Source organism: Gorilla gorilla, chromosome 3 (assembly GCF_029281585.2).
Source record: "Gorilla gorilla gorilla isolate KB3781 chromosome 3, NHGRI_mGorGor1-v2.1_pri, whole genome shotgun sequence".
In the NCBI taxonomy this organism is placed as follows: Eukaryota; Metazoa; Chordata; class Mammalia; order Primates; family Hominidae; genus Gorilla; species Gorilla gorilla.
Window position 1 is genome coordinate 182,017,413 of NC_073227.2, and position 262,033 is coordinate 182,279,445.

At 34.7% G+C, this 262,033-nt stretch overlaps 1 long non-coding RNA gene across 1 annotated transcript; it reads right to left on the minus strand.

The window, feature by feature from the left end:
• Positions 1–98,728: 98,728 nt before the first annotated feature.
• Positions 98,729–243,560, minus strand: LOC129533058 (uncharacterized). The gene is made up of 3 exons (XR_008679079.2): positions 243,425–243,560; positions 102,525–102,622; positions 98,729–98,808 (listed from the first exon to the last, which is right to left on the minus strand). It is a non-coding gene; the product is annotated as an uncharacterized lncRNA (long non-coding RNA).
• Between the last annotated feature and the right edge of the window lie 18,473 nt (positions 243,561–262,033).

Here is a 262,033-nt window from a genome sequence, read left to right on the forward strand (position 1 = left end):
TGGAGTTTCACTGGGGATCTGACCATTTCCACCCAGGAACCTGTCTGCCTTCCATCATCAACCTGCCAACTATGGCACCCAGGCTGTTTGTGCTGAGGGGCGCCTATGGGTCCCTACCGAGCTGCCCTCATTGCCCCCTGGCCTTCCTCCCATGCCCGTTGGTGCCCAAAGTCTGTAGGGGACCGAGGTGTCAGAAGACTGGCATGTAAGTGCAACCCCAAGGGTGTGCACACCCAGCTGGGTCACAACAGCAGCTGGGCTCGGCCACAGCTTTGCTCCGCACAGGATTGGGTGCTGGGATCAGGAAAAGGCCAGGGAGCAGGAACAGCCACTTCTGAGCCTGCAGGGGCAGGGTGAGGCTTCCCAAGCCCCCAAGAGCTCAGGATTACCTAGGTCCAGAGCCGTCGCTGGGCGGCTGCAACTGTCGCCTGAGAGCGCAGAGCTCTTGCCCTGCTAACTATGTAGGGCTGGGCCTCCCACCTGTTCCCAGCTCCTGCGGGCTCCATGGAGCTCTTAGCCTTAGCCATGCCTCCCCAGCTGCAGCTGGCATCACTGCAGCAGCAGCTCCAGACAGGCCATTGCCGCCAGCAAAAGTAAAACATAGAATAACATCGTTAGAAAATAAAACTGAAAAGGATTTTTTAAATTTAGAAAAATATACTGACTATTTAAAAATACAGAATCCTACAGTAGAGGAAATGGAAGGAGAAAATGATCAAGGAGCTAACACAAGAATATTTCCCAGAAATAAAGAACATAGGTATGAAAATAGAAGTATCTTCAAAAATGGATAAAAAGAAGGCTCATGCCAATACATTATTATTGCATTTTTTGAACACAGAAAAATGAGAGACGTGTGAAGAGAAAAAGTGTGTACAGAAGGATCAGGAATGGCATAGGACCTACATATCTAGAAGTTCTTCATGCTTCACAGAGGAAACACTTTTTGATCTAGATAGCTGTATCCAACAAATCATTTGAGGGTCAAAGTAAACCAAAAACATCTTCAGAAGGGCCCTTTTAAAATATTTACTTTTCTAGTTACAGAAAATAACTATATCAAGAAAAATAATAAGGTACAAAAAGATGAAGAGGGGCATGGGAGAAAAAAAGGAGAGGTTGACCTTCGAAGAGGGGGAATGAGAATTTCCAGGGTCAAGAGAAAGGCTATAACTTTTTAAAGCTGGAAAGTAGGTTTTGAGTGAAAGTAGGTTCCAGATGAGGGTCAGAGGACTGAGCAGGTCAGGGAGGTATAGTCATTTAAAAAGTAAAACACACATTTTTCAATACTTGTTAATATTAAAAGTATAATTACAATTTTGTCCTAGAATTTAAATTTGAATCTATGTTAATTATGGAAAATATAAGAGAATGTTATGAACTCCTGGATCAAACATGATTGAACTAGAAAGGAAATACATTGCATACTTTTGGTTTGGGGAAAAATGTACTATTTGTAAAGACTGAATACTGATTTAATCTAAAGTTATATGATAGCAATGGGGACATGATGGAAAGAGAAGAACGTTGACATACGTTTATGTTGAGTTATGACAGATGTACACCTGCTGTAAGAGAGCTATGTCTTTAAAATCTTTGATAGAAAATAAATTGATAGTATGTAGAACTTTTAAAAAAGTGTTATTAATGTAAAGATGTCATTAAAATGTGTAGAAAAAAGCAGAATAAGCTACTGAATGAGTTTAAAATCTTTACTTCTCTAAGAAGGAAACAGGAGAGGTGAGATGTGGAAGGCAAATATTAGCTTTTGGTTTGAGCCCTGTAAAACTAATTGACTTTTATATGTATGTAGTGGTGTCATAAAATTTAAATTAAATGAACATAAAGTATATTATTCTATACTTAAGAGTCTCATGTTGTCTCATACTACAAATGCAAACACTTACTTAGAAAAAAAACACAAAAATTACATGCCAAAGTAAAAAAATATTTGGTGACATTCATGTGAATAATATATTTTATTTGGGTTAAGCTTCTTTATAAGACTGATTTTATTCATTTATTTTATGTCAGAACTTCATTGCTATGATATATTCCTCTTAATAGGTTTATTTTGGTATATATTTATTGCATCTCCTTTCTTCCTGGTGTAAAATAAATTATGATTGATAAATATGGAATCACTTGCTTTGATCCAAATATATATAAATAACAATTTTAAGCATCTTCGGTATAATGAGGAGGAAAAAGGGAGTTTGATTGCTACATTTGACTGAATATTTCATAAAATATTTTTCTTGATTATTGTTTACATATTAAATATAACAATATGATTAGTCCTGTGATCTCTGCACTTCCTGCTAAAATATGATGAAAATATTTCTCCAGTCTCCTCAGGAGGCAGGGGAGAAAAAAAAATCTACCAAGCTTGGAATTATGCCACTGATATTTTATTAAAATGATATCTATGTTTTTAACTCAATTACCATTTAATGAGCATCTACTGTAAGAGTTTTAGGCACTCCTCTGGGCAAAGAAGACAGAGATTTTTAAGTCATAATCTCTGTCTAACAGAGCCTAAGGCATTTCAACTGTGTCAGGAATTCAAATGTAATGAAGACATCTGTTGTTGGCAGAAAGCAAGTGAGACTTTGTAAAGGAGGGGTCTGAGGTTTAGAAATATATCATGAGACTGGTTCATGTTTGATTTTTCATTAGCAGATGAGGATTTCCTAGAGAGAAAATATGACATCCTGAAAGAAGATATATTACATATATCTTTTATTATTCTTGTAAAGTGAGATACTTAGCAGAAAAGCTGGTTTTATTCTTACTCAATCTGTATTTTCATCAAATACTTTGTATTTCACTAGTTTAAATCATGCATTCGCATTTATGAGTGTGTATATATAAATGTGTTCATGTGTGAATGCTGCCAGATCTGTTAATTTTTTATTTTCTTTGAAGTCAAGGGGAACTCTAATCTTTTCCTCTGCTTCTTTTTCACGTATATGTCATTTGTCTTACATTCTTCATCAACTTTTTTTTTTACCTTATCTTTCTCTTCTAATAGCTGTCATAGTTTTATCTTTGTTCTGTTAACATACAATGGGGCCAAGCAGCTTACTACTAATAATTTTAGTACTACATAGAAAATAGGATTTAATTGGAGTAACCAAAGGCTTCAAATGCTTTACACCCTCTTAAAAAAACTTTATATTTTTTTTTCCAGAGGCACTTTTCAGTTCAAGTTTTTAGTGCAAAGGAGAGTTTGATTAAAAATGAAGCATTTTAAGACACAATTTCTTGGTGGTGTAATTTGGTAATCATTGCTTTTCATTTCTTCATTTCGACAGTCTTGTTTTCATCAAAGACCGATTTATAGGAAATAAGACCCACATGTTAATCTGCTTTCTACCCTTCATGTGTTCATTTTGTGCCCTTCTAACTTTAGAATAGGAAGACTGAGTAAACAGTCTTCATTTCTTCTATGGCTACCCACAGACCTAGGACCTTATCACATAAAGCAGAGAATCAGAGTGGGCTGTTGAGTAACATTTTATTTTACATAACTTTTTATTTATTTCCAAAGTCTGAAAAAGTTTACTTCAAACTGTGGCAATCATCTTTATTTTGGTTTAAATTATGTTGAATATGAGAGATAATCTCCACACTTTCGGAGTTGAAGTTGTAATTTTCTTTACTTTATTGCTGCAATTGCAGAACCTAGCATGTTCCTTGCATACACTAGCATTCAATAAATATGTGTTAAATGGATGAATTAATGAATCTATATTCTTTAAATTACCAAGAAAAATTAATAAAATAACAGTTGCCACATAAAATGCTAAACTATATCAAATACTGTGGGGTTTTTTTGTTGTGACACATACATTATTTAAAGCATCTTAGCAATAATATTTCCACTGAAAATACCAGAAACAAAATTTAAAGATAAAGATGTAGAATAATTTTGTTTCTTTTTCTTCCACTTAGTTTTGCTTGACTGTACTGTTATGTTTAGTAAGGAAAAAAGGCCAATGAATAGCCTGAGTGTTTCCAGCCAGAAAAGAGATAGCATTAGGCAACAAGAGGAAAGACACATGCTTGAGTCATGTGTCCAACACAGTATATGCCATCATGTTCACATAAAATGGTACTACTATTACACATGCCTGTATCAAGGGACTATCCCTGAGACCAATATACTATTAATCTTTTTTGTATTTTATTACTGTTTACATACAGATAATAAATATTTAACATTTGGAATTTTGTGTGGTTCATTGAAAAAGGGATTAATCAAGCTTGATGATTGAATGATATGTTGACTTTATGCATGTGAACGCATTTTTAGAACTCTCAAGCTGGAAACTATTATGTTTCTTTGTCAATCATCCCTTGTAGGGTCCCTTTATAGATTGGGAGGTAGAAAGTTGAGTCAGGCTCATTAGAGGCCCCAGAGTACTGTATTTTGCTGCTTATCTTGTATAATAGCTGAAAGCTGTGGCAGGAGAGGAATTTCTATAGGCTTCAATGCTGTCACTAACAGTGGGGAACAATGATAGCCTTGGAGAGAGACATTGTTAAAAAAGTTGTCAAAGAAAAACCTAACCAAACTTCATAGCATTAACAAGGAACCGTCTTTTTGTTTACTCTGAGTTAAAGAAAAAAAGGATATCCTACATTCAACGAGTATGTTATTTACTTTTATCTAAACAGATTTACATTAACCAGCCTATATTAACTGGAGACAAATATTTCTAATAGGTGATTTTTTAAAAGCTAGATCACAATATTTTAATTCAGAGATAATATAATAGCCACCCAATACAGAGAAAAAAATGTTTATTATTATCATAATACTTTAATTGCTTTCTGTCATAAAGTTAGTATCACTAAGTTTTTAAGAAGCAATCGGTAGGAAAAAGTGGTTTTTTTTGATAGATTGAATTTCATAAAACAAAAATCTGAAAAGAACTTCTGAAAAAAAAAAACTCTATAATACAAAACTTAGCCAAGAAAACAAGAAAATATGTACTTCCAAACTAGGCAGGAGATGTAAATATCTTCTTTCAAAAGATATATGTAACAGAATGTTTAATATGGATTTTTCAATTAACATTTGATCTTTTTGTTTGTTAGTCACTAAAATTAAACATTTAAGTATTATTAAAAGCAGGAACCTTCTTTACTATCACTTCCAGAAATCATATGGAAATTTTGGCATATTTTGAATGACTATATGTAGATGAGACTTTTTTGCCTCAATTTTAAGGCAAACAGATCAAAGCCTATGAGGGTGTAATTACTACTGGTTGAGAACGTTTTTCTAAGTGTTAGCATACGCATATTTTGCTACAGTTATACTAGCATCTGCTCTAACTCTTTAAAAACACCCTAGGGCATGTGAAGCAACAGATCATATCAAAGGAGGATAACTGTTTTCAGATAACTGCTGTGACATAAAATTTCTTCCTAAGAATCATCAATGCTGGTTTTCAAAACTTGGCATACTCCACTACCTCAATTTAAAACATGAGAGATGTGTCTTGTTAAAAGGTTTAGACATTAATGGTTAAAGATAGAAAGTCTTTCACAAAGAAGACTTACTCATAAACTATAAAATTAGAAGATTGTTGATTACACTCATTTCTCTTAACTTTAGTGAGGCATATATTGCATAATATTAAAATTCAAACATTTTAAGTGCACACTTTTATATACTCACTGATGTAACCACTACTCTAATGAGTTACAGAACCTGTGTATCAATCCCCTAAGCCAGCTTCCTGGTTCCCTTTTGCAGTCAGTCTCACCTACTGTGGCACCAGGAAACCATGGACGTGGTTTTTAACAACAGAGTAGTATTACCAATTCTAAAGCTCCGTGTATATGAAATATTACAATGTGTACTCTTTTACTTTTTCCAATATTTTTTGAGATCTATTTATGTCAGTCTATCTTTTGATTACTTCATTTCCTTTAATTTGTTGATCTTATTTTCCATTAGTAATATGAGTACATTCAAACTTAATATTTTAAGTCTTTGTTTTCTTGTTTTTGTTTGTTTGTTTGTTTGTTTGTTTTTGAGAAGAAGTCTTGCTCTGTTGCTCAGGTTGGAGTACAGTGGCACGATCTCTACTCACTGCAACCTCCCCCTCAGCCTCCTGAGTAGCTGGTGGATTACAGGTGCCCGCCACCACGCTCAGGTAATTTTCTGTATTTTTGTTAGAGATGAGGTTTCACCATGTTGGCCAGGCTGGTCTCGAACTCTTGAATTCAAATTATCCACCCCCAACTCGGCCTCTCGAAGTACTGGGATTATGTTTGTGAGCCACTGCACCTGGTCCGTTTTAAGTCTTTGTTTTCAATATCCAAGATCAGGGTCATTGGGTTTAGGTCTGTATTATCAATTTTTTAATTTCTTGAGAAAGTGTATTTTTTGTTTGTGTTTTCCTGCATTTCATAGTTTTTGTTTTGGACAATAATGTTGTTGATGATACATTGAAAACCCTTTGAATTGTTATATTATTTAAAGAGCATTATTTTTCAACATCTATTAAAAGCTGCCTGAGCACAGGCATATCTATCTGTAAAAAATCTAAGGGGGTCTTCCAAGTCCCTTGAACACAATAGGACTTAACCTTCTGTTTTCTCCATCCTGAGGATTTTGCAGGAGACTTAATCTCAAAATAGGTTTAGAGTAATCCAAGACCTAAGGCGTGGTTGTTATTTGTAAGTTATAGCCTTTCTTTTGGGGAAGTTGAATGCTAGGGGTGGTAATAAGATCTGTACATTATGACAGTTCTGGAGATCCTACATTTCCCCAGCAATTATTGATGTCTAGTGTTTCTGTTCTGTTTTCAATCTCATGGCAACTTCTCTCTGGTAAGTCTCATGTGATGTTGGTCTGAGCATGTATTGCCCAGCTCTTGACCAAGAAATCCCAGAGAATCCCCCAATTCAAGCTTCTAGGGTTCCCCTCTGGGAAATACCTTTTTCCCTAGTGCTTTACTCTGCTCAGATCAGCTGCTTAATCTGCTCTGAACTCTAATCTTGGCCTCAGCTCAGCAAGATCATAACACTCCACTTAAATTAGAGCTTGCCCTGCAGTCAGGAGAGATGGAATGTTTTGGGGGCTTGCATCATTTGTTTCCTGCCTTTCTGAAATTGCAGTCTTGCATTACTGAATGCTGAAAAGCATTTGTCATGTATATTTTGTCTCACATATGTTGCTCAGATTTGCATTATTTTAAATAATTAAGAATAATCTGATGTTATTCTTTCAATATCAGAAGTTCATTCAAATATTTTAATCATATTATTTCCCACAACTTGCACAAAATTAGGATATGATTCATTTAGAAAGATGATCGCATTTGCTCATGTCTTTTCGTTCAAGTAGAGTTTTGAATTTTGTTGTGTTTGGGGTTTTTAATCATCATCTTAAATAATTTCATTCTTCAAGTATACAGAATGTGTTGGGATCAGAGAAAGATTGTTATTGTTTATTTAAAAAACAAATAATGACACCCCACACATCAATTTTTACCACATTGGCAATTACATGAAAGTCCCAAATGTCTCCCACAAAAAATTCTATGATATAAAGAATAGAGAAAAATAAATTGTATATGATTACATACATTAGAGATGCAGCTGTCATCTTTTTCCCCACTTTAAGGTGATTGAAACCCTTTCTATTTGGATACAAGATGGAAAGAATTCTGAGTTCACTTACTCAAATGTTGAAATGTAGATAGATGTCTCCAAGGACCAGATACAACCTGGTGGCTCAGGGTTATCCAACATATTGATGTCTCCATGGTCTTGGTTTTCATTTTTCACTGTAACACACACATGCACACACATCGTCTGAGTTAATTCCTCTGAAGTTCTCCATAGATAGATAGATAGGTATAAATAAACTTCCTAAGACTTGTTCTTAACCCGGAATCCCAAGTTCTTAACAAAATTAATGCAGAAAGTCCCTGTTCTCCAGAAACACACAGATATTTTCACACCCTCATAATATGCCACAAAAATAAAAATTAAGAGGAAATACGGAACCATTGCAGTAGAGAAGATTTTCTAAGAATTTTACACTATGAGACATTGTTCATTTAAAACAAACAAACAAACAAAAACAGTTATAAGACTTTTGATATTTTACTTGGAAGCAAAGTATTATTAATAGATCTGTAACATATACACTAATGTATAGCCCAATCTGCACTATGAAGACACTTCTTGGGTAATGAGACTATTTTAAAATTGATTGCAAACATGCAAATTCACACAAATGTACAGTTAAAATGGGGTAATTTTTATTATATGTAAATTACAGCTCCGTAAAGAAATATGAACTTCATGATAAAAACATTTGTTGCACTTTAAGATTTTTTTGCCAACTAATCCCTCTGTTGTGTTATCATTAAACAGTATCTATAATGGCAATCTTTTGAAATCACAGAGTGTAATATAAATGCTCTTTAGAATATCTATTTGTTAATTATTAAGTAATTTCAAAGTAGTAACAATAGCTATAAGAGTAGCACCCCCCAAAATTTGAATGGGGACTTCAAATTAATATTAAATTATTGATGGAACTATTAAGTAACCAAAAGAATAAAAACAGTGCCTAAGAATTTGTAGTTAATACTTGCTTACTGACAATTCTAAAATTATTTTAGGATAAGGAGTAATTAATCTCCACTAAAGATTAATCTCATCCTTTAAAGATTAGCCAGATCATATTTTAGTTATAAATATAAATTGTAAACATTCTATTTATAATGGCATAAATGAAATAGCAGAGGGCTAAGTGCAGCGGCTCACACCTGTAATCACAGCACTTTGGGAGGCTGAGGCAGGCAAATCACGAGGTCTGGAGTTCGAGACTAGTCTGATCAATATGGTGAAACCCTGTCTCTACTGAAAATACAAAAATCAGCCAAGTGTGTTGGTGCGCACCTGTAGTCCCAGCTACTCAGGAGGCTGAGGCAGAAGAATCTGTTGAACCCTAGAGATGGAGGTTGCAGTGAACCCAGATCATGCCACTGCACTCCAGCCTGGGTGACAGAGCGAGACTCCATCTCAAAAAAAAAAATAAAAAGTAACAGAGGTATGTATTATGGTTTTTTGGGTTTTTTTTTTTTTTGGCAAAAAAAAAAAAAAATACGAGGAGTGTGATCCACCTTTCCTTAAGGAACTAAATGATAATTAATGTTTGTATTTAAAGACAAATAATTTTTGACCATTTCCTTTGACTTTATCAAAGGTCTGAAACCACAATCTCTAGATATTTGTCATTTATACTGATATATAAACTCTGCATTATATATCAGCTATGGTAAAACTTTGATCCTTTCCAGTTCCTGGATCTTCTTTTGATTAATCAAACTTGATTGACTAATACATTGTCATTATGTGAAGATTGAGTTATACCATTCACATAAAGATCCATTATTAGAGACTTATTTTTGTGTGTTGTACAATATAAAGAGGCAATTTTATGTCTTTTTAAACTTGGATTTAAAAAAATCTAACATCAGCTATTAAAAAATACAGATTTTCCCAATAAATATTTTTCTACCTCTAGCATACGTGTGTCCATATATATGTGAGGGTCTTTCTTATGATCTCCTGTCCACTTGTCTATCACCAATATTACTGTTTTCATTACTATAATTTGAATTAATCTTATGCCTGATATAACTAGACCATAAGGAAGCACATCTGGATCTGATGAAGAGGACTTTGTGTCATCACTATGGAATATATTTTCAAATGGATGAAGTGATTAGACAGTTTTTTGTGGTTATAATTTTTGATGAGAGAGTTTGTGTGATAGCTGCACATGGATAATGTACATGGACACATGAATAAAGTGGGAGAATGTTCTAGAAACTTTATTTTCCCACAATATTTCCCTCCTCCCACCCTATCTCTCTCATTCCATCTCTTGCACTTCATCTGTAGTATTGAAACTCCTGATCTTCATCAGGATACACAACCACCTAGAAACAATTATACATTTCCCAATTATCCATAATGTTAGTTGTGAGCATGTTTATATTTCCTAGCTTACAGATCCTAAGGACAGTATTGTGTATAACTTTCAGAGCATGGTTTTTGTTGTTGTTGTTGTTGTTGTTGCTTTATTTTTGTTTTTATTTATTTATTTTTTTGAGACGGAGTCTCACTCTGTTGCAAGGCTGGAGTGCAGTGGCACAATCTTGGCTCACTGCAACCTCCACTTCCCGGGTTCAAGCAATTCTCCTGCCTCAGCCTCCTGAGTAGCTGGGACTACAGGCACCTGTCACCACGCCCAGCTAATTTTTTGTATTTTTAGTAGAAACGGGGTTTCACCATGTTGGCCAGGATGGTTTTGATCTCTTGACCTCATGATCTGCCTGCCTCGTCCTCCTAAAGTGCTGGGATTACAGGCGTGAGCCACTGTGCCTGGTCGTTTTATTTTTTTTTTTTTTAAGTGATGTGATTTCTTTCCTAACCTGGTCTCCTTTCTTTTTAGCTAAAATGCAGACTCTAGGCCTGCAGCTCCCGACATCATTTTAGTCAGAGACAGTACTTTGGGAATGAATATCGTGAAAGACAAAGCAAATAATAAATGTAACTTTGTCTCTAACAAGAAACATCATTTTAGTTCTAGACCAACTATGTGAAGTTTTCTTGCAATTGAAAGGAAAAGCAGCATCCTTCTTTTTTTAAGCAACTGTGACTTGAGGTGTTATGTTACTACTTCGTGAGCTTAATCCCAACTAATGAAGATGACCAGTAAGAACTCAGATTATTAAAAAAAAAAGTGTACTCTTTGTATTCAGAGAGAATATATTGACTGTGGAGCATGATAAGAAGTAACGGTGGCAACGGTGTTTCATCCAATATAATCAAAAGTTTTTATTTCAGAAATTTTTTAAAAATAACTTTAAAAGAGAGGTACAAAATATTTTACACAAAAGAATTATAGTTCAACACACACAAATATAAGCAACATAAATAAAAGTGTGTGCATTTTTGAACAAATACTTCTAGTAGGAAGAAAAAAGGAATTTCAAGTGTGTGTCAAAGGCTATAATGATTTCATTTTAAAATATCTTGTATTATAGGTTATATTTTGTAAGAATTACTTTATATTATACTACTTAGGAAAAACAATACAATGATAAAATCAATTACCTTTCTATTTAAATATAATATTACAGCTGCATGATAATGGGTTAATAATGTATTTAGAAAGCTTAGAACTTCTTTAGTTTCCAAGGCAACTAATTTTTCCTTTTTGTATCAAAGTTTAAGAGCTTTTTGAAAATTAAAGATATTGTAACACTACTTTCATTTAAGGATCAAAAACAAGAAAGTTGATTTTAAATTGTAGCATTTTGCAAAAAGTGTCATGAAAATTTTTATTTTTTCAACTCGTGTTTTATATAGACCCTTTAAACTATGTATACACAGAACTAAAAAACAAAACACTCTCACATAATCAGGCGAGCAAGACAAAAATATCAAAAACAAAATTACAAACAATATTTTCTAATTGTCATCATTTTTTCAAATCATGATTTATAAGTATCCATGAAAGCAAAAATACTTTGGTAACTCAATTTCTAATGTAGTTTCATGTTCACTGAGGAGGTTGTACATTTCCCTTAACGTCTTGTATAATGTTGGCTATTTAGGCAAATTGAGCCTATCATCAGCCTTCAAGTTTTCTGCTTTCCTTTTTAGATGTATCATAAATCTGTTCTAGATTTCCCAGTTTAACACCAAGTAATTAAATAAGTCCCCTTTTTGCATGAATTATGTGCTGTTCTTTTTATGAAATAAACATGCTGCAGAATTAAGGTTCTCTTAAAAAGTTAGGAGTGAATAATCAGTGCTCCAAGCATTGACACCTGAAGTAATCTATAGAAAGGGACGCTAGCCATAGCACCCTCAAGGGGTAAGGAACATTCATCCACATGCCATCAGAGAGTGAAAATTAGTGAAATAATCTAGACAGATTTAGAGATCACAGAGTTATACTGAAAATATTTTAAGTAAGTCAAGATTCTAAGTAAGGTCTTACGCAGAATTTTTTTATTCGTCTTTAAGTAAAATGGGCCTAGAGTTTTCAAGGGTCTGGGAAATGTAAAAGATCTTAAAAAAATACTTAAAACATTTTATTTCTGTAATAACAATAGAACCCTGGAAATTAGAAAGTAATTCATATTTACTGAAATAAATATAAAATGTAACACTACATCAAATTAATTTAGTATATTTTATATTATAAAATTATATAACTAATTTAGTATATTTTATAAATGCCAGATTGCATTAATAAAATCTGGCATTTATAAAATATACTAAACTAGAAATAGTTTGGTTTTATTTTTTCACTTTGTAAAACTCCTCCAGATTTGATTTGTTTAGTTATAAATTATAGCCAACTGTGAATTTAATAAGTTCATTGTTACAGAATTATTTCCAAAGCAAGATGATTAACAGAATTCCTTTACATTCTTTATAGAAATAGGTATATCCATTACAGATGCATTTCTATTCTTATGTTTGACATATTTCAGTCTATAAATTAAGCAGGACTAAATTCTGCAAAAGTCTTAAATAGTCCCAGTATTTCAAATACCAACACATTTATCCAAGCTCTAAAATATTGTGTTAAATTTATAAACAAGTGGACTCAATAGACAACAAAGCTCATGTGTTTTTATTATCCTTTTAATATATTACTATTCTGGGCAAAAAAATACAAAAGACAAATTAGATATATTTACTTACTTCACAATAGTGTAGCAAAGAAGAAATACATGAATAGTTGTCATATAATATACATGGAGAGAAACAGAAAATTTTAGCACAGCTAACCTGCTGTTAATTGTGGTACTTACTTGATTTTGCCTGACTATACACTTAACAGTATGCAAACTAAGGGCTAGATGATACTTGCACATGCAGTAGAGTGCATTATAGGTCTACTGATGACCTCTCTGTCTAAGAGAGAAAGAGAGAGCTTGTGTTTACTCTGGAATATAAAAGCATCATCTCCAGGATGGGGAATGAGACTTTACTATCCTAGAATATTTCTGAGGAAAGAGGCTTTATCTATACTATAAAAAGACTACCTTCTCTGACACAAAGGGAGACAATACATAAATCTTCTAAGAATATGCATTTGCTATGCATAGCAAAATTCTGAGATTCAAAAATATATTCAACATGTGTACTCACCTCAGCATAGACTTGTAAAAGGAATATATTTATGCAAATATACAAACATCATTGCAAGAATTATCAGTACTTTTGCTTAGAAAGTCCAGACTGCAGAAATATGATATGGCAATGAAAATTATGTATCCCAATGGACATATAATCTTGTTTGTGGTATTTAAGGTTTTATCCAGTGCAGTTATTTTTATATAAAAATGCTTGTAGAGACTTATCAAAATAACAGTCTAAAAAGATAAGAAAAAAGAATAATATAAAATAATAACATGAATTTTTAAGAACACTAAATTCATATTTTTGAACAACTGGAAACATTTTATTGTAGTCTAAATTGAAATATTTATGGATAGTTTAGTCCAGATTTGCAATCCATGTTGGAAACAATTCCAACTTACAGTTCTCAATCCTTCTGATATGGTTTGCTCTGTGTCCCCACCCAAATCTCATCTTGTAGCTCTCATAATTCACACGTGTTATGGGAGATACCTTGTGGGAGATAATCGAATCATGGGGATGGGTCTTTCTTGTGCTCTTCTCATGACAGTGAATGGGTCCCACAAGATCTGATGCTTTTAAAAAGAGGAGTTCCCCTGAACAGGCTCTCTCTCTGTCTGCCACCATCCATGTAAGATGTGATTTGCTCCTCCTTGCCTTCTGCCATGACTGTGAGGCCTCTCTAGCAATGTGGAACTGTAAGTCCATTAAACCTCTTTTTCTTCCCAGTCTCAGGCATGTCTTTATCAGCAGCATGAAAACTAACTAATACACCCTTGTATCTGACAAAGATACCAGAATAATTCCTTTGTAAACTGCTCAATCATTTCCTTCTCTTCCCATGACTACCTTCTTCACAGTAGCCTAAGGAAGTAATTGTTAGTTTTTTTTTAAAGGAATTCCATATATACCACAAGCCTTACAAAAAGGTACTCTCTCTATATATATATGTATATCACAAAGTATCTAATAACGCTATATTGAAGCTTTATAATAGTCTTTGTGTCAATGAGGTTTGGCAAACAACATCATATAATTTATTATGTTTTATTGCATTCAACAACTACATAAACTAGTGATGATTTACAGCATCTGCATGTGTATACTGAATGCTATCAACAACTGTATTCATGACTTTTTTATAGAATCTACTTCAAAAAACCTCAGTGTATTTTCCCAATATACATTTAAATTTCAAATCCACACTGTTAAACTAAAATAATTAAGCATCATACATCACAAAAACTAATTCTTTATATTTAATTGAGATTCTTCTTTGACATGCCATAGATTCTAAAATATTTGACATGAGCTCAATTTTTAAGCTGCAAATTGGCAACAATTTTTTCTTAATTCAGAAGTACTTTGAGAAAATATGTACTCCAACTGTCAAATGAGCAGTCTCTTGCAACACATAGTTAATTGAAACTAAACAAAATTACATGAACTTTTAATATTTTAAATTAATTATAACTATTGTTAAAAAGATACTATATTTAGTAGATAATTAACAGCTTAATTGATTTTTTACTTCTGAAAATATTCTTGGTCTTTACAATTATAGAATTGTCTAACAAAACTTCCATGAAACAAATAAATAATGTATTTTATTAATTATCCATCCAAAAATAGTTTTTAGTTTGTGCAAAGACCAAGTCATTTGAAAGCTGGCCAAAGTCACACACTTTGATCTTGTTAAATATGATTTAACTTTGTTGTTAAATATTTAATTTTGATTGCAAGTGACTAATTTATTTAATTTTCTTTTTAATTTGAAGGGCATTTCTATCCAAATTAAGAATGTATCTTCTAAATATTTCTCTCTATTATTACTTTTATTATGTATAAATTTATTTTAGGCAAGCAAATATTTTTTGCTTTTTCATTTTATTCACCCCAGAAAATTTCACATGGCACTTATAGTGAAATTAACAATATACAGCTATTGAAGTTTTTAGAAAATTCCTTCTCATGATATATTCACAGTTTTTCTATTTTTAATCTATCATTAATTACAAGAGTTTTCTCATTTTAAAATCAATATATATCTGAGGATGACATCAGCAATATGGCAGAATAGGAAGACCCAGCCCTTGTTCTACCACAGAAATACTGAGTTAATAATAATATGAGAAATGAATATTTCTATGAGAAGTCCAGATATCAGTTAACAGGTTGAAGTGCCCCAAATGAGCACAAAATCACAAACAACTACATTAAAAAGAAAACAAAAGAGCAATTTTACTTTACCTACATCAGCCAGGCCCCAAAGCCAACCAGCTCAATTCTGCAAGAGATCACCCTGACCTGTAATTTATTTATTGGGGGAAAACAAAGAGTAAATCATCCTTTCAACTTCCCTGGTAATTTGGTGTGCTATCCAATGGGCTTCTGTTCATCTCACATGAAGTGCTGATGAACCTGTCAAAATGTGGATACCTGTGGCAGCTAAGAAGAAATAAAAAGGAAGTGTCAGATTTCTATGGCCTAGCATAATTTTGCAAGATTGGGAGAAAAGATGGAACCTCAGGCTTCTCCCAAAGAAAGGAAATAATAGAAGTTGAATGCGTGTCCCAAGTCCCAGCTTTTCAGGGTGCTGCTTATAGGGCCAGCTTATGTCTCATCTCATCTGTAATGCTGACAGAACTGGCACAATTATGGGGAGGGAGCTAAGAACAAAAGAAAAGTGTATGATGATTGCTGTTTGATAGGCATTCAGAATTTCTAGCCAAAATAAAATACTTCCCTGGTTAAGCCAGTCGATGAAGACTGGGAAGGTGGTCTTTTCTTCAAATACACAATCACCAAAGCAAAGGTACATGCAACACAAAAAATCAGGGAAACATGATACAATCAAGGAACCAAAATAAATCTCTGGTAACTGACTCCAAACAAATGGAGATCTATTACTTGCCTGACAAATAATTCCAAATTCAAAATTCTTTAAAAAGCTCAGTGAGTTCCAGTAAAATAGAGGTAGACAAATCAGTGAAATCAGGAAAATAATACATACTAATACATACATACATACAGACACACACACACACACACACACACACAAATGAGAATACCAACAGAAAGCAATCATACATAAAAAAAAAAAACTGAAATACTGGAGCTGAAGAATACCTCACTTGAATTTTTCAGTGGCAGACTTCACCAAGTAGAACAAAGAATCAGCGAGTTGGAAGACAAATCATTTAAATTACCCAAGCAGAAAAGCAACCATTTTGAAAAATAACATAAGAAATAAGACAGAAGCTACAAGTCTTATAGGGCACCATCCAAAGAACCAAAATAGCATTATGGGAGGTCCAGAAGAAGAAGAGATAAAGAAGTAGAAAGATTATTTCAAAAAACAATAGCCCCCAACTTCTCACATCTTGGGAGGAAAATGAACATCCAGATTCATGAAACCAAGAAACTCCCCAAAAACAAAAACTCAAAAGGAAGTCTACACTGAGACATATTATAATTAAATTATCAAAAGGCAAAGACAAGAAGAGAATTCTGAAAGCAGCAAGAGAACAATGACTTGTTACATATAAGGGAGGTTATCTAAAATTATCAGGTTTTTTCAGCAGAAACCTTATAGATCAGAAGGGAGTAAAATGATATATTTAAAGTGTTAAGAGGAAAAACAAAAACCTGCCCACCAAGGATACTATAATTAGCATAACTGACTTTAAAAATATAGATGAGATAAAGACTTTTCAAGACAAAGAAAAGCTAAGAGTTCATCACCCTGGATTTACTTTACAATAAAAGCTAAAGGGAGTGTTGCAAGTTGAAACAAAACAGTGCCAAACAGCAACAAAAAAAATATGAAAGTATAAAATTCACTGGTAGAAATAAATGTGTATACAAAGAATACTGTAATATGTAATAGTAGTGATTAAATTACTTTTAATTCTGGTATTAAAGCTAAAAGACAAAAGTATTAATAAATATGAGTATAAAAATAAGTTCAGGGAAAAGACATAGAAAGGTATGAATTCTGTCATCAATAACAAATGTATGGGATTGGGAAAAAGGAAACATGCAGCTTTTGTATGAGATTAATGTATCAAGTAAAATAGACTATATAAAATGATATTTTATGTTAGCCCCATGGCAACCACACAGAAAATATTTACAGAATACACACACACACACACACACACACACACACGCAAAGATAAAGAAATCAAAGCACATCCATACAAAAGAAAATCAATTAAATACAAAGGGAGACAGAGAGGAAAGGGATACAAGAATTACAATAGAGAAAAAAATAACAAAATGGCAGTAGAATATCTTTCTCTATCAATAATTACCTTAAATGTAAATGGATTAAACTCTCATTTAAAAGAATTGGAGTGGCTGAATATAAATAAAGTAAAAAAATACTAAGACCCAACTATATGCTATCTATGAGAGAATCGCTTTAGATTTAAGGACGTACAAAGGCTGAAAAAGAAGAAATGAAAAGAAATGGTCCATGAAGATGGTAAACAAAAAACAGCCAGAGATGGCTATATTTACATGAGAGAAAATAGACTTTAATTAAAAAAGGAAAAGAAAGAAAGAAAAGCTGTCACTAGACAGTTATTTTATAATTATATGAGTCAATCAACCAGGAATATATAAAAATTGTAAATACATACGTAACCAACACTAGAGAAATTAAATATGTAAAGCAAACACTGACAGAACCAAAAGAAAATAGATAGCAGTAGCATAATAATAATAAATTTTAATAATACACTTTTAATAATAGCTAGAACATCCAGGCAGAAAGTCAACAAACAAAAGTGGACATGAACAACATTACAGGAACAAATTGACCTATGGGCATATATAGAACATTCTACTCAACAGCAGCAAAATATATATTCTGCACAAGCACATACTGATCATTCTCCAGTATAAATTACATTACATCACAAAACAAGTGTTAAGAAATTTAAGATGATTGATATCATACCAACGATCTTTAACCCCAATTGAATAAAATTAAGACATCAATAATAGAAGAAATATTGTAAATTCACAAATATGTTAAAGCAACATACTCTTGAGTGATCAATGGGTAAAAGAAGAAATCAAAAGGGAAATTAGAGAATAACTTAAAAAACTAAAACAAAAACAAAATCTACCAAAATTATGAAATATAGCAAAAGTAGTTCTAAGGGAGAAGTTTATCATGATAAATACCTACATTAAAGAAGGACATCAAATAAGAAACCTAAACTTACCTTGAGGAACGAGAAAATAAGACAAACTATGCCACAAATTCAGAAAAGAAAAGAAATGATAAAGGTTAAGGCAAAATAAATGGAGAATAGAAAAATAATTTTTATAAAATAATTGACTTGGATATTTGAAAAAATAAAATTGGCGAAGTTAGACTGTGAAAAAATGAAAGAAGTCATATAAATAAAATCAGATATCAGAAAGAGACATCAGTTGATGCACAAAATAAAAAGAATAATTATAGGGTAATGCGAACAACTATACACAAGAAAAAATGCTGCACTTGTATAAAAAATTTACCATGAGACCCGGCGCAGTGGCTTACGCTTGTAATCCCGGCACTTTGGGAGGCCGAGATGGGCGGATCACGAGGTCAGGAGATCGAGATCATCCTGGCTGACACGGTGAAGCCAGGGAGGCTGAGGCAGGAGAATGGTGTGAATCAGAGAGGCAGAGCTTGCAGTAAGCAGATATTGCGCCCTTGCACTCTAGCCTGGGCTACTGAGCAAGACTCCATCTCAAAATAAAAATAAAAATAAAAATAAAAACATAAACTTACCATGAATGGAGCTTGCAGGACTGAAATTTTCTCTGAGTAAGTCAGGGAGTTAGTGGTGAGAGAATGTGAAGGTCTAGGACCTTAGCACTACTGTAGACTTTATAAACACTGTAGATTTTATAAACACTAGATACTTAAGCTACACTAAGTTTATATATATACATACACATGTGTATATATATACATATACATGTACACATGTATATGTGTATACATACATACGTATATGTGTATATATACACATGTATATAAACACATATATGTATGTATACACATATATATATATATATATATATTTTTGAGACGGAGTCTCGCTCTGTCACCCAGGCTGGAGTGTAGTGGCGTGATCTTGACTCACTGCAAGCTCCACCTGCCGGCTTCAAGGGATTCTCTTGCCTCAGCCTCCCGAGTAGCTGGGACTACAGGAGCCCGCCGCCACACCCGGCTAATTTTGTGTACTTTTAGTAGAGACGGGGTTTCACCGTGTTAGCCAGGATGGTCTCGATCTCCTGACCTCGTGATCAGCCCACCTCGGCCTCCCAAAGTGTTGGAATTATGGGCATGAGCCACCGCGCCCGGCCTATAATGTGTATTTTTAATTCTTTAGTAACAAATTGAATTTAGCTTGCTGTAATTTTTTCTTTTTCTTTTTTTTCTTTTTTTTTTTTTTTTTTTTGAGACGGAGTTCCGCTCTTCTTGCCCAGGCTGGGGTGCAATGGGGCCATCTCAGCTAACTGCAATCTCTGCCTCCCAGGTACAAGCGATTCTCCTGTCTCAGCCTCCCAAGTAGCTTGGATTACAGGCATGCGCCAACAACACCGGCTACTTTTTTTGTATTTAGTAGAGAGGAGGTTTCACCACGTTAGGCTGGTCGCGAACTCCTGACCTCAGGCAATCCACCGCCTCGGCCTCTCAACGTGCTGGGATTACAGGTGTGTGCCACCATGCCATGCCAGCTTGCTGTAATTTTTAATAAACTTTCTAATTGTTTTAAAATTTTGTCTTTTATAACACTTAATTTAAAACACAATCGCTTTATACATCAACACAGTTTTTTTCTTCATATTCTTATTTTATAAGCTTTTTATATTTTTAAACTATTTATTTTACTTTTAAAACTTTTTTCTTAAAAACTAAAACACAAATACACATATTAGTAGATGCCAATACAGGGTGAGAATCATCAAGATGTTACTAAGCAAAATTAAGTTTCAGCTTTAATATTATGGGACCACTGTTGCATATGCAGACCATTATTGACCAAAATGTTGTTATGTGGTGCATGACTGCATTTATGTGTATACTACCAGAAAAATGTAAGTGCCATTCTCAGAGTGTAATAAAACCATACTATCATATACAATGAAATGGTTTAAATAAAATATAGTGTGAACAAGACAGTAAGTTTCTGTTTATTATTTTATGTTTCAGTCTTTAAAGTAGAAATTAATGCATGTCAAAAAAATTAACAATTTAGATCCTTGTTAATATTTGCCACACTTCAAGGCATCATACCTGCATGTAGGCAGTGGAAAGTGTATCGAATAAGACAATGTTAGTGGGTTCTCTAGCATTTCTTAGTCCTGAAGTAGGTTTAATGACATCTCTTTACATTTTAAGTCCTAAGTGCAGATATAATGCTGCAATTTTCAATTGAAGATACCTTATCAAATTCCATTTCAAAATAACTGCTGTCTAAATAACTAAAGGCCACAGGCATCCTAGAGTAAGTAACCCTGGTACCTTTTTAATTATTTATATGGCAGGTTTGGAATTGATTTTTTTCTTAGTCAGAAATAATGGCACACAGGGCATGTAAATTTTGATGGAGTAAATGCAATTATGATGAAAGGCGAGAAAGGTCCAGAACAAGGCATTTTTTGAGAGAAACAGGCAGAATCAGAGTGTTACAGCTAATGCATCATGCAACTTGAGAGCCATGAGTTTCTGTGGAGGTTAAATGAACAAGAATCAGAGGGAAATTTTAAAAGACAGAACAATCCTGGGTAAAACTGAAAAACAGAGTGTAGAAATGTATGTGATCACGCCGGGCGTGGTGGCTCATGCCTGTAATCCCAGCAGTTTGGGAGGCCGAGGTGGGCGGATCATGAGGTCAGGAAATCGAGACCATCCTGGCTAACATGGTGAAACCCCATCTAGACTAAAAATACAAAAAATTAGCCAGGCGCGGTGGTGGGTACCTGTAGTCCCAGCTACTTGGGAGGCTGAGGAAGGAGAATGGTATGAACCCGGGAGGCGGAGCTTGCAGTGAGTTGAGATCGTGCCACTGCACTCCAGCCTGGGCCTGGGCAACAGAGCAAGACCCCGTCTCAAAAAAAAAAAAAAAAAGAAAGAAATAAAGAAATGTACGTGATCCACAGTCAAAACTCAGGTGTTCACAGAAGAGAAGCACCTTATTTGTGGTTATATAATAAACTTAATTCATGCTCAGTTCTCTAGCAAGATAACTTAATCTAGCAATTTCAATGTATTTCCTTACTCCAATTCTGAAATTTAAAAAATTATTTCAAGGTTAAAATTGATTTGTTTGGCATTAATCTTTAGTTCATTCAGTATTGCTCTCTCCCCCTTATCCTTCTAACCCTACGTCTTAGGGTTAACTAATTTCTTAGAATTTCATATTTAGATTATCCTTGTCTTCCCTCGTCTGCACTGCTATCTTTAGGACACTGGCCTCTATATTTCTTTTACCTAGACTAGAGAACCTGCTAATCCCACTTTGGCCTTCAGTTGATAGACATCTTCCTCATCTGAACCATGGGATCCATTGGGAAGTGCAGCCAAGTTCTGACCGATATTTTGGTATGGACGGCTCAAATGTAGACCCTGGAAATATTTGAATTATCTCTAATCTCCAGCTCTCTCTGAAGCTACAGGAAGCTACCAATGGAGGGGCCAATCTCACATTTTCTTTTGATAACATGAACTTTTTCTGCTTTTATTTGGAGTTACTCCATTTTGGCATGGTGTGCTTTGTGAGACTTAACTTTTTCTTGATTTTCAAAATGTATGAATGAAATACATATCTACATTGTGCTCAGATCTCTAATCCTATCGCCTACAACCACCTTCAAGAGGACTAGGATACCAAAAATATTTTCTGTTTTATAAACTCTCTGATGTACTCATGTTTTTGGAGGTTCTCCTTGAGCTGTGTAATTCTTACATCATTCACCAATCCAAACGTTTGCTGGCCCCAAGGACTTCTGGTGCAAAAATGAGCATGCAAAAATTTAGGGTCGAGAGGCTGACTGAAACTTCTAGAACAGCAATTATCATATCAAGAATCTTCCCTGTTACAGTGAGTAGATATAGAAATTTCTTGGTTATTAACATCTAGAGAGATAGAATAGTAGTGATGAAAACATTGCTCTCCATCTTTTACTTCAAAACTGGCTCAGTTTCATTCTTTCCGCCATGTCTCCCTTCCCACAAAACAAATTTCATACATACCTTAGCTTTCCTCGAGAGTAGGATCTATAGAGGATTGTTGACCCACAAATGCTGACATTCAAATTAACTTAAGATTTTACCCCACTATTGAGAATTTCAGTGTGGGAAATCTGGGAAACTAGACATGGTTTGTGAACTACAGGGTTGATAAAATAAATTTCATATCTCATTCCACAGTTATTTGAGTTCAGCAATGTGAGGCACAAGAAGTTTATGGGTTCAGTAATTTTACAGATGAGGGTGTCATTTCTCCTTTGATGTCAAAAAGTGCATAATAGAGAGAATAAAATATAATAAGTTCAAATTTATCTTCAAAGGAAAATTACCTAAATTTAACAATTAGATGTGACAGAGTAGGAGTCAACAAGGAAAATATTCTTAGATTTTTTTGAAAAATAAAAGCACTTTTGGTTATCTGAATAAATAACTAGCAAACAGTTAAAAATCAGTAGTCAAACTATATGAAAAATAACAGGTACCTGGAAATACCTGTATGAGAATGCAGCAATTCAGTGACATCTTCAGGCTTTACTTCTAATTCTAGTTCTCTTGCTATTTTCACCACATCTAGTTACTTCCTTCACCGAAGACTTGAACCCCTTAAAGTCATCCAGGAGGATGAGAAACAACTTTCTCCAAACTCCTATTAATGTTATGATGTTCACCTCCTCCCATAAATCATGAATGATCTTAGTGGCATCAAAAATGGTGAATTCCTTCCAGAAGGTTTTTAATTTACTTTGTGCACATCCTATAGAAGAATCACTATCAGTGGCAACTATGGACTTACAAATGTATTCCTTAAATAATAAGACTTGGACGTCAAAACTGCTCCTTGATACATGGGCTACAGAATTTATATTCTGTTAGCAGGCATAAGAGCCCTTAAAGAGCTCCTGAAGGAAGCACTAAACATAGAAAGGAACAATTGGTACCAGCTGCTGCAAAATCATGCCAAAATGTAAAGACCATCGAGACTAGGAAGAAACTGCATCAACTAAAGAGCAAAATAACCAGCTAACATCATAATGACAGGATCAAATTCACACATAACAATATTAACTTTAAATGTAAATGGACTAAATGCTCCAATTAAAAGACACAGACTGGCAAATTGGATAAAGAGTCAAGACCCATCAGTGTGCTGTATTCAGGAAACCCATCTCACATGCAGAGACACACATAGGCTCAAAATAAAAGGATGGAGGAAGATCTACCAAGCAAATGGAAAACAAAACAAGGCAGGGGTTGCAATCCCAGTCTCTGATAAAACAGATGTTAAACCAACAAAGATAAAAAGAGACAAAGAAGGCCATTACATAATGGTAAAGGGATCAATTCAACAACAAGAGCTAACTATCCTAAATATATATGCACCCAATACAGGAGCACCCAGATTCATAAAGCAAGTCCTGAGTGACCTACAAAGAGACTTAGACTCCCACACAATAGTAATGGGAGACTTTAACACCCCACTTTCAACATGAGACAGATCAACGAGACAGAAAGTTAACAAGGATACCCAGGAATTGAACTCAGCTCTGCACCAAGCGAACCTAATAGATATCTACAGAACTCTCCACCCCAAATCAACAGAATATACATTTTTTTCAGCACCACACCACACCTACTCCAAAATTGACCACATAGTTGGAAGTAAAGCTCTCCTCAGCAAATGTAAAAGAACAGAAATTATAACAAACTATCTCTCAGACCACAGTGCAATCAAACTAGAACTCAGGATTAAGAAACTCACTCAAAACCGCTCAGCTACATGGAAACTGAACAACCTGCTCCTGAATGACTACTAGGTACACAACAAAATGAAGGCAGAAATAAAGATGTTCTTTGAAACCAACGAGAACAAAGACACAACATACCAGAATCTCTGGGACACATTCAAAGCAGTGTGTAGAGGGAAATTTATAGCACTAAATGCCCACAAGAGAAAGCAGGAAAGATCCAAAATTGACACCCTAACGTCACAATTAAAAGAACTAGAAAAGCAAGAGAAAACACATTCAAATGCTAGCAGAAGGCAAGAAATAACTAAAACCAGAGCAGAATTGAAGGAAATAGAGACACAAAAAACTGTTCAAAAAATTAATGAATCCAGGAGCTGGTTTTTTGAAAGGATCAACAAAATTGATAGACCGCTAGCAAGACTAATACAGAAGAAAAGAGAGAAGAATCAAATAGACGCAATAAAAAATGATAAAGGGGATATCACCACCGATCCCACAGAAATACAAACTACCATCAGAGAATACTACAAACACCTCTACGCAAATAAACTAGAAGATCTAGAAGAAATGGATAAATTCCTCGACACATACACTCTCCCAAGACTAACCCAGGAAGAAGTTGAATCTCTGAATAGACCAATAACAGGAGCTGAAATTGCGGCAATAATCAATAGCTTGCCAACCAAAAAGAGTCCAGGACCAGATGGATTCACAGCTGAATTCTACCACAGGTACAAGGAGGAACTGGTACCATTTCTTCTGAAACTATTCCAATCAGTAGAAAAAGAGGGAATCCTCCCTAACTCATTTTATGAGGCCAGCATCATCCTGATACCAAAGCCTGGCAGAGACACAACCAAAAAAGAGAATTTTAGACCAATATCCTTGATGAACATTGATGCAAATATCCTCAATAAAATACTGGCAAACCGAATCCAGAAGCACATCGAAAAGCTTATCCACCACGATCAAGTGGGCTTCATCCCGGGGATGCAAGGCTGGTTCAATATATGCAAATCAATAAATGTAATACAGCATATAAACAGAACCAAAGACAAAAACCATATGATTATCTCAATAGATGCAGAAAAGACCTTTGACAAAATTCAACAACCCTTCATGCTAAAAACTCTCAATAAATTAGGTACTGATGGGATGTATCTCAAAATAATAAGAGCTATCTATGACAAACCCACAGCCAATATCATACTGAATGGGCAAAAACTGGAAGCATTCCCTTTGAAAACTGGCACAAGAAAGGGATGCCCTCTCTCACCACTCCTATTCAACATAGTGTTGGAAGTTCTGGCCAGGGCAATTAGGCAGGAGAAGGAAATAAAGGGTATTCAATTAGGAAAAGAGGAAGTCAAATTGTCCCTGTTTGCAGATGACATGATTGTATATCTAGAAAACCCCATTGTCTCAGCCCAAAATCTCCTTAAGCTGATAAGGAACTTCAGCAAAGTCTCAGGATACAAAAATCAATGTACAAAAATCACAAGCACTCTTATACACCAATAACAGACAAACAGAGAGCCAAATCATGAGTGAACTCCCATTCACAATTGCTTCAAACAGAATAAAATACCTAGGAATCCAACTTATAAGTGATGTGAAGGACCTCTTCAAAGAGAACTACAAACCACTGCTCAAGGAAATAAAAGAGGATACAAACAATGGAAGAACATTCCATGCTCATGGGTAGGAAGAATCAATATCGTGAAAATGGCCATACTGCCCAAGGTAATTTATAGATTCAATGCCATCCCCATCAAGCTACCAATGACTTTCTTCACAGAATTGGAAAAAAACTACTTTAAAGTTCATATGGAACCAAAAAAGAGCCCGCATCGCCAAGTCAATCCTAAGCCAAAAGATCAAAGCTGGAGGCATCACATTACCTGACTTCAAACTATACTACAAGGCTACAGTAACAAAAACAGCATGGTACTGGTACCAAAACAGAGATATAGATCAATGGAACAGAACAGAGCCCTCAGAAATAACACCGCATATCTACAACTATCTGATCTTTGACAAACCTGAGAAAAACAAGCAATGGGGAAAGGAGTCCTTCTTTAATAAATGGTGCTGGGAAAACTGGCTAGCCATATGTAGAAAGCTGAAACTGGATCCCTTCCTTACACCTTATACAAAAATCAATTCAAGATGGATTAAAGACTTACATGTTAGACCTAAAACCATAAAAACCCTAGAAGAAAACCTAGGCTTTACCATTCAGGACATAGGCATGGGCAAGGACTTCATGTCTAAAACACCAAAAGCAATGGCAACAAAACCCAAAATTTACAAATGGGATCTAATTAAACTAAACAGCTTCTGCACAGCAAAAGAAACTACCATCAGAGTGAACAGGCAACCTACAAAATGGGAGAAAATTTTCGCAACCTACTCATCTGACAAGGGGCTAATAGCCAGAATCTACAATGAACTCCAACAAATTTACCAGAAAAAAACAACCCCATCAAAAAGTGGGTGAAGGACATGAACAGACACTTCTCAAAAGAAGACATTTATGCAGCCAAAAAACACATGAAAAAATGCTTTCCATCACTGGCCATCAGAGAAATGCAAATCAAAACCACAATGAGATACCATCTCACACCAGTTAGAATGGCAATCATTAAAAAGTCAGGAAACAACAGGTGCTGGAGAGGATGTGGAGAAATAGGAACACTTTTACACTGTTGGTGGGACTGTAAACTAGTTCAACCATTGTGGAAGTCAGTGTGGCGATTCCTCAGGGATCTAGAACTAGAAATACCATTTGACCCAGCCATCCCATTACTGGGTGTATACCCAAAGGACTATAAATCATGCTGCTATAAAGACACATGCACACATATGTTTATTGTGGCACTATTCACAATAGCAAAGACTTGGAACCAACCCAAATGTCCAACAATGATAGACTGGATTAAGAAAATGTGGCACATATACACCATGGAATACTAAGCAGCCATAAAAAATGATGAGTGCATGTCCTTTGTAGGGACATGGATGAAATTGGAAATCATCATTCTCAGTAAACTATCGCAAGAACAAAAAACCAAACACCGCATATTCTCACTCATAGGTGGGAATTGAACAGTGAGAACACATGGACACAGGAAGGGGAACATCACATTCTGGGGCCTGTTGTGGGGTGGGGGGAGGGGAGAGGTATAGCACTGGGAGATATACCTAATGCTAGATGACGAGTTAGTGGGTGCAGCGCACCAGCATGGCACATGTATACATATGTAACTAATCTGCACATTGTGCACATGTTCCCTAAAACTTAAAGTATAATAAAATAAAAAGAATAACATTAATCTCTGTGTACATGTCCATCAGAGCTCTTTGGTGAGAAAGGTGCATTGTCAATGAGCACTTATATTTTGACGGGGATCTTTTTCTCATGAGCAGTAGTTCTCAACAGTGGGCTTAAAATATTCAGTAAATCATGCTGCAAAAAGATGTACTGTTATCCAGGCTTTGTTGTTTCATTTATGGAGCAAGGGTAAAGTAAATTTAGCATAATTCTTAAAGGTCCTAGGGTTTTCAGAATGACAAATCAGCATTGGCTCCAACTTAAAGTTGCCAGCCACATTAGCCCCCAGTAAGAGAGTCAACCTCTTCTTTGAAGCTTTGAAGCTAGTCATTGACTTCTGTCTAGCTATGAAAAGTCCTAGAAGGCATGTTTTTCCAATGGAAGGCTGTTTGGTCTACATTAAAAATCTGCTGATTAGTGTAGCCATCCTTACCAATTACCTTAGCTATATCTTCAGGAAAACTTTTGCAACTTCTCCATCAGCACTTGCTGCTTCACCTTGCACTTTTATGTTATGAAACAAATTATTTTCTGAAACATCATGAACCAACTTCTGCTACCTTCAAACTTTGCTTCTGCAGCTTTCCCACTTATTTCAGCCTTCAGAGAATTGAACAGAGCTAGGGTCTTGCTCTGAATTAAGTTTTAGCTTAAAGGAATGCTATGACCAGTTTAATCTTCTATTTAGACAACAAAAAGTTTGTTCATCAATAATGCGATTTTACTTTCTTATCATGCACATTTTCATTAGAGTTGCACATTCAATTATTTTTAAGAACTTTTCCTTTTCATTTACAACATGGCTAACTGGTTAATGCAAGAAGCCTAACTTTGAGCCTATTTTGGCTTTTGGCATACCTTCCTTAATAAGCTAAATTATTTTTAGCTTCTGATTTAAAGTGAGAGACATGAGACTCTTCCTTTCACTTGAACACTTAGAAGTCACTCTAGGGTTATTAATTGGCTTAATTTTAGTGTTATTGTGTCTCAGAAAATAGAAAGGCCCAAGAAGGAGAGAGCTAAGGGAAGTTCTAGTCAATGATACAGTCGGAATACACAGCATTGAACAATCAAGTTTGCAGTCTTATATAGGCACAGTTTGTGGCGCCCCAAAACAATTACAATAGCAACAACAAAGATCACTAAGCACAGCTCACCATAACAGATATACTAATAATGAGAAAGTTTGAAATATATCGGAATTGCCAAAATGTGACACAGAGACACAAAGTAAACACACGCTGTTAGAAAAAAATGGCACCAATAGAATTGCTTGATATAGGGTTGTCACAAACCTTTGGTTTGTTAAAAACAAAAATGCAGTATCTGTTAAACACAGTAAAGCAGAGCACAATGAAACTAGGTATGTTTGAAAAGTATTATAATATAGACAATTTGAAAGATGAAAGATGTTGTTTCCCTATTTTAAGTGGTAATATTAGCATCCTCCATCAAGTAGGATTGAATTTCTGAGTAAGACCACCCTAGAAAAAGTTAGAAAATATTAAGTTGAGATAGGCAGCTTCTATAAAGTCTCTAATGCCCTGTCAGTCAGTTTTTGATCATTCTGTAGGGTTGGCAAATATTCTTTAACTAAACAGACTGAAGGTGACGATAGAAAAGGTTAGTGAATTTGTCATTATTATGATAATAATTATTATTCTACTCATAGTGGCAGTAGTCATAGGAATAGATTTGTGGCTCCTTTTGTGCTACTCTGTTGGAGAAGAAAAATATGAGTACAGAGTACATACAAATAACATTGTGTAATTTTATAATGGGAAGATATATATGGAAATTCAAGGTTTCAAAAGTAATAAGAACTTCAAAACAAAGGAATATAGAGATATCTTGATGATGGAGTGTTTGAAAGATTCTTTCTATGATTGATTTATATTATAGAAAGCAACGTTTTTACAGTCTTGATGAATTAAAAATGCATATCAAAATGCTAGGTCATTTTTCCTGAGAAACATTATAATTCTATGCATATATATTTGGATATAAAGAAGTATAAGGACAAGAAAACCTAAGGTTATAAAATAAAAATCCATAAGAATAGGTATTTAGCCTATCATATCTACCCTGTATCCATAGTTCCTATGGCAGCATTTATCAAACAGCAAGTCTAAAATATTTTACGAATAAATGAGTGAATAGAAGCTTTCATTTGCACACTCCATTGTAGGTAGTCTATAATTAATTATATCTAATGTAGTTATGTAACTGAAGAGCTTAAAATGCCAGACTTGATTATAAAATAAAAATAATCATTAAGACAATATTACATATTTAATTGAAGTTACTAGAATATGGACAACTTATTTAAACACAGAATCAAACACAACTTTTTGAAATAAGGTCATTCATGTAGCTTAATTCTACTAAAAGAGATTTATTTTCTATATTTGATGTCATTCAATAGCGCAGAGAATCAATGTTAGTAGTAGTTAATATTACTTGAACGACATTTTTCATACTCACAGGAAAATTACTCTGAGTTTCAACTTTTCTGACAGTGGATAAATATAATAAATAACCACACACTCATTCCTACTAAAATAGACTACTATTTTATTGATTATATTCTTTTCTCACATTGTTGTCTGGATATACAGTAAAATAAAGTATTTTTACCATGCTATGAAAAATGCAAAACGTGTATAGGTTGGCTTGACCAGATTGAGCTTCAAAAGGGAATCAAGCAGAGGGCAACTTCTTTAACAATATTGCTTTGCATGCTCTCTTCAGGGCAGAACATCTCTTTATTCCATCTCTCTGGTTTTCAGTGGGGAATGGGAAAGCTCAAATGATATTTTGAGAGTTGTTAGCATTACCCAAGGAGGGTGAGAAGGGAGAAGCAAGATGCTAAGGAAGAAGACATTGATTAAATGAGTTTCCAGAGTTTCCATGGCTTACATTATAAAATAAAACCTACTTTGTCGAGTGTTCAAACTTTCCTCAATCTTGTATCACCATCATTTTTATGTATGTATTTCCATAGGTAACACTTAGAGCTCAGTTTTGCTTTTACCCTGTTATTGCTTTTACTAATATTACAATGCACTAGAAAGAATATTTTCCTATTCCTTTCAGCTTCAAATGAAATACTATTCAACATTAAGGCTGTGACCTCTCTGACCATTTTCTCCATAAAGAAAACTTTTTATATGCCCCGTGTTGTCTTTTTTATATACTATTGGAGATATTTACTCTAATTTGATAGATTGTACACTTACTTTCCTGTTTTCATCTTCCATATACGATTACTATTTAATGATAAGGTGGGAAAATCTTAACAGGACTACCAGCTGAAGAGACAAGACACAGGAGATTGTATAAATAATTCTGGAGCATGTAAAGTAATGAAAGAACAAGGCAGATAGAACAATAGTAAAATAAAGAGAGAGATTCAACTCTCTTTGCTGAAATCAAAGTTATAAAATTAAGTCTTTATTTAATATTGAATATTGTACTTTTATATAATATGATTATTTTTACTATTAAATGGTGGAAGTTATGCGTGTAATAAAACAGACATGTCACTTGCATTATTGGTAATTGTTAGTATTATAATGAAATCTGTTAATTGTTGGTACTTAAGAACATACGTTATTCATAAATTATTGATGTGGCCTTCTTAACAGATACATATATGAAAATGCAGAGTTTATGTAAATCCATAAAAGTTATTTCCCTGGATGACTGTTAATATTTTCATTATTGTGGACTGTGATTTGTACATATTTTGCAAAGTACACCACTGCTTTACAAATAATTTATACGCAAATTTAATATGACTATAGTTTGTGACTTAATATTTGGTAGAAATCACCTTTTATTTTTATCATTATTATTGTCATTATTTATTGCAGTTAATGGAAACTTGATGTATTATTAATACTCCAAGACAAGATTAATTTTGATATCTTAAATGTTAACTTCAATATTTATTCTCTTTTATACTCTGTTCTTTTTTAACTTATCCAAAATCATGAGGAGTGATTCCTAAAAAAAAAACACTTTTTATTCAAATAATTTTGTTTCTCAGTATTACATACAAAATATATCCTCTTCATTTATATATATCTGTAAATATGTGGAGGCTCTTGAATAGTATTTGCCATAGCACATAGGAAGAAAGATTGTGAGACAGAAATATAAATTATGATTTGTGTACAAGCAAGGGAAATTATGATTCTGGCTATCTTACCAAATTAGATATTATTATAAATCTATTAAAAGCTCTGAAATTGAATGATAAGGCTGAAAAATTAGATTTGAAAATTACATAAAATTGAGGCAGCTCAGGAGGGTAGGAAGAAACAACTACATAACAGGAGCTGTGTGTTTAACCTATTGTACTAGCAAAAATGATTCCTGTCATCCTCAAGATCATCGTCGAGTATCTCAAGATCATCGTCGAGTATCTGGTTGAATGTGCCTTTGCCTTGGCTGTACCAGGAGCGTGAGAAGAAGCACCATAGAATGTCTCCAAGAAACCTTTTGTTTTCCACGGAGAGAAGGTAGGTAGCTGGATTCATATTTCTCCAAATCTATATACTATGTTGGATTCCTCAAAATGAATTTAGGCTGCTGATAAAAAGGTGGAATGGGACTTTTGGTTCCAAATGGCAATGTGGAACCAAGCTGGCTTCACTCACCCCCACAGAAAACCAAAACCAAGAATACAGTTCCAAGATTATCACCAGCAGTATCCCTGAACTCAAATATGAAGTGGATGTAGTTCTTGGGGCCATAGAAAGGGGGGAAAAAAAGCAGAAGGTAGAAGAATTGGACTACCATGTCCAAAACACTCCTCCTCCAAAATTGCTCAGCATCAAGCTCAGGAAAACTTCCTTCCCAATTCATGGTTTCTACAATGAAAAGAGTGAGACTGAGACAGACAACCAGCCTCTCCATCATCGTCAATTCCCTGGCAGGAGACAGATCAATTGGAAACAATAATAGCTATAGCAACCTGTTCAGAGTAGGCATTATAAAAATATGTAAATTGAGACAACATAAAACAAAATGTATGGGACATGATGTTGAAATGCACAGGCTTTTTTTCTTTTTTTTTCATTTTTTTTCTTTGTTTCTATTCTTTGTTTTAAGTTGTGATCTCTTTAAAATAAGTCATTATATCTATAAGATGTTTTTTCCTCAGCCTCATGGAAATCACATTGCGAAAGCCTGTAGCATGTATTTTTTTTAAAACAGTAACAAATTAAACATTCTACCAGGGAAAATCACTTAACTACAAAGGAAGAGAGTAAGAATGAAAGAAAGGAAGAGAGTGAGAATGAAAGAAAGGAAGAGGAGTTATAAAACAACCCAAAAACAAACAACATGGTACTCCTTACTTATCAATAAGAAAATTGAATGTTAATAGACGCAGTTTTCCAATTAACAGACACAGAGTGGCTGAATGTATAAAGCAGCAAGACCCAACTACATGCTGGCTACAGGAAAACCACTTTACCTGTAAAGACACACATCCGAGAAAGTGAAAAAAAAAAAAAAAGGAAAAAATATTCCCAGCAAATGGAAAACAAAAAAGAGCAAGACTAGCTATACTTACATCAGATAAAATAAAAATGTGTCAAAGACTGAAAAAAATACAAAGAAAGTCACTATATCATGACAAAAGGGACAATTCAGCAAGGATATAAAAAAAGTATGCATATTTATGCACTGAATATCAGAGCAACCAAGTATATAAAGCAAACACTTTTATATATATATATAACATTATATATATATATTATTTGAAAATGTGTAGTGCATCCTCCTTCACTCTATTCCTCCAGCTCTGACCAAGTAAGACATGCCTGCTGTCTATTATATATATATATAATATATATATACAATTATATATTATGTCTATTATATATATATTATATTGTGTCTATGTTATATATATATATATGGATAGACTGCATACTATAATAATAGGGAATTTCAAGAGCCCACTCTCAGTAATGAACATACCATCCAGGCAGAAAATCAAGAAGGAAACATTAGTGTTAAACTACACACTAGCCCACATAGGCCTAAATGACATTTACAGAATATTTTACCCAACTGCTACAGAATACTAATTCTCTTCATCAGCGAAGAAAACATTCTCCAGAATAGAACATATATTAGGCCACAAAACAAGTCTCAATTTCAAATCTTTTTCCGGTCACCATGAAATAAAACTAGAAATCAATAATACGAACCCCAGAAAGTGCATAACCACATGGAAATTAAATAACATGCTCCTGAAAAACCAATAAGTCAGTGAAGAAATTAAGAAGGACATTTAGAGCTTTTATTGAATAATGAAAGTAAAAATTCAACATATCAAAATCTATGGGATACAGCAAAAGCAGTAGTAAGAGAGATGTTATAATAATAAACACATATCTGAAAAAAGTAAAAAGACTTTAAATTAAAAAGCTAATGATGTACCTCAGGAAGTAGAAAAATAACACCAACAAAACCAAACCCCAAATTAGTAGAACAAAAGTCATAATAAACATCAAAGAGATATAAATAAAATTGAAACTAAAAAAAGATAGAAAAAATCAATGAGATGAAAAATTGATTTTTTGAAAAGATAATCAAAATTGACAAAACTTTAGCAATACTACCTTTTATTAGTCCATTCTTGCACTGTTATAAAGGACTACCTGAGACTGGGCAATTAATAAAGAAAATAAGTTTAATTGGCTCACAGTTCTGCAGACTCTACAGTCTTCTTCTGGGGAGGCCTCAGGAAACTTAAAATCATGGCAGAAGGCAAAGGGTCAGCAGGCATGTCTTACGTGGTCAGAGCTGGAGAAATAGAGTGAAGGAGGATGCGCTACACACTTTCAGACAATCAGATATTTAAGAATTCACTCACTGTCTTGAGAACAGCAAGGGGGAAATCCACCCCCATGATCCAATTACCTCCCATTAGACCCCTGCTCCAACATTGGGGATTACAATTCAACATGAGATTTGGGTGAGGACACGAATGCAAACCATATCACTAGCTAAGATTAAAAAACAGATAAGAGCCATAAAAGTAAAATCAGAAACAAAACAGCAGGCATAACAACTAATGTCACAGAAATATAAAGACTCATTAGACCCTATTATAAACAATGATATTCCAACAAATTGGAAAACACAGAAGAAATGGATAAAATTTTGGACATATACAACTCACTAAGATTGAACCTTTAAAAATAGGAAACCTCAACACACTAACAGTTACTAATGAGATCAAAACCATATTTAAATGTCTTCCATCAAAGAAATGCCAAGCACCTGATGCCTTCATTCCTGAAATAAATCAAATCTATTCAAGCTCTTGAAAAATTTTAAAGAGAGAATACTTACAAACTAATTCTATAAGGCCAACATTACCATGATGCCAAAACCAGACAAGGACACAACAACAGAAAAAGAAATCTACAGGCCATCACTACTGATTAACATAGATGCAAAAACTCTCAACATGATACTAGCAAACCAAATTGAATAACACCTTAAAAAGATTATTTACCATGATCTAATGGAATTTGTCCCAGGATGCAAGGATGGTTTAACATATGCAAATTAATAAAAGTGTTACATTATGTTAAGAGAATAAAGAATAAAAGACATGATAATTTCAATAGATGCTTAAAAAGCATTTGGTTATATTTAATATCACTTTATGATAAAAATTATCAAAAAATTGTGTATAGAAAGCATGTACCTCAAAATAATAAAGGTTGTATATGACAAACCCAAAGCTAACATCACACAACATGGAGAAAAATTGAAGTCCTTTCCTCTAAGATCTGGAATAAGATAAGGATGCCCACTTTCACCACTTATATTAAACAGAATCCTAGAAGTCCTGGCCAGGGCAATTAAGAAAGAAAATGAATGAAGGGCATCTAAATTGGAAAAGAAGACATCAAATTAGCATTGTTCACAGATGACATAATCTTATATTTGGAAAAACCTAAAGACTTAAAAAAAAAAACTGTTGGAATGAAGCCAGTGATGTTGCAAGATACAAAAGCAGCACAGTAAAATCAGTAGGATATATAAATGCTAACAGTGAACTACCTGCAAAAGAACTCAAGAAAGTAGTCCATTTACAATAGCTACAAAGAATAAAAATACATAGGAATAAATTTAACCAAATAAGTGAAGGATATATAAAAGGAAAACTATAAAACAGTGAGGAAAGAAACTGAAGATGACACAAAAAATGGAAAAATACTTCATGCTCATGATTGGAGGAATTAATATTGTTAAAATAACAATACTGAAGCGGCTACATTGTCTGGGGTTAGTACCTGGGGTTTGTCATTATGTGCTACGAAAATTTAGAACATGGACACACATGAGGAGTTTAGGAGCAGAGGTTTAATACGCAAAAGAAAAAGAAAGAAAGGAAAATGAAGACAGCTCTCTCTGTAGTGAGAGTGGGAACTGCTGATGGGAAGATGGGCCAGCAGCAGATGCACTGGATTTTACAGTCAGGCTTGAGGAGGTGGCGTCTTATTTACACAGGGCTCACAGATTGGTTAAATCAGGTATGACGTTTATATAGTTTGCAGGGAAGGCTGGCTGCCCGAGCTTAATCTTATAATCCAAATGAGCCTTCCAGTTGACTAGTGTCATCTTCTCTGCTCCTTACTGTATGTATGGCTGACAAAGAAATGGGAAGATGGAGCTGCCATCTTGAATATGATTGGCACAACTGTCATCATCTATGTCTGCAACTCTATTTTACAGGCTGCTCTTTGTTAGAAAGGAAAACCATTTGGGGCTGCTTTTTATTAAAAGGAAAACCTTACTGAGGACTTCCAGACCCTCACTATCTGCCTAAGTAACTTCTTAACTCTTGTATCAATACTACCCAAAGCAATTTATCAATCCAACGCAATCCTTATCAAAATACCAATGACATTATTCACAGAAATAGAAAAATATCCTGAAATTTATATGAACCCATAAAAGGCAGGCACTGAATACCCAAAGCAATCCTGAGCAAAAAGAACAAAGCTGAAGGCATTACACTACCAGACTTCAAAATAAAATACAAAACTATAATAATAAAATCAGCATGGTGTTGGCATAACAATAGACACATAGACCAATAAAGCAAAATAGAAAAACTAGATGTTAATGCACATATTTAAAATCAATTCATTTTCAGCAAAAACACCAAGAACCTACAATGGAAAAAGGATAGTTTCATCAATAAATGGTGCTGGGAAAACTGCATAACCATATGCAGAAGAATGAAACTAAACCTTTATCTCTCACCATATATAAACATCAAATGAAAATGGAGTAAAGACATAAATCTAAGACCTGTATCTATGAAAGTATCAGAAGAAAACTTCAAAACTTCGGGGAAATGCTTCTGATCATAGGTCTGGGCAAAGGCATTTTGTGCAAGACCTCTAAAGCATAGACAACCAAGGCAAAAACAGACTAATGGAATTATATCAAGTTTTATAAGCTTCTGCACAACAAAGGAAACAATTAACAAAGTGAAGAGGCAACCCACAGAATAGGAGAAAATATTTGTAAACAAGGCATTAATAACCAGAATATATGAATCTTAAACAACTCAATAGCAAAAAATACAAATAATCTGATTAAAAATTGGCAAATGATCTGAATAGACATTTCTCAAAAGAAGACATACAAATGGCTAACAGGTATGTGGAAAAATGCTGAACATCACTAATCACCAGGTAAATGCAAATCAAAACCACAATTGCATAGCATCTCACCTCAATTAAGATGGCTTTTATCAAAACAACAGGGAATAAGGAATGCTGGCAAGAATGTAGAGAAAGAGGAACATTCATACACTGTTAATGAGAATGTAAATTAGTACAGCCACTATGGAATACAATATAGAGATTTCTCAGAAAGCTAAACATAGACTCACCGTATGATCCAGAAATTACACTTCTGAGTGTATGTATCCAAAAGAAAAAAAATCAATATATCAAAGAGATATCTGCACTGCCAGGTTTATTGCAGCACAATTTGCAATAGCCAAAACCTGAAATCAAGCTAATTGTTCATCAACAGATAACTTAATAAAGATTATGTGGCCTATATATACAAATATATATACAAAATAGAATATTATTCAACCATAAAAAAGAATGAAATTCTGTCATTTGCACCAACATTGATAAAACTGGAGGTCATTATGTTAAGTGAAATAAGCCAAGCACAGAAAGACAAATACTGCATGTTTTCACTTATTTTCCAGAGGTAAAAAATGAGTCTCAGGAAGACAGAGAATAGATTGGTGGTTACCAGAGGCCAGGAAGGGTTGGGGGAGGAAAAGTGAAGACAGGTTGATTAATGGGTACAAATATATAGCTTGATAGAAGAAACAGGACCTGGTGTTTCATAGATCAATAGGGTGACTAGAGTTTACAATAATTTATTATATATTGCAAAATAGCTATAAGAGCATAATTTAAATGTTTCCAGTGTAAAGAAATGAGAAATATTTAAGGTGATGTATATCCCGTTTGCCCTGATTTGATTTGTACAAATTATATGAATGTATTAAATTATCACAAATAGTCCCCAAAATGTGTACATATATTATGTGTCAATAAAAAATAAAATCTTAAAAATTAAAAAAAGGATGCATGAGACATGAGATCATTAAAAACAAAGATTATAGTAGGTGAGATTTTTATATATATTATCTATTTCACCTTTACATGCTATTATCCTAGTTGGTATTTTTAGTGTTCTCAACCTAAGCATATTATTTAAAATTAAAGATTAATGCTAATTTAGAAATTCATTGAGGAAAGAAAAGAAAATAAATTGCTAGCAGTTAGTTGCTTATCCAGAAGCTTCTTATTTTCTAGATCTTAATGTAAATGTAGTTGGTTTAAACAGGTGAAACTTTCATGCATTATTCCTCTTTCAAGTTACTATTTTCATGTAATCCTCTTTCCTTTTGCAATACAATGCATATTTTATAGATATATCATTTATTTATGAATAGCTTTCTGTTTTTATTCCCCATGAAATTCATATTTTGAAAAGTATTTTCAACCAACTTTTCTGAACAGCAAGTGATTCAAGTTTTATCACATAAATTAATATCAATCCAGACAAAAGTTAAAAAAAATAAAAACCATATTTAAACTGTACAGATTTGTGGTAGGCAAAGATAATGTATATACTAAGGTTTTATGGTTGTTAATATTAAAAAGAGTTAATATACCTTCCTCAAAAATATACTGAGGTTAAAAAAAACAAAGCAACCCACAGTTTAGGTACTAACAGGCTAAGTACTTTCTTAGCACTACATTAGGAAATTTCATGATCCCATTTGTGTCTGTTAGTATTTGTCTCTCCTCACTCCACCCTCCCACTTTCTGCCCTATCGGGGGAAATTCAGCCCCCTATATTTTTTCATGGGTCCTTTTCTATTTTTTCCTAAGTGTCGGCTGGTCTGAGAAATAAAAGGAAAGAGTAAAAAAGGGAGAAATTTTAAAGCTGGGTGTCCAGGGGAGACATCACATGTCAGCAGGTTCTGTGATGCCCCAGAAGCCACAAAACCAGCAAATTGTTACTAGTGATTTTCAAAAAGAGGGGGAGTGTATGAATAGGGTGTGGGTCACAGAGATCACATGCTTCACAAGGTAGTAAAATATCACAAGGCAAATGGAGGCAGGGCGAGATCACAGGACTGGGGTGAAATTAAAATTGCTAATGAAGTTTTGGGCAGGCATTGTCATTGATAACATTTTATCAGGAGACAGGGTTTGAGAGCAGACAACTGGTCTGACCAAAATTTATTAGGCGGGAATTTCCTCATCCTAATAAGCCTGGGAGTGCTACGGGAAACCGGGGCTTATTTCATCCCTTATCTACAACTGTAAAAGACAGATGTTCCCAAAGCGGCCATTTTAGAGACCTTCCCTTAGGAACACATTCTCTTTCTCAGGGATGTTCCTTGCTGAGAAAAAGAATTCAGGGATATTTCTCCTATTTGCTTTTGAAAGAAGAGAAATACAGCTCTGTTCCACCCAGCCCACAAGCAGCCAGACTTTAAGGTTATCTCCCTTGTTCCCTGAACATCGCTGTTATCCTGTTCTTTTTTCAAGGTGCCCAGAGTTTATACTGTTTAAACAATTTGTGCAGTTAACGCAATCATCACAGGGTCCTGAGATGACATTCATCCTCAGCTTATGAAGATGATAGGATTAAGAGATTAAAGTAAACACAGGCATAGGAAATTACGTAAGTATTGATTGGGGAAGTGATGTGTCCATGAAATCTTCACAATTTATGTTCAGAGATTGCAGTAAAGACAGGTGCAAGAAATTATAAAAGTGTTAATTTGGGGAACTAATAAATGTCCATGAAGTCTTCACAATTTATGTTCTTCTGCTGTGGTTTCAGCCAGTCCCTCTGTCTGGGGTCCCTGACTTCCCGCAACAATGCCCTACTATGTAAGTGAAGGAATATGCTTAAAATAAATATTCTGGCAGACTTATTATGTTTACAATATCACATAGAAGACTATTCTACATTTATATACTTTAGTCAATCACCTGCCTTCCCATTTTCATGTCTGTGCACTTCTATAGGCCCACTTTGGAGTAAATCTCCAAGCTGATCGACACAATTATCTGATTTTTAACCCCAAAATTATATTCTACGTATTGGCTTCTGAGTTCATTAAGTTCACTAACATTTGATCTTCTTAGACCTCACATCCATCTGCAACATTTACACTAATTAGTACAACAGTGGGCTTTGGAGCCCAAGGATGCTTCTTTCACACCTAACTCTACCAGTGACCTCACTTGCCTGTTCATCAGATTCCCTAGGAGCTTCTTAAGAGTACATATTTTTATGATTCCAACCATATGACACTCTGGAAACGGAGAAACTGTGGAGATAGTGAAAAGATCAGTGGTTTCAGGGGTTCAGCAAAAGAAGAGAGTGGAGTAGAGGGGAATTTTAGGACAGTAAAACTATTCTGTTTGATCTTGTAATGGCGGTATCATTGGACATATTTGACTAATTTGTCAAAACCCACTGAAGTGTATAGTATAAGGAGTGAGCCCTAATGTAAATGATGGACTTTGATTATTAAATTGTATCAATGTTGGCTCATCAATTGTAACAAATAGAACACACCTCATCTTAGCCATGGAATGTTAATAACAGGATAATAGGAGAATAGAGTGGAGAGGAGGAGGATACATGGAAACTCGGTCCTTTCAACTCAATTTTCCTGTAAACCTAAAACTGCTCTAGAAAAATAAAATCCATCAATGTTTTGGTTTTTAAATACATGATCTAGGGCCATGACTAGAATCTGTATATTAATAAGCTCTATGAAATAATTCTGATTTCTGGGCCCAGGCAGACAGATGTTTTATAAGGTGTTCTGACTTGTGTTTTGCTGTAAAATTCAAAGTTATAATATCTAGATATTTGATATTGTAAAGAATCAGCAATTTTCAATTTGATGATAAAATAAGTTGAATAGTCAGAATATTTTACTTATCATCTTTGTTCACCTCACTCTTATTCCACATGATAGTCAAAAGAGATTTCTCCAGACAATTGCTCACACTCCAATTCCCAGAATGAGAGCCAGATCTTTCAGTTCACATTCTTATTCTTCTTTTTTTTAAATGCCTTTTCACTCCTAAAAATGCCTGTTTTCAGCAAAGAAAACTTTTCTTAACAATGAAATGCCATAATTATAGTTGTGTCTAGTCCCTTATCCAAAATAATGTTATAAAATTATCAATAACTATTTCTGGATGCTGGTTATTCTGTCACAATCTTAAAAAAATATACATTAAAAATGATAAATATTTAAGAATAGGAATGTTTGTAAATAAATTTAAACAGGTTTGTATCAGTCATTATATAAAGACACTAACTATAAAAATTTTGAGACTAGAGAATTTTAATAAGTAAAAATAATATAGTCTAATATGTAAACAAGACAGATTTTTTCCCCTTGATCAGTCCCAAACCTTGTTCTATTATTATTATAGACACATTTCTCTCCTATAATTGACATCGTATCTTAAACAGTTTTTCACGAGATCACAAGATCAAATGCATTCTTTTATAAATATTTGTTTACCATATGACTGACTTAGCCACTGAATGTCAAAACTAAATAGTGATCAATTGTAATAATCTATAAGCAGAAACTATTTTGTGTTCTTGAATCACTTTTCCAGTTTAAAAACTGAATGGGTAATGAGTTTTTAAAAAATAAGTTCTGGCACTGTACATACATAATAAATGAGGCTACTGCTTTTCAAAACTGTAGCTCTCAAGAAATCATGTGTAATGTCATGGCACTGTTATATATTCTTGATTAGTCAAAAAGAGGAAAAGGTTTAGATTTTTTTAAACAGCCTTTGGTTACCCTGGAACATTTACATTCTGATGTCTTTACAAGTGTTAGTTTCAAATGCAGATGTTGGTGTCAATCATTAGAGAATGTCTATAGGACATCTGGTAAGGCTATCAATAATCATATATGCCTATGCCAGTAAAAAGAAGAACAGGCAGCACTGTTTCTCATATTGCAGATGAAAAGGGAGCCATAAGTCAAGAAATAGCTTTTCAAATGAACAGCAAGCCCCTATTATTTGATTTTAAAGTTACCATCTTGGAGACAGTTATTCTTAAATAGTTAAGATTTTCTGAAATATTAGAGTTCTCAAAATATGGCATTATATTTATTGTGTGTCATTTATGCCATGGTTATTTTATGTAGAATTACTTCTTGAAAATTCTTTTTTTTACTATTATCAAGTCATCCCAGAAAAATAAGCCCCTCTTTTTTCCTCATCAGAATCACCTTATGCTGTAATGATTTATTTATTCATATGGGTTTAGGCATTGAGAGGAAAAGACAGGTAGACATAGATTATGGCATGGAGAAATGTATATTGGAAGAAATATTGTGGGTTAAGTAATTAAAACTTGACCTCTGTTCTTCTGGTCTTTCAAAATCAGTCTGAAGTGTTAAACTTCAGTGACTTGTTTTTTTTTTTTTTTAAATCCAAAATGTCTAAATGTACTAAAGGCATTTCTGAGTGAAGAATACACCTCTGCTTCCTTCTTTGTTCTTTCTTTCAATCAGGCTTATAAGTGACTTCAGAGGAGCCCTAGCCTGGAGCCAACTGTTCTTTGTATGCTGTGGGAAGGAGAGTATAGCTGTATTCACACCAGACCCAATACATATATTCCACAGGCAAAATCATTACCAGAATTTTACAATTTTATATTAAAAGGTACAAAGAACTGCCAGCAAGTTTCTAATTGGCTGAATAAGTGCATGTGATTTTCCCCTTCAAAGTCACATAGCCCACGCATTCTTTGACATCACAATAATACTTAGCACAAATGTAGAAAGAGGGTACTTATTGTTTCCCCTCAACATAAATATATATATTCTTTACCATCTTATGCTAATATAATGGTTAGACTAATGTAGTCTATCAATTTATATTAATAGTAAATATTGCTATTCATTCTCCATTTTGTGTGAAATACTGTGATGAAATGCTGAATACAAATACTGTGCATATTCACACGGAAAGAAATCCCAGTAGTAATGATTAACCCATCCTACCTCACCCACCGCTTTACCCACTGCTCTGATTTTCTACTGTGTAACGTTTCCAATATATGGAAAGGACATAAATCCATTTCTATTAAATATAATGGGAAAAATCAAGGCAAATAAAAACAAATATCTTTGTGTTTATAAAGATTATTTGCTGTCTGGTCACATATGAGGTTTATTGATTCAGTCCAAGGCTGGACTGCTATATTTGCTGTGAATATCTGCTGGCAAAATTTTCTCACCTCATTATTTTGTGATATTATGCATTCTCAGCAGCACATTTATATTCAGCAGGTGAGGTACCCGCCATCCTTCCATGTATACCCTTTTGTACCTATACTTCTTTATTACTTGTTTAATAAAACCATAGCAGAAACAAGCAGAGCAGACAAAATAAACAAGAGTTCTTCATAAAAATCACTTGCAAATTCAATACATAGTTATACTTGCTGGCAATATGACTCTATTCACATATGCACCTGTGTTTCTTAAAAGGTGGTGGGTCCACAGTTAAAGTGGGCTTAATTACAAAAGGAATATGAGAATATTAGGAAACCCACCACAAAAGCCCTCTAGAATCAAAATCAGTATGTTCATTTATGGTGTCAGATTACTTTAGTAGAATGAACAGATCTGGGTGAAACATTAAAGTAATTAACTTGGATAAACTTCTGGTCTGTAGAATAAGGTATAAAATATGTATAAGGCAATGTAATATAATAAGAAATGCATCTGTCATTTTATTATTAGTACTGATGCTAGAAAATATAGCTGAAAATTTTTAAGCAAGTTAGTTACTAGTGAGTTTCTGAAATAAAAGTCATAAAACAAACATCATTTTATTAGTCTATTCTCATGCTGCTATGAATAAATGCCTGAGAAAAGAGGTTTAATTGACTCAGTTCTGCATGGCTGGGGAGGCCTCCAGAAACTTAAAATCATGGCAGAAGGCAACTCTTCACAGGGCAGCAGGAGAGAGAATGAGCAAAAGGGGAAAAGGCCCTTATAAAACCATCAGATCTTGTGAGAACTCACTATCACAAGAACAGCATGAGAGTAACTTCCCCCATGATTAAATTACCTCTCATATGGTAATACCCACATGGGGATTATGGGAACTACAATTCAAGATGAGATTTCAGTGGGGATGCAGCTAAACCACATCATTCCACCCCAGTGAAACTATCATTGGGCCTCTCCCAAATCTCATGTCCTCACATTTCAAAACACAATCATGCCCTTCAAACAGTCTTCCAAAGTTTTAACTCATTCCAGCATTAACTCAAATGTCCAAGTCCAAAGTCTGATCTGAGACAAGGCAAGTCCCTTCCGCCTATGAGCCTGTAAAATTAAAAGCAAGTAGGTTACTTCCTAGAAACAATGTGGACACAGGCTTTGGGTAAATATGCCTCTTCCAAATGGGAGAAATTGTCCAAAACAAGGGACTACAGGACCCGTGCAAGTCCAAAATCCAACAGGGCATTTATTAAACTTTAATGTTCCAAAATGATTTCCTTTCACTACATGTCTCACATACAGGTCATGCTGATACAAGAGGTATCTTCCCATGGTCTTGGGCAGCTCCACCCCTGTGACTTTGCAGGGTACAACCTCCCTCCCAGCTTCTTTCACAGGTTGGCATTGAATATCTGTGGCTTTTCCAGGTGCACAGTGTAAGCTGTTAGTGGATCTACCAATATGGGGTCTGAAGGACAGTAGCCCTCTTCTCATGGCTCCACTACACTGTGCCCCAGTGGGGACTCTGTGTGGGGGCTCCAACTCCACATTTCCCTTCTACACTTCCCTAGCAGAGGTTCTCCATGAGGGCTCTGGCCATGCAGCAAACTTCTGCCTGGACATCTAGGTCTTTCCATACATCCTCTGAAGTCTAAACGGAGGTTCCCAAATCTCAATTCTTGACTTCTGTACACCCACAGGCCCAACAGCATGTGTAAGCCACCAAAGCTTGGGCCTTGCACCCTCCGAAGCAGTGGTCTGAGCTGTATGTTGGCCCCCATTAGCCACAGCTGGAGCTGAAGCATCTGGGACTCAGGGTACCATGTCCAGAGGCTGCATAGAGCACAGGGGCCCTGGGACCCATAGAGCACAGGGGCCCTGGGACCCATAGAGTACAGGGGCCCTGGGACCCACCGACAAAACCATTTTTTCCTCCTAGTCTTCTGGACCTGTTATGGGAAGGGCTGCTGTGAAGGTCTCTGACAAGCCCTAGAGACATTTTCCCCATTATCTTGGTGAGAAACATTTGGCTCCTTGTTACTTATGCAAATTTCTGCAGCAGGCTTGCATTTCTCCCCAGAAAATGGGTTTTTCTTTTCTATCATGTCATCAAGCTGCAAATTTTTCAGACTTTTATGTTCTGCTTCCTCTTGAATGCTTTGCCACTTGGAAATTTCTTTCACCAGATACCCTAAATCATCTCTCTCAAGTTCAAAGTTCCACAGATCTCTAAGGCAGGGGTAAAATGCTGCCAGTCTCTGCATAGCAAGAGTGACCTTACTCCAGTTCCCAACAAGTTCCTCATCTCTATCTGAGACCACTTCATTCTGGACTTCACTGCTCATAACACTATTAGCATTTTGGTCAAAGCCATTCAACAAGTCTCTAGGAAATTCCAAACTTCCCCACATTTTCCTGCCTTATTCTGAGCTCTCCAAACTGTTCCAACCTCTGCCTGTTTCTCAGTTGTAAGGTCGCTTCCACATCTTTGGGTATCTTTATAGCACCACCCCACTCTCTGCAATACTAATATCTGTATTAGTCAGGGTTTCCTAGAGGGACAGGACTAACAGTGAAACCATCTTTGCAAAATTGTGACTGAGACAGTGAAAGAGATCTAGCTTCACCGACTCCATCTCGTTTCTAACCTCCAAGCTGTCCTTGTTCATTGCTAGGCATAGGCTGAACTAACTTTGAGAGAAACTTAGTTTATAGTTTGTAGTTTAAACAAAGCCGATACACAATCCTTTAACAAGGCAGACCTCCTTCTTGCCTGGGGACTAGATTACCTTTGTAGGACTAACAACATTAGCCACAAGGTTAGTAATTATGGTTTAGGAGTCATGCAGCTGAAGGCTATAAGATTCTGACCTTCCCTAAATTACTCCTAAATTAGTGCCTGAGATATTTTGCAGACTCTGCACTTGACGGATGAGCTGGCACCGCCCAGACTGATAAACTAGCTCATCTGATCTTGTGGCCTCCACCGGGCAACTGACTCAGCACAAGAAGACAGCTTTGACTCCCTATGATTTCACCCTAACCAATCAGCACTCCTGGATCACTGGCTTTCCCCACATCCACCATATTGTCCTTAAAAAGTCTGCTCCTCAAATGCTCAGAGAGACTGATTTGAGTAATAATAAAACTCTGGTCTCCTGCACAGCTGGCTCTGTGTGAATTACTTTTTCTCTATTGCAATTCCTCTGTGTTGAGAAATCAGCTCTGTCTAGGCAGTGGGCAAGGTAAGCCCCTTGGGCACTATATATATATAGGGGGCACTATATATATATATATATATAGTGGGCAATATATATATATATATATATATATGAGGGAGTTTATTAAGGATTATTGACCCACACAATCACAAGGTGAAGTCCCACAGTAGGCTGTCTGCAAGCTGAGGAGCAATGAATCCAATCCAAGTCCCCAGATCTCAAAAGTAGGGAAGCCAAAAAGTGCACCCTTCAGTCTGTGGCTGAAGACCAGAGAGACCCTGGTAAATCACTAGTGTAAGTCCAAGATTCCAAAAGCTGAAGAACATGGAGTCTGATGTTCGAGGGCAGAAAGTATCCAGCATGGGAGAAAGATGAAGGATGGAAGACTCAGCAAGTCTGCTCATTCCAATTTCTTATGGCTGCTTTATTCTAGCCTCGATGGTAGTTGATTAGATGGTGCTCACCCAGATTGAGGTGGGTCTGCCTCTCCCTGTCCACTGACTCAACTGTTAAGCTCCTTTGGCAACACTGTCAAAGACACACCTAGGAACAATAATTTGCACCTTTCAATCCAATCAAGTTGACACTCAATATTAACCATCACAATCATGAAATCCTGGCTACACCTCAGGGATGTAACACCTAACGATATTAGTGATACTTAACACATTTTCATGGGACGTGGGAGAAAATTGGAATGTCATTATGTCAAGTGCAAATCCAGATGAGCTGTTCATGAAGAATCTATGGAAATGGCTTACAAATATTATGGGTGGGTAAAGATGTTACAGGAAGTAAATAGCAATTACGTTATGTAAAGCAATTCTGTGCTATAATTTAAAGTTGCTTGCAGTTCGGTATTTCCCAGAGAAGTTTTTAATTAGGAAATATAAAAACACATCTCAGAGAATGATTTTAAAATCTTCCATCCTCCAAAATGAAAAATGGAAGATACATTTCTTCAATATTGCCAATTTATCTGAGATTAGATTATTATTTGAAAACATAAAATGTTTAGACATTTTATGAATAATAAACAATAAACAAATGTCTACTGCTCTACACAGTAGATTACCCCATTTCCCCTTTATTTCAAGGTTAGGGGACTAAAGGATATATCACAGAAACAAGGAGCTTTCTCATGGATATACAAGAATGGAGTAAGTTTAAAATAACTTCATGGAAAATTGAAAGATTAGTTCACAAACCGAGCTAAGAGATGTAAAGAATGATTGACAACAACAGTGATGCTCAGTTGAGAATGAAAAGCACAATTTTTATATAATGATATGAATGTACATGTTTATGTGTTATTATCTCCCAGTAATCAGCAATCCTTATTCATGTTATAATATCCAAACTCATACATGTTAAATAATCCTCCAAAATGTTTTTATAATTTGTCAAAGAAACAAAATGGATCATAGAAGCAGTTGAATTTACAATTTTGCTACTCAGAAAAAAAGAAATATCAGATGTATACTATCCACCCACTCCTTTGCAGAGATTTTTTTTTTTTTACAAAAACTTGTTTTTAATAAGTTAAACATATTACGGTGTCTGTGTAAGTAGTTGTAAGCTCACGTTTAAATGTAAAGAATTACTTGGAATTGTATATGACATATCACACTTCTGAAACTTGCAACAGTGTACAACCAAGTTTGGGAAGAGAAGGAAGGCACCTGGTGATTCCCAAGTGGTGAATGGAAAAGCAAGGCTTCCAAAAATTATATTCAGCCATGTAAGGCCATATAACGCTATGGTTAAGAATATGCAGACTCTAGCCAGACTGCCTTGAGTAACTGCAATACCGTCTTTACTTGGTCAGGTCATTTAGGCATGTTTCACACTGCAATATTCTCATCTGTGAAAGAGAAATTATGACAATACCCACTCAACGTGTTTTATGAACATTAAATGAGTTAGCCTGATCAGTCATTTAACAAATGTTATGTAAGTGCTGTCCAAAATGTTTATTAAATCTTTTGTCTCCTAACAGAACACAAAATATATAAACACCACCACTTGGCAATAATAACACTGCTTTTATTGCTATTGAAAAGAACTGTGATTTTGTTGCCAATATATGCCTCTCTCTCTCTCTCTCTCTCTCTCTATATATATATATAATATATATATATATATAATATATATATATATATACACATATATACCTATACATAAACACCATAATATAGCCACCAGTTCAGAAGTCGCATTTCTGTAGGTATTTGGGTGGTTCCTCATTCTTGACAGAGTGGTTGCCATCATGATCTTCGACAATTATTTTCCCTGTTTGACTTAGTTTACTCATCTATAAAATGGAAATAATAATAGGCTCCATCTCATTGGGTTTTTGTAAAGATTAATTAATTAATGTAAAGCACTTATAAATACGTAACACTGTAAGTTATTGCAGTTGTTATCAAAACAGTTCATTTAAAGGCACAAATGAATCAGAAGGTATATTAGTCTATTTGTGTTGCTTTCTATAAAGGAATACCTGAGACTTGGAAATTTATAAAGAAAAGAGGTTAATTTCACTTATGTTTCTGCAGGCCGTACAAGCATAGCACCAGCATCTGCTTGGTTTTACTCATGGCAGAAGGTGAAGGGGGAGCAGGCATGTCATGCGGCGAGAAAGGGAGCAAGGAGGGGAGGTGCCAGGCTGTTTAAACAATTAGCTTTTGTATGAACTCATTATCCTGGGGAAGGCACCAAGCTTTTCATCAGGGATCTGCCTCCATGACCCAAACACCTCCCCCTAGGTCCCACCTTCAATATTGGGGGCCACATTTCAACATGAGATTTGTTGAGGACAAATATCCAAACGGTATCAGAGGGAAAGGGTTATTTTCTGATGTTTCCACTTTCTGTTATTTACTACCAATGTCAATAAAAGAATGATTGTTATGAACTTGCCTATTACCCTGCAGTACATTTGGAAATGGTGTTTATGAGATAAATTTGTGGCATTTACCCCAGTAATATCTACATTTACATAGATTTGATGGCAGGTGATATGAATTAGTAAACTTTGGTGTGCATACTCCTTTTTCATATTCAGCATCTTCCAAGTTTTGAGTGAAATTTGGTAAATGTATCATGGCAGCGACTGGTGGCCGCCTTCTTTACAGCTGAGGTACTGCATCCAACACAGTCCTTTCCAAACAGTTCCCATGGGAAATTTGCAATAGGAGTTTCTGGAAATCGTTGTTAGAAAGAAACAACTTTCAAGGAGAGTTCTCTCCCTTTTTCTTTTTGCCCTGGGAATTAACTGGCCATTATCATGGGAGATCATGTTGCTTAGGGTAGCAGAAGTCAGCATTAGGTCTTGGAGAGAAAGCCAAGAGGACCACAGAGAAACTGACACACAAAATTATCATCGTGGTTCTGTTGAATTACCTAATCCTGAACAATTTGCTTCATATTGTTTGTCCGTAATTAAAATTATTTTTTAAAAAATCTTATTTTACCAGTTACTTAATTTTATTCATATATTCTGTTACTTGTTTTGAAAATATTGTCACCGGCAAATGCACTTTTCATGTATTCTGGTTTAGTCTGAGTTTTTAGTTTTGATGTCAAGATCCTCTCACAGACCAAAAAAAAAAAAAAAAAAAAAAAAAAGATGTTTCTTTTGCATAGGCAATTGGAAGAAACGGGAGATACACAAGGACACAATTAACTGTGTTTATTTCTTTAGGAAGAAGAAAGAAGCGGGAGGAAAAGCGGGTAGAGGAAGGCAAAAGGGAAGGAGAGGGGAGAGAATGATACCACCCCAGTAAGTGTCTAACGAGATGGTAAGTACTTAATTTAACTTTAGTGAATCTTTAGCGCATTCACTTTCCCAGAAATCAGCATTCTGGTTCAGTGAATATTAGTCATCTGCTGTGAAATAAAGAAGATAATTTAGTTCTTCATCTTTGAATGATTTCAAGGTATAATTTCATATAAAGACATAAAGACCCAAAGCCATTTTTAAAGTAAGGCAATTCATAAATTTCTTTTGAAGGTTAGTTATAAACATAGAGTAAAACCTCATTAATTTAAATAATTGAAGGAGAAGCTTTTTGTTGTGTCAGTCTGGAAATTAGGTTTGCAAAATGTAGCCTGTTATAATTCCTCCTGGACCTACTCTAATAAATAAATATGAATAATGCAATTATCACATTGTTTGTATGTAAATGAATGCTGCAAAAGCGTGTAAAAGTGCTTCAACAAGTTCAATATTCTGTGGTTTTTGTTTTGTTTTGCTTCCCCTGGCAGTGCTGAGACATACCTTTTAAAATTTGAACAAGTTACATGAAATCTCTTGAGCTTAGTTTACTCATCGTTAAAATGCAGGCTAGGCACGGTGGCTCACATCCGTAATCCCAGCACTTTGGGAGGTCGAGGTGGGCAGATCACAAGAGGCCAGGAGTTCGAGACCAGCCTGGCCAACATGGTGAAACCTCGTCTCTACTAAAAATACAAAATTACCCAGGCGTGGTGGCCTACACCTGTAATCCCAGCTGCTTGGGAAGTGGAGGCAGGAGAATCGTTTGAACCCAGGAGGCGGAGTTTCCAGTGAGCCAAGATCCTGCCACTGCACTCCAACCTGCGAGTCTCCAGCAGGATTCTGTCTGTCTCTGTCTCTAAAATAAAATAAAATAGTAAAAATAAAATGGAATGACATGTAATGGTTTCTAAACTCCATTGCACATCTACCCAATTTGGTCTGTGATTTATTATATTGAAAACTTTAAATTACTTGGAGATAAATATCTGGTTCCTTGTTTCTTGACGTACTTCTCTCTCTCTTTCCCTCTCTAAGGAAAACAAATAACAAATACCTGGGTTATCTAGCTGCCTAGCATGATGTACTCTGCTCATGGCATACATACACAGCAGCTGAACTGTTTGTTTACCTGAGCCTCCTAGTCAAGAAAGGCAGATTTAGATTTATGTTATTCTTGTATTTTGTATGTGAGTGTAAATACACATTTTAAAAAATATTACCATTCCCAGATTGTGTTTATGTATCACTATTCACCCAGTGCTTAACATAATGCCTAGCAACAGATGTTCAACATGTATTTCTTGAATGAATGAATTAATTAATTAATGAATATGAAGTGAAATGAGAATAGTGTCAGTATAAATTACATCCAATAAGACGATGAGACTGAGAGATGAGATGGAGATTTCAATTTCCCATCTATACATTTTCAAAAGAGAAAATGAGAAGCAGAGCTAAAATTTTAAGTGATATTACCAAGGTTACACTCAAAAGAAACTACCAAATTAGGATTAAAACACTAGTCCCCCAATTTCAGCAATATTTCATATGTTTAATTTTATTGTAAAATTTCAGACATGTAGATAAGCACATAATGCATTTTCAGTAACAGGAATAATTATGAAAGAAATTCCTTTGGAATTATCAAATAAGTCAAGAAATGGAATATTGTCAGCAACCCAGAAGCCACTCAAATGGCCTTTCTCATTGACAACCTTCTAATTGTCTACAAGAAGTAATCATTATTCTAACATTTTTGGCAATCACTTTCATGTCTTTATTATCATTTTACCAAGTTTCAATGTATCCTTAAAGAGCATAGTTTTTTTTTTCTAGAATTCAGTGATATATGAATAGATAGCAAACACCGTATATATTATTTTGTGTCTGGCTTCTTTCACTTAATGTTATATTAGCTAGCTACACAAGTTGTTTGCAGCTCTCATCGTACTTTTTACTTGCTATGCATTATTCTATTTATTATTGCACCACGAATAATTTATTATTTCAACTCTTGATAGAAACATGGATATTTGCTGGATTGGGGAAATTTTAGAGAATGCTGTTATTTTTCTCACATGCCTTTTGGCGCACATATGCATGCATTTTTAGGGCATAAATTTAGAAATGGAATTGCTGGCACATGAGTTATTTCTATAACCAACCTTACTAGATGACCAGAGAGCATCCAGCTATTTTCTAAAGTGGCTATACCAATTTAAACTGCTAACAGCAGTGTTTCCATTGCTCCACATTATCACCAAAATAGTTTTATAAAACATTTTAATGTTTTTCCTTTTTTTTTTTTTTTTTGAGGTGGAGTTTTGCTCTGTGCCCAGGTTGCAGTGTGGTGACACAATCTTGGCTCACTGCAACCTCCGCCTCCCAGGTTCAAGTGGTTCTCCTGCCTCAGCCTCCCAAGTAGCTGTGTTTATAGGCACCTGCCACCATGCCTGGCTAATTTTTGTATATTTTACTTTTTTATTTTATTTTATTTTATTATTTTATTTTATTTATTTTATTTGTTGAGACAGAGGCTCGCTCTGTCACCCAGACTGGAGTGTAGTGGCTCACTGCAACCTCTGCCTCCAAAATTAGAGTGATTCTCCTGCCTCAGCCTCCCAAGTAGCTGGGATTACAGGTATGTGCCACAACTCCCAGCTAATTTTTTTTTGTACTTTTAGTACAAATGGGGTTTCACCATGTCGGCCAGGCTGGTCTTGAACTGACTTCAAATGATCCGCCCGCCTAGACCTCCCAAAGTGCTGGGGTTACAGGCGTGAGACACCGTGCTGGCCCATTTTAATGTTTTCGTAATGTGTGTATTTATCCCTTATTTTTTCCTCCTTTCTCACGTCCTACCTTGTGAAATATTTCACTGTTTCTTTTGGAATTCATAGTCCATTATTTGCAAAATGATCCACATCCTCAATCTTCTCTCCAATTATTTCATTCACCTGGCTTTTTCCAGAGAGAGAAGATACCTGCATATTCCTGTTGTGGTTGCTTTTTATGTCATAGCATTTTTGACTCTGAGCCTGAACATAGGCATTCTCTTTGCTCTTAATTAATCCTTTCAGACCATTTTTCTTCTGCCCATCCTTAAAAACTCCATTTTTCATTCTCCTGTCATCAGATTATATAACTCGTTACTATCACCTATCATTCTATCTAGGAATAACTGATCTTTCACTGGAACTTCTAGATGAGTCAAACTGATCAAAATACTATGTCTAATTCCAATATTAGTTCTTATCTATTTCAGTTTATGTGTAGATAATATTTACAGCAACTAGAATTAAGTCCTTTAAATTCCTCCATTCAACACCAGAGTCATCCCTGAGGTGCTGTCATTACTAATAACTGTAATGCTTTTATGGTATTACCATTTCATGCATAATACTCCCTAATACCACCTCTGTCTTTCTAAGTTAGTTCCAGTGTCCCCTAATTCAACTAGAACTTCCAAACTATTGTCCAATCCACATTCCCATGGTCCTGCACTACTGGAGGTGCTCTCCATCCTTCTCATCCTACTTCAATTCCGTATGCAATCATTATTACTACTCCCTCATAACTATTGTTGAATTCCAGGGACCTAGCTTATGCCTTCATTTGTTGACAGAATAACATCATGGTTTATTCAATCTCTTATTTCTCTTGTCTTGCAACTATGCATTGCTGATTGTGACTAAAGAAAATGCACATAAGTATTTAAATATACAACCAAAAAACAAAAGTGGGTTCTTGTGCTGCCAGACAACCAAACCATACTCTTTGTTCTCCCGTTGTTCTAGATGTTATCTTACACTGCCTTTTCTTTACTAAAACTTCCAACATTTTCTACCTCATTTACCCTCATATAATGCCTATCGTTCTTACTTTCCTCGGGAAGTTGAGGCAATCACAAGAGAATATTGACAGACTGTCACCACTACACCTATTCATATACCATCATCTACATTAGTATAAAGTAACTTTCTGCCCTTCATGAGAAATGAAATCTTCATTTACCTATGTAATGCCAATTACTCAGTCTATGTCCCAAATTTCCTTTGTCTTCCTTACACAGATATTGCTGTAACATTTCTCTACTTGCTTTTTTAGTTACTAAAATTTCCCTCTCTAATAGATTATATCAATCATCATAGGAATGTATTTAAACACTCTTTCCTATCTTAAATAAAACTTTTTGGCCCACAACTCTAATAAACTTCCTCCTCTTTGTAGCAAAACTCCATGTGAAATAATTGTCTATACTCGCTGTCTTCAAATAACTCTCTCAAATTATGTCTTAAATTGAGCATTTACTCTGGTCATTTTACCAAAGCTGCTTTTCCCAAGGTCACCAAAGTACTTTATAGGTTATCTAAATTCCAATAACTATGTGTGACATTTGACACAGTCAATACTCTCACCTCCTTGATACACTGTCTTTACTTGGCTTCTAACTTAGCCTACACTGTTAATTTTCCTCCTACCTTATTGATTATTCCATATCAGTCCTCTTTTCCTATTACCTCTCTTCTATCCGACATTTACTATGGTAGTACCTTTGGGATATCAGTTCTTGGTTCTCTTCTCTGTCTAAACTTACCCTTGTATTAATCTTATCATATGTAATGATATTATAAAGAATACACAGGATCATATTATTAACTAGGCTCATAGGAAACAGAAATACTACCCAGTATCAGGGTAACTAATAAATATTGAGGCACAAATAAGTAGGAAGACCTCTAGGACTATCAACACAGTTCCAATGGTTCTTTTATTCTACACTGGACCTGCTCTGAACTAATTAAAAAATTAACACAAGTGGTCTCTAAGTGATGTGTGAGGTTGAGATTATTTACAAAGAAGGAGTCATTGTGGTCAATAAGTTAAATCATGTATATTCAGATTATTAAATAATTTATATGACATATCCCATGGGCCACCCACATAAATTCATAGATGACAGGTTTACTGTAATCAATTCTAAATCAGGTATATCCTTTTAAAATCAATCACAGATAGATCCTTCAAGTAGCAAAATCATTTGTTTATTTTTCAGGAAAATTATCATTATTATATTTATAAGGACATTTACCAGGTAATTTGCCTTCTTTATTTTCCTTAGTAAGAGGAAACTGAATGAAGGGAAGACCAGCTGTTTAGCTGCATACTTTCCAACATTGTCTCATATTTTAATATTAATGACTTCCAATTTATATATCCAGCTAAATCTCTCTCATGAATTGCATAATATTTTACCAAAGGCCATTCTCAATATCTCTATTAAGATGTTAAATCGTCATCTCATGCTTAACACGTCAAGCACTGAATTCTTTATACTCTTCCTGCTAAAATCTCTCCCGTAATGATTGATAGCTATTCTCATCTTCAAGCTCAAAAATCATTAATTTAGGCCACTTGAGTCTAATCCAGCCCACCACAACCATGTACTTTGGTAATAGAAGTCTATTGCAACACGATTACAGTCTTTAGCTTATGTATTCTCTGTGGCTGTTTTCAGGATACAGCTGCATATTCTAATAGTTTCAGTGAAGATCATAGGTATAGAAAGTTTAAAATGGTTACTTTCTAGCCCTTTAAACAAAAAGTTGCCTGATCACTGATATAAAATAATCTATAATTGTTCTGTCTTTTAAACTCATTGTGAGGTTTTCTTTTTTCTTTTCTTTTTTTATTATACTTTAAGTTCTAGGGTACATGTGCACAACGTGCAGGTTTGTTACATATGTATACATGTGCCATGTTGGTGTGCTGCACCCATTAACTCGTCATTTACATTAGGTATATCTCCTAATGCTATCCCTCCCCACTCCCCCCACCCCACTACAGGCCCCAGTGTGTGATGTTCCCCTTCCTGTGTCCAAGTGTTCTCATTGTTCAATTCGCACCTGTGAGTGAGAACATGCGGTGTTTGGTTTTTTGTCCTGGTGATAGTTTGCTGAGGATGATGGTTTCCAGCTTCATCCATGTCCCTACAAAGGACATGAACTCATCATTTTTTATGGCTGCATAGTATTCCATGGTGTATATGTGCCACATTTTCTTAATCCAGTCTATCGTTGATGGACATTTGGGTTGGTTCCAAGTCTTTGCTATTGTGAATAGTGCCACAATGAACATACCTGTGCATGTGTATTTATAGCAGCATGATTTATAATCCTTTGAGTATATACCCAGTAATGGGATGGCTAGGTCAAATGGTATTTCTAGTTCTAGATCCTTGAGGAATCGCCACACTGTCTTCCACAATGGTTGAACTAGTTTACAGTCCCACCAATAGTGTAAAAGTGTTCCTATTTCTCCACATCCTCTCCAGCACCTGTTGTTTCCCGACTTTTTAATGATCGCCATTCTAACTGGTGTGAGATGGTATCTCCTTGTGGTTTTGAATTGCATTTCTCTGATGGCCAGTGATGATGAGCATTTTTTCATGTGTCTGTTGGCTGTATAAATGTCTTCTTTTGAGAAGTGTCTGTTCATATCCTTTGCCCACTTTTATATTTTTTTTCTACTTTCAAAACTTAGTTCATAAACCCTCTTTTAACTTCTTCGAAATAGTATTTTAAATGATAATATTTTCCTATTTCTATTATGGTTTTTATTGAATCCACATAGTATTTCTAAATTGTTTTCTTAATTTTTAAGAATATAAGTATCTTCAACTTAGTTACAATGTATACAGCAGAAACATTTGGTATGCTACTAGTCCTTTTGAAATTTTGGAGACTTGCTTTATGGCAAATCTATGTTTGTTTTCTCTCTATGCTGCAGTGTAGATAGTTGTATGTGCTCTATCTTCAAGTTCACCAATTTTCCATTCAGCCCTGCCTAAACTTCTGTGAAACACATCCGTTCAGTTTTTAATTTTGGTTGTTGTGTTTTGGTGTGCATTGGTTTATTTTTTTACATATTTTATGCCTTTTAAAATTGTTTTATTGTTTTCAAGTCTAATAAAAGCGTGAAAACGTGCGTTTTATTTCTTACTACATAGTAATCATAATTTGTATTTGTAGGCTGTGGTCGATATTTCCAAATAGTCCTTGGGGAAATATTTCAATTTGTGGATTATGCTCATTCTTAATTACAGTGTCTTGTTTCCTTTTATGTCTGGTCATTTGTACTCCATATTAGACCTTGTATAAAAATACTTTTAATTATCCTTGCTTATTTCACTTCTGTGTGATTATATCTTATTTCAAAGATGATATCCTTTACTTATATTTAATGCAATCTTTGATCATATTAATGTAAGTTTGGGATTTGTTTTTTCAGCTGAAGCTTTAAAAGACCATGTAAAGACAGGCTTTAATGCATGGCAGCCTGCTTTAATCCAGTTAAACCTTAACTGATGACAAAGATCTTTGAGTCCTACGTTAACATACTGAATGGTTCATCAGCATCACAAAATATTTCATATCTCATTTTTTTTAAGTTCCATAGACGAAAAACAGATTCATTTGTAGTTCTTTCTTCCTTGATTATAAATGCTTTCAGAATCCTTGGTTATTAGTATGACTTTTTGTTTGTTTGTTGTTTGCTTGATTTATTCCTCAAATCCTGGCCTAGAAATTCTTCATTGAATGGTTAGATCTTTGGTATTTTCAAGAAGATTAAAATATGTTTTTGAATGAGCTTGGTTGTTCTCAAGGAGAACATTGACCCATATTATACATTGTTTTATCCACCATTACAGGAAGCAAGGATTCCGAGTACTCTTCTGAGTACATGGCTATTTGAAGGAAATTAAATTCATAGATACAAGTGGTTCAAATCCAGGCTGCATTAGTAACTGTGCAATCACAGGCAATTTTATTGTCCTCTCTTAATCTCGTTTCCTACCTATTTAATATTGAGATGGTAACAGAGATTTTCAGAGTTTATGTGAGAAATATAAATGTATATAGAGTAACTAACATATCCATATGTCACATAAAAGAGCAACCAAACAGATGGCTCATTATTCTGGCCAGTATTGTTACTACTATTGTAAATTTAAAATTATAATTCAAACTGAGTAAATCATTTATCATTGTCGTGTACTACATAAATACTTGTAGAGAAAACCCACCTATGTTCGAGAAAATATGAAAGTAAGAGAGAGAGAGAGCGAGAGCACAGCACATTGGGTATATAACTATTATGCAGAATTCTTAATATCCTCCCATTACACTTAGACATTGTTCGGTAATTTTCTAGTTTGGTTTCTGATATTATAAATCTAAAAATGGTGATACAGAGTAGATTAAAAAGTTAGAACAAAAGACTTACGAGAAAAAGTTTAAAAATGGAAAAATTCTTAACCTGTTAATAGGAAACACTTGTTGTCCTACATATGAAGAGACGTGATTTAGAGATTCTCTCTTCAAGTCCTTGGAAAGAAAACTAAGAAAACAGCTAAAATTAAGTGAGAGAGATTTGTTTGAAAGTGAAGATATGTTTTTGGAATGTAAGTGGTGTTTAAAAAAATGACAGAGCAATTTGAAGAAAGATGTGCCTGGTCTTTCCCTGGAGATTCTGAAAATATGATGAATAGTCACATGTTGAAATCTGTTAGAATCTTTTTTAAAAGGTAGAAAAAACGTTAGACGATCTCGCCAGGGTTACTTCAATCCTTTAATTCTATTTTTGTAGGACTCAAAGTTATAACTGTATTCTTAGAATAAAATGGCCAGTTACAAATACATCCTAGTAATTTCAAAACAAATAAGCAAACAAACAAAAAATCTTACTATACAAAGTAATTTAAATTATATTGTGTATCTTGTAGTGGATAAGATTTGAGCTTTGGCATCTGAAATAATTTGCTTTGTTTCAGGTCAATGCTAAGCAAAAATTATTTGGAAAAAATGTTTAATTAACCTGTGAAAGATTAACTTTCTCATTGATAAAATGAGGATAATAATTCACACAATTGATCTTAGAATTTAATAAATAAAATAATACATATAAATCAAACTTTCACCATGCCTAATAAGCATAGTTTCTTAAAAATTACTTCATGAAAAAACTTCATGAAAAAAAATACAACAAATAAAAGCAGGCAATAAATTAACTAAGAATGGATAATCTCATGATAAAATTGAATAAGAACTCCATGCTTTACTAGGAGAAGTAATCAAATGGTTGAGTTAAATAATTAAAAAGTGAATTTATCTTTTTTGTTATCATTGAATGTGCCCTTGATTTTTTCTAATATTTAAAATTAGATGCATTTGTATAAACTGCCTCAAATCTTTCTCCTCCTGCTGCTCCTACTTCTCCTCCTTCCTCTCTTACCCTCTCCCTTTCTCTCTCCCCCTCCCTTTCTCTCTCTTTTTCTCTCTCTCATTCTACTTGATTTTATTTTTATCACTAGATGGTTTTGAGGCCTAAGGCACAGAATTAATCTCTCTATTTCAGTTTCCTAATGTAGAGTCATGTATTGTTTAAGGGCAGGGATAAGCTCTGAGAAATGGGTCTTTAAGCAATTTTGTCATAGTGCAAACGTCATAGAATGTACTCACACAAAGCTAGAGAGTGTAGCCTACTACACGTCTAAGTTATAAGGCATAGCCTACTGCTCTGAAGCTACAACCTTGTATAGCATGTTACTGTATTAAATGCCATAAGCAATTATAACACAATGTTAAATATTTGTGTATCTAAATATATCAAAACACAAAAAAAGTTATAGTAAAAGCATGATATAAAAGATAAAAAACGGTACACCTGTGTAGGGCACTTACCATGAATGAAGCTTATGGGACTGAAAGTTGCTCTGGGTGAGTCAGTGAGTGAGTGGTGAATATGAAGAGCTAGGACATTACAATACTGTAGACATCATACATGATATACTCTTATGCTACACTAAACTTGTAAAAGTATTTTAAATTATTTAATAATAAACTGATCTTAGCTTACTGTAACATTTACTTTATAACCTTTTTTTTTCTTTTTTTTTTTTTGAGACCAAGTCTCCTCTATCACCCATGCTGGAGTGCAATGGCACGATCTCAGATCATGGCAACCTCCACCTCCTGGGTTCAAGCGATTCTCCTGTCTCAGCCTTCCGAGTAGTTGGGATTACAGGCAAGCGCCACCATGTCCATCTAATTTTTTGTATTCTTAGTAGATACGGGGTTTCACCATGTTGGCAGGCTGGTCTCGAACTCCTGACCTCAAGTGACCCACCCACCTTGGCCTCGAAAAGTGCTGGGATTACAGGCGTGAGACACTGTGCCCGGCCAAACTTTTTAATCTTCTTAACTTTTTGACTTTTTTTGTAGTAACACTTAACTAAAACACACGTTATTCAGCTATACAAAAATATTTTCTTATTTGTATCTTTTCTATAAGCTTTTTCTATTTGTATTTGTAGTTTTTTTTTTTTTTTTTTACTTTTTCAACTTTATGTTAACAGCTAAGACACAAATACCCTTATTAGCCTAGGCCTACACAGGGTCAAGTTCATCAGTGTCACGTCTTCCACCTCCACGTCTTCTCCCATTGGAAAGCCTTCGAGGGTAATAAGAGGCATGGAGCTGTCATCTTTTGTGATAACAATGTCTTCTTTTGGGATACCTCCTGAGGGACCCACCTGAGACTATTTTTAGCTATTTTTTTAATAAGTGGAAGGTGTACACTCTAAAAAACGATTAAACATAAAATAAAAATATAAACCAGTAATATTGTCACGTATTATCATAATCAAGTATTTTGTACTGTACATATGTGTATGTGCTGTACATTTATTGGAAGTACAGTAGGTTTGCTTATTTCACCACAGACACGTGAGTAATGCTTTGCACTATGATATTATGACGGCAATGACATCACTAGGTGGTAGGAAGTTTTTGACTCCATTATAATCTTATGGGACCACTGTTGTATATGCCACCCCTCTTTGACAGAAATGTCATTATGTGGTGCATGGTTGTAATTGTAAATATTAAAGTATTTAATATATTTAAAGCATTTAAGACAGTTTCTCCATCTAGCAAAAAATAAGTAATTGTTAGTTATCATCTTTGCATCTTATGAAAAGGTATGGCTCTGCTTGATTTCAGCTTAACAATGTAAATTACAGTAACTTATAGGGTTGTTATGAGGCAGGAACAAATTAACATTTAGAATACTGCTTGGCACATAGCAAGCATTAAATTTGTTTATTTTAAAAATTAATATACCATGCAGTAATCATACAGTAGACTTAATTTTCAAGAAACTTAGCCATCTAACAAAATATGTATATGTTTGTGTCTATGTGTACACAAGGCAAGCTCTAGATGTATTGAAGATATTAACATTTAATAGAATTTGAAAATTATTCTAATAAAGATTTGGCATATCATATGATATAAGGGATGTGTAAATAAATAAACATAATCCAGGAAATTTATTTTTAGAAGTTTACTTACTAATGTGATTTATTCTTATAAGGTTAAAACTAATAACCACATGCTAAGTCACCAGATTCATTATAATTAATTTAAAATTAAAAGTATAATAGTTTGTTTCAATTTTATATTTATATATATTATATCTTTGTTGGCAAGGCATTGGTATTCATGACAGTTTAACATTTCTGGAGGAGGAGTTAGCTGTGTTGGTTTATATCCAGAGTGTTAACAGCAATGCCTATGCTTGAAGTTCCCAAAATGTGTGCTGAGGTGCTCAGGTTGCAACAGTGAATTCACCCAATTCCCATGGAATAATGCATTGCATTTCATAATTTTCAAGAAAAACACAGCAACACTCAACAGAGTTACTAAACATCATACATCACACGGTACTTCACAATTCAATATTAATGCACATTGAATTCCTTTCAATGACATCATGTCTTTGCAAATCTGTGTTTTCAGAAATTGCTATAATAAATGTCAAGTACTGAGGGAAAGCTACCACAAAACAGATTTTCTGGATACTGGTGTCCAATCTAATTCCAAAATTTGAGAAGCTATAAAGTGTGCAAAAGGTAAATATATCCATTTTATAAGACATTGTGGTTTTTAAATAATGAAATAAAATATTTTCTTACAATTTCTATGTATTGTTTTAAAATGGCTATACTGTTTAGGTTAACTACTTAATAAATAGAATTGATTAGTATTTATTTTATGGAGAAGAACCATTTTTTACTGTACATAAGTGTATGTGCTGTACATTTATTGGAAGTACAGTAGGTTTATTTCACCACAGACACGTAACACCTTGCACTATGATATTATGACAGCAATGACATCAGGAGGTGGTAGTGATCAGGCCAGAGTAAGGGCTCTGTTAGCTGCAAAAGTTTGGGAACCTCTGGTCTACAGCAAAAGTGCTGCTCCCAGATATCTCAATCCTGAATGTCAGAATAGTTCTCTACTCTTTTCATATCCAGAGAAAACATTTTGCTACTCATTTTTGATATTTTTCCACCCAAGCCTCAGTGTACGTATTAAAATTCTCTTATTAAACGTTCTTTCAGCTTTGGAATTTCACTCTGAGCAGTGTTTTAGTTAATGTCTCTAATAGAAAACAAACAAATAACATCATCAACAACAAGAAGGAAAAAGTTTCTGGTCTTTATTCTCCTAATGTCAATATTTTTTCTTCACTGTTTGTTACTCCTTGAGGTTCCTGAAGTAAACTAGAAAGATGCTTTGGCACAACACTCTGCCAATACATAAGGGGATTCTATCATTGCAAGTAACCAAAAAAAAACTAATGAGAGGTGGACCTGGCAGCATCTCAAATCTGTATCAATGTTATGCATTTTGAAGAAATACAATTTTATTGGTAAAAATAAATCCCTTTAGCTTGAACTAATTTTAGTCTATGTACTTCACATAGGCCTCTGTGTTATGATAAGGGAGCAGAAAGAATGAGGCTTCTTCACAGTAGACAGATTGCAACCTTCACTCTAATTTGAGAGTTTCCCTCAAATCTCTCTGTTCAATTGACACCTGTGTTATTTCCCATTGTTAAGTTCTGAAGGAATGAATGTTACAAAAGACCTGGGTGGTATGAGCACTAGTCTATGCCCAAACACATACCAGAATTATAGAGATCAAATATAGCAAATGGAAAAAGGGAAAATAATTCTAAAACAATGAGAGAAGTATTCAACCCACTTTTCTACATAAGGCAGCAATATGTTTAACCGCACAACGTCAAATATTGAAAATATTTCTTACCCTTGGGGAAGGAATGATGTCAAATATTCGATATTTTATTAGGGATTTTGGAAAATTCCCTAGATTTTGACTGCAGACATCAAAATGAAAATAGAGGCTCAAAATCAGTCTGGGAGTTCAAGAGGGGTGAATAATGCTCAACTGACAATTTTCTCTCCATCCTTTTCCTCTCCACAAAGCCCATTTCTATTAAAGGTAAATGTGTCTCTCCTTTATGTAAGTAGCGAAGACCTCAAAGCAGTTTTGATTTGTGCAGCTTCTCGAAGCTATTCCAAAAATTCTCTGGACTACAGAGAATCTTTGCTTCATGTGAGTACAACTGAAAGGTGCTCTTATAGTTTCTTTTTATTTTTTAACAGCAACAAAGAAACTTACTACCCCAGATTATTAATTCCAGTTTTAAAAATAGAAAAAAAGTTGAAAATTTCAACTTATATTTCTCTTTTACCCCAGAATTTGACACAATACATATTCCTAATCAATATTTCAAGTATCTTAATATCCATTTTTACTCTATTCTTAAGTTCAAGCTGTCTGAGTTCCACCCTCTGTTTAGCAAGCTCTGTGTAAAAGATAATTTTCTTAAGCATCTATGTTTCTAGAGATAGTCCTGAGGATATGGAGGTTAAGTGCTAAAAATGCATGTGAAATGCATAGGAAAATATTTGACACACAGCAGGCACCTAATGGAACCTATAGATGCAAGCATTCCTCCCCATTAGAAGTAGCAGTTGGCTCCCCTTGGGGACTTGTGACAGTTTCATTAAGGTATAAACCCTTGGAAATTCTGGTGAGGGGGAGGGAATAAATCTGCTTCTGAGACTGAGGAAAATTTTCCAGAAGTTCATTTCAGATGATCTTGCTTATGTCTCATTGGCTACAGGTGGTTTATATTTATGGTGCTCCTAAATTATTGTCACAAAATGAGAATGGACTTAAAATGGCTAGCTTAGAATAGTGAGTCTCCTCTTGAAACTCATCTTCATCAGGAGATGGACAGATGAAATCAGAGTTCTGTTTAGAAAGAGAGAAAGAGAGGGGAAGTGACTGTCAGGTTGTCAATGTGAATTGTAAACTGCATAATATACTTAATTTGTACTTATCTCATGTTCCTAGCAAACTATAACTAAACAGAGTTTAGTTCTTCAATCCGGCATAGCCTCCACTTCTCTGTGAACAATGCATCCCAACTTCATGCAGGAAACTTTCTAAAGAGGGTTTGTACATTCTTCTCTGTCTTGACTTCGCATTGTCTCTGAATGTCTCTATCCATAGGGTTCCCTAGACAATTTTTACCATTGTACCATTGAGATTCATGCTTTGCATTTTTTTAACTTATGACTCTTCCATCAAGAAAAACATTTTATCGCTTTGTGCTCATATCTGCCTTAAGTGATTTTAAATAGAAAGGGTTCTTAACTTTTCTCAGTGCCTGTGCCCTGGAGTACGGCTGCTTTGCCAAGGTCTGTTCTTAAGACCTTGCTTTACTTCATCTTTAAAATTTACCATAAGTGAGCAATTTGTGCTACTTCAACAATATCAAAGGCATTCATTTCTGTCCTTTATTTTTACTCAGCAGTGACATATTTCACTTATGTTCCACTTCCCATTTATTTTTCAACTATATCTGCAAGGAAGACTTTTAAAGTTATTAAAATGTTAACTGTTTCCTAAGAGCGTTCCTTTGCTATGGCCCGAAATCTGTGTCCTTTTATTTGTCTCTCCTGCCTTTAGGCACAGACATTTGTTTTGCTAAAATTTTTCTCCATATTTTTCATTGAGCATCCCTCACAGTGAAACCTATGAATTCTACAAATTCTCACATTGATAGAAACATTCATTTTTCAAACAAATCTTTTCTATCCTCTCCTCCTAAGTTGTATAATTCTACCCAAGAGGTATCATTTATCCATTTAATATCTCTTCCCTCCATGGAATCCATTTATTGTTCTACCTTCCTTCCCCAAAGAAAGATTTGTCTTCCCTGAGACATACCTCATGCTTCTAAGTAATAGACGTCCCTCAGGATACGTATATAACCTATTGGTCTCCTACCTAAATGTTTGGATTTGTTTTTCTTCTAATACCATATCAAGCATTCTATATTGAGAATAATACTAGTCTTTTCCCAGGAAATCTGACATGATTTTCAGGAACCTATAAGTGTTTTTCTCCTAATCAGAAAAGAGAGGGACAAGGCAGTTGTCAGGGAAAATATTAACACCTTTATAAGATAAAAACACATGAAAGAGTTTCTTTAGCAAGTAAGTGTCTCAGAGAATAATTTCACTTTTCTACCTGAGATTTCCCCTTTTCTTCTTTTGAAATGCCTTGTAATTGTTCTCTTGAGAATACACTATCAAATCTCTGAACCTCCAATTTTCCCCAGTTCCATATTGATGAGCAATTTATCATTGAATAAAACACATTCACAGTTATGAATGTGTTTTATTTGTCATTATATACATATTTATCCTATTCTTTAAGATTTCAACTCTTATACTAAGGAAAACTTTCAATTCCTACTGTGAATATTATTTTCTGGACCTACTAATCAATTTATTTTTAACATTAGGTTAATGTAATGTTAAAATACTGGAAGCATTCAGAAAGTTGTGTGAAATCTTGCTTCTACTCATCCCTCTTCCTCTATTTACTCCCAAGTGCCCTGCAATGGGCACTTTTATATTCTTGCAAGAAATTATTCAAAAATAAATTATCTTATTACCAAAGAAATGCTCACTGTTTCAATCTGATTCTTATATGGAGATGGCTCTGTAACTTACATTAATTAAAAGAGAATTTATCTCCTGATTGTTGAATATTTTTGACACTATTAGTACTATTGTCCTCCTGCATTTTAAACTTCAGTTTTCAGGTTCATTAATACAGGAATTTATTTCTCTTTCTCTCTGGACTTAATATCAATGCCTACCAAGTTTTATCTTTTCTTCCCTGCCTGATTTTGCTAATGTGAGCTTGTTTTCTTGGTAGCATACTGCATATTGCATGTCCAATCAGTGGCTACTTAGGAGGCTCTGCCCACATTTTCTCTCTGTTGCCTATTTCTTCTTTTGTGTGTGCTACTAAACATACGCAGCTTTTTAACATTGAGGGGCTTTAATTTATCAATAAGCAACTACTATTTTATACAAGAGATTCATGCATTGAACCTCACTTCAGTTGCTTAAGATGTATGGGGACCTTTTAATATCAATTACTATATTGGAATCAGAACCCTCCCTGTTTGTTTTGCTTCTAGATCTGGATACAATTAATCCCATAGTTTCAGTTCCTACATACTACTGTCTACTTTTGATCCATAGGCATATTTCTCTAACATTAACCTACGTAATTCTTTGGTCACTTTCAAATTTCATATCAATATAAGCTTGTTTTGGAAAACCCACCCAAATATACACCCTGTGCCTTAATGAAAAGAGGCAACTAGGAATTAAGTAATTAGGTATCAACCATATGTCATATTTTTAACAATACCACTCATATTCAATTTCAGATCCATGCAAGTTTACAGCATAGTATCCTTCAACCTTCCGCAAGTACAACACAACATTTAATTATACAGAATTATTTCTCTTTATCTTTTTGGCAACGGCAGATATTTTCAAATGCGATCTGCAATCTCTATGCTTAAGGTTTTTTAAAAAAGAGGATATTTCAAGTGAAGATTGACAAGAGTAAAATGTTTCTTTCTAATTTACAGACGTTAAAGAACAAAATGAATTTAGAAGCATTTTCAATAAACTCTTGGGAGCTAGGTACCTGAAAAGTCTCTGTTGTTACTAATGAAAAAAGCATAAAACATTCTGCACATATCGTTTATTCATTGTGTCACATTTAAATCTTACTTTGGTGACTATACATACACAACATCTAAATCATGATTTCAAGAAAATTAACAATTATTTTGCCCATAACATCTTATCAATTGTGAGTTCACTGTAGTAGCTATCTTCTAAATCCCATGAAGTATAGGACTAGAGTTATCTCTATTTAATACATTATTTTATTATTCAAATTATTCTTAAATCATTATTTGTAAGATTCCCAAATTAGGCATTCTGACATTGACTCAACTTGAATATAGCAAAGATAAATTATTTATATCTTTACATTGTTTCCTGTAATCGATGTTGTCATTATGATGGGCATTACATATTTTTCGCTGTCTCTTTTCACAAACTTCAAATATTATGAAAGCTTTAGCTCATTCTTATGATTTAACTCTTCAAGCTAAAAATACACAAAGGATATGAAAGGTAAAGATACATCCTCTGAAAGTTTATAAGCATAAACTGTATTAATTGAATTTTCTGTTTTTATACTTATTTCCCATTGTGCATTATATTTAATTTTGCCCTAGAACTTTTATGTTCTTTTTGGTTACGCAATATGAAGAATGGTATTATAAACAGGCTCTTATATGATACGGAATGAGAGGATTAAATATGCCCTGACTAAACTTAATTTTACAGTTCTAGTAACCAATAAATATTCAATTTATTTTCAACTAAATTTTGTTCAGGTAAAAAAAAAGATAAAGTTTGAATATGATTGTATAATTATGATAAATAAAATGCCATAGATTTTGTGCTATATTAGATTTCAATTTCAATTTTCATATCACACCCATATTGATTTCACTTATAGAAAGATTTAATTCTTTCCAATCAATATTTTTATTTTAATATTTACTATTGCAATTTTTTTGTTCCAAAACAGCGTTTTTTTTCTTTTTTCCTCCACCATCCCAATACAGTATTGAACAGAAGTAGTGTGAAAGGGCATCTTTGTCTTGTTCAATATTTCATCATTAAGTATATTATTAGCTGAGGTTTTATGTGACAGCTGTATATCGACTTGAGGTAGTGCTCATATTTCTCAAATTTTCTGAGGTTGTTGGCTATGAGAGTGTGTTGAATTTGGTCCAACAGACTTTTCTTCATTGTTGAGATTATCATATGAATCGTGTTATATGTTGTTTTAATGTGGTATATTAAATGGATGTAACTAATCTTCCATTTCTGGGATGCAAATTAATTTGTCATCTGTCAGAAATATGTTGCCAAATTCTTTGCATTAATAATTTCATAGGAGTTTTACATCTAAATTCACAAGGGATGGTTCTCTGGAAATTTTTTCTTGCAGTTTCTGTCAGGTGTTGGTATGAGTTTTGTACTAGGTTCGTGAAATTATTTGGAAAATGTTCCAGTATCCTAATGGTGATTGCGTGAGATTAAAAAGTGTTAATTTCTTAAACATTTGGCGGAATTCAGTAGTGAAATATCTTGGTCTTGGGTTATTTTTTTGTGTGGAGATATTTTGTAATACAAATTTAATTTATTAAATATACATGTGACTACTTAGAATGTCTACTTATATTTGTGTATGAGTAAGTTGCGTTTTACTGAGAAATTTATCCATTTCATCTAGTTGTTGAAGTAATTAGCATACAGTTATTCAAAAATTGGGATAAATATATTCTTTCATTGTCTGGAGAATATTTGGTGATATTCCATCTTTAATCCTTGATATTAGTGTTTTCTGTTCTCTCTCTTGTTCTCTATTAGTCATATTTAAGGGTCATCATGTTAACAAACCTTTCTAAAGTATCAGATTTGTTCTCTTTGTCTCTCTACTATCCATGATTTCTGTTTTTATATTCAATTTTTTAGTTACTTATACTTACTTTGGTTTAATTTGCCTTTTTGTTTCTACCTTTACAAGATGAAATAAAAATCTCTGGTTTTCAAGTTTTTCTCTGATACAAGAACATAAGGCTATAAATCCCCCTTTAAAGGATAATTTAGATGCAACTCATGAATTTTATTATGTTCTTTATGTATTCTGTTTGTTTTGATATACCTTATAAACCATTTGTGACATCTGCTTACCCAAAAGTTAATTAGAAATATGTAACTCATGTGTGGTCCAGTATGGTTCAATATATTGTTTATATTCACAAATAGCAGTGTGCACTAAAAAGAATGAGTGTTTTTTAAGGTGTTGGATGTAATGGTTTACAAAAGTCAATAAGTAAAGTTGGTTGTTAGTATTAAGATCTATAGACTTACTCTTTTTGACTACTTGTTCTACCAATTGTCAAGACAGAAATGTTACAATCTCCAACTATTGTTGTGATTTTTCTATTTCACATATAATATTTTTATGTCGTGGTTGCACGACCTTTTATCTTTATGGATTATCAGAGAGAAAAAGAGAGAGAAAAAATTAATCCCACTAAAGAAAAATTGAAATGATTCTAGAAGGCTAATGTAAAAAAACAAAGTAATCTCTGACAAAAGTTTTAAGATGCTGCAAAAATAAGAAGGTAAGTGGTAAATATATGAGCAAAATACGCAAATATTTACTTAAGAAATAACAGTATAATGAGTGATTAAAAATTTGTAGAATGCTAACTTCTAGAGAAATTAATAAAAATACAGCAGATATATTAGTTTAAAAGGTGTTCCATATTTAGATGAAAATATAGTAACATATTTATGTTATGTATTTAAATCCAAATAACATATTTATGTTATGAATTTAAATCCAAATTCACAAAGATTCTTAAACATATGTTTAAAATAGGGTACAATCATATCATATATCCACCAGAAGAACTATAATTAGAAGACTGACTTGGTGATATTTTGGAGCAAGAAGACCTCTCAGGCATTGGTAGTGGTAATGTAAAATGGTAAAATCTCATTGGAAAAAGCTCTAGACGCTTCTTATGAAAAATACACTTACCCTATCATACACAATTGCACTTGAAGGTATTTCCTTACCAGAAACAAAAATACTTGCTCACACAAAACTTCTATAAGAGTGTTCATGACATCTTTATTCATAACCCACAAAACTGGGAACTACCTAGGTGTCTATCAACAGGAATTGATCAACAAATTGTGGTATAGTCTTACAATGAAATACTACTCATTTCAATGAATTAAAAAGGAAGAAACTACTAGTATAACAATAATATAGGTAAATCTGAAAGATATGGTGAGTGAAAGACACCTTAACCAAATGAATACATTATGTATAATTACGTGTATTAATATATTAAATTTTAGAACAGGTAAACCTAATTTTCAGTGGGAAAAATAATGATAATGGTTGTCTCTGGAATGAAATGGGTTAAAAGTTAAAGACTGATGTGAACATTTGTTCATATTTTATACAATGATGAAGATCTGAATTAAAGTATATGCACCTGACAAAAATAAAATAATGTAAAAGAAAGATTTGTGTATTTCATGTAATGTAAAGTTTGTTTAAATACCTATAAATAAATATTGAAGTATATTTTTAAATATATATGCTGAACTTAAGGTGGAATTGAACTGCTATCAGCAATTTTCTTTGAAATACAACACAAACTGTATTCATTGATAGAAGTTTGGGTAGATGAATAGATACGTGAAGAAACAAGTATAGTAAAATGCAAAGGTTTATTCTAGGTGCTAAATATGACAGTGACCACAGTAAAACCTTTTAAACTTTGCTATAGGTTTAGTTTTTAAAACAAAGTATTAAAGAAAAATAGAGTGAAAACATGACGAACTGACAATCATTTAAAACAATTGAGTTTTAAAGCTTAGCACCAAATGAGTAAAAGAGTAATAAAATTGGACAACAGTAGCAACCACTTTAGTGGTTAATGCTCTTCTTCCCTTATTAACTTAAAATATTTATTTTCTTTCAGAAAGAAGATTCAAACTGAAACTACATTAGGCAATTCTTTGTATACAGTTTTGCCCTTGGTAAATATGTGGCCAACAGAAAAACTAATTTTGTTTTTCTGTTTCAGAAGAAGGGATGTTTTATTATAAGCATCTTTTCAAAGACACCTACTGACCAAGAATAATATTGATAGTGAGAAGGAAAAGAAAAAGGTAACAGCCTGGAATAATCAATAAACACACATGAAGCAGATAGAGAAACACATGATAGAAACACCCATTTATGCCTATTATTTAGTTATAAAGAAGTTACATACTTTACTTTCTCTTATGTAATTTGGAGTCCACTTTGGTCAATATCTGAATTGTATGAAGTGATAATATTGATTCCCAGTAATTCTAAAAAATAGGAAAGCACATTCTCCAAGCAAATTTCTAACCATGAAATAGCCAGAAAAGGCTCCATCTCTTCCCTCATTGCTACATATAATAAGGCCTTTGCCACATATAGGCAATAAAAATTACAAAATTGATAATTTATTAACTCATTTTTCTAAACATGTATCCAAAGTCCATTTTTGTGACAGTAAATAATCTCTACCGCTGCTATTAATATGTTCATTAGAATACAAATAAATGGACATTTATTAAGTAATTAATATGTGATCGATACAGCAACACATTTTCTATTCCTTTCCTCCATAGAGTGAAAGACAAATGTAGAAATAAAAATAATCAGAAAATAATCAATTTTAAAAAATGGAGCTGGCCACACATGCAGAGACATTGCAAACTAAAAATTATGAATTCTAGTGTGAAGAAATAGTGACATCATCATAGAAAAAATGGGAACTTAGCTAAGCTTTACTAATAGCATTTGGCAGAAAAATATATAAAAGAGAATGTAGTATAAAATTTAAAATATTCTTCCAAAAAGAAGAAAGGAAAGAGAGAAGGCAGAGAAAAATATATTTCCTAGAAAAAGAAAGGCATGTTGAATTTATTTCACAAGCTTCTGAAGTTGACCATATATTAGATTAGTGACTAAAAAAAAAAATTAAATTTATCCTTTTTAACTCTCTCTAAACACCCTAGCCACATACTTGTACACACAAATCCCCTTATTACATTTGTGAAAAGCAATTTTAAAGCATCTCAATGTTGTATCTTGATGGCTTTTTAAAACTTTAAAAAATATAAGACACTATTTCAAAGCATGTTGTATCATATATACTAAGTGATGTTTGATGCATTTAAATTATAAATATTTTATTACACAATTTAATTATGTTTTTTTTCCAAAAAATAAGTAATGGTGTTGGAAAATGACAAATCATTACAGTTGTTTACCTACTTACATATCGCTAAACCCTAAAACATGCAAGTAATTTCAAAATTAAATTACGCTTGATAAGATTAAAAATCTAAATATAACTGAAGACTTTTAAAACACAATATTTTGATATATTCTTAAGTATACCTACAGAAAAGTGGTATTAGTACTTTCAATATAAAGGTAATTTGTTGATGTTTAGAAAAATTTTACATGTATATACTTGTTATAGATTTGCAATGGAATGATTTTGGATATGTAAAAAGCTGAGAACTTTCATTATATTGTTAGGTAATTTTGCCCTGGAAGTAAAGCTCAATTCTGCTGATGTAAGTGGAAATACTCTTTTCAATGTTTAAGATTAAAACACTTTCGTGTAACTTAAGAAAAAAAACTTTTTATTAATAAATTTCCTTTATTTAATGTATATTTTATCTGAGGCTCCAAATATTCGGTTGATGTTTATAACTAGAAAATAATTATTTGTACTTTGCCTTCAATGCAGCAAGTACTGAGTGGGAATCAAAATTATGTAAATAGTTAATTAATCTATTTGTTTATTTCTACCTTTGTTTATTAAATGGGCTCTGAGATCTTACAAAAGTGTTTAAACAAATCAAAACAAACATATGCCCATACAATAACAAAATGTGTAAAACATATTTCTTACAACGTTTGGTACAGTGTACGGTACATCATTCAGTGAAGAGTCCAAGTTAATGGCTGTCTTATTACCTCTTTCTATATCTTTTTATGTGCCTTTAAAATCTTGATGCCTTTTTAGTTTAGTCCAGCACTTCAAAAGCACTATAGTCATCATAGAATATCTTAAAAACATGTTACCATTTAGCGCAAAATGTAGTGGCTATCACTCAGAAATAATGAAAAAGCCTAGTAAATATTTTGGGATCTTATTCTCATGGTTTACATTTCCAATGAAAATAGGTCCCAAATTCTCAAAAGAATACCTGTAAAGACACCAGGAAGGAAAAGTCAAAACACCACTAACCTTTGTCATGCATGCCTAAAAGAGGATACGATAATTCCTGATTTTTGTTATTTTTTTCTTTGTTTCTCATTTGGTGATTAAACCAGTATCACTTATTTTGGGATTTTGTTATGAAAGCCTCACATTCTTGTCACTAATTTCAGTTTTAGTTAGCCTAAATGTCAAGCTTCTAGAGCCAAGAAGATTCCTAAATACTCAAAGACTAAAAACATGCTTGTTTAAATTAAAATAATAATAACAATGAAGAACATTAATAGAAGAAATGTATTATATTGTTTTTATAATATATTTATTATATTAAAATCATTACTTATTTCTTTGGCTTTATTGCAGAGCATATAGCCAAAGGAAAAAAATTTAAAATATGACAGAAAAAATAATAGACATATAGATTGACAATGTGAAATATCTACGAGTCCTAGGATGTTAGACTTCAGAAAATAGATGTCTGAAATTATCCAAAATAATAATAGTAATAATAATAATAATGGTAGAAAAGAGTACCAGTCTTTAGATTAAAAATTCCCAGAAAGCCAAAATATTCCGTGAAAGAGAAGCATAATTAATATCTTCTTGATATGCACAATAATGAGGATAAAGAAAATATCAAACAAATCTTCTAAAAGTAAATAATAATAATAATGGTAATAACAATGGCAATGTTAGCAAATGGTTTCCTAAGCCCTTTCTCTATGCAGGAAAGCATTCAGCTTAGCAAACCATTTGCTAGATAGGCTCAATTCAAGTAAAAACAGGAGATCATATGTTGCATCAAGTTGAAATACATCAATGCATATTTCCCAAAAACAAAATTGACATTTTGGTTTCCAGCTAATTCCTACATTCACTTATGCAAAGTTTCAGAACTAGGAAAGCGGAGGGATAATTAAATGGGAATTTTAAATCCTATAACATAGATTTATATTTTGCGTTGTGATTTAAGGTAATGGTTATATGTGTGGACTATTGAGTCAGCCTTCTTGGACATGAATTCTGGCCCTGCCACAGATCAGTTCTGTCTGTTCAACTCATTACTCTGCTTGACGCTGGTTTGCTCATGTGAAACATAGAAATTATGAGTACTTAGCATATAGGTTTTCTGTGAGTATTAAATAAGATATTGTAAAGAAAACTCTTAAAACAGTCTTGGGGTCTGGAGGGTTCTATATACATTAATCAATACTTTTTATTACATTAACCAGAAATTAAAACTCAATTGCTTGGAAGTCTTCTATAATCATCTCTATATCACTATAATGATAAAGTTTAGGTTCATCAGGTGAAGGAAGAGTGAAGCCTGTCACACATAGTAGATTCAATGTTGGTGGCATCTAGTAGATTCAAAAATAGAAATCTAAGAGAGAGTAACTAAATTATTAGTTTTGCAGTCTTCCTCTTTTTACATTTTATCAAAGAGGGACATAATCCTTCTTTCCTGAAGATAAGTGACTTAATGGAAGGAGTAGATGGGTGTGTGGCAGACAGTGATAATTTCTTCTAAATATACTGACTTGGGAGATTGAGAAGAAGGCAATTGTCTGACATATTCATCAGAACCTGTTTTCTACCACTAGAAAAATGTTTCCTGATCTTCCAAATCATTATTCCATATCAGTTTTCTTGGGTTCATTCTTGCTTATTTCATTTTACCTTATGTCAGGGAGTGATTTTATCAGCTAAAATGTAAAGAATTGGCTAACAAAATCATTTTCAGATATATTTCTATTAATCACCCTCAAATACCTTCATCAGTAAGTAGATGAATTGAGGCCAAAATATCTTATTTTGAGAGAGAAATTTTAAACAGATCCTTCATTATAACAAAGCAAACATCAATGGCATCTCATGGTATCACTGGAGGAACATTTATAATCATGCATTTTTCACAACCATTCTCACGTATTATGATGTTACTTGTAATGTTTACAATTATGAATTTTTGTATTAAGTTGGACTTTTCTGTTTGCTGGTGACAGATGGCCAATTTGAACTCTAATAATGGGAGGTATTGACTCATGAAACTATTGGCTCATAATTTGAAAGAGAAGCTCAGGGCCAGCATAACACATTATGGTGGCCTTCTGTCCTAATTTGTCACTTAATGTCCATTTTATTCCCATTAGGACGTGTTAAATTTATGTTTCAAGAGCCCTCAACACAGATTTTCTGGGTCCCTACACTTAAGAGAGCAAACCACCATGACGCATGTATACTTATGTAACAAACCGCACATTCTGCACATGTATCCCAGAACTAAAAGTGAAATTCAAAAAAAAAAAAAAAAGAGAGAGATTCAGTATAAAAGAGAAAAGCATGTTGATTGCCTCTAATCTTACAAGAAATTGTTCAATGAATTTCCAAGTAGCCCACTTCAGGTGATATGTCCATGCATTTGATCATTACCTGAGCTACAGGTAAGACAGGTCTGCAGAAAGGAAAAGGTAATGCTTGATAAACACATCAGTATATTTCCACTATACCTTCCCCAATGTTACTGATTACATCTAATCTCTATTTACCCACCTCTGTAATGCATGCTCTTTCCATTTATAATAAGCATACTTATGATATTTCATTAATGTCTGCCTTTATTATTAATATGTACATGTACAAAGGGCAGGCAGGCATCGTGTCTGTTTTGCTCCTTGATGTGGTCCCATTACCTGGCATATTGACAGGTTTATCATTTGCTTTCACATATTAATAATGAAATAACTGTCTTTTTTCATTCAGTTCATACTAAAAGTTCAGATCCCAACTTGTATTATGTATTATTGAATGCATTCTATATCTGGAAATTATAACTTGTTCTAACAGTGCTTTGCTGAACTACTCTGCTGCTTCTGTTCTTTTCAAAACAATGAAAAATAGTACTTTAAGCCTCATTTTTTTTACCTTGCAAGTGAAAGGGAATCTCTTGCTACATGTGGAAGCAGCTTACGAAGTACTAATGGAATCTAGCCTCAGTAGCTGCTATCATGTTTAAACTAATTTTCATTGTCAAAAAACTTGAGTAAAAAGTTAATATATTCCCAAAGATTGTCTTGGATTGTCTTGAATACTCTAGATTTTATGACTGGCAAAATTACCTAGGAAAGAAAAATTTCTCCATTTAACAGTAGTCATCAGTTATCAGATGCTAAGTATAGTACAGTGTTCCACAATTCAGATTGTTGCCAGGCCAGCCTTACTTCTATTAAGAATATTGGCTGTGGGGGGGAGCAGAGGTTGGGAATGGGAAGGGCAAAGATGACCAGAGTGGAGAGGTGGAGATTTTCTTTTAGTATTTTTTTGGTTATTTTGAAAAAAAAAAGAAAACAAACAAAAACACTGATATCACATGAAAACTTTCTAAAGCCTAGCAAATTAGACAGCTTTTTTTATTTTTTTTATTTTATTTTTTTACATATGTAACAGTTTATGGCACAGGGGAAGGGATTCTCTCCATATTAGTGAAGCAAATTCAGTACAGCTTGGTGCTGGTCAATACTCCCTTAGCAGACATTGTCAGGTGTCACCAGCATTGAACTGGCACTAGCTGCAATAGCAGCATAGCAGGATATGAAGGCAACTCTGAACATCTTTAGCCCACTGAAATATTAGCTAGGGGATTTGCTGGCCTTTAGAGGCCTGGAAAAGTAAATTTTATCAAAGAGAAGCAGAGTCAAAGCAGAGGACAAGGTAAAAGGTGATGCTTCTGTGTTAGCCGTGATCATAGGATCACAACCCCTGTGGACCTAAAGGAATAAATAGGACAGAAGCTTTGAAAGAGTCCTCTGGATAGAGACACATAACTTCTCTCAGTTACAGAAATTGTGACACTACATTTACATTCAGACTACTATGTCCTAAAATAACAGGGTTCTTTATACAATATGTTTCAATTAGGTCACAGAGTTGTTGTGAAGAGATATATAAAGTTGGACATTGCATCGATTCAAAGGGTAAAACATTCTGCCAAAAGAGAAGATTTATTTACACCTCTCTATTTAGATGTCATGTAGGAAATATAGAATAGTAGCTACTTAGTTTCATTTATCTATTCTAAAAGCAGACAGTGGAATACATTTCAAAAAGTATATGTCCATTTGGGGAATCTATTACAATTTACCAGGAAGCAGAAAGACTTGAGGAGAAATTAGAAAATTCCTGACTTCATGAGTCTCTGTAACGTAAAAGTGTTTTAAATAACCAAGCTGTCTTACGTTTGATGTATTTTCCTTTGGGGCTTGAGTCATAAACATAGATATATGGAGGGAAGAATTTTATATCAAGTTTTAATGAAAGGTTAATCACTTCAGCATCAACAAGTCATTTACTAGGAAAGACATTCTAATTCATAACTGTAAGGTTTGATATGTGTTTCCATTTATTAAGATGTAGGGAAAGAAAAAATGAAAATAACCAAACTTTAAATGTAGCTATTAACTTGCTTGGTGTTTCATGATGCTAATAGATTCCTGTCAAAATAGAAGCTGACTTCAGATGACCTTGGTTGAAGTTGACTAGCACTGAAAATTAATTAACTGCTGCATTAGGGTAGTAATGAATACACTTTATTGCAGGTTAGTAATAACCAGAAGAGACAAAGCCCAAGGGTGTAAGTTTTTAAGCGTGCTGCAGAGATAGCAGAGGAGTAAAATTATATGCAAGCAACTTGAAACTTCTTGTAATAAATTGCTTCCAATATTATAATGATATAGACAAAAAGCTATTGATACTTTAAGGAAAATCTCAGAGCAGCAAGTTGCCGGGGAAAGTTTCTTTACACATATGTAAGAATGTACGACCATTAATAGTAGATTAGAAGAGTGGCCAAAATGATCCGTGCTTCCTTATGCCCACACTCTTTGCAGAGTGATTTGCAAGTCTTTTCTTTAAAAGGTGGAGACTCTTTCCTTACTCCTGGAATCTGAGCTGATCTGGTGATTTGCTTTGACCAGAGCGAATGACACAGAAGTGATGTTATGTAACTCCTCACTTCAGACTTCAGAGGCCTTGCATGCCTCTGCCCCCTTTCTTGGACTCCTGAAACTTCCATATGAATAAGAAAAGACTAGCTTCCTGGAGATGAGAAACCAAATAGAACAGAGTCAATCAGCTGGTTTATGTCATCCAAGGCCCAAGGCTTGCAAAAGAGCCCATACAAGCTCCACAGAGACAACCCTCAACATATCTTTGAGCTAACCACCAAATGGAACAGAGTCAATCAGCTGGTTTATGTCATCCAAGGCACAAGACTTGCAAAATAGCCCAGACAAGCTCCACATAGACAACCCTCATCATATCTTTGAGCAATCCATCAGCTGACTGCAGTAGGTACATAGCCAAGGACATCCTAGAGCTGACATGCCCACACTGACTCAGTGATTCCTGAGCTAAACAAATGTTTGTTTTAAACCATTGAGTGTTGCGTAATGTTACATAGCAACATAAAACTGATGTCGCTGATTATATTGTGTTTGAAAACAAGAGTTTATTTGTTAAAATATTGGGTTTTCTCCTTCAAAAAATTATTGAATCCAGGAGCTGGTTTTTTGAAAGGATCAACAAAATTGATAAACTGCTAGCAAGACTAATAAAGAAAAAAAGAGAGAAGAATCAAATAGACGCAATAAAAAATGATAAAGGGGATACCACCACTGATCACACAGAAATACAAACTACCATCAGAGAATACTACAAACACCTCTACGCAAATAAACTAGAAAATCTAGAAGAAATGGATAAATTCCTCGACACATACACTCTCCCAAGACTAAACCAGGAAGAAGTTGAATCTCTGAATAGACCAATAACAGGAGCTGAAATTGTGGCAATAATCAATACCTTACCAACCAAAAAGAGTCCAGGACCAGATGGATTCACAGCCGAATTCTACCACAGGTACAAGGAGGAACTGGTACCATTCCTTCTGAAACTATTCCAATCAATAGAAAAAGAGGGAATCCTCCCTAACTGATTTTATGAGGCCAGCATCATCCTGATACCAAAGCCTGGCAGAGACACAACCAAAAAAGAGAATTTTAGACCAATATCCTTGATGAACATTGATGCAAATATCCTCAATAAAATACTGGCAAACCGAATCCAGAAGCACATCGAAAAGCTTATCCACCACGATCAAGTGGGCTTCATCCCGGGGATGCAAGGCTGGTTCAATATATGCAAATCAATAAATGTAATCCAGCATATAAACAGAACCAAAGACAAAAACCACATGATTATCTCAATAGATGCAGAAAAGGCCTTTGACAAAATTCAACAACCCTTCATGCTAAAAACTCTCAATAAATTAGGTATTGATGGGACGTATCTCAAAATAATAAGAGCTATCTATGACAAACCCACAGCCAATATCATACTGAATGGGCAAAAACTGGAAGCATTCCCTTTGAAAGCTGCACAAGACAGGGATGCCCTCTCTCACCACTCCTATTCAACATAGTGTTGGAAGTTCTGGCCAGGGCAATTAGTCAGGAGAAGGAAATAAAGGGTATTCAATTAGGAAAAGAGGAAGTCAAATTGTCCCTGTTTGCAGACGACATGATTGTATATCTAGAAAACCCCATTGTCTCAGCCCAAAATCTCCTTAAGCTGATAAGGAACTTCAGCAAAGTCTCAGGATACAAAATCAATGTACAAAAATCACAAGCATTCTTATACACCAATAACAGACAAACAGAGAGCCAAATCATGAGTGAACTCCCCTTCACAATTGCTTCAAAGAGAATAAAATACCTAGGAATCCAACTTATAAGGGATGTGAAGGACTTCTTCAAGGAGAACTACAAACCACTGCTCAAGGAAATAAAAGAGGATACAAATAAATGGAAGAACATTCCATGCTCATGTGTACGAAGAATCAATATCGTGAAAATGGCCATACTGCCCAAGGTAATTTAGAGATTCAATGCCATCCCCATCAAGCTAACAATGACTTTCTTCACAGAATTGGAAAAAACTACTTTAAAGTTCATATGGAACCAAAAAAGAGCCCGCATCGCCAAGTCAATCCTAAGCCAAAAGAACAAAGCTGGAGGCATCACACTACCTGACTTCAAACTATACTACAAGGCTACAGTAACAAAAACAGCATGGTACTGGTACCAAAACAGAGATATAGATCAATGGAACAGAACAGAGCCCTCAGAAATGGCGCCGCATATCTACAACTATCTGATCTTTGACAAACCTGAGAAAAACAAGCAATGGGGAAAGGAGTCCTTATTTAATAAATGGTGCTGGGAAAACTGGCTAGCCATATGTAGAAAGCTGAAACTGGATCCCTTCCTTACACCTTATACAAAAATCAATTCAGGATGGATTAAAGACTTAAACGTTAGACCTAAAACCATAAAACCCTAGAAGAAAACCTAGGCTTTACCATTCAGGACATAGGCATGGGCAAGGACTTCATGTCTAAAACACCAAAAGCAACGGCAACAAAACCCAAAATTTACAAATGGGATCTAATTAAACTACAGAGCTTCTGCACAGCAAAAGAAACTATCATCAGAGTGAACAGGCAACCTACAAAATGGGAGAAAATTTTCACAACCTACTCATCTGACAAGGGGCTAATAGCCAGAATCTACAATGAACTCCAACAAATTTACAAGAAAAAAACAAACAACCCCATCAAAAAGTGGGTGAAGGACATGAACAGACACTTCTCAAAAGAAGACATTTATGCAGCCAAAAAACACATGAAAAAATGCTCACCATCACTGGCCATCAGAGAAATGCAAATCAAAACCACAATGAGATACCATCTCACACCAGTTAGAATGGCGATCATTAAAAAGTCAGGAAACAACAGGTGCTGGAGAGGATGTGGAGAAATAGGAACACTTTTACACTGTTGGTGGGACTGTAAACTAGTTCAACCATTGTGGAAGTCAGTGTGGCGATTCCTCAGGGATCTAGAACTAGAAATACCATTTGACCCAGCCATCCCATTACTGGGTATATACCCAAAGGACTATAAATCATGCTGCTATAAAGACACATGCACACGTATGTTTATTGCGGCATTATTCACAATAGCAAAGACTTGGAACCAACACAAATGTCCAACAATGATAGACTGGATTAAGAAAATGTGGCACATATACACCATGGAATACTAAGCAGCCATAAAAAATGATGAGTTCATGTCCTTTGTAGGGACATGGATGAAATTGGAAATCATCATTCTCAGTAAACTATCACAAGAACAAAAAACCAAACACCGCATATTCTCACTCATAGGTGGGAATTGAACAATGAGAACACATGGACACAGGAAGGGGAACATCACACTCTGGGGCCTGTTGTGGGGTGCGGGGAGGGGAGAGGGATAGCATTGGGAGATATACCTAATGCTAGATGACGAGTTAGTGGGTGCAGCGCACCAGCATGGCACATGTATAGGTATGTAACTAACCTGCACATTGTGCACATGTACCCTAAAACTTAAAGTATAATAATAAAAAAATAATAATATAAAAAAATTGGGTTTTCTTTCCTTACTACCACCTGAAAGACACACTCTAGCCCTATAAATGTTTTAACACATTTCTAGATTAATTTCACATTAATTTTTGGTAGAGAGTATGATTGGCACAGGTGATATTTATAGGTGGTAGTAACAGGATTAAATAGAGTCAGAAAACCAAATTTCTAGATGAAAATTTAGTGTATGATAGAAAGGAAAATTAGTCAGGTTGAGACATTTAATTTATTTTATGCTCATGTTACCTGAGATAGAAATATAACATGACCTTTTGTTTCTCACTTTTCCTCTAGATTAAAATTGAACTGAAACTTGTAGATTGTAGCAGTCCTGAGCTTTCAGGACCTTTCCTTCCTATATCCCCTTGGCTTTTGTATGTCAGATTCCTATTATCTCAAGTGTGAAGTATGGCAAAAACGCACTTTAATGATTTTCTCGAACCAACCCTCTCTCTTTTTAAGCCATGTATCACCCAGTAATGATTTTCAGCCTGAGCCAGATTTAAAAGTTTCATTCTTTGGTTATGATCCTTCAAAGGTTGCTTTACTGCATTGTATCAATATTCCTTCATGATCCCATGCCATTTTAGTTTCTCTGTCTTCCACTTCTCATTCATTGCTCATAAAACCTTAGATGAAGTACTCTTTCCAAATGTGTCATGAAACTTTTAAATTTCTTTAATTTTAGGAACAAAAAATTATATACATGTCTATGTTTCTTCTTTTCCTAGAATGCTAAAGAACTCAAATTCAATTGTGTATATTTGAAAAACTATATTTCAAATATGTATATCTGAAAAACTATATTTCAAATATGTATATCTGAAAAACTATATTTCAAATATGTATATCTGAAAAACTATATTTCAAATATGTATATCTGAAAAACTATATTTCAAATATGTATATCTGAAAAACTATATTTCAAATATGTATATCTGAAAAACTATATTTCAAATATGTATATTTGAAAAACTGTAATTTTTAATAAATGAAAACAAAATTAGTAAGAAAATAAGTAAACTTTCAAAATAAAAGGCACAAGGTGATTAAAAATTGCTGCAGTTGGTCCGAAATATGAGTTTCAGTTACAAAATGTGATGCTTGTTTTGGCAAAGAGAACTAGGGCCTCAGATATACCTGAAAGAGTGTGAAGAGGTTGGTTACTACAGAGTATATTGCAAGTATATGAAAGTAATGAGCTTAGTCTTAGAGGCTCTAACAAAACAATTACCTGAAAAGAGCAGTTAGTCAGTAGGTAAAAAAAAAAAAAAAAAAAGAAGAAGAAGAAAGAAAGAAAGAAAGAAAGAAAGAAAGAAAGAAAGAAAGAAAGAAAGAAAGAAAAAGATTACCTGTGAGAAAACATTTTAATTTCTAAATTTTCAAGGCATGATAAATCTAAGTACAGGTAGCCAGCCTGAGGATGTAACAAACTGCACAGCTCATGCACCTAGAAGGTCACGATAAGCAAACAGAATGTAGAGGAGGGGGTCAGACAATAAAGAAAGTTTTGTTACTGGGAAATCGAACCTTAAGTGGGGAAGGGGACAGGGGTACAACCTTATAAGGGAGATAATAAAACTTAGGTTATGTCAGGGAAGATTGTAAACCCATAGTACTCGACCAATGAGGAACTGGGCAAGGGAGTTATGAGCTAGGAGATAAATCAGCTGCTGTAACTGCCCAGGTGTGCCTGCCTACCAGGCACCCAATCTAGCAAAACCGCCATTAAAAGTCTCGCTTCCACTGTTCTTTGTGTCTCCAAGTCTACTCTTTGGGTTTGGACAGGTGAATGTATGTTTCTCACATAAGAACAGTTGAAGCAGTCCATAGTATTGTGGCTAATATCAGATTGTATAGTCAGAGTGTCTGGATTTTAATCCAGTTTCACACATTTACAAGATATACAACCTTAGGCAAATGTCTAACATGTCTCTGTGTTCTCATCTGTAAATAAGTAATAGCTTTACCTTTTAGGGTTGTTATAAAGATTAAATGAGAAGATTTTATTTTGTAAAATCATTATTTTCTAACTTCTGGACATTGGCCTAAGCAAAGGGTTTATGATTAAGTTCTCAAAAGCAAATGCAACAAAAACAAAAGTAGACAATTGGTACTCATTTTAGCTAAAAATCTACACGGCAAAAAGAAATAACAGACAACCTGCAAAATGGAAAATAATATTTGCAAGCTATGCCTCTGACAATGGACTATCAAGAATCTATAAGGAACTCGGCTGTGCATGGTGGCTCACGTCTGTAATCCCAGCACTTTGGGAGGCTGAGGGGGGCAGATCACGAGGTCAGGAGATCGAGACCATCCTGGCTAACATGCTGAAACCCCGTCTCTACTAAAAGCACACAAAAAACTAGATGGGCGTGGTGGCGGGTGCCTGTAGTCCCAGCTACTCGGGAGGCTGAGGCAGGAGAATGGCATGAACCCGGAAGGCAGAGCTTGCAGTGAGCCGAGATCACGCCACTGCACTCCAGCCTGGGCAACAGAGCAAGACTCCGTCTCAAAAAAAAAAAAAAAAAAAAAAAAAAACTATGAGGAACTCAAACAACTAAACAAGAAAAGAAATTAAAAAGTGGCCAAAGGACATGAACAGACATTTTCAAAGGAAGACATACAAATAGCCAACAAACATATGAAAAAATTCTCAACATCACTAATCATCAGAGAAACATAAATTAAAACCACAAAGAGATACTATCTTACACCGGTCAGAATGGCAGTTATAAAAAGTCAGAAAAGAACACATGCTGGTGAGGATGCAAAGAAAAGGGAACACGTAGACATTGTTGGCTGGAATGTAAATTAATGCAACTTCTTTGGTAAACAGTATGGATATTTCTCAAAGAATTAAAAATGTATCTACCCTTCAATCCTGTAATCCCACTACCGAAAGGAAAATAAACCATTATATCAAAAAGATACCTGTACTTGTATGTTTATTACAACACTATTCACAATAGCAAAGATATAGAAACACCCTTAGTGTTCATCAATGAATGATTGGATAAGTAAAATGTGGTACATATAAATCATGGAATACTACTCAGTCATATAAAAGAATGAAATCATGTCTTTTGCAGCAACGTGGATGGAGGTGGAGGACATTATTCTAAGTGAAATAACTAAGAAACAAAGTCAAATACCACATGTTCTCACTTCTTGGTGTGAGCTAAACAATGACTACGCATTGACATTCAGAGCTGAATAATAGAGATCAGAGACTCAGAAAGATAGGCGGGTGGGAGGAATGTGAGGAGGGATGAGAAATTGTCTATTGCGTACAATGTACAGTATTCATGTGATAGTTACAGCAGAAGCGCAGACTTCATCACTGTGTAATATATCCATGTAACAAAACTGCACTTCTGCCCCCTGAATCTACACAAATAAATAACATATTAAAAATGCAAAAAGATATATTAACATGGTAAACATGTTATTTAAAAATGAAGTACAATATTTTAAAATATTTTATATTCTAAAATTTTTGCCTTGCTCACTTTTTCCACCACATTCACCTCCCTGCCTTAGGGTATTTGGATCCTCTTTCAACAGATCTCCTGATGTGCTCGTTCATTTCATTCATATCTGTTCAAATGACAAATCCTCAGAGTGTTCTGGCATCATCTCTCCATTTAAAATGGAAGCATTTCCTACTCTCACCCTCTTCTACTCTGCCTTTATATCTCTACATAGTCCTTATCAATATCTGACATCATATTCTGTGTTTAGTTGTTTGTTTTCACTCTGTTTTTACTAGAATACAATTGGGCAAATGACAGTAGATGTTTTGCCTTTGTGTTCTTGTTATTCACTGATTCAAATCCTTCTACATAGAAAAGTGTGGCTTATAAGTTCTCACTAATTATTTGTTTAGTATATGTTGAATAAATAAAATACTTTAAAAGACATTTCTATTTTTTCTCACAAGATTTTAAAAAGACCAATGACAAGATTTTTTTGGATGTGCAATCTGTATATGAATAAGAGGAATCTAACACCTACAAAGAAAATATTTTATTTAATATACATTTTCAATAAGGGACAGAAACTATTGCTTGATTATCACACTTTTAATTTTTTCATGTAATTAAGTTATCAAATCACATAGATATTTTAGACTATAATTTATACCAGCTAATTCCTTAAATGATTTTACTTAATAGAGTGTTCCGGAAATAAAAATACATTTTATTTTAATCAAGTAATACTTTTGGATTGTGTAAACAAAAGGAATAGTACCCCTATTCTTTGTTATATCTCTATCTTTGATGGATAACTAATTGGTGCCTTCGCTTCAAATTTGAGCAGAGTTTCTAATTTGGAACTCAAAGCTAAAGTTAATTCCTAAAATTTTCAAACCGAATTCCTCACTTTTTAAAGAAAATGTTTTTTGTTTTGTTTTGTTTTTGTGATTTAGGCCTGAGGGGAGAAAAGCAGCCAATGAGTAAGGTGCAAGAAAGTCACCCTAAGTCTCCTTCCCTATCTATCTTATAGAACAAAAGTCTTAATCTTTCTTTCTCTCTATTTTTATTTATTTATTTATTTTTTCTTTGAGACTCGGTCTCGCTCTTTCACCTGGGCTGGAGTGCAGAGGTGCGATCTCTGCTCACTGCAACCTCCACCTCCCAGGTTCGAGTGATTCTTCTGCCTCAGCCTCCCAAGTAGCTGGGATTACAGGCATGCACCACCACGCCCGGCTAATTTTTGCATTTTCAGTAGAGACAGGGTTTTGCCATATTGCCCAGGCTGGTATTAAACTCCTGACCTCATATGATCTGGCCACCTCAGCCTTCCAAAATGCTGGGATTACAGGCGTGAGCCACCGCACCTGGCCAAAAATCTTCATCTTGTTAGGGGAAGGAAAACAAACACTGCAGTCCTTAGGACACTGAAGAAAATCTGTTGCAGTTGGGACAAGGGAGTAAAATTAGAAAACAGACTACTTTTGGGAGAGAGGCAGGAACAAAATCTGTAGCCAGAAATACAGGACGAACAGGAAGGGCAGGAACACGGAGGGGATCACTCTCCCTGAGGCCAGGGTCAGAGTGCCTGCCTCAGACTGCGGCTTAATCTGAAAAACAGAATGGATTTTCCATGCCCTCAAGAGTTGGAAGACATAAAAAAGCCATTGGGTAGGAAGCACTGAGTAACAAGCAAGAGTGGAATATTGCTGGTACAGAGATAGGAATAGGATAAGGATGTCAAAAGGGACATTCTCTGAGACACCACAAGAATGGAAAACCTAGAGTGATAGTGTCACAGCTAAATATGTAAGAAAAAATGCACTAGGGAGTAGAAGGTAGGTATAAAAGAGAGATAAGTTCAAGGAGACTGATAAAAAGCAATAATATCTGTAATGGAATAAAAGCTGAGGCCTGGCACGGTGGCTCACGCCTGTAATCCAGCACTTTGAGAGACTGTGGTGGTCGGATCACGAGGTCAGGAGTTCGAAACCAGCCTGACCAACATGGTGAAACTCTGTCTCTATTAAAAATACAAAAATGAGCCGGGCATGGTGGTGCACACCTGTAATCCCAGCTACTCAGGAGGCTGAGGCAGGAGAATTGCTTAAACCCAGGAGCACGAGGTTGCAATGAGCTGAGATCACGCCTCTGCACTCCAGCCTGAGCGACAAGGTGAGACACATATATGGAGATGGTAGATAAAAGTAGAGAGATGAGCAAAACATGTTATTTTACATGGCAAAAATGTGTTTTGGGAATGGGACTATCTTATGTATTCAGAGGGTAAGTTTTTATGCCCTGACTCTTCCATCAGAACGGCTTTGGTTACTTTAGCTTTGTGTGTATATGCAGTGGGTTAAAAACGCTCCCTTGTATTTTCCAGGACTGATGTTTGAGCTACAGTAGTGAAGAGGGAACATCAATATCTAGCATTTAATGTTGCCCTAAGTTGAAGCAATTCCCATTGACTTCAGCATGATTTTAATTAAGGGCAAGATTTGGCCAATTAAGTTCATCTCCTTGTTGGGCAAGTCCAGAAACTCCTACCCGTCACTTGGTACACAGTGGCTTCACACTCTCACATGTTCAGGCCTCCCTGCTTTCTCAGATTTGGGCACTGGATAGAAGTCGTTAAAACAAAAACTTTGTAGTGGATAAGAAAGTATATTATTCAAGAAAAGACTTAGAGGTGTTACATGGGTATTTTAGAAATACCTAGTTGGTATATTAAATTCAATATCATTGAATGTTGATGATATAGTTTTCACTTATAGCATTTTGCTATTGTACACTCTTAGCTTTCCTAAGAACAACAACGTATGTTATTAAACACCTGTAGGAAAACTATGCAACTTTTGGAATTGTAATGTTTTATTCTTTGGTGTTTACTTAAATATTTTATATGAATGTAGTTAGCTATAGTTTAATTTGTATTTGGCACTATAAATATATATAGCTAATTATGTAAATTGCATTACATAAATTTGAAATATAATAATGTTTAAATACGAAATAAGAACTTTATTAATTTAAGAAAATAATGGCTTTTTCTGTGACTATCAATATTAATATTTCAAAAATAAAATTCAAATTTACTTGTTATCCAAACTTCATCATGATTGTAATCTATTTTTCAGCACGCCTGATAATATAAACACGTAAAATATAACTAAAAAATTACTAAGAATATATCCCACTGAAGTTTATAGGGATTTTTCTATTAATAATGAAGTACATGCAACATAAAGAAAAACATTCTTCTGTCTCATTATTCTTTCATCTGGAAACAGGAAATTGTTAAAAGTAGAAAAGATTCCAATAGAATCCATGATTCATATTATATATGAGAATGGTTGTCCATATATTAATTCAAGCACCTAATTAATAAATTCTATATCAGACTCAGGAATTGTCATGGGCCCCATAGAAATTTCAGGTTATGGCTAGGGAGGCTATATACACCAGCATCTAAATGATAGGTAGCACTTTTCAGACTGAGGGGATGTGGGACGAAGAGTGACAGCTGGGACCCTGGAACAACAGGCATTCAACAGACCTGCCTCCAGCAAACTGGGACTCATAGTCACCCTAGTTATGTGTCTGCTGTGCTCTATCAGATGAGTCACTGAAATCTCAGTTTGCTCTGCCTCAGCCACAGACTTTTGATCCCTCACTCGGTAATTTGGAATCAGAGATAATGAGTATAGCTCTAGAGGCAGGAAGGAGGATGGTAGTAAGTTTTGGATAAAAGTTATAAAGAACTGACAAAGAATAGGAATAAGAGACTCTGAATAATGCTCTCTTTATAGACTTTACTGCCTTGGCACCTGAGATGAAAAATTTGAGTGCGGGAATGAGGCACTAGCAATTTACCTTACAGTACTATAGATTCTGAAGATTGATGGCATTTTGTTCTTCTTGTACAGCACATTGGATACGTGAAGAGGGTATATGGTCTGCCTTTGTGCACTAAATTTATATCTGATTTATAAGCTGCATAGAGCTCTCCATCACAATAACAAAAAAGGTTTTAGTGCTGCTTAGAATGGCATTCTGACTTTTGTCTAATAATGAAATGTGATTTAAAGTGTATCACCTTCTTGATGGAGAAATCAAACCCCTCCCCATTGCCTATTTTACAACTTATTTCAAATAAGTCCTTCAATTTGGTTTGTGGCAAGTATGATTTCTTCAACTTTGACAGATTTATTTTGATTCTGACAAAAGTATCACCAAATAATGGCTCTGTTCTAAAAGGGAAGGCACTTACTTTTGCCTTTGATGACATAACAGCTTACCAAGGAGATCATGTAGCAAATTCTAAAATGTCCACTGTTACATACAGAAGGTAGCCCCCACCTAAGCTTCACTTAACACTTTAATAACCTTGTGAATCTAAAAATATATATGAATGACAGTCTAACCAATATGAGGTTAAAAGGAGAAAGCTGACCTATAATTAAATAGGAGCACCTCAGAGTTTTCATGAATTTGCCATGAAGCAATGTTCTATCTAGAGGCTGAATAAGTGCTTCTTGGGACCATTGTTCTAAATTAATAAATGATTTTTTAAAAAAAAGAAAAAATGACAACACACAGCCTTAAAGGAAACTTTAAAAGTTTTAAAGGAATTTGATTCTCTTAGATTAAAAAAAATACTATTTTGAAATATATTTATGGGAGAGTCTAAATACATTTTTAGCAAAACTATATGTAGGTCAGGAAGTTGAACAGAGTTAGGGTAATTGAGTGTAACTTTAACACATGATTGTATTATCCACACATATTATATAGCACAAAGAGAAAATTTAGATTGCAATACAGTCAAAAGAGTATATTGTATTCATTTGAAGTTCCAGTACACACACACGCAAAATAGTGGTAGAAATCGAACTATTTTGATTATCTCTGTAAGGTCCCATTGCTTAGAAAGCAGGACAAATGAATCTTTGGCAATTCTGGAAATATTGTATATTCTGAACTGTATTATATTGACATGGATGTACACATTTATAAAAAGGAATATCTATATGAAATATAAGTAAATTCAAAGCCCTTTACTGCATAAATATTGTACATCAACAAAAACTTAACTAAAAATTATAGAATATAGCAAAAGCAATGAAATTTCTTGAGAAGAAGCAAGGCCCAAAGAAATTTTAGAGACTTAACGGCGTATGTTAGAAAGGAAGAAAGGCTAAAGTCATTGACCTAAGCATAATTCTCAATAAGATAAGAAAAAGAACACTAATGAATGAAAAGTAGGAAGGAGAAGTAGATTATAGTCTGGTAATCTAACTAAAATATATAAAAGCAATATAAAAAAGAAAACTAAAGAAACATTGTTAAAAATAATAAAATTTAATGAAAAATGCAGTGTATGGATCAGGAACCAAAAAAAGAGAAGACATAATATCTAATGACAAAGGAGGCATCACAATATATCCTAAAAGCAATAAAGGTAAGGGGAAATATAAAGAAAATTGGATGAATAAATTTTAAAATATAAATAAAAGTGATTATTCCTAGCAGACACAGCTACCAAAAACAGTCCAAAATTAGAAAATATGAAGTCTTACAACTTTTAAATAAAATAAATCATTTTATTTTTATTATCATTTTTAGTATTATTATTTTAGATATGGGATCTCTCTCTGTGGCTAGGCTGAAGTCTCACAGTCCTGGCATAAAGTGATCCACCTGCCTTGACCTCCCAAAGTTTTGGGATTACAGGTGTGAGTCACTGTGCCTGGCCTAAGTAAAATAAATCTTAATTAAAAACCTTTTCACAAGATTCTAGGCTCAATTTGTTCACAGGTCAATTCAACAGACATTTAAGGAAAAACTACTGCAAATCTTACAACAATTCCTCCAAACAACATAAAGAAGTATTTCTCACAATGTGTTTTCTCAGTCCATCATGCACTTGCTATCAAATCTGACAAGGATATTACAAGAAAGGAAAATTAGAGGTCAATTGTTCACGAACATAGATGAAATGTCCCTAAATAGAATATAAAGAAAGTGGTTCCTTTTAAATAGAGGGAATATATTTATACATTGGATTTATTCATGCTCTGCTAAGTTTTTTATGAATGTTAAAATGTAATTAGAGAATTTATCATGTTAAGAAAACAAAAATCAGAAACATTTCAACATATACAGAAAGCCATGTAATAAATAGGCTGTCATTTTCTTCATCTGATATAGAATTTCTATTAAGAAAATACTACGGCAAACATACTTGCTAGTGAATTTTTAAACTTTCTATCAGAGATAATAAATGAGACAAAGATACTCACTAGCATCACAGCTACCAAATATTAATTGAGTATATGAAACATTACATTTTTTAAAAAATTGTAATTTTAACAGGAATAAAAGGACCATGTTAGCAGGTACTATAACTATGTGAATAGAAAATTCAAAATATATATCCACAAATTAAAACAAGCAGAAATTTAGTTTGTTACATTTCTGCATAAATTACATTTTTAAATACAAACATTTATTAAATGTTATTTTAAAAGATATCATTGAAAAGGTACTTAGAAATAAATGTAATGAAAAGTCTTTAAGATATCTATATATTGAAAACATTGCAGGAAATTTTGTATATACTTAAATAAATAGGGAAACATACCATGATTTGATTGTATATTGGGAACTCAGTATTGTAAAGATAAGAATACTTCCATAACTACCTTATAGACTTATAGATGCAATGTAATCAGTCAAAATCCTAATGGTTTTTATTAATGTATTAGTGGTTATATTTGATGAGCTAATTATAAACAATAAATGAAAAGACAGAGGGTCAAATGTAGCTAAGTTACTTTTGCAGAGAAAAATATTGTTTATTAAGCCCTAGGATAAAGTTAGATTTATTAAACAGTGCCTTTTCATTATAAGGCAGGATGAAGAGACCAAAAGAGAATATAAACCCTAGAAGCTATCCTTCTCACATAGGGAGAATAGATTTGTGATAAAAATGGCATTGGATAGCACCAGGAAAGTCATTGTCTTTTGAAATAAATGTTACCATATTAACTGCACTTAAATATTTTAACAATGAAACTTGACTTCTATCTTCCTATAGATATATGATTAATAATAATGTGAATAAAGTTTAGAAATATTGTACCAATAAAAGGTATTAATAAAATTGTATAACATAGTAACAATTTAAGAATATTTCCCCCACAATTACCCCTAATGTATTCTATATTTATTGGCATAGTAAATCAAGTATTTTAAACACCAGTAAAATTAGCATACAAAATGCACTGGAAAATATCATGAAAATACTCAGAAACTGTGATTTAAAATGTTATTTACAAATTAAAATTTGAGTAAAATGCTATGCAAATCATTTCTTATTTAATCAAGAAAGTTTACAAAAATAAAATTTACTTATAGGAATAGTTAAATGATAATAAATAAATTTTCATAAATTTCATCAATGATAAGAAAGAAAACCTAGAAAAAAATAGTGTGAAGGAAATTGAGCTAGCCAGGCACAGTGGCTCACACTTGTAATCCCAGCATTTTGGGAGGCTGAGGCGGGTGGATTACTTGAGGTCAGGAGTTCAAGACCAGCCTGGTCAACATGGTGAAACCCCAACTCTACTAAAAATACAAAAAATTAGCTGGGCATGGTGTGCACCTGTAGTCCCAGCTACAGAAAAAAAAAAAAAGAAAGAAAGAAAAAGAAAACAAGAAATTGAGCTTATAAGATCAAGTATTCTTTACCGTAGATCATATTTTTTGGAGGGGGATTGTTTGCTTGTTTGTTTGTTTTTGTTTTTTTGCGATGGAATCTCTATCTCCAGGCTGGAGTGCAGTGGTGAGATCTCCGTTCACTGCAACTTCCACCTCCCAAGTTCAAGCAATTCTCCTGCCTCAGCCTCCTGAGTAGGTGGGACTACAGGCGCCTGCCACCATGTCCAGCTAATTTTTTTTTGTATTTTAATAATTTTTGTTTTTTTTTGTATTTTAGACGGGGTTTCACCACGTTGGCCAGGATGGTCTCGATTTCCTGACCTCGTGATCTACCTGCCTTGGCCTCCCAAAGTGCTTGGATTACAGGCGTGAGCCACTGCGCCTGGCCCATATTGTGATTTTATTTTGTGAAAAAAATGTTTCAGTCTTCCTGTGCAACAGAAAATCTCCAAATATGCGAATTTATTTCTTATTCCCTAAATTTGGAAACACCAAACTAAACACAACACTACTGGTTATCTTCCAAAATATATAATTTTACCTTTTTAACATTTATTGGTTTTATTCTGGAGATAAGTGGCATGGGGTCACATAGACCTTTAGACTATCTGTTCTTCATGTTTAAATGTATGATTGATTGTTTCATACTGTGATACTCATACATAGTATACTCATTTTCTTCTGAGATTTCTCTGTCAGCTTCAATATTAATGTGAGATTTGGATGTTTGCCTGCTTAACATAACATGTTTAATATGAGAGTGAATATATAATAATGTGAAGATTAATTTGAAAATGGCAAAATGAAGCTACCTCTATAAAAGAATAACACTGGAAAAGTTTTAATTTTTGACCTGTCCATTCATATAGCTGCTCTTTTTGTTTCTTTTTTAAAATTTATTATTTAGTTGATTTAATTCACAAATTTGTTTGTTGTATTTCTAACTCAAAAAGAAGAGTCTTCTTAGGGTGATTGCTTTTCCTAATGGTTCACATACAGCTGCAATTTAAAGGCAAATATTCTGCCGATAAAATTAATTATTTGTTCTTCATCTCCAAATACGTGTGCTGCTTACCTACATAAAAGCTTTCAGAGGTTTGTTGTGAGTTCTACATTCTCCAGTGAGATTTATGGTAAAAAAGCTCTTCACACTTTACAATGTAAAATGTCATGTGCGTTAATGGTTATGATGATATTAGAAGAATCCTATTTTTAAGAAGCACTCGTAGGGATATATTAAGAAGACATAAACACCTAGACCACATCAGTTCCATTAAGTCTAAAAACTCATTATCCAAATGTTAATACAATTGTCATTCATTATGACAGTAGAACAAGATATCTTCATGAGCAAAAGTAAATGTGTTTGCTACGGTCTTGGCTTTACTTTTGATACAGGCAGCTGTTTCCAACAAGACAGCTGTGGTAAGATAATAGAAACTATGGAGACAATAGCTGCCTTGTCATATGATAAGTAATGCTCTTGGAGTGATTAGATGAAGAGCTTCTTATCCAATGAAGTATGTGCTGCTTTTCAGAGTGATGCGGAACTTTGCAGAAAACTTGTAAACACTCATCAAGATGGCATAAATGGCTAAATGCTAGTGGAAGCCTTTCTTAATGATAAAAATAAAAAGTATTGTGAGGCCTTTGGTTGCACAGCTTACTGTTAACCATTACGGGATCTAGAATTGTATAGATTTGAGCTTGAAATCATCCTCTGAATTTTGTTACCTCTGTGAACTGGACAAAGTTCCTAATCTCTGATTTTTTGATATTTTATACATTGAGAAATATAATTGTTCTTATGTGATTATTCTGATGGTTAGAAAAAAAGGGTGAATGAATGAAAACTAGCTTTACAAGAGAAGGAGTGAAGAGGGTATAAAACAGTTAAAAAGCAAGGAAAACAAAAAAGTAACATACTTAGATTTATTTATGCATTTGTTTTTGTTCAATGATTATACAATAAATTTAAAGAAGTAAAACATGTAGAAAGAAATTTATTCATTCATTTGAAAGAATCAATGAAATTTATGTAATACGCCTGATGATAATGAATAGTGTTAGTAATTTTAACTCATCTTCAGAATAACTTGATTGTTTGGTTCTATTCAGCCAGCAATACTTCATGCTGCTGAATGTTTTCCATGTACACTGTTTATCTTCCTTCTTTCTCACCCCAAACCTGTCTTCCTTTTGTGTTTAACCTAAATCAACAATGTTATAAATTCTCAGTCACCTATACTAGAAATTCAGAAGCACTTTGAAGTACTTCTGTGCCAACACATAGACTCAATTTCTACAAACTTCTGAAATTTCCTCCCACACAGTTCTTGAGCCACTTTTTTCACCTCTGTATTCACTGTTCTTATCAAGGCCATTGTGTGCTCCCTGCAATAGCTGCTTAGTTCATAATGCGCCACTTTTCTCTTTCCTCACAGCTGCATTATATTATTATAGATAAACTCTCCAGACAGCTATAGAGTCCAGTGTCTACACTTATGCTTTAAATCCCTTACCCTCTCTTTTTGCAAGGCACAATTCTAGCAGTTTTACAGGTCTTTCTCTGAAGAATTCTGCGTTCTCTCTCTAAAAAATAATTCTGGTTAGCTATAAATATATTAGAATTTCTTAATCATAAAAATATGTACATACCTATATCTATAAACACACCTACATGTAAGCATATAGATACACTTCTACTGAATTAAATATGTGTGTGTATACACATGCATATACATATCTAAATAGAAATATATCTATCTACCTGTCATCTCTCTATCATTCCTATATCAATCAGCATAGGCCAGATTATGCTGTGGCAAAAAAAACAAAATCTTTATCAGTTGCTTAAAATGATAAATACCTTTTTGCATGTGATATCTGGTGACATATAAGTAGTTTATGCTCATTTAATTCATTTGGGGTGATAAACAATTTACATGTTCCTGGTTACTGTACAGAGCAAAAGAGGACTCTGAAGGATCTCAAACCAGCAATTAAATACTCTGGCCCAGAAGTAATTCTCATATCTTAAAGCACATATCATATTTTCAGCACCACCCAATGTTAATAAAGCTAAGAAGATCATCCTTATACCCAGAGAGCAAAGTTGAAAATATTTGATGAACTGCATTAATTCCAATGACAATCCACTTTTCTTATGACCAAAGGTAAAATATACTCACTTCATCCCCAATGGAAAAAAAAAACCACAAAGCCCAGTTCAGTAATGACATCATTGCATCAAATTTAAAGTTCAGGAACTTTGGGGTGGGTGTCCTTATCACCTCCTCAGGCTCAGATGGTACCCCTTTGATTTAGACCTTTATGGAGTAAACGCATGAGTTTGCTCCCTCTTGTTACAGTCAATCTTATATTCATTTGGTATTGCTGGAACAGGAAAAATATATTTACAATGAATACCTCCACTTGGATAAATGAAGAAGGAGAGCAATATTGATCTATAGAAATTTTGAAATTCTGAAACGTCTCTTGGCAGAAAAGTTAGTGAAGAAGGAGGCTGGAAACTTCTTTCTAAGGCCCTCTCTTCAGGACTAGAAACCTTGTTCTCCAAAGACCCTGACTCTGACCTCCTAAAGTTCTTTCTTTTTCCTTATCACTTTTGCTCTATCTGAAGGGACTTCATAAAATACCTACTGTATTAGTCTATTCTTACACTGCTATAAAGAAATACCTGAGACTGTTTAATATATAAAGGAAAGAAGTTTAATTGACTCACAGTTCTGCATGGCTGAGGAGGCCTCAGGAAACTTACAATCATGGCGGAAGGGGAAGAGGCACATCTTACATGGCAGCAGGTGAGAGAATGCTAGCAAGAGCAGGGAAAACTGCCTTGTAAAACCATCTGATCTTGTGAGAACTTACTCTCTATCATGAGAACACCATGGGTGAAACTACGGCCTTAATCCAATCATTTCTCACCAGGTTTCCTCCTAAATACCCAGGGATTACAATTGTAGATGAGATTTGGGTGGGGAGACAAAGCCTTACCATACCACCTACTTTGTGGGTTCTGAGAAACTTTCTAAAGCTCACTTGATGCAGAGACATCTGGAGACAAAAGCTTTGTTTTAGGTCCTAATTGTCATGCTTTCTTTCAGATACTTTAGAAAAGATAGTCCCCTCAAAAATATAATAAGCTTTTTGTCTACTCAGTTTTGGTAGCCTCCAAGTGATAAAAGCCTAACTAGCCCTGGTAAAATAATAAGCAGAAGAGCCAGATTCAAACCTCAACTGTGGGGCTCAGGGTCCATGATCCTAATCATGATGCTATGCTGACTCTTGCTCATTTTTTTTTAGCTTTCCCAACTATAATCATTTTGAAGTGCAATTGCATTTATATTTTTGAGTCATTTTATTAATATCTGTAAAATATATTTCTGGAATAGTTATTCAGATTGTCTTTAATCCTTAAATCTAGTTAGAAACAATGGATATCTTAACAATGTTGAGGTATTCCAATTCATGACAATGAAATATTTCACTTTTTACTTGATTTTTCTCATTAGATTGTTATACATATTAATCATATAAAAGTTTTGTTAGATTGATTCCTAAATACTTTATAGTTTTGGTGCTATTGTAAACAGTGTTGTTTTTGTAACATCAAATTCCAATTGTCCATTGATGGAGTATGAAAAGGTAATTGACTTTTGCATATTGATCTCTATCTTCATAAGCTGAAATGTTTTTCATAAATTGGTGTTGGATTTTGTCAAATACTTTTTTATGTGTCAGTAGAAATGATCATGTTTTTCTTCATTAGCCTGTTGATATGATGAATTATATTATTGACTTTTGCATGATAAATTAGCCTTGAATTCTTGGAACAAATTCTATTTGTTCACGGAGTGTAATTGTTTTTGTGCATTGTTTGACACAATGTGCTAATATTTTATTGAGGCTATTTCTGTTTAAGTTTATAAGAAAAATATTGTTCTATAGTTTTACTTTTAGTAATGTCTGAATATGATTTTCATATTAAGGTAATATCAGCTTTATACAATGGGTCAGAAAGTGTTTCCTCTGCATCTATTTTCTAGAAGAGATTGTGAAAAAAAAATGTTTCTTTCATATATGTTAGGTAGAATTCACCAGCGATGGTATCTAGGTTTAGTGTTTTCTTTCTTGAAGGTTATTAATGATGTATTTAATTTATTTAATAGATACAGAGTTGTCAAGAGCTCAGCTGAGCTAGAGAGAAAGCTGAGCAACCAGGTGTCCAGTCGTTTACTAAAGCAAAAACATGCCAAAATTCAAGTAACAGAGAAGCCTTTAATCACTTACTGCAATAGCATCAGCAAGATGCTAAATTCAGAGAAAATACCTACTCTCCCATTTTCCATTTCCCCAGATGGGCCAGTTCATTGGTGGAGGGTCAGGTGTATCAGCACAGAGTGGCATCACTATGAAAGAGAAAGAAAAAAAGTCTCCTGTAGTTTTATGGACTCTAAGGCTGTGGGGAGAGAGTAGAGAGAGTGCTAGGAATGAACAATTACTAAGTACTGAGCCAGACTGAGTATTAGTGTCTTCAAACACAGGTCCTTCCCCAAGGAGGTCTCAGAAGAGGCACTTGATGAAGACCTCAGCCAAATGCCTCAGACAAAAAAGCTTCTACATGAACACGCCTGGACTAAAAATGCAGGTATGCACAAGAGCATGTCCAGCCAAGCAGGGCTAAGTACTTGACTGCAACTCTCTTCAAAATTGCAATGTACTGGCTGTGCACATAGTCTAGTTTAGGAAGGGCAGCTTTCCACTGTGAAGACTACCAGGTAAAGCCTTTTTAATGGCTTATGGTCAGATCTGAAAAATCACACAGGAATGTTTTGTTGTTATTGTTGTTGTTGATGATGTTGTTGCTGTTGTTGTTTTAATTTTTGACCAGGAGCTGGACTTCTAAAAAGCTATTCTGGTTATCTGTTTCTCCTTGCGTAGAGTTTTAATAAATTGCATCTTTCTTTTTTTTTTTTTTTTTTTTTTTGAGATAGAGTCTTGCTCCGTCGGCCAGGCTGGAGTGCAGTGGCGTGATCTTGGCTCACTGCAACCTCCGCCTCCTGGATTCAAGTGATTCTCTTGCCGCAGCCTCCTGAGTAGCTGGGACTACAGGCATGTGCTACCATGCCTGGCTAATTTTTTGTATTTTTAGTAGAGACAGGGTTTCACCATGTTAGCCAGGATGGTCTCGATCTCCTGATCTCGTGATCCTCCTGCCAAGGCCTCCTAAAGTGCTGGGATTACAGGCGTGAGCCACCGCACCCCGGAGCCTAGATTGCATCTTTCAAGAAATTAGTTGGTCCATTTCTTCTGTTATAAAATTTGCAGGCACGGAATTATTCATAGTATTTCTTTGTTACTCTTTTAGTGTTTATGAGATCAGTCATGATGACCTCTCTGTCATTTCTATTATGCTAATGTGTATCTTCTCTCTCTTTTTCCTCATTATTCTGGCTACAGTTTTATTAATTGTATTGATTTTTTCCATACATGTAAATTAGATAGTATCAATTCATAATGCTATTCTGATCATCTATAACCTTAGTGATTTTCTGCCTACTTGATCTAACCATTAGTGATAGGAAAATGTGGAATTCTCCAACTGTAATACTGGATTTATCTTTTTCTGCTATCAGTTTTGCTTCATGTATTTTGAAGCTGTTGTGATATGTAAATACTTAAGATCATGATGTCTTTTTGAAGAATTGACCTCTTTATCATCATGTACTTGTGCTTTTATTGCTGATCACCTTCCATCTTATGAAGTCTGGCTTGTCTGAAATTAATATAGCTACTTCAGCTTTATTTTGCATAGTGCTAGCGTGGTATACATTTCTCCACCACTTTACTTTCAGCCTGAGTCTTTATATCTAAAGTAAGCATCATGTAGAAAAAGCACAATTGGATCTTTTTTTAATCAACTGTAACCATCTCTGCCTTTTAGTTGGTGTATTTAGACCATTCATTTTTAAACGATCCTTGTTATGATTAGAATAACATCGGCCACGTTTTTGTTTTCCATGCGGTGCATTTGTTTTGTTTCTTCCACTCCTTCCTTCCCTGGTTTTAATTGAATATTTTCTGTGGTTTTATTTTACATGCTCTTTTTTCATACCTGTTGCACTTCCTTTGGAACTTTTTTGTACTGACCTCGAGTTTACAATATATATTTTTATTTAATCTAAATTCACCTTCAAATAACACTCTATTGCATGCAGTGCAGGTACTTTCCACCATAGTATTCCTAACTTTTTTCTCCCATCACTTATAATAGTGACACATTGGTTTCACTTATCTATACCCTATAATTATCAAGTGTAGAGGTACTATTATCGCTTTAAATAAAGAGTTATCTTTTAAATCACATAAGAATAAGAAAAATAAAGATTTTATTTTACGTTCATTCGTGCCTTGTCTAATGCTCTTCTTTTTAAATACAGTTTCTGATCTATGTCATTTTCTTTCTGCCTGAAGTATTTCTATTAAAACGTCTTGTGAGGCAGTTTTGCTGGAGATAAATCCTTTCAGTATTTGTTTGTTTGAGAAGACTTTATTTCTCATCAACTTTGTAGAATAAGTTTGCTGGTAAAAAAATTGTAGGTTGATGGATTTTTTCTTTTGGCACTTCAAAGGCTTCTGCTCATTCTTTTTTCTTGCATGGCTTCTGATGAGGAGGGTATTGTAATTCTTATTCTTATCCTATATTTAGGATGTTTTATTTTTTATCTGGCAGCATTTATTTGTCGTGTTTGTTTCTCTGCAATTTGAATATAATATGCCTAAATATGTTTCCTTTTTGGTTTTTATTGTTGTTTTGTTTTGTGCTTTGATATTTATTCTACTTGGTATTCTTTGAGCTTCCGGGATCTGCAATTTGATGTATATTATTACTTCAAATATTTCTTTCATTTTTTTCTCTTGACATTTTAATTACACATATGCTACACCTTCAATATTGTCACCCTGTCATTCTGTTTATTTATCTCTTTGAATTTTCTTCTGGAAGTTTCAGAAGTTTCTTTTGAATCTATCTTCAAGTTCACTAATTATTTCTTCAGCTATGTAAAGTCTAATGGCTAGCCCATCAAAGACATTCTTTATTAGACATTGTTTTTGATTTCTAGTATTTTCTTTTGATTTTTGGTTACAGTTTCTACCTTTCTGCCTTCACTAACTATTTATTTTCTAATGTTATCTACTTTTTTCCATTAGAGCACTTAACATGTTAATCTTAGTTATTTTAAATTCCCAGTCTGATAATTCCAAAATATCTGACATAATTGAATTTATTTCTGATATTTTTTGTATCCTCAGACCATGTATTTTCTGTGTTTTGGCATGTGTTATAATTTTTTTGTTTAAAACTGGGCATGATGTATTTGATTATGGCAACTAAGTTAAAAAGGCCTTTAGTGTGAGGTTTTATGCTAGGAGCTGTGTTGTGTTAAAGTTTATTCTAACTGTAGGTGTCAGAGTCATCAATTTCCTCTAGTGTCCTTGTTTTTTGTCTTTTCCCTTGGTTTTGAACTTCCCTTAAGCACTGCTCCTCAGAAAGAGTTTAAGTTCTACAGTTCTTTCAACTGTAATTACCTGTTACTAAATTTGCACCCAGTTAGTGTAGAAAAAGATGTATCAAAGAAGAGCATTTTATAATCTTCCTGTTAAGTCAGTGTTTAAATGGCCCTGTGCCTTAGGATAGTAACCTTCATAATGTTTCTCCAGTGGTATAATATTTTTTTTCCACAGACCTCTACTCTGGTCTACAGTGTTCTGTCAACTTCCATAACTTGATTCCTATTAGCTACTTTTTTCCTTTAGTTAGTTACAGGAAGGATAGAAAGAGCTGGAGTAGGAGAACTGCCCTTCCTACAGCTGTCATAAGGCATTAGAAAAATGCCTTCCCCTGGAGTTTAAGCTTTTGTGATGGAGAAATCTCTTGCTCTATTTTATAACGATTACCTTTCTTTTCCACCTGCCAGAACCAAGAGGGGATCTTTCTTATATTTTCACCATAAGAATATGTTGAGCTTTATAGAAAGACTGAGACCCCCAGCAGTTTCTCAGTCTCATATTAATCCATACTCAACCATTAACAAGGATGAAAGTACTCTTTTAATATTCCTACCTGTTTACGGTTCCAGCTGCTTCGTTTCCAGTTAAGCGGATCTAGGGTATTTCTTTCAGGATGTGCTGGCTTCTCATATTTTCAGCTAGCAGTTCTCCCTGCAAATTCAGAATTCAAACAAGTCACTGATTTTTATTTTATCCAGTTTCCACTTTAATATGGTTTGATTTTGTGTTCCCACCCAAATTTCATGTTGAATTGTAATCCCCGTTGTTGGGGGAGGGACCTGGTGCGAGGTGACTGGATCATGGGGGCAGATTTCTCCCTTGCTCTTCTCATTAATACTGAGTGAGTTCTCATGAGGGATCTGGTTGTTTGAAAGTATGTAGCATTTTCCCTTTCACTCTCTCCTGCCATCTTTCCCTTCACCCTCAGCCATGATTGTAAGATTCCTGAGGCCTCTCCCGAAGCAGAAGTCTGTACAGCCTGCAGTACTGAGAGCCGACTAAACCTCTTTTCTTTATAAATTACCCAGTCTCAGGTATGTTTTTATAGCGGTGTGAGAACAAACTAATATACTCCTGTTGTGGGGATGCAAGTGATTAATTCCAAGCTCTTTAAATGTTAAAATGTAACTGCATTTTTTCCTATAGCTTACCTCTTACTGATTCCATTTTTGTCATTCTCATTATTTATTAATTTATCTTTAACATTTTGTTGTTTTCTGAAGTGTTATTTTTAGTATCATCTACATGTTCTTTAGATTTTCTAAACATCTATTGAGTTATAGACTCCCAAATTAACTTAATATTCATGAGATCATAAAATCCTATAACAGTGTATCACTATAAGGCAAACCATGATTTCTGTATCCCCAGCAGAAAAGAATCATAGTGCATATAAGTAAAGTAAATTCTTATCTACATGACATGTTTTCTGTGGCCTCTGGAAAGCTACTTTAATTCCAAAGCAACTTTTCTCCAACCAATATTTGAAATCCCTTTAACAGGAGATCAATCTTTTAAACCACAATGAGAAATAAGACTTCAAATTTTTCCTCGGAGATGTAATATGTTGAGTTCAATTCATGTAGAGTAAAATTAAATAACAAGTACTTCAAAGGCAGTAAGCTTGAAAAGGAAAAGTAATGGGTCAGATAAACTGAAAAAAAGAACAAAAATATACGCATGTTGTGAAGAAACTCTGAAAGTGTCCCTGCTCTCATTTTAAATAACAGATCTATATCTTTATAAAGGAAAGTATCTTACAGTTGGAGAATATAAAGCCAGATAGATCTCACCCCTAAAGTGGATCATCAACCATTTCCTGTTAGAAAATTAGTGACTTAGTGCTAGACAGAAATTTAGTGACTTTTTAACTCTCATAAGCAGGAATATAGATCCAGAGCACTTAAGTGAACCAACTAATACACACGGATAATTAGTAGCAGATATATAACTAAAATTAAAATATCGAAACTCATATTCTTTGCTAACTTTTGATTTTGAAACATACAGTAAAAAAGTCACTCACTTTACTGAGTTTTGAATCAAATGAGAACTATAAGACATAATTGTCACAAAAGCAGAATGTTGTTATGTCTATGAATATTTACAAATATATGTGTGTGTATATATATATATATGTTCATTCTAATATATACACTTTCAAGATGATAGACTGAGCACATAACTTAGCTCTACCTGGCCTACTCAAATGTATGGTATTAATTTTTTTAATTTAAATATCTATAGCTTTTTCAGAAAGCTATAAATGCAATGCTTAGTGGACAAGAAATTTGGGGGAATCCTGGAAATAGAGAAAACAGATAATATATTACTGAGAATAAAAGTTCAATATGAAATGCTTGAATGAAATGTATGTATAATGGATCAATATAAAGGATCTGGGATTAAAATTACCCTCCCTACAACAACAACACTAAGACAGACAAAATATGTAATTCCTAGCAGTTGTATATTTTGTGTATAAAATGTATAAAAAATGTATGCAAAAGAACAGTATTCACTGAGAGAGGAAAATAGAGCAGACAGAGTAAAGAGACTACCAGCAAAACAGTATTGTAGTCTCTCTAAATTAAGGATAGAAGTTGGAAGTCTAGAAAGGCTAAGAAAACTGGAAACACTGTGCAAAGGTATGTAGGAGAGTTTTCCCAAAGTGATTTATAGATTTAAGCAACCCCAGTTAATATCTAAGCAATCCCAATTAAAATCTTAGCAATCAGTACAACAGTATAAATAGTACAGAAATAGACCCACCCATATACAGTCAACTGATCATTGGCAATGGAGCAAAGCAAATTCAATGGGGAAACAATAATCTTATCTATAAACAGTTCAGGGAAATGATATTTTTCTATACTGAAAAATAAACATTGATTCATAACTTACACCAAATAAAACAATTAAATTGAAAGGAATCCTATAACCAAATGTAAAACCAAAATGGAAAATGTAGAAGAAAACACAAAAGGAAGCTTTGACTAGAATGTGGTATAATTCATCTTCTTATACACTGCTCATGAGAATGTATCATTGTACAATTGCTTTGGAAAGTATTTATATGGTGACATAAAGAACATCAATTATTGTCTTGGAATGGGGATTTTGCAGGGATAAGTGGGAATAAAAAAGGTTAACGAACTTTTGGAAATGATGATGCATGTATTTCAATTGTAGTAATGGCTTCATATGTAACAAATATCACATTGCATATTTTGACCATGTACAGTTTAACTTGTGTCAAACCTTAAGAAAACTTTTAAACAATAAAAGAAAAATTACATATGGAAATGTAGGATTCCATTTGGCTATGACTGGTAGAAAACTTGAACAAATAGTAGGTTAAACAAATGAGTGTTTTATTTTTCTCCAAGACAAGGCTCTCAGAGATAAGGCTGATCCAGTAGCCCCAGGATTTCATGATTTCATTAATGTGGTAGATTTCTCAACACTTTCTGTTCCACTGTCGTTAGTGTTGTGTCTCTGCTTTATGAGCTCAGGAATACACCTCTATGTCCAGGAATCAAAGGCATGTTATTGGCAGTTAGTAAAAGGAAATGAAAGTAGAAGAGAGTTGTCAGCTGACCCTATTTTAAACAGGTTTTCCATTTTTGTACAGCTCTGTGGCCAAAATTTTGTCCTATGGCAATATTTCTTAGAAAAGAGTCCTTGATATATAGTTTTCATTTTCTTTGTTTAGCTTTACCCATTGTATCTCTGGACTAAATTGAAGTTTTTATAGTTTCTATTAGTAATGAAGAAAGCTATAATAGATGTTGGATTGATAACTAGCAGTGTGTGCCAGAGGCATTAATAGTTCTTGTCATAAGTAGGTGTGGAATAAGAAAGAGAAAAGGGTTCAACAGCAAGAGTACTAAAGCATATACAGTATGATTCCAAGAGAGTCACATCTTGCATATTGTCAATTCCCAATCTCCTTGCTCCTGATAGCTGCAGATAAATGAATATGTGAGTTGGGGTGGGAGAAAGACAGCCAAGATTCATGCAGCCTGACATATATATATATATATATATATAAAATATATATAATATGTGTAAGTATATAAGTATATATAAAATATGTGTATATATATTATATATATAATATATGTGTATATGTATTTTATATATATATATATAATAAAGCATCCCCTACTCAATGACTAGAGAGCAAGTGCCTCATATGTAATGAGATCCCTCAGTCTCATATTTTCTAGAAATAAAACCCACAAAAAACAAAAAGCCATAATACTCAGCAAAGTAGAATCCTGCCATCCAGTGCCCCCAAAAGACATCTCTGATATCTTGAAGGAAAATATGATTGTTTTCTCATATTCTAAAGGGTGTTAAATATTTATTCTAAATTCCTGAGAAATGTGTTAACATATATAAGATATTTAATATTAAAAGGCATGTATTTGAAATGCATAAAAATAAATGGAATTTCAGAATCAAGAGAGAAAACAAATAACTTGAGCAATGATAACAAAATCAAATTATACCCAGCCTAAGATTATAAAATTAATAATACAGACTTCGACTTATGCCAATGCACTTATAAGAACGTTATTAATGAAATAATAAATTTCTGAGAAATTATAAATTATGAGAATTAGACTAAGAAGTAGAAAACCTGAGTGAAGCAATGGCAGTGTAGTTACAAGATAATCAGGGATATTACATCTGAGATCTGGACCATTTCAGATGAAACTTGCCAAGTGTCATAAATGGAGTGCTCCCCAGTGCAAACAAAAATATGGCTCCAACCAGTCAATAAGTATATATATGATCAGATACGACAGAATTTAAGAGTTTAAGAAATTTGAGAATTTTCAAGCACAGATACATTTCTCACTTTCAGAAATAGTTTAAAGAGATTTCAGGCAGAGCTATAAGTGAAAATAATTATTCATATATAAATAAACACTTATTTATAACTTGTTTACATCTAAAAGTTAAAATGGATTTAGAACAAGTTTTAGGCTAGTTCTGCAGGATAATATAGGTTACAAACTTATTTTCTCATGAGCTGAAAAATAGATATGGAAGGAAAATACATTTGTTTCCAGAGTGGGTCAGCCATAAAATTTTTTATTCTTTTATTCATAGGTTGGTAAAGATTGAAACGCTCTAACTTGTGTCATTTTGTATCAGGAGACAGTGATAACTGTGAAGTTTGCTAGTATTATTTGTAAGCAGAGCTTCATAACACTGACTTTGAATAAGTCTAAGTGAACCAAATCAGATTTGCTCAGGAGAGCTATGCTAATGTGTCTTGAAATCGGGAGTATGCCTTTGTGTAACCCAATGGGGAGGAGATAGTACATGTCATCTATAATAGTAATTTGAGAATAAATGCAATACTGAATTAAAATGTAATTATGAATAAATAGATTGTTTTGCATTTAATGATACATAAAAATATTTTAATATTTAATACATATTTTAACATATTTGTTAATTTATTCTATAGTAACATAATATAAACATATTTTTATTTATAATATAACAATGTATATTATATATTTGCATATGATATATAAGCTGTTTATAACATAAATATATTTTAATATAAAATAGTTTATCAAAGTTATATCAGCAATGATTTATTGATGTGGGGAATTGAATTATAATCTTAAATAGCTGCATTCCATGAGTAATTATGTGGGAAAATAGACCAGCTGGAGATACCAGTAACAAGTATGACCAAGTCTCAAAAAAGAAAAAAAAAATAATGATAATAATTAGTAGATAGCAGATAGAATGCTGGAATATATAACATTACATTTAATCTCCAGGTTCTAATATAAGTTTTATTTTCCTAGAAATAAAAATGATTATTGGGAAAACAGATTCTTTTTCCAGTTTTCTAAGTATTTTAAAAACATTTTTTAAATTGCTTTTACTAATTAATGCTATCACCAGCATTTCCAGGGAGATCCTATTTGCCCACATTCTGGACAATGCTTGGCATTGTTAGACTTCTTTTCCTACCATCACAATGGTGTGCAGATTGAATTAGCATTACTTTTACTTTCGCTTCTTAGAATACCAAGTTGGAAAATCAGTTTTATGTATATTTAGTGTCAACATGTGAATTCGTTAGTCATATATTTTCACCAGTTTTCTATTGGCTTATGGACTTTTCACATTTAAAAGTATATTTTGTTTATTCTCAATGCCAATTCTTTGTTAATTTTGATATATATAAACATATCATTTCACACCGGCCCTTATATTTTAGTTTTTTATACATTAGGTCATGCATATACATTTGTATTTTAATTTAGTTTTAAGGAAGATTAACTTGTCACTTTCTCTCTTTTACACACAAGAACATCTTTAATATATACAGATATTTTACCAATTAATAATAAAAGGATGCATGCTTCAAGGAGAAGATGGGCAAAGACACAGAAGAGGAAATTTACTAACTATAGAAATTACTAACTATAGCTGTGTGTGTGTGTGTGTGTGTGTATGTGTGTGTGTGTGTGTGTGTGTGTGTGTCTGTCATTTAAACAATATGTAATGTTAAGGATGGAAACAAAATGCACTGTTTAATAGCTGTGGGTATTCTTACAAGTGCCCATACAGCCCAGACACTCCCCTGCTCACTGACTTCCCCAGATGGCTTACTCATTAAAAACGTTCCATCATTACCCAGAGGTGAGGCAAGAGGCCAGCTTTTTGTTTGTCCGTTTTATTTATTTACTTTTTTTATTATTGTGGTTGAAACATTTAATATAAGATCTACACTTTTAACAAAAATTTTTACTGCACAATACAGTGTTTAACTATAGACACTTTGTACCCATTGAAGAGCAATTAGCTATTTACCCCTCCCCACACCCCTTAGCAATTACCACACTACTCTCTTTTTATGAGTTTGATTATTTTAGATACCTCATAGACATGGAATCATGCAGTACTTGTCTTTCTGTGATGTCATCCAAGTTCATCCATTTTGTTGCAAATGACAGGATTTCCTTTTTTCCCATTTTTTTCATTATACTTTAATTTCTGGGATACATGTGCAGAACGCGCAGGTTTGTTACATAGGTATACACATGCCGTGGTGGTTTGCTGCACCCATCAACTCGTCATCTACAGTAGGTATTTCTCCTAATGCTATCCCTCCCTAGCCCCCAATCCACCGACGGCCCTGGTGTGTGATATTCCCCTCCCCGTGCCCATATGTTCTCATTGTACAACCCGCACTTATGAGTGAGAACATGTAGTGTTTGGTTTTCTTTTCCTGTGTTAGTTTGCTGAGAATGATGGTTTCCAGCTTCATCCATTTCCTTGCAAAGGATATGAACTCATTCTTTTCTAAAGCTGCATAGTATTCCATGGTGTATATGTGCCACATTTTCTTAATCCAGTCTAACATTGATGGACATTTGCGTTGGTTCCAAGTCTTTGCTATTGTGAATCATGCTACAATAAACATACATGTGCATGTGTCTTTATGATAGAATGATTTATAATCCTTTGGGTATATATCCAGTAACAGGATGGCTGGGTCAAGTGGTATTTCTATTTCTAGATCCTTGAGGAATCACCACACTGTCTTGCCCAATGGTTGAAATAATTTACACTCCCACCAACAGAGTAAAAGCGTTCCTATTTCTCCACATCCTCTCTGGCATCTATTGTTTCCTAACTTTTTAATGATTGCCATTCTAACTGGTGTGAGATGGTATCTCATTACGGTTTTGATTTGCATTTCTCTAATGATCAGTGATGATGACCATTTTTTCATGTTTGTTGGCTGCATAAATGTCTTCTTTTGAGAAGTGTCTGTTCACATCCTTTGCCCACTTTTTGATGGGGTTGTTAGTTCTTTTTCTTGTAAATTTGTTTAAGTTCCTTGTAGATTCTGAATATTAGCCCTTTGTCAGATGGACAGATTGCAAAAATTTTCTCCCATTCTGTAGGTTGCCTGTTCACGCTAATGATAGTTTATTTTGCTGTGCAGAAGCTCTTTAGTTTAATTAGATCCCATTTGTCTATTTTGGCTTTTGTTGCCATTGTTTTTGGTGTTTTAGTCATGACGTCTTTGCCCATGCCTATGTCCTGAATAGTATTACCTAGGTTTTCTTCTAGGGTTTTTATGGTTTTAGGTCTTATGTTTAAATCTTTAATCCATCTTGGGTTAATTTTTGTATAAGGTGTTAAGGAAGGGGTCCTGTTTCAGTTTTCTGAATAAGGCTAGCCAGTTTTCCCAACACCATTTATTATATAGGGAATCCTTTCCCCATTGCTTATTTTTGTCAGGTTTGGTGGTTGTAGATGTGTGATGTTATGTCTGAGGCCTCTGTTCTGTTCCATTGGTCTATATATCTGTTTTGGTACCAGTACCATGATGTTTTGGTTACTGTGGCTTTATAGTATAGATTGAAGTCAGGTACCCTGATGGGTCTGGCTTTGTTCTTTTTGCTTAAAATTGTCTTGGCTATACAGACTCTTTTTTGGTTCCATGTGTAATTTAAAGTAGTTTTTTCTAACTCTATGAAGAAAGTTAATGGTACCTTGATGGGAATAACATTGAATCTATAAATTAATTTCAGAAGTATGGCCATTTTCATAACACTGATTCTTCCTATCCATGAGCATGAAATGTTTTTCTATTTGTGTGTGTCCTCTCTTATTTACTTGAGCATCAAAAGGTGGGCAAAGTATATGAACAGACACTTCTCTAAAGAAGACATTTATGTGGCCAAAAACATATGAAAAAAGGTTCATCATTACTGATCACTGGTTTGTAGTTCTCCTTGAAGAGGTTCTTCACATCTCTTGCAAGTAGTATGCTAGGTATTTTATTCACTTTTTAGCAATTGTGAATGGGAGTTTGCTCATGATTTGGGTCTCTGTTTGTCTATTATTGGTGTATAGGAATGCTTGTGATTTTTGCACATTGATTTTGTATCCTGAGACTTTGCTGAAGTTGCTTATCAGCTTAGGGAGATTTTGGGCTGAGATGATGCGGTTTTCTAAACATACAATCATGTCATTTGCAAACAGAGATAATTTGACTTCCTCTCTTCTTATCTGAATACCTTTATTTCTTTCTCTTGCTTGATTGCCCTGGCCAGAACTTCCAATACTCTGTTGAATAGGAGTGGTGAGAGACGGCATTCTTGTCTTGTGCCGATTTTCAAAGGGAATGCTTCCAGCTTTTGCCCATTCATTATGATATCGGCTGTGGATTTGTCATAAATAGCTCTTATTATTTTGAGATACATTCCATCAATACCTAGTTTATTGAGAGTTTTTAGCATGAAAAGGTGTTGAATTTTATCGAAGGCTTTTTCTGAATCTATTGAGATAATCATGTGGTTTTTGTCATTGGTTCTGTTTGTGTGGTGGCTTATGTTTATTGATTTGTGTGTGTTGAACCAGCCTTGCGTCCCAGGGATGAAGCCAACTTGATCGTGTTGGATAAGCTTTTTGATGTGCTGCTGGATTCGGTTTGCCAGTATTTTAGTGAGGATTTTTGCATCAATGTTCACCATGGATATTGGCCTGAAATTGTCGTTTTTGTTGTGTCTCTGCCAGGTTTTGGTATCAGGATGACGCTGGCCTCATAAAATGAGTTAGGGAGCAGTCTGTCTTTTTCTATTGTTTGGAATAGTTACAGAAGGAATGGTACCAGCTCCTCTTTGTACCTCTGGTAGAATTCAGCTGTGAATCCGTTTGGTCCTGGGCTTTTTTTGGTTGGTAGGCTATAAATTACTGCCTCAATTTCAAAACTTCTTATTGGTCTGTTCAGGGATTCAACTTCTTCCTGGTTTAGTCTTGGGAGGGTGTATGTGTTCAGGAATATATCCATTTCATCTAGATTTTCTAGTTCATTTCTGTCGAGGTGTTTATAGTATTCTCTGATGGTAGTTTGTATTTCTGTGGGATCAGTGGTGATATCCTGTTTATCACTTTTGATTGTGTCCATTTGATTCTTCTTTGCCTTCTTCTTTATTAGTCTGGCTAGCAGTCTATCTGTTTTGTTAATCTTTTCAAAAACCAGCTCCTGGATTCATTGATTTTTTGAAGAGTTTTTTGTGTCTCTATCTCCTTCAGTTCTGCTCTCATTTTAGTTATTTCTTGTCTTCTGCTAGCTTTTGAATTTGTTTGTTCCTGCTTCTCTAGTTCTTTTAATTGTGACATTAGGGTGTAGATTTTAGATCTTTCCCACTTTCTCCTGTGGGCATTTACTGCTATAAATTTCCCTCTGAATACTGCTTTAGTTGTGACCCAGAGATTCTAGTACATTGTGTCTTTGTTCTCATTGGTTTCAAAGAACTTATTTATTTCTGCCTTCATTTTGTTATTTACCCGATAGTCATTCAGGAGCAAGTTATTCAGTTTCCATGCAGCTGTGCGGTTTTGAGTGAGTTTCTTAATCCTGAGTTCTAATTTGATTGCACTGTGGTCTGAGAGACTGTTATGATTTCCTTCCTTTTGCATTTGCTGAGGAGTGTTTTACTTCCAATTATGTGGTCAATTTAGAATAAGTGCAATGTGGTGATGAGAAGAATGTATATTCTATTGATTTGCGGTGGAGAATTCTGTAGATGTATATTAGGTCCACTTGGTCCAGAGCTGAGTTCAAGTCCTGAATATACTTGCTAATTTTCTGTCTCCTTGATCTGCCTAATATTGACAGTGGAGTGTTAAAGCCTCCCACTGTTATTGTGTGGGAGCCTAAGTCTCTTTATAGGTCTCTAAGAACTTGCTTTATGGATCTGGGTGCTCCTGCATTGGGTGCATATATATTTAGGACAGTTAACTCTTCTTGTTGCATTAATTCTTTTACCATTATGTAATGCCTTTCTTTTTCTTTTTTGATCTTTTTGGTTTAATGTCTGTTTTATCAGATACTAGGATTGCAACCCCTGCTTTTTTTTAATTTCCATTAGCTTGGTAAATCTTCCTCCATCCCTTTATTTTGAGCCTATGTGTGTCTTTGCATGTGAGATGGGTCTCCTGAATACAGCACCCCAATGGGTCTTGAATCTTTATCCAGTTTGACAGTCTGTGTCTTTTAATTGGGGCATTTAGCCTGTTTACATTTAAGGTTATTATTGGTATGTGTGAACTTGATCCTGTCATTATGATACTAGCTGGTTATTGTGCCCATTAGTTGCAGTTTCTTTATAATGTCGATGGTCTTTACATTTTGGTTTGTTTTTGCAGTGGCTGGTACCAGTTTTTCCTTTCCATATTTAGTGCTTCCTTCAGGAGCTCTTGTAAGGTAGGCCTGGTGGTGACACAATCTCTCAGCATTTGCTTGTCTATAAGGATTTTATTTCTCCTTCACTTATGAAGCTTAGTTTGGCTGGATAAGAAATTCTTGGTTGAAAATTCTTTTCTTTAAGAATGTTGAATATTGGCACCTCACTCTCTTCTGGTTTGTAGGGTTTCTTCAGAGAGATCCACTGTTAGTCTGATGGGCTTCCCTTTGTAGGTAACCTGACCTTTCTCTCTGGCTGCCATTACTAACATTTTTTCCTTCATTTCAACCTTGGTCAATCCAACCATTATGTGTCTTGGGGTTGCTCTTCTCAAGGAGTATCTTTGTGGTGTTCTCTGTATTTCCTGAATTTGAATGTTGGCCTGTCTTGCTAGGTTGAGGAAGTTCTCCTGAATAATATCCTGAAATGTGTTTTCCAACTTGGTTCCATACTCCCCATCACTTTCAGGTACACCAATCAAACATAGGTTTGGTATTTTCACATAGTCTTATATTTCTTGGAGGCTTTGTTTGTTCCTTTTCATTCTTTTTTCTCTAATCTTATCTTCATGCTTTATTTCATAAAGTTGATCTTCAATCTCTGATATCCTTTCTTCTGCTTGGTTGATTCAGCTATTGATACTTGTGTATGCTTCACGAAGTTCTCGTGCTGTGTTTTTCAGCTCCATCAGGTCACTTATGTTCTTCTCTAAACTGGTTATTCTAGTTAGCAATTCCTCCAACCTTTTATCAAGGTTTTTAGCTTCCTAGCATTGGGTTAGAAAATGCTCCTTTAGCTCGGAGTAGTTTATTATTACCCACCTTCTGAAGCCTACTTTTGTCAATTTGTCAAACTCATTCTCCATTCAGTTTTGCTCCCTTGCTGGCCAGGAGTTGTGATCCTTTGGAGGAGAAGAGGCACTCTGGTTTTTGGAATTTTCAGCATTTTTGTGCTGGTTTTTCCCCAACTTCTTGGATTTATCTCCCTTTGGTCTTTGATGTTGGTGGCCTTCGGATGGGGTTTTTATGTGGATGTCCTTTTTGTTGATGTTGATGCTATTGCATTCTGTTTGTTAGTTTTCCTTCTAACAGTCAGGCCCCTCTGCTGCAGATCTGCTGGAGTTTGCCAGAGGTACACTCCAGACCCTGTTTGCCTAGGTATCACCAGCAGAGGCTGCAGAAGAGCAAAGATTACTGCCTGTTCCTTCCTCTGGAAACTTCATCCCAGAGGGGCACTTGCCAGATGCCAGCCGGAGCTCTCCTGTATGAGGTGTCTGTCGACCTCTCCTGGAAGGTGTCTCCCCATCAGGAGGCACAGGGGTCAGGGACCCATTTGAGGAGGCAGTCTGTCCTTTAGCAGAGCTCAAGTGCTGTGCTGGGAGATCTGCTGTTCTCTTCAGAGCTGGCAGGCAGGGACGTTTAAGTCTGCTGAAGCTGTTCCCACAACTGCCCTTTTCCCCATGTGTTCTGTTCCAGTAAGATGGGAGTTTTATCTATAAGCCCCTGACTGGGGTTGCTGCCTTTCTTTCAGAGATGCCCTGACCAGAGAGGAAGAATCTAGAGAGGTAATCTGGCTACAGTGGCTTTGAGGCACTGTGGTGGGCTTTGCCAAGTTTGAACTTCCTGGAGGCTTTGGTTACACTGTAAGGGGAAAACCACCTACTCAAGCCTCATTAATAGCAGACGCCCCTCCCCCCACCAAGCTTGAGCATCTGAAGTCTACTTCAGGCTGCTCTGCTGGCAGCGAGAATTTCAAACCAATGGATCATAGCTTGCTGGGCTCCATGGGGGTGGGACTTCTGAGCGAGACCACTTGGCTCCCTGGCTTCAGCCCCCTTTCCAGGGGAGAGAACGGTTCTGTCTCACTGGCATTTCAGGCACCACTGGGGTACAAAAAAATACTCCTGCAGCTAGCTCAGTGTCTGCCCAAACTGCCACCCAGTTTTGAGCTTGAAACCCAGGGCCCTTGTGGTGTAGGCACCCAAAGGAATCTCCTGGTCCGTGGGTTGCAAAGACCATGGGAAAAGTGTAGTATCTGTGCTGGAGTGCACTGTTCCTCACAGCATAGTCCCTCACGCCTTCCCTTGGCTAATGGAGGGAGTTCCCTGACCCTTTGTGCTTCCTGGCTGAGAAGGCACCCCACCCTGCTTCAGCTCACCCTCCATGGGCTGCTCCTACTGTCTAACCAGTCCCAATGATGTGAACCGGGTACCTCAGTTGGAAATGCAGAAATCACCTGCCTTCTGCGTTGGTCTCGCTGGGTGGGAGCTGCAGACCGCAGCTGTTCCTATTCTGCCATCTTGCCCAGGAATCTCTCCTTCTTTTCTAATGCTGAATAATATTCTATGTATATATCATATTTTCTTTATACATTCATTCATTGATAGACACAGGTTGATTCTGTATACAAATAATGCTGCAATGTGAATAATGCTGCAAAGAACGTGGAAGTGCACATATCTCTGAGATTCTGATTTCAATTCTTTTGGATATATACTCAGAAGCGGAAATTGTTGACGAATATGGTAATTCTATTTTCAATTTTTTGAGGAACACTATTTTCATAGTGGCTGCACCACTTTGCATTCCCACCAACAGTGTTACAAGGGTTCCAGTTTCTCCACATCCTTGCCAACAAGTATCTTTTGTTGATGTTTTTAATTCCAATGAGTGTGAAGTGATATCTCATTGTGTTTTGTGTTTTGATTTACATTTCCCTGATGATTAGTGATGTTGCACATATTTTTATATACCTTTTGGCCATTTGTATGTCTCTCGTCATTATTATTTCTGCTTCCTATGTCTCTCGTCACTCTCTTGTTATTATTTCTATTCTTTACAGAAATTTACCTAACATGAATAAATAGAGTCCTTTATATACTTTTTCTAATGTGCTTTATGCTTTGCCTTTCATATTTAAGCCTGAAATACATCTAGAATTTATTTTGTTTGTGGGGTACAACGGGATTCTTATGACGATAAAATGTAAACCATTTAATGAAGTTTTAATTTAAAAATATACAAAATAATGTGGAGTTCATATTTTAAAGCAAAGTTATTCTCATAAGATTAAGTGTAAGAAAAGGGGTGGAATGGGAAAAATAAACAGATGTGGGTTTAGATTAAAGGCTGGCTCTGCATGTAACTAATCATACAGAGGGAGAGATCAGAGACAAACGTGAAGTACCATTTTCATTGACTTTAGAACATATATTTGTTTTCACATTTTTAACAATTCTAAAGTTGAGATGATACAATCACTGGCATGTGATAGTTCATTTGGCAGATTTTTTCTTGGGTAATGTTACCCAAACTATGGCATAATATAGAGTCAAGAACACTTTAGATTTGATGAAGCACTTTAATAAATTATTCTCTATGAGCTGAAGAGGGAATAGATATTTAGATTGATGGAATCCACTGACTGTTGAACGGAACCAATGATCAAAGACTCATGGTGAAACAGATTAAGATAAAATATCAGAGACCGAAAATTGAAGAGAAAATATTCTCATATATATGAGGGGGGCAAAAAGCAACTGAACTGACCGGGCACAGTGGCTCACGCCTGTAATCCCAGAACTTTGGGAGGCTGAGTCGGGTGGATCACGAGGTCAGGAGATCGAGAGCATCCTGGCTAACGTGGTGAAACCCCGTCTCTACTAAAAAATACAAAAAATTAGCCAGGCGTGATGGCGGGCGCCTGTAGTCCCAGCTACTTGGGAGACTGAGGCAGGAGAATGGTGTGAACCTGGGAGGCGGAGCTTGCAGTGAGCCGAGATTGCGCCACTGCACTCCAGCCTGGGCGACAGAGCGAGACTCTGTCTCTAAGAAGTGAAGAAAATTAGACTAACGTCATTGTTCTCATCAACAATGAAGATTACAAACAATCAATCAACACCTTCCAAATTATAATAAAATAACATTTTTGAACTTATAATTCTAAACTGGAAAGTTAGCAAGTCATGACAAGATACTGTCACACTGGGGATCTTGCCTTGCATGATCTCAAGCGTTGCCTTTTGTCAGCGATGTGATTCCCAAATCCCAAGTTTCCATATAGGCAAATGTTTTGAGTGTTTGATTATTCGATCTAGAATATATTCAATAGCCAAAGAATACGAACATTAGTCATCTGAGCAACCTATATGAAAAAAACTTACTCAAAAAGTTACGACAGCAAAATGTAAAGATCTATTTCAAAGAAGGTAAAATTGGAAACAGAAGGCATGGGGGTAAAGATAACCTAAGAAAGAAAATAAAAAAAAATTAGAAGCAAATTCATTGGACCGAATGAATGGCAAAGTCTTCACTAAGCAACAAATATTTGAAGCACAGACTCACATCTCTTTTCTATTGGATTATTCACAATACTTGCTCTACAATATTGACTACATTATTATAATTGTGTAAATGTTGTGTGGAGAGTTAAGTTTCCAGTTTTAAACTGAAGAAAAAGCACAGAAGAGTTCATTATATATGAAAAGGAGGATAAACGTAAAACCTGACAATGAAATAATCGTAGTAAAATTAACACAAACCAGGAGTTGAATACAGAAGTGGGCAGCAGGGAAATTTACTGCATTCTTCACATTTTTTAGTGGTAAATCAGTATTATTTCTAAGGAATTTTACAATAGACTAAAGAAAAAATGTATATAACTCAAAGTTATACAATTGATCATCAAATAAGTAAAAATTAAAAACTCAAAAAATGGTTATCTCTGAAAATGGTTCTGAAGCAGGGAAAAGGGGCTGGTAACTATTTTTGATTTTAAGATCCTATCTTTAAAACTATTATTATTATTTTTCATAAATAATTCAGAATTGAACGAAAGTTAAAAAGAATCAAGAAAAAAAGTTGCCCCTTTCCTTTTTTACCTCTGCATCAGTTAATTTAATTTTAGATTATTTCTCTTCCACATGTGTACAAATATTTTGTTCATTCTTTTCACTTTTACCTAGTGTTTCCTATTTTTCTCCACATAATTAAGGAAAATTCTCGGTTTTTAATTCTAACTTCATTTCACTAATAACCCAAAAAAGATCTAAGTCATAACTTACAACCTAAACTATAACATATTTTTCAATTACATAAAAATATTAAGTAAAATTAGGCATGATATCAAATAAGTACCATAAATCCCTAAAATTCTTGAATGATCTAAGCTTTTTTTTTTTTTTTTAGACAGGGTCTTATTCTGTCGTGCAAGCTAGAGTGCAGTGGTGCACTGATGACTCACTACAGCTTTGACCTCCAGGGCTCAAGCTATCTTCCTCAGCCACACTACCCCCAGTAGCTGGGACTATTTTAGCACACCACCAGGCCTGGATACGTTTTTAAATTTTTTTTTTTTTGTAGTGACAGGATCTCACTATGTTGCCCAGGCTGGTCTTGAACGCCTGGGCTCAAGCAGCTCTCCCAATTCTCCCATCTAGGCCTCTCAAAGTGACAGGATTACAGGTATAAGCCACTGTGCCCAGCCTGATCTAAGTATTTTCATGACTATTTTTAATTAACTTTCATCTGAATATTTACACTCAACCTATTTTCTCTCAAAAAATACAATATTTGGGGTAAAATTTAAAATGTTTCACTAATCCATAAAAACACTTCTGTTTTATTCAGAACTGTTTTAAAAATCCTTTTAATGTAATTAATAACAATTTAAAATATCTTGATTAAGATGAAATATTTTAAGTTAATTAATTAAAGAGGTTTTTTTCTTTGAGTCTACTAAAGAAATGCATATGTTGACCCTATAATAAGATATGTTGGCCTGTGTGCTAGCTTCATTTCAAGTACTAGCTCAGGAGAAAACATTTCTTTCTGAGCATAAATTGACCATCTTAAAAATAAGTGTTTTGAACAAATTCATGTGAGAGTCAGAAATTTACAAATTTTTCTGTTCTTATTTCTTTAAAATAATTTCACTGAACATACAATCTCATACATTATAGTTTTAAATTTTATTTATGATGGCAAGTAAAAAGATATGACTATTATACCAGATAGAAGATAATAGTTTCTGTCTAACATGTACATTTGTTGCTATATTAAGTACATTACATTTCAGTGATTAAAATAAAATGGAAATAATTAGTTAAGGTTCAGACAACTAATTTATAGAATTCCCAACAGCAAGAATGTTGTAATATGCATTGCCTAAAAAAAGCCAAACCACAGTACAAAGGATTGTGATAATAGCCTATTATTTCTGTCTTTAGACAAAAATACTTTGTATTTTTTTTGTTGACACATTTTTTGAACTCTCATTGGAAAAATAGGCAGTTATACACTATTGTAAATAACACAACCAAATCAGAGGTATGGTACTGAAATTAATTATGTAAATCACATAGGTACAACAGGATCTCAGTTATTGTAAATTATTTTGGTTGAACATGAAACAACAACAAAAGGTTTTTTTAGCAATTACATAAAATTTTAAGGTGTAGGGAAAATTATGGAAGTTAAATTTTATTTAATTGAAAGATGTACCTAGTAGCAAATATGTTTACATGTGTGAATAAACAATATGGTTTTTAAATTTTATTGTTAGTATAAATTATTTTTCTTTACTACTGACTATTAATTATTTTTTAAAACAACTGCTAGCAGTATCAAGGATTTGTCTAATATGTGATTTAAAAAATAGTTCTAACGGTTCAGACTTAAGAATAGTGTTTGCTTTAGGATAGTGATAATTGTCCTTTAGTAAGTGAAGCATATAAAGAGAAATTATTATGACAGGAGAAAAAAATTATGTTTTCTTTCATTTATTGGGATATTTTTTATCATTTAATGTGTTAATGAATGTGTACATTGTGTAATTTCTAGTTTATATCTGTCTTCAGGATTTTTTGCATCTATAGTCATAAGTAAAGTTGTCTTGAAACTCCTTTGCTGTTTCTCTTGTCTCTTGGCTTGTTATCTGAGTTTTTAGAATTTACATATTAATTTTTTAACTTTTAAGTTTAGGGGTAAGTGTACAAGTTGTTATATAGGTAAACTTGTGTCATGGTGTGGCAGGCCAAGTATCACTAACAGCTGAACAGGCAGGCCTCCATGACAACTGTTTCAACACTGACAAACGCTGACAGAGGCCAGGCGCAGTAGTATAATCCCAGCATTTTGGGAGGCCAAGGTAGACAGATCACCTGAGGTCAAGAGTTCAAGACCAGCCTGGCCAACATGGCGAAACCCCGTCTCTACCAAAAATACAAAAAAATTACTCGGGCGTGGTGTCACGTGACTGTAATCCCAGCTACTCTAGAGCCTGAGGCGGGAGAATCGCTTGAACCAGGGAGGCGGAGGTTGCAATGAGCCAAGATCACGTCATTGCACTCCAGCATGGGTGACACAGAGAGACTCTATTTCAAGAAGAAAACAAAACAGAAGATTATTATGGGTAAAGGCTTTTATATACAAATTCTTTTTGAAAAAAAAAAAAGAAATCTCCATTCAAATTCCAGACAAAACACGACACATAGACACATTTGTGTATGTACGTGTCACTGTGTCTCTGCTAGAAATGCTGACTATCCTTTCACTGAGTGGATCTCTGTGGAATCTAGCTACCTGCTGACTATCCTTTCATGAAGCCTATATTTCAAGAATGTTGGCATTTTGTGGGGACATGGGGGTAGGAAAGAAAGTTCTGATAACCTACTCATTTCCATCAACTTGCCTTGCATGATACCAAAGCCTTGCCTTTGTCAACCATGTGATTTCTCAACCTGAGGTTCCATAGAGGCAAATATTTTGAGTGTAAACATGGATTTATGGCTTGGTTATTCATATATTCCCTGCTATGTATTTAGTTTGCACAGTTGAAAATATTCATTATTTCTTATAGCCTTTGTGGTTTACCTAGTATCAGAGTAAGGTCAGGTGCCTTATCTCCGCTCTTGAATTTGTAGGCATTTCCTTTTCTCAAGTGAACAGTTATCTGGGGAAATTGCCACAGATTTCTTTATGGAAGTATGAGAATAATATTTTTTGTAAACATTTTGGATGGTAATACAATGTCTTTTCTTAAAATAATTTTCTCTGCTTTTTAATCATTGCATCATTTGTAGCACCTTGGTGAAAAATCATTATTTCCCATTGCAATGACTAACATACTGACCTTAATGACTCTCCATTTTGTTTTGATTATATTGATTAAACACCCTACCTATCATACCTCCTGGGACATTATGAACTACTCTAGGTTAACACAGTGACCTGAGAGTCAGAGCACATTGTTAGACTTCCAGCCTTACTATAACATAAGGATTAAAGCCATCTTACCTATCACAATAAAAAGTCCACAACCTGATATCTGCTATTATGAAATTCTATAAAACATGTTAAAATTAGGGAACTTGGTTCCATGGCAACATCTTCCACTGTTAACTCTAACCAGAAGAGGATGGCCAACAGCAAATGTCTCAACAGATGCTGGTGCCCCCTCACCTGTCCATTCTTCATTGCTTTATGAAAGATAGTGATCTCTGTGCCCTGCCAAAGAATAGAGTAAGGTGAAAATTTATATTTCTTTTTTCAGCTTTATTGATGTATAATAGATAAATGTGAATTGTAAAAATTCAAGGTACACAATGTGATGTTTTGATATATGTATAAATTATAAAACAATTGCCACAATCACGCTAATTAACATATCCATCACCTCACATAGTTGTCTTTTTTTTTTTTCTTGGTGGTGAGAATGCCTAAAGCCACTCCCTTCACACATTTCTAGGATATATTATGTTATTCTTAGCTATAATTACCATGCTGTACATTAGGTCTCTAGAGCTAATTCACCCTATAAGTGCAAGTTTCTACCCTTTGACCAACATGTCCCTCTTCTCCCACCCCAGACTCCTTGTAACCACCCTTCTACTCTCTATTTTATGAGTTCAAACTCTTTAGATTCCACATATAAATTAGATTATGCAGTATCTGTATTTCTATGTCTGCCTTATTTCACTTTGCATAATGTCCTTCATGTTTATACATGTTTTTACAAAACTCCTCCAAGAAAACAGGAGAATGCTCTATGACATTGGTCTTGGCAATGATTTTTTTGATGGGACACCAGAAGCACAGGTAAGAAAGGCAAATATAAGCAAATAGGACTACATCAAACTAAAAAGTTTCTGTACAGCAATGGAAACAATCAAAAACTTAAAAAGTAACCCCCAAAATGAGAAAAAAATGTTTGCAAATTATGTATCTAATAAGGAGTTAATATCCAAACTGTAAGAAGAGCTCTGAGAACTCAATTGTGAAAAACCAAATAACCCAATTAAAAAAAATGAATAAAGGATCTAAACAGACATTTTTTCAAAGAAGAAACACAAATATCCAATAGGTATATGAAAAAGTGTTCAACATCACCAATCATCAGGAAAATATAATTAAAAAATACCTCACATCTGTTAGCATAGCTATTATCAAAAAGTCTGAAGGTAAGTATTGGTGAAGATGTAGAGAAAAGGCAATGCTTATATATTGTTGATGGCAATATAAACTGGTATAGCCATTATAGAAATGAGTATGAAGGTTTCTGAGAAAATTAAAAATAGGGTTACCATATAATTCAGCACTCCCACTTCTCATTATATATTCAAAATAATTAAAATCACTGTTTCAAGAGATAACTGCACTCACGTTCATTGCGACATTATTCACCACAGACAAGGACTGGAAACAACTTAAGTGCCTGTCAATGTATAAATGGATATAGATAGTGATACAGAATGAAATAGATGTACATATAGATATAGATAAATAAAATATTAGTGAGCTTTAAAAAAGGAAATTTCTTAGTTTCTAACACAGTAAATCCACTCCAACATTCCCTACTTACTCCCTGATAATTCCAAGGACTTATATTAAGGACACACCAACATCTCAATCTCATTTACTATAGGGCATCATTATGTTCAGAATTCAAGGTGATAGCACAGCAGTGTATTAAGATAGCTCTGTCTCTCCTTGACAGAATACTTAATGTATAGTAAGGGATAAGTCCCTTTTTCAATGTGTTTTCCCTTATCTACTCTTATATTATTCCTGCTCTGGTATAACTCCCTAAAAATACATCTCCATACATGTTATCCAGGTTCCTTCAAATATATATTTAATAAGCTTTTTTTTTTCAATTTATGGTGGGAGAATTTAGATCCCTTTTTTTTCTGGAGGACGGCCAATATTTTCCAATTTCAGAGATGCTAAATCGGAACCTTGGTTATTAATACAAAAACATTAGAATTGGTTTGGATGTTCTTGAGAGGAACAAACTTTATCATGCAAGGTGCCTCCTTCAGGTGAGGTCACTATGCAAGGAAATCTGGTTTGTTTTGTTTTTGTTTCTTTTCTGAAAAGGGGAGAGGATGTTACTGTTTGCCAAGGAGTTTTACAGGGGTTTGGGTTTTCAAATTTCCCACACTCTGAGGCTATCGTACTAAGACTAAAGCTCTCTCTCCTACTTCATCAGGGATCTGACTTTATTATAACACAATTATTCTGGCTTTAGATTACTTCTCATTCTTTATTATTAGATCCTGAAGCTAATGTTCACCAAGGTCTGTCCGTTATCTGTAGAGGATAAGAATTTCTAGTTAAACATCTTTTTCACTCTCACTTTCACAGCATGATTTAAGTTGCTAATTAACACTTCTTAACCTAAAAATTTTTTGCAAAGCTTCACTTGCTTTCAAAAGCAGCTTCTTCACAGAAAATAATAATAATAATAATAAGTTCATTATTACCATTCTACCATCAAGTACAATAGCCACTTTCCTCCTGCCAAAGTATCAACTCTCATCTGAACCTTATCTGTCAACCAAGTTTTATGCTCACTCAAATAATTGCAAACAGAAGCATAATTTCCCGTTTTTGTGTTTGTTAGTTTTGCTTTGCTTTGTTTTAACGAGTGGGAAAAGCTAGATCCAAAATATGACTCTGGCTTTTTCTGGCATTAAGTGTTTTAGTCCCTATTTCCTGAAAAAGAAGGCTATGGCCATTTATGTACACACATATATGTTATGTATATATAGGAATTACATAGACATATAGACACACACATATATGCGTATGTATATGTAAGTTTATTTGGAGGTACAATCCTCAGACAGGGAAAACTAAAGTGAAACAGGAAAGTAGTGGAAGCAAATGCAAGATGGCACTTTATTTTTTTATTTTATTTTATTTTTGAGACAGAGTTTCACTCTTGTTGCCCCGCTGGAGTGCAATGGCGGGATCTCGGGTTCACTGCAACCTCCACCTTCCAGTTTCAAGCGATTCTCCTGCCTGTCTCCCGAGTGGCTGTGATTACAGGTGCCTGCCACCATGCTGGCTAATTTTTGTATTTTTAGTAGATACGGGGTTTCACCATGTTGGTCAGTCTGGTCTCGAACTCCTGACCTCGTGATCTGCCCACCTCGGCCTCCCAAAGTGCTTGGATTACAGGCGTGAGCCACCGTGCCCGGCCAATGGCAGCTTATTGAGTTGACCAGAGCTTCAGAAGAAAACATAGGAAGTGAACCAATATGTCTAATAGATGTCCATCAAGGGAGAAATAAGAATACTCCATTCACTTTCTTCTTCATTTCTTCTGCCTCTTATATTTGAATATTGCCTCATGTTGTGTTAACTCTTCTGTGTGTTGATCATGTGTCACTTGGTCCAAAGGAGCTGCCTCTGGGGTGTTGGATCTCATGACTCCTGGTGTGGTGCTGCATCAGAATCAGGACCTGGCAAAAGAATCCAGGTACTCTGTGAGTCCAAATGATGAGAGCAGGGTAACAGAGCTACTGAAATGTCTAATATGGCAGATCTCATGGAAGCTGCACCAAAAGCTAGGTTCCAGTCTTGGGTAGCAAGTGACAGTTGGTGATATTAGATGATGAGGCAAGTTGCTAGAAGTAAGTGCTCTCTTTCGAGCAAGTCGTGGAAACCCAGGGGACAAGTGGGGTACAGTGTACCAAAGAAAGAGCAAAAATTAAGCCATTATAATTCTACTTTGTTCTCCATACCCAGCTTTAAAATATTATTTCTATTTTTCACATGCACATTCTTCAACTTTTATTTTCATAATTTCTATATATTATTTTAAAAGTGTCTCTTGTAAGCAACAAATTAGTAACTAATTATTTTTGTGAATTTAAGTTTCCACCCTTTCATTGATATATTTAAGCCATATTTTCATTACTTTAAACTTTTTTCTATGATACTGTTTCATCTTTTCCATTTACGTACTTTATTTTTCTTGCCTGCTTTCACTTGTATATGTATGTGTTTATCATTTGCATATGTTAAATTTCCTGCTGCTGAATATAAATTTACATATGTTGTAATTCTTTGGAAACTAGATAAGACACATATTTGAGCCCTTTTTACAGCTACTGATTTATAAAATTGATCAGAATATATACATTTGCAAAGGAAGACAAGAGCATTAGTATAGTTTTTCAATATGTTACCTTATCTCTGTCCAACACCATATTGGCATTTTCTACAATTTTATATTGGATTTTTCAGATACATATATTTTAATTTACATTTGTTTGGCTCTCTGATTATGTTTAATTTGCCTATGTTCATCTTTCAATTTTCAACTTTTCTCCAAAATTTCTTTCAAGTCAGCTTGTTGGGGAAAAACATGAGAGCTTAACTGATATTTTTATTGTGCTTTTCACTAAATGACAATTTAAATGGAGAGTAGTCTTAACACTGAAAAATTTGCTTCCTATTTCTTTTCTTGTTGTTTTTTTGCTTTTTGGTTCTTTTTTTGCAGCCAGCGTTTATGTTAAAAAGTTTCTCCTTCTCAATGTGATTTTTGATCCACGGTTATTACAAATTTCTCAAAGTGTAGATATGGTATTTTCTGGTGACCTGTTCACACATTATGAATTGTTTCAATGTGTGATTTTAAAATCATTCTTTGATTATGGAAAATATGCCACCACTACTATTTTCTCCCTTCTATTTGCTTATCTTTCCTTCCGGTATTCCTATTATTGAGATTTTAATACTTGTAATCTCCATGCCTCTTAGCAACATTTTCTTAAAATTATTTATTTATGAAAGCTTTCTAATGAGTTTTATGAGAATTCTTCATTCTAATTCTTTAGCTCAGTAGTATACTCTTCCAGTGTATCTGTTCCAGTACTCTTCATTATGCCTTTGCATTTAATTATTATGTTTTTCAAGATAATCTCAATACGTCTATTCCAACAATTCTACTTTGGTGATCTCTTTGAACTTTATCTTTATTTTATGGCAATGCTCTTCCAGCTTAGACCCATCTTCCTCTAGAGACATTAGTCTCCTTCTTAGGTAATGAGTATTGGTGATGGATCCAAACCACACGCTTTAGTTTATAGTGCACTTGGTAAGTTTAAAGAAAGAGAAAACTATGTGGTGAGAACAGAGCTCCAGGTATCATAAAGCCACATTTCACTATTTATGCTGATTGTTTACTGCCACTCAACCATGTATTTATTCTCATTAGTAATATAAGAATATTCACTTTCCTTAAATTCATTCAAAGGTAGCTTCCCTGAAGCAGCAGCAGCACCACCACAATTGATATTTGTATAGCATATGCTATGTGACAAGGACTTATGTGTGTGTATGTTCATTTAATCCCAACAGCAATCCTACAGAATGTGTACTATCACGAGCTCACTTTACAGACAGGAAAACTGACATAAAGAGAAGTGATGTCTACTGAGTCTGGCCCAGAATGTTGGCAGTTGAGATTTTACCTAGTTTTCAAATTAGAACTGCAGTTTAAATATTGATGAGTATTATAGTTACACTATGCAGACTTTTAAAAAAAATTTTCCATAAAAAGGCCTTATGAATATATTAAAGTTAATCAGTTTATTTTTACAACTATGATTTCAATAATCTGGGAATTTGATTTGCATAGTGCACTGAAAAGTAATAAGCAGATAAAATATTTTATAAACAAAGGAATTTGGAAAATATCTTAAACTCTATATATTTAATCTTATAAAGTAAAGAAAATGTATGTAACAAATTAGAGATTGACATTAACTTTTGCAAGAACAAAGAATGTTAAGATATTAAAAATGCATGTTTTCAAAATAAAAAAGAATGAAGATTAAAAGAAGAAAGTTTAGCAGTAAGGATTTTTTTTAAGTAGAAGAAAAAAGTAAGAGCATGTACATAAGAGTATCAGCTGGGAAATGAGTTTAGTTTGAATTAAGATCATTCACCAGATTGAGGAGGAATCAAACAATGCAAATTAGAAACATGATATTGCATTTCAAAAGAATGTTTCCTCACAGATGTTGTAGCTGGATAGTTTCTATTCTTACCTTTCCTTTAGATGGTAGGGCAACAGATGAGTACAGAGAAAAGGAAGCAGCATTTAACTTAAAGTGAAAAGAGAGAAATCACTATTATCTGGACCAATTATTATCTAACAAAAGAACTTGATTTCCTGTAAAAAATAGTCTTTAAAATGTGTCCTTTTCTGTGTTCTTTATATTCTTTTGGGGACTTTGTATTGGTCAAGGAACAGATTCTACTATACACAATTTGAATAGAAGGGGATGTATTAAAAAGTATGTCAAATGGCTTACAGAATTGAGATGGCTGAAGGAGATTCTAGAATGAAATTCCAGAATCTGCTCTTAGGTCTGTGCTGCAGAACCAAACTGCAAAAGGAGTTGTTTCTTTTGCCATGATCAAGAAGCTGCTGGTCAAATCAGGAGGCATTCTTCATTGAGTATACAAATATTAGAACTATCTCCATTCTGAGCTGCATAAATTAGCTGCAGTTACTGCTTCCAAAAGGCACTCTGTCCTCCCATCAGGAAACATCATGTGCAAAATCAAGAAGCTGCTATTATAGCTGCAGAAGTCTATACCATGCCACATTTTCTACTATCAAGAAGCCATCTCTGCCAAATCAGCTAGCCTCAGAGACAAATTTTGGCTCCAGAACCATGCCACATTTGCTACAATCCACATTGATAATATGTCTGCACCATATCCTACATATCTCCATTCAAATTTCAAATTTCAATGTGTTTATCTCTGATGTGGGACCTAAATCACATTTACGTTATCAAATGAAAATGAATTGGAGAAATTTCCCTTATAGTTTTCTGCCCTCTACAGAAAAGGAAAGTCACATCAGAAGAAAATTTGAATAGGTGTTTTAAGCCAAACCAGAATAACTGCATTAGATTTCACTCTTACTTTATATCTCTGCTTTTATTTTTAAAAATTTCTTATATTTTCACACGTGGAATTTACATTTGATCCATCTTTAAGCATAGTCTCAGAGTCTGAAACATTCCAGCTATGAAGTAAGTACTTAAATGACTGTTCAATAAATTAATATGAGCTACTTTCTGATAATTAAAAAATCTTTTTTATAAGAATACAATAGGAAAACATTGGATTTACTGCTCATTTTTTTATGGTATAAACACATCTAATCCTGTATATGAAAGAGTACCAGCTGGAGCCTTATCTGAAATTTCTACACATCTGGGAAAATTCGTTAAAGGTTGAGCTAGATTGAATATACTAAACAACTCTATTGGTATAAAAAAATAGAAAATACAAAAGACAGAAATATTTCTAAAAGATAAGATAGCCTGAACAATGCAATTAATCAAAAAATGATCTACAGTTATCAAAATTAGGTAGTGATTGTGACTATATTCTGGTGGCTATAATTCTAATATTCCTTCATCCAACTCTCATGGGCATAAAAACTAGGTCCCAGGAGAAAAGTAGGCTAAAATTAACAGCTGCAGCAGCTGTTTCCATATAACACCAACAAACAAGCAAACAAACATCTATAAAATTTTGTAGTCCAAGCAGAAATAATTTGGTTCCCAGTAACTTAATGTTACATAAAATATGGAGTTATATACTCTCCCACACATCACCTTAGACCTTCAAGGAATGGGAATCTTTATAGAAAGGAATGTCATGCATGAGTAAAAAAAAATACAAATTTCAGATTTGTATTAATTATTGCCTTTTTGCTGAAATAGTTGCTACCAAAAGACCAGGTTGTTTTCCTGAGTCTATTTACTCATGGTTGTAAACATCAGGTGGCCAAAGATTAATGGTTGCTGCCGGAAAAGAGTACTTAGCAAGATTTTTAACCAAGTTAGCTTGGTGAATAGAAGACCATGTTTTTGTTTTATTTAAAAACAACATTTATTTTAAGTTCAGGGGTACCTGTGCAGGTTTGTTTTACAGGTAAACTTGTGTCACAGAAGTTTGTTATACAGATTATTTTGTCACTCAGGTATTAAGACTACTACCCATTCGTTATTTTTCCTGATCCTCTCCCTCCTTATAACCTCCACCCTCTGAAAGGCCCCAGTGTATGGTTTTCTTCTATGTGCCCGTGTGTTCTCATCATTAACTCCCACTTATAAGTGAGAAGATGCGGTATTTGCTTTTCTGCTCCTGTGTTAGATTGCTAAGGATAAAGGCCTCCACCTCCACTCATGTCTGTCTGCAAAGGAAATGATCTCATTCTTTATTATGGCTGCATACCATTCCACGGTGTAGATGTACCACATTTTCTTTATGCAGTCCACCACTGACTGGCATTTAGGTTGATTCTGTATCTTTGCTAATGTGAATAGTGCTGCAATAAACATATACATGCATGTGTCTTTATGGTACAAAGATTTATATTCCTTTGTGTATATACCCAGTAATGAGATTGCTGGGTCAAATGGTAGTTCTGCTTTTAGCTCTTAGAGGCATCACCACACTGTTTTCCACAATGGTTGAACTAATTTTCACTTCTACCAGCAGTGTATAGCATTCTTTTTGTCTGCAACTTCACCAGCATCCGTTAATTATTGACTTTTTAATAATAGCTATTCTGACTGGTATGAGATGGTATCTCATTGTGGTTTTGATTTGCATTTCTCATATGATCAGCAATGTTGAGCTATTTTTCATATGTTTGTTGGCCACATTTATGTCTTCTTTAGAAAGTGTTAAAGTCCTTTGCCCAATTATTAATGGAGTTGTTTTTTTCTTATAAATTTAAGTTCCTTATAGATGCTAATGACTTTTGTCGGATGTATAGTTTGCAAAAACTTTCTCCCATTCTGTAGGTTCTCTGTTTACTTTACTGATAGCTTCTTTTGCTTTGCAAAAGCTCTTTAGTTTAATGAAATCCTGTTTGTCAATTTTTGCTCCTGTTGCAAACGATTTTGGCGTGAAGACTATGTTTTTAAACTCACGGTTAAATATCTAACCTGCAACAGTTCCACCATATCCACTTCATGAGACTGATAGGGAAGCCCTTGATAGCTGACTAATATCCACAAGTGTTTTACTGTGTTCATTTTCCCCAGCAATAAAGGGCCTCCTCCAGACTTGACATCACCAATGAGCCTTACAATGGACAAACACGCTTTCAATCTTTCAGAACAAACCTTTGCTCCCTGTTGTAAATTGGAAGAGATCTATTTTTTTAGTGTTTCTCCTTTCAGGCACAGTAGGAAATGTAATATAATAGTTGAAGTTCTGCCCACGGTGGAGTTTTCCTTCTTCATGGCCATCTGGAACCCATTAAGCCAGGACCAACGCCATGCTACACAGAAATCATGTATTGGATTTTTGGGGATCTGTTAATTGTCACAAAAAAACACACATAAAATCTTAGATGTAGGTTGAAGAAGAGACAACAGAATGACAAGATTGGAAAGACAGGTTGGAAGATGAGCAAACTGTTCTTAAAATTTAATTACACTTTTCCAAATGTGTTAAGGTCTTTTGTATAACTATTCTTCTAGATAACAAAATGCTACTGGGTCACATGATTTACATGGCTAGTCATATCAGATAATGTTAAATTTATGATAGGCTGCTCAAATCTCCCTTTTCCTGAAAGCAAGTTTTTTTTTAGTATCTTTCAGAGAGTAATAGCTAGAGCTATTTTTAAAAGGTGTCTTTTTCACTTATTTTACCTTTACTCCAAAAATTCAGAGGCCATGACTACGATTTTCTTATTGTGACTTGTTATGGTTTGTAAAAAATTTTACAGACAGTTTAATCCACTGGATAATTATAAAGACTTAACTGTAAAACTATTGTCTCCTTAGTCCACCTAGAAAGCATCTTCTCTTAATCTGAGCCATATGGAAAGCTGACAGGTTTGAGGGAATATAGGAAATGAAAAAAAAAAAAAAACAGGACAGCAAAATATCACAATTTTTGCCTTCATAATTCAAAGAGGTCCACCATGCTGTGTCCCTTTCTTAGTATTAGGGAGCATAAAGCTCAGCAATGTGTTCATTACTTTAAAGGAGTAACTTCATATTACTTAATGCCACAAAATTCCCCAAATTATGCAATATAGTTGGTAATATTTGTTAAAAACCTAGTTGCTGCTATAATAACGTTTTCCTTTTAAAAATACATATATAAAATGTAAGAACAATATATTAGGAAGTGAAAAATAATAATATCTATTTTTAAAGGAGGTGTATTAAGCTGTCAGTGAGCTTAATAAACATGTTTCTATACAGTTAAGCAATAACTGCTCCCAAATACTAATGAAACAATATCCATGGTATTGCTGCAATGCTGTCTTTATTTACTGTGTGTGCCTCTTGACCAACAGATCCTAAGAGCACTACTGGTCACTGTTAGTTTTAAACCGATCTTGGTTTTTGTAAAAGAGAAGGGTGAATAAACTTTAAAAGTGGAAAACAAGAAATCTTGGCAAATTTGTTAAAAGCTAGGGGGAAAAAAAAGACACTTAATGCTTGAAAGAGCTTTCTAAATAGTGTCCAAATTATGATTAGCATTCCTATAGCACTTTCAAAAGGTATTTTATAGTGATCTCTCTGATGGAAAAATATTCTATAAAAAGCATGAGATTGAGGCAAACATACAACTTTAAAAAGTAATTATACAAAACCAAACATTGCTCTGAGAAACTTCAGGAAAATACAAAGAGCAAGAAACAAAGCCAAAAGATGTTCTATTTGACATTTCTTGGAGGTTGGGTTTTCTGCAGTTCCAAAATCAATGAAATTGATTGTTCCTTTTATTTATTTTGCCCACCCCACTGCATATATCAAACACTTCCTGCATTTAAAATTCTGATAAACCCAAATGCAGAACAAAATACTGTTAATTACAATTTATTTTAGGTAAAAGAAGTTATGCATGGCAAATCTTTATTATAACAAGTAAAGTACAAATTGACCTTAAGTATTATAAAAGGTAATTAAAAACCATCAACATTATGGAAATAATTAAATATAAGTTGCTTTCTGAACAAGCAATGAAGTATTTCAAAAAATACTTTAAAGGATAGAAAGGAAAAAAATTAAAAGCATAAATAAAGACATGCAGACAAAAATATGTAGGCACAATAAAATTAAATAAGCTTGCATACAAATAGGGAGCATCATTGTTATATATGTCACATCAATATGGAACCACTTGATGTGATTTCTATATTTTAGTTCTTTTTTCATTTAAATTTAATGTTATTTTTCATATAATACATTTGTATGATTCAAAAGAAGATTGTATTAAAAATGTTTATTGGAAAGTTAACTTTCCCCTCTTTCTGTATGAAGCCCCTCTCCCAGAGTTAATCATTTTTCTTCCTCTTCAATGTATGTCTGTCATGTTTCTATTAACAAATTGTATTTGTGTTCCTTTAAATGTGATTAAAAGCCTTTTCAACTCATCTCATTTTTCTTAGCTTATTGTGATAATTTCCTATCCCTTTAATGTTTTATTGCATGGATAATGTGGCACTGTTTTCCCTATGTGAATTTGCCTTTTCTCATATAAATCACATCCACTTTGATTAGTCCTGTGATACAGATTTTCTTTGAGATTCCTCTTTATTGTCATGAGTGTACATTTTCTAACTTGGGGTCAGGGGAATCAACTTTCTTTAAGTTTAAAACATAAAAAATTATAATGGGCATATTTTTTATCAAAATATCAGCTTCATTACAGAAATAACCTAGACTGTAGCTTTTATTTGCAATCATACTTAGATAACAGTGTTTTCTCTGATAAAAGAATTTAGCTAGTTAGCCACAGAGACAGTAGATTAAAAAAAAAATTAAGACTCATGTCCAAGACACTACTCCAGTAGGCCTAAATCAATAAGGACAGCCAAGGACTTCCAAGTTGAAGAACAAATGATTATATATTACACTGAGAGGCATTCATCTGAATTCTTCTGTGGTACTGATTATCTTTAACTTCTATTGACATGAATTATCATTTCAGGCTAAAAGACTCAGACCATCAGCAATAGTGTGCTAAAAGCAAGTATGGTTTTCAAACAAATCATGTCCATGTTTTTAAAATATGTTTTAGCAAAAGCTGAGTGATCCTTCACTTGAAGATGAATAGGTAAAGCAGCCATGGAGAAAATAAATAAATAAATGAAACTGATTCCAAAATAGTGGCTTAGAAGAGAGATGGCTAAGGTCACCCTCCCTCACAGAAAACCAAAACCAAATAAACACAGGGAGATTATCACTAGCAAAATCCCCAAACTCAAATAGGAGAAGGAAACTGTTCCTGGGGCCACAGAACATTGAAAAAAGTCCAAGCATATGGTAAGAGAATTGGACTTCCATATATTTGATATTTCTATCCCCAATCTGTCCAGGACTAAGCTCATAGAAAATATTCCCTCGAGTCATAGTTTCTTTTCTTTTTTTTTTTTTTTTTAGATGGAGTCTCACTCTGTCACCCAGGCTGGAGTGCAATGGCATGATCTCAGCATGATCTCAGCTCACTGCAACCTCTGTCTCCCTGGCTCAAGTGATTCTCCTGTCTCAGCCTCCCAAGTAGCTGGGACTGCAGGCTCCCGCCACCAAGCCTGGCTAATTTTTTTTGTATTTTTAGGACAGACGGGGTTTCACTATATTGGCCAGGCTGGTCTTGAACTCCTGACTTTGTGATCTGCCCATCTCAGCCTCCCAAAGTGCTGGGATTACAGGCGTGAGCCATCGCGCCTGGCCAAGTCATAGTTTCGAAACGGAAAAGTGAGATGGAGGTGGACAACCAGCTTACCCACCTTCTTGGGTTTCCTGGCAGGAGACTTGTGCCTTCTTTAACTCATGGGAAGTATTGTGACTGCCTGATGGGAGAAATATTCCTCAGGACAGCTATAGACAATGGGGGTAAGTGAGACCACCATCACCAGCCCTGGAAACTACTCTATAACTCAGCCAAAGGAGATGCCAAATCAGAGTGGCTGTTTGGCAGCACCTCACTATACGAAGTACATTCCACAGGCCTCCTGGGCACAAATCCCTAGCCAGCCTTCCCATACTGCATGATACAGCCTTTGGAACTTCCCCAATTCAAGATGCGCAGTACTTTGGTTATTCACTAGAGCCAAGGCAAATCTGTGCTTAAGGAACCATCTAGTGCCAAAAGAAAAGCAATAACTTGGATAAAACACTACAATAACCAGGGAAATCACAAAGAATTTTTAAACGAAAATATCCAAGGAAAGTGAAAACAAGCTGAACAGAAAAGACTGGAATGAATAACTTATTTTTCAAGGCAAATACATAGATGTACATCCGCAAGAAACAACAGCAAACAGGGAATCATGACCTCCCAGATGGACAAAGCAAGGAACAAGTGACTGACTCTAATGAGACAGTTATATGTGAGCTCTCTGAACAAGAATCCAGAATAGCAGTTTTAAGGAAACTCAGTCATCTCCAAAATAACAAAGAAAATCACATCAGAAAATTTTTGGAGAAATGTAATAAAGAGATTTAAATAATGATTAAACATTAAACTGAAATTTTAGAACTGAAAAATATATTGCTGAACTGAAAAACTCTTTAGAGGCTCTTAACAACAGAATGGATCAAGCAGAGGAAATAATCGTTGAGCCCCAAAACAAGCTGTTTGAAAATATACAGTCAGAGGAGAAAAAAGAAAAAAGAATAATACGGAACAAATATTACCTACAAGATACAGAAATTTATGTCAAAAGACCAAATCTAAGAATTATTAGTGTTCAAAAGAGAGTTGAGCAAGAGCAAGGAGTAGAAGGCTTGTTAAAGTAAGTAATAAGAAAATTTTCCAGAACTTGAGAAAGATACAAATATCCAGGTATAGGAAGGTCAGAGAACACCAAACAGATGTAACACCAATAAGACGGCCAGAAAGCATGCAATGATCAAATTATCAAAGGTTAAATACAGTATCCTAAAAGCAACAAGAGAAAAGAAGAAAATAACATATAAAGGAGTTCCAATATACCTGGCAACAGACTTCTCAACAGAAACTGAATGGGCCAGGAGGAAGTGAGATAATATTTACAAAGAGGTGAAAATCATTGCCACCAAAGAATACTGCATCTAGCAAAACTATCTTTAAAATATGAAAAATAAATAAAGTACTTCCCAAAGAAAGAGGAGATAATTCACCAGTATCAGACTTGTCTTACATGAAATACTAAAGGGAGTTCATCAATCTGAAAGAAAAACCAAAAAACAAAAACAAAAATAAACACTAATGTGTAAAAGAAAACATTTGAAGATATAAAACCTACTGGTAAAAGAAAGTACACAGACAAACCCAAAATACTCTGATACTATAATTGTGGTGTGCAATCAGTGCATAAATGTAGCATAAAGTCTAAAAGATAAATCTATTAAAACAATAATAGCTGTAGCAACTTGTTAAGAGATAGGCATTATAAAAGTATATAATTTGAGAGAAAAATCAAAATGTGGAAGAGATAGTGATGAAGTGTATGTAAAGTGGAATTTTAGTTTTTTCTTTCTTTGTTTCTATTTTTTTCTTTGTGATCTGAAAGAAATTGACATCTCTTTAAAATAACTTGTGTACCTCTATTGTTGTAAATGTCATGGTAAACACATAAAAAGCAGTGAATTAAAACATACTACCAGAGAAAATCATCACTCATCCACAAAGAAGGACAGGAAAAAAGGAGGAGAGATATTAAAAAATGTTACAAATGAGCAACAAAATGGCAGTAGTAAGTCCTTACTTATCAATAATAACACTGAATGTAATGAATTCAATTCTCCAATTAAAAGATAAAGTGGCTGAATGGATAAATAAATATGATTGAACTATAGTTCATATATGCCACCTACAAGAAACCCAACTCACCTGTAAAAGCACAAATTAACTGAAAGTGAAGGGGTTGAGATACCTCATGCAACTGGGAACCAAAAAAATAAAAAAGCAAGAGAAGTTACACATATCAGATAAAATAAACTACAAATTGGATGATAAACAGAGACAAAGAAGGTCACTATACAATGAGGAAATGGGTCAATTTAGAAAGAGGTTATAACAATTATAAATAGGTATAAACCCAACACCAGAGCTACGAAATATGTAAAGTAAACACTAATAGACATAAATGGAGAGATAGACTGCAATACAGTAATGGTAGGGAATTTTAACACCTCACTGTCAGTAAAGGACAGATCATCTAGCCAAAAAATGACAAAGAAACAGCAGAGTTAAAGTACACTAGATCTAATAGACCTACATGACATTTACAGAATATTTTACCAAATTACTGTAGAATACATATTTTTTCATCAGCACATAAAACATTCTCCAGAATAGACCATATCTTAGGCAACAAAACAAGTCTTAGCTAATTCTTTAAAGTAGAAATCTTATCAGGTATCTTGTCTGATCACAAAGGAATACAATTAAAAATCAACATGAAGAGGAACATTGGGAACAACACAAACTCATGGAAATCAAAGAATAACTTCCTGAATAACCAATAGGTCAATGAGAAAATTAAGAAATAAATCAAAAATGTCTGAAAACAAATGAAAATGGAAATACAGCACACCAAAATCAACAGGATACAGCAAAAACAGTACTAAAAATACTTCAAATAAACAACTTAATTATGCATCTCAAGAAACTAGAAAAGCAAGAACAAACCAAACCTCAAATTAGAAGAATAAAGAAAATCATAAGTATCAGAGCATAAATAAATAAAATTGAAACAAACACTGCAGAATTTCCTTTGGAAAAAAACTTTTTTTTTTTTTTTTGAGATGGAGTCTCACTCTGTCACCTGGGCTGGAGTTCAGTGGCATGCTTTCGGCTCACTGCAACCTCCTCCTCCCGAGTTCAAGAGATTCTCCTGCCTCAGCCTCCCAAGTAGCTGGAGTTACAGGCACCCACCACTATGCCCAGCTAATTTTTTGTATTTTTCGTAGAGATGGGGTTTCACCATGTTGGCCAGGCTGGTCTTGAACTCCTGACCTCATGATTCACCCTCCTTGGGCTCCCAAAGTGCTGGGATTACAGGTGTGAGCCACCGTGCTGGGCCAAAAACTTTTTTTTTAATGAAGATTAATAAAATTGACAAACTTTTAGGCTAAAAAATGAAAGAGAAAATATACAAATAAAATTGTAAACAAAAAATAAGACATAACAATTGAGACTACAAAAGTAAAAGACAATTTAAAGGCTATCATGAAAAATTATAGGCCAACAACTTGTAAAACTTAGAAGAAATAGATAAAATTCAGGACACATGCAACCTATCAAGATTGAACCATGAAGAAATAGAAAACCTCAACAAACCAATAATGAGTAACAGGATAAAAACCATAATAAGAAGATTCCCCCTCAAAGAAAAGCCCAGGGCCTGATGTCTTCTCTTCTGAATTCTAACAAACAGTTAAAGAATAACTGACAATACTTCTACTCAAACTCTTCAAACTGATTAAAGAGGAATAAATACTTCCAAACTCACTCTAGAAGGCTGTCTGTCCTCTGATTCCAAAACCACACAAGGACACAATAAAAACAGAAAAGTACAGCCAATATCTCCAATGAACATAAATGCAAAAACCAACAAGACACTAAGAAACCAAATTCAACAAAACATTAAAAAGATTAGTTACCATGATCAATTGGGATTGATCACAGAGATGCAAAAATGGTTCAACATATTCAAATGTGATACATCACATTAGCAAAACCTACAACAGAAGCATATAATTATTTCAATAGATGCTTAAAAATCTGTTAAAATTCAATATGTTTTATGATAAAACTACCAACAAATGAGTATAGAAAGAACATACTTCAAAGTAATAAAGGCTATATATGACAAACCCACCACCAACATTGTACTGCATGGGGAAAAATGGAAAGCCTTTTCTCTAAGATCTGGAACAAGACTCTTTCAAGATTCCTACTCAACCTAATATCAGAAGTCCTAGCCAGACCAACTAGGCAAGAAAAAGAAATAAAAGGCATACATATTGGAAAGAAAGCAGTCAAATTAGCTTTGTTCACAGGTGACATGACCTCATACTTGGAAAAACCTAAAGACTCCACCAAAAAACTGTTATAATTGATAAACAAACTCGGAAAACTTACAGGTTACAAAATCAACATAGAAATATTAGTAGCATTTATATATTTCAAAAACAATCTGAAAAAGAAAGAATTCTAATTCCATTTATAATAGTTATAAGGAATATAAAATACATAGGAGTCAAGTTAATCAGAGAAATCAAAGACCGACAAAAGGAAAACTATACAACACTGATGAAAGACACTGAAGAGTACCCCAAAATGAAAAGATATTTCATGTTCATGACTGAGAAAATTAATATGGTTAAAATAACAATAGTACACAAAGTGATTCACAGATACAGCATAATTCCTATAAAAAAATCAATGACGTTATTCATAGAAATAGAAAAAAATCCTTACATATGTATGAAACCACAAAAGACCCCAAATAGCCAAAGCAATTCTGAGCAAAATGAACAAAAAAGAAGCAGTGTACTACCTGACTTCAAAATGTACTATAAGGGTACGATAGCCAAATCAGAATAGTTCTGCCTTAATAGACACACAGGCCAATAGAACAGAATACAGAACCCAGATATAAACACCTATATTTACAACCACCTCATTTTCAACAAAGGTAACAAGAATATACAATGGAGAAAGGACAGTTTTTAATAAATGGTGCTGGGAAAACTAAACATCCATACACAGAAGAATGAAGCCAGACCCTCTCTCTCTCTCTGCATATACAGAAATCAAATAAAAGTGGATTAAAGACTTAAATCTAAGATTTGAACCTAAGAAACTACTAAATGAAAACATTGTGGAGACATTTCTGAACATTGGTCTTGGCAAAATATTTTTATCTAAGACCTCAAAACCACAGACAGCAAAGGCAAAAACTGACGAATAGGTTTACATCAAGGTAAAAATCTATACAGCAAAAGAAACAACAAAGTGAAGAGACAACTTACAAAATGGGCAAAATATTTGCACTCTCCATCTGACAGAGGATAAATAATAGATAAGAAGTTCAAACAACTCAATAGGCTCAAACTAAATAATTCTATTTAAAAATGGGCAAAAGCCCTGAACAGACATTTCTCAAAAGAAGGCAGATAAATAGCCAACAGTATATGAAGAATGATCACTAGTCATCCCAGAATGTCACTAGTCATCACAGAAATTCAAGTCAATGCCACAATGAGACACCATCTCACCTCAACTAAAATTTTTTTTTATTGAAAAGACAGAGAGTAAAGGATGTTGGTGAGGATGTGGAGGAAGGGAAACCCTTGTAAACTGTTGATAGGAATGTAAATTAATACGGCCATTATGAAATAAAAATAGTATGCAGTTTCCCCAGAAAACAAAAATAAAAATAACCATATGATCCAGCATTTCCATCCATCACCTTCCACCATAATTTTATGCTTCCTGAGGCCTCACCAGAAGATATTAGTATCATGCTTCCTGTAAAGCCTGCAGAACTGTTAGTCAATTAAACCTCTTTTCTTTTTAATTTATCTAGCCTCAGATGTTTCTTTATAGCAATGCAAGAATGGCCTAACAGAGATTACCATTACTGAGAATTGGGGCATTGCTATAACATATCTGAAAATGTGAAAGTGACTTTACAACTGAGTAATGAGCAGAGGTAAGAAGAGTCTGGAGTTCTCAGAAGAACGTAGGAAGATGAAGGAAACTTTGGAACTTCTTAGAGACATGTTAAGTAGTTGTGACCAAAATACTGATAGAAATATGGACAGTGAAGCCCAGGTTGACAAGGTCTCAGATGGAAATAAAAAGTTATTGAGAAATAGAGTAAAGGTCACCCGTGTTACCCCCTAGCAACTGACGTGGATGTTTTGTGTACATGTCCTAGGATCTGCGGAAGATTGAACTTAAGAGTGATTATTTAGGGTATGTAGTGGAAGAAATTTCTAAACAGCAAAGCATTGAACAGGTGACCAGGCTACTTCTAACAGCCTATGATCAGATCCAGAAGCAAAGAAATTACTTAAGGTTAGAATTTATATTTAAAAGGGAAACAGAGTGTAAAAATTTGGAAAATTCTCAGCCTAGCCATGCGGCCAAGAGGAAAAAATGCATCTTCAGGAGAGGAATGGAGCAGGCTGTGGAGCAACAATTTGCTAGAGATAGTTGGATGACTAAAAGGGACCCAAGTACTACATCCAAGACAATAGGAAAAAGGCCTCAATGGCATTTCAGAGATTTTGGAGACAGCCCCTCCCATGACAAGCCCAGAGACCTAAGGGATACAATGGTTGCTAGGTCCAGACCTGGAGCCCCATTCCCCTGTTCAGCCTTGGGACTCTGCTCCCCACATCCTGGTCGCTCCTGCTCGAGGTGCAGCTTAAAGGGCCTGAGATACAGCTCCAGCCACTGTTCTGGAGGGTACAAGTTATAAGCCTTAGCAACTTCCATGTAGTGTTAAGTCCACAGGCACACAGAATACAAGTGTGAAGGAAGCCTGGTGGCTTCTCCCTGGATTTCAGAGAATGCCTGGGAAAGCCTGGGTGTCTAGGCAGAAGCCTGCTGCAGAAGCACAGCCCTCACAGTGAACATCTGTTAGGGCAGTGCAGAGGGGAACTGTGGGGTTGGAGCCCTCACAGAGCCCTACCAGGGCATTACCTGCTGAAGCTGTGGCCAGACCCCCAGAATGGTAAAGCCATGAGCAGCTTGCCTCTTGACCTGGAAAAGCTGCAGACATACAACTCCAAGGTGTGAGAGCAGCCATGGGGGCTGCAGCCCGCAGAGCCACAGGGGCAGAGCTGTCCAAGGCTTTGAGAGCCCACCCCTTGCACCATTGTGCCCTGGATGCAGGACACAGAGTCAACAGAGATTATTTTGGAGGTTTTATGATTAATGTCTACCCTACCAGCTTTCAGACTTGTGTGGGGCCTGTACCCCTTTTTATGGCCAATTTCTCCCTTGTAGAAAGGGAGCATTTACCCAATGCCTGTACCATCATTTTATTGTGGAAGTAAATAATTTGTTTTGATTTTACAGACTCACAGGTGGAAAGAGATGAGTCTCAGATGAGATGAGATTTACGACTTTGAACCTGATGTTGGAACAAGCTAAGACTTTGTTAGAACTGTTGGAAAGAGATTGTTGCATTTTGTAATGTGACAAGAACATGAGATATGAGGAATCAAAGGTGGAATAATATGGTTTGGATGTTTGTCTCCTCCAAATCTCTTGTTGAAATGTAATTCCCAATGTTGGAGGTGGGGCCTAGTGGGAGATATTGGATCAGGGGGGCAGATACCTCTTGAATGGCTTAGCACCATCCCCTTGATGATGAGTGACTTCTCACTCAGTTAATTCATGTGAGATTTGGTTGTTTAAGAGTCTGAGACATCTTCTTTCTCTATCTTGCTCCTGTTCTCGCCATGTGACATATTGGCTCCCCATTGTCTTCTGCCATGATTGTATGTATGCTTCACAAAGCATGCCTCACCAGAAGCAAATGCCAGCATCATGCTTCCTGTAAAGCCTCCAGAACCATAAGCCAAAATAAACTTCTTTTCTTTGTAAATTACCTAGTCTCAGGTATTTCTTTATACCAATGCAAGAAGCCTAACATAGTGACATTATATACCTTGATGTTATATTTACCAAAACAATATCTACTATATGCATATCTATCTACTGATCTATAAAATACCCACTAGGTAAAAAGACATAAAGCTTACATTCCTTTCTTATTTTCTTCCTTCCTTTTATTTGTTTTTTTTAATGTATTTCTATATTTAACAAATGTTAATTGGGCTACTATTACATCCAAGGGATTGTTCAGGTAACTGTATTCAAGGTCCTGGTTCTTAAGGGCTCATATTGTAGAATAAACTTGTATTCTAGTGATTTGTATGCAGTAAAAATTTATAGAACTGAAATAATAATTTACAAATTTTTGAATATGTTTACAAAAATACACATTTTAATGAATTTGAGGGGTAAAATGTATTACGATTGGCCTGAAAGAATCAATGAATAAAAACAAGCATGCAAAAAACAGATGTATTTAGCTATGTTAATAACAATTACTTATCAGAAATAAATTCTGGGGAATTTTTATCTTCATTTGGAAATGGCATGCCACTCAAAAATAAATGTTTTAACTACTATATTTAATTGTCCATTTACATGAATTTAGTTAGAAAAATCACATATTCCAGTAAATTAATCTTTTGACTAGCTTTAAGAAATTCTGAAATTTCTCCTTCCTGTTCTCCTGTTCCCCATTCCCCTCCTCCCCCTCTCCTTCTTTCTCCTACTCCCTTCTTCTCCACTTTCTTTTTCTGTTGTTTTTGCTTCAGCTCCACTTGCTTCATCTATGAATGCTTCTCACCTATTTCTCAACTACTTCCCTTCCTGTCTTTATTTTCTTCTTTGTTTTCCTTCTCTTTCTCTTCCTTCCTTCATATTTTTCTCTTTTCTTTGTTCCTCCAGTCTCCACCTCTAATTATTTATTTGAGAAACAATCATATTTGAATTAACAGAAAAAAAATTTTTTTATGTTTCTATGTCCTTCATTAGTGTGTTTTACTATGATCTTAGGACAAAAATTGAAGACAGCGTTTCAGGTCCCCAAAAGGTATTAATGTATATCCTAAGTTCAGAGCTTTTATTTTATCAACTCAGGCCTAAGGTAGTAATAAATCATCTCACAAATAGTACACTGAATAAAAGATAAGTACAAATATCCCTAGGATCAATTGCCTGGGGTTTTATCAATTGTAATATTAATATAAACTAACTGTAATGTCATTTATAATTAAGTTTAATTACCTAAAAACATAACAAAACAAAATAACGTGTATTTTTTAGCTTATATAATACAAATTATGCAAGTTATTTGGCAAATACAGACCTTCAGCAGAAACTATTTGTTAATGAGGTTAGATAATAAGATAGCCATTTGAACTCCACATTGACAGTTTTAGATCACTGGAGCTTAAAAGGGTAAGCAATAGCTCAGTCAACTAGTAAATATCACTGGCATGGTGTTCCATTTGATTTTTAAAAATACTCCTTCTTCTCTTTCATTGTCTGGCTGCTGCATACTGGCTTTTTTTTAAATTTCACATTGACTCTGTTTAACTTAATGGACCATGCATAATTTTATTCTTATATTGGTAAAAATCTCTTTTATTGTATAATTGAAACTTAACCTTTACATGGTGCATTCATGTTTTCTGCCTAATGTGAGAATAACTGAGACTGCTTAATATCATTGCTTGAAATTTTCACAAATCAGTTAATAGATTTTTTTATACTCTCATGAGTTTCAAGTGTATGTCAGTTATTTTCAATAAAATGTATTTTAAAGTAATGGCATTGATATTATATCTAAAATAGCTTATATATTACTATCTAAACTCCAATTACTTAGAGTATATCATAAATGAATACATATATATACATATATCATCATTTTACTATAAAATATGCATGTATTCATGTACACATATTCATGAACACATCAGGGCACTTATATTTGCAGGTTAATAAATAATTACAAATTGAGTACCCATAAAACTTGATAGTAAAGAAATAAGAGTGTTACCAGTACTGGAGAATTCTCCTGTGTATCCCTCTGCTATGGTTTGGCTCTGTGTTGCCACCCAAATTTCATGTTGAATTGAAATTCCCAGTGGGGCCTGGTGGGAGGTGATTGGATCATGGGGGTGGTTTCTAATGATTTAGCACTAGCCCTTTAGTGTTTTCTGGTAATAGAGTTCTCATGAGATATAGTTGTTTAAAAGAGTGTAGCACCTTCCCCTTTACTCTCTCTTTCCTGCCAGCCATATGAAGAAATTGGAGGGAAGATACAGTGTTTATACTGGGTTAGCCTGTATAAAAAGGGAGTTTCATAAAAGAAAAAAAAGAAGAGGAAGAATGGAAGAAAGAAACAGGAAGAATGAAAACAATAAACAGAAAGAATAGCCACACCTATATGGCACAAATAGGCAGGACCTACATGTCTGATTTGGAAGATGTCTAATTTACCTAATACTCTAAATTTAAGCAGAAATTCCCCAGGTAAAAAAATGGTGAAGGGTAGAGCACAGTGGCTGAATAGAAGCCTCCAGTGAGGGTTCCCTCCTAAAACACCAAATTGAACAACTAGCCAAACACAAAAAGCAACTTCATAAGAACTGAAAATCAGGCAAGCAATCACAGTACCTAGTTGTTACATCATATCAAAGAAACAGGCAATGAAGAGGCTAGGAAAGTCAGTACTGAATAGTCTATGTCACTCCTCCCCTATCCTCAGCAGCAGCTACATGGCAAGAGAATCTGCACTTAGGGGAGGAAGAGTAGATTGACTGTAGGACTTTGCATTAGAACTCAGAGCTGCCCTGTCACAGCAGATAGCAACAGAGGGCAGAACTGACTTGGAAATCATGGGTGAAACATTTATACCAGCCTAGCCAAAGGCAAATCACCCATCCCAGTGTTTGAACCCTGAGTTCTGGCAAGCCCTGCCACTGCAGGCTAAAGTGTTTTTGGGTCCTAAATAAACTTGAAATTCAGTCTAGGCCACAAAGACTGCAATTCCTGGGCAAATCCTGGTGCTGTGCTGGGCTTGGAGCCAGTGGACTTGGAGGGCACATAACCTAATGAGAAATCAGACAGGGCAGAGAAGTGAGTGTTTGCATTACCCTTCTCCCAACCCCAGGCAGTGCAGCTCACACCTGCAGGAGAGATTACATCATTCTATTTGAGGAGAGGGGAAGGAAGAGTAAAGAGGACTTTGTCTTAAAACATAGATGCCAGTTCAGCAACAGTAGGATAAGATGCCAGGCAGAATCCTGAGGCCCCCATTCCAAGCCCTAGGTTCCCAACGACATTTCTAGATACATTTTGGGCCAGAAAGGAAGCCACTGCCTTGAAGGGAAGAACGCAGTCCTGGCAGGATTCATCATCTGCTGAGTATAATGCCCTAGATTCTGAATAATTAGTAGTGGTAGTCAGACAGTACTCTTCACAGGCCTTGGATAGACTCAGAGCCATGCTGGCTTCAGATGTAACCCAGCATATTCCCTGCTGTAGTGACTATGGGGAGAGACTTCTACTTGACTAAAGGAGAAGAAAAAGTAAAGGGCACTTTGTCTTGCAGCTTAGGCACCAGCTCAGCTACAGGGGAAGAGAGTAAAAAGCAGCCTCCTGTGGTTCCCAATTCCAGGCTTTGACTCCTGGATGGCATTTCTAGACCTGCCCTAAGTAAGAGGGGAGCCCATTGCCCTGAAAGGAGAGACTCAGGCCTGGAAGCATTATCCACAATCTGACTGAGAAATAATTGGGCCTTGAGTGAACACAAGTGGTAGCCAGGTAGTACTTTCTGTGGGCCTGGGATGGTGGTGGACAGGGAAGGAGACTCCTCTGTTTGAAGGAAGGGGAGGAAAGAGTGGGAAGGACTTTGTCCTATGGCATGGGTGCCAGTTCAGCAGCAGTAGAACCAAGCATCAGGTCTATTCCTAAGGGTCCTGACTCCAGGCTTTGGATCATAGATGGCATATCTTGGCCCACCTCAGACCAGAAGGATCTCAACACCCTGAAAGGAAAAACACAAGGCTGGCTGGATTTACCCCCTGCTAATTGTAGAGCCCTTGCACCTTAAGTAAACATAGGTGGTAACTAGGAAGTGGCCACCATGAACCTTGGGCAAGAAACAGTGCTGTGCTGCCTTTGGGTGTGACCTAGCACAGTCCCAGTGGTGGTGGTCACAAGGGTCCTCATGTCACTACTCCCCCAGCTCCACGAAGCTCAGCACACACACAGAGAGAGACTTTTTTTTTTTTTTTTTTTTTTGAGGGAAAGCCTGGAGGCAGAGATTCTTGTTCTCTTCCCTTACTTTCTCTCAAAAATTATCCAGGAATTCTCCTGGATCTTACCCAAGACTGCCAGGGCAAAATTCTCCAGGGAATTCTCCAGGATCTTACCCAAGACTACCAAGGCGGTGCATCTAAGAGTCTGCAAGAGCAACAGCATTATTGCGCTTGGGGTGCCCCCAGTGCAGACACGGCTACAGTGACCAAAGATTAAGATCACAACACACAGGTCTCGTCTAATGCCTGGAAAGCCTTCCCCAGAAGCACAAGTACAAACAAGCCCAAACTGCAAAGGCTACAATAAATCTCTAACTCTTCAATGCCCAGACACTGATGAACATGCACAAGCATCAAGACAGTCCAGGAAAACATAACTTCACCAAATCAACTAAATAAGAAAGGCACCATGGACCCAATTCTGGAGAGACAGATATGTGACCTTTCAGACAGAATTCAAAATATCTGTTTAGAGGAAGCTCAAAGAAATTCAAGATAAAACAGAGAAGAAATTCAGAATCCTATCAGATAAATTCAACAAAGAGACTGAAATAATTAAAAAGAATCTAGCAGAAATTCTGGAGTTGAAAAAATACAATTAACACAATGAAGAATGCATCAGTGTTTCAATGGCAGAATATGTCAAGAAGAAGAAAGAATTACTGAGTTTGAAGACAGGTTGTTTGAAAATACAGTCAGAGGAGACAAAAGAAAAATAATAAAAAAGACTGAAGCATGCCTACAAGAGCTAGAAAATAGTCTCAAAAAAGCATATCTAAAAGTTATTGTCCTTAAAGCAGAGGTAGAGAGATCCAGGTAGAAAGTTAATTCAAAGGGATATTAACAGGAAACTCCCCAAATTTATATGTTAATGAAAAATTATTGTGTTATAAAAATTAACAAAAATGCCCCGTAACATAGCCACTCCCAAACCCAAAGAAAGGTATCCATAGTTAAGTACCAGAAAGTTATAGAATAACAAGCAGATGTAACCCAAATAAGACTACTTCAAGACATTTAATAATCAAACTCGCAAAGATCAAGAATGAAAAATGATACTAAAAGCAGCAAGAGAAAGGAAACAAATAACATACAATAAAACTCCAATATGTCTGGCAGCAAAGTGTTCAGTGGAAACCTTATAGGCCAGGAGAAGGTGGCAGGACATATTTAAAATGCAGAAGGAAAAAACTTTCACCCTACAACAGTATAGCTGGCAAAAATCCCTTCAAACATGAAGGAGAAATAAAGACTTTCCCAGAAAAACAAAAGCTAGGGGATTTCGTCAACACCAGACCTGTCCTACAAGACATACTAAATGGATTTCTATACAAAAAAAGTGACATTAATGAGCAATAAGAAGTTATCTGAATGTACACAACTCACTGGTAATAATAAGTACACATTTAAAAAAACAGAATATTATAACATTGTAATTGTCATGTATAAATTACTCATAGCCTGAGTAGAAAGACTAAAAGATGAACTAATCAAATTAGGAACTACAGTAACTTTTTGAGACATAGTCACTATAATAATATAATACATAGAAAAAACAAAAAGTTAAAAAGCATGGGAATGAAATTAAAATGTAGAATTTTTATTAGTTTTCTTTTGGCTTGTATGCTAGTGTGTTATGCAATCACTGTTAAGTTGTCATCAGTTTAAAATAATGAGTTAAAAGATATTATGTGCAAGACTCATGGCAACCTCAAATCAAAAAAACTAACTACAGATACACAAAAAATAAAAAGAAAAAAACTAAAACATAGTACCAGAGAAAATTATCGTCACTAAAAGGAAGACAGGAAGGAAGGAAAAAGGGAACAGACGACCACAAAACCAGAAAAAAAAATGGCAGGAGTAATTCCTTACTTATCAATAATAACATTTAATGTAACTGGATAAAACTCTCCAATCAAAAGACATAGAGTGGCTAAACAGATTTAAAAAAGAAAAAGGCCCAATGATCTGTTGCGTACAAGAAACACAATTTGCCTATAAAGACACACGTACACTAAAAACAAAGGGATGAAAAAAATATTCCAAGCAAATGGAAAATTGAAACTAAAAAAAAGCAGGAGCTGCTTATATTAGATTAAACAGATATCAAAAATAATTGTAAGAAGAGACAAAGAAGGTCATTATGTAATGATAAAGAGGCCAATTCAGCAAGAAGATATAACAATTGTAAACATGTATGCAACCAACATTGGATATTTCATATATATAAAGCAAATTTTATTAGAACTAAAGAGAGATATATACCCTAGTACAATAATAGTTGGAGACTTCAATATCGTACTTCCAGCACTGGACAGATCATCCAGACAAAAAATCAGCAAAGATAGTTCCATTGTAGTTACTTAATCTGCAGTATGGACCAAATGGATCTAACAGATATTTACAGAACATTTTGTGCAATAGCTACAGAATACACCTTCTTCTCCTCGGCATATGCGTCAATTTCAAGGATAAATCATATGTTAAGCCACAAAAAGCATTAAAATATTAAAGAAATTGAAGTCAAATCAAGTATCTTCTCTTACTACAATGGAATAAAACTGGAAATCAATAAGAGGAATTTTGAAAACTACACAGTGTATGGAGATTAAACAATATGCTTCTAAATATCCAGTGGGTCAATAAAAAAAGAAAATTAAAGCATTTATAGAAATAAATAAAAATGGGAACACAACATATCAAAATCTATGGAATACAGTAAAAGTAGTACCAAGAAGAATGTTTATAGCAATAAGTACCTACATCAGAAAAGTAGAAAAACTTCAAATAAACAACCTAATGACTAATCTTAAAGAATTAGAAAAGCAAGGGCGAATCAAACCCAAAATTAGCAGAAGAAAAGAAATAATAAATCAGAGCAGAAAGAATAAAATTTAAATGAAGAAAACAATACAAAAGATTGAAGAAAACAATACAAAAGATCAAAGAAACGAAAAGGCTTTTTTTTTAAGAAAGATAAAATTAATTAACCTCTAGCCAGAAAAGAAAAATAAGAGAGAGACGGAGAGGTGACCCAAAGAAATAAAATTAGAGATGGAAAAGGAGACATTGCAACTGATAATGTAAAAATTCAAAGGATCATTAGAGGTTATTATGAACATCTACATGACAATAAATTGGAAAACCTAGAAGAAATAGGTAAATTCCTAGATGCATACAACCTACTGAGACTGACCATGAAGAAATTTAAAACCTGAACAAATCATTGACAAGTAAGGAGATCGAATCAATAATAAAATATCTTTCATAAAAGAGTGGGACTCAATGGCTTCAATGCTGAATTTTCCCAAATATTTAAATGGATTTTATTAAAACAAACAAGCAATAACAAATGCTGGTGAAGTTGTGGAGAAAAATGGACCCTTGTACTCTGTTGATGAGAATGTAAGTTGGTACAATCACTATAGAAAACAATTTGGAGATTCTTCAAAAAAATTAAAAATGGAACTACCACATGATCCAGCAATTCCAAGGCTGGGTATACCCAAAAGAAAGAAATACAGTCTATTGAAGAGACATCTACACTCTCACGTTACTGCATCACTACTCATAATAACCAGGATTTGGAAGCAACCGACATGTCCATAAACAGATGAATGGCTAAACAAAATGGGGTACATATATACAAGTGAGTACTATTCAGCCATAAAAAGGAATGAGATTCAGTCATTTGCAACAGCATGGACAGAACTGAACGTCATTATGTTAAGTGAAATAAGCCAGACACAGAAATACAAAGTTTGCATGATCTCACTTATTTGTGGGAGCGAAAAAGTTAAAAAAACTCAACTTACGGACATAGTAGAATGATGTTTACCGGAGGCTGTGAACTGCAGTAGGTCAGGAAGCATGTTGATGGTTAATGGGTACAAAAGTATAGTTAAATAGAATGAATGAAATATTGTATTTAATAGCACAAAAGTGTGACTACAGTCAATAATAATTCATTGTACATTTAAAAATAACTAAAAGTGGCCAGGCCCGCTGGCTCATGCCTGTAATCCCAGCACTTTGGGAGGCCCAGGAGGGCAGATCACAAGGTCAGCAGATCGAGACCATCCTGGCTAACACGGTGAAACCCTGTCTCTACTAAAAATACAATTAGCCAGCCGTGGTGGGGGGCGCCTGTAGTCCCAGCTACTCGGGAGGATGAGGCAGGAGAATCGCTTGATCCCAGGAGGTGGAGGATGCAGTGAGCTGAGATCCCGCCACTGCACTCCAGCCTGGGCGACAGAGCAAGACTCTGTCTCATAATAAATAAATAAATAAATAAAACAAATAAATAAAAGTATAATTAGAATGTAACACAAGAAAGGCTGAACGCTTGAGGCGATGGATATCCCATTTACCCTTATGTGATTACTGCACATTTTATGCCTGTATCAAAATACCTCATGTGCCCCATAAATATACACACCTAAATATTTAAAATACATATATTTTAAATATGAACAATGTCATGTAGCCCCCAAAAATGTTTAAAAATAAAAAATAATTAAGCACAAAATATGAGAAAAAACAGTGAAGATATGCATACACATATAAATGTACACACAAATATGTGTGTATACATACCTATGCATTTATATTTAATACATTACGTAAATATGTATACCCACATAAAATGTAAAAGTGCTTATATTTATACATATGTGAGAGAGTTTGCATATGTGTATCCATATGTACATAAGTGCCATCTCAGCTGAATTGTAGAAGATGTAAATAGTTGATTTACATTCTGATGCAAGCTCCTTATAGCATCATAGATGGATTGGTAGCAAACTACTTTAGACCATCTCTGAGCAGCACTTATCCAGACAAAAGGCTGAATGTATCAGAAGACTGAGAGGTGAAAGAGGAAATAGCTTCTTTGAGTACTATGAAAGCATTATGTGTAGCTGCAGCACAGGACACAAAGACAAGAATAGTTGAAAGGGGCGAAGCTGAAGAGATAGAAAATGGATGCGATTTTGAGGTCTTGGGATAATTTTGCTTAAGATTTTGAATAACTGTTGATAAATTATTCCAGTAGGTGATATTATCTAATTTGCATTTTGGAATGCAACTTTGTCATGGTATGGAGATTAACTGGAGGGGAATAAGGCTGGATTTGAAGAAAATAATAGACATCCAAATGAGATATCACTATTATAAATAATCACCGGGGGATGAAAATGACATAACATAAAAATAGATTGGATTTTGCAGTGGGAAGTTCAGAGAAATGGAATGGATGATCTTCAAGGTTCTGGTTTATCTTTTGATATAACACTGTCGTTTAATAAAGACAGAGAAAAAAAGTTTAATGTAGTTGAAATAATAATGAAATCGATTTTCAACTTTGTAGTTTAAATTGTTCATATAGCTTTACAGGCAGATTATTGTGAGTTTGTTCAGATATTTTCTCACTGTGAAAATGCACATCAGGGCAGGGCATTTTTTGTTCATGTCTGTAATCTCAGCATTTTGGGAGGCCAAGGCAGGAGGATTACTTGAGGACAGAATTTCAAGGCCAGCTTGGGCAACATAGTGAGACTCTGTGTAAAAAATTTTTAAAAATGGCCAAGTGTGTTGGTATGCATCTGTAGTCCCAGCTACTCAGGAGGCTGAGGCAAGAGGATCACTTGAGCCTGACAGGTTGAAGCTACAGTGAGTTGTGATAGTGCCACCACACTCCAGCCTGGGCAGCAGGAAATACACATCAGTACGATAGTTTCCTGCTTTCAAGTAATGGCATGTGTATATTGTTTAATCCCATCATCTTGAAATTACCATGTTTGATTAGATAGGAATGAATAAAATCTCTGATTTTTCCAAAATACATATAATAAAGATGAAAACTTTCAAATATATAGACCAAGTTACTCCAACCAAAATTCCTCATTTTTCTACTCTTCTGTTAGTAAGGAAGGTGAAGTTTAATTTAGATGACCAATTAAATAACTCATTGGCAATCAGGTAAGTTGTTTCTATGTCTAAGAACACATTTTTTGAAACATGTTTTAGTAAAATATTTTGGCAAGTTCAAATGAAAATTACCAGTCCCATATAAGTGGTCTACTTTTAACAAGTTGTTTTGGTATTAGTATTGTCATTGTATCACTAGCCTGCGTGTGTGTGTCTGTGTGTGTGTGTGTGCACGCATTTGCTAAAATCTATTCCAAAATAAACAGCGTGACAGATACCATCTTTCTACTTTCTACATTTGTTCTACTTGTTTGCCTATCAGGATCTTAGAATTTAGATTCATCACTGATGAGATAATTCTCTCAAATACATATACATATTTATTTACACATTGATGTTTATAGCATAATTTTGTCTGTTTTATAAGTTGTTTTAATCATAATTTATTGCATATTTCAAAATAGAAGAATTGTCATGTTCCCAAAGAAAAGTGTAAAAAATACATTTTTTTTTACAAAACTGCTTAAAAGTTTGTTTGACACAACATACTCACAAATTTGCTATCTAAGTTGTAATCCCACAAGATGCTACATTATTGTCATTGAGAAGAGTAAAGTGGCCCTCAGTTCAAAGAGAGATTGGAAACTGTCTGCAAAACTAAAAAAGAACGTGTAGTTCCCTTAAAATAATTTGTGTTTAAAATGTTAACTATTCATCTCTGAAGTCTGTTTTAAATATTTGGCCGGGCACGGTGGCTCACGCCTATAATCCCAGCACTTTGGGAGGCCAAGGCGGGCGGATCATGAGGTCAGGAGATCGAGACCATCCTGGCTAACACGGTGAAACCCCGTCTCTACTAAAAATACAAAAAATTAGCCGGGCATAGTGGCGGGCGCCTGTAGTCCCAGCTACACGGGAGGCTGAGGCAGGAGAATGGCGTGAACCCGGGAGGCGGAGCTTGCAGTGAGCCGAGATCCTGCCACTGCATTCCAGCCTGGGTGACACAACGAGACTCCATCTCAAAAAATAAATAAATAAATAAATAAACAAATAAACAAACATTTGGTGCACTGTTTAGTCATGGTTTAGGTTACTTTACCACCCCAAGTGCTCCAAATTGTTTGCTTGCAGGTAAAACTTGCAACAAATGCTTAGATAGATCAATTACTGTATGTTGCTTTCTTTCTAAGTGTCAGTCTTTCAGTTCTGTAGACTGTTTAGTTTGATTCAAAGTAGTAATTGGTAGATCGACTGGAATCAGGAATTACTGGAACCTCATCATCAGAGCAAAGATGCCAGACATTCTTTCTCTAGACTCATTTATCAGACATACATTCATTTACAACCCTTCCGGCTTGGCAGATAGGAGTGTTGGCATTACGAAAGGACTACACTAATCCCTATCTCTGTTGATGTATAAATTGTTCCTTCTAAAAACAAGTTTACTTCGGCTAACTATGATATTTCATCTTGCTTGAGAGACATTGACCCATTCTTCAGTCTGAATGTTAGACAATCACAGAAACGTCGTCTTTAAGAATGTTTTTTTTTTTGATAAATTACTATTTGTTGATTGGAATTAAATAGCTTACATTTTCTTGCCCAAAGCTGGAAATGTGTACATTTGCGTATTTGAATTCATTTGCTGACCAGAATGGTCCGTTCTCTCTACCTCCAGTCAGAATATAACTTTTAGATTGTAATTAAATTTTAAGAGTCCACTGATCTTTGTAGAATCTTAGAGGTTTGATGATGATGGTGTTGGTGAAAAGAAGAAAGAATTGCAGTAAAATCCTGTCTAATGATTCAAATATCACTGTGACTGGAGGCACAAATCACTGTGGGGAGACAATTTTTGTTATGAAAAGGCAGCATTTGAATACTCCTATTACTAGCAGAAATGTATTATAAAAATTAAGATTATTGTCTGATTGAAACTTGAAACAACTCCTTTCTTTACTAGCAACATCATAAGATAGTTACTAATAAACTGTTAGAAGAAGGTATGATAGTTTTTATCAAGCTTTCCTCATTTTGATTTGTGGCTGTTACTGATCTTTTATTTGTGGAAATATTCATACCTCTTCTGTTAAAAATAACATTAAAATTAAATAAATTTTAATTTAAAAATTTACAAAAAAGTAAAACATTTTATTTAAAAGGATATTTTATAATAAATCCATGGGAAGAAAAGCAAACTTACATAGTGAAAGGGAAAGAAATTGTTCTAGTACTAAGATTTGGACATAAACCTTGAGATGTCCCATCAATGGATAGAAAAATTTTCTTAAACAAATCTATTTTATTTTTTAAGATAAATGAAGCAGGATTTCTAGATTAAGTTCTGGTCATGTTGATAATGTGACTATTGCAGACAAGAGTCTGTGTGTGACATTTTAAGATTATCACGGCACTAAGTAAATGAACACATACATACATACAGCAATCCAGAAACAAAGAATGAGACTCAAGGATGTCACCGCATTGGAATAAAACTGTATTTTAAAGGAAGAGAGAGTTGGTAGTGCTGGCTCTCAGTATCAGGAGCTTCAGCAGTAGAAGGTAACAGCAACTGGAAGTAAGGAACTTGCACTAAGACCTTAGGAAGCAATAAGAAGCAGTGTTTATGGTCTTAACGTGTGTGATCTTGAGCCCAAGAAAAAAATATTTAATAATAATAAATATTATTAAATAAATAAATAAGGTAGATTCTCAAAATTTAATCTCACTGAATACCTCTGCAATGGAAAGCATAAAGGGAAAGAGGATTTAAAACAAAACACAAGTAAACTCCTAATGATAAAAGAAAACTTATCCAAAACATGTCTGTTTACTTATTTTGGGCAGGGGCCCAGAATTCTTATGAATAGTTACGAAGACACTTCTGAGTATGACTTAAACTTTTCCCAATTTCAGGGACAAGAGTTACTGAAAGAGGACTACTATTCATTATTGGGAATATAATTCTATAATTCTGTTTTTATCTTGAATTTGGATTGTTTGAAGAGTCTGGATTCTACATGGCCTGAAATAATCTTAATGAAGCAATTGATATCATGGTGTCAAAATACCATCATGCATTGCTTATTGATGGGGATACATTCTGAAAAATATGTCCTTAGGTGATTTTGACCTTGTGCAAATATCATAGTGTATACTCACCCAAATCTAGAGTATATAGCCTACCACACACTTAGGCTATGTGTGACAGCCTATTGCTTGTAGGCTACAAACCTGTTCAACATGTCATTGTACCAAATACTATAGGTAATTGGAACACAATGGGAAGTATTTATATAATAAGAACTTTTCAGCAGCTCCATCATAAACTTATTGGACCACGATTGTTGTATATGCAGCCCATTGTTAACCAAAATGTTGTTATTCAGCACATAGTTGTACATGGTGCTATGGAGATGCAATTGTGAAAATATGGGACTCTGAATAAGTCTATGAATCTGAGCTATAGAAAAATTAGTCATTAGTTGAATATTTTGGTTTTTTTCAGAAATTTATAATATATATGGTTACTATACAGGGCTGAATACTAAGAATGAATTGGTAACAAAATTACTGCTTTACTTTTGAAAATGCAAATGTGGAAATATTTGAACAGAAAGTAGCAGTTAAATGGTAATTAGGTAAAATTATATTTCGAAAAAGCACATGTAACTTCAGCTTCACAGATCTATTTTTTTTAGTTAACCCTTTTCCCATTTAGAAAAAAAAAATGCAGCTCACTGCTAGCACTCATTTAATTTTGCATAGACACGTTCTTTAAGGCTGAAGCAAACCTGATTTTCAATGTAAAAATAAAATATAAAAACTGTTCTTGGAGTTATTTCCAAACAGAACTAACATCAGAATCATCTGAATCATCAGAATATTCTATTTTGGAAAAATTGGATTCATCAAATGGGTCTTTGGCCAACAACTTTTCAAGAATGATGTTAATATCACACATAAGCATGCTACGTTTTCTAGAATTTGACATTTTCTGTGATCAGGAATTACTATATTTTGTAAATGGTAATACCAGTACTAAAACCAGAATACTATGAAAAGAATGATGTCTTCTGTTTCCAAAGTCATTATACTAGAGTGTTGCAAAAATAATAACAAAAGCAAGATATTTTATGGCAAAGTTATCCTGGGGTAAACGCTGCAGCCACAGGCTCTGCCAGCAAGTATTCTTGGGGCAAACAGGAAAAGGGTAAAAATTAAAGTGGTTTATTGTGAGGAATTGGTATAAGGTAAAAATATTAAAATATTTTTAGGTGAAAAGCTCATTTTGGAGCTAACAAGAAATTCAGCTATGAGAAAACTAAGAAAAAATATGCAATGTTATCAAATAGGTAAAGATCAAGGGTAAGGGTCTACTAAGAAAATAAAAAAGCAAGTCTCATGATGGAAGAAAATATTGTGACAAAGGACTGATATGCAGAATTTATAATATAAAATATATACATAAAAATCTCATTTTTATTTAAATTAACTTTTTATTTTTTGTTTTGTTGGGTTTAATAAATATATTTTAATATTTGACTTCCTCCTGAATTAAGCATAATATGACATACTATGGCTAAAACTAAAAGACTTAAAAATTTACAAAAATATGTAAGAAAAAGTTAAAAATGTAAAGCAAATATTGAGGATTTCTGGCTCCTTAAAAAAAGGGTTTCACAGAATGTGCGTTTATGTATTAGGAAAAACTGGAGCTGGGAATGAAAATTTGGGAATGAAAATAGAAGCAGAGACATATATGGAGACAAACTCTGAAAATGAGTAATTTACCATGTTTTCTTTGTCCTGAATATGCATTTCCCAGTAGACACAGGGGAGCTGTAATTTTCCAAGTGAACTTTAGAGGTCAATATAGGAAGTTTCAGCCGATGAAAAATGCCATGTAATATTTTATAGCATTTCATTATGCCAGTTGCAGTGATCATGTTTATTATTAATATAACTACCATTACCAATAAAAATAGTAATAATGTCCTATAATGGAGACATAATAGATTTATATAATTTAAATTTGTATTTGATTTATAGATCATAAATTTGGATGTAGTAGGTTCAAATACATCACTTCTCCTGCTTGAGCAAGTACACAATATTTCTAAGCATCAGCCAATCTTAATACATAAATGAATCTCAAATATAAATATATATAATTCCTTTATTTAAAGAAATAAACATTAAATATACATAAGAAATATACAAAACATTAATATCTTATGTATATACCAAAAAGGTCACTATAAGTCCGCTGTGACATGACAAAACGTGCTCATCACCCCAGAAAATTCTCCTTTGCTCCTTCCTCAAGTAATTTAATTCAAACTCAGCAATATTCCATTTACTGTCACTATAGATTCAATCTCAATTTCCAGTTTCATCTAGAGTTTTATCATGTAATATGTACTCTTATGTAAATAAATATCAGTTTTAACTATTTCATGGACATTTTCCCAAAACCAACCATTGATATTATATTTTCCCTTTTTCCCTGTTTATTATTTCATTAACTTTCCCTCACTACTAACTATTTTTTAACAAATATATCGAGTTTAAATTGTTACTTTAGTTTTTTAGGTTCTTAAATTACAAGTTTAGTTGTCTTGAGACTTTTATTCTTTTCTAATACGAGCATTTACATTTTCTAATACATTTAAATTGTTACTTTAGTTTTTTAGGTTCTTAAATTACAAGTTTAGTTGTCTTGAGACTTTTATTCTTTTCTAATACGAGCATTTACTTTTGATACTTTTTATTTTAATTAATTATTTAAATATTTTATAAATTCCTTTGCAAATTTTTACTTAACATAAGTTATGAGAAGTGTGTTGTTTAACTTCCAATATTTAGAGATTTTATAGATATCTATTTGCTATTAATGTCTGATGTAATACTTTTGTAGTCAGAGAAGAAAACTCCATATGATTTCAATACAAATTCATTGGGACTTACTTGATGGTTTAGTATACAGTCTATCTTGGTGAATGTACCTAAAATAATGTATACTCTGATGGTTCTGAATGGAGTGTTTTATAAAGATCAATTAAGTTGGTTTAAGGAATGATATTATTCCTGTCCTTTATATATTTATTGAATTTTTAACTTATCACATACTGAGAGAACAAGTTCTGAAATCTCAATCTACAATTACAGATTTGTATATTTCTTTCTTCTGTCAGTTTTTCTTTCATGTATTTTGAAGCTCTATTGTTAACTGTATATACATTGCAGATTCTGGCCTTTGTAAAATAACATTATTATGATTATTAAACTATTTCTTATGCCTGGTAATATTCCTTGTTCTGAAATCTATTATATCTGACATTAATATAGCCACTCTTACTTTCTTATTATTAATGTTTATTCATTGTATTTTATTCTATTTAAAGAATTTTAAAATTTTCTTGTCCATATTACCACTGTTTCTTTTCATAATACAGCTGGGTCTTTGTTTTTATCCATTTGGGCAATCTCTATCTTATATTTGTAACATTTCAGCCAATTGTATTTAATGTATGTTCAAAACTATTGACTTTAAACATATCAAACTGTTTTCCATTTCCCGCATCTTTTTCTTTGTTTTTGTCTGTCTGCCTTCCTTTAGATTAACTGAACACTTTTATTATGATATAAAATCAAAATTATTTGATTAATATTTATACTTTTTGTTTTATTTTTATTGGTTGCTTTAGGATTTACAATACACAACTTTATCACAGTCTAGCTTCAACTAATATCATTTATGCGATTTTTAGCATATGTTTTAGTTCAACATGTGTTATAAATGTTGGAAAGCATAACATATATATATGTTTTATATAACTTTAGTCAGTTTTACTTTATAAAAGTTAAAAAGTGAAGAGTATTTTATATTTACTTTACCATTTTTGACACTCTTCATTCCTTGAAATAAATACAAATATCTGCCTAATATTCTCTTAGTGTAGTATAATATCAGGTTATGATGTTTAACAGTTTCTGCCATATTATAAATGTTTTTATATAAATGATAGTTGGTTAAGATACTTTAATGGTAATGCTTATCATAAAAAGGAATGTTTAGGCCAGGAGCAGTTGCTTATACCTGTTATTCCTGCACTTTGGGAGGCTGAGGTGGGTGGATCACTTGAGGCCAGGAGTTGAGAGAAGCCCGGCCAACTTGGTGAAACCCCATCTCTACTAAAAATGCAAAAGTTATCTGGGCTTGGTGGTGTGCGTCTGTAGTCCCAGCTACTCGGGGGCTGAGACAGGAGAATCACTTGAACCTGGTAGGTGAAGGTTTCAGTGAGCCGAGATGGCATCACTGCACTCAAGCCTGGGAAACAGAGTGAGATTCTGCCTCAAAAAAAAAAAGTTTGACAATGACCATAAAAATTAAAGTAAATATATGATTTTATACATAAAATGTAGCTTAACCAACATATTTGTTTATAAAGAAAGTTAGTATCTATTCTCTATCCAACAATTTTTAGGAAAGATTATTCTTTCTGTTAATTTGACAGGTAATCTCTTTTTACTTTTCTCTCTCTCTTCTATATATTTCTTTTTATGCTCTCTTCTATAGCATTAAGGATTTTTTTCCAGTTAAATGGACCTTATTAATAAACATCACCATTTAAAATTAGATAGCGGGCTTCTTTAGAACAGATTTGCTTCCATGTGCCATAGTGCAAGGAGAAAATCTGGCTGAGTTTCTTTTTAGGTTGGGGCTAAGGCTGAAACCCTAGCCCTATAATTATTTCCACCACTGTCCCCCAGATTCATAAGCCCTAGGCTTGAGATCTTTTTCTTTTATTGTTAACAATTTGGGAACTACTACAATTCATATGCGTGTTTAAATAAATATTTGTTAATTTGGTAGATCAAGCTTGGCCATTTTTTTTCTAGCTTGTGGAGGGATATGAAAGAGTAATTGTATGATCATAGTAGCAGAAAAAAGAAGTCTCAGTGAGTAGGAAAACAACATACAAAAGCAACACAATAGGAACATTATGGAAATGGCAGCAGGTAATACTGAGTTCAGCAGTAAAATACTGAGTTATCACTCCAGGGCTTTGTCTGGTCTGGTTGTTGAAAGTAAATTAGCATTTTTGAAATAAATATACTGCTTTAAAATGTTTGCACAGTTAAAAACGAAGAAAGAAATAAAAGCTTAAAAAAGACATATTAATTTTCCTGCTAATTTAATCAACAAATAGGTGAGACGTTAATTTGAAAAAAGTTAGGAAATATGAACTGATGTATCCCCAGAATTGTTGCATGGGTCACAGTGTTATTCATCTTTCATAGTGTTGCAGGGCTATAGAAATACATTTTACATTCATTAGAAATATAAATGGTAGGTCATTATTTTTTGAAAATTTTTATAAATTTTTTAAATCACTAGTGTATGCCCCTTCTTTGATGAATTCAATGATTTTCTACACCTGATGACATTTTCCTGCATGTTTCCTTCTGTTTCATAATTTCTTACTCAGACCATCCTGCTGTTTCTGCTGCTATGAGGTGGTTTGCTCTAAGCTAATAAATATCTGGAGCTCAAACACTCCTTGCTAACTCTGTTGCTCTCAGAGCTGCTACTGTAAATCACTTTCTTAATTTAGGTACATAATTTTCCTACTCTTATCACTTTACTGCTGCCTCTGGGAGCAACACTAGCTCACTGAGTAGCTACAGGATTCTATTTTTAAGAAAGAGCATTGATTAAATAAATTATTTCTGTCATAGGAAAACCAATGTAATGGCGGAAAAGTAAAAATTATAATACATTTCTGCTGTTTCTTCAATCACTAGATGCTGCCTTTTTCTCTCCAATTTCTCAGAGATTAATTCATGAAAGATCCCCACCTGTTACTTTGATTCCTAATCAATTAAGCTAATGTAGGTATTATTTAAATTTATCTTGTTTTCTTATACTTATTTAAGGCAATGCTAAGCATTCATTTCTTCCTCATCAGCAACAGGCTCCCTTCTGGTCCCCCTTCCCTTTGCATTTTGCTACCTGCTGCACTCCTGAGCAATGCATTCTTTCCACTACTTAAAGATGATCTCTAAGCTTATCTTCCAGCTTAGGCGCTTGAATTCCATTAATAAACCAGGAAGACCTGACGATTTCCCCAGGGTGGTTCACCTTCTATTTAGGAATCAGAAATAAACTGAACAAACATAATAACTAGAAGCATAGTAAATAATAGAAACAACAAAATTGCTAAGTTTGATAATAAAATAATGGGGTATAACTTCTGGCGGGGTGATTAGAACAACTTCTCTGAGTAGATAGCATTGAAGCAGAGTTCTGAAGAATATACAGGAATAGACAGGTAGAATGAGAAGGACACACAAAGCAAAAGCATGGGCATGAAACAGACCGTAAATGACTTGTTGAGAAACAGTGAAATTGTCTTAAGGTGCCTTGCTCTGAGATGTTAAAACATGACAAATAGAAACATATTTTGAAATACCGGTTGTGGCAAAATTTTCTCGAGCCCTTTTAGATTTTGAGCATTCCATCTTTGTCTGTGTAATGTATTTTTCTATTAGGTATGAAACTTGGTCTGTGTTTCCCTGAAGTGAACTGAGAATAGCTGAATTTCTGTAGGTTAAAGAATTAGTTAATGTGAGTTTAACACCGTGATACATAAACTCTGACATCTCAGTGTCTTAAGTGAATTAGTTCATTAACACTGAGAAGTGTGGCTTAACACTGTCACATAAAGTTTATTGTGGGAGTTCTGATCAATAGAGTTATTCAGGAACCCATACTGATGGGAACTTCTACCTTCTTTGACATTTGACTTCTCATATTACTTTAAATAAATTTTTTTTAAAAAGATGTCAAATGGAGAGGAAGAAAAGTTTGCAAAGTTTTCTTGGGAGTTAGCCTGAAATGAGCTTTCAAAATTTGGACACATGACCACATCTAATTGCAAGAAAGCTGTGAAATGAACACTCAAAACAATATGCCAAGTTTACAGAATACTTAGCCATTTTCTGAGCCAATAAATGACAGTTTCTTTTCAATGCAACTGGAATTTTTTCTGAGACCAACAATCTTTTTCAAGAACACTGTATAAAACACAAAAATAAAATTTCATGGATTCTTTTATATTCTGGATGTATTATAAAATGTTATTCAAATCTACCTTATTACATCATGTTATGAAATATTTATTTTAAATATAATCAATCAAATCCCATTTTATATTTTCAATTATTTAATATACCCTATCTCGTATTAGTAAAAACCAACTTCTAAACTTATGAATGTGTGAGGGTATACTTATCATGGTAAGAGAGGCTGTATTAGTCTGTTCTCACACTGCTAATAAAGACATACTCGAGACTGGGTAATTTATAAAGGAATGAGATGTAATTGACTCACAGTTCCACATGGCTTGGGAGGCCTCACAATCTTGGCAGAAGGTGAACGAGAAGCAAAGTCATGTTTTACATGGCGGCAGGCAACGGGGCATGTACAGGGGAACTCCCCATTATAAAATCATCACATCTTATGAGAATTATTCACTGTCATGAGAACAGCACACTCCTATGATTCAATTACCTCCCACCAGGTCCCTCCCACAACATGTGGGAATTATGAGAACTACAATTCAGGATGAGATTTGGGTGGGGATACAGTCAAACTATATCATGAGCTATGTTGCAATAATTGACAACACTAAACTCTGACTTGATTATCACAACAAAAATCACATCTCAATCATCTTATATAGCCATTAAGGGTCATTGAAAAGGGTCTGCTTCACACAGTCATTCGGAGAGTTTGTATCAAATAGGCTTCTTTGGTTTATTTTACTTCACATAATGTTCTCAAGGTTCCTCATGTTGTCACAAATAACAGTATACTACCCCTTTTAATGGCTGAATAGTATTCCATTGAGGATATGTAGCATATTTCTTTATCTATTCATCCCTTCATGGACACATATGTTGATTCCATATCTTGACTATTGTGGTAAATAGTGGAGCAATAAACATGAGAATGAAGATATTGCTTCAACCTACTAATTTTATCTCCCTTGAATATATAGTTGACCCTTCAACAACACGGGTCTGAACCGTATGGATCCACTTACATAGGGATTTTTTTCTGTAAAAGTTACACCCAGGGTGACTGACTCTCCTGACTACCCTTAAACCTCCTCCAAATCTTCTGCATCTGCCACACCTGAGACAGCAAGACTAACCTCTCCTTCTCCTATCCCTCAGCCTACTCAAAATAAAGACAATGGAGATGAAAGCCTTTATAATGGCCTACTTCAACTTAATAAATAGTAAACATATTTTTTTCCTCATGATTAACTTAATAACATGTTATTTTCTCTAGCTTATTTTATTGTAAGAATACATCATATAATACTTATACAAAATATGTGTTAATTGACTATTGTCAGTTAGGCTTCTGGTCAACAATAGGCTATTACAGTTAAGTTTTGGGGGAGCCAAAATTTATACACTGATTTTTTTTAATGTGGAGGGATTCAGTGCTCCTAACCCCTATGTTGTTCAAGGGTCAACTGATACTTAGTAGTGGGATTCTTGGATCATATGGTAATAATAGCCAAGTGAAGTAAGCCAGGCACAGAAAGAAAAATAGTGCAAGATCTCACTCATATTTGAAATCTTAAAAAGTTGAACTCACAGAAGTAGAAATAGAGGGCAGAATGTTGCTTACCAGAAGCTGGAGCAGTTGGGAAGGGTGGAAGTGAGGCATGGGGCAGATATTTGTCAAAGAATACAAAATTAGTTAGATAGGAGGAATAAATTCTAGAGATCGATTGTACAGCATGATGAGTATGGTTAATGATGATACATTGTATTTCTGAGAAATGCCAAGAAACTGGATGTTAAATGTTCTCACCACAAAAAATGATAACTATGTGAGGAACACATGTGTTAATTATCTAGACTTAACCATTCCACAATGTATATACATTTCAAAACATATTGTACACAAGTACATACAATTTTATCTGTCAATTTAAACAAATTAATTAAAAAGTTTTAAAAATAGTCTTCTTTGGTCTAAGTGGTGAAGAGTGAGTTACATACATGTAGAATACCTGTATTTGGGGGTGGAGTTTTTAGGAAGTAATTCAGAGTAGGTTAGGTCAAGAAGGTGGATCCTAGGTGTGACTGATTATTGTTCTTACATGTGCAAATTTAATTACAAGATTTTTCTTAAAATTCCCTTTAAAAACTGGTCTAAAAACTTCGCTAATAGTTTCTCCTGGTAGGATTTTGAAAATGTATATATGGTGTTTTTTTAAATTAACCTGTTCCCACATCTTTCTAGACCAATTTGGAGTTAGAAGGGGACATGTACCTTACCCTGAAAAGTGGGCTATAAGTGAAAGTGATATAAATTCTACATATATGCAACAAGGGAAAAGTGATTTCTGAAGGCAGTTCAGAGATCATCAGGGCTTCTTCCTCCATTTCAAAGGGGAGTGGGAGGATTGCAATTCTTCAAATTTGCTTTCAGGGTAATTCTTCCCTTGCCTCGAAGAATAGCACAAGTTAAGAGCCTTGATAGCTAAATAGTCTGGTTCTGTAGGATCTAAGAAGTCTGGAAACCTTCCTTCATTTCATTATGTTTTCTCTGTTTTCCTTAGTTTAAACAGGCAGTGCCCTTGCTGGTATAATCCCACCTCTATCCCTGGCCTCTGTTCAGATGACTGATTAAGTCCCTTGTACACACCCATGTTAATCTGTTCACCAAATGGTAGGTTAGCCTTGGTGTTTTCTTCTGAGCACACTTGTATGTTTTGCGATATGAAAAGGCTGACAATTTTCCAAATGTTTAAATTCTGGTTCCTCCTTTTTGCTTAACAATCTCTACTTCAATTCCTTTCTCTCTTTTCATATTTAATATAAGCAGTCATAAGGAATTAAGCCACCCATTCAACATTTTGCATAGAAATTGTCTCAGCTAAATATACAATTTCATCATTGTCAAGCTCTATTTTCAAAAAAAAAAAAGTACAACATAAAAGCAAATCAGCCAAGTTGTGTGTCACTTTATAACAAGGATTACCTTTCCTCCAGCTTCCAATAACATACTCCGATTTCTGTTTGAAACTTCACCATAATGATCACATTTCTACCAACATTTTGTTCATAATTATTTTTGTATTTTCTAAGAGAATGGAAGCTTTCTCTATAACTCTCCTCTTTTCTTTCTGAGCCCTCACCAGAATTGCCTTAAAAAATTCTTCACAGCATTCTTGTCTTTTTCTAGTACACACTTGAAAACTCTTCCAGCCACAACCCATTACACAGTTACATGCCACTTCCAGGTTTTTACAATAACACCCCACTTCTCTGTACCAATTACTGTCTTAGTTTAATATGCTATAACAAAATACCATAGGTTGGGTGGTTTATACAACAGATATTTATTTCTCACACTCTGGAGGCTGCAGGATCCAAGTTCAAGGTGCTGGCAGATCTGGTGTCTGGGAAGGCCCAATTCCTGGCTTGCAAACAGTTGGCTTATCTCTGCATGCTTACATGGCAGAGAAAGAGACACAGGCAGAAAGAGAAAGAGAGAAATGGAATGAGGGGGCAGAGAGGGAGGAGGAGGAGGAAAAGAGGAGAGAGAATTCACTCTGCTCTCTTCCACTTCTTGTAAGAACACTGATATCATGAGGACACTACCCTCATGCCCTCATCTAAATCTAGTTACCTACCAAAGACTCACCTCCAAATGCCATCACACTGGTGGTTTGGGCTTCAACATATGAATTTTAGTAAGTCATAAAAATTCAGTTCATAAGAGAATGGAAGGCAGACACAATGACAGGACATCTTTAAAGTGTTAAAAAAATTCTGCAACTTACAAATCCCCACCCATTGAAAATACCATTCCATGGCTATTATTAAAAAGTCAAAAATAATAGGTGCTGACGAGGTTGCAGAGAAAAAGGAATGCTTATACACTGTTGGTGGGAGTGTAAATTAGTTCAACAATTGTGGAAAACAGTGTGGCAATTCCTCAAAGGCCTAAAAACAGAACTACCCTTCAACCCAGTAATCCCATTATTGGGTATATGCCCAAAGGAATAGAAATCATTCTATAATAAACACACAATGCACGATGTGTGTTCATTGCCACACTGTTCAGAATAGCATAGACATGGAATCAACCTAAATGTCCATCAGTGGAAGACTGGATAAAGAAAATGTCATACATATACACTATGGTATACTACACAGCCATAAAAAAAAACAAGATCATGTCCTTTGCAGGAACATGGATGGAGCTAGAGGCTGTTATCCTTAGCAAACTCTCATAGGAACAGAAAAGCAAATACCACAAATTCTCACTTGTAAGTGGGAGCTAAATAATGAGAACACATGGACACAAGGAGGGGAACGACAGACACTGGGGCCTACCAGAGGATGGAGAGTGGGAGGAGGGAGGGCACCAGGAAAAATAACTAATGGGTACTAGCCTTAATACCTGGGTGATGAAATAATCTGTACGACAAATATCCTGACACGAGTATACCTGTATAACAAATCTGCACATGTACCCCTGAACCTAAAATAAAAGTTAAATAAGTAAACAAATGAAAAAATAATACATTATTCCAAAGAAAGGTAAACATAAAGCATTTCCAGACAAACAAAAGCTGGGAGAGTGAATTGCTGAGAGGCTTGTGATAAAAGAAAATGCTAAAATATCTTCAGGTGGAAAGGATATGATAGCTGATAGACAGTAAGATTCACACAAAGAAAGATCTACGACATGGAAACTATGAGGCAAATATAAAATAATGTTTTATTCTTTTCAAATTATAATTGACCATTTAAAACAAAATAATATAATTTATACGGAGGTTTAGAACTAATGTCAAAGGAAAATGTATGATAAAAATCACAGGTTTCAAAACAGTTTGATCTAGTAAGTTTAAAAGCTTATAGCCCACAAATCTGTTGTCCCCAAATTATAAAAATCTCATTAATCATTAATATTAGCTTTTAATCTTGAATTGTTAGATTATTCAATCTACATTTCCTAATATTGATATTTTTCAATGTTATGCCCATTTAAACATAAATTATTATTAAATTATTAGATTAAAATAGAAAGTGTATTTAATTCTGTAGTTGTTTGGTATATGGAGGGAAATGTATAAAAAGAAGAACACAGTATAAGTCTTGATTGGAACCCTTTTCCTTCAAAACTAGTTTGGAAGACTGTTGAGAAAAGACCATGGCTAAAAAAAGTTCCAGAGTTGTAAAATCCAGCTCTTTTATAAGAAAAAAGGCAGTTTATGTAGAGATTGCTATGGGTTAGTCATAGAAGCATGCTCATTGTCATTACATTGTGTAACACTGAAAATATGCAGACTGTATAATTTTTCTTTACATGGTGCTGAATTAATTTTGTGCTCCATTTATGAGTATCTGTGTTTGTATGTTCACTCTGTGGATTCGTCTTTGTTATGTATGGGAAGAGGCACAGAGCAGTAGGAAAAGAAAGATGAAAATAAGGTAAATTGGCATATGTAATTTTTTTCCTTTGTGTTTGTTTCACCTGAAGAGACATTATTATTTGAACTCATCTACAATTTACAAAATTTATATTTGAGAAAAATATAATGCTAGGTAATATTTTCAAAGATTCCTAGTTGGGAAGAAATAACTATGGTTATTCAGATCATGTCCCTAGTAAATACACAGTAGGTGTTTCATTTGTCTGTTCACAGTGCTATAAATAGTCGTGACCTGGTTTCCAATGATGTGTGAAACAGTCTTAGGAGATACATTGAGTTTTATTTATTTATAGGAACCAAATGTGTAATTAACATGTCCAGAGGAGGTGAAGTATCAGTTTGAGCCCACTGAGTGTCATCTAATCAAATTTCATGAATTAATGTTCTCAGTGAGCATTGTTTCCTGGAGATATATTGGCTAAGGTGAGAAGTAGAGATGTAGATTAACTGAAAATCATTTTTTGGAACAGATAATGGGCTCTTAGGTGATATCCCACTGGCAGGTAAGCTTAAATGTTCTGGAAAATAAAAGGAAAGAAATGATAAACACATAGTATTTTTGGCCATCGTTCACTATGTAACAGTCCATAATTTCACAAATATTACTAGGACTGTAATTATTTGTGTTTATGTTGGCTGCCATATTATTTGGTTTTGAAAAACTGTGCTACTGTTAGTTTTCTGAAGATTTATTTTGTAGTGTCACTCAAACTGCTACAATTTATGATTTGTAGTTCTGACCCTGTAAATTCAGGGCTTCTATAAGCTCCTGGGAGTATTCTCCCTTTAATGAGACATTTATAGTGAAGGGGTATTAAGATGAAACATTTCATTGAAAAGGTCATTAGATATCTAAATTCATAAGTAAGCCTATTTAAATGATGCTGTAATGGCATGTTCATAAGTAGTAAAAAAAATCCTTAAAGATGTGTTATTACTGGAAATAAAACTGCAAATATATGAGTTTAAAATTAATTGTTATTCAGTAAGTCAGATGTAAAAGCTTTAAGAGAGACTGAAGGTCATTTAGATTTGTAGTTTCCATGCCTGGTTACACATTAGAATATTCTGGCCTCTAGAAGTTCTTATTCAGTAAGACTCTTTGGGAGGCCAGAAATATGTATTTCGAATATAATAAAAATAAATAAATTCTTCAGATAATTTCAACATAGCCAATCAGTATAATTGCACTTGAGAATCCCTGTTCAAGAACAGTTCTTTCATTTCTATAAACAAGAAAGTGACACGCAGAAATAATAAGACTCCAGGTGAAAAACAAATAAGATCTTAAGTTAAAAACCAATTTTGAATTTATTTTAAATTTTGTCCGGTTTCTTCATTATTTAGGGAAGAGGGGAAACTTGAGTACCAATTACTCCAACATGGATGCTGCTGACATTCAAATAATTATTTCATGTGCTATTTCTTTTCTGTAAATAATTGTTAAGTGTACCTCCTTTGATATGCTTACTGGTTATTTTAGGACTAAAATATGCATTATTAATTAATGAAAGGACATTTAGAGTCAACATTGTACTATTGGACTTTGCTCTTCATACCTCAACCTATTTCATGCTTCACCCTTCATAATTATCAATTTTGGTTAATATTTTCATTTTCACCCATTATGTCCTAAGAATGGCATAAAAACGAAACAAAAAATCCCATAGTCCTTTATATACACTGACTTATTGACTTTATTGGCACTTTTCTTTCCTTCCAGAAGATCAATGTTTCTGTTTGATGTTCATAACCTTCAGCAAAAAAAAAAAAAACAGCCTTTTGGATTACTTGTAAGGGTCTTCAGGCAACCAAATCTCTCAGTTTTCACGCATCTGAAAACATTTTTATTTCACTCTTGCTTTTAGGAATTTTTGCCGTTTATGTAGAAACTTGGGTAGACAGAATCCAGTTTTGTTTTTGTACCTTTCTTGCAGTCTTTCAAAATACCATTTTCCTGGCCTTCTATTATTTCTGATGAGTAGGTAGAATTTTGTAGCACTGTTTCTCTGTACGTAATATTTCTTTTTTCTCTGAATGTTTTCAGATTTTCTATGTTTTTCTGCTAAATTTATTTGAACTTTCAAGTTCCTGTATTTCTTTCATATTTGTGAAATTATTCTCCACTGTTTCTTCAAAAATGCTCTACCCCAATCACATACTCTTCTCTTTCCAGAACTGTGGTTACACATATACTAGACTGTTTTATTTTGTTCCTCAATTGCTATTATGCGTATCTTTGTCTCAAATGTATTTCCCTCTGTTATTTAGATAGTATAATTTCTACTGATTTGTTACCGAGTTCACTGATTCTTCCCTAATCTCTAATGCACTGTGAGGCACAGAAAATTTTCCCTGAGTGATTGTTTTTTGTTTTAGATTTTTATTCTTTATAAATCTCATTTCTCTAATGAAATTCCATCTATCTGCACTTATTATCCCCTTATTTTTGTCTACTTTTGTTTCAGTAGTTTGAAAATAGTTATAAAACCTATCTTACTTCTTTGAACTAAATAATTTCTACCTTAAATATTTTGTCGCTGTATTTCACACACAGGTTATCGCAGATTTGGTATCTATTGAATGCTTGTTTTACTGACTACTAATCACACAGTCCAGAGTTTCTTTGTATATCTAATTTTTAAAACTATTTTTTATGGAATGTTTTTGAGGAGACACTGTAAAGACTCCAGATTCTGTTAACTTCCTCTGAAGTTCATTTATTTTCTTCTGGTGAGGAGTTTAATTATTTGAGGATCAAATAGTCCTTGTTTATGTAGGCTTTACTAACGTTTGTTGCAAAGAATCTTTGAGAAGTCCAAAGTGTTTCTCAAGCACTTCTAATTTCGTAGGATTTAACCAAACTCCGTCTTGTGGAACCTGGCAATGCTTGATTTTAGCCATGTTAGGGAACGGCTAGTGTAGGCATCCTTTAGGTCATGGCACTTACTCATAGCTTTGGTCTTTCCGGTACAATGCATGAACAAGATATTAAGGAGGTGTAATGAGATTTCTTCACTTGGGTGAACTTGACTACCAATGTCTCCCAGCACTGTCCGATCTCCTGTGTCTCTGCTTTATTCTCAACTTTATAGTCACTGTTGTATGGTAAACCCCGTAGTCTTTCATTGTGTATGTGAGACCTAGTCTTGAGCTTTAGATTTATGAGGAAACCTCACACACATTTCTGGAAACCCTCTGTGCAAGGATTCCTCCTATTACAGTGATCTCATCTACAGAATTTAGCTGCTTGCAGACTTATGAATTCTGATCTCTCACTCATCTCAGTTCAACCATCATGATTCGGCTTGGAGTCCAGCTTGCTGAGCCATCATTAGGAAGTTTTGTGCTGGTAGAGAGATGACTGTGGAGCTCACCTCATACATTTCTATGCATTCAGAATCTGCTGTTGTATATTGCTTACTTTCCAATTTATAATTGTTGCCTTATATATTTTTCTATTTTCTCAGTTGTTTACAATAGAAGATCTAACCTACTGTCACACCATCATACTTGGAAGAAAAATCTCTGTGTTGAATGTGTAATATTTGGTATTAATAACAGACAAAGCAACATGAGACTTAATTGTACCTAAAAAAAGAAAATACAATTGTTTTCAATGTTGAAAAAATGAGAGTAAACCTAAAGCTCAAATAAGTTCAATACAAAAAGAACATAAGTACTTGTATCATCTTCTTAAAAGGCAATGATAAATCAATAGATAATGTGTAAAGTTGTCTAAAGTATATATTTTAGTTAAAAAAACACTGTGGATTTGAAAATTATATAATTCTTCCACATTGGGTGAAAAAAATGGGGATCAACAGAGTAATGTTACTAAGATAAATTACTACCTTTTGTTGAAATCAATAGATCCTGTCTAATACTAATAAATCAAGAATTAGAAGCATGAAACTCATGAGAAATACTGCATATGAATTGAACGAATAGGATGTTACTGAAGAAAGATAGAAAAAAGTAGAGGAAACTGTTGTTTCTCCCTTCTAATCTCCTTTCCGATTTCATGTGTGTTAAAAAAATATAAAATGCTGTGTAATGAATAAGCATATTGTTTTTGACATGCACTTATCGCATGATAATTGGTCAATTCTGGGTTATATGATGAAAATATCTCATTTTTATTCCCTATGTGATGATTTTATTATGTGTTTATTTATTTATCTGTTTGTTTTTGAGACGGAGTTTTGCTCTGCTCACCCAGGCTGAAGTGCAATGGCATGATCTCTACTCACTGCAACCTCTGCCTCCTGGGTTCAAGCGATTCTCCTGCCTCAGCCTCCTGAGTAGCTGGGATTATAAGTGTGCGCTACCATGCCCAGCTCATTTTGTGTTTTTGGTAGAGATGGCTTTTCACCAGGTTGGCCAAGCTTGTCTCAAACTCCTGACCTCAGGTGATCCACCTGCCTCGACCTCCCAAAGTGCTGGGATTACAAGTGTGAGCCACTGTGCCCAGCCTGATAATTTTAAATAATTAAAAATGCTTAAATGAATTTTATTTTAATGTTTAAAATTTACACGGTCATGCAAACATTAAGCACAGTGCTTCATTTGTATTTTTAATCTGGTTTTGTGTTTGTTTGTATTTAAAAAGAAAAAAGAGGTTATCAGTCATTTATTTGTCTGCTCCAACATTCCTCAGTGACCTGGGGACCCTAATAAATTACTGTCCCTAAACTACCTAATGATATCCAACCATGGTTGGATAGAACCAACACAGAGAACCATAGTTCTCTAGCCACAATTTTTCTAATGAAGTTTCTCTGCTTTTACCATGGATTAGTATTTTATCTGCTGCAAATAAAATGAAATTTTCTTCTTGAAAATTGCATCCAACCCGTACGCAGAGCTAGCTAGCTTGGGACCCTAAACCTACTTTATGTTTGCTACTTTCAATCTGCAAGCATCTCGTAAGTGGCACCCCTGGTGACTGGCCATTGCATCTATAGAATCAAGAAGTTGGTGTAATTTTAACTCCCATCTTCTCCACTACCATCAATTGGGTTTGTCATATACATGAAATATGGTGTGGCAGTTCAGTATTCTCCTGAGAGTACTATGAAACCTCATTACTTTGGGGAGATTTTCTGCATCTGAAAAATGAAGCAAAAACAGCACTCTCTGAGAGGATGACTTGTGATACCAGCTGGAAGATGGCATATTGAATCATGCTTCAGAGCCTTGTGGATAGGCAATGACCAATGACAGGACTACACTTGTTATACTGTAGTTTATGATTATCCTTACACAATTCACCACTGACTTTTATCATAGGTTATAAACATACTACATAATAAAATAAACAAATATATTTAACATTCTGCTCTCTCCCGTGTATTGTGTTTTCTACATATTTTCTGAACTTTATTTCTTTGCAAACTTCCTGACGTGGCATGTTATTCAAAAAGTTGTAACTCCTAAACTTAAGTAGAAAGGTTCATTTTCATAAGATGACTATCCTGCTTAGTTTTATTTTGCACCACTTCACATTTTATGACATAAAATAAAATATCTTAGGATAGTAGAGTTATGAATCATTTAGTGTCCTAGAAAATATGAACATAATTGTCATCTAAAACTATAGAAAATACATAAAGGAATCTTTCAGAACTCAACGGGCATATTTAAATCCCTACAAATATTTTTGTCTTGTGGAATACTGTATCATGGAATAATGACAAAGAGAATATAGACTGTGTAATTCAATAATCATCTCCATAAAAAAAAGACTGAACTCAAGCCTATGTGGTTATTTAGTAGACAAATAACTCTGATTATTAATCTAGGGAGTGTTTAATATAGTATGCTAGTTATCCCAGTGTATTCTACTGTGATAAGACAAATTTTACTTTGATACTTTCCTGAGTTCATCTACAAGAGAAAGGTAATTTAAAATGAAGATACAATGCTTATTCCCATCACAAATCATACTTTATTGTAATGCATACTTTTAGATACACATTTAAAGGGTATCCATCATAAATTTTTATGTTGTACATGAAAAAAGTGGGTAATATTCCAAATAGGTAATAACTTTACAAATTGTATGGAAATGAATGGCACAAATGCGTCGGTACTGCTTCATTTTAGAAACACACAGCAGTAAAATTCATCACTTAGGAAGATTTTTATTCAAATGCCTATGTGCTCAGAAGTCTTCCTCTATCAAGGCCTTTTTTCCTGTTTCTTTTGTTGTTGTTGATTTTGTTATTAACATAGAAAAGAAGTGAATAACTGAACCAGCATTCAAAAGATATTAGTGTCTTTGAGTATATTTTTTGAAGTTCAGGGATAATTTCTTGAAGCATCTGGGGTCTATCGCACACACAGACCTTTTCATGTCTCCTCTTTTTCTCTTTTTCAAGGTCTTAGTGTATGAATGGGATTGATCTAGGGACAGAGAATTTACTCAGGAAAAATTGAATGGCTTGAAAATTAAGTCCAAAATGTTGAGCACTGATGTGGGGAGATAAAATGCCGTGGTACAATCAGGTACATATTTTAAAGCTATCTATCACTTTCTTCCAATGTATTTTCACTTGGAAACTCAAAATGTGTATCAGTTGCTGTGGCTGAAGCATGCATAGGGTTTCTTTTATCGTCCACACTTCACCTCTTACACTTCAACAGTGTTTTCTTGGTATAGCCTGCACCTAGTAGGACCCAGAAAAATGTTGTTTCAATATTGATGAAGAAAAATCACAGACATTTTTAAAATTTATATGTTCAGTCTCAGTCTCAGTTCCATCATTTGCAATAAGAGAATAATAATTTAAATTAAAGCTATAATTTAATCAAATTAAATAATGGATTCTACATGTCCTTAATAGTTACTTAAAGTAACAAGCTCAAGGCCGGGAGTGGTGGCTCATCCCTATAATTCCAGTAGCTTGGGAGGCCCAGCCAGGCAGACAGCTTGAGCTCTGGAGTTCCAGACCAGCCTGGGCAACACGGTGAAACCTTGCCTCTACAAAAAAATACAAAACAAACAAACAAAAAATAGCCAAATGTCGTGGTGCACGCCTGTATCCTTGCTGCTCAGGAGGCTGAGGTGAGAGGATTTCTTGAGCCCATTAGCTCGAGGCTGCAGTGAGCCATGGTTGCACCACTGTGATTCAGCCTAAGGTGACAAAGTGAGATCCTGTCTCAAAAAATAAATAACAAGCTCAAAATAAATGTTAGATCTCTTTTCCTTAGATTTACTTACAAAGAAGACTACCCATAATATAATCACATAGGAATCCAAAGTAAAATATCCTCATTCTCTAGAAACAAAGAAATGGATATTAAGATTTATGAGCTTCAATTGTCACACAGCTGTAGCAATACCTTGTTTTTGTTTTGCTATGTTTTGGTTTGGTTTGGTTTTTGTTCTTTTTTGAGCTGGAGTCCCACTCTGTTACCCAGGCTGGAGTGTAGTGGTGCAATCTCAGCTCACTGCAACCCCCCGCCTCCTGAGTTCAAGCAATTCTCCTTCCTCAGCCTCCCGAGTAGCTGGCACTATGGGTACGTGCCACCATGACCAGCTAACTTTTGTGTTTTTAGTAGAGACAGGGTTTCACCACATTGGCCAGGATGGTCTTGAACCCCTGACCTCGTGATCCACCCACCTCAGCCTCCCAAAGTGCTGGGATTACAGGCGTTAGCAACCAGTCCCGGCCTACCTTGTGGTTTTTTAACCTTATTTGGGTAGGCTAGCCACTTGGATGAATAAAAAGATATTCATTCCTTCCATTATTTATTCATTAATTCACAAAGTATTGAGATTCTGCTGTAAGGCAGGCACTGTGTGAAGTTCTGGGGATAAAGCACTAACCAAGACAGACATGCTCCCTTCCATTGTGGCATCTATAACTTAGCTGAGAATAATGTATTAAATAAATACAAGTGATATGGTTTGGCTGTGTCCCCACCCAAATCTCACCTTGAATTGTAATAATCTCTGTGTGTCAAGGGCGGGGCAAGGTAGAGATAATTGAACCATGGGAGCAGTTTTCCCTGTACTGTTCTCATGGTAGTGAATAAGTCTCATGAGATGTTATGGTTTTATAAACGGGAGTTCCACTGTACACTCTCTCTGGCATGCCACCATGTAAGACGTGATTTTGCTAATCTTTCTCTCGTTCTGGATGCTTCCTGCCCTAGAACAGCAGACTCCAAGCTCATCAGCTTTGAACTCTTGGACTTATACCAGTAACTTGCCAGGGGCTGTCAGGCCTTCAGCCACAGACTGAAGACAGCACTATCAGTTTCCCTGTTTTTGAGGTTTTGGAGCTTGGACTGGCTTCCTGGCTCCTAAGCTTGCAGATGGCATATTAAGGGGCTTCACCTTGTGATTCTGTGTCAATTTGCCTAATAAACCCTCTTTCATATATTTGTCTATCCTATTAGTTCTGTCCCTTTAGAGAACCCTCTATTTTATTTTATAAAATATTATATTTAATATATATTAAATAGATATAAATAAGTTGATGAAGGGGGAGGAGGGTGAAAGAAGCAAGGATTGCTATAAAAATACACACTGGTAAAACTTTTTCTTTAATGAAATGGGGCTTCAATGTGGATTGATGTCCTTCCTGAGACAAGATTGTACACACACACACACACAGACACACATGCACACACATACATTTATGTAAGCTAGATGGATAGATAGATAGATAGATACATACACACATAAATGATAGATACACATCTTGCCATGCTGGAATGTATGGGAGTGGGTGAGGAAAATAAAAATAGGTTGCTCTCGCAAAGTAACTACAAAAAAAAGGATGACTATAGAGTGTAGGTCCCAGGATAGTAATGCCAATTGATCTTAGAGATAAGAAAGGGTGAAATAAACGATGCCAAACATTACATTACACTGAATTTGTAGGGCAAAGGAAATCCAATTATGAATATTGAAAAAGGAAGCTGAAGGAGTTAAATATTCTTTTCTTATAGCTCTACAAAAGTAAATGTAAATAGAAGAGATTATCTTAAAGCTTAAATCCTAAGGGATATCTAGAGAAACAAAAACAAAAACAAACAAACAAAAACAACTGAGGATTTAAAGGTTTGTAATTTGAGAAGAAAATCAGATAAGTGGAAATTGCTAATGTTCATCCAAGGCATACTTAGTAGAAACTCAGTGGGAGATCCAAAGAAACATTCTGCCCATCCATTGAGCTCTCAGATGTGCCTAGTTATGCAGATGTGAGTTATTTCTTTTCATAGTAGGACACACATTTCTACCCTTTTAGATGTTATGGGCATTTTGGGGAGTGTTTTCCTGGTCTTTCTGAAATCTGGGGCAGCATTTAAAAAGAAAACCACGTAAAATATTCCAGAAGGATTTTACATCAAACTCAATAAATTAAATGCAATGATGCCAACAAATTAAATTGTACTAGATTGAGCAGTAATGGTGCTGAATGCATTGGTTCTGGGTAAAAGTCATTTTGATTTAGAAAAAAGAAGATGAAAGTAACAAGGTTATGTCTCAGATCCAAACACATTTCTCTGGATGAGACAGCATGACTGTAAAAGATATAGATTGAAATGTCTTCAGAATTGCTAAATTATATCAACTTGGAGATTTATAATCCTCAGTTTTGCTGATTAAGGAGCTGAGTATTTCTCCACAGAGCCATTGAATCTCCCTTGGATTAGAGGCTCAGGTACCAGGATGCATAAGGTAGTGATCACCACCTGAATGACATATACAGCATGTTGGTGTCACGTAGTGGGTCTTTTCTTAATGCACCTTGTGTGTAATAGATAACATGAACCAAAAAAAAATTCATATATGATCTAAAATGTGCACTTACCAAACAAAAACATTATACTTCATAATTCACAATCTGATTCCTGATTTTAAATTTCATACACAAATTCTACATGATCACATAAAATAATGGAATTGAAATAATAGGTCTTCTCTTTCCTTGTCTTTGTACTCATTGTACTATTATTGCTTATTTCAAATCTACTGTTTAAGTGTAGGAAAATGTATCACAATAAGGGTTGGAGACAAAACTGAGCCTTAAGTGAGCCAAAACAAACAGGAATTTGATTAATTTACTACATATACTCTTTTAAAAGGTGAATTTGTATGATTTACGTACTAACTATATAACTGTGAGTTTTCCAGATTAACTTTCTTGTAGAATATACATATAGAATACGATGTTTGTTAAGGTATAGATAATAAAATATGTGCTAATTTGAAAACCACACACGCACACGCTTGCACACACGCACACACTTGCACACACACACACATATATATATATTCAATATGAAGCACATAAATTCGTTGAAACTCAGATCAGTATAATTTTTATTGAGGAATATTTTATTACTAATTTTATTTGAAATTGCCGGTTCATGTTTATATTATAAAGCCTACCAATTGTCAATTGATTTTACTTGGTTCTTAAATTCTCTGTAGAAAATGTGTTGCTTTGTTGCACACACCCAGGAGAGATATCTCCCACGGCACCAACCTGGCACTTCACTGAACCACACCCACTTAAGAAACCCCTGCTAGATATCACAAAAGATGTTAAATTGGCTGGTAGATGCCTTGGTATGCTAGCTGGAGCTAATACATCCCACCCAGCATTAGGATTAAATTCCCCTACCAGCTCTGAGCCATTTCCATTAAATTGCAGCTCAGCAAAGGGATTTCCCTTTTTAAGCTTACCTATCACTAAGTTCATAATGTGATAAGTCCCTATTGTGTCAGTGGTAAGGGAACAATAACCGTCCGTTTTCCTTGCATTCTGTTTATCTTCCTTACAAGAGAGAAAAATCTCTGTGCTTTCAATACAGTCATTTCGAGTCTTCAAAAAGTTGAATGTGACATCACAAGGAAAAGTACTATTTCTCACTTTAGGATGTGGGCTGTGCAAGAGTGGAACCAACTCAATATTTAAAAAGCCCAGTCTGATAATCTGTGGCTTTACTTAAAGGCTGTGGACACAGCAAATGTAAATTACATAATCCCAAAGCAATGCAGATGGAAATAAAGATTTCCCTAGATAGGGATTAAGGTTTGTTAGAATGGGAAAAGACGCGAAGAGAGTAATGGAAAAACGGGCATGGTGGGAAGCTCATGGCGGGAGGTGGCAAAGTGGCGATTTGTAATGGGCAAACATTCTCCATAAATACAAGGACACAGAAGATATGCTCAAGGAACCAAAGGAATTATTACTAATTAATGGTTTACTTTATAGATTTCCACTATGCTCCATAAATGGACTGAGAAAGATATGAGTACTTTCAGAAATATTACCCTGTGATTCTAGAAACCATGCAGGTGACTTCGGACACTTTTGAAAATAACAGGAAGTATGTATGTTAAGGGTGTGTTTTTTTGGATCATATGCGGCTGCAGATATTCAGATACAATTTCAATTTGATGCATTTAAAAGAAATTTTTCACACTAAGATAATCTATTTAAAATAATGCCAACCTGAGAAGCTATTAGAATTAGGACGCACTAACATTCATTTTCCCCCCTTTTTAAAAGAACATCAGAACCTGTACGGCATTCATCTAGGATCAAAAAACTTTTGTGTGATTAAGAAAGGAAGGAAAACATATTTGCTCTTTATGGATTCTTGGCTTCAAGCTAGACAAAGAAAAGATGGATTGCTGACAAGGAAAGATTTTACGCAACTATATTTTCCAGACGTGTTGTAGCTAGCAAGAGCCATTCATGTTCTTGAGGAGAACTCTAGGAGATTTTGCAGATTTAACTTGGTGGAGACTGCAGCTAAAAGAGCAAAGGAAGCAGAGGACGGCCTTGTTGATCCACTCCATTTCCTCCAGAACATGTGCCCTGATTCCAAGCTCAAATTCCCCAGCAGTGCTCCAAACTACACTGCAAAGAGTGGCTCTCCTCCCAGCTTCGCCCCTCTCAATCTACCAATGTGATGACTCCAAAAAGATTAGGGAAAATAGTTGAAGTGACAGCCCCGCGAATCCCACAACTTCAGGATATCCAGGGCCGAAATGTGACAAAATGTTTTTTAGAATATGACGTGAGACTATTAAAGAGGGAAGTGACTTGGAGATGTGTGATTCTTGGCATCCAAAGATAAGTGACAAGCAAGAACTCCACACTGAATCCACCAGAAAATCTGTGATTATTTTTTTAAAAGAAAGTACATTTCCTTTTATCTACTATTACGTCAAAAAAAAAAAAAGGAAAATCCAGAATATTCGCTCCAAACTTTCTCAGTAGAAATGTAGCATACTATGGTATTTACAATGTAAACAGAAAAATGTATCTCAAAGAAACCATAAATACCAAATGCACATCTATTAAGACCCCAACCAAGTGGTCCTATAATCCCGTTTCAAAAATTTATTTTTTTGTATTAACTGAAGGACTTCTGGGACACTTTTATGCTCATGTTCATTGCAAATCTTCATTGTGATATTCTTATAAACTTATTTTACATTCTTTCCTCATAAAAGATCTTTAGTAGTACTAGACTGCTGGGATTCTATGCTGCCTAATGGCATTTTGCAAGGTTCTTGACAAATCTTAGATATACGGAAGTTATCATCTGAAAGGCAGAGTGAAGTAAACAAAAATTAATGAATCTAAAATTTTACACAACAGAGAAAAATGTATTTATTTTGAGGTCCTAAAGTAGGGTTTGGAAGTCAATCAGGATATGCAGAAAAATCAGGCAAATAAAAACAAGTAAACAAAACAAAGGGCAAAAAACAAAAAGAGAAAAATCTTTGAACTTATTTTACCTCAATGGCATATTGGAACAAATTAACCAACAAACTCGATCCCCAAAAGAGAGTGAAAACCACAAGTATTTAACTTTAATCTTTTTATTTCTGATAATATAACCCCATCCCTGAGAACACCTGATTTAATCATATGGTAAATCCTGATCATGAATAGTCTTATACTTACTTAGAAAAGCTTGATGTTCCCCTCAATTAGACTATACTTTGGGTAGATTTGTTCCTGACAATAAGCCCCTGACCTCCATTTCCCTAGGGCATTTAATTTACAAAACATATTCGTAAACTTTTTCTCTGCCTTTTTGAGATGTGAATTTCCTCCCAGCCTCTTGCCAGTTTTATAACCCAGGGATGTCTTGCTCAATGAGTTAAGCGCCATCCTGTTCAAATGTAATCAGGAAGGACATAGGACCCCAATTTCCCAGTTTATGTTTCAAGAAGTTGAGTTCAACCTCTGTTGCCTATTGCAATAGTCTTGAATAAAGTCTTCCTCGCCTGTTTATGTCTGTATTTTTTTGACACTTCCTTCTTAAAATTTGAGAGAGGTATGGTCATATTTCACCTTCTGATAGCCAAGAATTACCAATATCTCTGCCTAAAATTAACATTTCTTCGGATAATTCTATATCTAAAAAAAATGGTAAAACAAACATAAAACAACTGCCCTTGGTGTGAGAGTTATTTCAAACTTCTCATTCATCCAGCATTTTCCACACCTACCTAAGACCAAGGTAATGGCATAGGTTAAGAGTTTTCTCTTTATGGCCTCTTAATTGGCTCATAAGTAAATTCTAACAAAAAGAATTTTAAGTATATTCATTCAAATATAAGGAGTGGTGTGTTATTGCAAATTAAGAAAGTATTGGCAAATATGTATTTAATTTGCCTATGGTCCAGTAACTTAAAAAACTAGAGTTTGATAATTTCCCCTTCACCCCCCATAACAAGCAATCTATTATTTGTTACTGCATTCACAAGAAAATACATGTGGCCACAATTACTGAAATCAACACTGCTATATTTTATATAATTTTATTATTTCCGTGTTTCATAACTATTCTGTTATCACAACTCCCAGACAGAGCATTTTTAGACTTTTTACCCCTAATTGTCCAGCAGCTACTATAAAATGTTAAAACCACAAATTCATTGTGTATCTGTTTATATACTGTGGTCCTTTGGAAAGCCACAAACCATTGTAGTATCTTAGATATACTGACCTCCAAAGAACAATTTTCACCCCTTTGAAGGTGGGTTCAGGCAATTCTTTTTTTTTTTTTTTTTTTTTTTTGAGACAGAGTCTTGCTGTGTCGCCCAGGTTGGAGTGCAGTGGCGCGATCTGGGCTCACTGCAAGCTCCGCCTCCCGGGTACACACCATTCTCCTGCCTCAGCCTCCCAAGTAGCTGGGACTACAGGCGCCTGCCACCACGCCCGGCTAATTTTTTGTATTTTTAGTAGAGACGAGGTTTCACCATGTTAGCCAGGATGGTCTCGATCTCCTGACCTCGTGATCCACCCACCTCGGCCTCCCAAAGTGCTGAGATTACAGGCGTGAGCCATTGCGCCTGGCCCAGGTAATTCTTTTGACAAAGGACAAATCACATTCTTCTCTATATTACAGCTAATATAAAAATAAAATCTATCTCTGCCAATTGATTTATATGTGTCTTATATAAAGCTCATTACTTTACCAATTTAAATGCCATTTTAGCTCACTAGGGTCAGGAAAGAGGAAGTGGGAGGGCAAGTTGTGGAGGAGGTGACAGAAATTTAAATTATTCTTCAGGAGGACATAGCTTTTTATGCTTATGCCTGGAAAATATTATCAAAATGAGCCTATATATGATTACCAATGACCATAATAGGAGCAGTTAAAGGGCCTAAAAATATTGAGAGAGGAATAATTAGTCCCCTAAAAAGCAGCTTTGTGCATTATTATCCCCATTCACATCTGTTTCATTATATACGTCTTTTTTATATGATGTTGAAGAAAAACAGATAATTTTCTATTCACCCTGGAAAATCCCACAGTGTGTCAATAATTTTCTTCTTAGTTCTTAATGACAGGCTTTAAATTTCAATAAAGAATGTTGTTCCATTTGGGAACTCAAAAGGAGTTTGCAGCAATTCTTTCTCAGACAATATTTTATGGCATCATTATGCCAAATTTTCACTAAATAATTTCACTCAAATAATTCAATAAGAAAACACCTCTGTACATAGCTTTCTTGATTCTCACAGCATCAACTGATTATTAACAGTCTTTTTAAAAAAATCCTGCTACAATATTGTTTTTAATGCAAAATGTTGTGTAATAATTCCATTATATCAATGCTTCAGTCAGAACCAGTTAAACTAACGACCCTATTATGTAATTGTAAATTTATCTTTAACACATGAGAGATATATATATGTGTGTGTATATATATATATATATATACATATATTTTACCTCTTTTTGTTTGTAATATTTTGCCCCAATTAAAGCTAGGTCTACATATACAGGGTGAAATGGAAATTGAATATTTAGAGATTAATTATAAACACTTTGGTAAAAACAATTGTTAAAACAGTAAAATAATTCAATCAAAGCAAATTTTTATGGTTTAAATTTCTAAATGATTGCTTTGGTTCTCTTTCCTTTGTGTGTATAAAATATGCTAGAGTAACGTAAGGAAATCACTGTGATTTAATATTAGTTAGATAATTTTTATAATAATAAACATATTCTATAATAAAATTCAAATCCTTAACCTTTGATAATGCATTTAGCTATTACATTTAAATACATGGAAATTCAAACAAGTGGACATTAAACCTGTCTCTTGGGAGCATGGACTTTGGAACAAAGCTTCTAAGTTTGGATCTGAGCTCTGATATCTACTGTCTGGATGACCTTTGCCTAGTAATGATTAGTCGCTAATTATTTATTCTCCTTATCTTACTTTCCTTTTTTGTGAAAGAGGATATTAACAGTGTTTAGATAGAAGTCAGACACAAGAGTTTATATCGTATGATCCTATTTGCATGAAAATTGAAAAATGAAGTTGTTTAACTGTAGCACTTGACTTTGTTATTTTTTGATACACTGTTTGTATATATTTATGGGACATATATGAAATTTTATTACATGCATAGAATGTGTGATAATCAGGTTGAGGTGTTTAAAGTATCCATCACCTGAGTATCATTTTTATGTCTTGAGAACATTTCAGGGCCTCAATTCTAGCTATTTTGAAAAATATAATACAATGTTCACTATCAAAGATTAGAAATAATTTCTGCTATCTAACTGTTTGTACCCATTAACCAACCTCTCTACATCCCTCCTTTTCCACCCACACATCCTTCCAAGTCTCTAATATTATTCCACTGTCTACCTCCATGTGATCAACTTTTTCAGCTCCCACATATGAGTGAGAACATTCAATATTTGTCTTTCTGTGCCTGACTTATTTCACTCAACCTCCATATATATAGTTCCATCTGTGTCACTGTAAATGACATGACTGTATACATTTTTATGGATGAATAGTATTTAATTGTGTGTGTATATAACACATTTTCCTTACCCACTTATCCATTGATTGACACTTACGTTGATTCCCATTCCTTTGCTATTGTGGATGGTGCTGCAATAATTATGGGAGTGCACCTATCCTTTGACATATTTACTCCTTATCTCTGGATAAATATTCAGTAGAGGGATTGTTAGATTGTACGGTCATTCTATTTTTAGTTTTTTAAGCAATCTCCATGCTGCTTTCCATACTGCCTGTACTAATTTACATTCCTACCCACTGCATGATATTTTAGGCAATCCAAACTAACCTCTGATAGAATTCAGAAGAGATGACTGGTGATAGGAATCAACTGGGAAAAGATGTAAAAAAATTCTTCCATGAGGGGATGTTCGGTGTCATAATAGAGGCATCAGTTACATGGATGTATATATCTGTCAATAGTCATCAAGGTTTCCCTTAGTATATCTTAGTTTCTTTCAATATTTTAAAAAAATATGATGATAATGATAAAAAATATTCAATGTGAATGTACTCAAGTACAGGGTAAATGCATCCTAATCAAACATCAACGACTTCTCTGGAGGTATGGGTCCCACTTTGCCCATTACAATGCTAGTAATTATTAGCATTGCACCCCATCTTTTCTTCCTTCATCAACATATATTTTCGTGTGCCTTCATGTGCAATTACATCAAACACACAACTCCTCCCTTCAGGAAACTGAAGTGAAAGTGAAGCTAAAGTTAACCTTCCTTAGCTTTCCTCCTCATTTGTAAAAGGAAAGTTTGATGATTTTAAGTTGTCCTTTAAGCTTAAGCTAAATTGGGTTATTCATTATTCATGAAACAGTACCATGGCCTCACCTGACTGTAGGTACTCCAGGATCTAGAGAATGAAAATTTGGTATTTTGGCTCATGTTTTCTTCTGTCCATTTATAAATTCTGTTTTTCTTTGCACATTTTTCTTTCTTTCTGTTCTGTATTTGACACTTTCATAAAGCCAGGAAAATTGGTGGAAATCTTCTGACTGACATTCACAAGTATCTGTCTTAAAGGATGAGAGACCCTTTTTTGCCCAGGGTGCCTCTGTCAAAAATTAGGCAAATATTGGTTGTCTAGCCCTATGGTATAAATTGCTGGTAAAACTGTATTCACATAAATCCGATGAAATAGGTTTCCTATAAGAAGTAAGATTCAATTATGTGGAAAATGAAAGATGGGATACAAATTATACCAAAACAACCATCACATACACTGTGGAAAGCAGAGATTACAAAGACCCCATGCTGGGTACAAAAGCAGGTTTCACAGGTTGTCTGTGGTATGCTTTTATAAATTTACTTAAAATCTCAGTGTTTAAATTTCATTATTTAAAAAACATAGATTACAATAATATCTACCTCATAGTAAACTAAGGTAACAAAAAGAAACATTTAAAATGACCTCTGGCTCTACATAAATGTTTAACTCATAAAATCTAAACTCCATAATATTATGGTTAATTACAATTAGTATTGTTTTTATTGTCATCTTTGCACTAGTAGCTAGAAACTGCAGATATATTCTGAAACCCACAAATACCTCAAAAGACCATAAAATTGAAATCATGTTTCTGAAGATCAAGCACACTAAAAAGACCTTCATGAAGGATCTGTTACTTCCTTGGAGTTCAGTTTTCAATAATATAAAGAATATAATGGAATATCCCCTTAAACATGCCAGTTCAGAAGATATATATAATCAAACTATATATAGACAAAACTGCAGTGTATTATAAAAGCTATGAAACTATAGATGTAAATAGATAATTGCTTGTGGTTGTCACAAAATAAAGTTGACTGCATCAAAATTTTAGTATTCAAATGCAGCATCTTATAAATGTCAAAAGTTACATTTTAGCTTAAATTTGCCAAATGTGAGTTCTTACCTGGGTTTTTTAAATACTGAGATATCAGGGGAGATTTTTTTATTTCACTATTGAATATGATAATGTATCTGGGCATTTTGGAAACCTAGAGACCTCAGAAAAATCCATTATCTTTCCCTTTGGTCTCTTTATAGAGATGCATATAAATAGATGGTCATTGTGACATTTTATTTTATGTTTCAGTAGCAATGGTGTATCCCCACTGACTTATTGGATTACATCTTGATAAAAAGTAACAGTGCTTTACCACCACACTTCATGCCACAAGTAATTTCCTTTGGATCCTAAGAGAGCCCAGCAACTTTATACTCTTCACTTGAGGGAGCCACTTCTGGTGTTAAAACAAAACAAAACTAAAACAGCAAAAAAAGTCAGCACCTTAGTTTCCCAAAGTTGCATTTATCCAAAGACTTGCCATGATCAAACATAAAACAGCTGTAAAACCTAAATGAAGGGCTGGAGTCAAATATTTCCTAATTGCCTATTTTTTAAATACCATCTGTTCATTTGCTTTACTTGGTAATGTGCCACTAAATATGTAAAAACAAGTTAGTTACATTATGTTATTCTAAAAAGATTTCATGTATTAGTAAAGATTATGAACATTTGTTTATGTTGGCTTCCAGAAATGTAGTAAACAAATAAAAATGCCTTTCTCTGTGAATGAATTGTAAATGCATTCCATTCCTATTCATATTTTGCTTTATGTTGGGTCGCTAATATGTGAGGTATTGAAATTAAGGAGGTTTACTTGGAAACATTGCAAAATATATGGCATTATTTATAAATTTATAATAGAAAGATAATAATTGCCACCATTGTTGAACGATTATGCTTTTTTTTTTTTTTTTTTTTTTTTTTTTTGTCCCTCAAAGGGTCTTAAAATGTGCTATTCCTGGTTACTACTGGGAAAAAAAGATCATTTCTGTTCAGAAGGAGGCTGTCTTATAACCAGTTAAGGTAGAAAGTAAAACTAAACAAGTGTTTGTCTTCATGCATGAGAAATAAATGATGCTTAAGTTCATTGACTTAATTCATACATCTTTGTATTTGTATCCTAAGCTAGTGATTAAAAGAATGTTTATCTAGCCACAGAAAAATAGCCTGTGATGTTACTATTTTCTCAAAATAATGAGAGAACAATTTTGTTCCAACAAGCTCTAGAGGGTTACTTCCTTTTTTCTGGACATGAAGTTAATTAGGAAAAGAGGAAAGCTAATAAAAATAATTGAGTGTTTACCAGATGCCAGCTGCTTATCAAATACCAAGAACAGTGCCAGAAATATTAGTAGAGGGCTTAAGTACACAGGCTTTAAAGTACGACATAATTCAATTTTGATTAACTTATTTGATGACCTTTGGCAAATTTCTTACTTCTCTACAAGAACCGTCCCTCAAGTGTAAAATAGAAATAATACTGTCACCCACCATTAGTAATTTCTGTAAGAATGAAAGGAAATAACATGCAAAAGCTTTAAGCACCTAAAATATTTTCTGTCATTAATTCATAATTGTTATGTTTAATCTTCACAACAAATTTGAGACATACATATTGCTATTTTCATTATACAAATGAGAAGAATGAGGTTCAGAGAATTAATGTGACGGCCAAATTATGCATGTATTTAAAGTAATTTTAACATAAATCTTTAAAGCCTATTTGTTTTTTATTGAACAATGCTATGCTCACTTCTCATTTTTCTGGTGTCTTTTCAGGGAATGATTTTTCTGCCCACACCACTGTATAGTTCATTGTGTACAAAACAGGTAAACGATTCACATAGAGAACATCAAGCTTTCAATTTTAGTGCATATCATAATAAAATCATCATGTAATAGTCACTTCTTCTACCTGCTGGGCACAGTATAAGAATAAAAGTAATTATCCCATTTAAATTTCAGGACATCTCAAAAAATAGGCGCTATTACTTTTTATTTTACAGTGAGAAAATTGAAGATTTCAAAGGTTAAGTGATTCGTTTATGTGAAGAAGATTCATTCCTTGTAACTATGTTTATCATATTCTAAAGTTTATGATGTAATCACAAAGCAATACTGCCCCCAATCTGGGTCCAGCAAATAAGATTAGATTTGTAGTTTCAAGAATTGCTCCTGCCAGCATGAAATGTCACATTCACCTCTACTCTGAGAGGCATGTTACTAGGTCATACAACATACAATTATGACTTCCAGCTTTTATGACTGCAGTAGAAATATTAATATTAAATATTAGGTTGGTGCAAAAGTAATTGCAGTTTTTGCATTACTTTTAGTGGCAAAATGCAATTACTTTTGCACAAACCTGATAGGTGGAAAGTTTAAAAAGCAAACTATCTCCTCTTTTATTTACTTGGAAGTATTCAGAGTGCCGAACAGTGGCAGTTTTCTGAACAGCTTTGAAGTAAACTAGTCCTGAGGTTTTAGATGGAAGCAGTATGAAATTCTAGACCTTATACACTTTTAGAGAAGAAGTATGATCCACATAAGGTAAACTCTAGGCCTATATTTTGGGATATTACCATACATGAAGAATAAAGTAGAGATTATTGTTAAAAAATCCAGCCCTAGGAATTCTGGATTTGCTTAGCCAGACCTTGCAATTATATATCCTAATTCCTTGCAATAAATCCATATAAAATTGAATAACTCACTCATAAATAACATATGTATGTATCCTACTTGTTTCGTTTCTCTGGTTGAATGCTTCCCAATACAACTACCTTTTTCTTATGCAGCTAAAACTTCCTGATTAGAGAAAGCAAATTATAAATTTGGTACTGATAGATTCCAGATAGTTTTTTACTGGGTGGGGGATAGCGGATGGCACTCTCTCCTGATGATCACTGAGGCTACTGCCCAATCAGTCTAGCTGCGTATGCTATTTCCTTTTTCAAATGTGTAGTTTCTTTAGAGTCATCATATTTTTGTTCTTTGCCTTTGGACAATCCAATGGATGAGAGGGAGCACATCCGATTTCTAAAATTTTAGCTACACAAGTTTAGCTAAACCTATTTCAGGTTTCTAATCACAAGCTGCACTCCACAAAACTGGTGATATTGAGCACTGTGTGCCTTTGGTTGCATGCTCCCGCTTGCTTGCCCTTCTCCTCACAGGTATGTTCCCCAGGCTAGCAGGAGCTTTCCTTTTAGCTCCTGCTAAAAGCCAATGGGCCTGGAAAGATAACTAAGGAAGCTGGATAGGACGAAGAAAAGTTTCCAGTTTTGTCCTTAAGGTGAAGTAATCTCCTAAGGAGCTTGCCAGTGGCTAATAATTTGGGGCAGAGATGCAGGGAAACCAGATAACTGAAAATAAAACTTAAACGCACACGTTTTGTAAGGATGGGCATGTCCTTAAACATAGTATCAGGCTACATAGTTTTTATAAGAAATAACAAGCAAGGAGTTTGGAAAAAGTAGTTCCCTAGTGGGAGGACAGTTAAAAATTAAAACTGTTAATTTTCATTCCAAATGTCTGCCATACAAAGTTCCTTAGACTGGATGGTGACTTTTGTTCACTGACTTTCTGTGTCAAAATAGCAGTTGGAATTGCTTATTGTGACATTTACCGATGGCTTCAAAATAGCAACTGTTGGCAACAAAAATGCTGATAGAAAAGTCTGCAAAAGAAAGGCAATCAATACTCAGACCTCCTATTGTGACAAAACTGGAAATTTACAAGTAAGTGGAAAATGGAGAATCTTGGTGATCTCTCTTTGTTTTTGTAACAGCTTTGAGCTTAGCAGGCAGATGGATGGATGCCTTAGCAGGCCATTCCTACTGCTTAGATGAAGGGCAACTAGATGGACACAATTTGGGCACTGATTTCATTTCAGGTGGCTCTGCAGATACTCTTTTGTGTTGCCAGAGATCACATATGGTGGCAGAATGTTCTCTGCTGGGTAAGAGAGAAGTTGCACACTCAAGGGGATGAAAATCCCGACTGATTAGTCATAAACACTGCTAAACCCTGGAAGTGGGATCGGAAGGATAATATCTTCCTCTCTCTTTCATCCTATTCTTGAGTCAGTTAATTGTATATCCTGATAAATAAGGATTATGTTTGATTATTCCTTAAGAGCAGAAGTTCACGGGGCAGAGTCAAACAGGATTTTCTGTAATATTAAAGACTATGACAATTCTGTTTGCATTACTTGGTAGTGAGCCAGTACGTACCATTGCCAGGTGGTAGAAGAATCTGTGAACTGTTTCAGCATTCTTTAAGGTTTTCCAGTGACCTCAGTGCAACTGCACTAAGCAGATAGTGCCCAATCTCAAGCTGCTATTTTTAAGTTCATTCAAATACTTTTTGCATAACAATGTCGAACATATTTTGGTGAAAATTCCTCCCCTGGAGAACCATGTTACTTCCAGCTGTGCCTAGTCCAAACATGTCTTTCTTTTCAAAAGATGCCAAGAGAACAGAGGGCTATTGGTAACTTTCTTCTTTCTAGTTAACAAATATGACACTTAATAGTGTTTGCCTGAGCCCATCCCTCAGCGTGTGACAATAAATTCATCATACAAATGACACCAAAATTGCAATCACTATTCTCAGCTTTTCAACACATTTCTAGACTATCAGGTGTTGGAACTGAGGCCAATGGTGATGTACAGTATAATATACCTCCTCAAACTTTTTTGATATGTACTTTAACCTTAGCAACGTCACACACAGAGACATATACATACACACATGGACATTTTTCTAGGACAGTGAGTAAAATACGTTACAATAAAATAATAAAGCATATCTTATGCCTCTGAATTTGGAAACACCCTTTTATGTGTACCTTATATATTCTCACACAGCTAGTGAATTTTTCTGCTCTAAATTAGCTCATATGTAAACAATTTTAAATGATGTCCTGACCATAGCACTACATGTGTGTATAAACATATTAAACATATTTATATTTACGTAAATGTACCAATTAGTGAAACATTATCTAATAAAATTACTCAAGTTTCTAATAGTAATTCGACTATACCAGCAACTCAATCATGCTTTTCATAGCAGCAACCTCAAATCCTGGAAGTTCTGATGTTGACTGCCAGGCAGAGGCACTAAAACAATTTTAAATATTGCCTTTCTTTCATCATCCAAAAAGGAATTCAAATTCTTAAGCAAAGTAGTTTCCTTGAAATCGTGTGGGAATAAAACAGTTTGCTGTTTTCTGGAGGAGACAGTTTAGATTTCTGAATTTATTGAATTACATAAGTTTACCCTATAGGTTAATATAACACCTAAATTTCAAAATCTAAGATGAGCTCCTCAAGAAAAAAACTGATAAATTCAGGTGACAAATGTTTCAACCTCTACACTGAATTACTTTTAAAGCAGCTTACAGAAGGTTAGTAACTACAATGGAATTATATTCTTTATCTGAATCTATAAAAGATTACTAAAAGGTAACTAATTCAAAATCTATATCAAATTTTTCAAAATTCCTGCTTTTCTATCCAATTTTATTGATACATCTCTTCTGCAGTTTCTCATGCAGTTAAACCACAACTCAGCTATCTGCATCTCACAATGTGGTTTTTCTTCTCTGCCTTTCTCTCCTTTTTGAACTTTTTGTTAAGTGGAGCAACCTAGCCTCTCTCTTCCACTGATTAAGAGTATATTCTATTTAGAGTATCATGCAGTGAAGAAAGGAAAAACAGACAAATGCAGTGATCTTAGAGATCAAAATAGGGTTTACAATCCTCAAGGTTCACATGCAAGCTTTTCAATTCCTACCTACATCTGTCACCTGCTGTCTGATATAACTGATGGGAGATAAGACAATAAAAGCCTAAGTTAGAGATTATGTGAAAAACAAGCACAGCAAAAACCTCTTCCTAATAGCATCATAGTGCTTCTGCTATGCATTGCATGACCACCTATGACTGTGCTTGGGGAGATCATTATTTTTCTTTCATAAATGGATCTCCTAAAGCTCTATGGTTTTTATTATGCACAATGTGCAATTCCTCATAGTTTTACAATAACATATAAGAATCATCTATTCTCCTTACAACTGTTCCATAGTGTGCAAAGTGCAAGATGTCACAGACAAATCTTCAAGTTTTTAAGACAAGTTTTTGTTAGTTAGGATAAAATAAAATGACTTTAAGATGTTTAGAGGTAAAATATGTCCACACTATTTGTTGACGTTGTGAACATAACTCCCAGGAAATGGGACTGAGTCCATTATTTGCCCTTATCTTGAGTTTAATAGAGTACTTGGAACTAAAGAGTGTCATTTTGGGACACAAATATGGTACCTACTGTATCCATGAATGAGACTGGGTTTTTAAAAATGTGTATTTAGATAACTGTAATGCTGAATGCATCATTTGGGACTACTAGCATACACAGGAACATTGAGAATTCATTCTTATTACGATACTGGTTCTGTTTGCATTTACCTGTTGGATGACCTTCTTTGGAAGTTTCACAGGAAATATACAACTCATAGTGTTGATCAGCTCTCATTGCGTTTCTCAGAAACAAGACTTTATTTTACACACTTAAGTCTGCTTAAAATGACTTCAAATGTTTTTAATGTGGTTACCACCACAAAGATTTCAGTATTTTATGAAACTTCTTAATATTCTCTTTTCTTACTTTATATCACAGTCCAGTTATTATAATTGTTAATTTGCTCCATGGCTGCTTCTACTATTCATATCATTCATTTGTTGCCTTTATTGTGTCTTTATCTTGTCACAAAAACAATTTGTGACATTAGAAAATAGAAGTCTTATATATACTTTTCTTAACTTCTTCCTTATATATTTGCATCAAAATTTACTAATACCAGTGTTGGAATATATTTGTCAGCATAGCATACTGTCATATTCACTACGTTACACTCTTCTAAAGGTGTCACATCCACAGTTTGAATTTCTAAGCCCTTTCATCATATAATCACAATGCTGCTGCCAATATTACTATATCTAGTCACTAAAATTTTTATAACATTTTATGGACAAAATTAATAGTAAAGTCTAAGCATTCAAAAATTATTTCAATTTTGAACATAAAATATATTTATAAAATAAAAATGAAATTTCAAAATTCCAAATGATAAAAAAAGACTTTCTGCATTTATATGAGTCAAAGTCAAGAAAGTTTAATATTGACATTCTACAGAGTTACCTCTGTAGATTTTTGGTAAATGTCAAATTTACCCTTGTCTAAAGCTGTCATTTTTTTAAAAGGAAAGTTTTTGGCCTTAGAGGCTTAAGGATAGAATTTCCAGACATATACTTACAGTTTGTCTTTTGATTAGCTGTTTGAGTGCAAATAAGGCCCCGTTTATATAGAGGAGAGAAGTACTAAATAATATTATTCTTAGAATTCTCATTCTTTTTGTTACAGAAACCATGGCACATTTTTCCAAAGGTTAATTTGCTTTAGAACTTTGTAGCTCAGCCCTTTATTATAGATTACTTCAATTTCCCTGGAGTGGAGGTAATACTAATCAAAGAAGGGACAAAGTGAAAAATGTATAGCTCTAGTGAATAAAATATTTGTCTAAATATTGGAACTTATAGAAAAAAGGCATAAGACTTTAGTTATTCAAACTAGTTTGTGTAAGACTTGATTGAGTCTATGTGCAGATTTCCTTAAAAATAGTCATTCCTGAAGTCAAACAGTGATTCAAACTTATCCTTGTTGATGCTTCACTAGTATTTTGCCTATCTCTAATTGACCCTCTAGTGTTTGTCCCACAGATGTTATCACACAAGGATTCATTTTACTTTTAAGTTCCCAACCTCAGCTCATTCTCACTCGCCCTCAATAATATAACTTGTCTCATACCTAATAGAAAATCCTGAGTTTTTTTCTCATATCCTGATCTCACCTCAGTATAGCAGTAAATATATATATACCATTTGTGAAATTAGCATACAGTCATACCTTGTCTCTGGTTATCATCTTTTAATATATATGAGGCTTTATCTTCCGAATATATGCCCTTCTTTTCTAACATGTCCAAACTCTTGTTAAGTGTATCTTTCTTTATTAATGTAATTTATTTTTTTTTGAGATAGTGTCTCATTCTGTTGCCTAGGCTGGAGTGCAGTGGTACAATAATAGCTCACTGCAGCCTCAACCTCCCAGGCTCAAATGATCTTCCTACCTCAGCCTCCTGGAGTAGCTAGAACCATAGGCATGTGCTGCTGCCACACCTGGCTAATTTTTTTTTTTTTTGGAGAGATGGGCTCTCAGTATGCTACCCAGGCTTGTCTGGAACTCCTAGGCTCAAGTAATCCTCCTGCCTTGGCCTTCCAAAATGTTAGAATTATAGGCATGAGCCACTGTACCCAGTCCCAGATCTTTTGAAGTGTTTGGTGTCACTGATCACCCATTATGTGTAATTTTTTTACATTTTTCATGATATTGTGGCCTGTTGGGATTCTTAATACAGTGGTAAATTTCTTGTCTGTATCACTATCTCTTTTTACTTCCTTTTCTTACTTCCCAGGGGGTGTCTCTAAAGCTTGAGTTTCCATGCATTAAAAGTAATATTCACAACACCAATTAAGCATTTATAACTAATTTACAAAAAGTTTTGATTAAATCTAAATTTTTTAAATTTTTGTTTGACAGTCATTGTATCCATTTATGGGGTACAACATGATGTTTTGATATACATATACATTGTGAAATAATTATCACAATTAATCTAATTAATAAATATATCCCCTCATATACTTTTTCGAGGTAGGAACATATAAAATCTACACTTTTCACAATTTTTAAATACATAATACATTACTATTGGCTGTAGTCACTATGCTATATAATAGATTTCTAGAACTTATTCCTCTTTTATAACTGAAACTTTGTACCCTTTGACCAATATCACTCCATTCCCCACCTCTCATCTTTTCCAAATGTGATAACCACTATTCTACTCTCTACTTGCATGAGTTTTGACTTTTATTGACTCCACATATAATTGAGATCATGCAGTATTTGTCTTTCAGTGCCTGGCTTATTTCACTTAGCATAATATCCTCCATGTTGTTGCAAATGGCAGAACATCCTTTGATTTTAAGGCTAAATAGTATTGCGTTGTTTATATACACCACATTTTTTTATCCATTTGTCAACGGACACAGGTTTTTTGTGTTTTTTTTATATCTTTGCTATTATCTATAATGTTACAATACACATAAGAGTGCAGATAACTCCTCAAGGTATTGGCTTACTTTTCTTTGGATGTATATTCACATTGTGATGGTTGGACCATTGGTTCACAGACCGGGAAAGGGCAATTAGAGGGCATCTTCTGGCTAATGCTTTAGAGTCCACTGTATGAGAAAATCTTTCTACCTCTCTTTAGGAAAGGAGGTCCTGATACTTGAAGGAAGGTCCTGTGTCATTATCTCTCCTGTCAAGTTCAGTTAATTGACATCAAGCTACAGATCCTCTCAACTTAAACACTGAGCCTGAAGTTCTTAGAATTTCACTTCCCAGAAACAAATTGTAGAAATAGGTCCCGGCTCTCCAAAAGTGACACCTGCTTATATCACAGGCTGGTTCTGGTAGACCCGCTACTTGTCAATCAGGTTCTTTGCACTTATAGATTTATTATTTTCATGTCTAAAATGTCCATAACTTTTAATTGTTCTGAAGCACATTGATGTCATCATGAGTTAAACACCTTTAATTCAGGGAAAATCATTTTAATGCACAAAGATAATTTAGATTTATAAAATTTAAGTCAAATTTCAAATGGATTAACTTTAGTAAAAACATAAAGAGGTTTTCTTTAACCTGGCTAACCTTTTCTGATGTATTTTTCCCCTGTTTTAAAGCAGTTTTATTTCTATAATCTTAGTCATTTTTGTCACTGTAAAATTTGTCACAACCTTCATATAACAGTGAACAAACTCAAATTCAGTCCTTTTCTTAGCTCCTCATGTCCTCTTCAAATATCATCAAACAGTTTTAGATAAACAGTTTTATCTAACCTGTTTTACTGTAATATTTTTTTCTCCATTTTCATCCTCAATGTATCTCTAAATTAAGGAAGGACATCCTATTTTCCCACACTTTGAGAGTATGATTTTATGGCAAACCAACATTTAAAAATCTTCTCTGTAGCCAGCAGCAATGATGACCATCTTGTAGGCATATGTCTAAGGAGGTTATCTCTTTCCATTTCCATAAAGTTGAAATCTCAGTAAGTGCTTGTACATCTGTTAGGAAAACTGAAAAGCGAGCAAAATCTTTATTATGAAAGCCTCAATATTTCAAGTCAGCGAATCTCACTCTTTTTAAAAAATGTTGTGTTCCAAGATGTGCAGGGTATTTAGCAGGTAAGATGTTTTCATTTTGGGGGTAAGAAGTTTATAATCTAAATAGAAATTGCAAAAGTTTACATTTGCGTCATCTTTGACACATGCAGATCAAAAACTAGTTTGTATCTGGACAAGATATCAATGATCATTTGTTTCATGTTTTCTGCCGTTTCATTTAAATCCTTTTGAAAATCAAGAAGATAATTTGAAACTCTACCTTTCAGATTAAACTGTACCAAAGTTCAACATACTTGGTAAACCTAGGGAGCATGACTATTGGTAAGATCCCCATAATTATTATACTGTAAAAGACCAAAATGTCTGTTATTAAAATATTCCTTTGTGTCTGCCCACAGGATATTCTGTTGTCACCTCTGAGTCAGAAAACGTATTTTACTCAGTTCGTACATAACTCAAGGGAAAAATGGGAAAGTGTGTGTTTGTTCCTGTGGTTTGCCCATCCTAATGTAGCAGTCACTGTTTTCCATATACGATTAGTGTCTTTTTCGGAAATGAAAAATCTTTTGGTTGGTTTAAAAGCATTTGTATGTCTCATCCTGGATGTGAGAATTTCCATTGCCATGTGTGCTTTCACATGCTCTGCTCCACCAGGTCCAATCATAAATTCTTCTCTGCGGATTGTCTGATAGGCTCTGTTGTGATTATTCACCGCCCTGATCTAGTTGTATGTGTCCTTCCATCTGCCATTCAAATGACACAGTTGGTTAGCCCTCTTTTTCACTGATGTCTGGCTCATCTTGGCATTGGTATTGTAATCATTCATTCTCATTATTATTATCTTAATTCTTAGAAAATTTGGTCACAATATGTTAAAATGTCTTAAATCATAAAAATTAAGCCAGCATTATCATGATACAAAGCATTACAATTGAGTTTGCCATAGGAAAAGTCAACAATAAAATATTAACATTCGCAATTATAAACACAAATTGCACACGTAAGTCACACAATTTGGAAGGATGCAACAGTGAGTGATCTATGACTGCAGATCAGAGTTGCTCATATCAGAGGTCAGAAAAAAGAGCAGAGACTACTGAAGGCTGATAGTCAGTGACATACCCTTTTAACGCTAATAACAGTGTTGATTTTAGGCCCTATATTGATGACTGCAATATGGGTTCTATATTTTCTCCCAAACTTTGACCCTCATTATAAAAAATAAGACTTTTCAAATCCTGGAGAGGAATTTTTTCCAAGGTGCAGCATTTTTATTGCTAAAATAAAATAAATCCCAGAAAAATTTATCTGGACAGTTTTTCATTCCATTGTATTAAGCTGTAGCAACTCTTTTGCCTACATGACAATACATGGAACAAACTACCTAATTCTTTTTTAGAAAGCTAAAAAAGCACTGGAAAGGAGAAGATAGAGAAGCAGCATGTTTGTTTGACTGGCACATTGGCATCCAGCAACCTTGCTGGGAAATGGAACAGCAGTTTATCAAAATAACAAACAGGCTAGGTACAGGGCTCATGTCTGTAATCCCAGCACTTTAGGAGGCTGAAACGAGAAGATGGGTTGAGCCCAGGAGTTTGAGACCAGCCTGGGAAACACAGTGAGACCCAGTCTCTACAAAAAAAAAAAAAAATTGCCAGGCATGGTGACATGCATCTACTCAGGAGGCTGAGGTGGGAGGATAGCTTGAGCCCCAGAGTTTGCAATCAGTCCTGTTTGTGCCCCTGCACTCCAGCCTGGGTGACAGAGCAAGACCCTGTCTCAAAAAAAAGAACACACGATAGTCAAAAATATTAGCATGTGAATAGATGTATACACATGAGACGATCTCTGAGAGTTCTTACGAGTAAAATCAGGAGACTGGAAATAAATTATGTGTGTGTGTGCATGTGTGTGTGTGTGTTTATACTATAAATCAAAAAGTTTCTGAGAGACATCTCCATTAATTTAAAGGTTTACTTCGCTAAAGTGGAAGACGCACTAGAGAAAAAGAAATACAAGTTACAGTAAGATCTGTGGCCTATGCTTTTTTCAAAGAGGATCTTGAAGACTTCAATATTTAGAGGGGAAAGAACAAGCATGAGGGGGAGGAGGGAGAAAGAAAAAGAAGGATAGGCGATAAGGCAAGTGGTTACATTCTTGTGAGGCTTTGATTAGAGCTCACTGAATCCACATTTTACATGAGAAAAGAGAGGAGTGGGGAAAAATGTCAAATATGCATTTGTGTCATGCTTGGTAGATCTACATTTTACATAAGACAAAGTAAACGTAAAATTATAGCTGTCTGTCTGGAATTTTTCAAGAGGCAGTTTTTTCATGACTCCGTTCCCATGCTCAACTTTCCCTTTGGCATAGTGAGTTTGGGGCACTGAGATTTTACTTTGCTTTTGTAATACACACATGCACACACATATATGTACATATATACACAAAATTTCTTACTCTTACAGTAAATAAACAAAATTATTATACACACATGTGTACATATATATTATATATACATAATTTTACTGCTTTTACAGTATACCTGCTATTTAAACCACATATGACTAAACTTTTCTTAAATTAGGTTCCATTATTACATACATATGATTTTGCTTCTGGAAGGCAGCAAGATTAAAATAAAGAGTAATAAAGGAAAGAGAGAAAAAAGAAGAGAATATGAGAAAAACTGTTCTGAAAATTAATTAAAATTAGATGGAAAAAATAAAAATAGAAAATATTAAAGATATGTGTATTTGAATTGAACAAGATGAAATAATTAAGAATCTTAATATCTACTAGAAAATGTGTCAGGATTACTCCAATAATGTAGTAAATTTTATTAATATTTTTGATGGATTTAACATTTTATTAAATGTACTTTTATTATGGCAAAAATCACATTTAATAAATGTTATGGCTTTAAATATTCCTAGCAAAGACTGAAGTGTTGCAAATTAGAAAATATGTATAATCATCTACCGATATTAATTTCTATTCAAATACTTCACACATACCTATTATGCTATCAAAATATGTCTCAAAATCTTAGAAGTATAGTAGTAGTCACCTTTTCTTTACCATTAATATCACTTTTATTTGAAGAAAGAAGTGCTAGTATTTTCTATTGAGCAGATCAGAACACGTTATTTGTACATTGCTTTGTTTTTTCAGTGTAAATACAATATATTTTATTAGTTTTATTCATTTTATGGGAGTTACAAATATCATTGACACTAATTTCCAAAAGGCATAATAATGTCCATTTCTTTGAGCATGTTTAATAGATTAATACACCCCTTCTGATTCAAGCTGCATAGAACCTATTTAAACTGTCACCCCTATGCAAGTATTCACTACTATAGGTTAGATATTTGTAGTGTCTTAAAATAGTGCTATTCTGAACCTAAATCAATAGTTACAAGTTAAGTTATATACTTTTGTAATGAATTATTTTATATCACAGGCACATTTTTAAGTAGGTTATGTAAAGAAAAGAAGAATAGGAATTTATAGACAATGGTGGTAAATTTACTTGTAATGGTGTTTATGGAAGATTCTTTGATTTCTTTGATATATTTCACATATATATGAAGTCTTATATTTTTCATAATATAAATTACATATTATAAAGGGAACTTCAGGTGTTGCATTTGTGAATAATATGAACAAAACTCAAATTATTGAGAGACATAGAGAAAAATGTCATTGATTTATTGCTGAAAAGCAAGAGGAACCCTATGTGTGCTGAATTTGGAATAAAGCATCAGATGAAACAAAAATTTGTGCTTCATTTGAGATTAGTGGAAAAAACTCACAGCACAACAGGAGAGGAACTGTAGAGGATAATGGAGTTTTGGGCATGCGATTAGAGATGAGAAAAGAATCTCAAGTGATCATGTAATGAGTCATGCATTCTAATCATGCTGATCTCTATATTCAACACATCTGATATAATTTGTTCTAAATTATTGCCCATTTTCTTCTCAAATATCATAAACCTCTTCTGCTCAGTGTTTAAAATAGAAAACAGATCAATGCATTTATTCTCATGTGTACTTTTTAAATAATTCTTAATATTGTGTATAAGAAAAATATTCATTGTCGAAGACATGCTGATAACTTAAAATATTACATTTATTCAAATGTACATTTAATTTTATATGTATTGTTGGATTTAATCTGGCATTTAAATTGGAAAGAAATGTACACATAATCATTAGCTATACATAGGCCATACAGCAATGACTTTCTACTGTGCGAAGTATCTCATTCTATACACCTAACTTTGTAATCACATTTCTTTTGATAAGTTGATGGCATTCCCAGATATGAGTTGAAGGATGTGCTTAATAACTTATTCCAGGGATCATTACCTAATGTTTCTCTTATTTTATTACCAGTGCATACAAAATTATTATTATTATTTTAGTTTTACTGTGGTCTGATTCCTCTTCTAAAAGTCCAAGGAGTTAAACTGAAAGTAGAAAAAAAATAAGCTTTAGCTTGATTCACTTCAGGTCTACATTTGCAAAATGAGAAGGCTGATGGAGTCTGCTCAGCAGCTCCAGCCTTGCTCTCTCTCACTGAGAAGATGAGAATCCTTTAAGGCCTCAAAATTTAGAATGCTAAACCTCATACTTCACACAATTTAAAAAGGTATGGCATTAATACGATATATATATTGTCATACTAATGATATTATAAACATAACACTATATATAACTCCTTCTACCTACACCCCAGAAAGAAAAACAATATCTCCAGGCTATAGAAGGTTAAAAGTATCGAAAATGTATATAAACAACTCTATACTTAGATTTGTCAAACACCACAACAGAAATTCACTGGTAGCTGCTGGAAAAGAAGTAATGAAAAAAAAAATCAGACACAAGATGTCAATCAGTCTTCTTCAGTTGTCCAGAATTCATGACAAGTGAACTTAAATAAATTCGGGAAAAATCAAGACAACACAAAGATTAATATGAATGCTATGCATTTATCATTGTGGGCAAACAATTTAGTTATGCATTACCTCTTAATTTTCATTACTTGTTTTAGTATCATGTTTCTTTGTTTAATGTCATTATCTGGTTGTTTGTAAATGAAGACCAATATTTGATAAGGAGAATGAGTAAAGTTTTTTGATGAGGAGCTATTTGACTTGTATTAAATATGATCATAATTCAGTCAACAAAGAGAGCCATGATTTATTGGTGATCTCTCTGATATCCCAACTGTCAACCCAAAGAGTCAAAGTTTGTTAAACATTTGAAGAGATTTATTCTAAGCCAAGTATGTGTGACCAGTGACCCATGACACAGCCCCAGGAGATACTGAGAACTTGTTCTCAAAGTAGTAAGGCTACAGCCTGGTTTTATACATTTTAGAGAGGCATAGGACATCCATCAATACATGTAAGATATACATTGGTTTGGTGGAGAAAGGCAGGACAACTGGAAGCAGGGGTTTCCAGGTCATAAGGCAATTCAAAGATTTTCTGATTGGCAATTGGTCGAAATAATTATTATTTAAAGACCTGGAATGTCTAGGTTAAGGTAGGAGGTTGTGGAGACCAACCTTTTATCATACAGCTGAAGTCTTCAGGTAGCAGGCTTCAGGGATGATAGATTGTAAAAGTTTCCAATCATACTTAAAGAGACTGTTCTATCAGTCTTAAGATCTCTGTGTTGATGTTAATGCTAGTTAGCTGCGCCTGAATTCCAAAAGGAAGGTGGATATATAATGAAGCATGCCCAACACCCTCCTCATCATGTCCTTGAGTTGTTTTTCAAATTAACTTTGGAATGCCCTTGGCCAAGGGGCAGATCTATCAGTCAGTTGGGGGACTTAGAATATTATTTTTTTGTTTACACAACACTTTATTTTGTCACGCAGGAACATTGAGAAATTAAAAATGATAGAACTGGCCTTAGAAATATGAAAGCATATAGCTGTGCATCTTGGACTCTCATGAACGTGTTCATATAATCATGGAGCTGTAGAGGCTTTTACTAGGTCTGATTATTCCTTCAAATCATGCAGGTAATTTTGCTACTGCCTGGACAAGAGACTAAGTTTTCAGGGCAAGTTACTTAAGAAAATCACTCTATCCCTTTTTCTATATTTTCCCAATTATGCTCCAGTTGAAGGTCATGGGCAGAGAGAGCCCTCAGTTATGATGCTAAGGAAAATGAACCTCTCAGGCATGTTTCAATCTTAGCTGGAAATTCAGAGAGTAAGAATTAATTAGAGGGTTAATATTAGTTATTAGCAAATGGAATCGCACCTCACCCAAACTCTCCCACAATGAAACTGACAGGCAGCTAACAATTTAATGGTCTCCTACATAAGGAAAAGGAAGCCAACACAGTGGTTTTTGCCATTAAATAGAAAGAAGAGATGGGCTGACTGCAGGCCCCTCTAATAAGAGACTAAGCAAGTTTTCAGTGTGTTTACTTCAACTTGGAAATATTTAGAAGTAAATCAGTAAGAAGACTAACAAGTTTTTAAAAACTTTTTACTGTCAAAGAAACCACAAGTCTGGATTCCAAAAGCCAGTTGTAGCAGATGGTGTTGATCCTACCCCATGTTTGAGTTCACCTGCAGGTATGCAAGTCAATTTCCATCAGAATCTCCCTCTTCATGCACTTGTGTCCCTCCACAGACTAAGAGCTGACCAGAGAATGGGGGCTGGGGTTAGAGTTAAAATCTAGAAGATTCCAGATGCAACACTGAGCACATATGGGTCTGAATGGATAAATGCCTCAGATGGGATAATTCCTCTGGTGAGGCAACTTTGATATATCTATGGGGTTTCTCAGGGATTCATGGAAGAATTGAACTACAGTTGCTCAAAGAGCTACCCTTGTCAATTATGCAGCCTTTTTGACTTTCTTCATTCATTCTCTTACTTTCCTGATTTGCCTCCGCTGGATTATCCCTTTCTCAACACTCTGGACCCAAGTGCACATCTTGAGGTCCTCTTTTGGAGACCCCACAAGTTTCACTAGCAGGAAATAGGCAATGAAACAACATAACCTCCAAAGAAGGATGGAAAAGAAAATTATTCCCCAAGAGCAAAACCAGTGGTAGCCAGATGGCTTACCAAGGCATTTACTCCTCTCTCAGGGTTGGGATTTTTGAAATTATCTGACTAGCAAAACGTTTAGACTGCTATGGACAGCTGACTGGTGCGTGCTTTTTATTCAGGTAGAGAATGCTGGCTGTTTAACAAGATTTCTATTCCTGCTCATCTGTATTAGATAAGAATATGGACGACCAGCCTAGCCACATTTCCCAGCCTCTTTTTCATTTGTGTTTAACTGCGACAAACTTCTCTCCAGTGAACAATAAGCTGAAGTATATGGGCAACATCTAAACCCGGACAAAATTAAAATCTGTGATGTGTTCACCCTTTATATTTTGTGACCTTTTATTAGAGCAAATTAATAATCAGTAACTATTATAGCATTCTTCCTTTTTCCAAGTGAAAATTTTTATGAAGTTTATTATATTTTTGCTCTGCTATTGTATAGGTTTATTATATTTTTGCTCTGCTATTGTATATTTTGCTCAGCTATTATTGCTCTGCTATTGTAAAACATATTGATATGTTTTACTTATTTATTTATTTATTTTGGATACAGAGTCTTACTCTGCTACCCAGGATGAATGCAGTGGTACGATCTCCATCTCCCAAGTTCAAGCAATTCTCCTGCCTCAGCCTCCCAAGTAGCTGGGATTACAGGCATACATCACCACACCCAGTGAGACCAATGCAGGAGGCGGGTGATTTCTGCATTTCCAACTGAGATACGCAGTTCATCTCATTGGGACTGGTTAGACAGTGGGTGCAGCCCACGGAGGGAGAGCAGAAGCAGGGTGGGGCGTTGCCTCACCCGGGAAGTGCAAGGGGCTGAGAAACTCCGTTTCCTAGCAAAGGGAAGCCATGCGGGACTGTGCTATCCAGGCCAGCTACTATGCTTTGCCCACAGTTTTTGCAATCCACAGACCAGGAGATTCCCTCATATGCCTAAACCACCAGGGCCCTGGGTTTCAAGCAGTGGGTGGCTGTTTGTGCAGACATTGAGCTAGCTGCAGGACTTTTTTTCATACCCCAGTTGTGCGTGGAACCCTAGTGAGACAGAACAATTCACTATCCTGGAAAGGGAGCTGAAACCAGGGAGCCAAGTGGTCTCACTCAGCAGGTCCCACTCCCATGGAGCCCAGCAAGCTAAGAACCATTGGCTTGAAATTCTCGCTGCTAGAACAGCAGTCTGAAGTCCACCTGGGACAATCGAGCTTGGTGGGGGAAGGGGCATCCGCCGTTACTATTCAGGACATAGGCATGGGCAAAGACTTCATGTCTAAAACACCAAAAAAAAATTGCAACAAAAGCCAAAATTGACAAATGGGATTTAATTAAACTAAAGAGCTTCTGCACAGCAAAAGAAACTATCACCCGAGTGAACAGGCAACCTACAGAATGGGAGAAAATTTTTGCAATCTATCCATCTGACAAAGGTCTAATATCCAGAATCTACAAGGAACTTAAACAAATTTACAAGAAAAAGAAACAAACCCATCAAAAAGTGGGCAAAGGATATGAACAGACACTTCTCAAAAGAAGACATTTATGCAGCCAACAAACATGAAAAAAAGCTCATCATTAGAGAAACACAAATCAAAACCACAATGAGATACCATCTCACACCAGTTAGAATGGCGATCATTAAAAAGTAAGGAAACAGCAGATGCTGGAGAGGATGTGGAGAAATAGGAATGCTTTTACACTCTTGATGGAAGTGTAAATTAGTTCAACCATTGTGGAAGACAGTGTGGCGATTCCTCAAGGATCTGGAACCAGAAATATCATTTGCCCCAGCAATCCCATTACTGGGCATACACCCAAAGGATTATAAATCATTCTCCTATAAAGACACAGGCACACGTATGTTTATTGCAGCACTATTTACGATAGCAAAGACTTTGAACCAACACAAATGCCCATCAATGACAGACTGGATAATGAAAATGCCTCACATATACACCATGGAATACTATGCAGCCATAAAAAAGAATGAGTTCATATCCTTTGAAGGGACATGGATGAAGCTGGAAACCATCATTCTCAGCAGACTAACACAGCAACAGAAAACCAAACACTGCATGTTCTTACTCATAAGTGGGAGCTGAACAATGAGAACACATGGACACAGGCAGGGGAACACCACACACTGGAGCCTATCAGGGGGTGGGGGACAAGGGCAGGGAGAGTATTAGGATAAATACCTAATGCCTGCGGGCCTTAAAACCTAGATGATGGGTTGTTGGGTACAGCAAACCACCATGGCACATGTATAACTATGTGACAAACCTGTATGTTCTGCAAATGTATCCCAGAACTTAAAGTATAATAAAAAGTTAATGAAATTATAGAATATTTAATGCTAACACATAGCAACACTGTATCTTTTCTGAAAAAAATTTTTACATAAATGAATATATTTAAGCCAGCAGCACCACATAATAAATCAACCAGAGTATAATTTTGGAATATTTCTAAATGAATAAAGATATAATATTCATATGCTTGTTAAAAAAAAAGAATGTTGTTTTAAAAATAACCTGTATAGTCTCAAATGATTATTAGAATCACATAAAAAAGGGTTTGTATGGCCAGTTTTTCAGTTGACAGAAAAAAAAAATTGACTAACAGTTATAAATGAAAATAGGACTAAAAATAGGATATTTTAATTGCAGAATATCATGAATAAAAAAGTGAAAATACTTTTATGTCTCAAAACATTTATATTCATAATGGAAATAAACTACTAATGAACTATATAGAGCCTTTACTGATATAATAACTTCAAAGAAAGCTTTAACGTTCAGTATTATTACATTTTAAACAAATAGTTGATTTCTTGCAACATAACAATTCTAGATAAGCAACATATACCTGGATCAACTACATCATCATGTGTCTGACTAAAACATGCAAAAAATTTCCTATTTCTTTTTAGCATTATATCCATTAAGAGAAACAAATTAAAAGCAAAGAAGTTTTAAAAGGATATATGGATATCACAGACTTTTTATTAAATGAGTATAGCAGTGAAAGAACCAACAGGCCTCACCTGTGGCTTTATTAAAGATGAATGGAAATTTTCTTAATATAAAAAGTAGATAAATATTATGACTTTTTCTATAGTCACATCTATAAGTACATGGAAAATTTTAATTTTTCTTAAATATATTATTTTAATACGTTGTTCAAGGCCACAGGTAAGAATTTTATGAAATTGTCATGGAGAAAATTGGGCTCAAACTAGCTCTTTGATGCATTTGCTATGGGAACTTGGCCACATTATTAGCTTCTGTGAGATTCAGCTGTTTGTTTTCATTTTTAATGTAAAAAGTATGGAAAACAATCTATAACTTGCAGCATTCATTTAAAACCCATATTATCTGCTGAGCACTATGCTATGTTAGGGAGATAAAAAGTTAACAAAGACGAATCTTCATTAAATAATATTATATCCCAGTGAGAGAGATGGACAAATATGTCAGTGGCTGCAAGAAAGTATGATGTGTGCAGGTGTTAAAAGTTCACACCATTCTATGTGTTTAGGAAGGGAGAGCGAAGATCTGCCATCAGACTAGTCCAAGGGGTCTCATTGTAGGAAATGAGGCTTACATTGTGCTTTGAAAGATGGACTGGAGTTAGTTGGATGAAGGGACATGTTTGTTTCAGGAAAGAGCACATGCAATGCCGCAGAGGCATAAGATGACAGATAGAGATTGGTGATAAATGAGGCAAAGCAGCAGGCACCAGCCAATTATAAAGGTTTTATGTTCTAAGCTAAGCATTTTAAAATGATAACAATGTACTGCTGTTGAAATATTTAAAGCACATTTGCATTTTAGAAAATTTATTTTGGTTATGTGTGGAGGATGGGTGAATGTTCTTGAAAACAAGAACAAGAAGTGCAATTGAGAGTCAAATCTGGATATTTAGACAGAAATAGCAAATGGAATAAAACAACTAGAGGCAGTGGAAAATGAGAGAAGATGAAACTGCAAACTTTAACAAGAAGGGAAATGAACAGGAACTGATGGATGATCAGATGTATGACTGAAGGGGAGGGGAAAGAAATTCTAAATCTCTGGGCTGGCCAACTGCAAAAGTAGGGAAATTCATGAACATGGCAAAGCAGGGAGAGAGGACATTTTAGAAGCAGATCATCTTCAGGTCTATACACACTTAGTTTAAGTTTTGACTGAGAAAACTCAGTGTAGATACCAGAAGGTAAATACCAGAAGGTATCTCACTGCCTCAAAGGATAGACCAGAATTAGATTTGGAATTACTGGAAGTTTTGGTATGTATTAATCAAAAAATTATTCAGATGGAGTTATCCAGAAAGAACATATAAGTCAGCCAGAGTATGGGTTTTGAAAATTTCTAAATGAATAATTATATAATATTTATATGCTTGTTAAAAAATAAGAATACTGTTTAAAAAATTACACGTATAATCTCAAATGATTATCAGAGAAAGCAGAGCTCTGGGAGCAACAGAAATGTGGCACAGATTTTATGTGATGATTAATTTTAAAAACCTTGATTTATACAGTAGTCAATGCTAAGAATGTTGACTATTTGTCATGTGTAATTTGACATGTAATTATATATAATAAAATATATAACATAATAAACATATAATACAACATATGAAAATTTGTGTTCAATATTTAATATGATATGTGTATCATATATATATGATATATGATATGTGTACTTACACGTGTGTACATGTATGTATATCTAGATTTAGATATAGACATAAATAATTACTAAATTCCTACAGATCTAGAGTATAGGGTAACTCTAAAAGAAACAGCCTGGCCAGGCATGGTGGCTCACGTCTATAATCCCAGCACTTTGGGAGGCTGAGGCAGGGGGATAACCTAAGGTCAGGAGTTCGAGTCCAGCCTGGCCAACATGGTGAAACCCCATCTCCACTAAAAATACAAAAATTAGCCAGGCGTGGTGGCAAGCATCTGTAATCTCAGCTACTAGAGAGGCTGAGGCAGGAGATTCACTTGAACCCAGGAGACAGAGGTTGCAGTGAGCCAAGATTGCACCATTGCACTCTAGCCTGGGTGACAAGAGCAAAACTCTGTCTCAAAAAGAAAAAAAAAGAAACAGCTTTCTTGAATGGTTATTAAATAAATAAATAGTATATATAGATTTTTTAAATGTTTCAATTTTCATGATAAAATGAAGGAAAATAATTTAATAGCAAACCTAAAATATGCCATTTCATTCCATTAGCTAACTTTCAGTTTTTTCTACATTTACCACTGTAGTCTCCAAATTGTTTTGACTCATTTTTCTCTCAAGTGGAATCTTCCCTTTCTCCACTGTATTTCATCCACGTCAAACATCTTTGAAACATATATTGGCATAAAAGTTCAATTGATCAGAACAAGTGTCAGGCTAGATCTGAGCTCATTTTGTAGAAGACAAAAGAAATATCTGGCATAAATAGAAGTTAATATTATATTCTTATAATACTTTGTATTTGGCTTATTTTAAAAAAATTGAAATAAAATGCTTCCCAGGTTCTATAATATACTGTGATGACTTTTCATTATATTTGCAGAATGAATAGAATAAAAGAAATTGTATTATTATATAAGTGCCTTTTATGTGTACTGAATGAAGATTTACTGCATGATAAACAACAGATGATTGTTTTATGATCTAATAGCCATAGACATCTGAGCACACAGCTTCAATAAATGTGTGATGAAGCCAGGCCGCCTGAAGTCTTCAATTAAGGAAAAAAAACACAGGCTTCAGGTCATTTGGGGAGAATAGAAAACTGCATTGCAATTAAGGTTTCCACTGGGAGAAATAGCTCAATCTAATTTCATTTATAAATAACAAAAGGAACAACGATAACAATTTATCATCAGTCAGTGCCAAGAAAATACACTGAAGGAGATAACCAGAAAGATTAAACACAGACTAGATGTGTGTGCTGGATGGGGTGGCTAAACCAAAACTAAGTGTGGCAAGTTTAGGGGGACATTCAAGCCTGCTTATAGTTTCATTCTCACTTAAAAAAATCAAAACTTTGGCCGAGCACGGTGGCTCACGCCTGTAATCCCAGCACTTTGGGAGGCTGAGGAGGGCGGATCAACAGGTCAGGAGTTCGAAGACCAGTCTAGCCAATGTGGTGAAACCCCATCTCTACTAAAAATACAAAGATTAGCCAGTCATGGTGGCACGCGCCTGCAGTCCGAGGTACTCACAAGGCTGAGGCAGAAGAAGCACTTGAACCCGGGAGGCAGAGGTTGCAGTGAGCTGAGATCGCACCACTGCACTCCAGCCTGAGCGACTGAGCGAGACTCCGTCTCAAAAAAAGAAAAAAAAAATCAAAACTTTAAAACATTTTTCCCATATTTATTGACAAATTAAAACTGTGTATATGTAAGGTTCACAATGAGATGTTTTGTTATATGTATACATTTGTGAAATGATTACCACAATCAAGCTAACTAACACATCCATTACATCACCTATTTATCACTTGTATGTGGGGTGAGAAGAGTTTTTTACTATCTCTGAAAATTTCAAGTACATAATATGTTATTATTAACTATATACATATGTACTGCTGTACATAAGGTCTCCACACTTATTTATCTTATAACACAAAGATTGTACCTTTTGACCAATATCTCCCTTTTTCCCCACCCCCTCCATCCACTGGTAACTATCATTTTACTTTCTGTTTCTATGAGCTCAACTTTTCTCAATTCCACATGTAAGTAAAATCATGCTGTATTTGGCTGTGTCTGGCTTATTTCACTTAGTATAATGTCTTCTAGGTTCATCCATGTTATCGCAAATGGCAGGATTTTCTTCCTTTTTTAAGGCTGAATAATATTTCATTGTATATACATAGTACAATCTCTTTATCCAGTCATCCATAAACAGAAACTTAAGTTGTTTCCATATTGTGGCTACTGTGAATAATGCTGGAATGAACATGAGTATACAGATAGGTTTTGGGGATAATTATTTAATTATCTTTGCATATACACCCAAAAGTAGGTTTACTGGACATAGTCTATTCTATTTTTAATTTTTTGATAAACTTCCATATTTTTTCTACAATGGCTTTACCTATTTACATTCCCACCAACAGTGCATCAGAGTTGCCTTTTTATCACATCTTTGATTACATTTGTTATTTTTTGACTTTTTGAGAATAGCCATAATAACAGGTGATTAGTGATATTATATGCCTGTTGGACCTTTTTATGTCTTCTTTGGGGAACTGTCAATTCGGGTCATTTGCCCATTTTAAAAATCAGGTTATTTGTTTTTTTTTGCTATTGAGTTGTATAACTGGCTTATATGTTTTCAATATTAGCCTCTTATCACATGGATAATTGCTAATATTTTTATCCCATTCCATAGATTGCTTTTTCATTTTCTTAATAATTTCTTTGGCTGTGCAGAATTTTTTTAGTTTGATGTAGTCCCTCTTGTTTATTTTTGTATTTGCTGCTGGTACTTTTGGTAATGTGCCCCAAAAATCATTGCTAAGATCAATTTCAAGGACCTTTCCTCCTATATTTTCTTCTAGGAGTTTCACAGTTTCCAGTCTTGTGTTCAAGTATTTCATCCATTTTGTGTTGATCTTTATGTTTGGTATAAGATAAGGATCCAATTTCATTCTTTTGCATGTGGATTTCCAGTTTTCCCAACACAATGTATTGAGAGACTATTCTTTCCCCATTGTGTATTCTTGTCACCTTTGTAGAAAATGAGTTGACTGTATGTGTGTTGGTTGATTTATGAACTCTATTCTGTTCCATTGGTCTATGTGTCTGTTTTTATGCCAGTGCCATGCTATTTTGATTGCTATAGCTTTGTAATATAATTTAAAATCAGGAAGCATAATGCCTCCACCATTATTCTTCTTGCTCAAGATTGCATTAACTATTTGGGGTCTTTTGTGGTTCACACAAATTTTAAGCTATTTCTTCTATTTCTGCTAAATGACTCATGAATACTCATTAATTCCTTTGATTAAGTAGAGATTTGAAGAACTTTCAGTTACTGTATCATGTGTTTCATATAAAAAAGAAATATATTTACTCTTATCAATTTTATATTCCAAAATTCTTCTCCACTATTTTCTTATTTACACTTTTTAAATGTTTAGAGAACGTACAATCTTTTTTTTTTTTTTTTTTGAGACGGAGTCTCGCTCTGTCTCCCAGGCTGGAGTGTAGTGGCGCAATCTCAGCTCACTGCAAGCTCCGCCTCCCGGGTCCACGCCATTCTCCTGCCTCAGCCTCCTGAGTAAGGAATGTACAATCTTTAATCATAGTCTGCCTTAAACAATATAATACCTTTTTACATGTAGTGTATTATACCATACAACAACACATTTCTCCCACCCCACAATTTCTACCTTCCATCTTTTTTGGTATTATTGATAGAAGTTTTACTTTTACATATGTTATAGACACATAATGCATTGCTACTAATTTTGCTTTAACAGACAATTAGCTTTTAGAAATATTAAAATTTTTAAAAATAAATCCATCTCTACTTTGATATTTACCATTTTCAGCTCCATTACTTGTGTAGAAAGATTCAAGTATTTTTGTGTGTGTGGTTTGTTTGTTTGTTTTAAGACGGAGTTTCACTCTTGTTACCCAGGCTGGAGTGCAATGGAGCGATCTCAGCTCACGGCAACCTTCGCCTCCCGGGTTCAAGCGATTCTCCTGCCTCAGCCTCCTGAGTAGCTGGGATTACAGAAATATGCCACCATGCTCGGCTAATTTTTGTATTTGTAGTAGACACGGGGTTTCTCCATGTTGGTCAGGCTGGTCTTGAACTCCTGACCTCAAGTGATCTGCCCGCCCTTGGCCTCCCAAAGTGCTGGGATTACAGGTGTGAGCCACTGAGCCTGGCGATTCACGTTTTTTTTCTAGTGTCATATTCCTTCTGCCTAAAGAAGTTTCATTAAATTTTTTTTTGTAATGCAGGTCTGCTGGTCTCCTTGTTTTTCTTCTCGGAACAGTCTGTTTTTCTCCTTCAATCTTTGAAGATAGGAAGAAAAAAATAAGAAAAACTAAATATAGAATCTGGGTGGGTCATTTTTTCTTTCAACATTAAATGTTTCAGTCCACTGTCCTCTTGCCAAGAAGGCTGTTGTATTTGTTTTAACTTTTATATTAAGTTCAGGGTTACATGTGTAGGTTTGTTATATAGATAAATTCATGTCACAAGGTTTGTTGTACAGAATACGTCTTCACCCAGGAGTTAAGCCTAGTACTCAATAGTTATTTTTCCTGATCCTCTCCATTCGCCAATCTTCCACCCTGAGGTAGGCCCCAGTGTCCATTGTTTCCCTCTATGTGTCCATGTTTTCTCATCATTTAGCTCCCACTTGTAAGTGATAATGTGTGTCTATCACATTTTCTTTATCCAGTCTATCACTGATGGGCATTTAGGTTGATTACATGTCTTTGCTATTGTGAATATTGCCACAATGAACATATGCATTCTGGTGTCCTTATGATAGAACAATTTATATTCCTTTGGATATGTATCCAGTAGTGGGATTGCTGGTTAGAAGGGTAGACCTGTTTTTAATTATTTGAAGAATCGCCACACTGCTTTGCACAAAGGTTGAACTTATTTACAATACTACCAATAGTGTATAAGTGTTCCTTTTTCTTTTTATTTTTTTTTTTTGAGACGGAGTCTCACTCTGTCACCCAGGCTGGAGTGCAGTGGTGCGATCTCAGCTCACTGCAATCTCCGCCTCCTGGGTTCACGCCATTCTCCTGCCTCAGTCTCCCGAGTAGCTGGGACCACAGGCGCCCGCCACCATGCCTGGCTAATTTTTTATATTTTTAATAGAGACGGGGTTTCACCGTGTTAGCCAGGATGGTCTTGATCTCCTGACCTTGTGATCCGCCCGCCTCAGCCTCCCAGAGTACTGGGATTACAGGCGTGAGCCACCGCGCCCGGCACAAGTGTTCCCTTTTTCTCCACAACCTCACCAGCAACTGTTTTGGTGGTTTTTTGTTTTTTGTTTTTTTGGCATTTTAATAATCCTGACTGATGTTAGATGATACCTCATTGTGGTTTTGATTTGCATTTCTCTAATGAGCAGTGATGTTGAGCTTTTTTTCACGTTCTTGTTGTCTGCGTGTATGTCTTCTTTTTATCTCTGTTCCTCCATGTGTAATGTGCCTTTTGTCTCTGGCTACCTTTAAGGTTTTCTTTCTCCCTCTGTCTTTTGGTTTTGAACACTTTGAATATGTTGTGTTTAGGAATTTTTAATTTACTCCTTTGCTATTTAAAAAATAGTTTGCTTGATGTTCTCTGATCTTTGTTAAATTATGGTTTCATGTGTCTCTCATTATTTTCATATGAATCTCAATTATTATTTCTTCAGATATTTCTTCTACCTCATTATCTTTCTATTCCTTGTGGGATTTATTTACATGTATGTTGGACCATCTGATATAGACCAATGCCAATATATTCTATTATTTTCTTTTACACTTTACTTTCTCTTTATGTTTTAGTTTGAATAATGTCTATTGGCATTTCCTCAGTGTCACATATTTTTCAAACTTCATCAAACTTTCTTCAAGTTCACTGATTTTTTCCTCAGCTGCATTGAGTATTTGCTGAACCTATTGAAATATCGTCATCTTTCTTACCATGATTTTTCTTTTTTATATTTTCATTTTACCTTCTGTCATTGTTTTACTCTCTGTGCTGAAATTCTTCATCTGTTTTTGCATGTTTTTGATTTTTTTTCACTAATGCTGTTAAAAAATAATCATACTTACTTCAAATTTACTGTTTGGTAGTTCCAAAATCTGGATCATATGTACTTCCGGTTCTGTTGGTTGCTTTATCTCTTGCAAGTGAATTAATGTTCTGAAGTTTTCTCATGTCTTTTCTTTTAGGATGAAAACTACACCATGTGTAGGGAAGTAGATAAGAAGGTAAATAATATTTATGCATTGAGATGGGCATTTTTTTTCTCTGCAGGCATTTAGTGGAGTTAATCTAAACTAGTGTTAAGCTGGGTAAAGGTTTTATTGTTGCTATGGTTACCATTGGTCTATCATAAGCTTCAAATTCCATTAGCATTTACGTTTTGCTTAGGGTTTGGGGTTAGATCAACAGAGATTTTTTTTCAGTGTTCTTTTTCTATCTTCTACTTTTGGCTTTCTCTCTGAGCCTGCACATTTGAGAGGGTCTCTTGCCACGTTTTTGTTATCCCCTTGGTGTTAGACTGCTGTCCTCTATTACTAGATCTCTGCTAACCACGTTGGAGGGTGAAGTGCAGGTGTACACATCTATTGTCCTATTTCAATCTCAATCTTAGGCAAGACCTGTGTTTAACGTTTTTAGAGTCTGGTTTTCTCTGTGATCTTGTCATTCCTCCAGCACAGAAGACATCTAATGTTCTAGATTAAATGCCATTTCCTGTGCCTTCCCCAAAGGTAGCAGGCTTTTTCTCCTCCCTGTCTCCAAATATGATAAATCTTCATAAGTTTTCTGTGAAGGTACATGACAAGGTTTGCTGCCCTTTCCTCAGTGGGATAAGACTCCCCCTCTTCCACCCAATACCAAAGCTTTTATTCCTTAAGAAAGTGAAGTCTGTACAGGGTTTTGTTTCCCCTAGCAGGAACTATTTCCCTCCACAGGCCTGTACCACTGGAACGCTTTCTCTCTCACTACCTTTCTTGTGAGCACTCAGTGAGATTCAAGAATAGCCTGCAATTGAATGTGAACTTCCCTTCTGTCTAATATTCTCAGACTCAGGCATTCAGCCTTTAATAATCTATTTGAGAAGTTAGGGGATAACTCTAGCTTTGTTCTTTTTGTTCAAGGTTGTTTTGGCTATTTAGGGCCTTTTGTGGTTCTATACTAATTTAAGGATTTTTTTTAATTCCTGTTAAAATGATATTGGAATATTAATAGGGATTATAATGATCTGTAGAACACTTTGGGTAGTATGTACATTTTCACAGTATTAATTTTTTCTGTCCATGAACACTGGATACTTTTCCATTTATTTGTATCTTCTTCAATTTCTTTCATTAGTGTTTTATATTTTTCAATATGCAAGCCTTATACCTCCTTGGTTAAGTTTATACCTAAGTATTTAATTTTTTGTTGTTATTATAAATAAGATTACTTCATTATTTTTTCAGATGGTTCATTATTAGTATTGGAAATACTACTGATTTTTGTATGTTGATTTTTTTATCCTGCAAATTTACTGAATTCATTTATCAGTTCTACCAGTTTTTTATATACTCTTTGGGATTTTCTATATGTAAGACCATGCTGTCAGCAAGTAGAGACAATTTCACTTCTTCCTTTCTTATTAGGATTCCTTTTCTTTCTCTTGACTAATTTTTCTGGCTAGGACATTCAACAGTATGTTGAAAAGAAGTGGTGAGAGTGGGCATGCTTGTCTTATTCCTGATCTTAGAGGAAAAATTTTCAACCTTTCACCACTGAGAATGATGTTAGCTATGGGTTTGTCATACATGACCTTCATTGTGTTGAGGCATATTGCCTCTATATCTAAACTGTTGAGATTTTTTTTCATGAAAGGACATTAAATGTTTTCAAATGCATTTTCTGCATCTTTTGAGATAATTATTTGATTTTTATCCTTCCTTTAATTGATGTGTTGTATGGCATTTCTTGATTTGTGTATGTTGAATCATCCTTGCATCCAATGGATAAATCCCACTTGAGTATGATGAATGATTTTGTAAATTGGTTGTTGAATTTGGTTTACTAACATTTTGTTGAGGATTTTTGCATCTATGTTTATCAAAGATGTTGATGTTTCATTGTGTATGTGTGTGTGTGTGTGTGTGTTCTTCTCTGGCTCTGTTACTGAGGTAATGTTGGTCTTGTCAAATGAGTTTGGAAATATTCTCTCCAGCTCAATTTTTTGGATGAGTTTAGAAGAACTAGAATTAGTTCTTTAAATGATTTCAAAACATAAAGCAACTGTCATCAGAACAACAAGGTACTGCAGTAAAAACAGAGACACAAAATGGAACAAAATAGAAAGCCCAAAAATAAACCCACACATTTATCGTCAATTGGTTTTTGACAGAGTTACCAAGAACATACAGCAGAGAAATGGTAGTCTCTTCAATAACTGGTGTGAGGAAAACTGGATATCCACATGCAGAAAAATGAAAAAGTACTCTTGGTCTCTTACTACATCAAAAAATCTACTCAATATAGATTAAGACTTAAAACTGCTAAGCTTCACAACATTGGTCAAGTTTTTGGATATGACTCCAAATACATAGGCAACAATAGCAAAAATAGACAAATGAGATGTCATCAAACTAAAGAGCTTCAGTGCAGTGAAGAAAACAACAAAGAAAAAGACAACCCACAGAATATAGAAAATATTTGTACTCCACAAATCTGATAAGGTATTAATATTCAAAATAAAAGCAACCATAACAATAGCAAGAAAATAAACAACCCAATTAAAAAATGGGCAGAGGAGCTAAACTGACAGTTCTCAAAAGATATATAAATGGAAAACAGGTACAATTTAAAAAGTGCTCAGGATCACTAATCATTAAGGAAATGCAAATTAAAACCACAAGGAGATATTGCCTCACACCTGTTAGAATAGCATTTTTTGAAAAGATGAAAGATAACAAGTGTTGGTGAGGAGGTAGGGAAAATGGAGCTCTTATAAATTGTGTGTGGGAATGAAAATTAGTACAACCATTATGGAAAATGGTATGGAGGTTCCCCAGTAAAAAAAAAAAATAGAACTACCGCAATCCTACCTTCATCCTGCTTCCAGTTAAGTAAACTAGGCCTCTACTTATGTCGTATCTATCCTTTCTGAAATTTTAGGCTAATTGCATATCTGTGACTTTAGCTCCCTGGTAAGTTCAAGAAAAACTATGATTTTGTATAATATCTAGAATTGTCTTGTTAGTGTGATGACATAGGATGCGTGGCAATGCTCTCTAGAGCTTTCTATACACTAAGCAAAAGTCAAAATATAATTTGCAAATAGTATGTTTTTTATAATAGCCATTAAGACAATAATAAGGCCGGGTGTGGTGGCTCACACCTGTAATCCCAGCACTTTGGGAGGCCAAGGCAGACAGATCATGAATTCAGGAGTTCAAGACCAGCCTGTCTCTACTAAAAATACAAAAAATTAGCCAGGCATCGTGGCAAGCACCTGTAATCTCAGCTACTTGGGAGGCTGAGGTGGGAGAATCACTAATAATAAATATTGTAAGTTTAATTTTAAATCACTAAATTCTCAGAGTACAGGTCAAACCTTATTTAAAATGATAGAATCTAAGGCCAGTGTAAATTTCAAAATAATCTATATTATATATTATTGTAGAAATATTGTTATGACTAAAAATAGTTGACAGGTTTGGGTACTATAAAAAGATATATTTTAATTACTTTATTTCTGAAAAAAATATTTTAATTAGAAGGAGAATTTATGTTAAATAAAGTTTAAAAGAGAAGTATAATCAATAAACTATACTTCCCATACCCTCATTGATTGTGGGTAAACTTCAAGAATATTTTTGAATTACAGTTCACACTAAAGAAGGATGACTTAGATTTTCTTCCGCCACTTAGTGAGCTTTGACAATATTTCTTCTGTACTTACTTCTTTGTCAATAGCATGTCTAGGACATTTCTGATGAAAAGGTGGTCCTCAGAATATCAGTATGACTTCACCTGGGAGCTTATTAGAAATATTGAATCTCAGGCTTCATTTCAGACCTGTATCACAATCTATATTTTAATAAGGTTCTTAGTTGATCTATATATACATAAGCTTTTAATATTTGACTAGTGCTTTACTTGACCCACAGTTTACTTTAATCACTGGCCATATATTAAAAACTAATGTATGTCACAAGTGATATGGCCATAATGAAATGTTTGATGAGTCACAACAACTTAGAAGGCACAGAGTCTTTTAGTTTTTTAAACTCAATGTGACCCAGCACAGCAAAACTGATAACACTTTCTTAACAAAAGTTTCTCAGAAAAAAGGAAAGAAAAAGAAAACAGATTTTCTGAATTCAATAAATGAATTTGCTTTCTCTGAGTTGAATGACTCATAATGTTCTATCGAAGGTAGCCACAGAGATATATTATCGAGTATGTATGTAAGAGATATACGACAGCAATGGCAAGTCCTTGTCAAAAACTCAAATTGCTTCACCATTTTTTTCTTTTAAAAACTTACTATAGGCCAGGTGTGGTGGCTCATGCCTGTAATCCCAGCACTTTGGGAGACCAAAGCAGGTGGATCACCTGAAGTCAGGAGTTCAAGACCAGCCTGGGCAACATGGTAGAACCCCATCTCTAAATACGAAAATAAACTGGGCACGGTGGCACGTGCCTGCAATCCCAGCTACTCAGGAGGCTGAGACAGGAGAATCATTTGAGCCTGAGAGGAGGAGGTTGCAATGAGCCGAGACTGCACCACCGCACTCCAGCCTGGGCAACAGAGTGAGACTCCATCTCAACAAAACAAAACAAAACGAAACTTACTATAAAAATATTCAAGCATGCAAATTAAGTATAATAACCATGAAAGAATATCACCAATACCTAATTGAAGATACAAAATAATGAGTGAAAATATGTTAAATTTATTTAGTATGCTTGCATGCATTGAAAAGTACAATTAACAATGTTTTTCGTTTATTATATTGTAAATCATGATGGCTCGGTGTGGAATTAAAAATTACATAGACTCACTAAATTATGTTTTAGATTGAATTGTCTTTTACTTTTCTCTGGAACAGTTTATATGTATGTGTGTGTGTGTGTGTGTGTGCGTGTGTGTGTGTGTGTGTGCATGTGTAGTGTTTTAAAATTATATATACAGTTTGTTAAATATATAAAATAAGTTATACTTTGTCTGTATCTATATACATATATACACACACATACTATACACACACACGCACACACACACACTATAAATATTCTCATTCACACACACAGTATATATATTCTGAGTCTCCAGAGAACCCAGGCTAATCCAGGGATACACTCCCAATTAAAGTATGCACTATCAGAAGTATCACTGCCTGCAAAAGGCAATGCCAAATAACGTATTTCTGTCTTCGCATAGGCACTGGAATTTGCAAACACAATTCTATCTTTAGACATGTTTGGATTTGAATTAACAAAACATAGGCGGTCTGGGAAATTAATGAATTTTATTAAAAGTGTTTATGATTTGACAGTATCCCTAAGCAACTAAGAGATACGCAAGAAATTCCTCTTTAGAGGTAATTACATCCAGGCCTTAAAGACGCCTTTGATGCAGATTCACACAACACCAATCCATGCAAAATAAAAGAGAAAAACCCATATGTTTGATATGATAAAAGGGACAGAACCAAGGTGATACAGTGAGTAAAGGACAGCATTTTCAACTAATAGGGGTGGAACAGATGCTTACGTACACAACTAAAAATAGAAACTCAATCCTTGACCCTTACTTTAAAGCATATATAGTAATACACTCCAAATGGATCCTAGACCAAAACTTAAAATATTAAACTGTAAAACCTCTACAATAAAAAGTAGGGTAAAATTTTTGTGACCTTATATAAAGCAAGAATTTGGGGGATTGGGCAAAAAAAGTACAAATTATTAAGAGATAAATCAACTTCGAAGCTTAAAGGAGCTCTTCAAAATGCACCACAGGAAAATTAAAAGGCAAGCCACAGATAGGAAGAAACTATTCTTAACACATTGTATTGACAAAGACTGGTATCTGGAATATATAAATAACTATTACAACTCAATAAGATAAAAATAGTTGAATTTTTAAAAGTGTAAAATATCTGAAGTGACAGTTCAAAAAAGACTATTCATGCAGCTAATATATACCTTAAAAGATGTACAATATCATTATTTATCAAATAAATGCAAATTAAAATCACTATGTGATGTCACTACATATCCACTAGAGTAGGCACAATTAGAAAGACGAAAAATACTCAATGATGGCAGGGATCCAGAGTAACTGGGACTACGATACTTTGATAATTGTAATGTAAAATGACATTGTCAGTTTGAAAAGCATTTTGGAAGTTTCTCAGGAAATTTAAAATGTACTTATTTCATCACCCAACAGGTCCATTCTCACATATTTGCCCAAGAAAAATGAAAACATATATTAACTCAAAGATCTAAAACAGCTTTTATAGCAGTTAGCAAGAATGTACATGTCCATTAACTAACGAATGGTCCAACAAATATTCCTGAAATCGAATACTACTCTGAGATACAAAGAAACCTATTATTGATACTTGCAACAACATAGACAGACTTGAAAATCATCATGCTGAATAAAAACAACGCAGACACAAATGAACATATAGCTATGACCCATTTATATTAAACTCAAGAGAAGACGAGCCAAGCAGAATAGTGGTGGCCTTAGGTGAGGTATGAAGGTCACTGCAGATGGGAGCAAGGGAAATTTGAGATGACAAATATTTTATATCTTAATTGTGGTTGTATTTACAAAAGTGTATATATTTGTTAAAACAATTTTATTTTGTCATTTTGATTATTTTCCACCACATTATTTTTTAAGATGAGTATTAATTTTAAATATCAGATTACACTCAATTTAAAGGAAAAAAGTAAGTCATAAAATACATTTGAAAAGTGTCAAGAATGCAAAAATATGTACAAAAAGGAAAAAATTATATTAAGACAATGATAAGAACAAAGGTGAAAAAAATTCCAGGAAAAGAAATTGGAAAAAACAAATATGGGCTATTAAATCTCTGAAGCGTTAATGACTAAAAATCGATGGAAGATATAAACCCTTAGACACAAGAAGAACACATTTCAAACAGGATATAAATCTAAAGTATACTCGAACATATTGAAAAAATCTGTGGAATGTCAGAGACTAACAGAATATCTTAAAAACATCAATAGAGAATAAGAGAGAACCTTCCGGTAAAAAAATAAGAAAACAGTGAAAAACGTTATAGAAGTTATTCTCAGCACCATCTTAACAGCAACAATGAATATTTTGGCATTGTATCTCCTTTATAATAATATAAATTCTAAACCTCAAGAAAGTACATTTTGGGCTTTGAAGTATTAATAAAAATAGACGAACAGAGAGAAGAAAGCTAAATTTAAATAAAAGAAACATGTCCTTTTCCCAAATTGAATCAGCTCTGGCAAGATTGCATAGTATAGTTTTAAAAAAAACTTTACATCTCGGGTCAGAAAACATATGTACGAATAACTATGTTGATGGAAAATAACTTGGCATACCCTGCCAAATCAACTCCTCTGGCTCTATCGAAGAACGCAGAGAGTTACAGAGTATTTAGAGAAATGGGGTTGTATATCTCTGCCAGTACAAACCTCAGCTAATCCATGACAAAAATAAATACATTGCTTTTCCTCTCAAACTTGCTTCTCCCCTCAGTGATATACTTTTCAAAACAACACAACTGTTCATTTAGTTAATCAAGCAAGAAGATTATGAAACTTACTAATTTTTCCTGACCCTCATCTGCCTTTATTCAATCGGTTAATTGCTGCTGTATCTACTTGTGTAATGGGGCTCAAACTGTTTTTTCTTTGTTTTTCCTCTCCATTCCCATTTACATTGCTTTATTTGACATTTTGGCCTATTTCAATTAGCAATAAATATTAATTTATAACTTAATTTTTACCATAATAAATCCTTATTGTACTTTCAAAATGAGTTTTCTGAATGAAAATATGATCATTTAACTCACCCACATAAAATATCTTATGGCCTTATACTATGTGCAAAATAGAATTAAAATTTGTATTATATTTGATCATATTCACTTATGTTTAAAATGCTTTAATTACTGATATACTGGGGTCTGGTTTCTCCCATTTTGGAGCTTGTTCATTGTCCTTTAGAGCATTAGATTTCCTTATTGTGATTTTTACTGGAGAGTGCATTTTTTGTTTTTGTCAGATTTACAATGAAGTTTAAAACATATCAATAAAATTAAGAGAGTAGAAAGACATATAAGTCTTAAATATATGATCTTGAACATTTATTTTAAATATAGGTCTTAAATATATATATATTACTTTTTCAAATCATGCAGAAATTCTTGGTCATGTGAACACATTTGTATGGCCATTGTCAGGGTAGGACTCTTTCAAGTGAAGTTCTCTTTTCAGCTTTCTCTTACCCATCTCTGCCTGGGATGGGTACTAAGACTCCTAAAAATAGAGCCAGTCGAGTATAATGCTTAGAAGATGTGTTTCTGGAAGGACACTGTCAGTGTTCGAATGTGCCATTTATTAGCTGTGTGACTTTCACTGAGTTACTGAAACTTTGTGTTTATAGTTCTTATACTTGTATCAATAACAGCACCAAATCCATAAGGTGGTTTGAAGGATAAGTGAGTGAACACATGTAAAACAATTAGAATGGTGCCTAGAAAATAGCAACTGCTCAATAAATGTTAATTATCATCACGATTATAACTTAAAATGTTATACATAACAAATTGTCAATCTCTTGGTATGAGTAAGAAAAGTGCATTTTTCAAGACTTAAATGGACCCAAACGTTTACATCCTACAAACCTGCTGCAGGCAAGTAGTAAGGATATGTTGCAGCCATGGAAGGAATAAATTAAGAAAAGGGAAGACTGGGGTCACAAAAAGAGCGGTTCCATGGCAGAAATGCACCACAGAAAGGCAGGTGATTGGTTCAGAATACAAAACCACAGTGGAGCAGAAAAATTGAAGGTGAAGAGAGGGAAGTTCTAGCCAATAAAGAAGACTCAACAGGACTTCATTAGTTGGACAGTTTGTGAAAATAATTGGCTATTATAAAGCCATGTATTTCATTAAAAAAGAATCTAAATTATTACATTAAAACACTATATAAGACTTATTTCTAAAATATATTGCCATGTTTCACAGTGAAAACTTTTGCATAAATATAATAAAGTAAATGCTTGACTACATTTTCTTATCATTAGACAAAAACTAAAGATATTGCTATGCAGTGTTCAAAGAACAGAATATAAATCATTAACCTGGAAAATACAGCATTACAATAGAGATTGCAGCTATCTAGAGGTGGAAGCAACTTAAGAAAGGAGTAATGTTTACAGTGCCTTCATAATAAGTCAAGTGATAATTAATGGAATAAATATGTTTGCCAAACTAAGAAAATTAATGCAGCAGTTAGAGTAATTAAAACAGGGATATACATATGGTGGGAAGATGTTTGGGTGTAAGGTCAAATAAATGAGCAAACTTCTCATCTATTGTGAGAGTAAAGTAATAGCTATTATCTGAAATTCATAAATTAAAGATATATGAGAAAGCGTATTAAGTATTTATGTAGTGGTAAGTGACAGAAGAATGACCTATAAGAGTCAAGGGAGCTTGCCTGGGAAACAGTAGTAGGAATTGGTAGATGATGATAGTGGGAGGAAATGGAGCCTTTTTCTTAACACTATTTTATTTTTCTTTTTAAAAATGTTAATATATTGCATTAATAATAACAGTAAAGGTAATATATTAAATGATAAATACATTTCATAGCATACAAAAACATGTTTATCCATACTAGCAATCAAATAATTACTAAATTTTAAAAATTACATGGGATTCTTATTTTCTTTCAAGTTAGACAAAAATTTTAAATTAAGGTATAAATAAGAGGCTACAAGTGACAGGATGGGCATACAAGGCTAGTGGAACTATAATTTAAAAAAATGTATATTTTATAGCAAATTAGCATTAAATGTTAAATATTTTTAAATTCCCTCTTTGTGGAAATCTGTTCTAAGTAGATAATCAGAAATTTAGATAAAAGTAGACTAAATAAGAATGGAAATATTAATAATTGAATATTAATTATATATTGCACCTGCAATTTTAAAATGCTTGTCTTGATTTGAAAATGAGAATTATATAAATATATTACACAATCAAGAAATTTAGATTATGCATTTAGAAAGTGAACTGCATTAATAAATTAGTTTAAAATAAGAAAAACCAAATCTATGAACAATTTGCCAAATATTCAAAATTATCAACCCTTCCCTCTTCATAATATTTGTAACAAAATAAATAAAATTATGTGATCATAGGCTAATTATATTTGTTTTATGTAAAGGAAGTTATTTGGGTAGATGATGTGTTTCCAGCATGTGCTCAAGCCATAGGAAATTGTTATTAATCTACTCATTGTAACTATGCAGTAGACTATATAATCTCATAAGGAAAAATAATTGACTATTCTGTTCTCACAGCTAAATTCTCAGGATCCAGTAAAGTAACTCTCTCAGCAGGTGTTCATGAGCACTTGTTAAATAAATGAATTAATTAATGAAGAACTTAGAACCACTTCTTATTTTTGCTGTTGGGTTTAGAAGAGTATTTTACTGACCGGGGAAACAAAGATATGATCATTCGACGTACGCTGTACCACACCTGTGAAATTATAAGGGCCATCTATTGTATTCACAATATTCTTGTGTGGCTGGATTTCTTGATTAAGTCACTATATTTTTATAGGCTGAGGCAGCCATGAAAATGTTAGGATCCAAGAATTTACTGAAACCTGGGTTAAGTAGATGACATTTCCACAATCCCTGGGCTGGATGGGAGTATGAGCCAAATTTTACATATATCTACATGTAGCTATAACTAGCATAGAAGTGTCATATTGGTCTTAGTTTAAAGGTCATAAACATTTTCCTAATCTTCAGAATAGCTTTCTAAGAAATTAACATCTTCATTTCATTTTCTAAGCCATTCAAATTCTGAACACATTTAATGTATTTATTCAGCATTTTTGGCATATTCTACTAAGACATTAGCAATTTTATGAAACTATTATGTTGAGATCAGAAAATTAGAGAAGTAGACTCAGTGGAAAATAGAACAAAGAAAATACAGAACCTGTTTAAGCAGGATTTATCTAGGAAGGCTTTGATTGTGAGATGTGACAGAAAAAACAAGATGATTAATACACCTTATGCTAATCAGTTTTATTTGTAGTCACATATTGTATATTTACTAAATTCTCCAACTAAAATAAGTTAGAATATTAAAATAAATATCATAAATATATTTTGTATACATAGAATATTGAGTTTCATCATGGTGCATATATATTTGAAAAGTCATAATGTCAGAACTTTATATTTATCAAAAGACTCTTTTCATAGCCTGTGAATTTTTTCTTTTCTTCTTCCAAGAGAGTTAATAAAAAGCAAGAGAAAATTCACTGCAGCTGAGAAAAGGCAAACAGCTGGTACATAAACATGATTATAGATTCATTAGATCATGAATATATATTCACACTTACCTGCCATTCCAAGGTGAGAAAACTTTTAGTTATTGTCAAGGCCATAGTGTTGCAATAGCTCACTGGACTTGAGACTGCTTAAAATATTATAAGTAAGACATCTAAGGCAATCTTATGGGGAAGAGGGAAACAAATGTAGCTGAAGCCAAGAAGAAAATAGAGCTACCCATATGGCTCTATGAAACCACTGCCAATAAAATATATTCTCAGCAAATATAATTGCCTTTATTATAGGGGTTGACTATAATTCTAAGTACTATGAAAACAACTCTCCTTTGTCTAGAAGTAGTCTAAGAAAACACTACTCTTTCCCTGGTCCAATATTCAGCCCACACCCATAGACCTTATGTATCATATGTAGTGATAAGATCTGAAGAAAAAGAAGCATGTTTGAGTGAACTGATGACAAAAATGACTAAATATGTACTTAAACGCCTATAGTCTTTGAAAAATGGAGGAGAAATGATATTTTCACACATTTTGCATATAAATTCTGTATGCTGCAAGAAAAACATTCTTAAATCAGTAACTAAATTGGTTATACAGTGTGTCCAGAGATTAATAGAGGACTTTTTTTAAATGAAAACTCGAATTAGTGTCAGTTGCAAGCAACAGCTGAGATTACCTTTGAGAAATTTATAAAGCAAATTTCTTCAAATTATTTCTTCTTACTTTTCAGTGTTTAAGAATCAAAATCATAAAAGAGGTTCTGTATTTGCATTTTAACGTTTGCATAATGCAAATACCCAACAATTTCACGGATTCTAGAAAGATTTTATTAAAAAATACCGTGTAATATTTTTGGATGAAACTGGCTCTGCCTATAAGTTTAACTGATGATGGCTCTGCCTATAAGTTTAATTGATGAACCTGGTTTCAATTCAAGCAAATCTGAAAATGTTGCATCTTTTCTTAATTATTTGTTCTACTATCATTCCACATTTTCATTTTATTCTTAAAAATATACAAAATAGATGGATTCATGTATTAACCTGCTTTCACACTGCTATAAAGAACTACCAGTAACTGGATAATTTATAAAAAAAACAAATACATAAAAATAAAAACAGGGGGTTTAATTGACTCACAGTTCTGCATGGCTGGGGAGGCCTCAGGAAACTTACAATCATGGTGGAAGGCGAAGGGGAAGCAAGGCACATCTTATGTGGTGGCAGGAGATAGAGAAGGGGAAATGCCACACAATTTTAAACCATTAGATCTAATGAGAACTCACTAACTATCATGAGAACAGCAAGGGGGAGGTCTGCCCCTATGCTTAAATCACCTCCAGCCACATCCCTGCCCCAACATGGGATTACAATTTGAGATGACATTTGGGTGGGTACACAAATCCAAACCATATTATTCCACCTCTAGTGCCTCCCAAATCTTATGTCCTTCTCATGTTTCAAAACCAATTATGCCTTCCCAACAGTCCCCAAAGTCTTAATTCATCCCACCATTAACTGAAAAGTCCATGTCCACAATCTCATGTGAAACAAGGCAAGTTCCTTCTGCCTCTGAGCCTATAAAATCAAAAACAAGTTAGTTACTTCCAAGATACAATTGGGGGAGAGGCATGGGGTAAATGCTCCCATTCCAAAAGGGAGAAATTGTCCGAAACAAAGGGGCTACAAGACCCATCAAAGTCTGAAACAGCAGAGCAGTCACTAAATCTAAAAGCTCCAGATTAATATCCTTTGATTCCATGTCTCACATCCAGGGCATGCTGATGTAAGGGGAAGGCTCCCAAGGCCTTGGACGGCTCTACTCCTGTGGCTCTGCAGGGTACAGCTCCCATGGCAGTTTTCATGGACTGGTGTTGAGTGCCTGCGCTTTTTCCAGGTGCACAATGCAAGCTGTCAGTAGATCTACCATTCTGGGGTCTGGAGTATGGTGGCTCTCTTCTCACAGGTCCACTATGCAGTTCCCCAGTGGGAACTCTGTTGGGGGGGGCTCCAAACCCATATTTCCCCTCTATAGTTCCCTAGTAGACATTCTTTATGAGGGCTCTGCCCCTGCAGCAGACTTCTGCCTGCACATCCAGGCATTTCTATACATCCTCTGAAATCTAGGAAGAGTTGAGGTTTGGGAGTCAACTCTCAACTCTTGTCTTCTGCACAGAAAACCCATGAGCCCAACACCACATCGAAGCTGCCAAGGTTTGGGGCTTGAACCTTCTGAATAAATGGCCTAAGCTGCACATTGCCCCTTTATAGCCACAGCTGGAGCTGGAGTGGCTGGGACACAGGGTGTCATGTCCTGAGGCAGCAAAGAACAGTGAGGCCCTGGGCCTAGCCCATAAAACCATTTTTTTCTCCTATGCCTCCAGGCCTGTGATGGGAGGGGCTGCCTTTATGGGTCTCTGAAATGGCATGAAGACATATTCCCTATTATCTTGGTGATTAACATTCAGCTCCTCATTACTTATGCAAATTTCTGCAACCTTCAATTCCTCCTCAGATTTTTTTTTTCCTACCATATGGCCAGGCTGCAAATTTTCCAAACTTTTATGCTCTTTTTCCCTTTCAAATATAAGTTCCAGTTTCAGACCATCCATTAGTGAAGGCATGTGACTGTGTGTTTTTAGAAACAGCCACAGCACATCCTGAACACTTTGCTGGTTAGAAATTTCTTTCGCCAGATACCCTAAATCACCCCTCTCAAGTTCCGAGTTTCACAGATTTCTCGAGCAGGGGCAAAATGCCACGAGTATCATGACTAAAACATAGCAAGGGTGACCTTGACTCCAGTTCCCCATAAGTTCCTAATTTCCATCTGGGAACACCTCAGCCTGGACTTCAGTGTCCATATCACTATAAGCATTTTGGTCAAAACCATTCAACAAGTCCCTAGGAAATTCCAAACTTTCCCACATCTTCCTCTCTTCTTCTGAGCCCTCCAAACTGCTACAACTTCTGCCCATTACCCAGCTCCAAAGTTGCTTCCACATTTTAAGGTACCTTTATAGTAGTGCCAAACCCTCCTGGTACCAATTTTCTGTGTTGGTCTATTTTCACACTGCTATAAAGAACTACCTGAAACTGGGTAATTTATATTTAGAAAAAAGAGGATTAACTGACTCACAGTTCTGCATGGGTGGGGAGGTCTCAGGTAACTTACAGTCATAGCAGAAGCCAAAGGGGAAGCAAGGCACATCTTACATGGTGGCAGGATATATATAGAGAAGGGGGAACTGCCACACACTTTTAAAACATCAGATCTTGTGAGAACTCACTCATTAGGATGAGAACAGCAAGGAGGAAGTCACCCCCCATGATTCAATAACCTCCCACCAGGCCCTTATTCCCACACATGGGGATTATAATTTGAGATGAGATTTGGGTAGGGACACAGAGCCAAACCATATCAATTCACCACAATCCTTATTTAGCTATATTCTAGCACTAACTCACAGAGGTCTCATATTAAAATCCTTACGAGAAATGCAATTCAACTTTCTTCTTATTTTAATACATTGGCTTCATCTGAATATTTTGTTTCTAGAACACCAGTATCTAAGGTATTCATCTGAATATCTTGTTTCTAGAGTACCTTAACAAAATAATCAGATGAAACCAATAGTACCCAAAAACTCTAAGGAAGTAAAGAAATTATTCCAAATGAGAACAATTACTTCAGATAATCTGAACTCAAATAGATTTGTGTTGACCTATATACAGGATGATTCAAAATTTGCTGTCTTAATCTTTAGTGGACCTATTGGCATTTCTTTTTTTTGACCCAAAATATTTAAATTGAGTCATATGAAAACAAGTGTTTTATCAAAATAATACAAACATTTTTAATATTTGGGAAAGAATTTGTGCAGCAAAATTCGTTAAGTGAAATTAATTACTTTTTTTCCTTAAGAGCATAACAGCACTTTTAAAATATAATTTTACTCAAAAATTATTATTTTTTTGCCATGTTAACTTTTAAGCTCATATTCAATAAGAAGTTAGGGTTAATGACAATTTTGATGAATTATGGGTTGTACCATTGTAAATAATATTTTTGGTCAAGTTTTCCAAATAAGTCTATTATTTCTGGGTCACATTTTCATGGTGTTTTATTTGAAGTGTTATTCTTCTGTTAATTCATTCTTAAAGTGTTAATTCTGCAGTTAAAGCAATTACTAATTTTAGAATATGTACTTTTAGACATCTTTAATTTGATTTTCTATTGCATTTTTATCCAATTGTGGATTTTTATTTTTCTTAATCAATTTTTGTGGTTTTCAGATTTAGAAATTATAATGAGGATATAAATAATTTCTTATTTATACCAAATTATATTGAATGAAGCTTTAAAAATGTCTTTTATTTCTTTCTAAAATTACTTATAGTTAGGAATTGAGAATAATTGTTATGTGGTATGTAATTCATAAGAAGTCACTCCATATTGCTTTATTTTCTAAGTTAGTGTGTGAGTTACACATTTCTTAAGTACATTTATGATAATACCTATGCCTTATAAGTGATTAGAGGCCAGGTGCAGTGGCTCACTCCTGTAATCCCAGCACTTTGGGAGGCCGAGGTGGGCAGATCACTAGGTCAGGAGATTGAGACCATCCTGGCCAACATGGTGAAACCCAGTCTCTACTAAAAATACAAAAATTAGTTGGGTATGGTGCCGCATGCCTGTAGTCCCAGCTACTCAGGAGGCTGAGGCAGGAGAATTGCTTGAACCTGGGAGGCGGAGGTTGCAGTGAGCCGAGATTGCACCACTGTACTCCAGTTGATGACAGAGTGAGACTCTGTCTCAAAAAAAGTGATTAGAAAGGTTACAATAATTTCAGAGAACTGAGGCATTCTAATTTTAAAGCAGATATTGTAGGTCAAAAATAAGCATTAAAAACAGAATAATTAGAACAATTTGATAAACTTTTAGAATTCCAAGTTATATGTAATTCTGTTCTTGGCTATCTAAAAACAGAATTATCAGTAAAATCGGTCATCTTAGAAATCGTGTTTATGAAAAAAAAATTCTCTAATTCTAGGTGAGCATTATCTTTATGTCACAGTATCCAAGGATTGCTGCAGTTTTCTACATTTAGGATAAGCAAAACCATCTAAGTATTGAATATATAAATCAACTCACCAGCTACTCATTCATTAAATACTGGACTGTCTATAAACTTTGTTTTTCAAACATTTTCATTTTGTTTTCTCCTTGGATTTAAATCTTGGTTTTTTCTTTGACTGCTATATCATTTTTGTAGTAATATAATTCAGGATATCTTTTTGTTACTGATATAAAAATGCTATGGATGACTTAAAAGAAATGACACCCCAGAAGTAACAGCAAACTTAGCACCCAGATCTTTGTTTACAATAACATTCTTCAATGAAAGGCACTAGGTCTCCTTGGAGAAATGGCTGATTTTTGAACTAGAGCTGGAAACATTCAAAATGAGCCTAGAGAATCTGGTAGTGCCAGAAAGTAAGAAAATGCTCAAAAAAATTTTAAAAAATAAAATGCATTGATTGGAGTGTGTCAAAAGAGGCACAGGAGACAACCGAAGAGCTTCCAATAGTAAATGCTGTAACAATTTGACGAAAAAATAAAGTAGTTGAATAGGCTTATAACCCAAATTATAAAATACATATCTATGAATCCATACTAATGTAAACAAATGACTGAAAAAGAAATAAATGAGGGAGGAAAGGCAAATCTCTTAAGAAAGAATTCCAAATAGTTTATGTAGATATTTGCCCTCAAGAAGGTGAAGCATAATTCTCCACTCCTTAACTGCACACTGTACATACTGACTTTCTTCTGAAGAGTAAATATGGAAATGAGGGTGGAAGAACACATAACTTGACGGTGAGGAAACTTAAGAAACACTATTTCAGCCAGGTGATCAAGCTCAATGTCAACAATTAAATAATGTTGGTAAAGCACACCCTGGATATTTGATGTAAATGACACTTTACCTCTGCTAACTTCCTCACAAAACCCCTAATCTCAGTATAATCACGAGAAAAACATGAGAGAAACTCCAATAAAGGGCACTCCTACAAAATATCTGACCAGTGCTCCTCAAAACTGTTAAGATAAAAAATTACTAGGAAAGTTTGAGAATCTGTCACAGCCAAGAGGAAGTCAAGACGCCAGGACAATTAAAAGCAATGTATTCTGGATGCAACTGTTGAGCAATACAACAGCCTTAAGTAAGAGCTAAGGATACATGAATAAACTATGGACTTTAATTGATGATAATGTATCAATATTGGTTAAATAATTTTAATAAATGTACTACATTAGTATAAGAAGTTAATAAAAGGGACAACTTTATACAGGGTATATGAGAACAGATTATTTTCTTCTCAATTTTTTCTGTACATCTAAAACAGTTCTAAAAACTAAGGTATATTACAAATACTACGGCTTACTACTGTTAAACATTTTCCCTGTGGTACATATTCTGTAGCCACAACAGAATTCAAATATTCAACACACAACTAGACTCATGGCCTAATGCTCCATTCACTGAGTAAGATTAGCGGAAGTCATCTTCCAGCTATATCAAGCAATAAGAGTTTTAACAGTGAAACACTCAGGTGCTCCGGATGTCTATTCTCATTTTGTGAAGAGTGCTTACACAGTACTTGTCCATGAGCCATTTAGTTCACAGAGAGCAAGCCCTGAAGGTTCCATAGGATAACTTATTCAAGCATTACTTTAAAATTCCACTTATTTGAGACTTCTTTCATCCTACTTATGAACAGGATGCAGTAGACTATGACCAGTTGTGACTCCTGCTGAAAATAGAAAAAACATTGATAGAGGAAATCATATTTTTCACATTTACTATTTTTTTAATTAATAGATTTTATTTCTTGGAGCAGTGTTAGATTTACAGAATAATTAGACAGACCTAGTGTTTCCATATACTCTTTTTCTGCCTGCCCAATTTCTCCCATTATTAACAGCTTTTATTAATGTTGAGCATTTGTTTCAATTCACGAACAAATATTGATACATTATGAAAGTGCATAGTTGGCATTAGGGTTCACTTTTTCTGCTGTGCAGTTCCATGGGTTTTGCCAAATACATAGTGTCATGCATCCATCATTACAAAATTATATTCACAGCCCTAAAAATTATCTGTGCTTCACCTATTCTTCTCTTAACCATTCCCCTAGCCCTGCTCTAGACACTGGCAACCATTGATGTTTTTGCTATCACTATAGTCTGTTTGGCTTTCTCAGTATATCACATCGTTGCAACTATACAGTATGTAGACTTTTTAGACTGTTTTTCACTCAGCAATATATGCATTTAAAGTTTAACCACGGCTTTCATTGGCTTGAAATTTCATTCCTTTTTATTGTTGAATAATATTTTATTATGTGGATGTATCACGCATGGTTCAATTATTCATTCACCTATTGACCGATATCTTAGTGGTTTTCAAGTTTTGACAATGAGAACACTCCATGTGACATGATAATCAGGATTAGCTCAACAGAACATTCTCTCTGTGGGTGAGGGGGGATGAAAATCATCAAGGTTACTTGAACTGGCCTGGCCATTCACCAACACAAAAAACAAGGCTGGATTTACCCCTGGCACATTTGATGTATTCTGAATCCTGGAGTGACATGGGAGTCTGGATGTCTGGGTCATAAATACAAAGTAAAATCATACAACATACAGTGTCACACTGCTTGAAATACAAGGGAGTGCTGACAACACAAACACAGTCTCTCCCTCATAGCATAGGTCAGACTCTCAGAGTGTGTAGGATGAGGCTAAGGAGCTCAACTAAAAACCTCTAAGAGACAGAATGTGGTCTTTCACATCTGTTAGCTCTGAGGACTCAGAAACTTGCCACATTCTCAATGACTGGTAGAGAACCACCATTTAGGTTTTGGCCTACTAAGCTTCTACAGAAACAAATGTTTTGTAAATTAAAAATAAACTCTAGAGTAAATACTGAAATCTTAAAGATACCGAAGGTGAACAAAGCAACCCAACTGGATGACACTTGAAGGAAGGGAATGCCCCAGAGTGGATTTTACGACTTTTGGCCTGAGGCAGGCTGCTGGCAGTGCTACTTGGATAGCTGAATCTTTGAAAGAAAATGTGAAATCTTTCTGGCATGAGGAAGAAAAGTACTGAGTTTTAGACAACCATAGGGCTGGACAATGGGAGAGAAACCTGAGGAAGGAGAGAACCAGAGAAAGAATGCTCCAAAATCTGTGTATAACCATTGCCTAAATATCTAGGTTACCCTTGAACCATACAAACATGGGGCAGACACCAAACAGCTAAAGCTAAGAATTAAAGAACTGAATTTAGGATTGAGCTTCCACATAAGACACTGTGTTGTTTGAGTCAACCAAGTTAATTGCCTAATAAAACACAAAAACAAATTGAGCAAATATTTGACATTTTGATGCTTCCAGTGGTCTTATTTTTAATACTATGGCTTCAGCCGGGATACTCCCTTTTAGTTATACTTAATTTTTATAGAATGAATGATTGTAAAAACTATTTAAAATTATTTTGAAATAAAGGCAAACATGAAATAGTTCAAAAGCATTTGTAATTTTCTACTATGTATGAAGCTACAAAAACATACATTTAAATTACTGTAATATTACTTACATTGCTTTCTTTATATGTGTAGCAGTTTTGTCACTACAATATTTGCTTTTTCAAGCCATTTTGCCACACCAGAGGCAATTTTGCATGTCATTTCTTTTGGGAATGCCAAACTTTATCGGAAAAAAAACAAAGAACCATGAAGCACCCTTAAACAGAACCTAATGCACAGAGATTCATATAATATGCAACTTCACACACAAAAACATTCACTGTGTGAAGCATTGAAACCAGTTTGTGCTGCAAAAACATGAACATTGATGATTTCTATTTTAAACAATTCCTGACCACTCCTCTAAATTATTTACCTGGTTTTCTACCCATGCATTCATGCATGCATGCATCCATCCATCCAACCATCCATCCATCCATCCATCCACCCATTCCACCATTCACTCATCCATCTGGCACAACAGCAAAAACTGAATTATAGAAATACTCAGACAGGAGAGAATGTCCATTCTGACTAAGGGTCAATGAACTGACTACTACACTTACAATTTATAGATTTCACAATTAGAGCATTTTTTCACAAAATAATTTCTGTATCCATATGTCTGATTTTTGTTCTTTCTGTGCTATCCACATAATTTCAAATGCTTGAGCTATAGATTAAATTTGCATGGTGTAATTTTTTTTCCTTTGGTCCTGTGCCACAATGCTAGGTAATCCAGTGGAGTGTAGAGTAATTCCTAAAATGGGAATGGCCAGCCATACTCTGCAAGTCTTAGAAATACATTCCACTAAACCGAAAGTAGAAGATTCCCCAACTCAACAAGGACTCAATAAGGGCTTTTGAGTCCTTAGTTGGACTCAAAAGGTCCCATGCTTTTGTCCAATATCAGCCAGTATGAGAGAAAAAGTGACAGAAAGTAAGATAAACAATTAAGAGGTAGTAGTTTTTAGTAATTGTATTTAAAATCTTACTTTGAAAATCTTACAAAAATATAGAACTTGAAGAACAAACATCCTGAGCCCTTGCCTAGGCTTTGGAAAAATCTCATGAAAGTGAAAGCTCCAAAGTTTGAGCTTTGTTATCTTCATTGCAGTATTGTCAATTTTGCTAACTACTAGTTGAAATTCCTAATGAAGGTACAAACAGAAGAAAACCTTACATGTTTTCATATTTATCTTTCCATAATGGACAGCAATTTAGCAAGAGGGGCAAAATATATAATATTTTCCTCACTGATACATGAAAAGCAGAGGAAACTCTATTTTCTAAAATTATGCCTATGTAGAAGTTATTTTGTGAGCAGAAAAACCATACACTTTAGATATTTTTATGTCTGTTTTGTTTCAAAAGTTTTGAAAAAGAAACACAAATATTTTGGAAACTTAAAATTGTTCAAATAAGACATCCATTCAAATCTCCTCATTAATAAAACCTATCTCTTTATTTTATAGCATTGTTTTTGCACTGCCTAAGGAAAAAGGATAACACCTCTTTGCCTGGTATTCGAGGGTTTCTAAAAAACTATTAAAACCTCTATTCAGCTAAAATCTTTTGTATTTTCAAGGCTTCAGCCAAATGTATTTACTTTCTTTTTATATGGGCACCACGTATTTTCTCATCACCCATGCTCTTTCTTCTGGAATATTTTCATTCTTTCTTGTTTTGAATAAGTCCTATCTTCAAGAACCAGCTCTTTAATAAAAGCATTCTCTCTGTACTCAAATTCATGCAACAATGTTTCCTTTTACTGTTTGAAAGACTAGGAATTTGTGCCTTAAAAACTAGCTCACCTTTCCTACTAATTGCAAGCTCATAAAGATAAAAGACTGCATATTTTCACTTTGATATCCCCTGTTACCTTGACAGTAGCATACAAAAATGTCTAGACAGTAATTACTTGTTCAAAATACAGACAAAATTATACCCAATACATTAATAAAAATAACATAGTTACACCTAATTTGGACCCCCGTGGATCATCTCTGGGCCATCTCTGTTCTAAAACACAGCAAGCCTTCTTAACCTCCTGTTTATCTGATTAGATATTCCTAGTATACATGTTTGAAGTTAAAGTTGCTGTAAGAAAAATCTAAATATTTATGAATATTTTCTGCACTGTGCATACACATTTATTTTATCTTTATCTTTAGGTTCCATTTCAATGCACTGACCTAGTTATTTTGACTCAGTACAAAACAACACCACCACCACACCACCTTATTTATAGTAGTTACATTGTAGAGTATAAATGGGAAATGCCTGCTTCTCTCATAAATCGTCAAATACCACAGGGAATGTGAGAGAGTGATATACAAAATCCATCTTTAAAAAACAAGATGACAGAGAGTTGCAAGGAGGCTAAAGAGAACCCCTACAGGTTCAGATTTCAGGGATGTGTGGCTAAAAATTATTTTCTAAAGGAGGCAGCATATCCTGAAAAGAAAAATAATCACCCCTTTTTTAAAGCAACCGTAACATGGTCCAGGGATTAACATGAGCTTTCTTGGACACGTTTACCGTGAAGAAAGAGCTGGAAAAGTTAGAATAAATGAGAAATCCTTTAGACATGCCATATTTGTAGGAAGCTGCCTGTTGGTGAGAAAGTATGGTTAAAAAGCAAATTATGAGCAGCCCTGTATCTACAGATACCTGACAGCAGGAAATAATAAAGGCTAACACAAAATCACAAATATACCCTGTGTCATAAATAACTTTACTGAAACTGAAGGGAATTTTCCTTATGCTTAGAAACTCTTCATTTAGTAAACTTTTCTAGCATTTAGAATTTTCCTGCATTATATATTATTTAACAGATAAAATTACTTAATGAAAAAAAATAAACTGCCTGTATGACTGCTCTAACATTAGGTAGTTAGTATCTGCTTTGCTTGTGTGCTTGTTTTTCAGAAGGTAGTAGCAAGAGCAAGACCACTATGTATTTCAGCATATTACTAAGGCATCCTCCTGAATTTAGCACTATTGTTCTCCTTCCACTGAGTAATGTGGTGAAAATTAATAAAATGATTACTGGAAACAGTATTATTTCTTTCTAGATAAATGTTTATTACTATTGTTGTTATTATACTTACATAAGTCCAGTTAATATTATAAACAGAAAATAAGGATAGGCAATGAATATAATTCCTTAAACTTGAATGTCACATGCATTTAAAATAGGTCATAGATTTATAGGTGGCAGCAGCTCTGAAGAAATATATTTCTCAGATGTTGGCTGAATTATAGGAAATAATCCTTGAGTGAAGTGAAAAACTCTATAAGCCACTTACTTATTCACATAACCCAAATAAAAATATTTAACTCTTTGTGTTTGATTACAAAACTGTTGAGATCACTAGTTTTTATGCACTAGTTGCCTCATTTCAAAATGAAATATAATAGCCTATAGACTCTTTGTTATTTAATGTTTTTGTTATTTCATTATTAGAGGTAACTGAAAGTTGAATAGAATTTAGAACTGAGTGTTAATGGTCAGTAGGTAATGTTTAGATTTTGCTGGCTTAATTATTTCATTCAAAACATGTTCACACATTGTGCAAATACATTCTTATGTGAAAAGCGTTTGTGCAGTCTACTGAATACATGTTAGTAGCAGATATATATAATACCTACGATGTTAGTAATAACAGCATTTGTGAGCTGGTAAGTAGCACTTTCAGGACATGAAACACAAAGCAATGAAGCAATGCTTCATTCATATCCTTCTAAAAGCAAACTTGATTTTGATACTTTGGTTGGAATAGTGGAAGTGAAAAACCTGCCTTTACATTCACAATAGCCTCTTGTTTGCCTAAGAAATAATACCACTGCTGAACCAATTGTAAATGCAAAGTAGAAAGCATTATGAAGAAAAGCAAAATTCAGTCGTGCTTGCAAAGTCTGAAATGTAGTCACTACAATAAGAACATACATTAGCAGGTGTGTAATTGATGACTGACAGATTGAATTAACAGATTTTCACACAACTCCATAGAAACACAAATAAAGCACAATAAAGAAACATAGGTCCAGTCAAAACATTAGGATGAAGCATGTGATGTGTCAACTTTGTAGATTTCTGCAGTTTGTGTGTGTGTGTGCACTCATGTGTGTGGGCACATACACATATTCATGCTTCCCAACTTAAAGCTGTAGAGATTTTAATCAGTATACAGGGGATGACATAAGGGAACCAATAACTGGGGTAAAGACTGCCTTCCAATAATGCAAATTGGAAAAACTGATTTAGAGTAAACGAGATTAGCCTTCTAATAAAGTAACTAAAAATAAAGCATAATCTGTAATCGTTGAATAAAATGGATCTTGAGTAGCCTTAATCTAATCAAGGTGTCTAGAGTATAGTCTGTTTTACATGATCATTTCAGTAAGTAAAACTTAGTCAAATATGTTATCTATATGGGTCTTGAACTGATAAAATTTTTAAAACATTTATTATTTTCAAACATATCTATAGAAAAATATATCTTACTGGCTTGTGCAAGTAATTCAGATCCTATAATTGTGCTGATTTAAAATAAATAAATATTTTTCAAGTAATTATTGATCCATAACAAATACAAACTTAGCAAGTATCCATTTATAACTGTACATTATCAAGGTAAAAGTACACTAATGTAAAGAGGAGTCAGGGCTTATGCCACGACTATTACTCTTTTTCCTCAATATCAGAAAGTCAGAATTATGGATAAGATATTTTTGACCCTTCCTTGTGCTATCAGCATCTCCATGGCCTGGATAAGGAAGACAACTAACATAAATCTATTCATTCATTAGTCTTGTTAATACTAATTAAGTACTTTGTGTTCAGAGCATGCACTTATTTAAAATATGTTGAAAGCACAAAGAAAAATGAAGCATTTTATTCTTCTTACTCAAGGTGATAGAAGTCTAGTCACCCACCATCACTGTAAAAGAAGACAGTTTTTTAGGGCTATCACTTTCTTCATTTCTAATGACTTTGCTGGATCTCTTTCCTTTTAGGATAATTTATGTGTGATGATATAACTACCTATTCTCAATGTGAGATTTCTTGGGAATTCTATCTAAATGAATGTCATTGGCACTTCAAAGAATGCAGTGGAAAATAAAGGTTTATAATATCATGGAACTAGTTTTTCGGGTGGAGAAACAGACATTAAGCAGATAGCTATATATTTAAGTATTTAGTGTTAATAAGTCCTACAAATAAACAAGGGGTGCTAAACAGCACATACATGGAAATTAGAGTTAGTGTGTTAGAGAAAACTAGTCTGAAAAATATAAGTTTGAGATTAAAAGAATAAAGAATAAATATAAAACCAAGATGTTTGGCATTAAGAGAGAGTGTAAATTGTCAGGAAGCTCAGAATTCTATTAAGCACTCAAAATAATGACCTTATACAATAAATTTCTTTCCATCTAAATGTTTTCTAATCTAAATGTTTCTTCTTTAATCTTCATTTTAACTCGCCTATAGCTTTTGTTGAGATGTAAGACTTTTAAAAGACAGTCATTATAAGTGTGATTTCCCAAAAACATACTTAAGAAGCAAAAATCATTTGTTCTCACAATTGCTATAGTAATACAAAAAAATCCAAATATCGAACACTTTCCTCTACAAGTTATCTCTTAAGTACTTGAGATTATTTGCAAATGAATCTTTTATAGTGGTCTCCAAGGACTCTCACTTACTGCAGCTTTTTGTCTTTCACAGGTGAGAAATTTCAAGTGCCTACAATAATTTTACTTGAGCCTTAACTATCCTTTCAAAGCAGGTGCAAAAACCTAAAGAGCCATGATATTCATCACTCAGCAAGATTTTTATGTATCTAACATTGAAAGAAAGGTGCAAGTTTTATTTGAGATTACTTTAAAAAATCCTAAGAGAACTGAATTATCCCTCAGCAACTTGCCTCACATAAGCAATTTATTCACAATTACGTTGATTATCCCTTGTCAGACTTCCAGGAATTTCACTTAAATTCACACTCCTATGCATATTCTGAAAAATGATCTTATTCAAATTGCTAAATAAGGGAAACAATGTCCTTAAAAATAATTTTTAATAGGGCAGAAGATGTATATATTGGTCTCCTTGGGCTGCTACCACAAAACACTACAGATCAGGTGGCTGATCTATATAATCAATATAAATCAATATAAATCAAAAGAAATCAATATAAAAATTGATTTCTTACAATTTTAGAGGTGCGGCATTCCCAGATTGACGGGCAGGTAGATTCAGTGTCTGGTGAAAGTCTGCTTCCTGGTTCATAAATGGCCATCCCCTAGCTAAGTACTCACATAAAGGAAGAAGGGCAGGGCCCGCCTGGAGCCTCTTTTATGAGAACTCTACATTCATGAGGACTCCATTCTCATGACCTAATCACATCCCAAAGGCCCTACCTTCTAATAACATCATCTAGAGGGTTATGATTTCAACACCTGAATTTGGAAGGGGATACAAACAGCCAGACCACAGTAGGGTAGTATCTTAAATAAGACGCTAGAACTATACATTGCTCTGTGCTAATAATATAAAATTGTGTTTACCAATTGTTCATGCAAAGGTGCAACAGGAATTTTCATCATGAATTTGACCACAGTCAAGTATTAGGAGCATGATCATATATTACTGCCATCACAATATATAATTAATGTGGAAAAGTAATTCATATAAAAAGAAAAATTGTTTCCCATAAGTGATAAGTTTACTATGAAATCATAAAAGTGAATTCAGGTATAAAATATATTATCAAATATTTATGTATACTTTTTAGATATGGTCAACTTCACAGGATCTTTCTTAAGAGAACTAAGATGTTGCAAAATTAAGAATAACCCAAAAGTTATTGTTATTTTTCTTTGGATTCAAATCACAGAAACACTCAGATATACATCTTTACTATGTTATGATGCCAAATGGTATATCCAGTTTTACCTATTCAGTAACAGTTGTTAATTAGGTAGATAAACAAACAGAGGACTTGTAGAAAAATCAACTTTTATTGACAATGACATGCTTGAAACTTTTTTTCCTGTATCTAAGACAAAACCCAGATATTTATCTCCCATTTTCATGACTTTTTCTTCATAGTTTTGTACATACAGACATCTTTAGTTTTCAAACTAATGAAGATAATTGTTCATTAATATTTTCATGCTTACAAAACATAAAACACTAGGATCATGCAGGCTTTTTATTAAAGAAAACTAGCAAACATTGTTGAAACCTGATTCAATAGGAAAAATGCTTTGAAGGCTAGAGATAGTGTGGCAGTCCAGGTCTCCCTAATGGCTGAACAGGCAGGCCTCCATAACAACTGTTTCAGCACTGACTAAGTGGTTAAGTTAAATATTTTAAAAGCTAACAGAGCCAGTGCAATTATACAAGGACTGGAATATAACAAAAGCCCACCAAAAGTTTTGCCTAGGCCTTTCCTGGGCCTTAAATCATGACAAGATAATGAAGAAGTTCTTAATAGGACCAGCTTAGGATTCAACAAATTTTATTGGGGGTCTGAAGAAACTCCATAGACCTCCACAGACAAGTTTATTGGGGGTCTGAAGGAACTCCTCAAACCTCCATGATTTAGCAGGAGACAAGATAAAAGTAATCACCCCAGCACCTGTACCCATTTAAATTAAGTAAATTTACTGAGGATTCAGAGGAAGGTATTGAGGACTCAGATCTTAGTTATAGATTAAAAGAAGTTAATCACTTAAGTCTTTAGATGAATTTACACTTACACATAAACACATAGCTTAGAAGGTATATAAGCTCTGGAAAACTTAGTAACTGAGTTTGTCTGGAGTTATTTTCCAGGCCTTCTCCTTGTACCTGGTTACAGAAATAAAAACTCTATTCTTTCTCAGTTCATCTGCATGTTGTTATTTGGCCAAGAGAATAAGCAGCCCGACGCACAGTTTGGTTCAGAAACAATAGCGGTTTTTTTGGGTTTTTTTTGTTTGTTTTTTCTGAAGAGAGTTACAGACTTTTTCCCACCCGTCTGTTTACAACACAGGGTAAGGAAGCCAGAGAGCCTTCTCCCCTCCACAGAGATTTGTTTATATGCCAGTGTTTCTCTCTCCCTAGAGGAGAGGATGGATCAATGTGCCAACCACCCTGCTTATGCTCCAAGTCTCATAATTCCATCGTCATTCTCCTGCAGCACAATCCCACTGCATGCATGAGATAACATCATGTTTTTACCTTATTGCCCTGTGGGAAATGGAGCAAGGAGAACCAGTGCTAAGATGTGCTGTAAGTAATAAACAGACCGTCTTCCGATCCCAAGACCTCATGTTTCATACCAGAATACCTATATCTAAACTTACCCATATGAAAGCAAGATTCAATGACAAAAGCACTAGAACAAGACAAAATGCACTTGCTAAAGGGTTACTTTGCAAGGAAGTCAGACCTCAGAAAGATTTGCTCATCAAATACACACACACACACACACACACACACACAAATACACTCACACAAAGTATTTCAGGACAAAAGAAACTGCAAAATTACAAGGGTTAGCATGTTAATACCAGTTATGGAAAATAGACTTTTTCTCAAATAATTTCTATATCCACGTAGAATGTAACATGTCTTCCAAAATCAGCATTGCACAGCCCAGGGCTAAAGGAAATTGCTTCTGAGTTTGTTTTCTCACTTCCTAGTCAGCAACAAAAAGAAAATGCTTAAACTATTACACTGTTTGTTTGTTTATCTCAGGGTACAAAGTACGCCACACTTTATCAACTCTAGGAAATTCAATTTATATTTATTCCTGATGGCAGTTAAACAAAATGTCAATTTTGGTTCCCCAGTTCCTCCTTGTGATCAAACCTCTGCTCCTAAGGCACAGTTTAAACATAGAAGGTGATGTTGAAATGTTTGGAATTCAATACCATTAACTTTTTCATTGCCCATGTTTATTTGCATAGATATAACAAAATATGTTAAATAATATGCCAACACTTACTTGTCAAGAGATGTTGATTAGTGGGCAAAGCCATTCTTATTTTCTGGTTAACAAAACTGGAACCTAGACAGTCTTCTAAAGTCTCTAGGGTTGTAATTTATTTCAAGGAGTCAGAGGTACTTCATTTCCCATATCAACTTCTCTGAAAAGATCAGAAACAAAGAACCTTTGAATCTAACTCATCCATGTTTCACCTGTGGTACCTATAACTATAAAGGAATATTCTGTCTTTTCTGAGATCCCAAGGTTGTTAATATTCCTTTCCTGCCAGAAGGTAATGTTCTTTACTGCCTTTGTCTGTAATTTTATAAATTGTAGAAAGATAACAGGCTTGCTTCCAGGTATCATTTTTAAATGTGAAAAGAGGTCCTATATTATATTTATCATACCTAACTCAAGAGATTTCTATCATAGTTTAGCTACATATTTGATTTATCTAATTATATCCTTTTAGGAAAATGGTACATTCTTAAACCTAAGTAAAGAATTACATAGCTATCAAAAGCAAAGAAATACAGTAAATGTGCTGGAAAATATTTAAAAACTGTCACTATTGTTTTGAACATATTTGTAAACAAGATCAATTAATATTTATAATTATTTTCCAAAAGTGTAATTATTAAGTGTTTTTTTCCCTGAAAAGTATTACCATATAAACATTGATAATCATTTTGGTAAGATAATTGGTTTAATTCTAAAGGTTAGCTATATCCCTTAGTTTAAGGGATATATCCCTTAGTGATATACAATATATGATAAAATCATTGTTGAATTCCTGTTTGAATCAACTTTTAGGTACAAATAACATACAAATAATGTAGCTCTTCTATATGCACATAGATATATTTAATATTTATATTGTATAAATGTAAATTATTTTTTCAAGATAAAATACGCCGTACTTTTTCAGGAAACAACAAACATGCAAAATTAATGTTGCTGAGACAAGAGGCAGAGGTGAGAGGATACCTACAATTAAGTTATATTATACTAAGATACTCCATACCTTCATGAACATTATGAAAAATAGTTGTTGGCTTAAGTTATGACTTCTCTCTGTGACAAAAGGATCTGGTTGGTAATAGAATGAACCAGTACTTTAAGAAGAAAATACTAAATAGAGAGATGAGTTTACCTGTTTTTGGTAATGCAACTGACTTTTCTTACGATGTAAGACATAGAATGGTGTATTGTGGTGTTAGAAGTTGAGGGTTTTGAATAAATCTATTTGTATGGAATGATGTTTATTTTACCTGAAATTGGTTAAATGCTCAAATTTCTAAACCACATACTGCGAGTGTTCTATAGTGAAATGAGAGAGTTCCCTGAACCCCCTTGCAGGATGTGCAACAGGGATGTGGCTTGTCTATTAGGCCACTGCACACTCAAACCCCTTAGAGAAGGGGAGGTACACAGACAGGCAGGTGCAGGAGCCAGGGCAAGCCACGGTAATGTCTAGGGGTGAGTGCCTATGACTCCCAAAGCCCCAGTGGGTGTATTAGAGTGCTCTTTTAGCTCTGCCATCCGCAGATGGCTTAAGTGTTAACCAGCTCAGTGCCCTCTTGGTACCAGCTTCTTGTCCAATGCACAGGAAGAATCAGATCACACAGACAAATTGAAGGATGGTAAATGTGGGGAATTTTATTGCCAGATGGATGTGGCTCTCAGAAGGATGCATGGGGAGCTGGAAAGGGGATGGAGTGGGAAGATGATCTTCCACCGGAGTTCCTTCATCCTGCAGCCGATCTCCACTCCAACCATCTCCAGCCAAATTCCTCTTGACATTCCGACACTCCTTCTCTTGTCTCCTTCGCTGCTACACCACACTGCTGCTCTGCCATTCTTCTGCTCCTCTACTCTTCTGTTCTTCTCTTCATGGAGGCTGGGGTTTATATGAGTACAGGATAGGGAGGTGTGGCAGGCCGGAAGGCAACATTTGTGCACAAATACATGAATGTCTGTTCCCATTTAGGGCTGTGGTTTCCAGGCTTGAGGGTAGGGCCTTTGCTGAGGAACTGCCCTCTTCTACCGAGTATCTTTCTGCCTCATGTCTGTATCAATAGTACCATACTAGGCCAGGCACAGTGTCTCATGCCTGTAATCCCAGCACTTTGGAAGGCTGAGGTGGGTGGATCATGAGGCCAGGACTTCAAGACCAGCCTGGCCAAGATGGGGAAACCCCATCTCTACCAAAAATACAAAATTAGGTGGGTGTGGTGGTGGGTGCCTGCAATCACAGCTATTTGGGAGGCTGAGGCAGAGAATTGCTTGAACCCAGGAGGCAGAGGTTACAGTGAGCCAAGATCACACCACTGCACTCCAGCCTGGGCAAATGAGAGAGACTCCATCTCAAAAAAAAAAAAGTGCCATACTAGAAATCTAAAATAAATTTCAATTGTTTTTATTTAGAGCCTAACTTTTAAAGGAATTGAAAATGCTGGTTTTCATTATGTATTCAGGTTAATTTGACACAAACCTCATTACTGCTATTGTATAACCAATCACTGGAGGCTTAATTTTCCTTATCAATTTACATTTATAAAAGTTTTATCTAATTACTATCCTAAATTTCCCAGTCCCAAAGAATTAAAATATATGCTTTCTCTGTATGGTATATATTTTTATAATACAGATTAAATATTTTTATATAAAAATGTGCAAAATAATAAGTAACAGCAATTTTTCAGCTCCCCCACTCATTCTCATTTATTAATAGTAAAAATAGTTAACCAGTTAGGAGTTTATTCTTTCAGGTATTTGTAATATATATGCTTATATAGAAAATTTGTTTTATAAATATCACATATATTTATAACATAAAATATTTATATATAGTAATATTTAGTATATTATTCTGTAGAGTATTATATTATTGTATAATATATTAAATAAAACTTAATGTTATTCAATGTTAGGTTTTCACTTAATAATATTTCTTGTGTCTCATTCCAGGTCCATGAATAAAAATCTAGTTTATTCTTTTTAAAAGCTTCATAGTGTTTCATGAAGCATGGAGAAGAACACAATTTCTTTTGGAATATTTGTTATATTTTGGATCAATTGGGTATTTCCCTTATAACTGAGCATCACCATATAATTTTGGAGTTGGTGTTTGCTGTGCTACTTATTAATGCTTTGGTGACAAGTAGTCCTACTTTAAACTGAAAGGGTGAATGTGGATTGAACATTGAAAATGTGACATAAAAAATGTTTTCATATCAAGTGAAATCTCAGTGATGTCATCACCTTGTACACATTAAGTTTCCACAATAGTTCCAAATTTTGTAAATGGCAGGATAATTTAAGCCTGACATGTCACTCATAAATCTAGAAATGACAAATTCAAAAGAACTTCTTGTTCTGTTGACATTAATATCATAATTAAGCCTCTCTCAGGAACTAAGCTTTAACACAACATTCAGAATATTAATTAGCTAATTAAAATTGTATTGTTTGTATAGATCTGTTAATATTTAATTTGTAAATTTGATTTAATTTTATAGCTTCATAGAAAATATAAGCATGAGTTCATATCTAGATTTTAAAAGTATTATTATATTAATATTTTAATAATATATGTGTAAGACTGGGAGTTCACAATAATTTAATTATTTTCTTAAAAAGAGGCCATACTTTATTCAGCTTTAAGAGAGATTGTCATAGAAAATTTTCTTGACAAAGACTATATGATATCTACTTGCTATGTACTGTACATTTAGCTATGGAAAATGTGTGTGAATTTTACACTTTAAACTGTTTAAATTTCAAAAATAAAAATGGAAGAGGGCATATCTAGGTCTTTCTATTATATGAAGACAGAAGTTAAGGAAGAGTTTTCCAATATTATTAATGATCTCCATGAAAGTATATAATGTAAAATTAATTAGAGTAATGATGTAATAATTTATTCACCATGGTTTTTCCAGTGTCTACAAAATTTTGTTTGTTCAATAAGTATCTGTTTACAATAAATTCGTGAGTGAATACATACATAGGTGAATGACAGATTATCTCATATTGTAAATGTATTGTTTTTCTTCTATAAGAAGTACATTTTGATAAAGAATTATTTGGGTAGAGACCTGATAAGTTAGTGTTAGAATTAAAACATTAATATTTTTGGTAAAAAAAAAATCTGTCTAAATTTTAATATAGAGAGGATGTCTTAAGGCACATTAATATAGAGAGAATGCCTTAAGGCATAACTTTTCCACGAATGGAAATTACCCAGCCTCTAAGCCCTTATAAAAGATTAAGTAGAAAGGCAGAACTTAAAGAGTGGCAGAACAAGGTCCTTCAAAAATTCACGTAATCAAAAAGGCATTACACAACTGACAACAGTATGAAAATCATACTTTTTTTCAGAACTCTGAAATTAAACAAAAGCTTGCAATCATTTGAGACATGCTACTCTATTCAAAGACAGCCAAATTTTGTAAAAACAGTGATTTTTGGAGATACTAACTTGCCCTTTTCCCATCCACCTCTCCCCAAGTGCATAGCAGACTTTGAAATGGCAGCCTTAGAACCATGAAGCCGTAAAATCTAGCAATCTAGTAGCCATTGGATGGGGGAAGATTTACTATGCAGCTCATTCAAAAGTCGATACCTAGAAATTTTTTACTGTTTGGCATGGATGGGAGCACCCCATCAAAGTCTCATTTCTACAGCTGATTGTTATTAGATTCTATTCTGAGCTTGATCAATAAAAAAAAGTTCTATTGCCCAAGAAGTTGCTGAAAAATTGCTTTCAAATATTTAACATTGCAGTTGACAAATCCAATGATAACAAGTTGGGACAAACAAGAAGAATTCAAAACATTTATAAGAATTATATGAGAAATAAGTTGTTCACAGTGACTTTGAAACCTCTTCATTTTCCTAGGGACCTAAAAAGTCTGTGTGACAGTGTGCCTGCTCAGAAAAGCCCAAAGAATGCAATAATACCTCACTACTATCTGATTTTGAGACTCAATGCAAACAGGAAATGAAGGCTAAAGCAGAGTGAAAAACTGCTCACAAGTGCACTGAACACATGACCAACACCAGAAAGAGAGGACCTTGGCAAAGTCTCGGAGACTTACCGATTCAAGGCATTTAGGGAAATCTCTGTCCAAACATTACTTAATTACTAAGCTAAATAAGCAGAGACTTTAGTAGCCATAAATGTCAAGGAATACAGATTTTATAGATTATTTTCAGGGATGTTTAACTAAACAAACAAACCACAGAAATCATAAGGAAATCACCTCCACCAATAAAACCTAGGAAAGAAAGGGGAGTCTGAAACCCAGGCTTACAATTCAATTCATATTATCTAAAAGACGCAGTTTTCAATACAAATGTTTTTAAGAAATGTTTTTTAAAAAGCATTAAATTATGTCCCATACCAATAAAACAAAGCAGTCAATAGAGGCTAACATAAGGAATAACAGGTATTGGACTCACTAGACAAAGATTTTAAATTAGCAACTTTAAATACATTTAAAGAACTAAAGATAATTATGTCTAAAAGACTAAAGTATGAGATTGACATCTCATCAAACACAAGATATCAATAAAAAGAGACAAATTCCAAAAAAGAACCCCCCAAAAATTCTGGATTTAGGAACTATATTAATTGAAGTTTAAAGTAATCATAAGAATGACTCAACAGCAGATTTAAATTTACTTAAAAAAAAGAATTAGAGCAATGAAAAAATAAGTCAATAGAGTTTATCCAGTCTGTGAAGCAAAGAGAAACAAGAATGAAAAAAGTGGGCAGAGCCTCAGAGGTCTAAGGGACACCACAACACATACCAACATACAAAATAATTGTGACATAAGAAGAGCAGAGAGAGACAGAAGAGTAAGAAATAATCAGAAAGCTCCATATATGATGAAAACATGATTTATACATTCAAGCAATTCAAAGATTCCAAGTAATATAAATTCAATTATATGCATCACAGGATCCTTGGGGTGTCACTTTTCTGGCCAGAAACCTCTGTGGCCAGTAGCACCTTTGCTCAAGTTTTTGCTCAGGCCCTCTAGGCTCATTCTGCAGATTCAGCCTGGCAGGCTTTGCTTGGCCCACACTACCCACCTGGATCCCACACCTGCCAAAGGCGATCCAGGCAAGGAATGGCGAGGGGTGTCTGAGTGAGTGAGCATGGGGTCCAGCCACTGCGCACAGCCAGGCATGCTGGCTGCAGTGGGGCAGGAAGCTCCAGGCACCAGCACAGGCGCCAGCTCCTTGTGAGGCTACAGCTGGACCAGGAGTACTGCAATCAGCTTCCATGGCTAGCACTGGAGAACAAATGGCACCCAGAAGCCAGGAGCCACAGAGCCCCAAAGAGGGTGTCACAGCCCTGGGTTGGAGAGCTCCTAGGTCTGGGATCCCCAAGACGTTGCAGCTCTTCTCTCCTTCTCTCTTCTCTCCTTCTCATTGCCTGCGAAATGGTGAGCAAGGTGTTTCAGCCCTGTTTGTATTACATCTCTTTCAGCCCTGCCATTCAGTGGGTCCCAAGTTCTTGTCCTGCCTCCACAAAGAATGAGGTATACAGACAAGTAAGGGCTGAGCAAGGTGAAAAGGTGCTTTATTGAGACACAGAACAGCTCAGAGGACACTGACAGTGAGAAGCTCCTCTCCGTAGGCAGGTCGTCCATTTGACTGCTCAAGTCTGGCTGAGTCCAGGGTTTTTATGAGCTTCGGAGTGGAGGAAGTGTGCGCTGATTGGTCCATGGGCAGTCATGGGCGGGCCCAGAAAAAGCACGATAAGTTCTAACTCAGGTCCATGAACTGACAGCTCAGCCCCCAGGCTTCAGGCCACCCCTGCCTTGAAGGTGGGGCTTCACCAGAGACCTGCCCCTTTCCAGCCAGGAGCCTGTTTCCTGCTGCCATTAGCCTGTCATCTACAGTGCCATAGTGCCCATGCTATTCCTGCTGATGGATGCCTGCAGGCCCACGCTGAGCTGCCATTAGCTCTCCCTCAGCCTCCCCATGCTCGTTGGTGCTGAAAGTCCGGAAGAAGCTGAGGCAGCAGGGGGCTGGTGTGTCAGCACTGCCCCAAGCACATGCAAACCTGGCCAGGTCATGAAAATGCTCATGCTTAGCCACAACTTTGCTCTAAAATTGGATCAGGTGCTGGGGGTGGGGAGAGGCCAGGCAGCAGGAGCAGACACTTCTGAGCCTGTTGGGGAAATGGGGCTTCTCAGGCCTCTGAGACTGCAGAGATGCCTGGGTTCCCAGCTGTCACTGGGCAGCTGCAGCTCCACGTGGGAGGGTGGGACTGCTGCCCCTCCAACTTGGAAGTGAGCAGGGCTTCCACCTGTTCCCAGTTCCTGTGGGCTCATGGAACTCACAGCCCCCACTGCACCTCCCTTACTGCAGCTGGCATCACGGCAGCAGCCACCCCAGACAGGAAACTGCTGTCATCATATTTACACATTGACAGATTTTAGTCAAACTTTCAAAAGCCAAAAACAGAGACCTTTGAAAGCATCATGAGACAGGAACTCATGACATACAAAGGATTCACAATAACACTAACAGCAGCATTCTCACAAGAACTGGACACCAGAAAGCCGTTGTTTTTGAATGACATATTCAAATTGTTGAAAAACAAAAAGACCATCATCAGGTTGGGGGCAGAAGCTCATGCCTATAATCTCAGCACTATGGGAGGCCATGACAGGAGGATTTCTTGAAGCATAGGGATTTCAGACCAGCCTGGACAACATAGCAATACCTCATCTCTACCAAAAAAATAAAAAATGAAAAATAACCAGGCATGGTGGCACATGCTTGTAGTCACAGCCAATTGAGAATCAGAGGTGGGAATTTTGCTTGAGCCTAGGTGTTCAAGGCTGCCCAGAGTTATTATGGTGCCACTGCACTCTATCTTGGGTGAAACAGTGAGAAAGGAGAGGAGAGGAGAGGAGAGGAGAGGAGAGGAGAGGAGAGGAGAGGAGAGGAGAGGAGAGGAGACGAGAGGAGAGGAGACGAGAGGAGACGAGAGGAGACGAGAGGAGAGGAGGGGAAGATCATCACCTAAAATAATTACACCCAGCAAAAAAAAAAAATACCTCAAAAAATACAGTTTTATGTAGATATAAATATTGTAATCCCAGAGCAATCAAGAAGAAAATATCTCACAATATATATTAAAAGGAAAAACAAGGAAAATAAAATGGAGAACTAAAAAGTGTTTATTTTACGTAAAAGACGGCAGAAATAGAAATAGGAGAAAATTTAAAATAAACGTGAGATATATATATATATACACATATGTAAACATTTATAAAATAATACAACAAATCTTAATTTATCAGTAATTTCATTAAATGTAGATTTGTTGAACGTTCCAATCAAAAGATATGTATTGAAAGAAAGAGAAAAAATATCCATTATATGTTATGTATCCTCATACACATTTTATATAAAAAGGCACAAGTAAGTTAAAAGTTAAAGGGTAGAAATTAATATATAATTCAAATGGTAACCAAAAGACACCTAGAATGGCTTATTAATAACAAAAAATACAATTTGAGAAAAAAATGTTATTAGAGAGAAGGAAAGACATTTTAAGTGATAAAGTGGTCAAAATATTAGGGAGAGACAACAATTACAAACCTATAGCATCTAATAAAGCTTTAAAATGCATGAAGCAATAACTGAGAGAACTGAAGGAAAACATAGATAGCTTAACGGTAATAGCTGGAGACTCAAATATCCACCTTTTAATAAGGGGTAGAACAAATAGGCAGAAGACAGAAAAGATAATAAAAGACTGGAATAAAGCCGTAAACAATATATGCCTAATAGATATTATATCCATACACCAACAGTTAACAATCCAAAAAAAAAAAAAAATCATTCCACTCACGATAGTGATGCAGCTTCCATGACTGCAGGAACACCAGAGTCCTTAGTTTTGTGCCATTAGGAGTAATGACACAGACACATGTGGAGTGGTCCTAAGAAGTAAAAGGTTTAATAGGCAAGAAAGAAGAAAGACAGAAGAAAACAGAGACAGAGGGACAGGGGCTCAGAACAAAGAGGAACCCTGTGTGCAGCGGAAAGGCAGTCCATTATATCCGGAAGCTGGAGGAGGCAGTGTCTGGTTTGCATAGGGCTCAGGGGATTGGTTTGACCGGATGTGTCGTTCAAGTAGCCGAAAAAACCTTGACCTCCCACCTTAGCCTTTAATATGCAAATACAGGTCAACATGATGTTTTGAACACATGGCGTTACGTGGGGGCAGCCATGACACTTGGTACACCAGGTGACAAGGAGAAGATGGTGGGAATCACCATGTTGGGTAGACCCAGTTTCTATTTTCCGGCATTTGCGTATCAAAGTTTGCCGGTCTAGCTCTTTAAGCCAACTTTTTTTTTTAGTTTCCACCGAGAACGTTTACCCCATCTAGCTGCCTAAAATAATTTCTTAATAACTCCTGTATTATTCCCCCCTCAAAGAGAAGTAGGTCTAATTATTGTTGGGGGGTGTTGGATGACGATTCTTTCTGGCTACTTCCTGCTGAAAAGGGGTGTTGTGTAGGAGTTCAGCAGTTTGGCCTTCTGAGGTTTATCTAAGGGTTCTCAGAGTAATGCTGTGTCCATGTGTGGCTCTGCTCACAGCACCGTTTGGAGTTTGATTACTTCTAGGTGAAAAGTGATAAATTCGACAAGAAGGTTTAAAATACAGGGTTTGAATATGTGCATTAAGATTACCACCATTAATGGGGGTCCTTTAGACTATAACTGACAGTTATAGTCTAACTGTTAGTTACACTTGTTGACACCTGTTAGTTATACCAGTGGATTGCAATACTGGTTTGCCTCCACTAGATGCTGCTGTACATTACCAGAAACGTTAATATGAAAGTAACATTTTTCTTGAGAAACGCATACATTTCCCCTTGGCTTGCCACTAGAGAATAACCTTAGGCTTAGGCCATTTTTATAACTTGTAATATGATTGGGAGAGATACGTTATTGGGTGGCTAAAATAACTTTAGCATTAATTTTGACAATTCCTTTTCTTTAATTATTGAATTGTTTTATGACTTGTATAGATTCTGTTACAACATACTTAAACGTTTTTACTTGTTTTAAATACTCATTCTTTAAACAACCAGTCATTTCTTTTTAGGTCAAGTATTTACCATACAAAATTTTTCCTTACATAAAATTTCTTTCTTTACAACATTTTTTTCATAGCTTAGAGTGCATTATACTGCCAAACTTCAGTAAAAAAATCTTATTAAACTTAATGATGGCAAAACTTTTATGCTTATTTCTTATCAGTAACTATTACTTCTGCTATAAGCAAAACAATCTCGATTAAATTTTTTCTGCAATTATTAATCCTGTTATAAGGATGATAATCAGGCAAAATATTACAGCAATTAGAATTTTATAACGAGAATTTCACATTGTAGGTGCCACAGTGTATAGTTCTATTGCAAATAATAGCGTGACTATAATCATTCCCACAAGAGTGGCGTAGTAAATAATTTTTCTCTAAAACTTTACTTGCCAAGATATAACATTTTCCTTTGGGGATTTAAAAAGTTACAAATGTGATCCTATGTATATTTGAAAATCTCCTATAAATATGTGTTAAAAAGAAGTTGTAATATTTGGTGGTGAATTTGAGAGGAAAGGGTAGAAACAATAAAAAGTATTTGGTGAGGTAGGGGTGGGACTGAGTAAGATGGGTAGCCCTTACTCAGTTACTTATTTTTTATGATTTTCAGCTTAAGATCTTCTATTTTTTTACACTGATATTCAAGACGTTCCTCTGGGCTGTCAGAGGTTGCTCCCAAGCTCTTCAGGCTTGACTTGAGGGTGATGTATCCAGGAGTCGATTCCTGTAACTTTTACTGAGGGGATTGAAAGAAAAACAGTGTAAGGCTCTTCCCAGGTTGGGTTAGGGGAGGAGACAGAGATGAGAGTTTATACTAATACCAAATTTCCTGGATTAAATACAGGTGGTTTCTGTTGGAAGTGAGCTAGAAAGATTACATGCTTAACCAATTTAGAGGCTTCCTGCCTGAAAACAATCTCTGAGCACACTGAAGTTTTATCCTTTCCCAAGTGAAAAGCTAGGTGAAGGATTTTAAGGACTTTCCATTGGCTGGAGGCTGGCAAATAGTGTTTGTCATCCTGACTGTAGCCATCCTAAGGGCTTAAAAGAATGCCTTTGACAAGTGGCCTATTTTATTTTTGTAAGGGATACTGAGGTTTAATTTTTCTTACGGAGCCTTCCTAGATTAGAAGGGGCTTGAACTGTACTAACGCTTTGAGGCTTTTTGCCTCTGACTTCTCTGCCTGATTAGCTAATCTATTTCCTTCAGCTACCTTATTTGTTTCATTTTGATGTTCCTTACAACACATCCCTGCTATTTCTCATGGAAGAAAAACTGAGGATAATAAACAGTTAATTTCCTGGTGATATTTTATAGGAATTTATGGGTGATAAGAAAATGCCTTTCCCTTTAAATGGCAGCATGAGCACAGAAAATTAGGAGAGCATACTTGGAGTTAGTGTAACTGTTAGCTACCTTTCCCTTGCTTAATTTAAGTGCTTTTTTAAAGAGCAATTAGCCCAGCTAATTGAGTACTTCTGGCTGGGGAGAGATGTTATTTAGAGCGACTACTGCTTATCCCACCTTATGAATGCTTGCTTTACTAACTGTTTGTTAGCTAAGAGCTCCCCCTAGAGGACAGTGATCCTGCCACCTTATGTGGAGTGTAAACAGTTAAATTATGTCCTAGGGCTAATTTGGAGGCTTTTCTGACTAGTAGTGCTATCGTGACTATGGCCTGGAAACATGTGTAAATAATTGCAACTAACGTTGAGAAAAATATTGGATTAGAGTTTTTCCTGAGATGACCCTTACAGTCATGCTATGGGAAGAGGGGAGGCCTGGATTAGAGAGGAGAAAAGAGAGAGACCAGCTTTAGTGTTTAGAAGGAGGTTTACTTTCCTTCCTTTAATTTCCAGAATCACCTGGGGCTTCTGTGCTATAATGGCAGTTTGAGCCACTGGAACTGGGGCTTGAGCCCTGGGACCCATCAGTCCTGCTGAACCACCTGAGAGACTGGTTCTGAACCCAATGACCTCTATCTCTGGGGGCAGTTCAGTTTCCAGAGGTCTCCACCACAGGCTGGGCAGGTTTGAGGTTGTCTTGCTGCCTGGGCATTCCTTTTTAAAATGCCCTGGTCTGCCACACTGATAGCAACTAGCAAATGCACCTTGGGGATCCTGGACTTTGCAAGCCTGCAAAGCTGCTACCAGAGGCTTTGTTCCTATCCTGAATGCTCTGCCTTTCCTTTGGGCCTCCTCCTGGTCCCTATTATAAAGACCAAAGTGGCCACCTTCAGGAGGTCCCTTAAGGTGCTATCTGGTCCTGTAGCTTGCTTCTGTAGCTTCCTTCTAATATTGGGAGCTGCCTGTGTAATAAACTTGTCCTTCAGGATGAGCTGCTCCTTGACTGAATCAGGGGATAAGGACATGTGCTCCATTAGTGCCTTTCTTAGCCTTTCCATAAAGGCTACAGGATTCTTATTTGGCTCTTGGCCTATTATACACAGTTTAGAATAATTGGGAGGTTTGGCCTTCCACAGGCCCTTTAAAATGGATAATAAAAAGTGCTTCATTTTCCGTTTATTTTCTGGGCTATTGGGGTTTCAATCAGGGTTGTTTACCAGAACTGCTTCCCTCCCTATTGGGAATGGTGTTTCTGCTTTTTTCTGCCTTTTTTTTTTTTGCTTTTCCTATCTGCTTTTTTCTCTTTTAGTGTATTATAGGAGATATATTGCATATCTCCAAAATTCTTTGCTGCTTGCAGAGCTGCCTGCTTTTTAGCTGCCATTAGGGTCTGGTTTAGAAGCAACATAACATCCCTTTATGTGAGGTTAAACACCTGAGATCAATTTTGGAAAACTTCTGTATACCTATTATGGTCTTTAGGAAATTGGCCTAAGTTTCCTTTTATTTGCCTAAGGTTCTGTAATGAGAATGGAACTTGAGGGGGCCCCAAATAAGAGGGATTCTTAGATGATTCCCCGGGAAGTTGCTTTTTTAATTATGGGGAACCATTCCCTCTGGGCCTACCCAATACGATTGCTAAAATAGCTGGATTGATCTTACAACACCTGCAAAGGTTTAGTAAAAATGCCATGCCCTTCTGCAAAAGCAAATTAGTCACTTTCCTCTTCAACGTCCTGAGGTTAAGGAAGTTCCAGTGTTTTAGACTGCACTTCAGAGGGTTGCAAGCTGAAGATAATCTGTTACTCATCTAGAAAAAGAAGTGAGAATAAAAGTGTCCTCTTAGTCTCCTTTCTTTCCGTGTAACCCAGAGCAGAGAAGAAGACAGGGAGCATTCTCTGACTGCTTCCCCCGCCCTGGTTTCTGGATCCCGACACCATGTTAAATGTGCTGTCCATGGTTGAAGGTGTGGTCCTGCAAGCCACGGAACTGGATGAACTAGGTGATGGGGCTAACCACGCTTACCCACACAACCTTAGCTTATCTGCCTTGTGTGATTCCCCTTTGACTTCCTAAACCTGTGGATTTGCCTGGCTCCCCAAAAAATGGATCTCCAGAGAGACCGTGTCGCCTTTGGGCAAGACTCCTTTAACAGAGACAATGTGCTAGATTGCCTGCTGTTATGGCCCATGCTAAAGCATTTATCCTTAAAACAAATGCTGTTGGATAACTTCCGAACTTAAAATCCCCTTAATAATTAAGTACTGTTTTAACTGGAGACAGATTTAAGTGCATTAAAAGAACGTAGGAACCGAATGGCCATTTTCCTGCTGATGGGACAATATTGAGACTAAATTCTGGCTATGTAAGACATCTAACTTCTAAAATCTGTTGAAAGTAAAGCCTTCCCATTCACAGAAGTAGCATAGATCCTACTTTCCAGTAGAATAGCTCAGAAAGGAAAAGTTGGAAAGCTGCAGTGTACCTCAGAGAGCCAGCACTGCGTCTCATGAAGTGGATTTCTATTTCCACTAGGTGGGGCAGTTGGATGAGAAATACCACGTGCTCGCCAGAGAATCAGTAGTGAATAACCTTACCTTGGGGGGAATGGGGAGAACTCTGTTCCTAGAAGATTGCAATGGCATTTTCCTGAGTTTGTTTCCCAGGCACTACACCACTTCCTGATCTTGCCTAACAGGATTACTTCCCTAGGCTGTAAGCATTCCCGCACATTCTATACACAGAGAGAGAGTAAGAGGCCGCAGATAGAGAGAGAAAGAAAGTTTGGTGACAGGGTAGCTGGATGAGAGTCTTTAGATTAAAGGGCGTATTCAAAGTTGAGGTTTGCTCCATACCTAGCCTTTCAGTGAATGATTTCCCAGTCAACACACCAAAATGATACAGCTCCGATGACTGGAGAACACCAGGGTCCTTGGTCTTGCGCCCATAGGATTAACTACACAGACATATGTGGAGTGGTTTCAAGGAGCAAAAAATTTAATAGGCAAGAAAGAAGAAAGATAGAAGTAAACAGCTCCCCGGTACAAAGGGAGAGGGCTCAGAACAAAGAGGAACACTGTGTGCAGCGGAAAGGCAGTCCATTATATTGGGAGGCTGGAGGAGATGGCGTCTGGTTTGCACGGGGGATTGGTTTGACCAGGTGTGTCATTCACATAGCCCACAAAAAACCTGGCCCTCCCACCTTAGCCCTTTAATATGCAAATGTGGGTCACCATGATGTTTTGAACACATGGTATTATGTGGGGGCAGCCATGACACTTGGCACACCGGGTGACAAGGAGAAAACAGAGAGAATCACCATGTTGGGTAGACCCAGTTTCTATTTTCCGGCTTTTGCATATCAAAGCTTGCTGGTCTGGCTCTTTAAGCCACCTTTCTGTTAGTTTCCACCGAGAACTTTTACCCTGTTCTAGCTTCCTAAAATTATTTCTTAATAACTTCTGTATTATTAGCATCAAAAGCACTACACTTCTTTGAAATATGCTTATCAAAGGAAGTGAAAATTTTGCACAATGAAAACTACCAAATATTAATTATATTTTTTAAATTTATAATTTTAATGTGGTTCTAAAAATATCAAAATAATGAAAAGATATTATATTTTCATGAATCAGAAAACTGTCATATTATTATGGCAAATGCCCCAAATTGATCTAAGATTCAATGAAATCCTCATTCAATAATAATAATAAAAATCCAGATGCAGTTATCTTCTGGAAGATTTTACACCTATTCCTTACCCTGTCCAATAAGTCAATTTCAGATCTACCACTTTTTAATATTAAAATATTGTCATATCTCTATAAATGTCTTGTAACATTATTTCAGTGTTCAAATTTGGACTCCAGGAACAGAACAGAAGTTCAGTTTCCTATTTCGTTACCTTGATTTTACACAGTAGCCTTCTTTCTACAGCAAAGAAGGTAAGGTATTCAGAACATCACAGAACCATTCATCTACATAGTAAATGTATTTGTCTCTAATGAAAACAATGTATTATAAAATCACTGAAAACTTTCTAGTTTTAAATGTTTCTCAAAAAATAATGATCTATGTTGATAGCTACAGATTCCTTCAAATCAGTTGGTGTCAAAGACAGATTTCTATAGGTATGACAGATTTATAAACCACATCTATCATTATTAAAAAATCTTAACAAGTAAGAAATAAATGCTAGGATATTTTATTTCCCTTTAACAAGGAAGAAGTTAATATTACCTTCTTCCAAATGATAAAATTTGGTCATTTGTATATAATATACTTACATCTAAAGATGTCAGTTATGAGTCTATTCCTTTTTTTTCTTTCTTATTCAGTAATAGGAAAAGACATTTAGTAATAATAACACCTGGATCTTCTATTGATTCAGAAGTTGAAAGGAAAATTAAGTCTGTTTCCTTAATTAGACTAATAGCTTCTAACAGAAGTAAGCTATGTAGAGTTGCTAGAAGGAGAGCCTAGAAGCAATTTGCATCAGTGTCGAATGCAAACCATGCCTAGAGGTTTTGTATCCTAAGAACTCAAGCTAAGGTAGGAAGAGCTAGTATAATTAAACCAGGGTGAAACTATAAAACCCACCCTGTAGCACCAAAGAACATTGAAATGTCACACCTGAGAGTAGTAGCTTTCCAAAAAATGATTTTAAGTGAATTTTAACAATCACAGTATCAATACTTTCTTTTATTAATACATAGAACAGTAAGCACATTAAAAATAATAGTGTATATTAAATTATAGATGTAAGAGTATCGGTTAAGCCCAGAGACATCCTTTGATGTACATGTGGATATTAAAAAGTGTTGCAATATCTCCCCTTTGTTTAAGCCACATTGATTGGGAACCACTGAATACAACAAAATGTTGGATTTTATTACTTTGTTCAACTAAACTCAATGAATGAACAGTCATCATCTCTTAAATTAATAATGTGTCAAAAATCAAGGATAAAATTATTCCCATATATGATCAATAAAATAAGTAGTTAAATAAATATATTCAAATAATTAAATGGTTAATTAATATATAAAAATTTCAGATTACTTTATGTTTAAATTATAATTTATTATCACATGTCTTCCCTTTGCTTTGTGAATGGCTTTAATGTCTAAAGCAAAAATTTATTCTTTCTGCAGTCAGTAGTATGAATGTGCAAAAGAAAAAATAGTGAATGAGGAGAGGAGGAGGGAGAGAGAGATAAGAGAGAGAGAGAGAGATTTCTCACCTGGAACAGAGATTGATATATGCTCGAGAGACTAAATGTGTCCATTTGGAAGACAGAAAAAGTCGTATAAAATGAATATAGTTAAATGTTTCACATCTTTGGTGGGATGAGAACTAAAAGGGAGATTATGTTGACTAAAAGGAAATGAAATAAACGTCAGACATTTTGCACAACTGACTTTGCGATACAAGATTCAAACCTCCCACAATCAGAAGAAAGTTTATAAATAATGCTAGAGGTAAGTTACATGGTTAATACTAATGAACTTATTAGTGATTTGGAAGATTTTGGTGTTATGAATGATGTTAAGGGTCCTTTAAAACCAAAAATACCATCTTAAAATAGCATTTTAATAAAATCATTTAATTCTACTAAGTTATTTATTTAAAAAATTTGTTATTTGAATGTCAATGCCATTAAGAAAATATTTTATTTTGGTTAACAATGCCTACGCTTTCATTCTCAACATAAAAGTTAACAGTGACCCATGAAACATATCAGATTAGTTAAGGCTTTTGTTCAGAACTCTCCAAAGGCTTTTCCTCTCATCCCAAATAACTTCAAAGTTCTTACAAGCACCTAAAAAATTCTACATGACCTGACCCTTAATTCACTTATATCTGACATCATCTTCTACTCCTCTTTGCCTTGCTTGGTGGTCTCCCGCTCCACTGGCCTCCTTAAAAATGAAGCCACATTCCCTCTTTACGGTCTTTCTCCTTTTTGTTTTATGTAATTAATTATCTCCCACTCCCCACATAGAAATCCAAATGCCAATTCCTGTCAACTTTCTCAGGGTTATTCAGTATCTGTTTTTCAATATGGTCTTCTTTGTCCACTTGTTAAAAATGGCAACCCCACTTCACTTCTCTCCTTTTATTCTTCTCCATAGCACATAAACATATGATACTCATTTATTTTCTTATGCTGTATTTTCCCCCAGCAGAATGTAAGCTCCTTTTAACCAGGAGTAATTGTCCATGTGGATCACTGCTATATTCCCAATGCGTGGAACAGTGCCTATGTGTGAATGGGTAGAGGATCTCCCATACATACAACCTATACACCTATAGTTTTTTGTTGTTGTTGTTGTTGTTGACGTTGTTTTATTCAGCATATTCTAACAATAACGAAAACATGTAAAATAGATGGCAATATCTACAGTTCTTAGCTGCCAAATATACAAGTCTAAATTTGAAAAACTAGGCAAATGTCAGCAAAAGTGTAAGAAAGCATCCAATTCTCTCTCTCTCAACTATTTGGCTTTCTTGAGATATTTGTTAACTCCAACATTAGTTTAAAGTTATTTTTGGCAGCAGAACTTTATTATGTTTTTTCAAATAGAATTATAAGCATCATCATAGTAGATAATTCAGAACAGACAAAGCTGATGAAGTGGGTGAGCAGGATAGAGGTCATTAGAGCCCTGTTAGTCTCTGAGGCTTTGCCACGTTATATCAGGACTCCAAATATTACATGTTAAAAACCACTGGTGTTTTATATATTTATTGTTAAACTGATAATATTTACCTACGTCTTTCATTTTTTTGGTAATTTTTCCATCAGATTCCTTTTATCTGATATGTTTTCTTCCTTTCTTTCTGGTGGTTTATAATCAGTTTTGCTGATTCTGCTCAAATTCACTGTCTAAAATAGTAATAAGGCCAGGTTCTTAGTTTGTTGTTTTTGTTTTAGGTCAAGAACTGTCCTTCAAATTTTAGAGTCTGGATAATCCCATGGACTACTTCAGAATAATATTCTTAGATTCATAAAATAAAATGCATGAGGCTGAAATAAGGGCATTATTAAAATGTATATTTAAAAAATTTCTTTTATATATAAGGTATATGCTTCATTTGTAATACATTAAGTAATACAATCTAGTTTC